The sequence below is a fragment of the Plenodomus lingam genome, assembly GCF_022343315.1.
Source record: "Plenodomus lingam strain CAN1 chromosome Unknown contig_1, whole genome shotgun sequence".
In the NCBI taxonomy this organism is placed as follows: Eukaryota; Fungi; Ascomycota; class Dothideomycetes; order Pleosporales; family Leptosphaeriaceae; genus Plenodomus; species Plenodomus lingam.
In genome coordinates this window covers 1057395-1334479 of record NW_027093927.1, presented here as the reverse complement: position 1 = coordinate 1334479, position 277085 = coordinate 1057395, and the positions used below count along the sequence as shown (strand labels likewise).

At 43.5% G+C, this 277085-nt stretch overlaps 72 protein-coding genes across 72 annotated transcripts; 36 read left to right on the top strand and 36 right to left on the bottom strand.

The window, feature by feature from the left end:
- Window positions 1–78544: 78544 nt before the first annotated feature.
- Window positions 78545–79927, bottom strand: IAQ61_000425 (uncharacterized protein). Its single transcript, XM_003835564.2, has 3 exons — window positions 79817–79927; window positions 79565–79752; window positions 78545–79512 (listed from the first exon to the last, which is right to left on the bottom strand). The coding sequence occupies exons 2-3, from the start codon at window positions 79593–79595 to the stop codon at window positions 78647–78649; spliced, it is 897 nt and encodes a 298-aa protein (XP_003835612.1). The 5' UTR covers window positions 79596–79752; window positions 79817–79927; the 3' UTR covers window positions 78545–78646.
- A 160-nt stretch (window positions 79928–80087) lies between these two features.
- Window positions 80088–80959, top strand: IAQ61_000424 (uncharacterized protein; the record flags this gene model as incomplete). Its single annotated transcript, XM_066094667.1, has 4 exons — window positions 80088–80234; window positions 80419–80620; window positions 80651–80746; window positions 80786–80959. Exons 1-4 carry the CDS (start codon window positions 80110–80112, stop codon window positions 80957–80959), a joined length of 597 nt encoding a protein of 198 aa, XP_065955520.1. The 5' UTR covers window positions 80088–80109.
- A 198-nt stretch (window positions 80960–81157) lies between these two features.
- Window positions 81158–81571, top strand: IAQ61_000423 (uncharacterized protein; the record flags this gene model as incomplete). The annotated part of the gene is made up of 2 exons (XM_003835562.2): window positions 81158–81436; window positions 81512–81571. The coding sequence occupies 2 exons, from the start codon at window positions 81158–81160 to the stop codon at window positions 81569–81571; spliced, it is 339 nt and encodes a 112-aa protein (XP_003835610.2).
- An 886-nt stretch (window positions 81572–82457) lies between these two features.
- Window positions 82458–83754, bottom strand: IAQ61_000422 (uncharacterized protein; the record flags this gene model as incomplete). Its single annotated transcript, XM_003835560.1, has 4 exons — window positions 82458–82736; window positions 82806–83000; window positions 83060–83522; window positions 83672–83754. 4 exons carry the CDS (start codon window positions 83752–83754, stop codon window positions 82458–82460), a joined length of 1020 nt encoding a protein of 339 aa, XP_003835608.1.
- A 1183-nt stretch (window positions 83755–84937) lies between these two features.
- Window positions 84938–86246, top strand: IAQ61_000421 (uncharacterized protein; the record flags this gene model as incomplete). The annotated part of the gene is made up of 2 exons (XM_003835559.1): window positions 84938–85115; window positions 85177–86246. 2 exons carry the CDS (start codon window positions 84938–84940, stop codon window positions 86244–86246), a joined length of 1248 nt encoding a protein of 415 aa, XP_003835607.1.
- A 340-nt stretch (window positions 86247–86586) lies between these two features.
- Window positions 86587–88109, bottom strand: IAQ61_000420 (uncharacterized protein; the record flags this gene model as incomplete). Its single annotated transcript, XM_003835558.1, has 7 exons — window positions 86587–86757; window positions 86903–87043; window positions 87198–87305; window positions 87388–87450; window positions 87587–87673; window positions 87790–87931; window positions 88060–88109. The coding sequence occupies 7 exons, from the start codon at window positions 88107–88109 to the stop codon at window positions 86587–86589; spliced, it is 762 nt and encodes a 253-aa protein (XP_003835606.1).
- Window positions 88110–88551: 442 nt separating this feature from the next.
- Window positions 88552–92040, bottom strand: NUT1 (mediator complex subunit; the record flags this gene model as incomplete). The annotated part of the gene is made up of 7 exons (XM_066094666.1): window positions 91373–92040; window positions 91055–91320; window positions 90944–91006; window positions 90385–90897; window positions 90165–90336; window positions 89754–90116; window positions 88552–89702 (listed from the first exon to the last, which is right to left on the bottom strand). The coding sequence occupies exons 1-7, from the start codon at window positions 91977–91979 to the stop codon at window positions 88552–88554; spliced, it is 3135 nt and encodes a 1044-aa protein (XP_065955519.1). The 5' UTR covers window positions 91980–92040.
- A 620-nt stretch (window positions 92041–92660) lies between these two features.
- Window positions 92661–93881, bottom strand: IAQ61_000418 (uncharacterized protein; the record flags this gene model as incomplete). Its single annotated transcript, XM_066094665.1, has 3 exons — window positions 92661–93396; window positions 93477–93780; window positions 93830–93881. 3 exons carry the CDS (start codon window positions 93879–93881, stop codon window positions 92661–92663), a joined length of 1092 nt encoding a protein of 363 aa, XP_065955518.1.
- A 757-nt stretch (window positions 93882–94638) lies between these two features.
- Window positions 94639–95634, top strand: IAQ61_000417 (uncharacterized protein; the record flags this gene model as incomplete). Its single annotated transcript, XM_066094664.1, has 2 exons — window positions 94639–94691; window positions 95208–95634. 2 exons carry the CDS (start codon window positions 94639–94641, stop codon window positions 95632–95634), a joined length of 480 nt encoding a protein of 159 aa, XP_065955517.1.
- A 135-nt stretch (window positions 95635–95769) lies between these two features.
- IAQ61_000416 (uncharacterized protein) lies at window positions 95770–97278 on the top strand (the record flags this gene model as incomplete). Its single annotated transcript, XM_066094663.1, has 7 exons — window positions 95770–95808; window positions 95875–95967; window positions 96023–96036; window positions 96104–96121; window positions 96199–96508; window positions 96749–97112; window positions 97253–97278. The coding sequence occupies 7 exons, from the start codon at window positions 95770–95772 to the stop codon at window positions 97276–97278; spliced, it is 864 nt and encodes a 287-aa protein (XP_065955516.1).
- Window positions 97279–98411: 1133 nt separating this feature from the next.
- Window positions 98412–100110, top strand: IAQ61_000415 (uncharacterized protein; the record flags this gene model as incomplete). The annotated part of the gene is made up of 4 exons (XM_003835553.1): window positions 98412–98445; window positions 98543–98818; window positions 98880–98990; window positions 99185–100110. 4 exons carry the CDS (start codon window positions 98412–98414, stop codon window positions 100108–100110), a joined length of 1347 nt encoding a protein of 448 aa, XP_003835601.1.
- A 381-nt stretch (window positions 100111–100491) lies between these two features.
- Window positions 100492–101820, bottom strand: IAQ61_000414 (uncharacterized protein; the record flags this gene model as incomplete). The annotated part of the gene is made up of 1 exon (XM_003835552.1): window positions 100492–101820. One exon carries the CDS (start codon window positions 101818–101820, stop codon window positions 100492–100494), a length of 1329 nt encoding a protein of 442 aa, XP_003835600.1.
- Window positions 101821–102452: 632 nt separating this feature from the next.
- Window positions 102453–104519, top strand: IAQ61_000413 (uncharacterized protein). Its single transcript, XM_003835551.2, has 2 exons — window positions 102453–103975; window positions 104040–104519. The coding sequence occupies exons 1-2, from the start codon at window positions 102656–102658 to the stop codon at window positions 104415–104417; spliced, it is 1698 nt and encodes a 565-aa protein (XP_003835599.2). The 5' UTR covers window positions 102453–102655; the 3' UTR covers window positions 104418–104519.
- Window positions 104520–104589: 70 nt separating this feature from the next.
- IAQ61_000412 (uncharacterized protein) lies at window positions 104590–106984 on the bottom strand. Its single transcript, XM_066094662.1, has 4 exons — window positions 106622–106984; window positions 106199–106569; window positions 105595–106148; window positions 104590–105524 (listed from the first exon to the last, which is right to left on the bottom strand). The coding sequence occupies exons 1-4, from the start codon at window positions 106696–106698 to the stop codon at window positions 104949–104951; spliced, it is 1578 nt and encodes a 525-aa protein (XP_065955515.1). The 5' UTR covers window positions 106699–106984; the 3' UTR covers window positions 104590–104948.
- A 3043-nt stretch (window positions 106985–110027) lies between these two features.
- IAQ61_000411 (uncharacterized protein) lies at window positions 110028–111349 on the bottom strand. The gene is made up of 3 exons (XM_003835548.2): window positions 110578–111349; window positions 110371–110523; window positions 110028–110322 (listed from the first exon to the last, which is right to left on the bottom strand). The coding sequence occupies exons 1-3, from the start codon at window positions 111248–111250 to the stop codon at window positions 110210–110212; spliced, it is 939 nt and encodes a 312-aa protein (XP_003835596.1). The 5' UTR covers window positions 111251–111349; the 3' UTR covers window positions 110028–110209.
- A 1044-nt stretch (window positions 111350–112393) lies between these two features.
- Window positions 112394–114024, top strand: IAQ61_000410 (uncharacterized protein; the record flags this gene model as incomplete). The annotated part of the gene is made up of 2 exons (XM_003835547.1): window positions 112394–113132; window positions 113180–114024. The coding sequence occupies 2 exons, from the start codon at window positions 112394–112396 to the stop codon at window positions 114022–114024; spliced, it is 1584 nt and encodes a 527-aa protein (XP_003835595.1).
- A 1005-nt stretch (window positions 114025–115029) lies between these two features.
- On the top strand, window positions 115030–119503 carry IAQ61_000409 (uncharacterized protein; the record flags this gene model as incomplete). The annotated part of the gene is given in 8 exon segments (XM_066094661.1): window positions 115030–115231; window positions 115246–116942; window positions 117064–117114; window positions 117177–117678; window positions 117866–118562; window positions 118618–118948; window positions 119004–119118; window positions 119184–119503. Coding segments are annotated over 8 exon segments (3915 nt in total), but the record flags the coding sequence as incomplete, so codon positions are not given.
- A 408-nt stretch (window positions 119504–119911) lies between these two features.
- Window positions 119912–121756, bottom strand: IAQ61_000408 (uncharacterized protein; the record flags this gene model as incomplete). The annotated part of the gene is made up of 1 exon (XM_003835545.2): window positions 119912–121756. The coding sequence occupies one exon, from the start codon at window positions 121754–121756 to the stop codon at window positions 119912–119914; it is 1845 nt and encodes a 614-aa protein (XP_003835593.2).
- A 993-nt stretch (window positions 121757–122749) lies between these two features.
- On the bottom strand, window positions 122750–124288 carry IAQ61_000407 (uncharacterized protein; the record flags this gene model as incomplete). Its single annotated transcript, XM_003835544.2, has 1 exon — window positions 122750–124288. The coding sequence occupies one exon, from the start codon at window positions 124286–124288 to the stop codon at window positions 122750–122752; it is 1539 nt and encodes a 512-aa protein (XP_003835592.2).
- A 332-nt stretch (window positions 124289–124620) lies between these two features.
- Window positions 124621–126775, top strand: IAQ61_000406 (uncharacterized protein). Its single transcript, XM_003835542.2, has 3 exons — window positions 124621–124845; window positions 124904–126027; window positions 126080–126775. Exons 1-3 carry the CDS (start codon window positions 124698–124700, stop codon window positions 126269–126271), a joined length of 1464 nt encoding a protein of 487 aa, XP_003835590.1. The 5' UTR covers window positions 124621–124697; the 3' UTR covers window positions 126272–126775.
- Window positions 126776–126979: 204 nt separating this feature from the next.
- Window positions 126980–128510, bottom strand: IAQ61_000405 (uncharacterized protein; the record flags this gene model as incomplete). Its single annotated transcript, XM_003835541.1, has 5 exons — window positions 126980–127263; window positions 127333–127413; window positions 127479–127538; window positions 127590–128215; window positions 128341–128510. 5 exons carry the CDS (start codon window positions 128508–128510, stop codon window positions 126980–126982), a joined length of 1221 nt encoding a protein of 406 aa, XP_003835589.1.
- A 586-nt stretch (window positions 128511–129096) lies between these two features.
- On the top strand, window positions 129097–129300 carry IAQ61_000404 (uncharacterized protein; the record flags this gene model as incomplete). The annotated part of the gene is made up of 1 exon (XM_066094660.1): window positions 129097–129300. One exon carries the CDS (start codon window positions 129097–129099, stop codon window positions 129298–129300), a length of 204 nt encoding a protein of 67 aa, XP_065955513.1.
- A 979-nt stretch (window positions 129301–130279) lies between these two features.
- Window positions 130280–130797, top strand: IAQ61_000403 (uncharacterized protein; the record flags this gene model as incomplete). Its single annotated transcript, XM_066094659.1, has 2 exons — window positions 130280–130496; window positions 130601–130797. 2 exons carry the CDS (start codon window positions 130280–130282, stop codon window positions 130795–130797), a joined length of 414 nt encoding a protein of 137 aa, XP_065955512.1.
- A 575-nt stretch (window positions 130798–131372) lies between these two features.
- Window positions 131373–131612, top strand: IAQ61_000402 (uncharacterized protein; the record flags this gene model as incomplete). The annotated part of the gene is made up of 1 exon (XM_066094658.1): window positions 131373–131612. One exon carries the CDS (start codon window positions 131373–131375, stop codon window positions 131610–131612), a length of 240 nt encoding a protein of 79 aa, XP_065955511.1.
- Window positions 131613–132414: 802 nt separating this feature from the next.
- On the bottom strand, window positions 132415–133394 carry IAQ61_000401 (uncharacterized protein; the record flags this gene model as incomplete). Its single annotated transcript, XM_003835540.1, has 2 exons — window positions 132415–133246; window positions 133294–133394. The coding sequence occupies 2 exons, from the start codon at window positions 133392–133394 to the stop codon at window positions 132415–132417; spliced, it is 933 nt and encodes a 310-aa protein (XP_003835588.1).
- A 566-nt stretch (window positions 133395–133960) lies between these two features.
- On the top strand, window positions 133961–134302 carry IAQ61_000400 (uncharacterized protein; the record flags this gene model as incomplete). Its single annotated transcript, XM_066094657.1, has 1 exon — window positions 133961–134302. One exon carries the CDS (start codon window positions 133961–133963, stop codon window positions 134300–134302), a length of 342 nt encoding a protein of 113 aa, XP_065955510.1.
- A 596-nt stretch (window positions 134303–134898) lies between these two features.
- IAQ61_000399 (uncharacterized protein) lies at window positions 134899–136800 on the bottom strand (the record flags this gene model as incomplete). Its single annotated transcript, XM_003835538.2, has 5 exons — window positions 134899–135181; window positions 135231–136074; window positions 136142–136225; window positions 136300–136336; window positions 136762–136800. The coding sequence occupies 5 exons, from the start codon at window positions 136798–136800 to the stop codon at window positions 134899–134901; spliced, it is 1287 nt and encodes a 428-aa protein (XP_003835586.2).
- A 210-nt stretch (window positions 136801–137010) lies between these two features.
- On the bottom strand, window positions 137011–137550 carry IAQ61_000398 (uncharacterized protein; the record flags this gene model as incomplete). Its single annotated transcript, XM_066094656.1, has 1 exon — window positions 137011–137550. The coding sequence occupies one exon, from the start codon at window positions 137548–137550 to the stop codon at window positions 137011–137013; it is 540 nt and encodes a 179-aa protein (XP_065955509.1).
- A 1156-nt stretch (window positions 137551–138706) lies between these two features.
- On the bottom strand, window positions 138707–139006 carry IAQ61_000397 (uncharacterized protein; the record flags this gene model as incomplete). The annotated part of the gene is made up of 2 exons (XM_066094655.1): window positions 138707–138737; window positions 138786–139006. 2 exons carry the CDS (start codon window positions 139004–139006, stop codon window positions 138707–138709), a joined length of 252 nt encoding a protein of 83 aa, XP_065955508.1.
- A 1533-nt stretch (window positions 139007–140539) lies between these two features.
- Window positions 140540–142596, bottom strand: IAQ61_000396 (uncharacterized protein; the record flags this gene model as incomplete). Its single annotated transcript, XM_066094654.1, has 6 exons — window positions 140540–140606; window positions 140665–140718; window positions 140943–141008; window positions 141202–141539; window positions 141727–142467; window positions 142519–142596. The coding sequence occupies 6 exons, from the start codon at window positions 142594–142596 to the stop codon at window positions 140540–140542; spliced, it is 1344 nt and encodes a 447-aa protein (XP_065955507.1).
- A 567-nt stretch (window positions 142597–143163) lies between these two features.
- On the bottom strand, window positions 143164–143803 carry IAQ61_000395 (uncharacterized protein; the record flags this gene model as incomplete). The annotated part of the gene is made up of 4 exons (XM_003835534.2): window positions 143164–143283; window positions 143335–143388; window positions 143443–143551; window positions 143688–143803. The coding sequence occupies 4 exons, from the start codon at window positions 143801–143803 to the stop codon at window positions 143164–143166; spliced, it is 399 nt and encodes a 132-aa protein (XP_003835582.1).
- An 855-nt stretch (window positions 143804–144658) lies between these two features.
- IAQ61_000394 (uncharacterized protein) lies at window positions 144659–145932 on the top strand (the record flags this gene model as incomplete). Its single annotated transcript, XM_003835533.1, has 2 exons — window positions 144659–145127; window positions 145184–145932. 2 exons carry the CDS (start codon window positions 144659–144661, stop codon window positions 145930–145932), a joined length of 1218 nt encoding a protein of 405 aa, XP_003835581.1.
- A 708-nt stretch (window positions 145933–146640) lies between these two features.
- Window positions 146641–147480, top strand: IAQ61_000393 (uncharacterized protein; the record flags this gene model as incomplete). The annotated part of the gene is made up of 1 exon (XM_003835532.2): window positions 146641–147480. One exon carries the CDS (start codon window positions 146641–146643, stop codon window positions 147478–147480), a length of 840 nt encoding a protein of 279 aa, XP_003835580.2.
- A 1123-nt stretch (window positions 147481–148603) lies between these two features.
- Window positions 148604–148896, bottom strand: IAQ61_000392 (uncharacterized protein; the record flags this gene model as incomplete). Its single annotated transcript, XM_066094653.1, has 2 exons — window positions 148604–148798; window positions 148831–148896. Coding segments are annotated over 2 exons (261 nt in total), but the record flags the coding sequence as incomplete, so codon positions are not given.
- A 2019-nt stretch (window positions 148897–150915) lies between these two features.
- On the top strand, window positions 150916–152258 carry IAQ61_000391 (uncharacterized protein; the record flags this gene model as incomplete). Its single annotated transcript, XM_003835529.1, has 2 exons — window positions 150916–151795; window positions 151846–152258. The coding sequence occupies 2 exons, from the start codon at window positions 150916–150918 to the stop codon at window positions 152256–152258; spliced, it is 1293 nt and encodes a 430-aa protein (XP_003835577.1).
- Window positions 152259–152572: 314 nt separating this feature from the next.
- Window positions 152573–153830, top strand: IAQ61_000390 (uncharacterized protein; the record flags this gene model as incomplete). The annotated part of the gene is made up of 3 exons (XM_003835528.2): window positions 152573–153070; window positions 153127–153472; window positions 153532–153830. 3 exons carry the CDS (start codon window positions 152573–152575, stop codon window positions 153828–153830), a joined length of 1143 nt encoding a protein of 380 aa, XP_003835576.1.
- A 1297-nt stretch (window positions 153831–155127) lies between these two features.
- Window positions 155128–155463, bottom strand: IAQ61_000389 (uncharacterized protein; the record flags this gene model as incomplete). Its single annotated transcript, XM_003835527.2, has 1 exon — window positions 155128–155463. One exon carries the CDS (start codon window positions 155461–155463, stop codon window positions 155128–155130), a length of 336 nt encoding a protein of 111 aa, XP_003835575.2.
- Window positions 155464–155553: 90 nt separating this feature from the next.
- IAQ61_000388 (uncharacterized protein) lies at window positions 155554–156952 on the top strand (the record flags this gene model as incomplete). Its single annotated transcript, XM_003835526.2, has 2 exons — window positions 155554–155679; window positions 156636–156952. Exons 1-2 carry the CDS (start codon window positions 155556–155558, stop codon window positions 156950–156952), a joined length of 441 nt encoding a protein of 146 aa, XP_003835574.1. The 5' UTR covers window positions 155554–155555.
- Window positions 156953–159164: 2212 nt separating this feature from the next.
- IAQ61_000387 (uncharacterized protein) lies at window positions 159165–159775 on the bottom strand (the record flags this gene model as incomplete). The annotated part of the gene is made up of 2 exons (XM_066094652.1): window positions 159165–159280; window positions 159637–159775. 2 exons carry the CDS (start codon window positions 159773–159775, stop codon window positions 159165–159167), a joined length of 255 nt encoding a protein of 84 aa, XP_065955505.1.
- A 71-nt stretch (window positions 159776–159846) lies between these two features.
- IAQ61_000386 (uncharacterized protein) lies at window positions 159847–161631 on the top strand (the record flags this gene model as incomplete). Its single annotated transcript, XM_066094651.1, has 1 exon — window positions 159847–161631. The coding sequence occupies one exon, from the start codon at window positions 159847–159849 to the stop codon at window positions 161629–161631; it is 1785 nt and encodes a 594-aa protein (XP_065955504.1).
- A 1635-nt stretch (window positions 161632–163266) lies between these two features.
- On the bottom strand, window positions 163267–163642 carry IAQ61_000385 (uncharacterized protein; the record flags this gene model as incomplete). The annotated part of the gene is made up of 3 exons (XM_066094650.1): window positions 163267–163414; window positions 163489–163531; window positions 163582–163642. The coding sequence occupies 3 exons, from the start codon at window positions 163640–163642 to the stop codon at window positions 163267–163269; spliced, it is 252 nt and encodes an 83-aa protein (XP_065955503.1).
- A 439-nt stretch (window positions 163643–164081) lies between these two features.
- Window positions 164082–165119, bottom strand: IAQ61_000384 (uncharacterized protein; the record flags this gene model as incomplete). The annotated part of the gene is made up of 1 exon (XM_003835523.1): window positions 164082–165119. One exon carries the CDS (start codon window positions 165117–165119, stop codon window positions 164082–164084), a length of 1038 nt encoding a protein of 345 aa, XP_003835571.1.
- Window positions 165120–165390: 271 nt separating this feature from the next.
- On the bottom strand, window positions 165391–166662 carry IAQ61_000383 (uncharacterized protein; the record flags this gene model as incomplete). The annotated part of the gene is made up of 1 exon (XM_066094649.1): window positions 165391–166662. The coding sequence occupies one exon, from the start codon at window positions 166660–166662 to the stop codon at window positions 165391–165393; it is 1272 nt and encodes a 423-aa protein (XP_065955502.1).
- Window positions 166663–166702: 40 nt separating this feature from the next.
- IAQ61_000382 (uncharacterized protein) lies at window positions 166703–167611 on the bottom strand (the record flags this gene model as incomplete). The annotated part of the gene is made up of 2 exons (XM_066094648.1): window positions 166703–167316; window positions 167524–167611. 2 exons carry the CDS (start codon window positions 167609–167611, stop codon window positions 166703–166705), a joined length of 702 nt encoding a protein of 233 aa, XP_065955501.1.
- A 1036-nt stretch (window positions 167612–168647) lies between these two features.
- Window positions 168648–170722, bottom strand: IAQ61_000381 (uncharacterized protein). The gene is made up of 3 exons (XM_003835520.2): window positions 170189–170722; window positions 168839–170119; window positions 168648–168774 (listed from the first exon to the last, which is right to left on the bottom strand). The coding sequence occupies exons 1-3, from the start codon at window positions 170284–170286 to the stop codon at window positions 168702–168704; spliced, it is 1452 nt and encodes a 483-aa protein (XP_003835568.2). The 5' UTR covers window positions 170287–170722; the 3' UTR covers window positions 168648–168701.
- On the top strand, window positions 170723–172758 carry IAQ61_000380 (uncharacterized protein; the record flags this gene model as incomplete). Its single annotated transcript, XM_003835519.2, has 3 exons — window positions 170723–172274; window positions 172326–172554; window positions 172613–172758. Exons 1-3 carry the CDS (start codon window positions 171057–171059, stop codon window positions 172756–172758), a joined length of 1593 nt encoding a protein of 530 aa, XP_003835567.2. The 5' UTR covers window positions 170723–171056.
- A 600-nt stretch (window positions 172759–173358) lies between these two features.
- IAQ61_000379 (uncharacterized protein) lies at window positions 173359–176381 on the top strand (the record flags this gene model as incomplete). Its single annotated transcript, XM_066094647.1, has 5 exons — window positions 173359–173372; window positions 173425–173713; window positions 173779–174007; window positions 174100–174573; window positions 174625–176381. 5 exons carry the CDS (start codon window positions 173359–173361, stop codon window positions 176379–176381), a joined length of 2763 nt encoding a protein of 920 aa, XP_065955500.1.
- A 427-nt stretch (window positions 176382–176808) lies between these two features.
- GRX5 (monothiol glutaredoxin grx5) lies at window positions 176809–177636 on the top strand (the record flags this gene model as incomplete). Its single annotated transcript, XM_003835517.2, has 5 exons — window positions 176809–176835; window positions 176892–177168; window positions 177270–177432; window positions 177534–177561; window positions 177622–177636. 5 exons carry the CDS (start codon window positions 176809–176811, stop codon window positions 177634–177636), a joined length of 510 nt encoding a protein of 169 aa, XP_003835565.2.
- A 188-nt stretch (window positions 177637–177824) lies between these two features.
- Window positions 177825–179254, top strand: IAQ61_000377 (uncharacterized protein; the record flags this gene model as incomplete). Its single annotated transcript, XM_003835516.1, has 2 exons — window positions 177825–178395; window positions 178446–179254. The coding sequence occupies 2 exons, from the start codon at window positions 177825–177827 to the stop codon at window positions 179252–179254; spliced, it is 1380 nt and encodes a 459-aa protein (XP_003835564.1).
- A 255-nt stretch (window positions 179255–179509) lies between these two features.
- Window positions 179510–181347, bottom strand: CCP1 (heme peroxidase). The gene is made up of 2 exons (XM_003835515.2): window positions 180452–181347; window positions 179510–180372 (listed from the first exon to the last, which is right to left on the bottom strand). Exons 1-2 carry the CDS (start codon window positions 180865–180867, stop codon window positions 179658–179660), a joined length of 1131 nt encoding a protein of 376 aa, XP_003835563.1. The 5' UTR covers window positions 180868–181347; the 3' UTR covers window positions 179510–179657.
- Window positions 181348–181362: 15 nt separating this feature from the next.
- On the bottom strand, window positions 181363–181563 carry IAQ61_000375 (uncharacterized protein; the record flags this gene model as incomplete). The annotated part of the gene is made up of 1 exon (XM_066094646.1): window positions 181363–181563. One exon carries the CDS (start codon window positions 181561–181563, stop codon window positions 181363–181365), a length of 201 nt encoding a protein of 66 aa, XP_065955499.1.
- Window positions 181564–182213: 650 nt separating this feature from the next.
- Window positions 182214–183572, bottom strand: IAQ61_000374 (uncharacterized protein; the record flags this gene model as incomplete). Its single annotated transcript, XM_003835514.1, has 1 exon — window positions 182214–183572. One exon carries the CDS (start codon window positions 183570–183572, stop codon window positions 182214–182216), a length of 1359 nt encoding a protein of 452 aa, XP_003835562.1.
- Window positions 183573–184681: 1109 nt separating this feature from the next.
- Window positions 184682–186419, top strand: IAQ61_000373 (uncharacterized protein; the record flags this gene model as incomplete). Its single annotated transcript, XM_003835513.2, has 4 exons — window positions 184682–184700; window positions 184830–185019; window positions 185073–186111; window positions 186168–186419. 4 exons carry the CDS (start codon window positions 184682–184684, stop codon window positions 186417–186419), a joined length of 1500 nt encoding a protein of 499 aa, XP_003835561.1.
- Window positions 186420–186626: 207 nt separating this feature from the next.
- On the bottom strand, window positions 186627–187969 carry IAQ61_000372 (uncharacterized protein; the record flags this gene model as incomplete). The annotated part of the gene is made up of 2 exons (XM_066094645.1): window positions 186627–187693; window positions 187801–187969. The coding sequence occupies 2 exons, from the start codon at window positions 187967–187969 to the stop codon at window positions 186627–186629; spliced, it is 1236 nt and encodes a 411-aa protein (XP_065955498.1).
- Window positions 187943–188601, top strand: RPS23 (40S ribosomal protein S23; the record flags this gene model as incomplete). Its single annotated transcript, XM_066094644.1, has 3 exons — window positions 187943–187952; window positions 188079–188327; window positions 188423–188601. The coding sequence occupies 3 exons, from the start codon at window positions 187943–187945 to the stop codon at window positions 188599–188601; spliced, it is 438 nt and encodes a 145-aa protein (XP_065955497.1).
- A 564-nt stretch (window positions 188602–189165) lies between these two features.
- Window positions 189166–191133, bottom strand: IAQ61_000370 (uncharacterized protein; the record flags this gene model as incomplete). The annotated part of the gene is made up of 3 exons (XM_003835511.2): window positions 189166–190779; window positions 190848–191046; window positions 191105–191133. The coding sequence occupies 3 exons, from the start codon at window positions 191131–191133 to the stop codon at window positions 189166–189168; spliced, it is 1842 nt and encodes a 613-aa protein (XP_003835559.2).
- Window positions 191134–191359: 226 nt separating this feature from the next.
- Window positions 191360–192969, top strand: IAQ61_000369 (mitochondrial 54S ribosomal uL24m domain-containing protein; the record flags this gene model as incomplete). The annotated part of the gene is made up of 2 exons (XM_003835510.1): window positions 191360–191896; window positions 191944–192969. 2 exons carry the CDS (start codon window positions 191360–191362, stop codon window positions 192967–192969), a joined length of 1563 nt encoding a protein of 520 aa, XP_003835558.1.
- A 265-nt stretch (window positions 192970–193234) lies between these two features.
- Window positions 193235–194158, bottom strand: IAQ61_000368 (uncharacterized protein; the record flags this gene model as incomplete). The annotated part of the gene is made up of 1 exon (XM_003835509.2): window positions 193235–194158. One exon carries the CDS (start codon window positions 194156–194158, stop codon window positions 193235–193237), a length of 924 nt encoding a protein of 307 aa, XP_003835557.1.
- Window positions 194159–195113: 955 nt separating this feature from the next.
- On the top strand, window positions 195114–195530 carry IAQ61_000367 (uncharacterized protein; the record flags this gene model as incomplete). The annotated part of the gene is made up of 1 exon (XM_003835508.2): window positions 195114–195530. One exon carries the CDS (start codon window positions 195114–195116, stop codon window positions 195528–195530), a length of 417 nt encoding a protein of 138 aa, XP_003835556.2.
- A 405-nt stretch (window positions 195531–195935) lies between these two features.
- On the top strand, window positions 195936–196262 carry IAQ61_000366 (uncharacterized protein; the record flags this gene model as incomplete). The annotated part of the gene is made up of 1 exon (XM_066094643.1): window positions 195936–196262. The coding sequence occupies one exon, from the start codon at window positions 195936–195938 to the stop codon at window positions 196260–196262; it is 327 nt and encodes a 108-aa protein (XP_065955496.1).
- Window positions 196263–198491: 2229 nt separating this feature from the next.
- On the top strand, window positions 198492–199531 carry IAQ61_000365 (uncharacterized protein; the record flags this gene model as incomplete). The annotated part of the gene is made up of 2 exons (XM_003835506.1): window positions 198492–198784; window positions 198868–199531. 2 exons carry the CDS (start codon window positions 198492–198494, stop codon window positions 199529–199531), a joined length of 957 nt encoding a protein of 318 aa, XP_003835554.1.
- A 46780-nt stretch (window positions 199532–246311) lies between these two features.
- Window positions 246312–247265, bottom strand: IAQ61_000364 (uncharacterized protein; the record flags this gene model as incomplete). Its single annotated transcript, XM_003835505.2, has 1 exon — window positions 246312–247265. One exon carries the CDS (start codon window positions 247263–247265, stop codon window positions 246312–246314), a length of 954 nt encoding a protein of 317 aa, XP_003835553.2.
- A 702-nt stretch (window positions 247266–247967) lies between these two features.
- On the bottom strand, window positions 247968–249140 carry IAQ61_000363 (uncharacterized protein; the record flags this gene model as incomplete). Its single annotated transcript, XM_066094642.1, has 1 exon — window positions 247968–249140. The coding sequence occupies one exon, from the start codon at window positions 249138–249140 to the stop codon at window positions 247968–247970; it is 1173 nt and encodes a 390-aa protein (XP_065955495.1).
- A 220-nt stretch (window positions 249141–249360) lies between these two features.
- ALG11 (asparagine-linked glycosylation protein) lies at window positions 249361–251095 on the top strand (the record flags this gene model as incomplete). The annotated part of the gene is made up of 3 exons (XM_066094641.1): window positions 249361–249668; window positions 249724–250844; window positions 250899–251095. 3 exons carry the CDS (start codon window positions 249361–249363, stop codon window positions 251093–251095), a joined length of 1626 nt encoding a protein of 541 aa, XP_065955494.1.
- Window positions 251096–251570: 475 nt separating this feature from the next.
- On the bottom strand, window positions 251571–252073 carry IAQ61_000361 (ribosomal protein P1; the record flags this gene model as incomplete). Its single annotated transcript, XM_003835503.1, has 4 exons — window positions 251571–251617; window positions 251674–251815; window positions 251873–251950; window positions 252005–252073. 4 exons carry the CDS (start codon window positions 252071–252073, stop codon window positions 251571–251573), a joined length of 336 nt encoding a protein of 111 aa, XP_003835551.1.
- A 323-nt stretch (window positions 252074–252396) lies between these two features.
- On the top strand, window positions 252397–254141 carry IAQ61_000360 (uncharacterized protein; the record flags this gene model as incomplete). The annotated part of the gene is made up of 7 exons (XM_003835502.1): window positions 252397–252613; window positions 252674–252755; window positions 252807–253110; window positions 253160–253395; window positions 253444–253657; window positions 253705–253890; window positions 253941–254141. 7 exons carry the CDS (start codon window positions 252397–252399, stop codon window positions 254139–254141), a joined length of 1440 nt encoding a protein of 479 aa, XP_003835550.1.
- A 157-nt stretch (window positions 254142–254298) lies between these two features.
- IAQ61_000359 (uncharacterized protein) lies at window positions 254299–254894 on the bottom strand (the record flags this gene model as incomplete). Its single annotated transcript, XM_066094640.1, has 3 exons — window positions 254299–254402; window positions 254453–254758; window positions 254816–254894. The coding sequence occupies 3 exons, from the start codon at window positions 254892–254894 to the stop codon at window positions 254299–254301; spliced, it is 489 nt and encodes a 162-aa protein (XP_065955493.1).
- Window positions 254895–255102: 208 nt separating this feature from the next.
- IAQ61_000358 (uncharacterized protein) lies at window positions 255103–257510 on the top strand. Its single transcript, XM_003835500.2, has 3 exons — window positions 255103–255223; window positions 255388–256003; window positions 256256–257510. The coding sequence occupies exons 1-3, from the start codon at window positions 255150–255152 to the stop codon at window positions 256535–256537; spliced, it is 972 nt and encodes a 323-aa protein (XP_003835548.1). The 5' UTR covers window positions 255103–255149; the 3' UTR covers window positions 256538–257510.
- Window positions 257511–259469: 1959 nt separating this feature from the next.
- IAQ61_000357 (uncharacterized protein) lies at window positions 259470–263475 on the top strand (the record flags this gene model as incomplete). The annotated part of the gene is made up of 4 exons (XM_003835498.2): window positions 259470–260506; window positions 260644–262394; window positions 262443–262749; window positions 262802–263475. The coding sequence occupies exons 1-4, from the start codon at window positions 259876–259878 to the stop codon at window positions 263473–263475; spliced, it is 3363 nt and encodes a 1120-aa protein (XP_003835546.1). The 5' UTR covers window positions 259470–259875.
- Window positions 263476–264119: 644 nt separating this feature from the next.
- Window positions 264120–265091, top strand: IAQ61_000356 (uncharacterized protein; the record flags this gene model as incomplete). The annotated part of the gene is made up of 3 exons (XM_003835497.2): window positions 264120–264125; window positions 264178–264736; window positions 264850–265091. The coding sequence occupies 3 exons, from the start codon at window positions 264120–264122 to the stop codon at window positions 265089–265091; spliced, it is 807 nt and encodes a 268-aa protein (XP_003835545.2).
- A 1922-nt stretch (window positions 265092–267013) lies between these two features.
- IAQ61_000355 (uncharacterized protein) lies at window positions 267014–268269 on the bottom strand (the record flags this gene model as incomplete). The annotated part of the gene is made up of 4 exons (XM_066094639.1): window positions 267014–267170; window positions 267199–267283; window positions 267554–267961; window positions 268032–268269. Coding segments are annotated over 4 exons (888 nt in total), but the record flags the coding sequence as incomplete, so codon positions are not given.
- A 4981-nt stretch (window positions 268270–273250) lies between these two features.
- On the top strand, window positions 273251–273797 carry IAQ61_000354 (uncharacterized protein; the record flags this gene model as incomplete). Its single annotated transcript, XM_066094638.1, has 3 exons — window positions 273251–273432; window positions 273464–273637; window positions 273729–273797. Exons 1-3 carry the CDS (start codon window positions 273280–273282, stop codon window positions 273795–273797), a joined length of 396 nt encoding a protein of 131 aa, XP_065955491.1. The 5' UTR covers window positions 273251–273279.
- Window positions 273798–277085: the final 3288 nt, after the last annotated feature.

Sequence of the window (277085 nt, the reverse complement as noted above, 5' to 3'; positions counted from 1 at the left end):
TATAGACACTATAGGATAAAGCAGTACTAGAAGATAAGATATACTAAGTATGTCTTAATGCGGTTTAGAAAGTCGCTAGGTCTTTCCTAGTTTTAGCTAACATAAAGCAATAGATTAGGGACTATATAATTAGCGCACACGGCACTTTGCTCTAGAGGGGTGTTATTTAGTTACTAATATAGGAACCCCTTATAACTACTATTATATAGCAAGCATATAAATTAGGTTTAGTAGGATATCTAGGAAAGAACATAATATTTTAAATACTACGCTGCAACTATTATTAGGATAGAATATTAGGAGATGTTATATAGTATATTTAAAACTGCTATTATTATAGTGCTTATATCTCCTAGAAGCGCTAATAGGGTCTATTGTAACCTATACTAGTTGCGTTATAATACTAGTCCTAAATATCTATAGATTTTATAGTTAACCTACCTATAAAAGATAATAGCAAACCCTAGTCCCTATTAGTTATTACTAACAGATTGTCTAAATATATTTAGCTTAAAGCAATAGTCTCTATAGTAGCTAATTATTGTGCAAGGATCTTCTAGGATAACTAGTGGCAGTTCTAGGGCTTCCTATCCTCTATTATTACTAACTAAGGCTAAGACTAGTTAGGATCCTTCTAGATAATATTATACTAGATAATAAAGATAAACTAGTTACTATCTACTATATACCACCCCTAGATAGATAGTAGGATAGAGCAGGTAAACTAAGAAGTATAGGTAGTGCTACGCATAATAGTATGCTTTAAGTAGACTAACTAGCCTAACTACCTACTAGCCTGCTAACTTGCACTTAATAATAGGGACTCTAGTATAACTAGGGTTAGCCTAAATCTACTTTTAAATAGGTATACTATAGACATGCTATAAAAGATAATATTACTACTAGTAAAGCCTAAGAATCCTTATAGAGAGGCTATAGCGTTCTTATTACACCTATAGAGGGGTGTAGAGCTAGCGCAAGCTGCTATTGCGTTCTAATAGTAATAATAACAGGAAGCAATAAACTAGTCCTAACGCCTAGCTAAAAAGTTCCTAAAAGGTAATATAGTTTAGTTTGCAATACGCAACATAAAGATAAACTAACTAAGCAAAAAGTTTAACTAGCTATAGGTAAAGTACAAAGTAATAGAAGTCCCTACTCTACTTATAGTAGTATTAGACTTACTAGGGAACTTACATAAGACTGTTGTGGAAATTTGGATTACTAAGGTTAGGAATAATTTAGGAGATGGATTATTAGATTATATCTACTACAATTGTACTTATATATATAGAGCTTTAGCTACCCTTACTAGAAGGTAAATAATTAGTAAACCTTCCTTACTAGAGCTCCTGCTTTTTGTTAGGCACTTAGCAGTAAGCTAGCAGTTAATTAGATAGTGGGTTATATAGGGGTATTAATTAGGATTAATTAGGATTAATTAGGATTAAGATACTTCGTGATCTAGTTAATATCCCTCCTGTAACACACCCCCTAGGTATAGGTAGATCTTTTGTTGTTGTGGTTACGCTTATAGTTAGTAGGTAGTGTAGCTAATTAGAGTGTTGTATATCTAAAGGGTTAAATTAGCTCACCCTTTAGATACTAACTAGCGCGCCTTTCTTATTTAGCCTGCGCTTACGCGCGTAGATATTGTCTAGACAGAGCTCTGTAACTCTATCTACCTAACTATAATCTTTACTATAGCTTAAGTTATAAGATTATATAACCCTAAAGATCTAAACTATACCTATATCCCTGCTAACCTATATCTTAGTTAAAGTTAAAACCTGCTACTTACGCTCGCTCTACCTGCGCTGCCCTTATTACCTCCTGCGTAGCTAAAGCTATAGTCTCTAAAGCCACTACTACTAAAGAAGAGCGCGCTACTACTAAGCGTAAGGCTATTACAGAGTGTGCGGCAGCTAAGCGCGCAGCTGCTGCTACTATAGCTAAGATTGCAAAGCTAAAGAAAGGCGCTCCTACTCTAGCTCCTACTACTCTAGCTCTAACTCTAGCTCCCGCTCCTCCCTAGACTCTACCTAAGGCCCCCGCTCCTACCCCTACTCCCTCTCTAGCTCCTAAGGAGACCCTAAGATCCTCCTGCTATAGAGAGCCTAGTATTTATTATGCTAAAACTTGTCTAAATTGTCTACGCTTAGCGCTCTTTAATAAGTCTAATAGCAAGTGCTATAACTCTTCTAGTAGGGGGACTTAGTGCTAGTAGTGCTTCTCTAGGTATAGCTATATCCTAATATATATAATCTATATAAGAATTTTTCCTTTATAACGCTTAGTAAGATCTTATACTAATAAACTAATAGCCTTAAGCTTGCCTAACGCTCTATACTATCCTTCCTAGCAAGGAAGCAGGTAGGTAAGAGCTAAGACCTTCTTAAGGATAAGAAGAGGAGGGTCTTAGTGCTCCTTAAGGAGAGCAAGGCTAAGCAGCAGGAGCTAGTAAAAGCCGCTGCTGCTGCTGCTAAGCTTACGCGCAAGGCTACTTCTGCAGCTAAGGGTGCCTAGAGCTCCTTATTAGAAGATAAGGACTCTAGCTCCTCTAAGGTTCCCCCTATAGATCCTAGGATAGGGCAACCTAGGCAGCTCCCTATAGACTCTAAGGCACGCTTTGCGCGCGTAATAGAGCTCCTTAGGGAAGCTACCTAGTTAATAATAGAGAGGTAGGCTATAGTTAGTTATTTTTATATTATATATTAATAGATATTATATACTACCTTACTTTAATTAATGCTATATAATATATGCTCTGCTATTATATAACTTTAGGTGCTCCCTAAACCTTATAAATTATTGTAAAGTTAGGTTTTTAGTAAGCCTATTAGCTAGTATATTACTAGTAGGTAGGTAGGTAATATAGAAAGATCCCTTTTTATACTCTTGTCTAAGCTATATATTTTAAATATCTACATAGCGCAGCTTAGTAGTGATCCTTTTATTATTACCTACTACTAACCTAATAGTTTATTAATTATTATAATTAATTATCTAGGTAGTATCTAAAGTAAGGTGTATTTTAGTTAAAAAGCGTTTTAACGCTATTACTTCTTTGCTTACTTGCTTAAGCGTAAGGAGCTCTGCCTTAGTAGTTAACGTGGTAACAGTTGCTTGTTAAGCTACCTTCTAAATAATAGGTCCTCTAAAGAGCGTAATTAGGTACCTATATAATAATCGCTAAGTATTAATATTATTAGTAAATAACGCATTACTACATATTATAAGCTTATTAGGATCCCTATTCCTATATTAGATTAATTAGTATTAAGTTTAGTATAGATAGACAATTACTTAATTAACTAGATTAAAGTGTTGTTTAGATAGGTTAGTAAGGTATTAGGAGAGCTAGGAGGCTATATAGGCAATATTAGGGCGCACTATAATTAAGGTGTAAAGGATTAATCTAACGCGCTCCTAATAGTCCTTAATCTCCTTTTTAGTGGCTTCTCTAGTGCTCTTTTTAATGTCTTTACTTAATAGTAGTATAGTAGGGAATTTTCCTATCTCTGCTAGATTAAATTTCTTTGCAATCTTGTTAATGTATTTATTATAAACAAGCGTTATTATCTATCTCTTTCTATCCTAGATTACTCTTACCCCTAGAAACTAGCTTACAGGTCCCTTCTCTTCTATAGTATATCTTTGCTTTAGAGCTTAGATAACCTTGTGAGCTTAGCTTGCGTAGTTTTAGTAATAGAGCGATAGGATATTGTCCACATAGAATATTAACAAGATACTACGATCTCTATTAAAGAATAGGCATAGCTCTTCTTTAGAAGCAATAAGCTTATTTTCTTAGAGTGTAGTTAAGAGCTTATTATACTATAATAATAGTAAGTCTTTTAATCTATATAGAGCTCGTTTAAGCTTAACGCACTTCCTAGGTATTTAATATCCTTTAGGTAGCTTGTAGATAACTATAGGGTGTTAATCCCTTAAGGCGTTAAGGAAAGCTCTAACAACGTTATATTAATATATCTTAAGGTTAAACTTAGCTTTAATAGCTATTATAGTCCTAAAGGTTTAAGCTGCTAGGGTAGCTGCGTAGGTTAAATAAATTAAGTTAGTAAGCTATAGATCTCCTCTTACTACTATCCTTGCTTTGCACTTAATTAGGTAACTATCCTAATTAAGCTTGTATATAAACACCTATTTAAGTTAGAGTAGACGCTCTCCTTTAGTTAGCCTATTAATCTCCTCCTAGGGACTAGCTTTTAGTAGAGTATTAATTTCTTTATATGCTACGTCTCTAAATTGCTGTCCTATTTAGTAGTTATAGAGATCCTTCTATTATTTTAACTCTTTTTATAGAGCGTCCTAGTGCGTATTCCTTTTAGGGTTTTTAGGAGATTTACTCCCTATTACTACTGCGATTATAGCGTGGATTATAGCGTTTAGTTTAGGATATACTAAAAGATTGTGTAAGGGATTTCTAATTAGATCTATATCTAATAGATCTATTACTATGTATATCCCCGCACTTATAGAGCCTCCTAGTGGTTTATTAGGGTCCTGTCCCTAAGCTTGCTTACTAACATGCGTTAGTGGCAGTCCTTTAACTCGCGGTTTTCTACTTCTTCTAGGAGCTCTAGGTGCCGCTTGTAAGGGATCTGCAGGAGATACAGAATCTAGTCCTAAAGCGGGTAGGTAGGAGCTCTACTTACTACCCCTATAAGAGCTAGATAGGGTACCCTTACTTATCTCTGTGCTCTTATAGAGTAACCCACTAATAGCACTCTCCCCTCTAGGTCTTTCCTAGGAGCTACCTATTGTGGCGTTAAAGTAAGTTAGATTACTACTATCTTAGGTAGTAAGACCCTAATCTATAACCTGTATAGATCCTTTGTCTCCTGTACTAAAGTTTAGTTCTAGTGTTAGTTTAGAAGTTTAGAGACCTATTAGCTTAGGGGACTTTGTATAGATCCTTTGTGCTAAGCTAGCTGTGCTTAGTACCTATGCTAGAGGTGTCTGCTTAGGGGGTTGTAAATTACTAGGCTAGCTAGCCTAATTATCTACCTCCTCTAGCTCTACCCTACCCCCTAGCTCCTGCGCTAGGTTTAGTCCTTCTTGCTTACTAGACTCCTTATATTGCTCTGCCGCAATACAAAGCTAATTAAAGATATTAAGCTCTTTATATACTTCTCCTGTATTATAGATCTTATCTTTGCTAATAACGTTAACTATCTTTTAAGCCTCTAACTATTAAAGCTACTCTAGATCTTTCTCTTTATAGAAAAGATCCTTATTAAAGGTAACGTTCTGCGTTATAATAATCTAATTAAGTAAGGGGATCTATATCCTATATATATTAGATGCTCTATATCCTACTAGATATCTAATATAACCCTAAGGGTTCACCTTAAAAACCCTCTTGTAACGCCTAGCTACTTAATCTCTATTAAGGGGGTAAGCTTAACAGCTATAGGCGTATATTCCGCTCTAATTAGGGCGGAGATTAGCAGTTACCTCCCTTATCTGCTCTAGTTGCCACCACCTAAAGTATCTAGTAAACTAACGATCTAGCACTTTGTTAGGTAATATTATATTGTAAGTATAGGACAGGCTTATATTATAGAGCCAAGTTGCTGCTTTAACAATTTTAGGCTAGAGCTTTGTTAGTAGGTTAGCACTAATCCTTATTTTAATTAATTTTGTTATAATCTCCTGCCCTACTCTTTCTGCTCCTCTATTAGGTTTATAGGTATATACAGGCAAGCTCTTAATTTTAATAATATTATTAGCTGCCTAGATCTAAAAGCGAGATTCGCCACGCTAAGGGAGTGTTGCAACGTTGTTGTCTTGCATAATCTTAACTATGCTAAGCTTATATTAGTTAAGTATTAAGCTCTTAAAATTTTTAAACACCTGCATAATCTTATTAAGGTTTTTAGCTTGCAGTAGATAGGTATAAAGCTTTCCTAAGTAGTTGCACTTTAATACCAAGATCTATTGCTTGTAAGCTATACCTATTAGCATGTTAAATAGATCCTATAATACCTAGTAGTATAGATATAGTAATCTTTCCCTTAGTTATCTTAATATAACCTATTAGGCATGTGTAATAGCGCAGTGCTCGCATTTGCTCCTAGGAGTTCCTTTAATCCTAACGTTTATAGCTAACTTAACTAGAGCTTTAAGCGCCTTAGGTCCTAAATAGCCTAATTGTTAGTGCTAAAGCTCCTTACTATTGTGTCTTAGGTAAGTCGTCTAGGATTGCTAGGGTTGTTTAGGCACTATGCTTTAGATTATTAGATAAGGAGTAGAGGGCTTGTATTCTAGGAAAGTTAAGTTAAACTTGCGCAGTAACTTAGCTAATACAACGCTCTTTTCTAATAATCTAAACCGCAAGGTAGCATCTAGCCTAAGGAACCAAACTCCTGCTTTAAGCAATTAAGCTTCTAATATAATATTCACATAAAAACCTTCTACTAACACCACGTTAGTAAGCACTAAATCTTCTGTTTTTAGACCTCTTAGTCTATTAAGAGCATTAGGGATTACTCTTATCCCTCTACCTAAGATTAGAAAAGCTTAAGTTCCTGCTTTAACTATCTTATATTTAACTAATCTAAACAAGCTTTCTTCTAGGTAGCTTATATTATTAACTAGGTGCACTGCACCCCTGTTATTAAAGATAGTGCTCTTTAATAGAGCGTAAGCTTCAAAGTCTATAGTTAAATAGATTCTGTTTGTTTTCTCCGCTATTAATATAGGGTTAATTAGTGCCGCCTAGATACTACCTAGATAGGTGATTGCGCTTACCTTACTACCATAATCTTGATTAATAGGATAGGACTTAATTAGAGCTTTTCTTAACTCTTTGAATTTTGGATTCCTATTAATCTTTTTCTTAATCTCTAATCGTTAAGTAGTAGTAAGCTTGTTACTTGTATTAGTCCAAGCTTTAATAACGTTTTTGCATTTAGGAGGTTTCTATAGGTAAGATCTACTATATAGGCATAAAGACTCCTTCTTAGGTTAGTTAGAAGGTGGAGCTCCTATTGTTGCAAACACTCCAGGACCCTTAGAGCTTAATCTTATGTTGTTCTCTTAGAGCAGTAATAAATAGATCTTAGCAACCTGCAGGAGGTTGTAAGTTAGCTCTCCTATTACTAACTTTTTAATAATCCTTTAAAACATGTTTTAACCCTAATCTAGTAAGATCCTAGTAGATAGAGCTTTAAGATAATCCTGTACTGCGAGCTGTCCTTTAATATTAGGAACGTTGTATACCTTAGCTTGCGTATACAGGATTATCTACTCCTTCTGCTAGTAATTAGCGTCTTAGCTACTTATCTTTGCCTTAGCAAGATAAGCTTTGTACTGCGATCTCGCTAGTGTTACAGCGCTTAAGTTAGTTAGCGCTAGGTTGTTGCAGAGCACTTAGATAAGTGCTTAGAGGGTTACTCTTTCTTGATTAACAAGCTCTATATAGGCTAGGGTAAGGATCCCTTAATCTACTGTGTTATTAACCTATGTGAAGAGGTTCTAGATTACTAATAACTTTAATGCCTAATCTAATAAGCAGGCTTAGTACTAAGCTATTTAGAGCTTGTACTGCTCGCTTATTATGTTAGATAGCGCGATATCTGTTAGTATATTAGGCTTAATAGGTTTATTCTTAAAGTGGTTTTCAGCATCTAGAGCCTTAGGGTCTACCTCTGCCTAGATCCCTTTAGTTAGGGTATAGTATCTGAATTAAATGTACCAGGTAGGCTAGTTAGTTAATCTAGTGAGTAGGATATCCCCCTTTAGGATATAGTCGCTTATAGTAGAAGAGTAATAAGTAAGCTTTTGCTTAAGAAATAGTATAAAGAGTGAAGCTTGCTAGCTTAGTGTCTAAGTCGAACAATACGCTTAAATAGATAGGACGATCTTTAATAAGGTAAAGCGCAAACTAGGCTTATAACTATAGAAATTTAGATTACTAAGGTTAGGAATAATTTAGGAGATAGATTATTAGATTATATCTACTACGATCGGACTTATATATATAGAGCTTTAGCTACCCTTACTAGAAGGTAAATAATTAGTAAACCTTCCTTACTAGAGCTCCTGCTTTTTGTTAGGCACTTAGCAGTAAGCTAGCAGTTGATCAGATAGTGGGTTATACAGGGGTATTGACCAGGATTGATCGGGATTGATCGGGATCAAGATGCTCCATGATCTAGTTAATATCCCTCCTACAACACTAGTTTATACACCTCCTTTAACGTTTATAGAAGCCTACTACCTTAACTAAGCCTATCCTTTTTACTAGGAATAATACCTAGAGAAAGTAATATTACCCTAGGGTTAACTAAAATAGAAACCTCTAGACCCCTAAGAAGAGTCCTTGTCCGTATAAGGCCTAGGAAAACTAACTTTTAGTTCTAGGGAAGGGAGGTTATAGAGTTCCTAGATAACTATAACTACTAGGCAGAAAATAAGGGGCTAGATAAAGTAGATTAGCTAAAAATTCTACTAGATTTCTATAATACTGTATGCAGAACTTTTGTAAAGAAGCTTAGACCCTACTAGAAGTAAGACTAGGAGGAGCTGCAGGAAGCTATAAAGGAGCACTAGAGGGACTAGGATATAGCCTAAAGGATAGGTACCTAAACCTTCCTAGATGCGTATATATAAGAAGCCTCTAGAAACTTCCTAGGACTCTTAGACTACTATACTAATTTTGTAGTATATAGCAATACCTGCCTAGTATCTAAATAGCTACACGAAAGCGAAGTTAGATTTTTCTTCTTTAAAGGGTTACCCTAGGTAGATAAAGAGCTAGTCTTGCTTAGTATGCTAGGAGGGCCTAATAGCAATAAAGTAGCAAGCTATAAGCTAGAGAAGATCTATACCTACGTTAAAAGAATCTATTAGTAAAGAGAAGGAATAAAATATATATTAGCTAGCTAAATAGAGGAAGATACTTAGTAGGCATATTAGATATTAGAATTAGTAAAAGCTACGCCTATAAAGGAGGAAATTATAGAGGTAGCAAAGGGCGTTAGAAAGGAGCAAGCTACTACCTAACTACTACTAAACGTTAACCTAGAAATAGACTAGTTAATTAGGGCACTAGGAAAAATAAAGATAGGTTTAGCTAAGGCTAATAGGCTATAGGAACACTACGCGATAGGCCTGCTACTAAAAAGCCTAGTAAACTAGCTCTACTTTATTTTATATATAACTAACGCTAGGATAGAGTAAGGAATACGTTAGAATACTATAGTAATTAGAGGGTTACTAATAAACTAGCTAAGAACCTAGGGCCCTACGCAAATATTAACTACTTAGCTAGGGCTATAGAGTTATAGGGGGTATAACAAGAAACCACCTACCTACAACATGTGTGGATTAGAAACCCACCTAGCAAGGGACTGCCCCCCCTAGCTAGAACTTATAGCGCTAGGATAGGTAAGCACTTCCTAGAATCTAGAAATAAGGACTAGGATATTTTACTATAGACTATTATATAAAAGATTAGGGCAGGTTACTAAGCTAGCACTATAGAACTATACTCTTTACTAGATAAAGAAAAAGTTACGTAAATACTATAAAGTCACTAAGGATATCCTTAGCTAGCTAGCGTTATAGGTTAAGCTAGAACTATTTAACAGAATAGATTCAAGAGGCTAGTAGTAGAGGCAGACTTAAGGACTAGACTACCTAGTAGTAAAAAGAGCAGGAGCTAACGCGATATCTTCCTAGAATTAAGGATTAGAACTAGTAGATACTTAAAAAGAATATAAGCAGTTCTTAAACTATTAAATGCTACAAACTAATAAGAAAGACCTAGTAGTAATAACGCTAGATTATATAGACTTAAGATATATTATCCTAGGATTAGTAGACAAGAATACACCTAGGATCCACGCCTCTATAAGGGAGAAAGAAAAGCAAAGGGACTAAGTTTTAGAAGAAGTAAGGACAGGATTAATCTAGAAGCGCGGGTAAGGAAGACTAACACAAAACCTAGTAAACTAAGAAGAGGGGGCAGGTAAGGAGATAGAACTTAAAGAAACCCTAGAGATTCTATACCTAGCTTAGGCCTATATAGACCCCTTTGCAATAATCTAGCTACTAGATAATATAGGTAAATACTATACAAATTTAGGGCCTAATTAGGACCTGCTAATAATAAGAAGAAAAGTATAGTTTAAAGGGGTAAAGAATAAAGAGCTTAGGGGAATAATACGCCTAAGCCTAAACTAAATAGTAGGTACTTTTCTTAGATAGGAAGTCTAGGGAATTGCAGTAGCTAACCTACTAGGGCAAGATTATCTACAGGAATAAATTAAGACGTTATTATAGGAACCCTAGACTTAAGTCCTGCAGGATAATAACCACTTTAGCGGGGTAAATATAGTAGAGCTAGGGGGCCTAGAAAGTGCGCTAGTCCTAAATAGGTATCTAAAGGGTGCGCTAATTTTACCCTTTAGATATATTAACTAATTAGAGAAGCTAGAGGTAAAAAACCCTACGCTAGGTTAGCGCAATATGCGCGCTATGCTAGAAGTACTTAATACCTAAGTAAGGCTCTAATTTAGACAAAACTTAGATAGGTATAGAAAAGATTTAGTTATATAAGAAGAAAAAGATAAGTCTTACGCTAACTAGGAATTAAATTAAATAACTCTCTATATAGAACTACTAACCTACTAGACTAGTATAAGGGGGAATATAGTAAACTACCTAATTAATATAAGGGTATAAATAAATCTCTTAAGATTAAGTGCTGCGTAGGCGTTATAGGTACCTATTAAGACACTAACCTAGACCCTAGGGTATATATAGGGGGTAGTTATAGCTAATAGCAGGATAGACCTATTTATTAGAACTGTGTAGAATATACTAGTACGTATAGGGGAGGTAGAGACCCTAACTTATTTTAGGGTAATCACGAACCTAACCTGCTTAGCTATATTAGGAGGGCTATAGTATACCTCTACTAGGCTAGCTATTTAGTATAATATCTATAGGAGGGTTACCTGCTAGGTGCTATCCTTAGATAGGGAAAGGAATATAGTCTTTATAGCCTTAGATCTAAAGCTAGAAGATAGAGATAAAATAGAAGAGGAAGATAAATTAGAAAACTAACAGTAGGACCCTTGCTTAGGAAAGAGATCCTATAAAATTAATACCTAGGAAATAAATGCTATATAGTAGAATATATAGTATATTTAAAATTTCTACAAGAGGTAGACTATATAGAGCTATAAGCAGGATTTAGTAAATATAGATAACTATTTACCTTAGAAGATAAAAAGATACTAGAAAAATAGGCAGCATAAACTATAGGATATAGTGTAGGGGCAAGCAAAGACCTATAGGCTATCTAAGAGCTAAACCTAATATTAGTAATGTGTAAGCTAAATTAAGGTGCATAGTAAAAAGTAGCGCAAATAGTTACTAAAGTAAGCACTAAGTATAAAAAAGTTAGTAAGAAAATCTAACTAGTAGACAAACTAAAAGAGAAGGATAAGGATATAGAGTTTAGAAGGGAGGACTAGAAAATAGTAGCTAAGGAAAACTAACTACTAAAGCTTAGTATTCGCGAAAGAGTTAACCTTAGCCCTTTTAACTATCTTTTTAAGAAAAGATATACATTATTTCTAAGAGGGTCTAGGCTAACTACTAAGAGGATACAAGAATAGAAATTTAGTCTAGACTTATTAGTAGTAGAAAGGACTCTATTTTAAGAAATAATTCTTAATAGAGAAGTAGCTATTACCTTTAACTTTAGAGAAAGTAGACGTATTACTTAAGACGTTAGCCTGCCTTACTAAATAAAGATAATCCTGCATAAAGCATAGCAAATACGTAGTTTCCTAGTAGCTAAGGTAGTAGAAGAAGAATTTATTTAGATATTAGAAGAGCGTCTAGATTAAGGAACACTTAAGAGGTATAATAGCCTATACTAGAACCTATATTTCTTAGTAGCAAAGAAAGATAGGAAGCACTAACTAGTCTAAAATACTATCTATATAAACAAGGTTAGCTAGAGGGACACAAACCTACCTGTAACTGCAGATAAATTCTCTAAGAAATTTGCTAGGTGCAAGATATTATCCCTAATAGATATATTTTTAGGATATAACTAGATTACCCTTTACCTAGATAGTAGAGACATAACTACTATACACACCCCTATTAGCCTACTATAATCCTGCACTATAGTATAAGGAGCAATAAACTTAGTAGTAGCCTTTTAGAGAATTATAATAAAAATACTACATAATTATTCCCCTTATACAATACTATTTATAGACAATATAATAGTAGGGGGGCCTAAGACTAACTATAGGGGCAAAGAGGCGCTTCCTAGGGTCTAGAGATTTGTGCTTAAGCATGTGTAGCAGCTTAACCAAGTCCTAGTATATATTAAGCGTGTGGGGGGTACAGTTTTAGGAAAGAAATATTATTAGGGTATAGCTTATCTTAGCGTCGTGGGCTATAAGGTTAGCTTTAAAGGAAGATACCCTAACTGTATAAAGGTAGAAAAGATTGTAAAATAGCTAGAATATAGAAATATAAAGGAAGTCTAGATATTTATTAGGATCTATATCTACTACTAGATATAGGTTCCTAGCTTTACTATCTAAGCAAAGCTATTATTTATACTCCTGCAAGGCGACACTAGGTAGACATAGGAAGAACCACAGAGGGTAGCAATAAAAGAGCTTAAGTATTTTATTATCACGGCACTAGCCTTAATAACTATTAATTACAAGACTAGAGGGACTATCTACCTTATAGTAGACGCTAGTAGGGAGGGCGTAGGAGCTTCCCTAGAATAAATAGGACTAGATAGAAGGTAATATCTATACTAGTTTAAAAGTACTATATAGTTAAAGTCTAAAGCAAAGTAGCACTCTACTAAGCTAGAATATAAAGTAGTGCTATAGGCCCTAAAACAGTTTAGAGTTTAGCTCTATAGAACACCCTTTATTATTAAGACAGACGCTTAAACCTTAATTACTTAGCTTAATTAGTCCTTAAGCAAAATACTAGGAGGAGTAATAAATAGGTAGCTTGCTGCTATTTTAGCATAGGACTTTGAAATTTAATATATTCTAGGCAAGAAGAGTATAGTTATAGATACTCTATTAAGATACCTAAAGGAGAAAGGGTAGGAACCCCCTAATAAAACTAAAGACAACGTTAAAGACTTTATTAAGTATATAATTACTAACGTTAAGTTATATAATCTAATAAAGGATAATATACTACGTCCTAAATATAGTGCAGAATCTAAAGGAATTACATAGTTTCTAGTTAGGTTTAAAATCCTAGATATCCTATAGAAAGAGTTAAGGGCATAGAGGAAAGGAGCATTCAACTTCTTTATAAGAGATAGGTTCCTCTTCTATAAGATATCTTAAAATATAGTAGTAAGACAAGTAGTTAATAATAAAGATATTAGGATTGCTACTATATAGGAAATTTATCGCCTTATTAGTTATTATAGGGTTAATGCTATCTACTTAATAATAGCTTAGCAATATTAGTAGGAAAGGACATATAAGATAGTAAGGCTTACTCTATATATATATTATAAGTATTAGAAAAGAAGTAGTAAGAAGAAGGTTAATATACTTACTAACACCTACTCCTATGCGCTATAGGAGATAGTAGCTATTAACGTTATCTACATGCCTTAAAATTCTTGGAAATAATTCCTAGTAATAGCCTAGGACTATTTAAGTAGGTAGACTAAAGTATAAGTGTTACTAAATAATAGATTAAAAACTATTACTAAATTTATATATAACAACATCCTATATAAATAGAGTATAGCGCGAAGGATTATAGTTAATAGGGGACCTAACTTTAAAAAGGTTATTTATAATTTAGCTACTATCTATAGTATATATAGGGTTTAGATCTCTATATATAACCCTTAGGCTAATAGAAAAATTAAAGGAGGGTATAAACTAATTATTAACGCGCTTGTAAAGCTCTAGGGGAGCTAGGTCTCTAATCTACTAATAGTACTCCTAGCTAACTAAATATCTATTTAAGAAAATACTAGATACTCTATATACTAGCTAGTTACTAGTTAGAACCTAGTGCTCCTAATTAAACTAGCTCTTCTAATATAGCAGACGCTTCCCTTTAGGCAGATAAAGGATAGGGCTTAGCTACTAGTAGTAAGGGCTACCTAGGTTAACCTAAGAGATTAGTTTCTTAAAGATATAGTATTAACAATTAAGAGGCTGCGCTTATAGAAGAAAGAATATTAGGATAACTATAAAGAAATTTAAAGGGAGGAAATTAGCCCTAGCTTATTAGTACTACTATAGGATTTAGTCTATTAGATAGATATATCTAGAGATAGGAAACTTAATAATAAATAGCTAGGTCTATACTGTGAAGGGCTTGGGCTTATGCCCAAGCCTAGGTCTAACACAAGACAGACCAAGTCCAACAGCACTACTAAGCGAACACATTGCACACCTATAAAAAGGCGCTAAGGGCTTACCTCTCCTTTAAGATACTAAATACTATTATTAACGCTTATTATATTCTCCCTTAAGGCTAGTCTATAATATTTTAGTATCTTCTTCTAAACATACTATAATAGTAATAAGAGATAGACGCGCTAGATATTTAGAATAACTAGGTGCAACCTAATATAGTAGAAAGGCTAATACAACAGGTCTATAGATTAATAGAATAACAGGCTTAAGACTCTACTATAATAGCTATACTATATTAATAGAATAAGGAAATACGCAATTAGATTCTATCCTAACCCTCCTCTAAGCCCGCTAGGTTTAATAACATGCTGCCTCTACCCTCTCCTGCCTTATATTGCAAACCCTTCCTAGTTAGCTTACTATATAATAGCACTAAGGCAAACTTCTCCTCCTAGTAAATAACTATAGAGTTTAAACTACGTGCAGATAGGGTCTTTATTAGGGATAAGGAGGCAAGGTTTATATATATTTAGTCCTAGTTATTACCTATAGTCTAGCGCGCTATAGCACTATACTTTAAGGATAGTACACGCAAGCGTTAGGATATAAGCAGGTTTCTTAACTACCTACTATTCTATTATAGTAACTATTATAGGCGGGAGCGCGCCTAAGTTACGTTAGAATACTTATATTAGGGCTAAAATTAGCCTTTTATAGAGTTCTTTGTAAATTTTGTGCAGCTCCTTATATAGTTAGGAGGTTTATACTAGGATAATAAATAGAAGCTTTTATAACTTTAGTAATCTCTTAATAGTTATATACGCTTAGTTTCCCTTAATAGGGGAGTCTCTAGGATAAACTATAACGTAGCTATAGAGGAATACAAGATAATTGCAGTAGACATTAAAATAGCCTCTCTAGAACTAGGTTTTCTTTAGGCTAGTAAGTCTAAGGAACCCTAGTAGAAGTCTAACTTAGATTAGGATAGTAACATAAATATAGTAGAAGTGGCAGCCTTGTTAAGTGCACCTACTAAACCACTAACATTACGTCCTAACTAGATCCTATAGGACCTGTTTAATGCATAGAAACTAGCAAAGGTCTGCACCTAGTATAGATAGGGCGGTTATTTTATGCGTGCATACCCTAATACCCTCTTGCTATAACTAGTAGGTGTTAAGATAGTTATAGTATTAGCAAGCGGCTCTAATTTAGGAAACTAGCTACCCCTAACTTTAGGCCAAGTTAGGGGTATAAGGAGGATACTATAATAGAGGAATTATTAATAGTAGAGGTGTGGAAATTTGGATCACTAAGGTTAGGAATAATTTAGGAGATAGATTATTAGATTATATCTACTACGATCGTACTTATATATATAGAGCTTTAGCTACCCTTACTAGAAGGTGAATAATTAGTAAACCTTCCTTACTAGAGCTCCTGCTTTTTATTAGGCACTTACCAGTAAGCTAGCAGTTAATTAGATAGTAGGTTATACAGGGGTATTAATTAGGATTAATTAGGATTAATTAGGATTAAGATGCTCTATAATCTAGTTAATATCCCTCCTGCAACACACCCCTTAGGTGTAGGTAGATCTTTTATTATTATAGTTACGCTTATAGTTAGTAGGTAGTGTAGCTAATTAGAGCGTTGTATATCTAAAGGGTTAAATTAGCTTACCCTTTAGATACTAACTAGCGCGCCTTCCTTATTTAGCCTACGCTTGCGCGCGTAGATATTGTCTAGATAGAGCTCTATAACTCTATCTACCTAACTATAATCTTTACTATAGCTTAAGTTATAAGATTATCTAACCCTAAAGATCTAAACTATACCTATATCCCTACTAACCTATCTTAGTTAAAGTTAAAACCTACTACTTACGCTTACTCTACCTGCGCTGCCCTTATCGCCTCCTACGTAGCTAAAGCTGCAGTCGCTAAAGCTACCGCCGCTAAAGAAGAGCGTGCTACTACTAAGCGTAAGGCTATAGCAGAGTGTGTAGTAGCTAAGCGCACAGCTACTGCTACTATAGCTAAGATTGCAAAGCTAAGGAAGGGTGCTCCTACTCTAGCTCCTACTACTCTAGCTCTAACTCTAACTCTAGCTCCCGCTCCTCCCTAGACCCCTCCTAAGGCCCCTGCTCCTGCTCCTGCTCCCTCTCTAGCTCCTAAGGAGACCCTAAGATCCTCCTACTATATAGAGCCTAGTATTTATTATGCTAAAACTTGTCTAAATTATCTGCGCTTAGCGCTCTTTAATAAGTCTAATAGCAAGTGCTATAACTCTTCTAGTAGGGGGACTTAGTGCTAGTAGTACTTCTCTAGGTATAGCTATATCCTAATATATATAATCTATATAAGAATTTTTCCTTTATAACACTTAGCAAGATCTTATACTAATAAACTAATAGCCCTAAGCTTACCTAACGCTCTACGCTGTCCTTCCTAGTAAGGAAGTAGGTAGGTAAGAGCTAAGACCTTCTTAAGGATAAGAAGAGGAGGGTCTTAGTACTCCTTAAGGAGAGCAAGGCTAAGTAGTAGGAGCTAGTAAAAGCTGCTGCTACTACTGCCAAGCTTGCGCGCAAGGCTACTTCTATAGCTAAGGGCGCCTAGAGCTCCTTATTAGAAGATAAGGACTCTAGCTCCTCTAAGGTTCCCCCTATAGATCCTAGGATAGGGCAACCTAGGCAGCTCCCTATAGACTCTAAGGCACGCTTTACGCGCGTGATAGAGCTCCTTAGGGAAGCTACCTAGTTAATAATAGAGAGGTAGGCTATAGTTAGTTATTTTTATATTATATATTAATAGATCTTATATACTACCTTACTTTAATTAACACTATATAATATATGCTCTACTATTATATAACTTTAGGTACTCCCTAAACCTTATAAATTATTATATAGTTAGGTTTTTAGTAAGCCTATTAGCTAGTATATTGCTAGTAGGTAGGTAGGTAATATAGAAAGATCCCTTTATATACTCTTGCCTAAGCTACATGTTTTAAATATCCACATAGCGCAGCTTAGTAGTGATCCTTTTGTTATTGCCTACTACTAACCTAATAGTTTGTTAATTATTATAATTAATTATCTAGGTAGTATCTAAAGTAAGGTGTATTTTAGTTAAAAAGCGTTTTAACACTATTGCTTCTTTGCTTACTTGCTAAATTATAAGGAGCTCTACCTTAGTAGTTAAAGTGGTAATAGTTACTTATTAAGCTGCCTTCTAAATAATAGGTCCTCTAAAGAGCGTAATTAGGTATCTATATAATAATTGCTAAGTATTAATATTATTAGCAAATAACGCATTACTGCATATTATAAGCTTATTAGGATCCCTATTCCTATATTAGATTAATTAGTATTAAGTTTAGTATAGATAGATAATTACTTAATTAACCGCATTAAAGTGTTATTTAGATAGGTTAGTAAGGTATTAGGAGAGCTAGGAGGCTATATAGGCAATATTAGGGCGCACTATAATTAAGGTGTAAAGGATTAATCTAACGCGCTCCTAATAGTCTTTGATCTCTTTTTTAGTAGCTTCTCCTATACTCTTTTTAATATCTTTACTTAATAGTAGTGTAGTAGGGAATTTTCCTATCTCTACTAGATTAAATTTCTTTGCAATCTTATTAATGTATTTATTATAAACAAGCGTTATTGTCTGTCTCTTTCTATCCTAGATTACTCTTACCCCTAGAAACTAGCTTATAGGTCCCTTCTCTTCTATAGTATATCTTTGCTTTAGAGCTTAGATAACTTTGTAAGCTTAGCTTGCGTAGTTTTAGTAATAGAGCAATAGGATATTGTCTACATAGAATATTAACAAGATACTGCGATCTCTGTTAAAGAATAGGTATAGCTCCTCTTTAGAAGCAATAAGCTTATTTTCTTAGAGTGTAGTTAAGAGCTTGTTATACTATAATAATAGTGAGTCTTTTAATCTATATAGAGCTTGTTTAAGCTTAACGCACTTCCTAGGTATTTAATATCCTTTAGGTAGCTCGTAGATAACTATAGGGTGTTAATCCCTTAAGGCGTTAAGGAAAGCTCTAACAACGTTATATTAATATATCTTAAGGTTAAACTTAGCTCTAATAGCTATTGCAGTCCTAAAGGTTTAAGCTACTAGGGTAGCTACGTAGGTTAAATAAATTGAGTTAGTAAGCTATAGATCTCCTCTTACTACTATCCTTGCTTTGCACTTAATTAGGTAACTATCCTAATCAAGCTTGTATGTAAACACCTATTTAAGTAGGAGTAGATGCTCTCCTATATTTAGACTATTAATCTCCTCCTAGGTACTAGCTTTTAGTAGAGTATTAATTTCTTTATATACTACGTCTCTAAATTGCTGTCCTATTTAGTGGTTATAGAGATCCTTCTATTATTTTAGCTCTTTTTGTAGAGCGTCCTAGTGCGTATTCCTTTTAGGGTTTTTAGGAGATTTGCTCCCTATTACTGCTGTGATTATAGTATAGATTATAGCGTTTAGTTTAGGATATACTAAAAGATTATGCAAGGGATTTCTAATTAGATCTATATCTAATAGATCTATTACTATGTATATCCCCACACTTATAGAGCCTCCTAGTAGTTTATTAGGGTCCTGTCCCTAAGCTTGCTTACTAACACGCGTTAGTGGTAGTCCTTTAACTTATAGTTTTCTGCTTTTTCTAGGAGCTCTAGGTGCCGCTTGTAAGGGATCTGTAGGAGATATAGAATCTAGTCCTAAAGTAGGTAGGTAGGAGCTCTGCTTACCACCCCTATAAGAGCTAGATAGGGTGCCCTTACCTATCTCCGTGCTCTTATAGTGTAACCTACTAATAGCACTCTCCTCTCTAGGTCTTTCCTAGGAGCTACCTATTGTGGCGTTAAAGTAAGTTAGATTACTACTATCTTAGGTAGTAAGACCCTAATCTATAACCTGCATAGATCCTTTGTTTCCTATACTAAAGTTTAGTTCTAGTATTAGTTTAGGAGTTTAGAGCCCTATTAGCTTAGGGGACTTTATATAGATCCTTTGTGCTAAGCTAGCCGTGCTTAGTACCTACGCTGGAGGTGTCTGCTTAGGGGGTTGTGAATCACTAGGCTAGCTAGCCTAATTATCTACCTCCTCTAGCTCTACCCTACCCCCTAGCTTCTACGCTAGGTTTAGTCCTCCTTACTTACTAGACTCCTTATATTGCTCTACCGCAATACAAAGCTAATTAAAGATATTAAGCTCTTTATATACTTCTCCTATATCGCAGATCTTATCTTTGCTAATAATGTTAACTATCTTTTAAGCTTCTAACTATTAAAGCTACTCTAGATCTTTCTCTTTATAGAAAAGATCCTTATTAAAGGTAATGTTCTGCGTTATAATAATTTAATTAAGCAAGGGGATCTATATCCTATATATATTAGATGCTCTATATCCTACTAGATATCTAATATAACCCTAAGGGTTCACCTTAAAAACCCTCTTGTAACGCCTAGCTGCTTAATCTCTGTTAAGGGGGTAAGCTGGATAGCCATAGGCGTATATTCCGCTCTAATTAGGGCAGAGATTAGTAGTTGCCTCCCTTATCTGCTCTAGTTGCCACTACCTAAAGTATCTAGTAAACTAACAATCTAGCACTTTGTTAGGTGATATTATATTGTAAGCATAGGACAGGCTTATATTATAGAGCTAAGTCGCTGCTTTAATAATTTTAGGCTAGAGCTTTGTTAGTAGGTTAGCACTAATCCTTATTTTAATTAATTTTGTTATAATCTCCTGCCCTGCTCTTTCTGCTCCTCTATTAGGTTTATAGGTATATACAGGTAAGCTCTTAATTTTGATACTATTGTTAGCTACCTAGATCTAAAAGCGAGATTTGCAACGCTAAGGGAGCGTTGCAACGTTGTTGTCTTGCATAATCTTAACTATGCTAAGCTTATATTAGTTAAGTATTAAGCTCTTAAAATTTTTAAACACCTATATAATCTTATTAAGGTTTTTAGCTTGCAGTAGATAGGTATAAAGCTTTCCTAAGTAGTCACACTTTAATACCAAGATCCATTGCTTGTAAGCCATACCTGTTAGCATGTTAAATAGATCCTATAATACCTAGTAGTATAGACGTAGTAATCTTTCCCTTAGTTATCTTAATATAACCTATTAGGCATGTGTAATAGCGTAGTGCTCGCATTTGCTCCTAGGAGTTCCTTTAATCCTAACGTTTATTACTAACTTAACTAGAGCTTTAAGCGCCTTAGGTCCTAAATAGCCTAATTATTAGTGCTAAAGCTCCTTACTGTCATGTCTTAGGTAAGTTGTCTAGGATCGTTAGGGTTGTTTAGGCACCATACTTTAGATTATTTAATAAGGGGTAGAGGGCTTATATTCTAGGAAGGTTAAGTTAAACTTGCGCAGTAACTTGGCTAATATAACGCTCTTTTCTAATAATCTAAACTGCAAGGTGGTATCTAGCCTAAGGAACCAAACTCCTGCTTTAAGCAATTAAGCTTCTAATATAATATTCACATAAAAACCTTCTACTAACACCACGTTAGTGAGCACCAAATCTTCTGTTTTTGGACCTCTTAGTCTATTAAGAGCATTAGGGATCACTCTAGTCCCTCTGCCTAAGATTAGAAAAGCTTAAGTTCCTGCTTTAACTGTCTTATATTTAACTAATCTAAACAAGCTTTCTTCTAGGTAGCTTATATTATTAACTAGGTGCACTGCACCCCTGTTGTTAAAGATAGTGCTCTTTAATAGAGCGTAAGCTTTAAAGTCTATAGTTAAATAGATCCTGTTCGTTTTCTCTGCTATTAACATAGGGTTGATTAGTGCCACCTAGATACTGCCTAGATAGGTGATCGCGTTTTCTTTTGCCTTACTACTATAATCTTGATTAATAGGATAGGACTTAATTAGAGTTTTTCTTTAACTCTTTAAATTTTAGATTCCTATTAATCTTTTTCTTAATCTCTAATTATTAAGTGGTAGTAAGCTTGTTACCTGTATTAATCCAAGCTTTAATAACGTTTTTGCATTTAGGAGGTTTCTATAGGTAAGATCTACTACATGGACATAAAGACTCCTTCTTAGGTTAGTTAGAAGGTGGAGCTCCTATTATTGCAAACACTCTAGGACCCTTAGAGCTTAATCTTATATTGTTTTCTTAGAGCAGTAATAAATAGATCTTAGCAACCTGTGGGAGGTTATAAGTTAGCTCTCCTATTACTAACTTTTTAATAATCCTTTAAAACATGGTTTAACCCTAATCTAGTAAGATCCTAGTAGATAGAGCTTTAAGATAATCTTATACTACGAGCTGTCCTTTAACATTAGGAACGTTATATACCTTAGCTCGCGCATACAGGATTGTCCACTCCTTCTGCCAGCGATTAGCGTCTTAGCTACTTATTCTTGCCTTAGCAAGATAAGCTTTATACTGCGATCTTGCTAGTGTTGCAGCACTTAAGTTAGTTAGCGCTAGGTTATTGCGGAGCACTTAGATTAGTGCTTAGAGGGTTACTCTTCCTTAATTAACAAGCTCTATATAGGCTAGGGTAAGGATCCCTTAATCTACTATATTGTTAACCTATATAAAGAGGTTCTGGATTGCTAATAACTTTAATACCTAATCTAATAAGCAGGCTTAGTACTAAGCTATTTAGAGCTTGTACTGCTCGCTTGTTATATTAGATACCGCGATATCTGTTAGCATGTTAGGCTTAATAGGTTTATTTTCAAAGTGGTTTTTAGCATCTAGAGCCTTAGGGTCTACCTCTGCCTAGATCCCTTTGGTTAGGGCATGGTATCTAAATTGAATGTACTAGGTGGGCCAGTTGGTTAATCTAGTAAGTAGGATATCCCCCTTTAGGATTTAGTTGCTTATAGTAGAAGAGTAATAAGTAAGCTTCTACTTAAGAAATAGTATAAAGAGTAAAGCTTACTAGCTTAGTGTCCAAGTCAAACAATACGCTTAAATAGATAGGACGATCTTTAATAAGGTAAAGCGCGAACTAGGCTTATAACTATAGAAATTTAGATTACTAAGGTTAGGAATAATTTAGGAGATAGATTATTAGATTGTATCTACTACGATCGTACTTATATATATAGAGCTTTAGCTACCCTTACTAGAAGGTGAATGATTAGTAAACCTTCCTTACCAGAGCTCCTGCTTTTTGTTAGGCACTTGGCAGTAAGCTGGCAGTCGATCAGATAGTGGGTCATACAGGGGTATTAATCGGGATTGATCGGGATTGATCGGGATCAAGATGCTCCGTGATCCAGTTAATATCCCTCCTGCAACAAGAGGCTATTAAGTATCCCCTAGATATTAAGGCTAGGCTAAATAATCCTCCTTTCTTTATTCCCCTCCTCCTAGGTAGAGTAGAGAATATGCAAGTAATAGTTAATTTAGGGTGCTAGTGTTTTAGTGTAGTTAAGGAAAAGTTAGCAAGATAGATTAGTAGGACCTTTATTAATATTCCCCTGCGACCCTTGTAATATACCTAGGGAATTACTAAGGGTATAAGAATTTTATAGTTAGTAGTATTAGACTATAATTTAGATAGTTAGCGGTCTTAGCTTTTAGCCTATATAGTACCTAGTCTCTCCTATTAACTAATACTAGGTAGACTATAGCTGTGCAGAGAGGGCGTTGTTATAGATATTCTATAAGGCGAATTAATAATTAGGAAGGTAGGAAATATAGTAGTATAAGAGAGCAGGAGACGCCTATATCCTACCTGTATCTCTACTATCTTAGGTTTAGTTATAGCAGGGTTGCTAAATTAAGGATCCTAATAGGAAGATATATAGGTACAAATTTTTGCAATAAATATACTAGATATTTTATAGGTAATATATAACTTGCGCCTAATAAAATATCTAGGAAGTATTAATAAGGGAGGTCCTAATAACATACACACTATCTATATTGCTAGTAATATAGTTCCCTACAAACCTAAGCATAAAACTAGAAAGACAAAGTTGCTACTAGAACTTTAAGAGTTTAAGGACCTGTTTAACAAAGAGTTAGTAAGCAGTTTGCTACCTTATTAAGGTAGTATAGATTACTATATTTGTAACAACTTAGGTAGGTAGGGCATTTAAAAGGTATCCTATATAACTTAAAGGCATATAGGAGTGCGCGTCTGTATAAAAAAGGATAAGATTCCTACACCTATAGGTCTTGTACAAAAGGACAAGAAGAACATGCCTATTATAACTATAGGCAAGCTGTTCTCTATATATATTAGTAAGTTAGGCCTTTATTAGGCCTAACTTGGCATAGAATAATAGGCAGGCAATTCTACCTTATTATTACACTACCCCCTCCTATAGAGAAAGGATAGTCCCTATCCTTAGGATTAGGTTTAGATCCCTTATTAAAGAAGAGCTTTTTGTAAAATAATTCCACCTTTACCTCTACCTTTACCTTTACTTCTTCTTCCTAGGGCACAGACCCCTATCCCTAGCCTGCATATAACTAGCCCTCCTATTATAGGCTAAGATAAAGGCCTTCTATAAGAAGGAGTCTAAATTAGTCCTAGCTCCTGTCCCTGCTCCCGTCCCTGCTCCCGCACCTACTCCCGCACCTGCTGCACTAGTTGTCTAGAAGCTAGCCAAGAAAGATAGTCTAGGCGCTATCTTAGCTAATACAGAGTCTAAACTAGGTTCTAATAGAGAGATAGACATAGAATAAAGAGGTTTCCTAGGGGTAGTGTCCTAGGAACCTTAAAGGTTCTAGGTTAGTTCTAAATAGGATATAATAATAAATAGCAATAAGAATAATAGTAATAGATAGTAGTTAATAGATAATACGTAGCTAAATAGGATGTGAATTAGTTCTAATACTAGGTATAATTGTTGTAAAGTAATATTAGATCCTCCTTGCCCTTTTCCTAGGCTTAAATTAATTTTAGTAAGCTGCGTAAGGGACCTAGCTAACTTAGATACTATTAGTAGAATGCCTATATTTTATAGGGAGCACCTATAAAGTTAGAGGCAGGGTACTAAATAGGATTAGGATTGTGTCTAACCTACTTAACCTTATATTTTAGCTTAGATTAATATAATTTGCTAGCTAGGATTTCTTCTACCTTCTATTCATCTACACCTTGTATAGGCGTACTAGGGGGTTTTAGAGCCTCTTATCTAGGTAATAGGTCTTAGGGATCTTTGTATAGTATATTAGGAGAGAAAACGTTATAGATCTTAGAACTAGGTAGCAATTAGAGGTAATACGCGTTTCCTACTTATTCTAGTACCTTAAAGGGACCTTCCTAGCGTTTAGATAGTTTTTAGCTAGGTTGTAAAATAGCAAGATTAGTAGTAGATAGATAAATATAGTTACTAACCTTCTAGTTAACTAGATAGTAATAGCAATTAGTAGCAGAGCGTATTTAGTCCTAAGCTCTTTCTATATTTTCTTTAGCAATCTTCTAGGCGTTGTGTATCTAAGTAGCAAGGGATAAGGCGTCCTTATAGTTTAGTTTCTCTAGTATAGTAGATAGGGTCTTTTCTAGTTTCTAATACTAACTTTGCTTTAGTAAGGAACTAAAGAGGAGCTAATATAGAGCTATACTAATAGATAAATATAGAAGAGTACTTTAAGTATAGTCTATTATAGGTAGTAGGTTACTCTAGTTATCTTAGTAATAGGATATAAAAGGCCTTAGTCTCTAATTAATATACTTGTTTATAATTTTAGTTTATCTATTAGTTTATTTATAGTAGGTAGTAGAGAGCTTAACTTTAGTGCCTATAATCTAATAGAACTTAGACTAGAAACTAGATACAAACTAAGGGCCTTAATTAGAAATAATAGTATCTAGAGTATATCTAAATTAGTACACCTACTATACAAATAAGGTAGCTATACCTTAGTAATCTATAGTTTTATAGCAAGGGATAGTAATAGCTTGCTTTAATAGGCGATTAATAATAACTATAATCTAATTATAACTAAGTTAATCCTAGGGAAAATCCTTAAAATTAATGTATAGGTGCTGCATTAGTAGACTAGGGATAGGAAGGGGGTAGAGTATACCTAGGAGTTAGTGTTATCTTAGGTGCCCTCTCCTACACAGGATATAGTTCTAAACATAGCGTTTATATATAGTCTCTATACCTTTCTAGTAGTAATATTAGGCTAGAATCTAATAGGTTTTAGTAGCTAATAGGTAGGTAGTTAATACTTAATTATAAGCCTTATAAATTAGTCTAGTATATAGGACTAATCTAGCAGGCACGTAAAGTTAATCCTAGTAAAGAAGGAGTCCGTTTTCTATCTAATAGTGCTTAGGTAACTCTAATCTTTCTATTAGGAATAAGGACCTATTTTCTTAGAGAAGAGTTTTAATAAGTTCTAGGGATCTAAGAGTTATAGGGTTCTAAACTGCTATAATTAAAGCAAGGATTAGTAAGGAACGCTTAGCTAGGTAGTCTTGCGCTAAGTTAGAGTTAATTTAGGGGTGTAACCTATCTAGGGCAATTATTACTTATAAACGATTATCCCTTTAAGTAGTCTTAAGGTTAATTATATCCTATTCCCTTCTACTTAGGATATTAGCTTAGGCGTTGTAAGATCTAGGAGTATACTTAATTTAGAAGTTAAAGGGACTTATAAGCTCTAGCTATCTAGCTTGCCTAGCACTAAGGACTTTAGTAGATATAAAGTACTCTAGTACTCTATAGTCTGTGTATACTTTAATAAGGTGCTAAGTACTTATTAGGTTAGCATGCTATTTCTTAAAGGCGCAGATTATTGCAAATAATTCTTTGTTATAGATTTCCTAGTTAAGTTTAGAACTAGTAAGGGTCTAACTAAAGAAGGATATAGGGTACTATTTCCTATTAGGATGCTCCTATAAGAGGATAGCTGCAATAACTCTATTAGAGGCGTCTGTCTCTAGTTTTAGAGGGTACTTAGGATAGAAGTGAGCTAAGCTTAGGATTTCTAGCAGGGCATTCCTAAGCTAGTTAAAGGCTTGTTGGCATTCTAAAGTCTATACAAATAGGGTAGCAGGGCTCTAGAGAGTAGTTAAGGGCTTAGCTGTCTTAGAGAAGTTTTCTACAAATTGCTAGTAGAATCTAGTAAATCCTAGGAAGGACTTTACTCTAGTTATTGTCTTAGGAGTGGACTAGTTTTAGAGTACTTTAACTTTGTTAGGATCTACCTCTAAGCCTTTGTTAGTAAGGATATATCTAAGGTAACAGGTATAGGTTATATAGAATTCGCTTTTCTTAATATTAGCCTATAATCTAGCAGAATAAAGACGCTTAAGGACTTTTTAAATATAGTCCTTGTAAGTAGCAAGGTCTTTAGAGTAGATAAGGATATTATCTAGACAGGTAATATAGAAGTTATCTAAATAATCTATTAGTATATTACTTATATAGTAGTAATAGGTTATAGGTCTGTTATATAGCCTAAATAGTAGGACTTTGCATTTATAGGCACTATACCTAGTGCAGAAAGTAGTGTACTCCTCTAAGTTAGGGTCTATTTAGATCTTATTAAAGGCAGTATAAATATCTAATTTTATAAAGATTTTTGCTTTAGCTAGCTAGGATAAAAGATTATCTATATAGGGTATTAGATACGCGTCCTTTCGCGTTAAGCTATTAAGCTTATAGTAATCTACACAGATCCTAAGGCCTCTATTTAGCTTTTTAAAGCACAGGATAGGAGAGGCAAATAGGCTCTAACTAGTCTTAATAAAACCTTTCTATAGGTGCTCTTATACATATTCCTTAGTAGCCTAGAGTTCCTTAGTATTTTAGCAATAAAGGGGACTCTAGTAGTATAGAAGGGGTTCCTCTAGGACTATCTTATAGTTATAAGGCTAGTAGATTAGAAGTTTGTTAGCCTTAGCCTTATTAAAGACGTCCTAATAGGAGTTATAGTTAGATAGGAGCTTCTAATTTAACAGGCTATAGTCTAGAGTGTCCTATTTAGATAGGGTTTAGATCCTACGCTTAATCTTATATAGGCTAGTAGTAAAGAATTTATTAGACAATTTTTTTACATTAAAATAGAAAGCATTAGTAGAAATAGTAGCAATTTAGAATTTTGCAGGTAGGGTAATAGTTAGCGATTAGACTAGGGTAGGTGGCGTAATTAGTTTAGTAGCAGCCCTATAAGTAGCTAGAATTTTAAGTATACTACGTATCCTGTTAATTAAACCAGGACTGTTTTAGTTCTAGTTCTCTTCTTAATCCTAAAGGGCGTCTCTTTGCAAGATATTGTAGGTAACTAGAGTAGATAGCACTTGCTAGTGGAGTCGTACTAGAATAGGAGGTGCAGGGTCGTAGGTTAGAGGATATTTCTCTAGCTAGATTAGTCAAGATTTATCTATATTAATTAGGATTTAGAACTGTTTTAGCTAGTGTTATCTAATAATACAATCCTAAGAACCTAAGTCTACTATTATAAAGGGGTAGTTATAAATCTTTTAGCTACTAACTATTATATAAAGCTAAATATAGTAGGCAACTAGGGAGGTAATCTAATCCTAGAACCCTTTAATAGTAAGCTTGTATAGTAGCTTTTAGATAGGTACCCTAAGTGTAGAAGAGATATTATAAGCAATTTTTAAATTAAGAAATAAGTAACCTTAGGCCCTAGTATCTACTAAAGCGTTTAGGCGAACACTAGATCTATTAAGGCATAGGGTTATACGTGTAAGTAAATAGGAACTAATAAATAATTTAGTTAAGGAAAGGTTTAACAGGTTATATTAAGTTAGGCCTAGGAAGAAGGATCCTCCTAGGCGTTATTATTTCCTGTCTAATAGCTATCTAAATTAGTTAATTTAGCAGCTTCTTCTTCCTTAGAATTCTTAATAACCTATTCCACATCTATAGCCTAAATCCTAGGGGGTTTAGGGTAGTTACTAGAGAAGTGCCTAGGCTTTCTATAATTATAGCAAGTTACTAGGGTTCCTGTTGTAGTAGCGCTAGGAGTAGCTAGCGTAGCAGATAGGGGTTAATTATTTTAAGGGGTAGTGCCTTATTATTACAAGTAGGGTATATAAGGTTTAGCTATTAAAGGTCTATTATAGGGTTTCTAATTAGCGTCTAAATAGGACTATTTTCTAGAGTGTTAGAAGGGGGTTAGTCCTTTTCTAGATAATAGAATAGTCTAGGTAGGAGTAGATAAGGTAGGGTATAGGCGGCGTTCTATATTAAAAGTAGTAAGATAATCTACTATAGCCTTAAAATTATTATGCTAATTCTAGTAGAAAGCAAGGTTTAGCATCCTTAGGGAAGGTGTAATCTTTATCTAGAGGTAGTAATACTACTCTAATTAGGGTACTTCTCCTCTAATAGCAAGACTCTAGAATTATAACTTAAAAGTAAGGAACGTCTTTATATTAGTTATATATAGGTAGTTAAATATAGTCTAACTCTTAGCTATCTTATTTCTAGTAATAAAGTAAGTTTAAAGGAGGGTAATTATTTCCTTAGCTTTTTAGAATTAAAGACTTAGGGAATTAGATAGGTAACGTGGCTCTAAGTATTCTCTTGCTAGTCCTAAGCAGTGTCTCTAGACTAACGCTATCTAAGCTCTAGAAGAGGGGTAGTAATTAGCGTTAATCTCTAGCCTATCCTAAATAGATGCTTACTATTATCTAAAAGTAGGATTAGCACTATTACTAAGTATAGAGATATTTAGCGTCTTTTTAGATTATCTCTTAGCTTTTATAGTATATACTATAGGGTTTAATATAGAAGCTAAAGACTAGCTAGGTTAGGTAGTACCCTATATCTCCTTATAGAGGGAGGTGTTGTACAACTAATTAGGAAGTTGCTTAACTTATTCCTCTAACCTCTCCTTTTTAGATAGGGTTAATATATATTTATCTTTAAGGGAGGTGTTGCTTTAAGATTTCCTAGGAGCACGAGGTACCTTAAGAGACAGATAGGAAGCAGGTCCTCCTAGGAGGGCGTTGTTAATTAAGTCTTCCTTATCTAATTTCTTTCTATTAGTAAATAGGCTTTTAAAAGTAGCTAAACTAGATACCCTTCCTTTACCTTTATCTAATATTTTATAGTTAATAAGAATAATAAATCTTTTCTTTAGGGAGGGTTTAGTTGTAGAAGGATATTAGCTTTGCCTCTAATTCCTCTAGGCTTTTAGTAGTCTCTAGGTCTCTACCTTAACGCAATCTAACGCGATTTTTCTAAAGGTAATCTATCACCACCTATAGGTCTAGAAGTCTAAGCCTATAGGCTTTAGTTATTAGAAGTTCTAATAGCTATTCTAACTATAGAGTTATAGGGTTAGATAGCTACTAGAACTAAATTAGTAGCTTAAAATAATAACAAGTGCGATATTCTTAAATACTATTACTAGCTAGGAGGATGTTCTTCTTATAATATAACAACTTAGGTAGGTAGGGCATTTAAAAGGTATCCTATATAACTTAAAGGTATATAGGAGTGCGCGTCTATATAGAAAAGGATAAGATTCCTACACCTATAGGTCTTTTACGAAAGGACAAGAAGAATATGCCTATCCTAACTATAGGCGAGCTGTTCTCTATATACATTAGTGAGTCGGGCCTTTATTAGGCCTAACTTAGCATAGAACAATAGGCAGGCAATTCTGCCTTATTATTACACCTATATGCCTTTGAGTTATATAGGATACCTTTTAGATGCCCTACCTACCTAAGTTAATATACTAGGATTAGAAGTAGCATACTTACTAACACTAACAGAAGGAAGCTAGTTAAAGTATAGTACTATAAAGTTACTAATTATAGCACTATCTAGGACGCTAAGTAGAGGATAGTGCAGGATTTAAATTAGGTATGCTTTAGCTACTTAAAGTTTATTACTAGCAAGATAGGGCTCTATACTTAGACTCTAAATATAGAAGTAAGTAATAGATAGCTAAATATATTATACTATAAGCCTTAAGAATAGGGGAATTTATAAGCTAACCTAGTTACTATAGTAGCTTTTACTAAGCTATTTAACTAAGATTACACCTCTAAGGATGTATAAGCTTATTACTACTAGCCTAAGAAGATAGCACTAATAATTAACTAGGCCTAACTAGAACAGGTAATAAAGTTTAAGCAGAGTTACTAAGGCTTCTTAGAGAAAGGAAGTATAACCCTAGATACCTTTACTTAGATCTATAAAGACCTAGAACTAGTAAGAATAATAGATAACTACTTTAAGATATATAAATAGTATTTAAGGGAGATAAAGTAGGTAGCTAATTTAGGATAGTGTAGGACTATATACTACTCTATTATTTAATAGCTAGTATAAGGGAATATAGGATACTAGCTCTAATATACTATAATATAGGGAACTATAAACTTAATCTTATACCTATACTACACTAGGTATACCTAGGTAGGGGACTAAATATTCTTTTATTACGTGGACGTGAACCTTTCTAAGGCTACGTAGTTAGTACAAGGGCTTAAGATAATCTAAGGCTTAGTTCTCTTTAATAATAAGGACTAAGATAACTATACTAAGCTCCTTATTAGATTTAAAGAAGTATAGAAGAATTAGGTAAATTAGATAGATAAAGGATTAAGGAGGAACAAGAGGGCTTATATCTAGGTATAGGAAGATAGGGTGCACTAGCCTAAAGAGCTAAGGGAGAAGTGCCCTAAGGTAAGATAAGAGAAGGAAATCTATTAAAAAGGATAGGTAAGGATTATAAGCCTAGTAATACTATATAGATCTACTAGACCTACTACTTAAATATAGTATATAGTTCTACTATAGTATATAAAAGTGCAGGATAATATAATAATAATAGAGGTGCTAGAGATAGGGATATATATAGAAATTGCGCTAGCCTACCTATAGATAAGTATAGCCCTAAAGACTCTATTAGGGCACCTAGTTAAATATAGTAGAGTCTAATAGCAATTTCCTAGGGACGTCTAGGCTACCTACCTAACCTAGATCTTAAAGGCAATTATATATTAGGTTTAATAGGATAACCCTTTAGTAAAGGCAGAGATCTAGAAGTACCTAATAGGAGATTTAAATAGAGAAAAGATAGGAGCATAGATTAGGAAGAGTTAGGTTAAGATAGTAAAAGAGTTAAAGAAGAATTAGGCTATCTGCATTAAGAATAAGAAGCTTGCATTTAGCGAGGATAAGGAAGCTAGGGTACTAGACTAATCCTACTTTAGCACAAAGGGAGTACGGCCTACTAAGGCAGGAGAGTAGTAGAGGTATAATAGATAGATTAAGTAATTAGAGACTCTAGATACTGTTAAAAAGCATCTAGGAGCTATTAAAGAGGAATAGAAGGCAGAGGGATCTAGGCGCTTAGGGCTAGGCTTTGCAGGAAGCCTAGTAAGGGCATAGAGGAGGACTATCTTATTAAGTTTAGGTTTAAGATTAGAGACCCTAGATACTCTAACTCCCTTACCTAAAGCTTAACAAGCTAGGAACTAGGGTTACAGACCTAGTAGAGGAGAGTAAGGACTAAGCTTAATAGGGCTAAGCTTAAAAGAGGGGGAGGTTTGTGCTGTGGCATAGGGTGTATAGGAGAAAACAAGGCTTAGCCTAAAAAGTTAGGCGGGTTATATAGTATAAAGGTATAAAGGATTAGAGGATAGAATAGTATAACTCCTAGAGACTTTACCTTAACTCTATAATATTAACTTTTCTCTTATAATCCTGTATTAAATTTATATCCTCTACTATAGGATTACTACTATTAAACCTTGCCCCTCCTACTTCTCCTTGTTTAAATAGGTTACTCTCCCTAACAGTTTAGTATTAAAGGTTAGGGAGAGCTAGGGCGTTATGTATTATCGTATTAATCTAGGTATTTAAGGAATTGTTAGTAGTAGATATATTTATTATAAGTATCCTTAGTATTATCCTAGCCTAATATTTAGCGTATACTATTATACATATTTATAATTAATATACCTTATATACTATAAGCTTTTATAATAGATCTAGGATAGTAGCATAGTTAAATAGGTAGCTATGCTCCGTATCTATCATCCTATAGTATTTTAAGAGTTTTTCCCTACCCTTTTTAGTAGTAGCTTTCACCACCTTTAGCTATTTAATATTTTCTTAGTTGTCTAAATCCTCTCCTAAGAATTTTTTTATCTTATCTAAGAAGTTAAAAAGCTACTTATATATTAACCATAAGTATTAAACTAAACGTTTTAAGTTTTAGCTAAGGTAGGTAGTTACGTCCTTAAATTCTACTAGTATAGTAGTAACAAGCTTAAGGTGGTGCTATTCTATAGAGGATAGCTAAAGTCGCTTAAGATTACGGGCGCTAATATAGTTGTCATCCTCTCTAGAAGCGCTAGTAGAGTTTATTATAATTTCTTACTAAAGCTAATTATTAATATAGCGTTTAAGGTAAAGAGCGTAAGAGTATATATTATATACACAGTTCTATTAAGTTAGTATATCTTATATAACCAATAGACGTTCTTTTAGTAGTAGGTTCTATTAGGTAGCAATAAAACACTTAAATTATTATAGTAATTAGATAATTGCAATATATATTATTCTAATCTAAGAGTAGCTTAGTATGTAATAAAAAACTATAATAAATACATACCTTCTTAAGTAAGTTTAGAACTAATATATTAGACTTAATGCCTTATATCTGCTACTTAGGTATAGACTTATCTAGGGCTAAATTATAAGGGGCTGCTATCTAAAGGTGCGTAATAACGTCCTAGACTACTAGGTTAATAATATAGGCAAGGCATAGTACTATATTTCTACTTAGGCTCTACTAGATCCTATCCTCCCTAAGCTTAGCGTTAAGCAAGTAAGATAGTGTGCTGTTATTACTAGCGTTATTAGAAGTAATAGCTAATAGCTTTCATTTGCAGCCTGTCTCTCTAAGAAGCTAATATACTTCTAATACTATTAATTTACTAGTATGCTATCTATAAAGGGGTATAAAATCTAGAAGCTTCTTATAGAGCTGCTATTAATTAGTAATATAGTAGCCTTTTATAGCTAGGAAGCTAAGATAGTTGCTTGAAGACTAGGCGTCTAAGGCAAGGGAGATCTTTAACTTCTTACCTAAGTTAGTAAGAAGGGAAGTTTTAGTAATAGTATATTCCTCCTAGAATAGCTTCTAAAATTTATAATAGGTAATTATTACAGAGTTAGGCCTAATGAATTAAATAAATTATTAGAACGCAGGTCGCTTAATTATCTAGAAAGACTAATTGCTATCTACTACTACCTATACTAGTTTAGATTTAAAGGTAGCCTAGGTGTATAGTAGGATTATTATATTACTCTTATAGGGAGTAATATAAGGACTAGGTGTTCTTCTATAAATAAGAGTTATAACCTATAGGCAGTTTTATAACTTTAGATAGTTAAGAAGGTGCTTTATACTAATTCCTTTTAATAGTAGGTGCTAGAAGCAAACTTATAGTAATAGCAGAAAATATATAGATAACTATCTAATAGTTATATAGCCTCCCTAAAATTACTCTATATCTAGCCTATATAGGCAGGGCTGCCCTATTATAGATAAATAGTGGTAGAATCTATACCTTACTTAGTATTTTCCTACTATATATTGTAGATTTAAAATAGCTCCTTTTTGCTCTTACTTAGATTAGGATTTAGGAGTGGATGTTTAAGTAGGGTTATAGTCCTACGCCATCTCCCTTTTAAAATATAGGTTACTGTAACCTTAAGATTATAGAGGGCATCTAGAAGATATAGGAGATCTTGTAAAGAAGCTATAGATAGTGTTAGGTAGTAATAGAAGGTAGTAGAGTAGATACAATATTAGTAATAGAATACTGTATAGGATAAGCGCTCTCTATCTCTACTAATTAAGTTTATATAATAAGTAAATAGGATATTAAGTAGGTTTTTGTATTTATAAGGAGAAATAGACTAATTTTAGTAGTATAAGACTACGCGCGTGATTATTAGCTATAATTAACCTTATAAAGTCTGTGCAGTGTTAATTATACTAACAGAGCCCCTAAATTCTACTAGTTAAACTATATTAAAGTATAGGCTAGCTAAGTATATCCTAGTTAGAAAATTTATTAAAATTAGTCTTAGTATTATTATTGTTGTCACCTAAACCTAGATTATACTTATTACTACTAGCCTTATCTATCTTAAAATCCTCCTTAGCTTCCTCCTTATATTTACTATTACCCCTAAGTATATATTAGTTGCTATAATTAACAGTAGTATCCTTATTAATACCCTAAATTAGTCTAAGTTCCTGTTACCTAGTAGTATTAGTATATTTATATAATAAAGGGCTATAATAAACTTACTACTACTCTTTAGCTATTACTATCTATGGCGTATCTTTTGTAAGACTACTAATAAACTCTTGCTAACTATCTATTGCCTCCTTGTTCTTAAAAGTGTTATTTATAAGGTTAACTACTCTATCTTAATAGATTTTGCGCATTATTTTATAAAGAATTCTACTAGAGCCCTACACCTAAATAATTGCACAGCTTATAGTTAATTCTTTGCTAGACTTTCCCTTAGTATATTACACGTCTTTAATAGATTTCTAGTAGCTTCTAAGCGTAGTTTAATAATTAATATTAGCCTACTTTTTATAGATAATATCTAAGGTAGTCTATAGCTACTTAGCTGCTAATTATTAGTATAGGTATATAATAATCTACTATAATAACTCATAGCTTTTCTTCTTATTATATCTCTTCTAATTTAGTTACTCCTAGCGTTCTACTAGATACTATTACTTGTCCTTTTTACTAAGGCGCATATATTACTCTAATTTTTTAATCTTCTTCTTAAGATAGGATTATGCTACAGAGTCTAATATATTTATAGCCTTAATTTCCTTTACCTCCTAATCTTAAAGCGCTGCATAATCTCTCTACTATATAGCGCGCGAAGTATTACTTAAGGGACCCTTATATAGAACTAATATATAGGTAGGTCTACCCCTATAAGACCTACCTTAACTATGCTACTAAATTATAGCCTAGATCTCTTGCTACTTAGAGGTAAATCCCTAGTTAAGTTAGCTAATACTATAATAATATAATAGGATAATTATATTTATTAGACTCTCCTATTCTGCTATATTAAATCTATTAGGTATTGTTGCAGGAGGGATATTAACTGGATCACAGAGCATCTTAATCCAATGGATCCTGATTAATACCCATGTATAACCCACTATCTAATCAACTGCTAGCTTATTGCCAAGTGCCTAATAAAAAGCAGGAGCTCTAGCAAGGAAGGTTTACTAATTATTCACCTTCTAGTAAGGGTAGATAAAGCTCTATATATATAAGTCTAATCGTAGTAGATATAATCTAATAATCTATCTCCTAAATTATTCCTAACCTTAGTGATCTAGATTTCCACAGTTATAAGCCTAGTTCGCGCTTTACCTTATTAAAGATCGTCCTATCTATTTAAGCGTATTATTTAACTTAGACACTAAGCTAGCAAGCTTTACTTTTTCTTTTATACTATTTCTTAAGCAGAAGCTTACTTATTACTCTTCTACTATAAGCGACTAAATCCTAAAGGGGGATATCCTACTTACTAGATTAACTAACTAGCCCACCTAGTACATTTGTGGAAATTTGGATCACTAAGGTTAGGAATGATTTATGAGATGGATTATTGGATTGTATCTACTACGATCGTACTTATATATATAGAGCTTTAGCTACCCTTACTAGAAGGTAAATAATTAGTAAACCTTCCTTACTAGAGCTCCTGCTTTTTATTAGGCACTTAGTAGTAAGCTAGTAGTTAATTAGATAGTAGGTTATATAGGGGTATTAATTAGGATTAATTAGATTAAGATGCTCTATAATCTAGTTAATATCCCTCCTGCAACACACCCCCTAGGTATAGGTAGATCTTTTGTTATTGTGGTTGCACTTATAGTTAGTAGGTAGTGTAGCTAATTAGAGTGTTGTATATCTAAAGGGTTAAATTAGCTTACCCTTTAGATACTAACTAGCGCGCCTTCCTTATTTAGCCTGCGCTTGCGCGCGTAGATATTGTCTAGACTAAGCTCTATAACTCTATCTACCTAACTATAATCTTTACTATAGCTTAAATTATAAGATTATATAACCCTAAAGATCTAAACTATACCTATATCACTACTAACTGTTATAGACTAGCCTTAAGGGAGAATGCAATGAGGGTTAATAATAGTATTTAGTATCTTAAAGGAGAGGTAAGCCCTTAGCGCCTTTTTATAGGTGTGTAATGTGTTCACTTAGTAGTGGTGTTAGACTTAGTCTATCTTGTGTTAGACCTAGGCTTAGGCATAAGCCTAATCCCTTTATATACCCCTAACCTTCCCTATAAACTATTATAAAATTGTCTTTCTATAGGTCTAGGGTTATATCTTTGTACCCTATAATCTGTTTTTAGCTTTATTTCTATATATTCTTAGGTTTTGTTATTATGTCTTTGTTCCTTCCTAATTTGTAACAGGCCCGTATATTAAGCGGTACGCGCGCGTAGCGTCTATGCGCTTATTTTAGCACCCTACTATAAAAGTTCTAATATAGCTATCCCCCCCCTACTATAAATTTCCTAAACTTACTTTGTTACACAATAGATTTTCCCTACTAATTAGCCCTCTTTCTACCTTCTCTATGTTAATCCCGCCTATTTAGCCTCTATTATGTCCTTATCTACTACTACTAGTGCTAGTAGTAGGGATCTACTATAAGGCGGTTAGACCCTGCGCTAGGCCTACTAAGATAAGGTGTGTACTTCTAATGTTCTCCCTATATTTCCTGCACTAACTTTTGCTTAGCACGCGTCTCCCTAAATATAGTTACTTAGTGGCTTTATTATTTCTAGTAACTTAGATAATAAGGAGTATAATAGTAGCTTTGTAAAGCTGCTTCCCTATAATTAGTGTATTAACTAGCTTTATCTTTTTAGCAAGTGTAACTATTAGAAAGGTAGTAGTAAGTTCCCCTTAATTTTTATTTTCTTTGTAGTAAGTTCTAACTATATCTAGGGCGCTTATACAAGTCCTGCTATTACAGCTATAAGACTTATACTTAGTTAGAAGCTATCCTTACTAATAATCCTAACGTTTACTAAGCCCTCTGCAACTAGCTTTAGTTTTATTATAGTTACTAGGAGGATTGCCTTTATATTGTAAAGAAGGGGACCCTTAGCACTTTTATAGGGAAACCTACTAAAGGCACCTATTACTAGTTTATACTATAGTTCTACTAGCTCTGCTATTATTTTAAGGATCTTATATTAAGGGCTTAAACTAATAACGCTGTTACTCTCCTCGCCCCTACTACCTACTCGCGCGCCTATAATTAGTATTAGCTTAGTGCTATTATTCTATCTACTACTAGTACTCTAGTATTTCTACTTTAGTCTGCTATTATACCTTTATATAGTAGTTATAGCAACAACAATATTATATAGCTTGCTACTACTACTAGTATTACCTTCTAGCGTATTAACTAGCGTATAAATAAGACCTAGGCCTAAACTAACCTTTATATTAATAAGCTTAAGAGCGCTACTAAGCGCACTACTTACAGTATTAAGACTCTTATTATTAGTATTAATTTTCCCTTATTCCCTTTGCATCTATTCTAATATTTGCTTTCTTTAGGCCTAGGGTGCTACGTGTTAGCAAGCTGTTAAAGCACTGCCCTACTCCTACTACTACTACTACTGCCGCTTATACTTGTTAACTAAGTCTTCCCCTACCTGCGCTACGCGTAAGCGTTACTACTATTACTAAGAGATATAGAGGCGTTATAATAATATAAATAATAGTTTAGGGGGTACTAGGGGGGGGTTAGTTATAGATAGTAATAGTATAGATACTACTACCTAATTGTTAGCTACCTTATAAAACTTTAGTAGTAGGGTACTTACTTAGAGTGTTATAAGGATAAATAAAAGATATCTCTAATACCTTTCTACTTCTTAATTGTAACAAAGGTCTAAGTTATTATTCTAGTTTTCTTCTACCCTTACTTCCTAGCTTTTATACGTATTAGGCTATTATTATGCGCAATATCCCTATACTTTTCCTTAAACCTATCTAGAGCCTTAGTATCCTGCACTACCTCTAGCAGGTGCTATGTTAGATTAATATACCCCTTCTATTTTACTAGGACTTAACACTTCCCTTTTCCTCTTGCATTCTTTATACAAAGGATCTCTTCTACTTCCTATTTATCTAGTGTTGCGTGTTTATTTTCTAGAGTAACTATTAGGCCTAGTTATAAGTCCTAAAGCTTCTAGCTTAGTAGTAGGTTATTAGTAGCTCTCTTTAGTAGATCTATATATACAGTCTTATACAAGTTCCCTAGTAAGTCTAATACTACTATAAGTAGAGTAGGGACTTCTATTACTTTATACTTAACCTATAGCTAGTTAAACTTTTTGCTTAGTTAGTTTATCTTTATATTACGTATTACAAACTAAACTATATTACCTTTTAGGAACTTTTTAGCTAGGTATTAAGACTAGTTTATTGCTTCCTATTATTATTACTATTAGAATATAATAGTAGCTTGCGCTAGCTCTACACCCCTTTACAGGTGTAATAAGAACGTTATAGCCTCTCTATAAGGATTCTTAGGCTTTACTAGTAGTAATATTGTCTTTTATAGCGTGTCTATAGTATACCTATTTAAAAGTAGATTTAGGCTAACACTAGTTATACTAGAGTCTCTATTATTAAGTGTAAGTTAGCAGGCTAGTAGGCAATTAGGCTAGTTAGTCTGCTTAAAGCATACTATTATGCGCAGCACCGCCTGCACTTCTTGGTTTGCCCGCTCTATCCTGCTGTTTATCTAGGGGTGGTATATAGTAGATAGTAACTAGTTTATCTTTGTTATCTAGTATAATATTGTCTAGAAGGATCCTAACTAGTCTAAACCTTAGTTAGTAATAATAGAGGATAGGAAGCCCTAGAACTACTACTAGTTATCCTAGAAGATCCTTGCACAATAATTAGCTACTATAGAGACTGTTACTTTAAGCTAAATATATTTAGATAATCTATTAGTAATAACTAATAGGTACTAAGGTTTACTATTATCTTTTATAGGTAGGTTAACTATAAAATCTATAGATATTTAGGACTAGTATTATAACGCGACTAGTATAGGTTATAATAGACCCTATTAGCGCTTCTAGGAGATATAAGCACTATAATAATAGTAGTTTTAAATATACTACGTAATATCTCCTAATATTCTATCCTAATAATAGTTATAGCGCAGTATTTAAAATATTATATTCTTCTCTGGATATCCTACTAAACCTAATTTATGTGCTTACTATATAATAGTAGTTATAAGGGGTTCCTATATTAGTAACTAAATAACACCCCTCTAGAGCAAAGTGCTGTATGCGCTAATTACACAGTCCCTAATTTGTTGCTTTATATTAGCTAAAACTAGGAAAGACCTAGCGCCTTTCTAAACTGTATTAAGACGTACTTAGTATATCTTATCTTCTAGTACTGCTTTGTCCTATAGTGTCTATATATGCAGGTTAGCGAAGAGGCTAGCGCCCTTTAGTAACTTAGACGCCTCCTCTACTTCTAACACTATAACCTAAATTAATTTAAGGCGCATTACTAACTATAGTGTTACTTTAGAGGAGTTTAAATCTTGTAGTTATCTGCTTAAGGTATTAGGTTATCCTATAAGATAGCTAGGCCTATACTATAGGATATACTAATATTTTAAAAGTTCCTCTACCTAGTAGCACTATTGCTTGCTTAAGCTTTAAAGGCTAGTAAAGTACTCTAAGTTTTTATAGTCTGTAAATATTATAAATAGCTTATAAATACTCTATAACTCTACTAACTAACTTTTAAGATACTTAAAAATAGTAAGCAATTCCTTATTATATAAAGTGTAGTTTTGTCTCTCTAGCGTTAGGGCTATAGAGTAGTAAGTAACTAGGCGCTAGACGCCCCTAACTTTTTACAACAAGCAACCCCTAAGAGTATATCCTAAATAGTCTACTTCTAATAATATTTCTTTAGCTAGGTCCTATTATATTAATACTAGTCCTAATATAAACGCCTTTTTTAGCGCATTAAATGCACTTTATTCTTCCTCTCCCTATTAGAATAGGGTGTTCCTCCTAGTTAGTTAGTTTAAAGGTGCTGCCACTTTAGAAAACCTTGCAATAAAATTATAGTAGAAGTTAGCAAAACCTAGAAAACTCCTTACCTCTCTTATATTCCTAGGGGATTCCTATTCCTATACTACCCTAAGCTTTTTAGGGTTAGGTCTAAGTAATTTGCCTGCCTTAACAATATAGCCTAGGTAGCGTACCTTCTTAACACTAAAAGTATATTTCTCTAAGTCTAGGTGTAGTCCTACTTCTTTTAATAGCGTAAGTACACGCTTTACTTTTTCTATATAGTTAAACTAGTCTCCTTCTAAATAAATTAGGATATTATTAAGGTAGGCTATTGTATACAATCTAAGTAACTCTGCAAGCGCAGTATTAATATATTATTAGAAAGTAGATAGCGCACTACTAAGACTAAATAGATATACTAACTATTTATACAACCTAAACTAGGTGCGGAAAGCTATTAAGGACTTATAACCTTCTACTATTCTAACTTTATAAAAGGCAGCGTAAATATCTACTTTTATAAACTAACTTACGCTAGATAGTGTGCGCAAAGTTTCCTTAATAAGTAGTAGTAGGTATTAGTCTAATATTATTATGCTATTAAGCATCTAGTAATCTATATAAAGGCGCTAACTGCCTAATAGCTTCTTTACTAGCAATACTAGAGCTCTAGCTACAGAAGAGCTTGCTTAGATCTAGCCCTTGTCTATTAATCTAGTAAGTTATATTCTTAGTTCTAGCAATTAGTTACGCGACATAGGGTACAGGGGACCCTATAGGGGGTTAGGCTAGGTTCTATCTAGGAGAGTTGTTAACTAAATATTGTAACAATAAGGCAGAATTGCCTACCTATTGTTCTATGCTAAGTTAGGCCTAATAAAGGCCTAACTTACTAATATATACAGAGAACAGCTCGCCTATAGTTAGGATATGCATATTCTTCTTGTCCTTTTGTACAAGACCTATAGGTGTAGGAATCTTATCCTTTTCTATACAGACGCGCACTCCTATATGCCTTTAAGTCGTATAGGATACCTTTTAGATGCCCTACCTACCTAAGTTATTATATTATAAGAAGAACATTATCCTAGCTAGTAATAGTATTTAAGAATATCGCACTTGTTGTTATTTTAAGCTACTAATTTAGTTCTAGTAGCTACCTAACCCTGCAACTCTATAGTTAGAACAGCTATTAGAACTTCTAACGACTAAAGCCTATAGGCTTAGACTTCTAGACCTATAGGTAGTGCTAGATTACCTTTAGAAAAATCGCGTTAGATTGCGTTAAGGTAGAGACCTAGAGACTACCAAAAGCCTAGAGGAATTAGAGGCAAAGCTAATATCCTCCTATAACTAAACCCCCTAGAAGAAAAAAAAGATTTATTATTCTTATTAACTATAAAATATTAGATAAAGGTAAAGGAAGGGCATCTAGTTTAGCTGCTTTTAAAAGCCTATTTACTAATAGAAAGAAATTAGATAAGGAAGACTTAATTAACAACGCCCTCCTAGAAGGACCCGCTTCCTATCTATCTCTAGAGGTACCTTGTGCTCCTAGGAAATCTTAAAGTAACACTTCCCTTAAAGATAAATATATATTAACCCTATCTAAAAAGGAGAGGTTAGAGGAATAAGTTAAGCAACTTACTAATTAGTTATACAACACCTCCCTCTATAAGGAGATATAGGGTACTACCTAACCTAGCTAGTCTTTAGCTTCTATATTAAACCCTATAGTGTATGCTATAAAAGCTAAGAGATAATCTAAAAAGACGCTAAATATCTCTACACTTAGTAATAGTGCTAATCCTACTTTTAGACAATAGTAAGCATCTATTTAGGATAGGCTAGAGATTAACGCTAATTACTACCCCTCTTCTAGAGCTTAGATAGCGTTAGTCTAGGGACACTGCTTAGGGCTAGCAAGAGAATACTTAGAGCTATGTTACCTATCTAATTCCCCTAGTCTTTAATTCTAAAAAGCTAAGGAAATAATTACTCTCCTTTAAACTTACTTTATTACTAGAAATAAGATAGCTAAGAGTTAGACTGTATTTAACTGCCTATATATAACTAATATAGAGACGTTCCCTACTTTTAAGTTATAATTCTAGAGTCTTGCTATTAGAGGAGAAGTACCCTAATTAGAGTAGTATTACTACCTCTAGATAAAGATTATACCTTCCCTAAGGATGCTAAATCTTACTTTCTAACAGAATTAGCACAAAAATCTTAAGACTATAGTAGATTATCTTACTACTTTTAATATAGAACGCCGCCTATATCCTACCTTATCTGCTCCTACCTAGACTACTCTATTATCTAGAAAAGGACTAACCCCCTTCTAACACTCTAGAAACTAGTCCTATTTAGACGCTAATTAGAAACCCTATAATAGACCTTTAATAGCTAAACCTTATATGCCCTACTTGTAATAACAAGGCACTACCCCTTAAAATAATTAACCCCTATCTACTACGCTAGCTACTCCTAGCGCTACTATAATAGGAACCCTAGTAAATTGCTATAATTATAGAAAGCCTAGGCACTTCTCTAGTAACTGCCCTAAACCCCCTAGGACTTAGGCTATAGATGTGGAACAGGTTATTAAGAATTCTAAGGAAGAAGAAGCCGCTAAATTAACTAATTTAGATAGCTATTAGACAGGAAATAATAACGCCTAGAAGGATTCTCCTTCCTAGGCCTAACTTAATATAACCTATTAAACCTTTCCTTAACTAAATTATTTTTTAGTTCCTATTTGCTTGCATGTATAACCCTATACCTTAATAGATCTAGTATTTGCCTAAACGCTTTAGTAGATACTAGGGCCTAAGGTTACTTATTTCTTAATTTAAAAATTGCTTATAATATCTCTTCTACACTTAGGGTACCTATCTAAAAGCTACTATATAAGCTTACTATTAAAGGGTTCTAGGATTAGATTACCTCCCTAGTTGCCTACTATATTTAGCTTTATATAATAGTTAGTAGCTAAAAGGTTCACAACTACCCCTTTGTAATAGTAGACTTAGGTTCTTAGGATTGTATTATTAGACAAAACTAGCTAAAATAGTTCTAAATCCTAATTAATATAGATAAATCTTAACTAATCTAGCTAGAGAAATATCCTCTAACCTATAACCCCGCACCTCCTATTCTAGTACAACTCTACTAGCAAGTGCTATCTACTCTAGTTACCCACAATATCTTGCAAAGAGACGCCCTTTAGGATTAAGAGGAGAACTAGAACTAAAACAGTCCTGGTTTAATTAATAGGATACGTAGTATACTTAAAATTCTAGCTGCTTATAGGGCTGCTACTAAACCTATTACGCTACCTACCCTAGTCTAATTGCTAACTGTTACCCTACCTATAAAATTCTAAATTGCTACTATTTCTGCTAATACTTTCTATTTTAATATAAAAAAATCTTCTAATAAATTCTTTACTACTAGCCTATATAAGATTAAGCGTAGGATCTAAACCCTATCTAAATAGGACACTCTAGACTATAGCCTATTAAATTAGAAGCTCCTATCTAACTATAACTCCTATTAGGACGTCTTTAATAAGGCTAAGGCTAACAAACTTCTAATCTACTAGCCTTATAACTATAAGATAGTCCTAGAGGAACCCCTTCTAAACTACTAGAGTCCCCTTTATTATTAAAATACTAAGGAACTCTAGGCTACTAAGGAATATGTATAAGAGCACCTATAGAAAGGTTTTATTAAGACTAGTTAGAGCCTATTTGCCTCTCCTATCCTGTGCTTTAAAAAGCTAAATAGAGGCCTTAGGATCTGTGTAGATTACTATAAGCTTAATAGCTTAACGCGAAAGGACGCGTATCTAATACCCTATATAGATAATCTTTTATCCTAGCTAGCTAAAGCAAAAATCTTTATAAAATTAGATATTTATAATGCCTTTAATAAGATCTAAATAGACCCTAACTTAGAGGAGTACACTACTTTCTGCACTAGGTATAGTGCCTATAAATGCAAAGTCCTACTATTTAGGCTATGTAACAGACCTATAACCTATTACTACTATATAAGTAATATACTAATAGATTATTTAGATAACTTCTATATTACCTGTCTAGATAATATCCTTATCTACTCTAAAGACCTTGCTACTTACAAGGACTATATTTAAAAAGTCCTTAAGCGTCTTTATTCTGCTAGATTATAGGTAGATATTAAGAAAAGCGAATTCTATATAACCTATACCTGTTACCTTAGATATATCCTTACTAACAAAGGCTTAGAGGTAGATCCTAACAAAGTTAAAGTACTCTAAAACTAGTCCACTCCTAAGACAATAACTAGAGTAAAGTCCTTCCTAGGATTTACTAGATTCTACTAGCAATTTGTAGAAAACTTCTCTAAGACAGCTAAGCCCTTAACTACTCTCTAGAGCCCTGCTACCCTATTTGTATAGACTTTAGAATGCTAACAAGCCTTTAACTAGCTTAGGAATGCCCTGCTAGAAATCCTAAGCTTAGCTCACTTCTATCCTAAGTACCCTCCAAAACTAGAGACAGACGCCTCTAATAGAGTTATTGCAGCTATCCTCTTACAGGAGCATCCTAATAGGAAATAGTACCCTATATCCTTCTTTAGTTAGACCCTTACTAGTTCTAAACTTAACTAGGAAATCTATAACAAAGAATTATTTGCAATAATCTGCGCCTTTAAGAAATAGCATGCTAACCTAATAAGTACTTAGCACCTTATTAAAGTATACACAGACTATAGAGCACTAGAGTACTTTATATCTACTAAAGTCCTTAGTGCTAGGCAAGCTAGATAGCTAGAGGTTATAAGTCCCTTTAACTTCTAAATTAAGTATACTCCTAGATCTTATAACGCCTAAGCAGATATCCTAAGTAGAAGGGAATAGGATATAATTAACCTTAAGACTACTTAGAGGGATAATTGTTTATAAGTAATAATTACCCTAGATAGGTTACACCCCTAAATCAACTCTAACTTAGCGCAAGACTACCTAGCTAAGCGTTCCTTACTAATCCTTGCTTTAATTATAGTAGTTTAGAACCCTATAACTCTTAGATCCCTAGAACTTATTAAAACTCTTCTCTAAGAAAATAGGTCCTTATTCCTAATAGAAAGATTAGAGTTACCTAAGCACTATTAGATAGAAAACAGACTCCTTCTTTACTAGGATTAACTTTACGTGCCTACTAGATTAGTCTTATATACTAGACTAATTCGTAAGGCTTATAATTAAGTATCTACTACCTACCTATTAGCTACTAAAACCTATTACATTCTAGCCTAATATTACTACTAGAAAGGTATAGAGACTACCTATAAACGCTACGTTTAGAACTATATCCTATGCAGGAGAGGGCACCTAAGATAGCACTAACTCCCTAGCATACTCTACCCCCTTCCTATCCCTAGTCTACTAATACAACACCTGTGCATTAATTTTAAGGATTTTCCCTAGGATTAACGTGGTTACAATTAGATTATAGTTATTATTAATCGCCTATTAAAGCAAGCTATTACTATCCCTTACTATAAAACTATAGACGCCTAAGGTATAGCTACCTTATTTATTTAGTAGGTGTACTAATTTAGACACACTCTAGATACCATTATTTCTAATTATAGCCCTTAGTTTATATCTAGTTTCTAGTCTAAGTTCTGTTAGATTATAGGCACTAAAGTTAAGCTCTCTACTACCTACTATAAATAAACTAATAGATAAACTAAAATTATAAACAAGTATATTAATTAGAGACTAAGGCCTTTTATATCCTATTACTAAGATAACTAGAGTAACCTACTACCTATAATAGACTATACTTAAAGTACTCTTCTATATTTATCTATTAGTATAGCTCTATATTAGCTCCTCTTTAGTTCCTTACTAAAGCAAAGTTAGTATTAGAAACTAGAAAAGACCCTATCTACTATACTAGAGAAACTAAACTATAAGGACGCCTTATCCCTTGCTACTTAGATACACAACGCCTAGAAGATTGCTAAAGAAAATATAGAAAGAGCTTAAGACTAAATACGCTCTACTACTAATTACTATTACTATCTAGTTAACTAGAAGGTTAGTAACTATATTTATCTATCTACTACTAATCTTGCTATTTTACAACCTAGCTAAAAACTATCTAAATAATAGGAAGGTCCCTTTAAGGTATTAGAACAAGTAGGAAACGCGTATCACCTTTAATTGCTACCTAGTTCTAAGATCTATAATATTTTCTCGCCTAATATACTATATAAAGATCCCTAAGACCTATTACCTAGATAAGAGGCTCTAAAACCCCCTAGTACACCTATATAAGGTGTAGAGGAATAGGAGGTAGAAGAAATCCTAGCTAGCAAATTATATTAATCTAAGCTAAAATATAAGGTTAAGTAGGTTAGACACAATCCTAATTCTATTTAGTACCCTGCCTCTAACTTTATAGGTGCTCCCTATAAATTATAGGCATTCTACTAATAGTATCTAAGTTAGCTAGGTCCCCTACGCAGCTTACTAAAATAGATTTAAGCCTAGGAAAAGGGCAAGGAGGATCTAATATTACTTCACGACAATTATACCTAATATTAGGACTAATTCATATCCTATTTAGCTACGTATTATCTATTAACTACTATCTATTACTATTATTCTTGTTGCTATTTATTATTATATCCTATTTAGAACTAACCTAGAACCTTTAAGGTTCCTAGGACACTACCCCTAGGAAACCTCTTTATTCTATATCTATCTCTCTATTAGAACCTAGTTTAGACTCCGTATTAGCTAAGATAGCGCCTAGACTATCTTTCTTGGCTGGCTTCTAGACAACTAGTGCAGCAGGTGCGGGAGTAGGTGCGGGAGCAGGGACGGGAGCAGGGACGGGAGCTAGGACTAATTTAGACTCCTTCTTATAGAAGGCCTTTATCTTAGCCTATAATAGGAGGGCTAGTTATATGTAGGCTAGGAATAGGGGTCTGTGCCCTAGGAAGAAGAAGTAAAGGTAAAGGTAGAGGTAAAGGTGGAATTATTTTACAAAAAGCTCTTCTTTAATAAGGGATCTAAACCTAATCCTAAGGATAGGGACTATCCTTTCTCTATAGGAGGGGGTAGTGTAATAATAAGGTAGAATTGCCTGCCTATTATTCTATGCTAAGTTAGGCCTAATAAAGGCCTAACTTACTAATATATATAGAGAACAGCTCGCCTATAGTTAGAATAGGCATGTTCTTCTTGTCCTTTTGTACAAGACCTATAGGTGTAGGAATCTTATCCTTTTCTATATAGACGCGCACTCCTATATACCTTTAAGTTATATAGGATACCTTTTAAATGCCCTACCTACCTAAGTTGTTATAAATATAGTAATCTATACTGCCTTAATAAGGTAGCAAACCGCTTACTAACTCTTTGTTAAACAGGTCCTTAAACTCTTGTAGTTCTAGTAGCAACTTTATCTTTCTAGTTTTATACTTAGGTTTATAGGGAACTATATTACTAGCAACATAGATAGTGTGTATATTATTAGGACCTCCCTTATTAACACTTCCTAGATATTTTATTAGGCGCAAGTTATATATTACCTATAAAATATCTAGTATATTTATTGCAAAAATTTGTACCTATATATCTTCCTATTAGGATCCTTAATTTAGCAACCCTGCTATAACTAAACCTAAGATAGTAGAGATACAGGTAGGATATAGGCGTCTCCTGCTCTCTTATACTACTATATTTCCTGCCTTCCTAATTATTAATTCGCCTTATAGAATATCTATAACAACGCCCTCTCTACACAGCTATAGTCTACCTAGTATTAGTTAATAGGAGAGACTATGTACCACATAAGCTAAAAGCTAAGACTACTAACTATCTAAATTATAGTCTAATGCTACTAACTATAAAATTCTTATACCCTTAGCAATTCCCTAGGCATGTTACAAGGGTCGCGGGGGAATATTAATAAAGTTCCTACTAATCTATTTTACTAACTTTTCCTTAACTACACTAAAATACTAGCACCCTAAATTAACTATTGCTTGCACGTTCTCTACTCCACCTAGGAGGAGGAGAATAAAGAAGGGAGGATTATTTAACCCCGCCTTAATATCTAGGGGACACTTAATAGCCTCTGCTATTAATAATTCCTCTATTATAGTGTCCTCCTTATACCCCTAACTTAGCCTAAAGTTAGGGGCGGCTAGTTTTCTAAATTAGGGCCGCTTACTAATATTGTAACTATCTTAACACCTACTAGTTATAGTAATAGGGTATTAGGGCATGCACGCACAAAATAACTGCCCTATCTACACTAGGTGTAGACCTTTGCTAGTTTCTGTGTATTAAATAGGTCCTATAGGATCTAGTTAGGACGTAATATTAGTAGTTTAGTAGGTACACTTAATAACGCTGCTACTTCTACTATATTTATATTACTGTCCTTATCTAAGTTAGACTTCTACTAGGGTTCCTTAGACTTACTAGCCTAAAGAAAGCCTAGTTCTAGAGAGGCTATTTTAATATCTACTATAATTATCTTATATTCCTCTATAGCTATATTATAGTTTGTCCTAGAGACTCCCCTATTAAGGGAAACTAAGCGTATATAACTATTAAGAGATTACTAAAGTTATAAAAGCTTTTATTTATTATTCTAGTATAAACCTCCTAACTATATAAGGAGCTATACAAAATTTATAAAGAACTCTATAAAAGGCTAATTTTAGCCCTAATATAAGTATTCTAATATAACTTAGGCGCGCTCCTGCCTATAATAGTTACTATAATAGAACGCTAGGTAGTTAAGAAACCTGCTTATATCCTAATATTTACGTGCACTATCCTTAAAGTATAGTGCTATAGCGCGCTAGACTATAGGTAATAACTAGGACTAAATATATATAAACCTTGCCTCCTTATCCCTAATAAAGACCTTGTCTGCACGCAGTTTAAACTCTATAGTTATTTGCTAGGAGGAGAAGTTTGCCTTAGTGCTATTATATAGCAAGCTAACTAGGAAAAGTTTGTAGCGTAAGGTAGGAGAGGGCAGAGGTAGCATATTATTAAACCTAGCGGGCTTAGAGGAGGGTTAGGGTAGAATCTAATTACGTATTTCCTTGTTCTGTTAACGTAGTATAGCTATTATAGTAGAGTCTTAAGCCTATTATTCTATTAATCTATAGACCTATTATATTAGCCTTTCTACTATATTAGGTTGCACCTAGTTATTCTAAACATCTAGCGCGTCTATCTCTTATTACTATTATAGTATATTTAGAAGAAGATACTAAAATATTATAGACTAGCCTTAAGGGAGAATACAATAAGCGTTAATAATAGTATTTAGTATCTTAAAGGAGAGGTAAGCCCTCTACAGCTTTTTATAGGTGTCTAGTGTGTTCGCTTAGTAGTAGTGTTAGACTTAGTCTGTCTTGTGTTAGACCTAGGCTTAGGTATAAGCCTAAGCCCTTCACATCCCTATACTATTCCTTAAACCTATCTAGAGCCTTAGTATCCTGCACTACCTCTAGTAGGTGCTATGTTAGATTAATATACCCCTTCTATTTTACTAGGACTTAATACTTTCCTTTTCCTCTTGCATTCTTTATATAAAGGATCTCTTCTACTTCCTATTTATCTAGCGTTATATCTTTATTTTCTAGAGTAACTGTTAGACCTAGTTATAAGTCCTAAAGCTTCTAGCTTAGCAGCGGGTTATTAGCAGCTCTCTCTAGCAGATCTATATGCACAGTCTTATACAAGTTCCCTAGTAAATCTAATACTACTATAAGTAGAGTAAGGACTTCTATTACTCTATACTTTACCTATAGCTAGTTAAACTTTTTACTTAGTTAGTTTATCTTTATATTGCGTATTACAAACTAAACTATATTACCTTTTAGGAACTTTTTAGCTAGGCGTTAGGACTAGTTTATTACTTCCTATTATTATTACTATTAGAACGCAATAGCAGCTTGCGCTAGCTCTACACCCCTCTATAGGTGCAATAAGAACGCTATAGCCTCTCTATAAGGATTCTTAGGCTTTACTAGTAGTAATATTATCTTTTATATTATATCCGTAGTATACCTATTTAAAAGTAGATTTAGGCTAACACTAGTTATGCTAGAGTCTCTATTATTAAGTGCAAGTTAGCAGGCTAGCAGGTAGTTAGGCTAGTTAGTCTGCTTAAAGCATACCATTATCCGCAGCACTACCTGCACCTCTTAGTTTGCCTACTCTGTCCCGCTGTCTATCTAGGGGTAGTATGTAGTGGATAGTAACTAGTTTATCTTTATTATCTAGCATAACGTTGTCTAGAAAGATCCTAACTAGTTAGAGCCTTAGTTAGTAATAATAGAGGATAGGAAGCCCTAGAACTACTACTAGTTATCCTAGAAGATCCTTACATAATAATTAGCTACTATAGAGACTGTTGCTTTAAGCTAAATATATTTAGATAATCTATTAGTAATAACTAATAGGTACTAAGGTTTACTATTATCTTTTATAGGTAGGTTAACTATAAAATCTATAGATATTTAGGACTAGTATTATAACGTAACTAGTATAGGTTGTAATAGACCCTATTAGCGCTTCTAGGAGATATAAGCACTATAATAATAGCAGTTCTAAATATACTACGTAACGTCTCCTAATATTCTATCCTAATAATAGTTGCGGTGTAGTATTTAAAATATTATATTCTTCCCTAGATATCCTACTAAACCTAATTTATGTGCTTACTATATAATAGTAGTTATAAGGGGTTCCTATATTAGCAACTAAATAACGCCCCTCTAAAGCAAAGTGCCGTGTGCGCTAATTGCATAGTCCCTAATCTATTACTTTATATTAGCTAAAACTAGGAAGGACCTAGCGCCTTTCTAAACTATATTAAGACGTACTTAGTATATCTTATCTTCTAGTACTGCTTTGTCCTATAGTGTCTATATATATAGGTTAGCAAAGAGGCTAGCGCCCTTTAGTAACTTAGACGCCTCCTCTACTTCTAACACTACAACCTAAATTAATTTAGGGCGTATTACTAACTATAGTGTTGCTTTAGAGGAGTTTAAATCTTATAGTTACCTACTTAAGGTATTAGGTTATCCTATAAGATAGCTAGGTCTATACTATAGGATGTACTAGTATTTTAAAAGTTCCTCTGCCTAGCAGCACTATTACTTGCTTAAGCTTTAAAGGCTAGTAAAGTACTCTAGGTTTTTATAGTCTGTAAATATTGTAAATAGCTTATAAACGCTCTATAGCTCTACTAACTAACTTTTAAGACACTTAATAATAGCTAGCAATTCCTTGTTATGTATAGTGTAGTTTTATCTCTCTAGTGTTAGTGCTATAGAGTAGTAAGTAACCCTAATTAATACCCCTGTATAACCCACTATCTAATCAACTACTAGCTTACTACTAAGTGCCTAATAAAAAGCAGGAGCTCTAGTAAGGAAGGTTTACTAATTATTCACCTTCTAGTAAGGGTAGCTAAAGCTCTATATATATAAGTACGATCGTAATAGATATAATCTAATAATCTATCTCCTAAATTATTCCTAACCTTAGTAATCTAGATTTCCACATATACTATATTACTAAGCGCATTTTATTAAGTCGCTTCTTATACGTGTTGCGCGCTTCCTTTATAAATAGGTACTATAACCTAAAATTAGCTACACTACTATATAACTATATAAGTGCTAGGCTAGACTCTATAAAGCTCCCTACTACTATTATTAATCCTAAAGTTTTGTTAAAGTGCTCCCCTAGTGCTCCTATAAAGTTGTCTGCGATATTCCTCTATTATATAATAGTGCTTACATATATCTTATTAATCTAGCTATCTATAGTTACACCTCCTTTCTATAGAAGAGGGATACCTTTATAAAGTGCCTAAGTCCACGCGTTAAACTCTTTAGGCTAAACTAAGTCTAACTTTTTAATAGCTAAAAGACTCCTCTATTATAACGTATACTAATAGTCTAGTGCAAAACTTCTAGGTATTATAGGCTAAAGCTGTAACCCTCTAGGTTATAGGCTTAACCTTAGGGACTATAGAGAACCTGTTAATATTAGGGATCCTAGTAAACTTAGCTTAACTACTAGCTATTTTCCTTTCTAGACTTCTAATAACTATTTAGGGCTCGTTATTTTATTTAGGATCTTCTAGTAGTAGCTTTGTTAGATACTTGTGGTTTTATTAGATATCTAAAGTTTTTAGTGTAGTTTGTTATAGTAGTAGCAGCGTAGGTAGAATATATACAGGAACACGCGTGCCTTCTTATTATGCTTGCGCCTTCCTATTATTCTCCTATCTTTACTTTGTTCTACCTTTACTTATTTATTGTCCTTCTACCTTTACTTATTTATTATCCTTCTACCTTTACTTTCTTATTATCCTTATTATAATTACTTGTCTACGCGCAGGTAGGTAGTTAGTGTAGCTAATTAGAGCGTTGTATATCTAAAGGGTTAAATTAGCGCACCCTTTGGATACCTATTTAGGACTAGCGCGCTTCCTACCTTCCCCCTGCTAATCTTGCGCCTGTCCTATAGCGTATCTTTTCCTAAGTTTTAATACTAAAGTATTAATACTATTAACTCTTAATTATTAATTATCCTCCTCTTAATTACTTTTACTAGAATCTAAGATGTTAAAATATTAGTATTCTGCTTATTCTTTGTCTAAGAGCGTCCTAGGCCTAATCTTAAGAGTAGGACTACCTATATCTAGTTGCAGGATTTCCTAGTCCTAATTATCTAATTTAACTTCCTTATTTTCTTCTCTTCCCTCTATACCTAACTTATTAAACTGCGTAGGTAGCGCTTAGAAGATATGCCTATTTTCCTATAGTGCCCTATCCTATAACTTTATAAGTCCTTAGTCTTCCTAGTTTACCTTATCCTAGCTTCTCTAGTAGAAGATCTTTATCCTCTAGCCTAGCGTTATATATGCAAACTTAGTTCTATCTAAATCTTTTAGCTAATACGTCCCTAACTCTAGAAAGCTCTACGCTACTAGGTATAGACCTAGCTATTTATTACTAAGTTTCCTATCTCTAGATATATTTATCTAGTAGACTAAATCCTATAGTAGTACTAATAAGCTAGGGCTAATTTCCTCTCTTTAAATTTCCTTATAGTTATCCTAATATTCTTTCTTCTATAAGCGTAGCCTCTTAATTCTTAATACTATATCCTTAAGAAACTAATCTCTTAGGTTAACCTAGGTGGCCCTTACTACTAGTAGCTAAGCCCTATCTATTATCTGCCTAAAGGGAAGCGTCTACTATATTAGAAGAGCTAGTTTAATTAGGAGCACTAGGTTCTAACTAGTAACTAGCTAGTATGCAGAGTATCTAGTATTTTCTTAAATAGATATTTAGTTAGCTAGGAGTACTATTAGTAGATTAGAGACCTAGCTCCCCTAGAGCTTTGCAAGTGCGTTAATAATTAGTTTATACCCTCCTTTAATTCTTCTGTTAGCCTAAGGGTTATAGGCGGAGATCTAAACCCTACGTATACTATAGATAGTAGCTAAATTATAAATAACTTTTTAGAAGTTAGGCCCCCTATTAACTATAATCCTTCGCGCTATGCTCTATCTATATAGGATGTCTTTGTATATAAATTTAGTAATAGTTTTTAATCTATTATTTAGTAATACTTATGCTTTAGGCTACCTGCTTAAATAGTCCTAGGCTATTACTAGGAATTATTTCCTAGAATTATAAGGCATGTAAACTACGTTAATAGCTACCATCTCCTATAGTGTATAGGAGTAGGTGTTAGTAAGCATGTTAACCTTCTTCTTACTACTTCTTTTCTAACACTTATAATATATACGTAGAGTAAGCCTTACTATCTTATATATCCTTTCCTACTAATATTGCTAAGCTATTATTAAGTAGACAGTATTTACCCTATAATAACTAATAAGGTAATATATTTCCTATATAGTAGCAATCCTAACGTCTTTATTATTAACTACTTATCTTACTACTATATTTTAAGATGTCTTGTAGAAGAGGAACCTATCTCTTATAAAGAAGTTTAATGCTTGTTTCTTCTATGCCCTTAACTCCTTCTATAGAATATCTAGGATTTTAAACCTAACTAGAAACTAGGCAATTCCTTCTAATTTAGCGCTATATTTAGGACGTAGTACATTATCTTTTATTAGATTATATAACTTAACGTTAGTAATTATATACTTAATAAAGTCTTTAACATTATCTTTAGTTATATAAGGGGGTTCCTATCTATCCTCTTTTAGATATCGTGATAGAGCATCTGTAACTATATTCTTCTTGCCTAGAACATGTTAAATTTCAAAGTCCTATGCTAAAATAGTAGCAAGCTACCTATTTATTACTCCTCCTAGTATTTTACTTAAGGACTAATTAAGCTAAGTAATTAAGGTTTAAGCATCTATCTTAATTATAAATAGTATTCTATAGAGCTAAACTCTAAACTTTTTTAGGGCCTATAGCACTACTCTATACTCTAGCTTAGTAGAGTGCTACTTTGCTTTAGACTTTAACTATATGGTACTTTTAAACTAGTATAGATATTGCCTTCTATCTAGTCCTATTTGTTCTAGGGAAGCTCCTGCACCTTCCCTACTAGCGTCTACTGTAAGGTAGATAGTCCCTCTTATAAAGGGCTTAGGCTTATGCCTAAGCCTAGGTCTAACACAAGACAGACTAAGTCTAACACTACTACTAAGCAAACACACTAGATACCTATAAAAAGGCGTAGAGGGCTTACCTCTTCTTAAAGATACTAAATACTATTATTAACGCTTATTACATTCTCCCTTAAGGCTAGTCTATAATATTTTAGTATCTTCTTCTTATTACAGGAGGGATATTAACTAGATCACAGAGCATCTTAATCCAATTAGTCCTGATTAATACCCCTGTATAACCCACTATCTAATCAGCTGCCAGCTTACTACTAAGTGCCTAATAAAAAGCAGGAGCTCTAGTAAGGAAGGTTTACTAATTATTCACCTTCTAGTAAGGGTAGCTAAAGCTCTATATATATAAGTACGATTGTAGTAGATACAATCTAATAATCTATCTCCTAAATTATTCCTAACCTTAGTAATCTAGATTTCTATAGTTATAAGCCTAGTTCGCGCTTTACCTTATTAAAGATTGTCCTATCTATTTAAGCGTATTGTTTAACTTAGACACTAAGCTAGCAAGCTTTACTCTTTCTTTATACTATTTCTTAAGCAGAAGCTTACTTATTACTCTTCTACTATAAGCGACTAAATCCTAAAGGGGGATATCCTACTTACTAGATTAACCAACTGGCCCACCTAGTATATTTAATTTAGATACTATGCCCTAACTAAAGGGATCTAGGTAGAGGTAGACCCTAAGGCTTAGGATGCTAAAAACTACTTTAAGAATAAACCTATTAAGCCTAATATACTAATAGATATCACGCTATCTAATATAACAAGCGAGCAGTATAAACTCTAAATAGCTTAGTACTAAGCCTGCTTATTAGATTAGGTATTAAAGTTATTAGCAATCTAGAACCTTTTTATATAGGTTAATAACATAGTAGATTAAGGGATCCTTACCCTAGCCTATATAGAGCTTATTAATTAAGGAAGAGTAACCCTCTAAGCACTTATCTAAGTGCTCCGCAATAACCTAGCGCTAACTAATTTAAGCGCTATAACACTAGCAAGATTGTAGTACAAAGCTTATCTTACTAAGACAAAGATAAGTAGCTAAGACGCTAATTACTAGTAGAAGGAGTAGACAATCCTATATACGCAAGCTAAGGTATATAACGTTCCTAATGTTAAAGGATAGCTTGTAGTATAGGATTATCTTAAAGCTCTATCTACTAGGATCTTACTAGATTAGGGTTAAACTATGTTTTAAAGGATTATTAAAAAGTTAGTAATAGGAGAGCTAACTTATAACCTCCTACAGGTTGCCAAGATCTATTTATTACTACTCTAAGAAAACAACATAAGATTAAGCTCTAAGGGTCCTAGAGTGTTTGCAATAATAGGAGCTCTACCTTCTAATTAACCTAAGAAGGAGTCTTTATACCCATGTAGTAGATCTTACCTATAGAAACCTCCTAAATGCAAAAACGTTATTAAAGCTTAGACTAATACAGGTAACAAGCTTACTACCACTTAATAATTAGAGATTAAGAAAAAGATTAATAGGAATCTAAAATTTAAAGAGTTAAGAAAAGCTCTAATTAAGTCCTATCCTAATAATTAAGATTATGGTAGTAAGGCAAAAGAAAACGCGATCACCTATCTAGGTAGTATCTAGGCAGCACTAATTAACCCTATGTTGATAGCGGAGAAAACAAACAGGATCTATTTAACTATAGACTTTAAAGCTTACGCTCTATTAAAGAGCACTATCTTTAACAATAGGGGTGCAGTGCACCTAGTTAATAATATAAGCTACCTAGAAGAAAGCTTGTTTAGATTGGTTAAATATAAGACAGTTAAAGCAGGAACTTAAGCTTTTCTAATCTTAGGCAGAGGGACTAGAGTAATCCCTAATACTCTTAATGGACCAAGAGGTCTAAAAACAGAAGATTTAGTGCTTACTAACGTGGTGTTAGTAGAAGGTTTTTATGTGAATATTATATTAGAAGCTTAATTACTTAAAGCAGGAGTTTAGTTCCTTAGGCTAGATACCACCTTGCGGTTTAGATTATTAGAAAAGAGCGTTGTATTAGCTAAGTTACTGCGCAAGTTTAACTTAACTTTCCTAGAATACAAGCCCTCTACTCCTTATCTAATAATCTAAAGCATAGTGCCTAAATAACCCTAGCGATCCTAGATAACTCACCTAAGACACGACAGTAAGGAGCTTTAGCACTAATAATCAGGCTATTTAGGACCTAAGGCGTTTAAAGCTCTAGTTAAGTTAGTAATAAATATTAGGATTAAAGGAACTCCTAGGAGCAAATATAAGTACTACGCTATTACACATGCCTAACAGGTTATATTAAGATAACTAAGGGAAATATTACCACGTCTATACTACTAGGTATTATAGGATCTATTTAACATACTAATAGGTATAGCTTATAAGTAATAGATCTTAGTATTAAAGTGCAACTACTTAGGAAAGCTTTATACCTATCTACTACAAGCTAAAAACCTTAATAAGATTATGCAGGTGTTTAAAGATTTGAAGAGCTTAATACTTAACTAATATAAGCTTAGTATAGTTAAGATTATATAAGATAATAATATTGCAACGCTCCCTTAGCGTAGCAAATCTTGCTTTTAGATCTAGGTAGCTAATAATAGTATTAAAATTAAGAGCTTACCTATATATACCTATAAACCTAATAGAGGAGTAGAAAGAGTAGGGCAGGATATTATAACAAAATTAATTAAAATAAGGATTAGTGCTAACCTACTAACAAAGCTCTAGCCTAAAATTATTAAAGTAGCAACTTAGCTCTATAATATAAGCCTGTCCTATGCTTATAATATAATATCACCTAACAAAGTGCTAGATTGTTAGTTTACTAGATACTTTAGGTAGTAGTAACTAGAGTAGATAAGGGAGGCAACTACTAATCTCCGCCCTGATTAGAGCAGAATATACGCCTATGGCTGTTAAGCTTACCCCTTTAATAGAGATTAAGTAGCTAGGCGTTACAAGAGGGTTTTTAAGGTAAACCCTTAGGGTTATATTAGATATCTAGTAGGATACAGAGCATCTAATATATATAGGATATAGATCCCCTTGCTTAATTAGATTATTATAACGCAGAATATTACCTTTAATAAGGATCTTTTCTATAAAGAGAAAGATCTAGAGTAGCTTTAATAGTTAGAGGCTTAAAAGATAGTTAACGTTATTAGTAAAGATAAGATCTGTGATATAGGAGAAGTATATAAAGAGCTTAATATCTTTAATTAGCTTTGTATTATAGTAGAGTAATATAAGGAGTCTAGTAAGCAAGGAGGACTAAACCTAGCGTAGGAGCTAGGGGGTAGGGTAGAGCTAGAGGAGGTAGATAATTAGGCTAGCTAGCCTAGTAATTTATAACCCCCTAAGCAAACACCTCTAGCATAGGTACTAAGCGTAGCTAGCTTAGCACAAAGGATCTATATAAAGTCCCCTAAGCTAATAGGGCTCTAAACTCCTAAACTAACACTAGAACTAAACTTTAGTATAGGAGATAAAGGATCTATATAGGTTATAGATTAGGGTCTTACTACCTAAGATAGTAGTAATCTAACTTACTTTAACGCCACAATAGGTAGCTCCTAGGAAAGACCTAGAGGGGAGAGTGCTATTAGTAGGTCACTCTATAAGAGCACGGAGATAGGTAAGGGCACCCTATCTAGCTCTTATAGGGGTGGTAAGTAGAGCTCCTACCTACCTGCTTTAGGACTAGATTCTATATCTCCTGCAGATCCCTCACAAGCGGTACCTAGAGCTCCTAGAAGAAGCAGAAAACCACAAGTTAAAGGACTGCCACTAACGTGTGTTAGTAAGCGAGTTTAGGGATAGGACCCTAATAAACTACTAGAAGGCTTTATAAGTATAGGGATATATATAGTAATAGATCTATTAGATATAAATCTAATTAGAAATCCCTTGCACGATCTTTTAGTATATCCTAAACTAAATGCTATAATCCACGCTATAATTATAGTAGTAATAGGGAGCAAATCCTCTAAAAACCCTAAAAGAAATACGCACTAGGACGCTCTATAAAAAGAGCTAAAATAATAGAAGGATCTCTATAACTACTAAATAGGACAGCAATTTAGAGATGTAGTATATAAAGAAATTAACCCTCTACTAAAAGCTAGTACCTAGGAGGAGATTAATAGGCTAACTAAGGGAGAGAGTCTACTCCTACTTAAATAGGTGTTTACATATAAGCTTAATTAGGATAGTTACCTAATTAAGTGCAAAGCAAGGATCCTAGTAAGAGGAGATCTATAGCTTACTAACTTAATTTATTTAACCTACGTAGCTACCCTAGTAGCTTAAACCTTTAGGACTATAATAGCTATTAGAGCTAAGTTTAACCTTAAGATATATTAATATAACGTTGTTAGAGCTTTCCTTAACGCCTTAAGGGATTAACACCCTATAGTTATCTACGAGCTACCTAAAGGATATTAAATACCTAGGAAGTGCGTTAAGCTTAAACGAGCTCTATATAGATTAAAAGACTTACTATTATTATAGTATAACAAGCTCTTAACTACACTCTAAGAAAATAAGCTTATTGCTTCTAAAGAGGAGCTATACCTATTCTTTAATAGAGATTGCAGTATCTTGTTAATATTCTATGTAGACAATATCCTATCGCTCTATTACTAAAACTACGCAAGCTAAGCTTACAAAGTTATCTAAGCTCTAAAGCAAAGATATACTATAGAAGAAAAGGGACCTATAAGCTAGTTTCTAGGGGTAAGAGTAATCTAGGATAGAAAGAGACAGATAATAACGCTTATTTATAATAAATCCATTAACAAGATTGTAAAGAAATTTAATCTAGCAGAGATAGGAAAATTCCCTACTACACTACTATTAAGTAAAGACATTAAAAAGAGCATAGGAGAAGCTACTAAAAAAGAGATTAAGGACTATTAGGACCGCGTTAGATCAATCCTTTACACCTTAATTATAGTGCGCCCTAATATTGCCTATGCTGTAACGACTTAGGTAGGTAAGGCATCCAAAAGGCATCCTATACGACTTAAAGGCATATAGGAGTGCGCGTCTGTACAGAAAAGGATAAGATTCCTACACCTATAGGTCTTGTACAAAAGGACAAGAAGAATATACCTATCCTAACTATAGGCGAGCTGTTCTCTATATACATTAGTAAGTTAGGCCTTTATTAGGCCTAACTTGGCATAGAATAATAGGCAGGCAATTCTGCCTTATTATTACACTACCCCCTCCTATAGAGAAAGGATAGTCCCTATCCTTAGGATTAGGTTCAGATCCCTTATTAAAGAAGAGCTTTTTGCAAAATAATTCTACCTTTACCTCTGCCTTTATCTTTACTTCTTCTTCCTAGGGCACAGACCTCTATCCCTAGCCTGCATATAACTAGCCCTCTACCTACTAACTTTCTTATTCCTATATCCCTAATTTTTTAAATATTTAACCTAATCTATCTAAAATCTAGTAAGTATTTAATCTATATAATTAAATAGTTGCTAATCTAAATTAGAACCTTTAGCTATGCTAGTACTAGTACTACTAGGAGTTCTCCCTATTGCTTATCGCGCTCTCTATATAAGGGCAGTTAGGGCTCTAGCTAGGGGCAGGTTTAACAATTTTAATTTTAAGTTAAAGAATTCTAAGAAGTGCTAGTACTATATCTCCTAGAATAAGTATTATAATCTAGTAAGTATCTAAGTCTAATAGGGTTCCTTTACTAATTCTAGTAGATTCCTTCTTTTGTTAGCTAAGAGTACTCTGCCCTTAGGGGTGCCCTAGAAGAGTACTACAGCCTAATAGGAAACCCTGCTAAAGGGGATAAGGATAAAGAGGCTATAGTTACTTATTAGAAGGATGTTAAGCAGTTTAAGGCTACTATTTAAGAAACTACCTAAAACCTAGCTAAGTGCGTTACTATTACTAATACTTAGACTAAGGGTATAGAAGCTGCTAAAATCCTTATAGCTACCTATTATACTACTATATCTAATTTATATTAGCTTTAGAATAGTATCTATAAGATAGTCTTAGTAGTTAGGGGCTTAATAAGGGCTATTAATAAACTTAAGGAGGAATTAGCACTAAATTAGGAGGTAACCTTCCTAGTATAGGCTAAGATAAAGGCGTTCTACGAGAAGGAGTCTAAATTAGTCCTAGCTCCTATCCCTGCTCCTAAGCCTACTGCACTAGTTATCTAGAAGCTAGCTAAGAAAGATAGTCTAGGCGCTATCTTAGCTAATATAGAGTCTAAACTAGGTTCTAATAGAGAGATAGACATAGAATAAAGAGGTTTCCTAGGGGTAGTGTCCTAGGAACCTTTAAGGTTCTAGGTTAGTTCTAAATAGGATATTGTTGCAGGAGGGATATCAACTGGATCACGGAGCATCTTGATCCCGATCAATCCCAATCAATCCTGGTCAATACCCCTGTATGACCCACTATCTGATCGACTGCCAGCTCACTGCCAAGTGCCCAACAAAAAGCAGGAGCTCTGGTAAGGAAGGTTTACCAATTATTCACCTTCTGGTAAGGGTAGCTGAAGCTCTATATATATGAGTCCGATCGTAGTAGATACAATCTAATGATCTATCTCCCAAATCATTCCTGACCTTAGTGATCCAAATTTCCACAGATATAATAATAAGTGGTAACAAGAATAATAGTAATAGATAGTAATTAATAGATAATGTGTAGCTAAATAGGATATAAATTAGTTCTAATATTAGGCATAATTATTATAAAGTAATATTAGATCCTCCTTGCCCTTTTCCTAGGCTTAAATCTATTTTAGTAAGCTGCGTAGGGGACCTAGCTAATTTAGATACTATTAGTAGAATACCTATAATTTATAGGGAGCACCTATAAAGTTAAAGGCAGGATACTAAATAGGATTAGGATTATATCTAACCTACTTAACCTTATATTTTAGCTTAGATTAATATAATTTACTAGCTAGGATTTCTTCTACCTCCTATTCCTCTACACCTTATATAGGGGTACTAGGGGGCTTTAGAGCCTCTTATCTAGGCAATAGGTCTTAGGGATCTTTGTATAGTATATTAGGAGAGAAAACGTTATAGATCTTAGAACTAGGTGGCAATTAGAGGCGATACGCGTTTCCTACTTATTCTAATACCTTAAAGGGACCTTCCTATTATTTAGATAGTTTTTAGCTAGGTTATAAAATAGCAAGATTAGCGGTGGATAGATAAATATAGTTACTAACCTTCTAGTTAACTAGATAGCAATAGCGATTAGTAGCAGAGCGCATTTAGTCTTAAGCTCTTTCTATATTTTCTTTAGCAATCTTCTAGGCGTTGTGTATCTAAGTAGCAAGGGATAAGGCGTCCTTGTAGTTTAGTTTCTCTAGTATAGTAGATAGGGTCTTTGCTAGTTTCTAATGCTAACTTTGCTTTAGTAAGGAACTAAAGAGGAGCTAATATAGAGCTATACTAATAGATAAATATAGAAGAGTACTTTAGGCACAGTCTATTATAGGTAGTAGGTCGCTCTAGTTGTCTTAGTAATAGGATACAAAAGGCCTTAGTCTCTAATTAATATACTTATTTATAATCTTAGTTTGTCTATTAGTTTATTTATAGTAGGCAGTAGAGAGCTTAACTTTAGTGCCTATAATCTAACAGAACTTAGACTAGAAACTAGATATAAACTAAGGGCCTTAATTAGAAATAATAGTATCTAGAGTGTGTCTAAATTAGTACACCTACTAAACAAATAAGGTAGCTATACCTTAGGCGTCTATAGTTTTATAGCAAGGGATAGTAATAGCTTGCTTTAATAGGCAATTAATAATAACTATAATCTAATTGTAACTACGTTAATCCTAGGGAAAATCCTTAAAATTAATACACAGGTGTTGCATTGGTAGACTAGGGATAGGAAGGGGGTAGAGCATGCTAGGGAGTTAGTACTATCTTAGGTGCCCTCTCCTATATAGGATACAGTTTTAAATATAGCGTTTATAGGTAGTCTCTATACCTTTCTAGTAGTAATGTTAGGCTAGAATCTAATAGGTTTTAGTAGCTAATAGGTAGGTAGTAGATACTTAATTATAAGCCTTACAAATTAGTCTAGTATATAGGACTAATCTAACAGGCACGTAAAGTTAATCCTAGTAGAGAAGGAGTCTATTTTCTATCTAATAGTGCTTAGGTAGCTCTAATCTTTCTATTAGGAATAAGGACCTATTTTCTTAGAGAAGAGTTTTAATAAGTTCTAGGGATCCAAGAGTTATAGGGTTCTAAACTACTGTAATTAAAGCAAGGATTAGTAAGGAACGCTTAGCTAGGTAGTCTTGCGCTAAGTTAGAGTTAATTTAGGGGTGTAACCTATCTAGGGCGATTATTACTTGTAAACAATTATCCCTCTAAGTAGTCTTAAGGTTAACTATATCCTGTTCCCTTCTACTTAGGATATTAGCCTAGGCGTTATAAGATCTAGGAGTATACTTAATTTAGAAGTTAAAGGGACTTATAACCTCTAGCTATCTAGCTTGCCTAGCACTAAGGACTTTAGTAGATATAAAGTACTCTAGTGCTCTGTAGTCTATGTATACTCTAATAAGGTGCCAAGTACTTGTTAGGTTAGCACGCTATTTCTTAAAGGCGCAGATTATAGTAAACAATTCTTTATTATAGATTTCCTAGTTAAGTTTAGAACTAGTAAGGGTCTAACTAAAGAAGGATATAGGGTACTATTTCCTATTAGGATGCTCCTGTAAGAGGATAGCTGCAATAACTCTATTAGAGGCGTCTGTCTCTAGTTTTAGAGGGTATTTAGGATAGAAGTAAGCTAAGCTTAGGATTGCTAGCAGGGCATTCCTAAGCTAGTTAAAGGCTTGTTAGCATTCTAAAGTCTATATAAATAGGGTAGCAGGACTCTAGAGAGCGGTTAAGGGCTAGGCTATCTTAGAGAAGTTTTCCACAAATTACTAATAGAATCTAGTAAATCCTAGGAAGGACTTTACTCTAGTTATTGTATTAGGAGCGGACTAGTTTTAGAGTACTTTAACTTTATTAGGATCTACCTCTAAGCCTTTATTAGTAAGGATATATCTAAGATAACAGGTATAAGTTGTATAGAATTCGCTTTTCTTAATATCTACCTATAATCTAGCAGAATAAAGACGCTTAAGGACTTTTTAAACATGGTCCTTATAAGTAGCAAGGTTTTTAGAGTAGATAAGGATATTATCTAGATAGGTAATGTAGAAGTTGTCTAAATAATCTATTAGTATATTATTTATATAGCGCTAATAGGTTGCAGGTCTGTTATATAGCCTAAATAGTAGGACTTTGCATTTATAGGTACTATACCTAGTGTAGAAAGTAGTATACTCCTCTAAGTTAGGGTCTATTTAGATCTTATTAAAGGTAGCACGAATATCTAGCTTAGTAAAGATTTTTACTTTAGCTAGCTAGGATAATAGATTATCTATATAGGGTATTAGATACGCGTCCTTTTACGTTAAGCTATTAAGCTTATAGTAATCTACGCAGATCCTAAGGCCTCTATTTAGCTTCTTAACACACAGGATAGGAGAGGTAAATAGGCTCTAACTAGTCTCTATAAAACCTTTCTGTAGGTGCTCTTGTATATATTCCTTAGTAGCCTAGAGTTCCTTAGTATTTTAATAATAGAGGGGACTCTAGTAGTTTAGAAGGGGTTCCTCTAGGACTATCTTATAGTTATAAGGCTAGTAGATTAGAAGTTTGTTAGCCTTAGCCTTGTTAAAGACGTCCTAATAGGAATTATAGTTAGATAGGAGCTTCTAATCTAACAAGCTATGGTTAAAAGTATCCTATTTAGATAGGGTTTGGATCCTACGCTTAATCTTATACAGGCTAGTAGTAAAGAATTTATTAGAAGGTTTTTTTATATTAAAATAGAAAGCATTAGCAGAAATAGTTGCAATTTAGAATTTTGCGGGTAGGGTAATAGTTAGTAATTAGACTAGGGTAGGTAGCGTAATAGGTTTAGTAGTAGCCCTATAAGTAGCTAGAATTTTAAGTATACTACGTATCCTATTAATTAAACTACGACTGTTTTAGTTCTAGTTCTCCTCTTAATCCTAAAGGGCGTCTCTTTATAAGATATTGTGGGTAAACAGAGTAGATAGCACTTGCTAGTAGAGTTGTACTAGAATAGGAGGTGCGGGGTTGTAGGTTAGAGGATATTTCTCTAGCTAGATTAGTTAAGATTTATCTATATTAATTAGGATTTAGAACTATTTTAGCTAGTATTGTCTAATAATATAATCCTAAGAACCTAAGTCTACTATTATAAAGGGGCAGTTGTAAACCTTTTAGCTACTAACTATTATATAAAGCCAAATGTAGTAGGCAACTAGGGAGGTAATCTAATTCTAGAACCCTTTAATAGTAAGCTTATATAGTAGCTTTTAGATAGGTACCCTAAGCGTAGAAGAGATATTATAAGCAATTTTTAAATTAAGAAATAAGTAACCTTAGGCCTTAGTGTCTACTAAAGCGTTTAGGCAAACACTAGATCTATTAAGGCATAGGGTTGTACGTGTAAGCAAATAGAAACTAACAAACAATTTAGTTAAGGAAAGGTTTAATAGGTTATATTAAGTTAGGCCTAGGAAGGAGGATCCTTCTAGGCGTTGTTATTTCCTGTCTAATAGCTATCTAAATTAGTTAATTCAGCGGTTTCTTCTTCCTTAGAATTCTTAACAACCTGTTCCACATCTATAGCCTAAATCCTAGGGGGTTTAGGGTAGTTACTAGAGAAGTGCCTAGGCTTTCTATAATTATAGCAAGTTACTAGGGTTCCTGTTGTAGTAGCGCTAGGAGTGGCTAGCGTGGCAGATAGGGGTTAATTATTTTAAGGGGTAGTACCTTATTATTAAAAGTAGGGCACATAAGGTTTAGCTATTAAAGGTCTATTATAGGGTTTCTAATTAGCGTCTAGATAGGACTAGTTTCTAGAGTGTTAGAAGGGGGTTAGTCCTTTTCTAGATAATAGAGTAGTCTAGATAGGAATAGATAAGGTAGGGTATAGGCGGTGTTCTATATTAAAAGTAGTAAGATAATCTACTATAGTCTTAAAATTATTATACTAATTCTATTAGAAAGCAAGGTTTAGTATCCTTAGGGAAGGTGTAATCTTTATCTAGAGGTAGTAATACTACTCTAATTAGGGTACTTCTCCTCTAATAGCAAGACTCTAGAATTATAACTTAAAAGCAGGGAACATCTCTATATTAGTTATATACAGGCAGTTAAATACAGTCTAACTCTTAGCTATCTTATTTCTAGTAATAAAGTAAGTTTAAAGGAGGGTAATTATTTCCTTAGCTTTTTAGAATTAAAGACTTAGGGAATTAGATAGGTAACATAGCTCTAAGTATTCTCTTGCTAGTCCTAAGTAGTGTCCCTAGACTAACGCTATCTAAGCTCTAGAAGAGGGGTAGTAATTAGCGTTAATCTCTAGCCTATCCTAAATAGATGCTTACTATTATCTAAAAGTAAGGTTAGCACTATTACTAAGTGTAGAGATATTTAGCGTCTTTTTAGATTATCTCTTAGCTTTTATAGTATACACTATAGGGTTTAATATAGAAGCTAAAGACTAGCTAGGTTAGGTAGTACCCTATATCTCCTTATAGAGGGAGGTGTTGTACAACTAATTAGTAAGTTGCTTAACTTATTCCTCTAACCTCTCCTTTTTAGATAGGGTTAATATATATTTATCTTTAAGGGAAGTGTTGCTTTAAGATTTCCTAGGAGCACAAGGTACCTCTAGAGATAGATAGGAAGCAGGTCCTTCTAGGAGGGTGTTGTTAATTAAGTCTTCCTTATCTAATTTCTTTCTATTAGTAAATAGGCTTTTAAAAGCAGCTAAACTAGATACCCTTCCTTTGCCCTTATCTAACATTTTGTAGTTAATAAGAACAATAAATCTTTTTTTTCTTCTAGGGGGTTTAGTTATAGGAGGATATTAGCTTTGCCTCTAATTCCTCTAGGCTTTTAGTAGTCTCTAGGTCTCTACCTTAACGCAATCTAACGCGATTTTTCTAAAGGTAATCTAGCACTACCTATAGGTCTAGAAGTCTAAGCCTATAGGCTTTAGTTGTTAGAAGTTCTAATAGCTGTTCTAACTATAGAGTTGCAGGGTTAGGTAGCTACTAGAACTAAATTAGTAGCTTAAAATAATAATAAGTGCGATATTCTTAAATACTATTACTAGCTAGGATAATGTTCTTCTTGTAATATAACAACTTAGGTAGGTAGGGCATCTAAAAGGTATCCTATACGACTTAAAGGCATATAGGAGTGCGCGTCTGTATAGAAAAGGATAAGATTCCTACACCTATAGGTCTTGTACAAAAGGACAAGAAGAATATGCCTATCCTAACTATAGGCGAGCTGTTCTCTATATACATAAGTGAGTCAGGCCTTTATTAGGCCTAACTCAGCATGGAACAATAGGCAGGCAATTCTGCCTCATTGTTACAATATCCTACTTACTAGATTAACTAACTGGCCCACCTGGTACATTTAATTTAGACACTATACCCTAACCAAAGGGATCTAGGCAGAGGTAGACCCTAAGGCTCTAGATGCTAAAAACCACTTTAAGAATAAACCTATTAAGCCTAACATACCAACAGATATCGCGCTATCTAATATAACAAGCGAGCAGTACAAACTCTAAATAGTATAGTACTAAGCTTGCTTATTAGATTAGGTATTAAAGTTATTAGCAATCTAGAACCTCTTTATATAGGTTAACAATATAGTAGATTAAGGGATCCTTACCCTAGCCTATATAGAGCTTGTTAATTAAGGAAGAGTAACCCTCTAAGCACTAATCTAAGTGCTCCGTAACAACCTAGCGCTAATAGACTTAAGCGCTGCAATACTAGTAAGATCGCAGTATAAAGCTTATCTTGCTAAGGCGAAGATAAGTAGCTAAGACGCTAATTGCTAGTAGAAGGAGTGGATAATCCTGTATACGCAAGCTAAGGTATATAACATTCCTAATATTAAAGGACAGCTTGTAGTATAGGATTATCTTAAAGCTCTATCTACTAGGATCTTACTAGATTAGGGTTAAACTATGTTTTAAAGGATTATTAAAAAGTTAGTAATAGGAGAGCTAACTTATAACCTCCTATAGGTTGCCAAGATCTATTTATTACTACTCTAAGAGAACAATATAAGATTAAGCTCTAAGGGTCCTAGAGTGTTTGCAATAATAGGAGCTCCACCTTCTAACTAACCTAAGAAGGAGTCTTTATGCCTATATAGTAGATCTTACCTATAGAAACCTCCTAAATGCAAAAATGTTATTAAAGCTTGGACTAATATAGGTAATAAGCTTACTACTACTTAATAATTAGAGATTAAGAAAAAGATTAATAGGAATCTAAAATTTAAAGAGTTAAGAAAAGCTCTAATCAAGTCCTATCCTATTAATCAAGATTATGGTAGTAAGGCAAGCGCGATCACCTATCTAGGCAGTATCTAGGCGGCACTAATTAACCCTATGTTAATAGCAGAGAAAACGAACAGGATCTATTTAACTATAGACTTTAAAGCTTACGCTCTATTAAAGAGCACTATCTTTAACAATAGGGGTGCAGTGCACCTAGTTAATAATATAAGCTACCTAGAAGAAAGCTTGTTTAGATTAGTTAAATATAAGATAGTTAAAGCAGGAACTTAAGCTTTTCTAATCTTAGGCAGGGGGACTAGAGTGATCCCTAATACTCTTAATAGACTAAGAGGTCTAAAAATAGATGATTTGGTGCTTACTAACGTAGTGTTAGTAGAAGGTTTTTATGTGAATATTATATTAGAAGCTTAATTGCTTAAAGCAGGAGTTTGGTTCCTTAGGCTAGATGCTACCTTGCGGTTTAGATTATTAGAAAAGAGCGTTATATTAGCTAGGTTACTGCGCAAGTTTAACTTAACTTTCCTAGAATATAAGCCCTCTACCCCTTATTAAATAATCTAAAGCATAGTGCCTAAACAACCCTAACAATCCTAGACGACTTACCTAAGACATAATAGTAAGGAGCTTTAGCACTAATAATTAGGCTATTTAGGACCTAAGGCGCTTAAAGCTCTAGTTAAGTTAGTAATAAACGTTAGGATTAAAGAAACTCCTAGGAGCAAATGCGAGCACTACGCTATTACACATTCCTAATAGGTTATATTAAGACAACCAAGGGAAAGATTACTATATCTATACTACTAGGTATTATAGGATCTATTTAACATACTAATAGGTATAGCACACAAGTAATAGATCTTAGTATTAAAGTGCGACTACTTAGGAAAGCTTTATACCTATCTACTACAAGCTAAAAACCTTAATAAGATTATATAGGTGTTTAAAAATTTTAAGAGCTTAATACTTAACTAATATAAGCTTAGCATAGTTAAGATTATGTAAGATAACAATATTATAACACTCCCTTAGCGTAGTAAATCTTGCTTTTAGATCTAGGTAGCTAATAATAGTATTAAAATTAAGAGCTCACCTGTATATACCTATAAACCTAATAGAGGAGTAGAAAGAGTAGGGCAGGAGATTATAACAAAATTAATTAAAATAAGGATTAGTGCTAACCTACTAACAAAGCTCTAGCCTAAAATTATTAAAGCAGTAACTTAGCTCTATAATATAAGCCTGTCCTATGCTTATAATATAATATTACCTAATAAAGTGCTAGATTATTAGTTTACTAGATACTTTAGGTAGTAGCAACTAGAGTAGATAAGGGAGGCAACTACTAATCTCCGCCCTGATTGGAGTGGAATATACGCCTATGGCTGTTAAGCTTACCCCCTTAACCAAGATTAAGTAGCTAGGCGTTACAAGAGGGTTTTCAAGGTGAACCCTTAGGGTTATATTAGATATCTAGTAGGATACAGAGCATCTAATATATATAGGATATAGATCCCCTTGCTTAATTAGATTATTATAACGCAGAACGTTACCTTTAATAAGGATCTTTTCTATAAAAAGAAAGATCTAGAGTAGCTTTAATAGTTAGAGGCTTAAAAGATAGTTAACATTATTAGCAAAGATAAGATCTATAATATAGGAGAAGTATATAAAGAGCTTAATATCTTTAATTAGCTTTATATTGTAGTAGAGTAATATAAGGAGTCTAGTAAGCAAGGAGGACTAAACCTAGCATAGGAGCTAGGGGGTAGGGTAGAGCTAGAGGAGGTAGATAATTAGGCTAGCTAGCCTAGTGATTCACAACCCCCTAAGCAGACACCTCTAGTGTGGGTACTAAGTATAGCTAGCTTGGCACAAAGAATCTATGCAAAGTCCCCTAAGCTAACAGGGCTCTAAACTCCTAAACTAACACTAGAACTAAACTTTAGTATAGGAGACAAAGGATCTATATAGGTTATAGATTAGGGTTATACTACCTAAGATAGTAGTAATCTAACTTACTTTAACGCTACAATAGGTAGCTCCTAAGAAAGACCTAGAGGGGAGAGTGCTATTAGTAGGTTACTCTATAAGAGCACAGAGATAGGTAAGGGCACCCTATCTAGCTCTTATAGGGGTAGTAAGCAGACCTCCTACCTACCTGCTTTAGGACTAGATTCTGTATCTCCTGCAGATCCCTTACAAGCGGCACCTAGAGCTCCTAGAAGAAGCAGAAAACCACAAGTTAAAGGACTGCCACTAACGCGTGTTAGTAAGCAAGCTTAGGGACAGGACCCTAATAAACTACTAGGAGGATCTATAAGTATAGGGATATATATAGTAATAGATCTATTAAATATAGATCTAATTAGAAATCCCTTACATAATCTTTTAGTATATCCTAAACTAAATACTATAATCTACGCTGTAATTATAGCAGCAATAGGGAGTAAATCTCCTAAAAACCCTAAAAGGAATACGTACTAGGACGCTCTACAAAAAGAGCTAAAATAATAGAAGGATCTCTATAACTACTAAATAGGACAGCAATTTAGAGACGTAGTATATAAAGAAATTAATACTCTACTAAAAGCTAGTACCTAGGAGGAGATTAATAGGCTAACTAAAGGAGAGCGTCTACTCCTACTTAAATAGGTGTTTACATACAAGCTTGATTAGGATAGTTACCTAATTAAGTGTAAAGCAAGGATAGTAGTAAGAGGAGATCTATAGCTTACTAACTTAATTTATTTAACCTACACAGCTACCCTAGTAGCTTAAACCTTTAGGACTGTAATAGCTATTAGAGCTAAGTTTAACCTTAAGATATATTAATATAACGTTGTTAGAGCTTTCCTTAACGCCTTAAGGGATTAACACCCTATAGTTATCTACGAGCTACCTAAAGGATATTAAATACCTAGGAAGTGCGTTAAGCTTAAACGAGCTCTATATAGATTAAAAGACTTACTATTATTATAGTATAACAAGCTCTTAACTACACTCTAAGAAAATAAGCTTATTGCTTCTAAAGAGGAGCTATACCTATTCTTTAATAGAGATTGCAGTATCTTGTTAATATTCTATGTAGACAATATCCTATCGCTCTATTACTAAAACTACGCAAGCTAAGCTTACAAAGTTATCCAAGCTCTAAAGCAAAGATATACTATAGAAGAGAAGGGACCTGTAAGCTAGTTTCTAGGGGTGAGAGTAATCTAGGATAGAAAGAGATAGACAATAACGCTTATTTATAATAAATATATTAACAAGATTGTAAAGAAATTTAATCTAGTAGAGATAGGAAAATTCCCTACTATACTACTATTAAGTAAAGATATTAAAAAGAGCACTAGAGAAGCTACTAAAAAGGAGATTAAGGACTATTAGGAGCGCGTTAGATTAATCCTTTACACCTTAATTATAGTGCGCCCTAATATTGCCTATATAGCCTCCTGGCTCTCCTAATACCTTACTAACCTATCTAAACAACACTTTAATACAGTTAATTAAGTGATTATCTATCTATACTAAACTTAATACTAATTAATCTAATATAGGAATAGGGATCCTAATAAGCTTATAATATATAGTAATACGTTATTTGCTAATAATATTAATACTTAGCAATTATCACATAGATACCTAATCACGCTCTTTAGAGGACCTATTATTTAGAAGGCAGCTTAATAATTAACTATTACTACTTTAACTACTAAGGTAGAGCTCCTTGCGCTTAAGTAAGTAAGTAAAGAAGCAATAGTATTAAAATATTTTTTAACTAAAATACACCTTACTTTAGATACTACCTAGATAATTAATTATAATAATTAATAAACTATTAGGTTAGTAGTAGGTAATAATAAAAGGATCACTACTAAGCTACGCTATGTAGATATTTAAAACATGTGGCTTAGGCAAGAGTATATAAAGGGATCTTTCTACATTGCCTACCTACCTACTAGTAATATGCTAACTAATAGGCTTACTAAAAACCTAATAGTATAATAATTTATAAGGTTTAGGGAGTACCTAAAGTTATATAATAGTAGAGTATATATTATATAGTATTAATTAAAGTAAGGTAGTATATAAGATCTATTAATATATAATATAAAAATAACTAACTATAGCCTACCTCTCTATTATTAACTAGGTAGCTTTGCTAAGGAGCTCTATTACGCGCGCAAAGCGTGCCTTAGAGTCTATAGGGAGCCGCCTAGGTTGCCCTACCCTAGGATCTATAGGGGGAACCTTAGAGGAGCTAGAGTCCTTATCTTCTAATAAGGAGCTCTAGGCGCCCTTAGCTATAGAAGTAGCCTTGCGCGTAAGCTTAGTAGCAGTAGCAGTAGCTTTTACTAGCTCCTGCTATTTAGCCTTACTCTCCTTAAGCAGCACTAAGACCCTTTGCTTCTTATCCTTAAGAAGGTCTTAGCTCTTACCTACCTACTTCCTTACTAGGAAGGATAGCGTAGAGCGTTAGGCAAGCTTAGGGCTATTAATTAGTTTATTAGTATAAGATCTTACTAAAAGTATTATAAAGGAAAAATTCTTATATAGATTATATATATTAGGATATAGCTATACCTAGAGAAGTACTACTAGCACTAAGTCCCCCTACTAGAAGAGTTATAGCACTTACTATTAGACTTATTAAAGAGTGCTAAGCGTAGATAATTTAGACAAGTTTTTGCATAATAAATACTAGGCTCTCTATAGTAGGAGGATCTTAGGGTCTCCTTAGGAGCTAGAGAGGGAGCAGGCGCAGGAGCAGGGGCCTTAGGCGGGGTCTAGGGGGGAGCGGGAGCTAGAGTTAGAGCTAACGTGATCCACCACCAAGCGCCCACCCCCACCGAGCGCCCACTAACACCAAAATCACCAAATTTTTAACACTAAATTTCTTAACAACTATGGCACCTATTAACGACGCGCTTGCAGCAATTAAATCCTTAACTCTTGGAGAAGATTTTATATACTTAGAAATAGCAGAAAAGTATAGTTGCTCGCGGTTAACCTTATCTAGACGCTACTAGAAAATTTAGTAGGCGCGCACTACTACTCTACTAAATAGTTAAATACTTAACACCACGCAAGAAAGCGAGCTTATAGAGTATATTAAAGAGCTTTGTAGGCAAGGATTACCCCCTACACAGACTATTATTTAAAATTTTGCGACTAAAATAACAGGGAATCTAGTAGGCAAAAATTAGGTGCAGCGCTTTATTAACTGCTACAACATTAATCTTATCTCCTATTAGGCCACTAGGCTTAATTGCAACCACTTTAAAGCTAATTCTACCTTTAAGTATAGCTTATACTTTAAGCTTTTACACTAAAAAATAGAGCAATACAATATTAAGAGTTAGTATATCTATAATATAGATAAGAAGGGTTTTCTTATTAGAGTACTGTTAAAAACTAAACGTGTGTTTAATAAGAGCGCCTATAAGCAGAGAAAGATTAGAGCTATACTCTAGGATAGTAATAGGGAGTGGATTACTACTATAGCTTGCATATGCGCTGATAGTACTGCTCTTACCCCTACCCTTATTTATTAGTCCTAATCTAGAGCTCTATAGGATACCTAGTTACAAGATTTTAACCTATTATAACACTAAGCTTTCTTTGCAGGATTACTAAGTAGGTAGACAAGCCACACCCTAGGGGTATCCTAGCTTAAGGAGGTGTTTAATCGCAAGATAAAAGCTAAAGCTTGTACTTTATACTAGCTCCTTATCCTTAATAGCTATAGATCTTACGTAATAATAGAGTTTATTAAGTACTATAATAAACACAAGATCCTACTTATAATATATCCCCCTTATAGCACTTATACCCTTTAGCCACTTAATATTGTAGTATTTGCTCCCTTTGCAGCTTTATACAAAGCTTAACTATCTAGTATTCTAGATAGCTCCTAAGGGCTCACAAGCATTACTAAGAGGGATTTCTACTAGTTATTTAATGCCGCATAGAGCAATACCTTTAAGGAAAAGCTAATATTAATAGCTTTTAAAGCAACAGGCATCTTACTGCTTAACCCTAACATTATCCTTTTAAGGTTTAAAGCACCTATAAATAATAGTAACTAGCCTTCTTTAAGTAATAGTATAACCTTAATATTAAGTGCAAGCAATTAGAGAAAGATAGAGTAGTTACTCTGTAATACTATAATTAATATCTATAATAAATAGTTAAAGAAGCTTAGCTAGATAATCCACACTATATTAGTAAGAAATACTCTACTTAACCACGAAAATAAACACCTAAGGGCTGCCCTAGCTAATAAGAAGAAGCGTAGGAAGCGTGGTAAACCTCTATTATTACCCCCTAATAATAATTATAGTAGTAGTGCCTAATTTATTTTACTGTTAAAGGTAGAGCGAGCGTTCAAGCTCTAGGAGCAAAAGAACCTTAAAGAATAGGAGCTATAACACTAAAAAAGCAAGGTAATTAAGCTTTGTAAGTAATAGAAGCTTGCTAAAGCTTAACTTATAGAGGAGCGTTGCCTAAATTAAGTAATTACTAAGAAGGAGCAGGAGGAGAAAGCCGCCTAAAAAGCCGCTACACGTGATAAGTAGAAAACTACTAAGCAACTAGAAAAGTAACTCTAAAATAATATTAAAACGTCCTAAATAGGCAAGAGGTAAATCCTTAAGCCTCCTACTATTATACTAGCTAAGGTGGTTAATAAGGAGCTAGTAGAAGAGGATATAGTAGTAGAGGCAACTTCACGGCGTAGGCGCCTAATTAGACCCCCTAAAAAGCTGCTTATATAATCTAAAATATTCAATCTACTCTAATAGATCTAATAATCGCAACTCTAAGAAATCTCGTGATAATAGCTATTATGGGTGGCGCAATATCCTTATTTAGTAGGTAGTGGATTTTGGTGTTAGTAGGCGCTCAGTGGGGGTGGGCGCTTGGTGGTGGATCACGTTAGAGTAGTAGGAGCTAGAGCAGGAGCGCCTTACCTTAGCTTTGCAATCTTAGCTATAGTAGTAGTAGCTACACGCTTAGCTACTACACACTCTATAATAGCCTTACGCTTAGTAGTAGCGCGCTCTTCTTTAGTAGTAGTAGCTTTAGTAACTATAGCTTTAGCTATATAGAAGGTAATAAGGGTAGTATAGGTAGAGTAAGCGTAAGTAGTAGGTTTTAACTTTAACTAAAATATAGGTTAGTAGAGATATAAGTATAGTTTAGATCTTTAGGGTTATATAATCTTATAACTTAAGCTATAGTAAAAGATTATAGTTAGGTAGATAGAGTTATAGAGCTCTATCTAGATAATATCTACACGCGCAAGCGTAGGCTAAATAAGGAAGGCGCGCTAGTTAGTATCTAAAGGGTAAGCTAATTTAACCCTTTAGATATATAACGCTCTAATTAGCTACACTACCTACTAACTATAAGCGTAACTATAATAATAAAAGATCTACCTACACCTAGGGGGTGTGTTGCAGGAAGGATATTAACTAGATTACAGAGTATCTTAATCCTAATTAATCCTAATTAATCCTAGTTAATACCCCTATATAACCTACTATCTAATTAACTGCTAGCTTACTACTAAGTGCCTAACAAAAGGTAGGAGCTCTAGTAGGGAAGGTTTACTAATTATTTACCTTCTAGTAAGGGTAGCTAAAGCTCTATATATATAAGTCCGATCGTAGTAGATATAATCTAATAATCTATCTCCTAAATTATTCCTAACCTTAGTAATCTAAATTTCCACAATTATATATATTAGGATATAGCTATACCTAGAGAAGCACTACTAGTACTAAGTCCCTCTACTAGAAGAGTTATAGCACTTACTATTAGACTTATTAAAGAGCGTAGAGTGTAGATAATTTAGATAAGTTTTAGTATAATAAATACTAGGCTCTCCTTAGTAGGAGGATCTTAGGGTCTCCTTAGAAGCTAGAGAGGGAGCAGGAGCAGGGGTCTTAGATAGGGTCTAGGGGGGAGCAGGAGCTAGAGCTAGAGGGGTAAGAGCTAAGGCAGGAGCGCCCTTCCTTAGCTTCTTAATCTTAGCTATAGTAGTAGTAGCTATATACTTAGCTACTACGCGCTCTATAGTAGCCTTATACTTAGTAGTAGCACGCTCTTTTTTAGTAGTAGTAGCTTTAGTAATAGTAGCTTTAGTAGTATAGGAGGTAATAAGGGTAGTATAGGTAAAGTAAGTATAAGTAGTAGATTTTAACTTTAACTAATATATAGGTTAGTAGGGATATAAGTATAGTTTAGATCTTTAAAGTTATATAATCTTATAATTTAAGCTATAGTAAAGATTATAGTTAGGTAAATAGAGTTATAGAGCTTAGTCTAGATAATATCTAAGCGCGTAAGCGCAGGCTAAACAAGGAAGGCGCGCTATTTAGTATTTAAAGGGTAAGCTAATTTAACCCTTTAGATATATAATACTCTAATTAGCTATACTACCTACTAACTATAAGTGTAACTATAATAATAAAAGATCTACCTATACCTAGGGGGTGTATTATAGGAGGGATATTAACTAGATTATAGAGTATCTTAATTTAATTAATCCTAGTTAATACCCTTATATAACCTACTATCTAATTAACTACTAGCTTACTACTAAGTGCCTAATAAAAAGCAGGAGCTCTAGTAAGGAAGGTTTACTAATTATTTACCTTCTAGTAAGGGTAGCTAAAGCTCTATGTATATAAGTCTGATTATAGTAGATATAATCTAATAATCTATCTCCTAAATCATTCCTAACCTTAGTGATCTAGATTTCCACACTAACCTTAACCTAGAGCTTCTACCACCCCTACCTAGGGTTAATGCGAGCCTAACCGTACCCTAATATACTTAGGGTAGGGGGGTACCTAATAGCTACCCTAATCTACTCTAATAGATTTATTAATTATAAGGCTAAAAATTTCTTTTAATAATAGCTATTATAGATAGCGCAATATCCTTATTTTGTAGGTGGTGAATTTTGGTGTTGGTGGGCGCTCCGTGGTGGATCACGTTAGACTTGCTCTTTCTCGACTTCATCGCAGCATCCAACATTAGACCTTTGAAAGCAAAACTCTCATCTCTCATCATATCGCTTCCTACCTTGGCACCGTATTCTCAAATCTATAATGGATTATTCCTTTAGATTCTTTAAGGTTTTTAGATTCACGGGATTTGAATAGATACCATGATGCAATCCCAGCACCCACGTTAAATGTCGCATGTGCTCATCCGAAGTGCATGTCTGAAAACAAAATATCCCAAAAACAATGTGATACCCTGGACTCTAAATTGTAATTTCCAAAAACTCTGCATTCGAAATTTGCAAGACTTTCAAGTAAAACTCAATCCGATCGTAAAGCTTCAATATTACCCAGGCCTTCCCTTACAGATAATTAATTCTAAAGGCCATGAACTCTAAGCTTCACTCCTTCCATCTCTTTTTGGTATAGATCTATCTCTCTTCTCTCCTGTTAATAGTATTCTTAAGTATACACAATCTTCCTTCTCTGACCTAATGCTAACTTCAAATGTAATGTGTTCTCTGTTTCAAATTCCAACTCTATAGTTATTATTCTGAAACTATGAACAGTAAAATTCATTTGTTCTCTGATCATCAGATGTTAGTCCTACAAGCTGCGTAACACTCACGAGTTCAGCATCGTTTCCCAGGGTACTTTGTTTGGCGGACCGTGAAGTGGAAGAGGATGTCCCCTATTCAAGCAAAGCAAGAAAGAGTAGAATTCTCAAGACCGGGAGAAGACTGTCAATGCCCAATGCTATCACAAAAGACGATCAAATTATATTCAATGATTCATGGGAAGATTACAATTCATTCATGATTATATACCCCATACTCGTGACGTCGTAAGATGCAACCCTGGTGGAGTCATCATTGCACCGCATGTTGCAACAAAGCATTTAACCGCTGACAATAGTACCACCGTTGGGGTGAATAGTCTGCCCGCTGATCGAACTACTATCATTGCTCGCCAAGAAGACAAAGACGGTCGCAATCTCGCTGGGCTGTGATGGCCTCCCAATGGGCGCTGTGAACTGCTTGATCGCATCCGAGCTCATCGTCGCCGGAATCAAAGGCGTCCATACAGGACCAGGTGCAACAGCATTAACACGAATGCCCTTGCTGACATACTGACTGGACAGACCGCGAGTAAAGGCGACAATCGCGCCCTTTGTTGATGTGTAGTCGAGGAGATCTGGGCGGCCGATGTACGCGTTGATAGAGGCGTTGTTGATGATAGTCGAGCCCTTCTTCATATGTGGCAGGACGTATTTGGACAGGTAGAAGAAGGGGTGGATGTTAGTGTTGAAAGTGTGAACCCACTGGTCCTCATCCAGATCCTTGATGTCCTCCACCATCATCTGGTACGCGTGGTTATTGCACAGTATGTCAATGCCACCCATTTGCTTCATCGCCTCGTCAACCACCTTCTTGCAGTTTGCGCGGTCGGTAAGGTCAGTTGCAAAGGTGTAGCACTTTGCGCCCTTCTCTTCGACAAGCTTCTTCGTGTCTTGCGCATCTTGTTCTTCTTGCGGTAGGTATGCAATGAAGCTGTCTGCGCCCTCCATGGCGAAGAGAACGGCAATTGCGCGGCCGATCCCAGAGTCTCCGCCTGTGATGATGGCTTTCTTGCCCTTGAGCTTTCCGGCGGCTTTGTAGAGCTCGCGGCCGCCGTCAGCGGTGGGGAGATGGTCGTATTCTGGTGTGGGGTCGAGCTTGGATTGGAGACCGGGCACCTTTTGGTGCTGGACTTCGGGCTGGTAGCCTACAGACGAGTTAATGACATAAGACGTGGAGATTATCTTTTCTGAACTTACCCTGCTCGAAAACGCCCTTGGCAGATGACATGATGTGGATTGGGTATCTGGGAAATTTTTATGATGTTGTGAAGGAAGTCAACTTAGGGTATCTCGAAATTGGATGTGTGTTAATGGGAGAAGAGAGTGAGAGAGACATGATTCCTGCTTAAAACTGTACTTTTATCTGTGATGCTCGAGTGATGTCACTAATTGACATCAGTATAAATCACACAGGCCCAAGGCAGTTAGGTGGAGCAACAGTGGCGATACCTAGAGCTCGCAAACATGCGATTCCTCTGATATGCTCAATGAACAGCGATTCCCCAACCCGAGATAGTGTTTTCCCGCTATTTCGGGCGGACAGTACGAGGTCGCGAAGTGGAGTGTGGTGGTGTAAGTCGCAGCCAGCAGTGTTTGGCAATGGTTCAGCCCTACCCGTGAACCCAAAGAGGCTGGTTGGCCTGTGCGTTAGCGGTACACTAGTACGCCTTCGCCTTCGCCTTCGCTCGTACCATGATTGAATCATCGATATGTCTCACAGTCTCTCCCTCAAGCCGTTTCCAATGTCTTTTCTACATGCACAACTGTCTTACGACTGCAGCGTCATTCCCACTCAGGCAAGGCCCAATCAACCATCCACTTTGATCCAAGTACTTCTTCTATCGTCAAGCGTTCCTCGGCTCAAGCAGTAAGTTATAATCAGGCACCTGGTGGGTACCAATTTTTTTTTGTTAATAATATCTTTAAACATCGAACGCGATACCCTCCATGATGCTCTAAATCTCCAACCATGAAGTTGAAGCCTCGACCCTATCTACTCTTATCACCCACGATCCCAAAGAACAGACTTTGCGACTTGTAAGTTGTGGTAGAATACCGGGATGGGCAATGACGTCCGTCCCGCCAACGCCAAGACGCTTGAGTCTCATCCACAAACGCTATGACCACATCCAGCCTCGCGCTCAATCACGGCCCAAACGTCCCGAGTGCGAGCAGAAGACGGCGACGCCACCATCTTCATCGTCAGCCAATCTTAGCATGGTAGGGACATTCGGCCAGCCATACTCTACTATAGTGATAGCATATGCATACTAGTAGTACTAGGAGCAGGGTGTCGGTAATCTACAGCAAGCCACATCAAGAACCCTGAATGTACCTGGCTGTGGGACGTCATACCCAGGCCTTGACTCGTGTGATACTGTCTGTTGTCTAAGTTAGTACTCTACTCTAGTTGTCTAGTACTGTGCTACGTGCATCTCGCGCAGTCCCTGCATGACGTATGCTTGTCCTGTGAGGGCTGCAGATCGAGCCGTTTCGGGCGTCTTGGGGTTGGAGAACTTGATTCTCGGGGTCTGGGAGGGATATGGTAGCGTGAGGTTTGCATGGGTTGGTGGAGGGCTGATGGCATCATAGCGAGAGAAAGCGAGAGAGAGAGAGAGACAGAGTCACAGACTTATAAGAAAGAAATAGAGGACTCGCAGGTTTCAAGTCTATATCACTCATACCTCTCTATCCATCACACTTTCTCCCATTACTTCTCAAGTATATACCCATCTCTTCTACCCATCTACCTATACTCAATCCACTCAATCCAACCAACCACCACCCAAAATGCCAATAACCCACCACACCACCACCCGCCCAACCCTAAAATCCAAACTCCTAGCCCGTCGCCGCCACAACCACACGGCCCCCAAACGCACCCACAAGCCTGCAACAACCACAACCACCACAACACGCACCACACGCACCACCGGCGCCCATCGCCACACCGCCGGTACCACCGCCGCACCCGTGCACCACCATAAGCGACGTGTGTCGATGGGGGACAAGGTAGCGGGGATGATGATGAAGTTGAAGGGGTCTGTGATGGGCAGGAGAGGGGTCAAGGTATGTTTTCCCAAGTTTGCTTTGATGTCCATAGGGTTGATTGAGTGTGCATGACTGACCTTGGGTTTGTTCTAGGCGGCTGGGACGAGACGCATGCGTGGGACGGATGGACGGAATGCGAGACGTGTTTATTGAATTGATTCTCTTGCTTGCACCGTGTGCACGAGATGCGGGCGTGGGGTGGTGGAGTAGAGGACGGTGTAGGATAGGACTGAGATGAAGATAGTTGATTGCCTGGTAAGCGCGGTTTTGGCGAGAGTGTTAGGTGTACGATGAGAAGGAGAGAAGGATAGATATCCTGGTGTTTTGTTTCTAGCGAGTTGTGCATGGTAGAATGACGTATGATAGTAAACATTGCCATTACCCATCCTAGTTCAACTCCGGCCTCCGATTCTTTGGTGGACTGATTAACATGGCAGCTGCAAGTTGTAGATTTCGTGACCCCGACACTCTGCAATCTATCATACCTGCTTCACCCCATGCTCACTTACCCAAGACCCAACCCATACCACCGCACATCACCCAATGCCATTCTTCTGCAATGTCCATCTGCATTCTTCCAGTTCCAATCCCGTCTCATGGCAGACCAGGCTGCACCAACTCCAACACGCCGAGGATTTTCCAGAGTTCAGAATCTGAAAAGCGGTCTTTCTTTTCGCTCCTCTTCACTTGCTTCCACTTCCTTCAGCTCTGCGGCCATGTAGATACTCTTGATCTCTGCGTCTCCATGACTGCCCGACATGTTCATCGAGGATGCCATTTCGACGCAAGTTTTTCCCGGGAGACTCTTGTGGTGGACATGGCTGCGCAAACGATTTGGTCCCATCCGATCGTACTGCAAATGTGACTTTTCCTTGCAAGCTCGACCGTGCAACTAGGGTAGTATGATGGAGAGGGCTGTAATCTTCCTTGGAGGTGACCTGGTACACCCGGTAATAGATCTTCTGCAACACAGTCGCAAGAATCGTAACAAATCAGGTCAAATAATCATAATTTACAGATTATTCGATTTCCTTCCTCTTTAATCCAGTTCGATCCTCTCGCTGTACCGATGCTGATGGACGGGCTCAAATACAGACGGCGCCTGATTCCAGCTGTAGCCGCCCAGGAGCGGTCTCAAGCCCTTTCTGAAATTGAAGACGCATAGCATGGCGTTGAAACAGGCGAGGGTTGCAAGTGCTATCGCGGTGCCTGCGAAGAAGAGCATCTCGTCTTTCAGAGCGGTATTTGCACGGCGAGACTTGCCAGTGAGGAGGAGGATTCGACTGAGGAGGTAGGTTATTTCGCCTAAGCGGAGGATCTGTAATCTGTCAGTTAATACGAAAACATGGAGGCTGAGGATGGTGGAGAGAGGCATCATTAGTCTTACAATTGCGAATATGGCGCCCAAGTAGTTTTCGGATTTTGTAAAGAGAATGGTCAGGATGACCAGGATAGTAAGGGCGGGAATCATGGCCATTGTGAGTGCAAACTCGGGCTGTCTGTAATGTACGCTGATGAGGCCGTAGAGGACGATGAAGGCGATGAAGAAGTAGATCTCGAAACGCATGAGCACAACGAGGACCTGGGCACTAGTCAGAGTGTAATCAAGTGTGTGTCCTTGCCAAAGTGGTGAGGGATTACCTGATAGGTGAAATATCGCCTCAACATTTCTAAACTCCCCCGGATATGCCTATAGATTGCCCACTTGAACTCTCTGTGTAACAGGCAAACAAGGACACCCTGGACGAGCCAAGACAAGCCAATGCTGGCCGTAACTGTCAACAGTGCCGGCTCTACATTCTTCCAGTAGTTGATGTGTCGATTTGTCAAAGGTTTGTGGCCCGCAGCCTCTGCTCGTTGTAAACTAGCGGTGACCATCTTTGTTTGGCGATATCGCATGACGGAGAAGAAGAGGAGGCCGGCATTGAGAAGGTAGACGCTGTACAATTGCAATGTGTTCTTGACGCGCAGACCGTCCCAGGCCAGTACGGCCTGGTAGAGGTTGCCGAGGACGACGATGGCAAAGTTGGCGGGAACGACATAGGAGTTGGGGACTTGGTAGACATAGGGTGTTACCCAGTCGAAGTAGGTGAGGAGTATGTATCTGTGACGAGTGAGGATTTGTGTCGCGTGATCGGTAGGCGTGCCTAGTCCGTCCCATGGATGGAAATTGGAATTGGACTAGATAGGTATGGAATGGGGCATGGGAGTTTACCGTTATGCGGACGGGACGGGACAGGGGCGCCAACTCACAAATCAAGCGCGGTGACTAGCAGAGCCTGGGCCGCGGTGATGGTTAGAAGGACCCATTCGTTTCGCGACTTGGGCTTGTACATCCGGGCGGTTCTGGTAATGCGCACGGGATGGCGTGGGTAGGATGGAGACACATTCTATCGAGAGGTATCTAGAGTACTACCTAGGTACTTTGTCTAACTTTGCATGCTAGGAACCCCCTTTTAGGGATTTGTTGCCGCGTGGCTTTTGGCGTTAGGACCTACGGTACCGGTACACCGCCACATGGAACTTTGTTGATTGCTGTCAGCACAACCAGATTGGGCAACGAGATTAGGTAGGTAGATGGGAGAGGATGTGCAGTGCGTCTAGGTATTCTGCCTTGCTTACATTCGCTGTACGGTAGTTGCCTGAAACAGGCACTTTAAACAAATGGACTATGGCATGTACCGTATGCTGCCAATATCTCTCGCCAACCAGGTACTCCAGTTAGGTAGCCGTAGGTAGTATGGACATGCTCTAGGTAGTGTAAGAACAGCTATGGTGTCTTCATTCATGTCACCTTGTCGGCATTAGTACGGTTGTTGTTAATTGTCGTCAATTAGCTATACGAAGGTGCCGGATATGGCAGACACGTGATCTTTCACGTGACTCGCAACGTGCACCATGTGCAAGTTCAAGCATCTATGCCTTACGCTCACAACTTTCCAAGGATAGATGCCACTGTGCCCAAGTAGTCCTTGCATGTATGACCTTGGCTTATCGCTGCTATCCATTTTGTTCCTTGCCTAACTAAAAAATTAGTTGTGGCTGTTAATCGTGGTCGACTGCTTGAAGTGACACTGTAGACCCCATTCCTGCTTCATGGCGAAACTTCAGGTTATCTGAGACACCTCGCCGGCTCTTGATGAGCCTCGTGTGTGAGCCCTGAGCAGAACACTTCCTGTGCTGCACAACATGAAGTAGTGTGTGGCAGGTAGAAGGGTGCATAGCGCTTCGGCGCCCATTGCCCCGGCCCTCCACCATGGGAGAAGAGTGGCCCCACGACCCCGGATCCGATCAAGTTAGACGACTACTCCTACTGTACTCTACTCCTAGGGCGATCAGACAGTCCATCCCCGCAGAATCTCGACCGTTGGACATTGCCAATTGCCATTGTTCATTACCACTGATCAACACGTCTATTCTTGCTACTACTACTACAATTACTAATACTTCTACCACTGCTGCTGTGCGCGTGTGTGAAATGACATTCGCATTGGCACCCGCATAGCACGCACCTGGGCCATGGCCAGCCCCTACAACCCCTTCACCCCCATCACCAGGATGATTCCGCGCCTGTCGCGTCGCTGCACGCAATGCGGAGGCTTACGGGAAAATGGCTCGCATGGGCGGCAGCGGTGGATGAGCAGTACACGACAAAATGGGCCTTCCAAGAGGCCCAAGACTGCCATCTTCTTCCCTGGTACGGTACAGCCGGCAGTGCCAACGCAATCAGCCATCATGTACTGATGCTTCTACCACAGGCCAGGGCGTACAACGTGTCGCCATGTGCACCCCATGGCTCGAAGCCTTCCCCAACACGGCGAAGCCCATGCTCGACGAAATCGACGAAGCCCTCCAAGTCCCCTTGACCCGCGTCATCGAATTCGGCACCAATGCCCAACTCACGCAGACGGAGAACGCCCAGCCAGCCATCATGGCCACCTCGATTCTCATCCTGCGCATCATGGAACGCGAGTTTGGCTTCCGCACCGCAGACCGTATAGACATTACCCTCGGCCACTCGCTGGGGGAATTCGCCGCCCTAGTCGCTGGCGGCTACCTCTCCTTCACCGAAGCCCTGAAAATGGTGCGCCGGCGTGCAGAGGTCATGTCCCGCTGCTCGGCCGACGCGGTAGCCAGTGAAGGCGGGGAATTTGGCATGGTAGCCCTCGTCTGCGAGTCGGAAGCACACATGCAGTCACTCGTCACGGGCATCCGCGACTTTCTCGAAGTCGCCGGCCCAGGCTCCAAGCTCGATTCGCACGACCACTTGCCGGCGGTCCAACAAGTCGCCATTGCGAACCTGAATAGCAAAAATCAGATTGTGCTGAGTGGCAGTATTGCGCGCATCAACACGCTCTTGACCAACCTGAGGCAGTTTGGTGGACACGACCCCAGGCATGTGCGATTGAAGAGCGATTCCCCGTTTCACAGCCCGCTCATGAAGCCCGCCGAACAGATGATGAAGAAGATTCTGCACACCCCGCTCCCAGATGGATCCGACATCATCACCTGGCCCGGCCTCATGCCCTGCATCTCCAATGTCTCGGGCAAGCCTTTCGAGAACAAGGAGCAATTAAAGGACCTGCTCGCCCGCAGCTGCGTCGAAACCGTCCAGTGGTGGAAAAGTGTAAAGTACCTGCACGAGCAGGAAAAGGTGCGCAGATATGTGGGCATTGGGCCGGGCAAGGTGGGCCGGAATCTGGTGGGCAAGGAGGTGGGCATGAAGGGGTCCGTCAAAGGTGGCGGGGTCTGGGCTATCACGAGTCCAAAGGAAATGGAAGAGGTGGTCAGGGCTTTGGATGATACTGAGAATGGGGAAGACGAGTAGTGAAATGTGTTGTTGGTTCGTCACTTTGATGATTTGCACGCTCACTCAGTGCAGTGGAGTCGAGCGAGTGAGTTGGACATGATGTCACATTTCCACCTCGTCTTCCACCTCGTCTTCCTACATTTTTGTGCGCAAGCCACTGGACAATAGAAGAACGAGATATACCCCATCAGATTCCCACTCACAGGCCATACCATGTATACTTGTACCCATACCCCCAGCCACAATAATCCCAATCCAATAATTCACAACAAAACACAACCAACCCTTTTCAACCTCGCCAGTTCATCTCTCATTCCACAAACGCAACCCAACTAACTCAGTAGCCAACCCCCCTCCCTCAAGCCCCCTGCACATTCAACCCCGCATCCACCTGAATCCGCATCCCCGTCATACTCGTATTCTGCGCCAACATGATAAACGCAGCGACCGTGTCCTCGAGATACGTTTCGTGCTTGAGCACCGCGGCCTCCTTGAGGCTTGCGATTTTGGCAGCTGGGTATTTGTTGCCCTGGGGTTGTGCAGGTTAGTGTTTGGGTTTTTTGGAGGAGGTATGGGTAGAGGTATGGACATGGACATGGACATGGACATGAAGATGAAGGATCCAGGTCTCCAAATATAAAAAAATGCAAAAGAAGAAGAACAACCACACTTACCCACTCCGTAAGCAATAAACCCGGCAACACGGTATTCACTCTAATCCGCGGTCCCACGGACACAGCCAGACACTTGACCAAGTGCAGCTGCGCGGCCTTTGTGATGCTGTACGGCATGCTGGAGCCGCCCTGTCCGAGGGCCTTTGTGATGGATTTGTTCTTGTTAGTTGGGGGACGTGGAAATATGTAGACGAGGATACGGATACGGGGGGTAGTGCGTTATCCGTGTCTCAGGGTGCTGTGTGGGATTGGGAGGTGTACATGTGTGTCTCGAGAGAAAAAAGGGGGGGCGTACAGCTATACTCCCCGTTGTAATCATACAACCGCCATCTGGGTTTGCGTTGAACGTAGTCTGGGCTTCAGCGAGGAGGGCCTTGGGGACTTTGACGTTTGCGGACCAGCACTTTGGGGTTGGGTGTTAGTTTCGGGGTGTTATGAAGGGGGATAGGTGACAAGGGGGGAAAGATGAGGAGTACCCAACATACCTTATCCCACTCCTCCTCACTCATGGAATCCAAATCTTTCCAGTCGGAGAAGCGCGTCCATCCCTGTTGGACATGTGAGCCGGGTCTACAACAAAGTCGCTCTTTGCAAACCCCAAGACCTGCGACTCCCAACTCTTTCTTCTCTCCTCTTTCCTACTCTCCTCCCACCCCCCAACCCAAGGAAAAAAACACCACATACTGCATTCGCAATAACAACATCTATCCCCCCCAAACCCTCAATCGTCTGCCGCACCGCCCGTCTCGCCTCCACCGTACTCGTCATATCCTAGCATTCACTCACAAGTCAGCTAGACCGCACAATAACCCTCTCCCCAAGTTCCCCCAAGCTCCAACCAAACACACCCCAACCAAAACAACAACAAAGATAAAAATAAAACCCACCGCCCCAATAACAACACACCGCACCCCATACCCCTCACACACGCGCTGCACCTCGTGCGCCCGGTCCGCGCGGTTAAAGTAGTTGATCGCAATGTTTGCGCCTGCGGCGGCGAAGGTTTTGCTTAGGAGTTCGCCTAGGCCACTGAGGGGTGGGTAAGTAGGTTAGTTGTGATTGTTTAGGGGGGTTGGATGGGGGGATGAGGAAAGGGGAGGATGGGAGGGGAGGATGGAGGAGAGGGAGAGGGGGAGAGGAGAAGAGGAGATACATACGCCGACCCACCAGTAACAAGGACATTTCTGCCTTTGAGGGAGTAAGGCATCGTGTGTAGTGTATAGAATCAAGGAGTGATCAACGAGTGATCAACGAGTGATCCAGCAGTGCTCAAGGAGTATCCAAAGACTACCGTACTATTTGAACCAGAGGCTGTAGTCCACGTTATATTCTTGTTTGCGGGGATACGGTACACGACGCCACGGCCCCGCCACAACCCCGCCATATGGTATGAGGTACAAATAGAACCGTACCAGTACCAGTAAGACGAGTGGGTAGCATCACATTACTCCAGGACGTGTTACCTCGGTACAAGGTGAGCACCAAGACTGCAAGGCCGACACTGGAGCCCGCGCAAGCAACAACTCCTCCCCATGCTCTCTCCCCAGAGTAGTGTAATGTAATGTAGTCTAGCAAACACAGGATGCCAAAAAAGACCACACGCGTCACCGAAGTAAACCTTCAAGCAGACCTCGCTGCACAAACACAGCCTACATGTTTTCAAAATCAAGGCCCCAGTCGTCGTCGCCGCCACCACCCATGTCCATATTACCAACGTCCATATCCATGCCCATGCTGCCCATGTCAACCAGGTCCAAGTGGCCCAGCTCGGCCGACATGTCGACGCCATTCGCACTACCAGCGCCCATGCCCATGCCCGAGAGATGCAGGCTGTCGGTGCCGGCGAGCTCTTCCATGCTGCGCTGCAGGGCCTTGTTGTCCATGTTGGAGATGTCGTCGACCATGGTGGCTGCCGCCGCGTCGTCCATGGCTTTGTTGATGTCGTCGGAAATGGTTTGCGACTGCATCTCCGTGATGTGCACGCTGGGCAGGTTGAGGGTGCGAGCTTGCAAGCTGGCGTCGTTCATGGCCCCGAGTTGGGCTTCGACTCGCCGCTGGAGGCGGACAATGGTTTCGGCCGTCAGGGGTTCCGTGGCTACCAGGGATGCGGCATTGTCGAATTCTTGCTTGAGCATCTCGCGCAGGTTCATGCGTGTCCGTTGCGGTGGAGGCGCCACGACTGTGCTGCCGGCCCAGTCGACGGCTATCGGACTGTCTTCCACCGTGGGCGCGCAGATCATGGACATGCCCACGTCGAGTGCTGCGGACCCGTATCCAGCATTCGTTTGCGTCGTGACGGTTTCGACAATCGCTCGTAGGGTCTTGTACGCACCGAGCATGCGTGTGGTTGCGTAGATCTGGAGATGGGTGTAACTGGGTGGGTTTGGCTGCATGGCCGCATTTGAACTCCAGGTTATCAATTGCTGCACTGTATGCCCTAAAGCAGTGCCCAGTGTGCTATAAGGCGCATTCGTCCATCGTTCAAGCTCCTTGACAGTGGCATAGGTTGACCTTTCATAGTTTGAATTGGCCTTGATTGCCTGAAGTAACGGTTCGATGGTGGTGCGTGCGGGTTCGCGCCGTTGTATCGTTTTAAATGTTGTTTCCAAGTGACTGGATACCATGGCAAGGATGGTCGAGTGCATGGCTTGTGCGTCTCCCGATGAAGTTGCCGAAAGCATGAGCTCCTTGAAGATACGCATAATAGCATCCAGATCTTTGTGCGTTTGCAGAAGAGCGTACGAAGCCATCCATCGCAGACCGCCAATTAGTGATGGCAAGAGAAAGGTTTCACCCAAATCTGCTCCCTATCAGCAGCTATAAATGTCCAACAAGAAGAAGAATCACTCACATTCGAGGCCACTCTTAACTGACTCAAAGGTCAGTATGCCATGTGAGCATGCCAGAACCGTCTGGTTGAACAGAGTTGGCACGATGAGATAGAAGTCTTGAGGGCGACAAGAGGCGAACACATCGTTACTGAGACCCTCCTTGTCATGATCATACAGGCCTTTCAGCCAAATACCGAGGCTTCTACTCTGGTCCTCGGTCATCTCGTCAGGAGACAAACTGTGATGGCCTCGCTCAATGAGTCTCGCGATAAATGAGCCATAGGTGATGCCCAGGTCGCGATAGGTGAGATTATAGCGATAAACAAAAGCCATAATCAGAACGAGAATGGCTCCAAACTCATCGAATACGGGTTGATACTCGCCTGCTTTGTCAGCGGACATCTCTCGAGTATGTTCAAAGTAGGGCCTACCTTGGTCGCTATCGTAATGCCAATCGTCGAGGAACTGGGACAGCGGTTGAAGTATGCTTGCAGGCGACGTGAATTGCAACATGACATCCATGGCCTGCGGCTTCTTGAAGATCATGCACGAAATTTGCTTCAAGTACATGGTGGTCTGTGTTTCGCAGAGATGGGATATAAACTATGCCATCATCAGCATCGGCCGTCATACAACACTGGTCCACTATACCTCAGTCACGGCGCCCACGATAGCTCCGGCATTTCCATCCAGATTGTCCAGCTCGTCGATATAAGTGTTGACTTTGTCGAAATTGCTTTTGCATTGATCAAGAAGGGTTTTCTTGTCGTATCTGGTTTCTGGCGGCCCTTGCATGGGCGTCTCGCCTAGCAGTCGCTCAACGGCGGCGCTCGGAATTAGACTGTGAAGTGCACAAGCATTGAGAAAGTCTTGTCGGACATCGGAAAGCGAAGTATTGTTACCCATCATATCATCAAAGCCTTGGGAAAACGCTGGAAAGGCGTTTGGATCAACATGGCTGAGTGCTTGCGTTATGCACATTTCTAGCGTCATTGGAAAGATAGAGGCAGATAGTTGTGACAAGAGAATGGGAATCTTGTTTACAAGGAAAGACTTCAAGCAAAACATGTTGGATGCCGGCTCACTTCGGTACATGGCGTTGGCGAGAATATCAAACGAAGCTGTGATCAGGTCGGTCGCCATTGCCATTGACTGGGTTTCAAGCTGAAGGCTGTCAGTAAGAGATGCGTAATAGATGGATGTCACATACCTTGTAACGTGAGTGCAGATAGCTCATGATGGTGTAGTCATCGGTAAGGGGTCGTGCAACGAGCTTGAAAAAATTAGCAATGCCTGAAGATGTGCAAAAGGTATGCCTTACTAGCGAATTCAAAAAGATGTAGAGTCCAGCTCTAGTATTCATCACGGGCAGGTCCATGGTGGCGTCGAGGTGTAGGGAGGCAACTCCGAGACCAGAGTCCTCGTTGGTCCCGCCATTTACAGTCGGGATCTTTTCGTAAAATTCATGTTGCTTCTGTGAGTTCTCTAGCCGCTCGGCCAAATGCAAAGAGTTCTGAGAGCCGGCTGAGTTGTGAGATAGGAAGATAACAAATGATGATAATGATTGTGTAAAGCTTTTGCGCAGGTCTAGGCTCCTGTTAGTATCAGATGGACGGCTTCCCATGAGAAGAAGACGCACCTTTGCCCTTGGGATGTTTCAGGATGTGCAGTACCCTCGAGTTCTCTATTATGCCAACAACTAGCACACCAAGGCCTTCACGAACGCTGACAGACTGTTGCTGGGGCTGCTGTTGAATGCCAGACATGGCTTGTATCATGGTGTCGCTGGTATGCGACGTGACTAGTGCCTGCATCCATCTGGTCACAATCATGAGCGTTGCAATACCCTCACTATTAGTCAACGGGCGCTCCTCCGAGGCAAACGCCTTGGACAGGCGATGAAAGAGATTCTCCTCAAGTTCTGGTGGATTATGCCATTGCGGCTCTTTGGGTGATTGACCCGTTTTCGGCAAGCGATCCTTGGAGTATCGGAATGTGGAGATCAAGACATCGGCAGCGTTTACGATCCTGGAGGCTAGTAGCTGTTCAATATAAATGAGGACTCGCGGGTCGACACTGTTGGCGCCTGCAGAACGTGGGCGCAAGAGTAATGCCGCGATTCTTCTTCCTGGGAGTGGTGACCTGGCGTGCAGCTCTGCGACCAGGGCTGCGAAGACGGTCTTTGAGATGCGGCGGTCAAGACATCCATCGAGACATAGCTTCCAGTCCTTCTCCATGGACTCCATGACCCATGAGATTCCAAGTCAGGCCCTGGTGTGGGGCGAAATTGATATGTGTTTGCGATAATGATATGTGGCAGGTTGATGAGGCACGGGGGGTTCCTTTTGATGATGGCCTGGTGCCGCTTGGCAGGTACCACAGAATGGCGAGGCTGGGGTGGCCCGATGCAGCAGGCCTAGCCGAGGGTGTAACCAGTTCTTGCTTTCTATTGAACAAGAGTACCTAGTAAGCCCTACATGTACATCTCCAGGCCATTTCAATTAACATCGTAACCTCTGCCAGATTCAAAACAGAACAGCCAAGTTTGCCAAATTCCACAGATATAAGCCAACCAAGTTGGAAATTGCGACTTGGAATGGGTTGCTCATTTGCATGTATGTGTATGCAACGCTCATACAAGTGCTCGCAGCATACGAACTCGAGAAATTCCATTGTCCATTTAAAAAACCCACAGCGCAGTGCCAAACTCCAGTGTGATGTGATGTGACCTCGTCTACGGTGTACTGCCGTACGCGAAATGCCTAGATAGAGGTAGAGAGGGGCTTGAGGCGTTACGCGATTCCCAAACATCTTTGATAACAACAACAATAATAGTGATAGCAATAATAGCACGAGCATGCTCCAGACCTTGTAAGTGTGCATGCCGATCAAAAGAAACAATGGAGCCAAAGGAAAAAGGGAGAAAACTAGAGGTCTAGATTAAACAGCCAGTCTTGCATGGCAAGCCACTGACTCCAAGTCCTCTCTGCGCCCTCGATTTCCTCGACCGACGTCTCTTGCAAGGGTTTGATAAACGGCACACTCTCGTGGGGCGACATGTCGTACTGGACCTTGACCTTGGCCCAGCCGACGCTCTTGGCAGCAAACAGGTAGTTTCGTCGCTCGCATTCGTGCATGGGGCCAACGCCCTTTCTCCAGTCCTCGCCGAAGAAGCCGTGCATGATGCCGGCGCTGTCCATTCCGGTGATGATGAGTCGACGGATAAAGGGGATGAGGGATACCCATGCAGGCGCAGGCTGGCCACGTGACGTGGTGACTGCACCTTGTCGAGGCCATGGCATATTGTAGGCGGCGGGGCCGGACGAGTGTGGTAGGGGACCGGACGAGTTCAAGAGGGGAGTGGGCGTCCATTGAAAGGGAAGGCAGATGTTGATGAGGGCGCAAACGGCCTGCACGCCCGTCTCATGTTGGGCATGGTCTAGGAAATATCGCTGACAGCTCTGATAGGCAGGATGCCAATCGAAAATGTCGAATTGTGGCCCGGCCGAGGGATTGGGGGCCGGGGGGGATCCGCTCGAAGAATTGCTGCCACCTGCAAATGCTCCACCTCTTGTTTGGACAGTTGGATAGCCCGCTGGGAAATTGGTGGTGAATCCAGGAAGACTCGTCATAGTGATGAAGAGGGGAGGGGAGGGGGAGCTACTGCAGGAACAACAGACGTTAGCAAAAAGCCGCCTAGCTGGCCGAGGAGAACGCCAGCGTGTGCGCGGCCGTCAACATACCAAAGGTGCAAACAATGGGATTCAAAGGAGTAATTCTTCTCGTTCGGCGCCGCGGAGCTATTTGCAAATGTAGCGGGAATTGATTTTGTTTCAGGGACCAAATTAGATCTGGCAAAGGAAGAGATCAATGACGACAGTGACCCAGCAGGCGGGACGGTCGGGGCCTGTGGATTTGTTGGTGCGAGATGGAAGGAGTAGCTGTAGCGAGTGCTCCAGGGCGATTTATAGAAGGCAACAGTGGATGCGTCTTGTAGAGGATGGACATGTGAGGACGAGGAGGAGGCTCCCGGAGTCTGGTGGTGGTCTATGTAAGTATACGGAGTGGCTTTCGGTCGAGGCGGGCTGGACAGGACGCCCGAGAATTGATTGAAGCCCTCTGTGAGATGGCTGTCTGATGGAAAGCATCCTGGCGAAGATCTATTTGGAAGGGCAAGGGTGGGGGAGGGGAGCCCAAGAGGACATCCCAGACAAGACCTGGTGCGCAGGGCCAATCAGTAACCAGTAAGCGTAGACGGAGTCAGATTTGGTGGCTTTTGCGGGTTGCGGTTCACGGCCCAGGCCGGGTTGCTGGCTGTCGAAATGGGTGTATTCCGGACCTCAGTAGAGGGAGAAAGAGAGAGAGAGAGAGAGAGAGAGAGAGAGTTTGGAGGCAGAGGGAGAGGGAGTAGCAGAGGGAGGGGAGAGTAGGAGCAAGCAAGCGAGCACTGGACCACCCAAGCCTTCTGGACAACAGGCTGGCAGATCTTCCACGGCGCTGCCCACACATGCAGGCCATCTGAGGTCTGATGAGGAGACAGTTTGTATGCATCTATGTACCCAGGCACTATGCCAATGGCAGTTCACAGTCACATGGTTTGCCAGTAGATTTAAAATTGGCGACTTTGGTACTATGGTCCTCCTTCTACCTACTGACAGAGGGACTCTCTCCATTCTCTGGCTCTCTCTCTCTCTCTCTCTCTCTCTCTCTCTCTCTCTCTCGCCCCAATTGCAGAGGCTGCCGGCATATTGCATGTACCTACTACCTACATGATGCTGCTTGGTGGGCTGCATCATCATCATGCCCATGGCCAGCCACAGCCGGCGCTGCCGAGGTACTTTTTTCCCTTCTTTTTCTTTCCCTCTTGAGGATCCAGGCGCCAGGCGCAGCCAAGAGAGGGCTTCCATGTCCAGAGTGGCAGGAGACGTCGGAAAGTTCGAGGCTACTAGCGGTACATGGTACATATTACCCATGTGGTGGTGCCTACCTACATGCTCACTCTACTGTGCCTGCGAAGGAGGAGCCGCCTCTCTTGGCCTCTGTCCTACCATGCCCTATTCATTCCACCGGGTATGGCCAAAATAAAAAAATAAAATAAAAATGGGCGGACGTGTCAATAGTCGACAGTCAGCGCCTTTCCTCGGTAGGTGGGGAGTCAAAAAGACAGTGAGGGGGGCGGTTGGTGGAGACTCAGACTCAGGCACCAAATGCACGTCTGCCCATTCAAGGAAGCTGATGCTTGCTGTACCGGTACGGTAGGTATCTCCTGTGCACCTACGCTACATACGCCATTCCAAGCCTACCTACGGCTTCGCCATCTGCCGAACAAAAGAACGGTTGTTCGCCGATCAGCACGATCAGAGGCGTCGCTCCAATGAGGCTGCACATGTGCCATGGTTTGTTGCTCGTCGTGGTTGTGAATCGTCATGTGGATGTGGATGTGGATGTGGGTGAGCTGGGGTGGCAGTGGACAGGCTGGAGCATACCGGTACCCGATTCGGCCCGCGCTGCTTTCCTCGTGCCCCAAGTCCACGACAAAGCAGTCTACAGCAGCAGTGTATTGATGATGATGATGATGATGATGATGCTGATGATGCTGATGATGCTGATGATGCTGATGATGCTGCTGCTGCTGCTGCTGATGATGATGAAACTGATAATAATAACATTGCATCCTCCTCCTTCTTCTTCTTCTTCTTCTTGACTGCTTGCTTTTCAACCCTGCGACCCGGTCCCGTGACCAAGAACTCAGCTGCACAAGGAACACACACACACAGTGGACACTGGACACAATCGCCCGTCCCCCCACCCCCGTCGCCCGCCACAAGCGAGAGGTCCACCGAGCAAGTCCAGGCTGCATCAGATCACCCTCAGGCCCACTGCCACCACCATCGTCGCTGAATCGCTGCAGCATCGACAATCCCCACGGCTACCCGTAGAAACTATCTAGGCACACACACACACACACACACACACACACACACACACACACACACACACACACGCACACACACTCTCTCTCTGACCCTGCTAGCCATGGCTCACTCTACCTTTTCATTGGCATCCAGGACCAAGGTCTGTCGTCATCGCCCTCGTCGTCGCACAGCTCGGCGCCCCCCTTCCCAATCCTAACCCCGCCAGCTCTCCAATGGCTTGTCCATGCCCACTATCCATCTCGGCGTCTATCTGACATCTGGCAAAGAGACCTATCAGGCCGTGCAATGGGCCCTAGAGGTTTGCTTTTCCGCCTTCCTGTACATCCTCGCTGCCCCTACTCACACTTCCCTAGGCTGGCTATCGAGGGTAGGTCGAGCCTGGCCCGCGCATCATCATCGCTCAAGACAACTGACAAAAGGGGCGCATGTCACAGAATCGACTCAGCTCAAATGTGTGTGGCACCCACGTATAGACTATAGAACCCACCCCGAGAGACAATTTACTAATCCATTCCCCCATCTGGTCCAGGTACCACAATGAGAAAGAGTGTGGACAGGCTGTGTTGGATTTCTTGTCCAGTGGAGCCAACACAGATTCGCTCAAGCGCGAAGACATCCACTTCACCTCCAAACTGGCCTCCAACTCGGCCTACGAGACGGCTCGCAAGTCGATCAAGAAGTCGGTCGAGGAGTGCGGTCTTGGTTACATGGATCTATTCCTGTTGCACTCGCCATACGGTGGCAAACAAGCACGACTGGACAGCTGGAGAGCTGTAGAGGACGCAATCCACGACGGCGAGGTCAAGATGGGAGGCGTATCCAATTATGGAGTCAAGCATGCAAGTGTACCCCTGACCCCTCTGCCATGCTGCTCTCTCCCCTGTCTCAGATCTTTGGCGCCGTTGGCCAACCTCGATGCCCTAATGGAGCTAGCATGGGAAGATGAGAGCATCAGTACGCATGGCTTGTTGCTCAGCCTCATCTGCCATGTTGGTCGCAAGAGGGCGTTGCTGGTCTGACAGAGACGATGGCCGGATGCAAGTCGCCAATTCAGGCCAGTCCGTTGACAAACGGCACAGCTGCAAGAACTGCTCGACTCGAAACCTAGAGTGATGCCCGTGGTCAACCAGATCGAGGTCCATCCTTTCAACACCCGAACAGACATCACCTCCTTTTGCCAGCAGAAGAATATTGTCGTCGAGGCCTATGCCCCTCTTGTCCGCGCCCTGCGCATGAAGCATCCCAAGATTGTGGCTCTCTCCAAAAAGTACTCGTGTACCCCAGCACAGCTCTTGGTGCGATGGAGTCTGCAGCACGGTCATGTACCCTTACCCAAGAGCGTCAAGAAGGCGCGGATCGTGGAAAATGCCGAGGTGGGAGGATTCGTCATCGACGACGAGGATATGAAGGCATTGGACGGGCTGGACGAGTATCTGGTAACGGGTAAGCATCTCCTGTCCACGCCGTCCTACAGTAAAACCCGACATGACAGGCCAAGGTTGGGGGAGTCGGCGACGAGAGGGTGGTGCTCGTCGTCTGATTCCAATGGTGGTGCTTGTGTGCTGACTGCTGCGATGTTACAGACTGGGACCCTACCGACTGCCCGTGAGGGACAGTAGAGGAACACAGGACGAAAAGTGATGCGTGGGGGTTTGTGTATATGTCTGGGGGGGTCGTCAAAGAGTCCGCGAAATACGTGGGCCAAGGCTGTGGGGAGAGGTGAGATTAGGGGATCGTAACGGCATGAAACGAGGTATATGCAATGCCATGTAATCTTGTTCTCCAACTACCTACCGACCTGTGTGTCCGTGGGGAGATGCTACGGTGTCCTCGGCGGCAGGGGATAGGTACTAGAGTAGGACAGGTGCCAGTGTGCGTGTACTCGTACTCTAACTAGAGTATACCTACTAAGTCTAGTTAGATTGGTAGATTGCATGTCCAGTCGCGTGTGCAGTTCAGTTTTGCGCCCATGGTCTGTCTCCCCGACGGCATGGCTCAAGCGTGGCGGGAGCACCTGGGCCTGGGCCATGGCAGAATGTATTGTAGGTGCAGAAGTAGTAAGCTATCCATGCGCCCAACCAGAGTGTAGTTATGAGTAGAGTACTCTAAGAGTAGTAGCAGAGCCAGACCCCTGGAAAGCTCAACGTAAAAAAGTTTTGGTTGCACCTGGCCGTGCCGACACCGGCGGGGCAGGGGGCCAGCCGTGTGCTGACCGTCTTCAATGACAAAGTTCAAGATAACCCGCCAACCGCCTCGAGTCGCCGGAGCCCGCGCGAAGTCACGTGCAAACGCCCCCGCGACACCGTCTCCTGTTGCCTGATTGGCGGATTCTCTTATCAGTCGAAAAACAGACACCATGCTTTGTATACCGACTTATGACTATCACACACCCCGTCCTGTCTGCCTCCCATGGACCAGTCAAGAGTCGCCCCCGGGGAGGCCGACTCAAGTCAAACTCGGCCTCTGACGTTTTCAAACCGACGACACTACCCTCCCTCGCCCTGAACTCCACCACGCCAAAATTAAAGGCCAAGGCTGCCGCATCCGTCTATTTACATGTACAATTATACATATATATATATATATATATATATACATACATTGACGCCCTCCTTTCCACTCCTGCTTTGGTTCCCAGTCTTCCTCATTTCACAACCCTTTCGCTCTTACTGCATTACTGGTTGTGTTCCTTACTTTTCACCTTCGACTATTCACATCAAACCCTCCCATTCTCAACGCAGCATGTCTGAGCCAGAGTTTGAGCAAGCCAGGAAGGGTGCGTTCGACGACTCTCTCTCTCTCTCTCCCTCTCTCTTGTGGCAGGCAGCAATGCCTCGTCGGCGCAACAGTGAGAAACTAACATTCTACTGCAGAGCTCGTCTCCACCCTTGAAGCCTCCTCCCTCTTCCAGAAGAACCCAGAGTACAAGAAGGCGCTCGAGGTCGTTTCCGTCCCGGAGCGCATCATCCAGTTCCGTGTTGTGTGGGAGAACGACAAGGGCGAGTGCCAGGTGCAAAAGGGATACCGTGTGCAATTCAACTCTGCTCTCGGTCCCTACAAGGGCGGCCTCCGCTTCCACCCCACCGTGAACCTGTCCATCCTCAAGTTCTTGGGTTTCGAGCAGATCTTCAAGAATGCCCTTACCGGCCGTAAGTCATGCCTACTGGGTGCGGTAATGCACAGGCTCAGCTGCTAATAGAATGGCCACAGTCAACATGGGCGGTGGTAAGGGTGGATGCGACTTCGACCCCAAGGGCAAGTCTGACAATGAGATCCGCAAGTTCTGCGTTGCCTTTATGAGGGAGCTCAACAAACACATTGGTAAGTCCTGCCGGGTTTGGAGGGAGGGGAGGGCATGCCACCATCCGCAACCGTCGCGCATGCGCTCGACCACAGACGACGGGCAGTGGGCTGGTTAGCCTTATCTTGCCGTGTTGTTGGGCGTTGCTTGATCACGTGCCTATTCCTTTCGGAGCTCGTCCCGTCAGAACATCCCACTTACGTAACCCCCACAGGTGCCGACACGGACGTGCCCGCGGGCGACATCGGCGTTGGTGGTCGCGAAATCGGTTACCTTTTCGGCGCATACCGAGCGGAGCGCAACCGCTGGGAGGGCGTCCTCACTGGCAAGGGAGGCTCATGGGGAGGTAGCTTGATCCGCCCCGAGGCCACCGGTTACGGTCTTGTCTACTATGTCGAGCACATGATCAACTACGCTTCAGGCGGAAAGGAGTCGTTCAAGGGCAAGCGCGTTGCCCTCTCCGGCTCCGGAAACGTTGCCCAATATGCGGCTCTCAAGATCATCGAGCTTGGTGGCACCGTCATCTCTCTATCTGACAGCAAGGGCGCATTGATTGCCGAAGATGACCAGGGCTTCACCCCCGACATCATCAACCAGATTGCCGACCTCAAGCTGAAGCGCCAGGCCTTGACCGCTCTGGAGAACCACAACTTCAAGTACATCGAGGGAGCCCGGCCCTGGAAGGAGGTCAAGAAGGTCGACGTCGCCCTCCCCTCTGCGACACAAAACGAAGTCTCCGAGGACGAGGCCAAGGCGCTCATCGAAGCCGGCGCGAAATTCATCGCCGAGGGCTCCAACATGGGCTGCACCCAAGAAGCCATTGACGTCTTTGAAGCCCACCGGCGCGGGAAGAAGAATGAGGCGATTTGGTACGCACCCGGCAAGGCGGCCAATGCCGGCGGCGTCGCCGTCTCGGGCCTCGAAATGGCGCAAAACTCCCAACGCCTCTCCTGGTCGGCCGAGGAGGTGGACGAGAAGCTCAAGGGCATCATGAAGGACTGCTTTGAAAACTGCCTGGGCACCGCAAAGGAGTACTTTACCCCTGCCGAGGGCGAGTTTCCTTCCCTGGTTGGTGGTGCTAATGTTGCTGGCTTCCGCAAGGTCGCTGCTGCTATGCATGAGCAGGGTGATTGGTGGTGAGCAAACGTATGAACGTCGGCTTTTGTATTCTTTTGATCCTTTTGGGTCCTTTTGGCATATGACACATGGCGTTTGAAGGCGTAACTGGTACTCGGCGGATGGACATATGAGCATGGGGTTTTCTTTGAGTGTTTTGGAGGGAAGGAGGGAAGGAATGATACCTAGAATCCAAAGAAATTTACCATGATTCAAAATACTTTTTGCAGTGTGCTGCTTTTCCTAGAGATTATGTGTGGGGTTTTGAGAGAGAGAAGGGATGGTCTTGAAGTGTAAACACGGGAGAATTAGAGTGGCATTAATAACTTGACTGCCTTGTAAACCCCTCTCTCCCTTTCCTTTTATATGCATACGTACATCAACACAATGTCCACCCACCCACACCTACACACCCACTCCCCCACCCCTACCAATATTGGTCCACAGCTTCACCAATTCATCTACCTCCTCCTCCCCCTCCACCACCACCACCTCCTCCCCACCCCCAAACACCGCACCACACGGCACCCCAACCTGCTCATCAGGCACCAGACCCCCACTATCAAAACATCGCACATCATACTCCTGATATGAACGGTGCCCTTGCATCCCTCCATGCAGCTCCGACGACTCCTCGAGCGATATCCCTGGGCCCGGGGTTTCTGGGAAGCGAGGGTGTGCAGAGGTGAGGAGGCTGGGGGGTGCGTGGGGTTGGAGGGGGGTGGTGCGGGGAGGGATGCGGCGGCGGGATGCGGATATGTTGCTGAATTTGAGGGCTGGGGCTGGGGATGTGGTGATTTGGGTTTGGGTTTGGGATGTGGTGATTCGGGTTTGCGACGGGGATGTGAGAGGGGAGGATTTGATGACGCTTGAGATTTTTCGATTGGATGGGCTGGTTCCTAGCAGGATCTTGTCGAGGTGTGCACGTGTTTGCAGGTAGGATCCCAGCAGCGTCTGGTGGTGGTTTGAGTGGTCTGCGCCTTGTCCGTTTTGTTCGAGGACTTGCTTGAGGGACTGGATGTCTTGTAGGAGACTCTGGGCATGCTGCATGCAGACTGCGAGTGTATCTGGTGTGATTGTGGATTCAATGGCCGAGACAGTCACAAGGCCAACATTGGTGGCTGACAAGTCATCCGTGTCTTTGTCTTCGCTCCGGTCGTCGTCATCCACCATTGTGCTCCCGTCGCTGATACTAAAGTCCCGTAGGGAATCTTCATACCGTTTCGTCGCCTGCTTCTGGAGCTCCAACAGCTCTCGCAATTCTTCGCGCTGCCGCGCTTCTGCTGCCCGGTCCAGCTGGTTCGACGTGACCTGGAAGGCGTGGAGGAGGACTTGCATGAGCAATTGCAAAGTACTCTTGAGCTTCTCAATGTGGCTGCGCAGCAATTCAATCTTGTTGTCTCGAAAGGGCAGTGTCCATTTTCCCATTCTGCCCTTTTTGCTCTTGGCGAGTGTTGTCTCGATCTCGGCGAAGACGGCAGAGCATTCCTTCATCGTTTCTTCTGCGGTTGTGACGGCGGTCTTGGAGATTAATCTTACGGTCTCGTCGCGTCGGAAGACGTTTCCCAGTTCGTCAATCACCAGACTCGTGAGCTGGACCTCTTTTGCAATGTCTTTTATTCTGCGGTCGGCGGTTGCAACGCCATCTGCATATTGGTATAGTGTTTGTGACAGTTTCAGGCCTGCGCCAGCTACTTGGATGACGCTGGCTACCAGGCCTAACACTTCCGCCATGGCTACGGCACGAGAAGGAGTAGGAAGTGAATGGACGAAATATTTCAAGTGGGACGATGTGTACGAATCCTGGGTTGTGTAGGAGGTATTGGTAGGGACAGCCTCCAGCCTGCATGATCAATTGAATCATCGAGGTTGCATGGAGGCTGAGCATGCGCTGCATAGGATATGTAGTTTCTAGAGTAGACTTAGCCTGCAGCATGGCCCCACGCCGTAGGTAGATAACCCCTCAAAAGCTCAGAATCCCGCCACGAAGGAAGACTGGCAGAAATGGGTTCAATGTGAAATGATTGAATTGTGCAGCATAAATCCCGATCTCGAGCCATAGCGGATAACCACACCCGCAATCCCTAGTGTACCGGTACCGGTACCTACCACTCACTACTATATACCTAGCCAGGTGGCGCATCCGAAAACTTGGATATTGTCGTGGACGACTTGGCACGCTTCTCTACAGTAACACAACATCATTGAACATCCACCACCCCTGTATCTCTGCCGTGGCCCCCAACGATCGTCAGCCGTCTCGCCTTGTCATTGGGTGCCACACAGCTGCGCCACACGTTCTGCTATGATATCATGGGGTCCAGCAAGTGTAATGCTGCTTCGCGTGGACCTTATTACATAGTTGGGTCCACTGAAGCAGGCGGGTATGTACTCTGAATTCTGTAAAGAGACATCTCCGTCCTTGATGATTTTCTCTCTTTCTATACCTTATCACCGCTCCTTTCGTACAAGCACTACTGCCTGCCATTTCGATACTGTGCAGTGTACTGTGTCGACTACGCTTGTTGCACACAAGTTGCGGGGTTGAACGATCAGCTCTGTGGTAGCAATGGATGATAGCTTTCGCCAGCCTGCCAAGTTACAAAAACGAAAAAGCCGTGAGCGTCAGGAGCTTGCAATGTCTGGAGGTTTGACTGGTCAACAAGCAGCCAGCTCGTCTCAACCTCTGGAGACCAATATGTCGTCCGCGGAGAAAGAGAAGAGATCGAAATGGCGGTTGTCGAACCCATTCCACTCCAAGGATAAGGAAAGAGAAAAGGAGAGAGAGAAAGAAAGGGAAAGGGAAAGGGAGAATGATGGAGCCAAAGACAAAGGCCGCCGTCAAGAGGCTTCAGATACAAATGCAGATTCCGCTTACTACAGCAGCGAGCGTAGCAGTGCCAACCCGAGCTTTCAGAGCAACCCACGACCAGTCTCTGGTGATCAGTGGCGCACACCTGCGAACAACTCACTCGCACCATCGACAGAGAGTGCACAGCCAACTGCGCAACAAGATACCCTTGCACCGCCGCCTGCACATACCCTACAAACTCGGTCGAGTAGGGAAGACGTTGGTAGAGAGACATATCGGGACGCTGGCACGGGAAATATTGTCACGGTCACGACGACGACTACGACTACGACTACGACTACAACTGGCCCGGGAGGTTCAACTACCGTAGAGCAACCTCGTGGTAAGAGCACGGCGGAATCGGGAGCAAGCGTTCATACATCCGGGCCAAGTCCACCGTCTCCAGCTCCACCAGTACCGGCCGATCACCACCCCCAAGGGCCGGGACTCATGGCCAGTACCCCAATACCTGAGAATGTGACACCACCGTTGCCTGTCGCTCATGATCCGCATCCCAGATTGTCTCCTCAAGTTTCCAAGGTGGAGGAAACACACTCCTCCCCACCACTACCAGCAAAAAACAACATTCGGAACAGAATGGAGTTGGACTCGGTCTCTCCAGCTATTCAGAGACCTGATCCAATGGAAGATACCGTCTGCCCCGTTACTCCAACCAGTCCATCGCGCGCAAACTTTTCCTATCCTGCCAGGACACCTCCTCCAGGAGTGCCACGACAGGTACCAGCTGGACAGCCACCGCCAGCACAACAGCAACAGCAACAATCTCATGTTGCTCCACCAGTCCCGCCTCTCCAAACTCGCTCGAGTATCCCTGCCATGCCCGCATATCAACAACAGCAAGCAGGTTTACCTCCGATGGCAGAGCAGCAGCAGCGTTATGGAGGTCTACCTCCAAGTCTCCAGTCAGGTCCTCCTCAGAGCAATGATCAGAATCGCCCAGTGCCTTACAGAGCAGGCCACGACATGCAAAAGCAATCAACGTTAGCCAACATCAAAGCAGCGGCCTCAGGCATTCACGTAAGTTGGCAGCATCATTGATTCTCCCTCACACAATCCACATGACCTAACCATTCCCTCCCAGGGCGCTGGCGAAACCCTCCGCGGAACCTTCAACGACACCTTTGACCGTCGAAATCCAGCTGCACACGCAAAAAACCAAGCCGTCATCGAAAAAGGACGTGCAGAAATCGAAGCCTCGCGCTTGCGTCAACAACAACAACAAGCACATGCACAGCAGCAGAGCGCTGCTGGATGCGCAGTTGGTAGCGCAACAGTATCTACAGCAGGTGCCTCTTCGCTGCCTGGAACTGTCAAGCAGCCTTACAGTGGCCCAGCTGTATCCGGATCCCAGATTGAAGGAAGTAGCGGGGCAGGTCGGGGAGGAAAGTTGAGCAATATGATGAAGAAGATGAAGGATGGCCCTACACGTGCTGATGGATCGGTGCAGGCGCAACATTAGTAGTCCATAGTCTATTAAAATGTAGTGCATACACTTTGCCAATATCGGGACTGTGTATGTCCTGTCAGGGTCATGTTGTAATGGAAATATTTAGAGGCTTCGTTGCAAGAGTGTAATATGTGTCTTGGACTGTTTTCTTGTGTTATTAAGAGTGTGGGTCTTCCTCAGTTATCTTTGATTTCCACAATGAGAAATTTCACCTTTTAGAAATTTTTCATTCAGTGGCTCTCTCTCTCTCTCTTTCTTTCTCCTACATATGGCGTGCAGTCGTCGTGACTACTGTCGCCTTAGGTACTATGAAATTTTTCTCTTTCATGGTTAGCCCCGAATACTCTATCTTGGAGCTTTCATGAAATCAGCATTGTCTCTGTCGATGTCAAGGTCGTACTTCAGCGCCTGTCGACTCCCGACTGCGAAATCATTACAGATTGGTTTGCTGCTGACATGCCTACAAACTAGCACATATGCTTGTCTCGATAGCGAAGGATGGATTTCTGTTCCTGTGACCAAGCGAGGTCTATGGCTTGTTCATCAAACCGCCTCTTTCGCCTCAACATGCTCGGTACCGATGCTCCTTCGTCCCTCTGCATCCTTTGTCTCTTCGTTGGCAGCGATGCGTGCATCTGCCTCGATGAACTCGATGGGCCGATGCAGTTGCACTGCCATTCTATTCCCAGAAATCAATAGTCCAGGCTTAGCAGCAAAAAAGCGATCGATATCCTCGAGCGTCCTGTTCGCCGTCTCAGGATAGAAGAAGTAGGTAATGGGGATAAAAGCAAAGCAAATGACAGCCCAGATGACCCAGAACTTGTAGCCCAGGTTCTCGATACCAGGAAGTGTGGCTTGGACGACGGCGTAGTTGCATATCCAGTTTGTGCTCATTGCGAGCGATGCGCCTTTGGTGCGCATCTCGAGGGCGTTGATTTCCGTTGGGTACAGCCAGGGGACGCCGAGAACGCCCATGCCGAAACTGGCGAAGAAGAGGAAGAAGAAGGACACGGCGACGATGCCGAGTTTGTAAGAGTCACCCCCGGCTTCAGTCTGGCCTTGAGATGCGGCGATTACGATCCAGCATAGGGAGCAGGCGCCGGCAGACACCATCATGACCTGATGCAGTCAGTACCAATCCAGAGAAGATTACAAGAACCGGAGCTGTTCAGGTATTGTGCCAACTAACCTTGCGCCGCCCGTAGCGCTCAATGACAAAGTACGCCAAGCATGCGAAGATGAGGTAGTCGACTGATCCAGCTGCTGCTAGGATGCGCGACAAGAGTTCTGATATGCCCAAGGCATTTATAAATATGTAGCTCATATAGTAAGAAGTGACATTGATTCCTGAGATTTGGTTCATGGCCTGCATCCAGGCACCCAGGATCATTCGGCGTAGCACGCCGCTGGGGCCCTTGCCAGAAAGCAGCTGCCACCAAGTGTATGTGTTCATGTGCTCGCGATCCAAAATGTCTCTGATGATGTTATATTGGGTGATTACTGCTGGTGATTCCGGTGTTGCTCCGTGTCCCTCGAGCGCAGCGAGAACTTCTAATGCTTCGTCATGCTTGCCTTTGCGGATAAGCAGGCGTGGCGAGTCTGGTAGGAATGGTGCCATGGCGTAGATGCAAAAGGTGAAAAAGAGTTGAAAGGCCAGTGGAAAGCGCCAGGCAATGTCTCGGGGCGCAAATGAGAAGCCAAGAGTCAGCCAGTTGGATAGGCTAAAGCCAGTGATGCAGTTCGCTGGTCACGTTCAGCGGGATAGATCTGAGCCAGAGTGTGAAAAAGCTTACCCATCTGAATGATGACTAGCTTTCCTCTACTGTTCATTTTGCTCGTTTCAGCTTGCCAGACTCCGGCTGTTGCCGTATTCATGCCAGTTCCCAGTCCCGCTACAATTCGCCCAACCATCATGCTGGCAACTGTCCAGCTGCAGGTTTGGATTATCGCACCAATACCAATGACAGTGGAACCGAGTATAATCTGTCGAGGTCTGCCAAGAATGTCACCCGTCCATATCGTACTCATCGCTCCAATGAAGCAGCCAATGTTGTAAATGGACGTCATGACGCCCTGCATGTTTGCAGACGGGTAGCCGAACGTGCGCAGGAAGTTCTCAGAGATGATCACATTGCCAAAGACACCCTGATCATAGCCGTAGAAACTGGACGACCATTAGCATCATCGAATCACCATGTTGGGCCAAGGGCAGATACATCAGAACGGTGCTGGCACAGATCGAGATCCATACTGTGAGTCTTTGACCAGAACCCCCTAAATACCTACGCGCCATGGTGCTGGACAATCAGGTATCGCGAAGATGGCGATGGAGTAAGACACGGTGTTGTAGTCAAACAATGAGATAATCGACATGCGGGCCAAAAGACAGGTCCATAGTGCAGAACCGTACCAAACTCCTTGCGTCCCAGCGACTTTGCAGCCGAGATTCGCGCATTCAGAGAGTACGTACGCCGCCGATGTTCGCATGTACAGTACAACCTCGGAAGATGCCCATCTCCCATTTTGACCAGCATTGTCGTCTCAAGCAAGCTTCATGGCCTAGGAGCAAGGCAAATTCCCCATACCGTACCCCACACAAGCAAAAGTCGATCTCATTGGTCCTACCATTACTTTTTTTGGTGATTGTAGCCGACTGAGCATCCACGAGAAGCGAGAACATGCAGGACTACAAAGACCAGATGATGGGTAAAGTAGTGATGCTTGGATCGTGGCCGCGGGAATAAGAGAAACGGGTTACTTTATGAGGCAAGGCGGAAATGGGCGCCGGAAACTTGTGTGGGGAAGTACGGCACACTTGCATAAGCACGGTGGGACAATTGGCACGGAGAGCGCGGGAACTAAGGGAAAGCGAGTTGGCCGAGCAACCAATGATTGCGCATCGCATGCTGCGTACATAAGCACACACTTAGCCTTTACGTCGTCGCTGATGAACGTCTACTTAGTGCTCTATATATTCTGTGTTTAGAAGTGATGTTGGCATATCTTGACTTGACCGCCATATAGTTGTGTCAGACCAGCCACCCTGCAAGTTGGATCTGACAGGGACTATACTAAATCAGATACTATATATACCATATAGATTGGCAAACAGCCACACCATAGCAGGTAGGCGCCTCACTCCTTAGAGGGAAGGAAACTAAACCAAGACTATGGTCTTTACTAATCACAATGACTTGCCTGTGTATTAGATCATTATTGCCTCCTTCGCACAGGCTACCATTTTGACTGTCACGACGCAGGTAGGTAGGAACGTCCGAAAGGGGTCCGATATGACTCAAAGGCATATGGGCGTGCGCGTCTGTATGGAGCTTGAACGAATTGATTCCTACGCCTATAGGTCTTGTACGAAAGGACAAGAAGAACTTGTCTACCTATCTATGAGCATAAGGCTCCTTTTATATGTGGAGGCAGAGGGGACTCGGACCAGAGTCGGGGCGGTATCGGCACTGGGCATGGGCTGACTGCGCTGGTCTAAGATGGAACGAGGGTTGCACTCGTTACACGTAGTAGCCCTAAATAGGCCATACCAACAGGTCTAAAAGCTTCCTAGGGCGTTTTATTACAACAAAGTCCTAAAGACTATATACATGTAAATAGGCAGATGTGCTATTTGTACTAGACGCAAAACTTACAATTCATCTTGACGCTTCCTCTGCCAACTTCCGCTATCAAAACTTCGCCAACATGAGATCAACTACAGGCTTTGTCCTCCTTTGCATTTCAATAGCTGCTTGCCATGTTGCTGCACAAACTGCTGTTCCTCAACCCAACATAAAGCCTAGATATGGTGTAAGTCTTACACCTGTTCGCTTGCATAGATAAGATTTTGACATATTTTGGACTTGCAGAGGAAGAACCCTTGCATATGTACGGGCGATAATCGCATTGGGGCTTGGCCATGCCGTCCAGTGAGTATCCCTTGTCCAAAAACTGTACACGAAGACCTAGTAAAAGTAGAACTTGGAGTGTACTAAAGATGGAAATCAATGTATCATTGGTCTGGCGGGTGATGCTAAATATCCTCTTATCACCTGCACTTTGAATATAATGTATGCAGGCCTTTCTGGGTATGATCCATGGCAAATCGTGGCACAGCAAATGTAACCATGGGTTATAACAAGGCAACACTGATCATTGAGGCCATGCAAATCAAATATTTTGTCAAATCATCTGTGTGCTTGACACACTCACCTTGCCCGTGACTTGTGAGGGGACTGCAAGGCTACGAGCTATGATACTCATCCATGATACATTTTCGAACAGCTCAGTGGTATTCTTATGTGTCACACCGCCCGCTCTCCCAGCCTCTGCTTGCTTTGTGACTGCCGTCTCCGGATAACAGCCGCCTTGCGGTTACTGCCATATTGGGATTATCTCAGTCTTCTGAATGTTTTTCCTGAACTGGCGGTGAAGAGGAGCATAAGTACATGTTGGTTCAATGCCCAATTGTTGAGTGCAACAAAGTCGGCCAATATGAAATTAGTTGCAGGATTTGTCGTCCTTTACGTTTCTACTGCTACTTGTCAGTTCTGTCCAAGAAATCCGCTGACCCATTGAACAAGTTGCTTCCACCCAATGTAAGTTTCATGCCTTCTCACTAGCACACCTACAAAATGAACATAGTTCAGTATTGTCAATTTGAAACGAGTTTTGATAAGGTGGGCTACTGTTTAAATTTGAAAGCAAGGAGCTTCGAGAAAGGAAAAAGGGATAGCAATAGTGTTACTCTGTTTATAATTAAGTGGACATAGGTTATAATTAAGTGGACAAGAGATACTATGTACACTACGGTACAAAACCGGTTTACAGTAGCCATATTTATCTAAAGTAGACTAAGAAGTAGTTTAGGTAGAAGAAGTAAACCTAAATAGGGTTTACTATACTATGTATTCCACTTTTACTTCTACTTCTATTAATCTACTAGTATTACGTAGTAATAACTAGTTTCCTACTAACTATCTAAGTATTTTACCCCTCCTTTCTTTAATCTTCTTCACCACCTCCACCACCTCTACCACCTCTATCACCACCTCCACCACCTCTACTACCACCTCTACCACCACCTCCACCACCTCTACCACCTCTACCACCTCTACCACCTCTACCACCTCTACCACCACCTCTACCACCACCTCTACCACCACCTCTATTATCACCACCTCTATCACCACCTCTATTATTACCACCTCCTATTAGTTAAAATATCATGACTCATTATTATGTCATATGTGCGTATAGCGTGAAGCTAAGTTTCTCTACCCCTTTTAGTCTTAGTCAGGTTCTACCCCTTTTAGTCTTAGTTAGGTATTATAGCGTATAATAGAAATAAAACTACTTTTTATACTTAATTTAAACCCCTACTATAAAAGTAAACCACTACTTTAATAAAAGTAAACCACCACTTTAAACCTATTTACGGGTATACACGAGGGAAGTTTACACCTATATAGTAAACCCCTAGCGTACCATTCTACAGTAAACAATTTTTTACCGTAGTGGTATAAAGATCTAACAAAATTAGAAACACCAATGTACTGCTCCTGGAACTCAGTGCATATTCCCTGATTGGAATGATTACTTGGCAATATGTCACTAGCATATACAGGCCTTCATAGGGTGGCAGACGGGGGCATCTGATCATGGGGCTAGCGACAGGCAACCGACATAGGCCTTACGCTGTCGAACCGTGAGACACGGCGAACCAAATACTTTAACGTGTCCGATTACTGTCTTGAACAAAATCTCCATCTTTGCACAGCTTTGAACATTAATTCTTCTCGTAGCTATGGCTCGTTACAATAGCCGTCGATGAAGTTGACAGTCAGCTTATTCCTGTTCTCTTTCAGTAGTGTCGCGCGGCCGATTTCCAAAAGCTTTCCGACATCTTGCCGACAGTCTGCCTGACGTTAGCACTATCCGAAGATCTCACTTGGGATCGGCGTACCTAAGAACAGCCCTCGTAGCTCTTTGCCTCTTCCCGAAGCCAGCCACGCACAGGTCTGGCCGCAGAGTGGTGGACTGTCTTTGAACAGATCCTTGTAAAAGTCTTCGTCTGTGAGGTCGCCATACTTTTCCTTGACGTCCTTGGCCGCGCCGGCTAGACAACGTCAGCATTCTATCGAGTGCTTTCGGATCCTAAGAGGACACCTACCTCCTCCCATGCCCGAGACGACACCGCCTGGGTGTAGCGCATACATATGGATCGCTGGATCCAGTCCATCGAGCTCCATCTCTAGCTGTAGTGTGTGCGTCGCACGTATCAGTGCAGCTTTGGAAGTCACGTAGCCGAGCGTCATGGGCACGTCCACAGTCCCAGACCGAGAAGCCATGTTAATGATGCATCCATGTCCACGATTCTTCATTCTTGGTAAGACTTCATGAATCAACATCAGTGGTGCCTTGAAGTTGACTTCAATTTGTCTCCAGAATCCCTCAAATGTCGACATGACGAATGGTCTTTGGTCTAGGATACCTGCATTGTTCACCAGGATGTCGATCTGCCCTAGATCCTTCTCGATTTGGTTGAGGATTTCTTTGATACGTGCTGCATCTGTGACATCGGCTTCGTAGGTACGAACTTTGCCGCCGAATGCCTCGCACGTCTTCTTTGTTGTCGCGAGTTTGTCAAGGTTCAAATCGAGGATTGCGATATTGGCGCCAGACTTTGCGAGAGCTTCAGAAATAGCAGCGCCAATGCCTTGCCCAGCACCCGTGATGAATGCAACTTTACCGGCATTGGTGCCCTTTATTGTTTCCGGTGAAATGGCATCGTAGGGGGCGTGGTGCATGGGAAGCGTGCTGTAGCCGAACTGCGCTGGATCCATGATGATCGATGTCGATTTGTGGGTTTTCTTTGAAGGCTGTGGTTGGGGTTGCTATACTTGCAATAAAGTACCATTTAACGGGCACGGAACCTGATGTACGTATTCCGGTATTTGTGCCGCCATGGCTGCCGGCACTGATAATGGGGGTGCGGGGTGATTTGGGGTAGCCAGAACGCCCCGCATGGGAGAATGTGGGGAATCAATCAAGGCTGACAGATTACCCAGTCAGCCAAAAACACTGGTGACGCTGTGTGGAGGAACGGAACTTTCGAAAGGAGCTTAAGTCTTATGCGCAGGGAATGACCATGGTGCGCGATCATTCGGGAGCGTGGCTGAATGGGGCCTGTCGGGGGTGGTAGGATTCAAAGTATACCTATCCATGTGCTGAAAGAGGCATGGCGCGTTGCTTCCTTCAGGCGTGTGTCCGTCATCTGGGCACAACTTCATAAGCATACACTTTCTGACAATGGCATGTGCTTGACATACAAGCACATGTCATCTCTGTACATGTCCATGCCTCACAGCTACCTGCTTATACAAGTTGCCGCGTAGGACGCTTCCTACACCGCAAAATACCGGTAAGCCTAGGCCAATCTTCATGGCTACCACCAACTAACCACCATGGCTGATCTACCTACACCAAGCATACAATCCCTCGAACGGCCTCAAAATGGCCTCAAAATGGCTCAACCTAATCTCACAATCAGCCGTATAAATTGCCGGGCGCCCCCCAAACTATGTTCGGGCAGATACAATCTCACTAAAAGTATACCCCGAGTGTGCCGCCGCAATGTGTCACTTTCCCATGCCACACCACGTACCTACCTATCAATATTGGCCTTTACATTGACAACCAGCCAAACCTGGCGACAAGCAAGCTTATTTCATGGACAATATACCATAGCGAGCCGTCATGCGTTTGTCTGCCCGATTACAACAAGTCTAGAGCGCGTGTCTGCCTACGTTGAGCCAGCTGTTGATTGGCTCACTGATTGCGTTGCTCCAAGTCCCACGTTTTTGATGGGCATCAAAAAGCACAAACGACATAATATAGGCCTAGAGTAGTCGTTAACTATAAAAAAGAAAAGCCATGTCTCTTCAACGGCCTTGCCAGTCGTTCTCACAAGGTCCACAACCTCTACAATGGTGTCCATACTGCGAAGCACGACGACTCTCCTGTTTTTTACTTTGGGATTCACCCAGTCTGTGATTGGAGTACAATGTGAATCGTCCGCTTTCCACAACATCGCTCTCTTTGGTGGCGAGATTCTGGAGGTCAAGACAGTAACACACTCGGACTTGACACTCGACATCCCCATCAATCAAAACCACTATTCAAAGAAGGTGACTGGCCTTAACGCCTGCGAGGTACTCATCAAACATACGCATCCCGGCTACAATGATGTGATCAACACTGTTGTCTGGTTACCCCCGGCAAAAGATTGGACGGGCAGGTTCCTCGGCGCAGGAGGCGGTGGTTTCAGAACGGGAGTCGAATCGAACCTCACACTTCCCTGGGCTGCAAGCGAAGGCTTCGCGGCTGTTTCGACTGATGGTGGCCATACTCTCGAGGATTCTGAAAAAATTGAGAAATGGGGCATGTCAAGTCCAGGCAATGTGAATTGGATACTTCTGCAAGACTTCGCCTCGACTGCGCTAGACGATGCCGCGACACTTGGAAAAGCGGTGGCGAAAGCATACTATGGTAAAGCCCCCGAGTACAGCTACTGGAATGGATGTTCCACCGGTGGACGCCAGGGATACCAGATGGCCCAAAAGTATCCAGAGCAATATGATGGAATCCTCGCGGCAGCGCCCGCGATCTACTGGAACGAGCTGATGATGCAGCTCTTCTGGCCACAGGTGGTCATGAATGATTTAGGTATATTTGATCTGGTGCTTCCTCAAGATCACACTAACGGCACACAGGTGAATACCCGACCTTTTGCGAGCTCGAAGCTATTAACAACGCGGCTGTCGAGGCTTGCGACGAGCTCGATGGTCTCAAAGATGGCATCATTGGACTACCCAAGGAGTGCAAGTTCGATCCGAAGGTCATGGTAAGCAAGCAATACCGCTGTGCATCCACAAACCAAACAACAACCATCACGAAAGCCGCAGCTGCCGTAGCCGAAAAGACTTGGCAAGGGCCCACGAACCAAGGAGGAGACTTCCTTTGGCATGGCACGAACCCTGGTGCTTCCTTTGCCATGACAGGTGCGACGACCTGCACAAATGGCATTTGCAAAGGAGCACCGTTCCTCGTGGCTGAACTATGGATCAAATACTTCATCAAGACGGACCCAGACTACCAAACCTCGAGCGTCAACATTACAACTTTCCAGACTCTCTTCGAGCAATCGATTCAGAGATTCAATTCCATTCTCGGCACTTCGGACACCAACCTCAGGCAGTTTCGCGAAGCGGGTGGGAAATTGCTGTCCTGGCACGGCTTAGCGGATACATGTCTTGCGCCGGATGCAACAGCAGAGTACGCTCGTCGAGTGCAAGAGCGCGATCCCAAGGCCAGCGATTACTACCGTTACTTTGAGGCACCTGGTGTGGATCACTGTCTTGGGGGGACTGGATGGTATCCGGGTAATGCATTAAAGAGCCTCATCGATTGGGTGGAGAAGGGGATCGCGCCTGAGACTCTCGAGGCTCAGACTCAGGGTCAAGGGAAGGTCAGAAAAGCGAATCTGTGTCTGTGGCCGAAGCACTTGGTCTATGTTGGAGGCGATGCTGCGGAAGCTACCTCATTTTCATGTAGATGAGCGGAGGGGAAAATACTGCTTATTGGTGTTTGAAGAACATGTAAATGGCTTCCACGAGCGATGATGTTAGGTAGCCTGTAGGTACATGAACAAGATGATATTCTAGCCAGCCACAGATGATCAGAACGTACCTACCAGCAACCCGGGGTCACGAAGCTCGATGGTTAACAGTGAGACTTGATTTATTACAAGAAAATCATATCAAAACTGAGGACTACAACTATATGAAGGCGATGCAATGCAACCCAGATGGCATGTTGCTCATCATATAGCTCGATTGAAGCACACTTCAGACATATGGTCTCCTTTTTCCGAGAAGTCCAAGGGTAGTGACAGATGAGGAAATCTACAATTTGTTACAATGGGTAAGCTAGACGATTCTTCATGCGCAAGACACCATCATAGGCTGTGCTGACGGATGCATCCATCTTCTATGTGTCGTGTCTTGCTTGGCGCGCCTCTGCGGCTGACCTCTGGGTTATAGCGATAGGTGGTTCACGTGGTTTATCAGTCACAGACAGTTGGCCAAGAAGCAAGTATTCTCTGGACATTCATTCTCTCGACAAGGGATACAGTGCATACTGTTGAATGTGAAGGCTGATGAAAGACGTTGAAACTATGTTTGGCCAGGGAGTTTTTGCCAAGGCGCGTGAAACTGATGACGGTGATGACATCATTCTGGTTTGAGGCTGCGCTGCTTGCTGTGAATACCCGCAACGAGGGCGTTTTGTTCCTTCTTTCTGCAGACAGAGGTGGTGCATCCCTCATAGGAAACCGGACGAGTGAGTGATGTCTGTATATTTACAGTGAGTATACGATAGCATAGGTTTATATGCATGATAGTAACACCCCTGCCAAAGGCAAGCATACATTGACATAGTAGCACTTGAGAGGTCTTCCAGTCTGCCGCATCTAGTTAAGCATTGGCTACTCTAGACCGCGATTGCCATCTGGTTTATACGCTAAACATGTGCAGATCCCCCTTCGAATGCACCAGGCCCATAGACTACCAATGCAGCCATGGTGGCAATCCAGGCCCTCGAACCGCAAACCTGCATCTACTACAACCTCTCCTTCATCAATCTCGGCTTGTTTCACTGCACGGCGGGCCCTGCTAGTCGTCTCACTCTAGGTTCCCTACCTGCGGAGTATGGAGTTCTGGCGACCTGGAGTAACTTCGTGAATATCCCCTGTCTTTTGTCCTGTCGTACCGAGGAGCAGCCAGGCGAGTGGACATGGAAGATCTCCTACATGATCGTGGCGACCGGAAGAAGGAGCGTGAAGACATGAGAAGAGAGCGCGATGTTCTGTTACTTTACGGTGCAGCTTTTCGCAACATTCCCCATATCACCGATACGGGAAAGCATGTGCCACGGCCATCCCCAGACTCGACGCTGACTGCGCTTTGTCAACTGACGGCCATTCGACTAGGTGCAGAACGAGCCATGATCTCCCTTCTTGACGAACATCGACAGCATATCCTTGCGGAGGCTACATGCCATTCCGACTTATCAGCCCGACCCCAAGCGAGTGAAGATGCATCCAACATGCTCTGGCTGGGCAATGTGAGTATTCCAAGGAACTGGGGACTATGCGAAAATCTCCTGGCGTTGGACCGCAAAGAGGACCCCATCATCATCATCCCTGATTTATCCCAAGACTCCTATCCATATTTTCGAGACGACGTACGAAGCAAATGCGACATGCGTTTCTTCGCGAGTGTCGGTCTGCTCAGTCCCAATGGAACCATCGTAGGGTCACTCTGCGTTTTTGACTACAAGCCACGGAACGATTTATCACGGGCTGAGGGCAGCCTTCTCAGACGACTGGCAACAACTGTTATCGAGTATCTTGATACGTATACTATCAAAGACCAATACAAACGAGGCGAACGCTTCACACGTGGCTTGGTATCCTTCGCTGACGGAGCGTCTGGTCTTCTGCCTTTCGAGAACAAGCACCGCCGTGGATTATCAAGTACAATATCCCCAGTTCGGACTGCGCCCCAGGGTTCTTCGCAAGCGCCGAACAGTAACAATCAAGAGCTAAACTCTAGTGGCTATGTCGCTAGCTCAGGTGTTACGACTGTGCAAGGGGCGTTCTCTGGTTTTGGCACTACTGCTCCTGTTCAGTCTGCACCGGATGCTCACAAACCAGGACATACAGAATCCAGTCGCCACCGCTCTATCTCCAAACTCCAGAATACTATTCTGCCAACAGATTCCAGATCCATGTTCACGCGCGCCGCTAATCTCATAATGGCATCTAGTCATCTTGACGGGGTCCTCATTCTTGATGCTTCAGTCGCAGCAAATGGTCAGCGACGTGCCCACAATGGTCCAGAAAGTGGTCCTGATGCACCTTACGACTCATATTATTCGAGGTCCTCATCTAGTGAGGCAAGCTCAACTTGCAGCGGTCCCACACAGCGGCGTACATCATTTTCGACTTCGAAATCATGCCAGGTACTCGGCGTTGCTACCCGGGAATATGATGCCAATACAGGTTACGGAACGCTTGTAGAACATGACTTAGGCCGCTTGTTTTACGAGTGTCCCAATGGGAGGATCTTCACCTTTAGCGCAGGTGGGCAAAGTTTGTCGTCGACGGAAGAGGGCTCTGGGTCACCAAGTGCGCCAAACGAGGGTCTGCAACTAGGGGCAATTCACAAGCGCAGGAACAATGGTCGGCCACAGAGAGGGTCTAGTGCTATACAGGCGATGTTTCCAGGTGCTCGAAGCGTTGCCTTTATACCCTTCTGGGACTATGAGCGGTCGAGATGGTTTGCTGGATGTCTTTGCTGGACCAATAACCCCTATCGATTGCTTTCGGCATCTGTAGATCTCGCCTACTTCAAGATATTCAGTCACTCTATCATGAGGGAGCTTTCGCGCTTGGACGCTGTTTCACTGAACGAGGTACGTTGCTTTAGGAGTCTTGAATATGTGCTCCTTCGACCGCTTGCAACGGCGACATGTTCCTGGCCCCAAAGTCCTGAGAGAAAACGCAACAATTTGCTAATGAACATGGAACCCCTAGGCCAAGACGTCATTTGTTGCGTCCATTTCCCACGAATTGCGTTCTCCCTTGGTCAGCAACCCTGTTTCAGTAGAGAATCTTACCACCTAGAATTGCACTAATGATGGCTGCAGCATGGTATACTCGGCACGTTAGAATTCATCAAGGACACTCCACTTGATTCCTTCCAGACCAGCATGATGAACTCGCTCAGCGCATGCGGTACGACCCTTCTGGACACGATCAATCACGTCATGGACTATTCCAAGATCAGCGAATCAAGGCACAGGGTCTCTTCTAGGCGACTGAAGAATGCAAATACAATCCGCTTGTCTTCAAAACCGCTGAAGAGCCGTCGAAGCAAAGATGCCGCTTTTGACTTTGGGATCGCCACAGAAGAGGTTGTGGAAGCAGTGTTCAGCGGCTCTTCATACCTCCCCGTGTCATCAAGGCTTACGGACGAACCGCAGTCACCCGCAGATGAATTCCCTAATCCATATTTGAAGAGAAAACATTGTTTCATAATCCTGGATGTGTCATTTGAAGAAGACTGGGTATACTGCTTCTCTGTCGGATCATGGAGAAGGATTGTCATGAACCTCTTTGGAAATGCGATCAAATACACTGGATCAGGATGTACGTCCTTCCATTGCCTCTTATCGCTTGCCAATCGCAGCACTGAAACTTCATTTCGACCACATCCGACGTCTATGAAGGCTTGAGTGCGTTGGGCTGCCTAGATCTATTTTGTCTTTTACTGGTCCTTCACCAATTTCCTCCTTTCTCTGCGAACTCTTTTGCTGACCAAGTGCATTCCATATAGTCATTGAAGTTTCCTTACGAACGGCCGGCCCACTACAAAACACAAATGCTCCCACTGCAATGACGCTAACTGTCACTGACTCCGGCTCCGGCATGAGTCCTATGTTTTTGGCCAACCACGCCTTTCAACCCTTCTCTCAGGAGAACAGCCATGCCCCAGGGACTGGGCTTGGTCTCAACATCGTTCGGAAGATCATTGATTCTAGCGGCGGAAAAATCGAGATACAGAGTGATCCTGCAAAAGGAACACAGCTCAAGATAAAGTTGGCGTTGACAAAGCCGGATATAGAGAATAAATGCACGCCCGAGCGTATGCAATACCTATTATACCTCCCAAGAATGAAAGGCCGCCGCATTTGCATTCTGAATAAGATCATACAAACTACTTCGAATGGTCAGGCAATGTCGCAACCAGAGGAAGGCCTCCTTCGCTTCATTACTGCGCTTGCTTCGACTCTCCAAAATCATCTGAAGATGGAGGTAATACAGACAACCGAGTGGCAAGGGAATGATGCCGACATCGTCATCTGTCCAGAGCTTTCTTTTGAATACTTATCTGCTATCCGGCGCCAGCGAGCTGACACACAGAGAACTCCTGTAACCATATTCATTGCGATGGATGCACTGGAAGCAGCAACATTACGTTCTGACGTGCGCGTAACTAGTCGAGAATCCGTCGTGGAGATTATGACCCAGCCGTACGTTGCGCACAAAAATCTTCATTTATAGGTTGGTCAGCTGACATTTTCGTAGGTGTGGCCCGTACAAGCTGGCTTTCGTGCTCAACCAATGTCTCGATCGCTTCGGACGTTCGGAAGAAAACATCGAACACAACTCTTCCACAGACCTCTCACCTGAACGTAGTATGCTGGACGTACGGAAACAAGAAGATCCATCCAGCATCCTAGAGTCCCTTCACATTGCTGAATCTGTCGGTCATACACCACCCACACCCCCGCTGTCGGCGCGGACATTGTCTACAACTGGCTCGAACACTGCTGACCTGGTTTCTAAACTTCTAAATGAGGAAGACGTCCAGGCTTCTCACATACTTATAACCGACGACAACTCTCTGAACCGAAAGGTGTGCTCTTCACATTCGTAATTTTCCATATGGCTATAAAGACTGACACGAACAGCTTCTAGTCGCTTTCATGAGAAAGAATGGATTGCAGTATCAAGAGGCCGCGAATGGTCTGGAAGCCTTACTGGCATACCAAACATGTTGTCGCAAGTTCGATGTCATCTTAATGGGTCAGTGAATGACCCCAAAGTTACCTAGGGCTTCAATCGAATGCCCATCACTGATATGACGACAGACATGTCCATGCCGGTCATGGATGGTATGAGCGCCACACGTGCGATCCGCGAGTTTGAACACGAACGCAACTTGCCACGATGCTCCATCATCGCACTCACAGGTCTCGCCTCTGCAAGCGCCAAACTGGAGGCTTGGAGCTCTGGCATTGACCACTTCATGACGAAACCCATCAACTTCAAAGCCCTGGCAGAACTTCTCAGGGAAGAAGAGATGACAAGACATAAACGAAAAAGACACGCAGGACGACGAGGTGTGGGTACCATTCAAGAATGCTCAGATCTGAATGTTGAGGATGATATCACTCCCGGGATTGCCTGAGGGGTCTGCGTTACACCTCCCCACAACGGGCTGGAGGCGTCAATAACGGGATAGTATATTAGCCATCTCGCGTTTTGGCCAGTAGCCTTCTGCAATGGGGGCATGCATCCTGTCCTGTGAAAGCACTGGTTGCCTTGAGGTTCTTTAGCATCGAGGTATCATACAACTCAACGCACGTCACATCTCATCCAGACGAATCTATCATCGAACCTCAGACCTGAAAATCCGGTATAGGAAACCGCGGGCTCATCAAATATTGTCATTCACCTCTTTCTTGGTCTCTTTAAACCTATTTCATCCCATTCTCTCCTCATGGGCAATAAGTATCAACCGCTTGGTATTATGATTATCCACCCATTGAACTTTGCATTCCATTTCCTTGAATGCTACACATGCCATGTCGCCTGCTCAAGCCTTCATACTTACAATCAACCTTTTAAAAATGGACATTCTCTTCCCCTTGACGCCAACACCGCCTACCTTCTCGGCTACTCTCTCGCTCGCCTTCTCTCCCACCTTCTCGCTTATCTGTCCGCTCGCCTTCTCGGCAGCCTTCTCGGGCCTTTTTCCTTGCTCCATTGTCTCCACTCTCCTCGTTGTTCCCTTGTCTTTGATCATCTTTTCCTGCGCCTTTTCCGTAAACTCCGCATCCATTTCCCGATCCCGCACCACATTACCCAACCACTCGTCCCATTCTTGCTCATTCCACCCATCACACCTACTACTCCACTTCTCACTGACCCTGCGCTCAAAATCTTCGACTTCCCGGTTCGCACAGCGCGGGCACAGTGTATGCAGCGGTTTGAAAGTAGAGGGGCGAGGGGAATGGTAAAATATATATAGGTGGCTCGCGTAAGGGGAATAAGGGTTTGCTTTACAATTTACAGCCGTGCAGCGATGCGGCGTGTAGCGCCAGTCCCAGATATCGAATTGAACTTTTGGTCGGGTCTTGGCGGTATTTGCTTTCTCCCCTGCTGTGGGTGATTGGACCTTCGCCGTCGTCGTCGTCGCCGTCGTCGTACCGCCTACCACGCGACTCCTCAACTCCTGCAACAGTTGCGCATCGTCCGCCGCGCGCGCACTCCGGAACTGCTTCATGAAGGCCTCGAACTCGGCTGCAATCTGCGGCAACGTCTTGCGGCCTGCTGACTGGCGGAGAAACTCCCACTCGCGCTTGCAGAGCGCGCTGGCTTCTGCGAGTTCCTGGGTGGCGTGGCGGGGGCAGTAGCCGTGTAGGCGGGTGAGTGAGAAGGGGCCCTGTGGGACGTAGTACATGGAGCCTGCGTGGGCGGCGGTGTAGTGTTTTGAGCACGCGGGCCAGAGGCAGGGGATGTAGTGTTGGAGGGGGTCATATTGGCCTTGGGGGATTGCGGGATTGGGAGGCGTGGAGAGGATGGCTGGGGCGGATTGGGTAGAGTGTGTGGAGGTGTAAGAGTGCACGCGGGAGCCATGGGCGAGGGAGGGGTTAAGATTGGGGACGGAAGCGCGATTGGGGAGGGGGGCCTTGGATGTTCTTGATTCCGTGTTTGGACTTGATCGTGATGAGGGCATGGTGGATGATGGATGGAGTGTCGAGGTGCTGGTCCGTGTGTTTACAGTCTGTGTGGACAGCCGTCTGGGTCGTGTAATGAGGATACTCTGTGGACGAGGCGTAGCACGCGATATCTTTTCCTCCCTCGCCTTTTGCAGGCTCAACGCTGGACTCGACATTTCCGGCACCCTCAGATTCTGATACTGCAACGCGAGCAGCGGACTCGGAACTGTATACCTTGAATGAGCCGGCTGTGGCCGGATCAGGGACATGGGTGTTGACCGTGTTCGACATCTTGGCAGAGGCTCAGGCTCCGTAAAACGCACCGTTGGCGGCGAAGATCTCGCGTTGAGTTTGGATGCTGACGAGTTTGAGACTGTCGGATTGGAGTGTCGTGTTGGTTTTGGTCTCGATGCTGACAGCGATGATGCATGGGACGCGTTGCTGGTTGACGAACGTGCGGATGCTGATGTATCAGTGCTGCTGGTACTGCTACTGCTGCTATCACTACTGGTGCTGGTAGACTCGTGATTCGAGTATTTTAGAGCCGCAGTGGTCATGGTTGCTGGATTGTTGACAGGTGGGAGAATGTCAATGGTTGGAGAGTAGCTTGGGGGAAGTATGGACTTGATACCACGGCTGCAAGTCGAGTCTAGGGAAGCGTTTGATTGCGGGGTGCTAGGCACAATGTATTCAGCGCCTAGTTGCCTGATCTGAGACATGATGTGCCGGTGGTTTGCCCGACTAGGCAATACATGCAGGGATAAACGATGAAAGAGGAAAAGGGAATTCAAGAATAGCTAAAGGCCCTCGATCGCTTCCAAATCATGCATTCAACATCAAGAGGAAGAATTGTAGGGAATGAGACTCGACACTGGAGATGCATCAGTCGACTTTTGTTGCTAAAAATTAGAGTATTTCAGGCTTCCAGGTCGGTTTCTTAATATATCACTGTACGGAGTAGAGTATGGCCGCAGCAAACAGATTTTGAGACACGGCATATGGGGGCGGAAAGGCGTACAGCCGTACAGCCTCGACCTTGTCATTAACTACGTGTGGATTCAGCTCCAGTGACAACGGACCAGGCGCCCAAGGTGCGAGTCATTTCTTGAACACTAGCTGACGGACTACACCAATCAATTGTAACCAGCGGCCACGTTTACAGGGACAGGGCTATTGGTGAGGGTTCTGCCTGTAGCTCAGGATTTTGAATATTCAGTTTTGTCGCTGAGCCTCGAGTGCAGGTGGTGGCGCCGCATTCGCCAAAACTAGTAGCATGTTGATGGTGGCAGAATGGGGGCCAAGCTTGAGTCAGGTTGTCTTGGAGGCTAACGGAAGAAGGCGATTGGCGTAATATGGGTGCAGTGCCGACCGTGGAATCGTCATAGATGGCTGTGAAAAAAAGACTGCGCTTTCAGAAAGAGAGCCGCAGCAAGATTGAGGAACAGGAGTGTAAGTGAGCCGATTGCTCTGAAGTCTATTTGTACAACTGCACGGGCCATGTGTAGATGATAGGCTTATGCAGGGACTTCGCAAATAAGTCTAGTGCACTACCGAAAAGGCTGTCTACACAGTGTTTGCAGCCCTATATAGCACAGTCAGCACAATGGCCACTAGGCAGAAGACTATGCCACTTTTCAAAGAGCTGCAAAGATCTTGCATTGACTCACCTCCATTACCAACAATGGCTGGGTCCTGTCGCGTTAGACCCTCGATTACAACTTAGCCTTGGCTTGCTTCAGCATGGCTTCAGCAACAAGGCGTCGCTGAATTTTGCCAGTCGCAGTCTTGGGCATCATGTCCGTAAAGTAGATCTTCTTCGGCAGCTTGAATCTCGCGACACGGTCAGCAAGCCATGTCTTCAGCTCATCCGCTGTCAATTTGTGCCCCTCCTTGATGACAACAGCAAGACCAACATCTTGGCCGTACATCTCGTCCTCAATGGCAAAGCTAACAGCCTCAGATACAGCAGGATGCTGAGCAATGACGTTGTCGAGTTCAATGGGACTGATCTTCTCTCCACCCTTGTTGATCAACTCTTTGATCCTGCCAGTGATGATTACATAGCCATCCTCATCCAACTTGCCTTGGTCACCAGTACGGAAGAAGCCTTCCTTAGTGAATGAAGATTCGTTGGCTGAAGGATGGTTGAGATAGCCCTTGGTGACGTTCTCGCCACGGATACAGATCTCTCCTTCCTTGCCTTGAGCAACCTCATGACCAGCATCATCAAGAATCTTGACTTCTACTCCTTGGCCAATTCCCACACTACCCGGCTTGCGCTTGTTTGGAGGCAGAGGATTACTCGTCATTTGGTGAGCAGCCTCTGTCATTGCATAAGCCTCTAGCACTGGCGCACCAAAAGCCTTCTCGAGCTCATGGAACGTCTTTGGCGACAGAGGCGACGAACAAGACCTAATGAACCGAATCTCTGGCTTCGGCCTTGGCATAGGGCTGCGCAGTAGAATCTGGTGAATGGTAGGCACAGCCGTGTACCAGTTCGCCTTGTGTTCTTGGAAGTCTTTCCAAAAATCGGAGGCGGAGAACTTGGGTGGCACCACGACGGAGCCGCCAGAGGCTAGAGGTGCTAAAAAGCCGGCAAGCAAGCCATGTACGTGGAAAAGCGGCATGACCAGCATGGTGCGATCCCTGGGCGTAAGCTGATAGGTTTCTTGAATGTTCTTCATCGTGCGCAGGAGGTTGCGATGCGTCAGCGGTACAGCCTTGGGTCGCCCTGTAGTACCACTGGTGTGTAGAACAAGTGCGACATCATCGGCTTGGGCTACCTCCATACGCGCCGCCTTGCCTGCCAGCTTTCCAGTCTCCTTCACATCCAGCACCACCTCTTGGCCATTATAGAAACACTCAGCGATGGCTGCATTGTACTTTCGGGCTGCCCGGACAGCTGCCGCGTCCTGTGCGAAAGCACCCCTGGGTACAAGCGCAATGGCTGAGCTGAGGTCATCAATGTAGAACTCAAACTCGGACTGTTTGTATGCGGGGTTCAGTGGGGCAGCAATTGCTCTCTGCCACGATGCGGCGATGAACGAGACGATGAACTCGTACGTGTTGGGAAGCGCGATAGATACAGCTGCTTCTGCGCTGACGCCAACTTGCGCGAGCTTCTCTTGGAATGCCTTCACATCGGCGGAAAGCTTCTGATACGAAACGGACAACGGTGGATTGCCGGGAACGATGATAGCTGTCGTAGTAGAGTCCTTTGAGAAGGCGTTCTGTAGTGTAGTTGGAGACATGGCGGCTAGATTATGGGTAGGTAGGAGAGACGGGAACTCTTATCAATCAATCCATCATCAGTGCTGACATCGAACACCAGTAAACGACTTGCACATACCTTGAGAAATATACAATGCAACAAAACAAGTATTTATGGAATCAATTACTCACACCAAAGGCCAGCTGAGGTTGTATGTCTACTAAGCAAGCACTCAGACGCTTTCGGGGCCTGTAGATGACGCGACCCCTTGCGGTCCCGGCATGGGGTGAGCATGTCATGTGATATCACGTGTGCTGACTAAATAAAATATGAAGTGTGGCGCGCCAAACGCGACTTCTTACTTCTGGTCTTGTGATCAACCCCCGCAGCATCAGTAGCAGCATACATTATCTTTTGAAGGGGAACGAAAGTTCTATACCAAGCTAACGATGGCTCCGCAGACGCCGCAAGGCCTACCTAATCCATATGCTACAAGCGGCCTTCCGAATCCTTATGCTGCGGCCACGGTCGCCTCGGCCGCGCCTGTCAAGTACACTGAAGAGCAGGCCAAGGCCGAGCAGCAGAGGAAAGCACCTGGTATCTACTTACTTTGATCCAAACTATCTTCCGAACCACGACTGAAGTGCCTCCACAGCTTTCCATAACCCTCACATCATCAAGCGCCCGCAGCCGAAGAAGACTGGTCCCACCATCAAGAAGGCTACAATGCCTGCCGTGGTACCAAGCTCTGTCAAGCAGGCGCCGGCCGCGTCCACTGCTCAGCAACATGGCATTGACTGGTACCGGAGCACTGCAGATGACGATGCGGCCGTTATGGAGGAGCGAAGACAGCGCCTCTATGAGGAGAGGCAGAAGAAGAAAGAGCAGAAGAAGTTCAACAAGATGTTTGGACATTGGAATCCTCAGGCACCACACAGGCCTGAGCGATTTTCAAACCTGCGAGCCTACAGGGCCAGCGGCGGTTATCAACGCAAAAAGGAGGGCTTCAAGGCCTTTCTGCGCAGCGCTGCGGATCAATCAAGGCCTTGTGGAGCGGGTGAAACTGATGAGGAACCAAAAGCATCCGAGATGAAGGCGAAGCTATCCTTTGCTCCACCTGCTTCGTATAATGAGCCCGCAAACAAATCGCCTCAGGAACCTCCGCGCGCGTTCCCTCCACCGCCCTCGGTCGCTGAGGAATACCCGCCGCCTCCACCTCCTCTACCCTCAGCCGCTGAAGAATGCCCGCCGCCTCCGCCGCCTCCAGCTGCACCCACATCAGCTTCCATATTCCAGAATGCAACTATTTCAGCAGCGCCAGTACGCTATGCCAATGCGACCATTTCTGCGCCCCCAGTCCATTACGAGCCAAATGACGTACAAATGCACGACGTCGACAACGAACACACCGACCAGGAGCGCCCCGCCAAGCGTCCCAAGATAAGCAAAGCAGAAGCCATGATGGCGAAGATGGGCTATAAGAAGGGTCAAGGCCTTGGCAAGAACAGCGATGGTGTCATCACACACTTGGAAGTTAAGAAGCGCAAAGCGCATCCCGGCGCAAGTTCGCTTGACGATGAAGGCGGCAAGATCAAATCGCAACAGGTCTGGGATGTCAGTGGCGGTATGCGCACGCACAAGGATGAGCCTGGCAAGTTTGGAGAAGAGTCGAGCGTGGTTGTCGCTTGGGGTTGTATTGATGGGGTAGACTGGGATGCGAATGCTGAGCGCAATGATGGTGGCATAAGGCAGGACATGGGCGAGGCTTTTAGCAACAAGGTAATGCTTACACTCACTTCTGCAGTAAGTGTCAATGGCTAACCCGATTTAGTTCGGCCCTGTGGAACACATTCGGCTCGATGAAAAGAGCAAAGACGGCGCAGTCTACATTCACTTCAAGTCCGTTCTCAGCGCGCTCAACGCTGTCAATCGCTTCGACGAGGGCTTCGAGTTTCGAAACCGCAAGATTCGAGCGCAATACTATGACGAGCGCAAGTTTCACGCTGGCATCTTTGACCACTGAGTTTGGAGACTCGTTTGGTGCCTGTTTGCGTCGCAGTTCTCTTCTCCAGAGCGCTCAATTATGAATATTTCATTCCACGGCCGACTGCTTTGTTTTGCCATTTCTTTTACGACTCGTGCTCCTCGTACCCTGGCATTCTTGCTCGACATATGTGAGTCTAGCGTGATGTGATTTTGGAAGATTAGGTGTTTATCTCGCTCGACTCCATCAGGCTCTTGGTCGCTGGGATCCTGGAAGATGGATACTTGAATCTTCTTCGTCTTGTTCTCTATCTGCCTGTTTCTCTTTCCTTCTCCCTTTTATTTTTTCGCGCTGTTCTCTTCTCCTATTTTGATACATCCACGATACCACGGCACGCCATGTCGCAAAAGGGGAAAAGGTCGAATGTGGCCGCGACGGCAGCGGAGGAGAATGGACATGGAAAAGGGAAGCAAGGGAAGACATGTCGATTGAAAGCAAAGAGATGGATGTAATAGTAGTCTACTAGTGAGAATGCCGACTACATGCTTTTTTTTTTAAAAAAAAAAGTACACAACAAAAAACTCCATGGTATAATGCCCATGCGCCGTGACCATGGTATGCTCTACTAGCTTCGCTCCCCCAGTTTCCCCGCTGCTCGACTCCCAAAATATCCCTCTTATCCCTCATGACTGTCTATATCTATACAATGTGTCTCTGCGCATCCTCTCTCCCTCTCCTTTCGCCCTCTCAAGCATTCCCCGGCTTCTCATCCGTATCAATATGCCAGACGACATAATTCGGCAGTCCAAACACGCCATAGCCCGCGCGCTTTGCCATTTTCGCAAACCCCTCCGTCTCGGCCTGATTCTCAAACGCGTAGCAAGGAAAGTTGATGCCGGAGCGATGCACGTCTGCCTTGACGACAATGTTGACGCCGCCGATGCCGTCGAGGGCAATCTCGACGTCCTTGTCTGCGCGCCAGTCGCCCATTTTGGCCATGTATTTGCGGTTGGTGGGGAATTGCTTGTAGCCTGTGGGAGGGGGTTAGTTGGGGGAGTTTGGATGGTGGATTGGAGGGGGGTTGGAGGGGGAAAAAGTACCTTCAGCGAGGACGACGTCCTTTCCAAGGGAGGCAGCGAGTTTGAGGGCTTCGGGGGATTCTTGCCAGGAGTTGTAGTCGACTGTGGCGAATGTCAGTGTATCTGGTGTTGGGAAAAAGTCGCAAGAAAAGGACAAAGCAACCTACAGCGTCCCTCAATGTCAACCATTTTCCCCTTTTCCTCCTTGTACCTGTGAAACCAAATGTCTAGGTGGGAATTAGCAGACGAATCGTCCTTGACTGTTTTGATCCACTTACTGGGCACAATGATGTCCCTGTCATGCGCAATCATGTCCTCGATGATCATGGCCGGACTATCCACAATGTCCACGTCGCGCCAATACACCCAGCTATGCTCTGGCTTCAGTGCCGCACTCAGCAGGTAGTTCCGCGCTTTGCCCATTGCCTTCCGCCTTGGGCCCTGTGCTTCAAACGCATGTCTCTCCTCGACGGTCTGCGACATGGCAACACCAAAGTCCTTTTCGACAATGAGCGCAGAGTGGAACGCTATTTCCGGGTTGTTTTGAATGCGCTCGAGTTCCTTGGCTAGTGCTGCCATGGTGTCGTCCTTGGTGTCGCCGACCAAGAAGGCGAGATCAATGAGTTCGTGGGGGTATGTGAGTTGGGTGATGAGATCAAAGTGTTTGGGGAGATAGAAGGAGGCATCGCGGAGGGGTGTGAGGATCAAGATGCGCTCCTTGTTGCGCACTGCGTCGGGCGTGGACTTGATCTCGTTGAGATTGACGTGTTGAATTTCGGTTGCGTTGATTTCAATGGGCTTGTGGTGGTTGAATAGGACGGGCGTGCTGAGGTGGGCGTGCCACTCTTCGTTTTCGTTGGGCGTCATGTACATTGGGGCTTTGGAGGGACCCCAGCAGTAGAATCTGAGACGGCGAGGTCAGCGCTCGCGCTTGTCGCCCACTCAGTGCCGCGCAGAGATGGGAATGGGATACGGCATGCTTCAGCAGCCAAGGCGGCCATCCAAGCCCTGTGAAATGAAGAAACCTACCTCTGCATCTCCCCCGCCGCAGATCCCATTGATCGCCATAGCAAGAGCACGGCGGTGGACAAGGCGACGGCCAGCAAAACCCTCGGATTCCGCAGCGTCTGTAGAACCAGTCTCGAAGGCGGCCATCTCGCCCTCGCCGCCTTCCACGAGTAGGCCTTGCCGACGAGCATATTGAACTTCAAGCCAGCAGCCTCCTGCTCCTTGTCCACCTCCCCTCTAGCCTGCGACAGCCGCACCGACGCACTCCGCGCTCGCACGTTGATGTTGGCGCTATTGTTGGATTCGCGCTGGGAATGCAGCGGCGGCGACGAGCGGGCGTGGTCCTGCGATGAAGCCAGATTGGCGACTTGGTGATGATGCGCCCGCAAAAGCCCGAATGGTCAGTCAGTAGAGGTGGAAGTTTATGGGGGAAAGGACAAGGGAAGAAGGTGCGAGCGCGCGCGCGCGCGAGCAGGGCTGCAAAATGTTTCGGAAGCGACAGACGCGTATACAATGGGCGCGGAGGGGGAAACGAGCGTGAGAAGGGGAGCGGTGGATTGCGGGCTCTGTCTGTGTGTGTGTATGGCGATGGGGGTTGTTGTCAAGGGTGCAATCGGCCTCATTGAGCGGCTGTTGGAGGCAATTCGTTCGACGTGGAACAGAAACGACAGCTATGAGCAGAGCATGCCATGGACGCTAGGTAGTGGCCGAGAGAAGGCGGAGATCCACTGATGACGACGACAACGACGACGACGCCGCGGCAGGAGATTTTGGTTCATGACAAGCTGGCCACTGGACAGCTCGAGACAGGAGAGCTGTTGGACCGGTGTTGATGCCCATGCTGATGCTGATACCTGTGCTGATGCCGATGCTGATGCTACATGTCACATGTTCACTCCCTTGTTCAAGCATCCGTGGTGGTTTGCTCAAAAGCTTCTCCTATTATTGGAAAATTGCCATCACTACCTGATTGCCGGTTAGCAATGAGGTCCTCAAACCGACCATCTCTTACACCAACTACCTAGCAGCGAAACACAAACCCCCCCCCCCCGTCATTTGTGTCCAACCTCTCGACCTTGCAAGTGGCACCTCGCACGCACTTGAGCCTCGCTGTCGCACTGATGACTTGCAGCACTCGCTACTTAGCCGTGGCGCCACAAGTCGGCAAAGCAAACATTTCAAGTTCTCAAGAGTTTTTCAGTCACCATCACCATGAGTAGATGTTTGTTTACAAGGGATCATCAGCTCGGGTCCCGTTGGCCGGTTGGCCTACCTACCGATACGGTACTGCTACGCTTGCGGCCCGCCGTTAGTTCTGCACTCCCCGTCTTACCACATTCAAGCTTTTAGGGGGGGGAGGGGGGGGGATCGCCTGAAGAACATACCAACGACGAATACGAGGGACACACCTTGCCTTGCCAAATCTTTTCCGCCTGTCTTCTACCGATCAGCGTGTGCGCGTACTTACATACTACTACATGCAGCCATGGCCTGGATTCAACGTCACAAAAGAAATTGAGCTGGCACAACGCAGACCGTGCGCACGCTGGGAGAGAAGCAGCCAGCATGAGCTTTGCTGATGACATAGTGGAAAGTGGTCTGCGACTGAGACACAAGAGGAGCAATCACATGCAGCTCAGGGAATGCGGGGAGGCGGATTCTACCCAACTTCATGCTGCATATGTCCATGATCTCCTGGTCTTGTTCCATCGGAGTTGGGTAGGGACTTTTGATAGACGCTACTCGTATATCAAGTCCCTTGTACAACCTCTATGGACACGGAGTGATGGCACCAATGCGACGTTATTGGAACTCAAGACTGCTTTCCTTTCCCATCACTTGAAATACATGGGTCGCTCCATGTGATCGTGCGGAAGAGTGGTAGACTGGTAGACTCACATCACTGTCAATACTTACCTGTGCTTCTCCCCCCCCCCCCCCCCCAAAAAAAAAACTTTCAATGACCCGTAAGAATGACCTATCGCTTTGCCATCCATTAACCATCCTGTTTTGGATCCACAGTCACCATGCAGTGAACCCAGACGAGATGGATAGACGGTCTAAACTCCGGCTGCAGCCCACCATGATTACGTTGCGGGCCAGGCAGCGCGCATTTCCACTCCCAGAAACAGAGACAGGCTTTTGCGGCGGTTCTTCCTGGGATGCCAATGGGCGGGGTAGACTGTAGACTTGTACATTCATGCACGGAGCCATCAATGTATGTCTGTGTAGACTATCCCTGTCGAATTCACCCAAAGCAGACGAGAAGATGCAACTACAGTCGTCTTCTGGTTAGAGACAACCACAGTCCCACACTACAATGATTCCTTTTTACAGGAACGATTGCATTGGTCCGTGAACCTTCGCTCGAGCAACCCACCCCATTCCGCCACGGCCCATGAGCTTGATTGGATCCCGCTGGGCGGTCTCAAGTCTCCACCGAGGAGGTTTGATCAGAGTCCAAATGAGGGTGGGTAGCATTGCATAAACGCTCTTTTCATCATGAATGTCTCTGGTTCTGTGTATCCTCCTTTTAATTATGAGAAGCTGCTGTAGTCTTTATTCTGGGTAGATGATCGTCCGATATCGCCCGCTCTTACGTATGGACGTGACGCAAATGACTTCCAAAGGCCCAACCACTGCAATAGCAGTTTCCTTACTGGGAAAAGGGCGTCCTGGGGTAGGAGAGAAATCTACAGAGTCTGGACTGTGAATACCTGGCGATACCTACGAGATCCATGATTCGCCTCAACCTTCCCGTGCTGAATAGGAGTTGGCAGCCCATGCTTTGCAACACGCCATCATAGGCGGATAAGCAAAGTCGAACTCGATAAGCCTGTGTTACACACGGAGCAGAGTTAGCCTGATCCTAAATCTACCATGGTGGCGTGCGTGGGTTACAATAGGCACAACACGAGCCCAGCAATGTCTGCCATTGAGATACTTGGCGAGCCACCAAGGCTAAAGGTCGATTCCGAAGACTGATAGCGGACACGTTGTTGCTGCAAGTACCCATATATCAGCAAGATGTGCAGCTTTCTGGAGCCCAAATCATGCCCCTGCAGAGATGCTGTCAACAGGTGTCATACAGGGCAAAAGTCTCCACCAGAACTACTGTAACGAGTGGATCCAGTGAAATGGAAAGCTCCGTCCGCGTCCTAGACCAACAGGTCAGGAAGCAAGCCTGGAGCGCGCGCTCTCCAGGATGGGGGCATACAAGTTACACGAACCCAACATCGTGCGTCCAGATCAACCATGCCAATGTCTCGACCAAGCCGGGGGGACCGGGGTAGGAACGCTAATTGTGTTTTTCATACTGATGGACAGGGACTAGGATCCCATCCATAGTCTGACCGTTCCTATGTTATGCTCCCGTATACGGAGTAGAGTATGAAGTGTGTAGATAGATGTGGGCAGTGGCCTTAGCAGGTGTGAGCTACCGCCGCGCGGCTACCGTACGGTACTCGTTTGGAGCGTGCTCTGCAGCGGCTATCAGAAGCCGGCCCCGTAAGCGAGAATGGGGAGAAAAGCCGGTGTCTGTGAAGAAAGGACTGGTGGCCTACTCTAGTAGTGTCAAAGGATTCTGAGAGGGAAGACTAGTAACGCGCAATGTGGAAGAGTCACGGGGGGACAGGCAGATGGGAGGCGAAGTAATCAAATGTCAGGATTACGTCTTCGCACCTTTTCAAGCGTGGAAGCAGCAAATGTAGACTATGTGCGCTCCTACCCTAATTACCCAAATATTCATGACTTAGGAAATATCTAATACACCAGTCGTATCAATGCTCGTCAGTTACGTACATCGTGAAGCGTTTCAGTTGATGCGCAAACGTTTCCAGGGGGAAAAATGTGCAATTACAGAGAACAGAGACGAAAGGAGAGACAGACAGTATGTGTACAAGAGGAAATGACAGAAAGGCTCGAATAAGAGCAGTATGTCTACAGTGATGAACGCAAACCAAACCACCAATGCTGTGAGGAAACTTTTGTAATAAAAAATCGCTGGACAAGTGCCGACAGTAAAGCAAGCGAGGCAAAAACAGTTGCTGACGGTTCAGCACCAAGGTAGCTGAGATATGCACGAATTTTCGCTTCCTACAATACTGATCTGCATCTTTGCGAAAACGGAGACTTGAACCCGACGGCACCGCGTCGCCGACTCGCCATGTCAATCCGAGATCCATATCCACTGTCGCGGACTTTGCGGACCCAAGCGATCAACTCGTCCTTGGTTGGCTCCCGCTGTGTCAACAATCGGGCTTCCGCTTCAAGGTTGAGGTGCCATGCAGAATTGGAAGCAATCAGATCATTGGAGTCCATAATGATCTGATAGGATGACGCAAAGATATTGTCCTTGTTATAGGCAAGGGGTAGGATAGTTTCTCCGTTTTCATCCTTCGTGTCTTTAACGTCCTCAGACCGGTTGTTGCTCTTAAGAGGCTTCCATCCAGGCTTGAGATTCTTGCCTTGAGCGGCCACTTGAGGCAGATCAGGGCAGATGTCCAAACCTGCTCTCTGCAAGAGTGCCAGATAGACACTGTGGTCGTAACGGCGGCCAGCCTCTCCTTGCTCCTTGGTGAACTTGGGCAAGGTGCCTTTGGCTTCGTTCCTGAGCCTGGAGAAGTGCTTGCGGTCGGTCCGCTTTACACGAACAGCCTTGGCTGCTGGTCGAGCTATGGCCTGATCTGGGCTGCGATGTGCCGAACGCATCGCGATACGATTGATTGGCGATGTACTGTCGTATCCAGACTCAAGGAAAGAACCACTTATAGGCGATGCGGACCTGGACAGGTTGTAATCCGAACAATCAGAGGACATATAAGATGCCTCTGATGGGCGCCTTGACATTGCTACACCGCCTGGAGCAGTGTGCGATTCGAAAAAAGGCTCCCTGATAGGTGCCAATTGGAATCCCTGGTTGGTTTCACTACGCAAATCAGACAAGTCTGTGTTTTCGTCCAGAGCAAAACTTACACCTTGGAAGGATGAGCGGCAAACATGACAGACTCTAGGGTCCCCCCACATCTGCCCTGAAGGCTGAACTGGGAGGGATCAGGAAGATGGCGTTGATCCATGGTCGAAGGTAGCACGAGGAGATGGTAGATTAATGTTTGTGGAAGTGATAGGGAAGAGAGAAGGAGGAAGAGTGAATAGTGAGGAGATATGGGACGAACATTGGTGATGGAGAAGCTCTCTTATATCATAAAACTCAAGGCCATGGCTTCCTGCATCATGCATAACGGCAGCGCGGATGCGGGCATCTGAGCCAAGAAGGTCGTGGTCATTGCAACCCTTTGCGATTTGGATCAAGATGCAGACCCGCTAGTGCATTGCTAGCGTACCGTTGGATGAAGACGAGATCTCATGGTACGATTCGAGATGGACTAGCGCTGCTAAACATGTGTGCAACGTGTGGTGGAGAGCAGTCTTTTCGATGGACTCCCTTGCCTGCATACGTTCGAAACACCTACGACGGTGAGGCAGACCATACCGCTGGCCTGGATCCCCTGGCAATCTTGACGCCGTTCTCGCGCCTGCCAGCCATAGAATGCAAGGAATCATAGCGGTGTAGAGTCTTGGGCCTCGCTTGCATCAACGGCGACAATCTATTGAACGAAGACAGCCTGACAACTTGTAGTCAATGTCGAACAACATCCGCAGCTACAGAACGTGCCGCAGTAGCGCTCCTGTCACATTTCGAGCGTGTTTCAATGTATGCCATCTGCATTCGGTTTCTGAGGCTGACTCTGAACGCTGTATTCGAACGCGAGGTATCATTTGTGGCTCAGTCTTCTTCGGCCTGAAAGACGATATTTTCCGATACGACCGCAGTCCTGGTCGACGGTCAAAACGCTGCATGATCCTTGAAGAGCAGATCTGGGATCAGCACCTCTCTGAATTGGGGTCATGTCAACCGGGGGTTGTGGGCGTTGAAGACAAGGCGGCTGTCGAGCCGTGGACGAGGTTAGAGCTTGCAGCGTGAAGGTGACACAAGCAATCGATTTGGCAAGCGCTCGGCAGCAGAAGACACTAACATGACTTCCGACTTCCCCGCCTCGAGCAAAACGATGAGAGCAAAGAGAACTTGTATGCAATCATTTGAACGTCGAGTCCTGTGGTGGCGAAGTGACGAAGAGCAGTCGTCGCACACAAAGGCGATTAGCACGGCTGTCGGGTCCAGTAGGAACATGCGGCTCAAGGTCCGAAATAGCAAATCGATAATTCAACTTTACTTTGAATGCATGGAAAAAAAGAGAGGGAAACGAGCTTCCCGTACGTAGGTGTTAACACATGCAATTGTCCCAAACGCATCGATCCTTTCTGCCATTCTACAAAACAAACTCGCAGCGCAGGCTACAGTGTACTGGGGATTACTTATCGGGTGCGACCTTTTCATAGCCAGATAATACATACAGGATGGTGCATGCTAGTTGCTGATTCATCCCCAATCTCCTCAGTCCTCAGAATGCCAACTCAAAACGTCAGCGCTTGTTCGCTTGATGCCATACGCCATCAAAGAAAGCCAGATCATGGAAGTAGTCTATCAATTATGGTGAAACGCCAGCGTGGTTAACTTTTTTAGATGAGCAAGACAGCGGCCAAGGCAGCAAGGCCGAGAGCTCCGTTGACAGCGCTGGAAGAAGCAGCACCGGTCTGTCCGTTGCCGCTGTTGCTACCGCTCTGGTCAGTGGGCCTGTGGCCCTCCTGGCCAGGGTCCTCAACCTTGCCACGGCAGAAGTATCCGCCACGGATCAGCTTCTTGTCCTTGAGAGGCTTGTAGAAAGCGCAGGCAGCGGTCACGTTGTCAGTAGACTGGAGGTTGAAAGCTCCCGCGACATCATTGAGCTTGGGGGTTTCGACTCTGTGTGTTGTTAGTGGACGATGACTACTTGTCATGGGAGAAGACGTACTTGGACATGTTGCCACTCATATCGAAAGCACCACCAATGCTCTCCAAGCCGGGGAAACCATCAATGGTCTGGAGCGCAGAGTTGTTGGCGATTTGGAGGTTACCCTGAATCTTGGTCAAGAGCGGGAAGGTAAGGTTGGAGAGCTTGTCGTTGGCGACAAAAGCAAGAGCCTGGCCAACAGAGGTCAGGTTAGGAGCAGAGAAAGACTCGAAGCCGTTGTTGTAGAGACCAAGGGAGCCGTTCAGCGTCTGGAGGGAGGGCAGATCAACAGATCCGCAGAAACGGAAAGTCAGGTTGCTAGCCCAGATCAAGTTTGGCAATTGAACCTTGACGTTCTCGTTGTTGTCAGCCAGCGTCAGCGAGGTGGAGACGTTTCCGAGCTGCATGGCGATTTCGTCAATGTAGCCGTTGTTGGCGATGAAGACCGTGTCCACCTCCTGGATGTTGATGCCCTTGAGCGAGCGGAGACCGGTGTTCTGGATGTCGACCTTCTCAGCCTCCTCCACCTCGGCGGTAAATCCGATAGTCTGGAGGTTGGGGAGGGCGTTCCACTTGATCGAGTCGATCATCTTGAGCTTGGGGAAGTCGACAGCGCGCAGGGCGGTCAGTCCGTCCAAGTGCATCTCGCCGTCGAGCGTCTCGAGGTCGCCGGCACTGAGGCGCTTCATGTTGGGGTTGTCGATAGCGACGAGGTTGCCCGTCAGCTTCTTGACACCGCTGATGACAATGTCATCGGTCGTGGCCGTAGCCACGGCAATGGATCCGGAGAAGGTGGTGCAGGTGGCGATAGCGGTTGCATCGGCGGCGTTCTCGAGGGTGGTGGTGGCGGAGACACTGCACGCGGCTGTTGGGGGTTGTTAGCAATTTCTCATCGTGCGAGCGGCTCCGAAGAGCTGTGGGTGGCGACGTACCATAGGCACCGCTGGCCGCAGCCAGGGCTGGGACGACGAACTTGAGCATCGACGGCATGTTGTGAAGTGGAGGCAGACTGCTAACTGCAAGCAATGGATGTCAGCAAACGCGTGCGGGCAGGCAATGGAGAAGCCAGGGAGGTGCTTGTGGTACCAACCTGGGATATTAAGACTGCTCGCTCCGGATGGTGCAGGCTAAGGTGCTGGTGCTGTTGATGGCGGTGGTGTTGGTGGTGGTACTGGTTGGAAAGATGCTTGAAACGAGGGAAAGAATCAAAGACAGAAAGCACACAGTATTAAAAGGAGTAGTTCCCAGGAGCGCGTGAAGAGAGCACGACCGTCAGTTAACGAGGGTGGATTGAAGACGGAGACGGGAGAGGAAGGGAAAGGGCAGGGCGGGCGCGGCTTGCAGAAAAGGAGAAGAGAAGGGCAGAGTGCCAGTGCCAGGCTGGGCGGCGCTAGTCTGCTAGCGGGACTAGGGGCAGATCACATGACATAGTAGTTGACCTCCATCCACACTAATGCCATGCCTAGCAACAACTCAGGAGGAGCAAGACATACTCCTAAACATGACCTAGGTAGTCGGACGTACTATTATCTAGAGTGGTCCTCATACCAACCTGCTGGCCGTCTGGGCCCCAGCAGCTAGAAACGCCCATGATGGGTGGATGGCTGCATGGCTGGCTGGCTGGCGGGCTGGCGGGCTGGCTGGCGGGCTGGGTGGATGGATGGATGCTCGGTGCATGCATGCATGGGGGATACTGGTACATGATGAGATTCATGAGAGCATGGCTGATTCCTGTTGAGGCACGCGAAACAAGCCAAATTGCCAATCGCCTTGGTGTGTCCCATCATCATCATCATCATCATCATCCTCTGGGCTCCAAGCAGAACCGAACGTTTATTTTCCCATCTTTCATGACTGGAGAGGCCGATGTGCTTTTTTGCCTTGTTCTGATTCTCCTTCTTCTTTTTCTGTTACTGCTGCTGTTGTTTTCTTCTGTTGTGTCACTGCTCCCTACTCTCTCGCCCTCTCGCTCTCCTCTCCACTCCCATTCCCCCCTCTCCTGCTGCTTCCACACACGATACCCGACAAACACGGGCTTTCCGTTCGGCGGACGTGTCAGGTGGTTTGACAGGCCAGCGCATCTTGGAACATGGAGCGCATCCGAATCGGCGTTTCTAGACACCGTGACATGCTTCCACGTCCTCTCGTCGGCTTCGTATGTCTTGATTACGCCCGCCCAGCACAATTCCCAATTCCCGCCCAAGATCACATGCGTCGTGCGTGGGAGAGCTAGCCATGTCTCCTGAGTCTTGGAATTCCTGTTTCCATCGCCGAGCCGGGTAGGTACTGTAAATTTAGCATGTGCAGCCATGCTTTTCTTGGAACCCTCAACGTTCACCATCGGCTGTAGCTCCCCTCCCTAGCCCGTGCCGCACGCCACAGTGCTGTACTAGGAGCACTAAGCATACGCCATCCGCCCTGGCCAAACTCGCTTTATCGAAGGCTCGCCATGTCGAGGCTCGAGCAGACTGGCGACGAGTCGCTTGCTTGCTCGTGCTCAGACGCTCGGCCAACGCTCACTCCGGCTCCCGGGAATGGAGAATGCCAGTAGATCACGTACCACGATAGTATGTCATGCACATGCCGACCTACTACGAAAACATGGCATAATACCTGTGAAGCAAGAAGACTCGTTTTGCGACAAATAACAAGGCTGCGATGCGGGTGCTGAAACCCTCCAAAAGCAGCCCAGCACACCACTCATGCGGCGAGAATGGAGAGAGAGAGGATTGCGCGTCCCCTTCCATCCCTGCAACCTGCAACACGCTCGTTCCATAATTGGGTGGCTGCTGCCCTTCTGGGTAAGCGAGCCGGACATTGAGCTATCCCACCAAAATCCTCTTCATCAAGCACAAGCTCCTCCTCTCCCCCCCCCCCAATCCGCACCACCCTTCAACTCTAGGTACGCCATAAAGGACTCTGTCGAGGTCAATCGCTCGCAAATTTGTCTGTCCACCGCATCAGCCTTTTCTCTCCTTTTGTTGCCTTCTCCTTCTGCCCCTTTCCGGCCGCACCCGGTGTCATCATCCAATTTCAAATCCCCTTACGAGGCCTGCTGGGTAGGTAAACATCCGGTCGAATGACAGGGTTCGCTTATCGGTCCTCAAAGCTCGCCCTATACTAGGAGTAGCCAAAAGAGCTTCTTCACCTACTGGTACATTTGCCAAGCGCCTTTTTCCATCTTCTATATTCTTAGCTCATCTCCCGCCATCCAAGCTCAGATTCTTGATGGATACGGTCGCCTTTTCTATTGTATCGCACACCCTGCATAGGCCATACACCAGATGCTCCATTGTCTGCCATCGCTTGCGCACCTTCTATAATGCACCTCTGCATAACATCAACACAAACATCTTCAACGTCTCAGACACCTTGCAATGTCTCGTGATGCTCACAAAGCCCGACATGGCAAGGTGCACTCACTTGCATAGGCTTTCCTCGTACGATGAAGACGTGTTGAGAGTCACGACATCACAAAGCGATTTGTTGGCGACTGCTCACCAAAGATAATGGCGCATGGCCAGGTTCCTGTCACAAATCAGATATCTCCAAGGCCGGTGGTCATGAACGCCTCACCGTGGTTTGAATTGGGAACTGCACACACATACTACAACGCTACGGTGTCGATGAAAAGCCGCACTAGCGCCTCTTGACTGTATCTGGTCTGGCTCCATATTTGCATTCCTCACGGGACTGTCCTCCGTCGACGTTACATTGCCTGCTTCTTGACCATTTGAAGCGGGTGCAAAAGTGATGCCCACGCCATTCTCGATTTGCCCGAGACCATAGCACTTCATCGAAGCTGTCGCTGCTAAGTTATTCCAACTGAACCATAGGAAGAATAGCAGGGGATTTTACTTGTGCGACCATGATCATCGAAGCTCGGCACATCTTCTGCGAGGTCGATTTTGTCAGGCGCTGCATTCCGTTTCCAAATGCACGTCATATCGTGTTGTACCACATCAGTCGTAGGTTCAACATCCTCCCGTCCATGTAATCCATTATCTTTTTAGTGCACGTAATCCATCTGGCGTTGAGGGCGCTCCTCTTCCCGGACCCGCGACTTCACGGCTGCAAGTGCTGGGACACTTTGCAATATGTCGTAACACAATGGTATCCATACTCCACGTACGGTGTTTTTTTTATCCTGGATCGTCTCCACTCTGATGCGGCGATTATCTCTCAGCCAGTCATCTCAGCGCTCGATCCTTGCTGTGGAGATACATGGTTGCGATCTCCGACAGGCCGCTCCCCTCGACGGCTATCGAAGTCTCCTCAGACCTGACGGGTCCCTACGTGTGCTCCGTCTGCTATCTCTGCTCACATCGAAAGCAAGTTTAGATCGCCTTGGAGGCAGCCGGATTTTTACCGTGTCACCAACTGTCAACTTTAATTGACCTGCAAGAATTACGACATCGTTCCACCCAAATGGCTGCGGACCTTTCTCCCTGGTTGTGAACAGAGGTGACACGGCACCTTACTGGTTTATCCACGATCAGTAGTCTGTACACAAAACGGAGTCAAAGTGAGGAGTGTAGTGCTCGGCCTTGCCTGGCGAAATCAGCGGTGCACTGCATCTCGGTGTTGACACACGTTCGCAGCATTGGAAGATAGCTCCTCCTCAAGTCAATTGACTCGTGGGGCGCCTGATCACACGAGCAAAGGCGAGGAATGTGCACGCACATGCGACCCCAATCGATGAGCATGTTCTGGAACTAGGCGCCGTTACTGTATGACATATGCATCCATCTCAACGTCTATCATCACAAAGCTGGATCCGACCTCAAGCGCGCATCAGTACCCTATGCAATATGCAAAGAGTACGTATGGTGGCGCTTGCCATCCGTCATAACCGCATGTACATCGCAAGGATAATCCGTACTGACCCCGGAGGTAGAGTGGCGATATTTGCATTGACATGTCTTGGCCCACTCCTGCGGACTCTCGCCGTCAGGAGCTATCGTTAGTGGGGCTTTTCGTTGCTCGCACTGCATATACGGGGAAGCGCCTAAAGCGTGTACGGAAAGCTCGACTTGTGCCTGTACTATCTACGGCCTGGTCATGACCAAATTCGTCCTGTCTACGACCAACTCGCTGCACTCGCTCGGGTGCGGTACGGTGCGGTATTGTTAGAAAGCGCAACAAGGGTCACAACGTACTACTGTAACCCTACTACTCTTCAACTAGTCACACCCACACACCCTCGTCCACACAATCACTCAAACACACCGCTAGAGTCCACAATCCATGGGCATCCTACAGCCACCTCGATCCTCTATATGCGTCTCCAAAGCGATCTTAATCCTAATACTTCTCGTACGCCATCCACCTCACGACTTTTGCATCACACTAACGTCAACATCTGCAATGCGCCACATATACCACATGAAGAGGCTCCTAAAACATGCTTAGCTTTGGTAACACAGTAACAAAGGGACGGCCCAGATGCACGCACCTGTAAGGTGAAAATTTGGAGGCTATGTCCAGCATCTCCTGCTCAGACATGTATCTGTATGGTACAAGGGGAGAAGGTCAGCGCTGCATGCACGATCGAGCTAGGTTTGAACTCCTTTCGGAGCGGTCGTGTGCCCGTGGAGCGGGTGGGAGAGTTCCGGCGGTGAGTGAATGGTGGGAATGGGTGGTTGTGGTGGTGGTGATGATGATGATGATGGTGGTGGTGGTGGTGATTGTATTGGAATGGGTCGAGGGGTGAGGTGGTACGGGGAGACATACTTCCATTTCCCACCCTTGGACTTTAGTTTGTTTACGTCGCGGCCCATGTAGACTGCCATGCCTCGCCTGTTTGTTTATCCGTTAGCCCCTGATCCAGTCTGTCCGCTCTCCCTTCCCAGCGCCAGAATGAGCGCCTTGCCTCGTCTCAGTATCATAGTGTGCAATCCCATGTACACAAAAACCTCATCATGGAAGCAGAAATAAATCCCACACCCTGAAAGTCGCAGAAACATTCAAAAAAAAAACCCAGAAAACTTACTGCACGCCCAAATCCCCCGTACTAAACACGTCCATCCGCTTCAACCCAAAACACGCAAACATTTCCACACTCCACCGACCCAGCCCCCTCACCGCCACCAGCCGCTCCACGAGCTCCTCATCGCTGGCGCCCACGAGCATCGCGGCGCTTAGCTCCCCCGAGGCGAATTTCCCAGCCAGGCCGTGGATGTATTCGGCTTTGCGCTGGGAGAGGCCTGCGGTGCGGAGGGTGGGGAGGTCGAGGGCGAGGACTTGGGAGGGGGAGGGGAAGGAGGGGTGTGTGGTTGGGAAGAGGGAGGTGAATTTTTGGCGGATCGAGGTTGCGGCCTGGCCGGAGACCTGGGAGGGTGGGGTGGTGTTAGTCTGGGGGTGGTGGTGTGTGCTAGGTTTTGTTGTTGTAGGTATGCTTTACAAGATGATGGTGGTGTTTATAACGTGCGAGTCAATGTAAATGTATATCTGCCACAGATACACTTTGACCACTGATGTGAAAACTAATGATTCGAACTTCCCCGAATATACATACCTGCTGTCCTATAATCCCCTTACTCAACTCCGTAAACGGATCAATCACCTCTTTCAACCCCTCGGGGCTAAACATCTCGCACCGATGCTTTTCCACCAGCACCCGCAGCCGCTCGTCCGTCCTGATCAGATGCGCCTCTGCGTCTTTCAGCAGCTGCTGCACATTTGTGCTTGCGGCCGGGAGCGCGCCGACATCAGGGGGAACGACTTCCCTGGCCTTGCGGCGTTTGGTGGGGGAGGTGTCGTCGGACTTGATGGGGGAACTGCGGTATGCGACGACATGGGAGCCATTGGGGGTGGAGAGTGTGGCGTTGGTGACGTGTGGTTCTGCGGGGCGGGTTGAAGTGGGAAGCGTGGTGAGGGCGGGGTCTGGACGGAGGAGGGTCGCGCCTGATGGGGTGAGTGTGAAGGGTGGTGGTGGTTTGGTGGGGGATCCATTTGTAGCTTTTGTTTTGCGTTTTTTGGGTAAAGGTGTTGTTGGAGGGTCTGGAATAGTGGATGTACTGCTGGGTAGGGTTTCGTTTAATGGTTCACTGGTTTGAGTTTGTGGTACTTGGGGTGGTGATGAAGGGAGTAGCTTTGCCTTGCGCTTCTTGGGTGGCGCAACGGGTTTGTCGGCTTGTTTATACTTTGCAGCTACGTTTTTAGATTCTGGATCCGAAGGAGATGGCTTGGTGGTACTTGCCACTCTCGCTGAGCGCCTGAGAGACATGTCGTGGTGTGTGAAAGGAGGTCGTAAGGTCTGACGTCACGGTCAGTACAATGGGCAGTGTCTAGGATGAGCACGACATACGACACGGGTCCAGTTATTGACGATGAGTCTAGTGATTCGAAGCATAAACGTCTGGTTATTTGATCGTGCATGAGCCATGGAGGCTGGACGCGAGACGCGGGGAACCTGAATTGGGCCGGACGCCTGTGCACGTGAATGCGCGGTCCGGATATAGCGTCCAGGTTCTGGATCTTGACAGTCTGCGACATTAGTCGTCACAATGCTTCATCTTCACATGTCAAAGTGACGGTAATCCTTGCGAGTGAAGACCATATTTCTTGATCTAGTGCTCAAGTTCAATGCCAAAGTGGTTTGACCTGGTTGCAGTTCAGAGGTATTGTGTGGAGTTTCAGAGATGAAGAGCAGTTGCTGTGGACATTATTGCACTCTCGCACTCTCAGCTTGGAAATGCTCAGTCTGCTCCGTTACCAAATGTCGTCAATGCTTCTGACCAACATCCAAACGAAACCTAGAAGTGAGAGAATAGGAATTGCATCGCGAGGATAGTTGAGAGGATGCGAACTAAAGACAAGGATGCCAAGGATTTTCTTCAATGGACATGGCTCTTATATGAGAGATGTTGGTGGTATACAATCTATTGCACATTGGTCAGACTCGCTCCTTGGGCTCCAAAAACCGTCCCATGATTCCCACTATGTACATCGTCTAGTGACCCTTCGGGACTGCGTTCTTGGCCCTCTTGGATACGATCATCGACTCGAGATCCTCGCGCTCAGCCATCTCGGCCTCGATGACTTTGATGTGGCTCGAGAGGTATGGAGAGTCCTGTTGGGCCATTAGCTGGTCGGGTTGGGCAATCAAGGGCGCTGTTCTCACCTCATCTGGCTTGGTCCACTCCTCCTTGGGCAGAAGCTGATGGGACATGGAGAGCTGTGTGGTGTTAGTCATGTCTAGGCAGTGTCCTCGCTGGGCTGTCTGTAGTACCTGGATGGCGCGGCGCAGGCGGAAGACACGGTCATAGGCTTCCTGGGGTCCGAGACGGTTCAGGGCAATCTGCACAACGCTGTTCTCCTCCGGGAGCAAGTCATCGGCTCTGCAAGGTACATCCTGTCAGCCCATCCATTCATAACAGCCATGGCCGTCCCTCCCCTCTGTATCCTCCCAGAATTCCCACAGTAAAGCAATTGATGCGACGTCGAGGGGTTGGGGAGGGATCGAGGGCAGCGTACTTCAGACCGAGCTGCCTGTATCCGGCAGCATTTGCGTACCACTTGGCGAGGGGGGCGACCCATTTCTGGAGCCATGGGCGCTTGGCGATGTAGGGGGCGATGGAAGGCGCAGACATGGTTGCAGGTGGTGGGCGGCGGTGCGCGGTGGACAAAAGGGGGGATGCAGTCGGCAATGGCAGGTTTTGGGCGGGCGGAGCGTTGGGCAAGGGAAGTGCTGAGGTTGAGATGGTAGCGGTAATGCAAAAGTGGTGGTGTCCAATAGGCTGGGCAGGCCCGTCGGCGGGGAAGCCTGGGTGAGTCAGCACACATGAGCCATTGCGCTTGCACACACGCTTGCACACACGCGCTTGCACACACGCACTTGCACACAATAGCCGCCGGCTTAGAGACGAGGGAGCAAGCAAGCCATGGGAGCCGCGACTGACTGACGGACGACTGACGACTGGCGACTGGCGACTGACGACTGGCGACTGGCGACTGACGACTGGCGACTGGCGACTGGCGACTGCTTGTGTGCCCGCCTCCGGCCCCCGAACACCGAAACCAACCCACCAAAACCCAGATCAGATCTCCAAAGCTTTCCCCCCTACACCAACGCCTCCCCCCTCCCCCCCATCGCAGTACAACAAACAAACAAAAAAGCCTGGCCACTGCAGCAGCCTCAGGATACGCATAGCCCGCTCCCCTCGCCTCTGTCCTGCCGCCGCATGTCAATGGAGCCGGACAATCGCTAGCCATTGTGTCACTCAAGTGCTGCGGGGCTTCCGCACACTGAGGCGCACTGCAGCAGAGGGGACGACGGCCTGTAAGCTCGACCCCTCCTCCCACTTCCACCCAACACACCCAGACACCCAGACACCCAGACCTTGCTTCAGTCGCAGACTGTCTTCAGAACCTGCACAAACCTACCACACAACAACCCATGGAGTGAAGCGACGCTCTTCTAACATGCCTCCCACCAGGACCCCCAAATGTCACCAACCGATCCCGCGCCGCCGTCCCCAACTGGAGCCCCCGACCGGTATGCGCCTTCGGTCATCGCTGCTCAAGCACGCGACATGGCCACCACCCCGCACACGTCTGCGACCTGGAGCTCGCCTCTGCGCCACCTCGCCGTCAAGGTCGCCAACACGCCAGATGGTCCGGTCAACGCCCTGTGTGGCGCCTCTGCAGGTGTGGCTTCGGGCATCGTGACGTGCCCGCTCGATGTGATCAAGACCCGTCTTCAGGCCCAGGGCTCCTTCCGTCCCCGCACCTATACGGGGCCTACGCGCGCAGTCTACAAAGGCCTTACGGGTACGGCCCGCGTCATCTGGCTCGAGGATGGCATTCGAGGCTTGTATCGAGGACTGGGCCCCATGTTGCTGGGCTACATTCCCACCTGGGCCGTCTACATGAGCACGTACGAGTACACAAAGGACTTTTTGAATCCGCAGATGGGTGGGTAGCCTCGCGCTGTCTTTGCCGAGACATCACTGATAGCTTTTGTCATGCAGATAACAAATGGCTTGCACGGACACTTGCTTCCCTCACCGCGGGAGGATGCTCAACGCTCGTTACAAACCCCATCTGGGTTGTCAAGACAAGACTCATGTCCCAAGTCAGCGCCCGCGCATCCGAAGACCATCGTCCCCCGTGGCACTACAAAAACACATTTGACGCATTTCGCAAAATGTACGCCAAGGAGGGCATCATGTCTTTCTACTCGGGCCTCACGCCCGCCTTGCTCGGACTTACCCACGTCGCTATCCAGTTTCCTCTGTACGAGTATCTCAAGAAGAAATTTACCGGTCTCGAAATGGGGCAAACAGACGTCAAGTCGGAAGACGTGCACTGGTGGGGCATTGCATTGGCAACCGTGCTGAGCAAGGCCACGGCGACATCGGCGACCTATCCCCACGAAGTTCTGCGTACCCGACTGCAAACGCAGCAAAGATCACTACCAACTACCTCCCATGACAATGTATCTTTCAGGGGAGGACATAGCGGACCGGGCTACCATACTCGACCTCCAGGTACATCCTCGTCGGATGGCATGGTGAATATACCACGATATCGTGGCGTCATCAAGACGTGCACAGTAATCCTGCAAGAGGAAGGCTGGAGAGCCTTCTATAACGGCATGGGAACGAACATGGTTCGCGCAGTCCCTGCAGCTGTAACGACCATGATGACTTTTGAATCCCTAAAGATTGTGCATCAGAAGCTGAAGAATGAGGGTCAGAGGATACAAGAAGAGGAGTGAGAGAGCAATGGCAATGATTGGATCATCATTGTAATCCTTACAAAGGGAGGAGTTGTAATAAAGCTCCCGTGAAAGAGGAAGAGTAATATCTTCGGATCGAAGCACAAATAGGAGAGGACCTGTCCGCGAGCGATCCCCATTTCATTATTCATGTCGATGTATATACACCATAGTATCGCCACCCTGGGAGCTTTTAGTGCGTTTTGGCTCTCACCCAGCTTCTCAGGTTATGACATTCCATAGTTTAGCATATTCAATTACGCCTCATTCGAAAGGCAACTGAACCGTCACAGTCCCTCTGTCCGCCGCCCCCTGTAGGTCTGCTGGTGCCGCAAACTTAGAACCTTGGAGGGATTAGTGACTTGTTTCTCCTGACTTGGGTTGCGCATTCGAGTGTGAATACGTCTGATACTCTTATCCACCGCTTGTACTCCATGCAGGACAAAAGTTTTTTTGAGATGCTGTAAAATTCCTCATCGTCACCTTGACTGTCACTGTCACCGCTGATGTTGGCCAACTGACCGCCCTCCTGCCCTTTTGCGTTTGCAAACCAAACGAAATCCGTTCCACCTACTTTTTACTTTACAGTCTTTCAAACGCCAGCAATGGTACTTTTACGGCCTTTGTTCGCTTTGCTGTTCCCTTGATATCACTGTTACCCTTGTCGATATCTGCAGTTTCTTTTTCGAGGCAGTACGGCTGAGGGTTATGATCATGTCTGCCTCTTCTCCTTGTCCTTATTCTTCTTCTCTCTCTTCCCAAAAGCGCGACGCTCTCGACTCAGCGACAGATCTATGCCGTATCCCAGTGGTCGCAGATACGAAGTTGGCAGGGTGGGCTGCGCGTATGAGGGCATCCAGCTCAATCGAGCGCTTCCTGCGTTGGACTCGACGACGCAAAACGCACTCTCACCAACATTCCACCGCCGTTCCATACTTCCCTATCGCTTCCACTGAAGCTCCAAAGAGTGACGGTAAGACCTTGGGCTGCAATGACGACCGCACACCATCTACTCGTGGCAAATCATCCGCAGACGATGAGGATGCTAGGGTAGAGGCATGGCTTGCTCGAGGCAGCAAACCTGCACTTGTGGAGCAGGTAATATATCAGGGCCAAAAACGTCAGACCTCTTCTCCCAGGCGCAGGCCCGACCTCTCCTACCTTCCTTGTAGTCGGACCATCTTCGACTCAACCCGATCCTCTCCGCTTGGCAACGATCGCGATGCTTACGGAAACCACTCCTTCACTCTCCGAACCGACGACTCTTCACCACAAACCCACGCAGGCTCACCCTTAGAACCACCCAAACCCACTCGGCAGCTCCGCCAGACGCGAGAGACTCTTGGAGACCTGGTCGCTGCGGTCGCGGCACGGAGACATGCTCTCAAGTGTAAGGCTGTGGATCAACTTGAAGAGTATAAAGACGAGATCGCCCTAGACCCAGACTGGGAGGAGGCGGACATGAGGGACCAAATGCCTAGTACCGAACTCGTGAACAAGGTGAAACGCTCAGGTACCTGGTATAAAGGACATGTGGTTCATCTTTGAGGCGGGGAGGGGGCTTCCAGGTCTCCTGGAGATGGCTTCGCTGCCAAAACATGAGACTTGACGACAGAGGATGAGCAAGACTGAGACGATAGCTGCCATGATAGAGGGGGAGAGGGTGGGGCTATATACCATAGAGTGAGAAGATGACCTTGTAGAAAGATTTATTGGAGAAGGTTGATGTGATTGTTTGGATATATAACAAAGTGGTTGCTGTCTGCTAATTTCTGGCTGTTTGAGGCTTGGTGAAGTCTAAAATTATATCTGGTGTCTGTATATTATGCTCGCTGAGGGGCTTAGGGGGCTACTTGGGGCGTTTGTATAGGTGGAAAGTGTACTGGGGTTTGTGTTTGTGTTTTCCTCGGTAGCAAGAGACGAGGTGAAGCGCAAAAGCTGGGGCGTTTGTGGATGCTGGGTTACTGAAGCTTGGGTTTGGGTTACTGCTAAGGATGACAGACGCGGTAGAGTATAATTGCTTCTTCCTCGTTTGGCTTTTGCTGTTTCCCAACAACTCACACGGTATGTTGAGTTGAGGATACACCTGGGGCGGCTGTAGTTACTGGCTCATTGAAGTTTAGTTTCCTTTTACTGCTGCCTGTTCGTGATGTTGTTCTGTATCCCTTACCCTACTACACAGTACACCCTTGCCTTACGTAGATAGGAGACCCTAACCCTATATACTTGCTTGTGTATTATCTATTTCAGATTAATTCACATAGCGCTAAGTACTATCTTGCTAGGCAACTAAAGTACAAAGCACTATAACTTGGCAGTTATGGCAAGGACAATTAGTCTATTCTAAATTAGGATTAAGGTGTGCCTAGAGTAAGGGTGGGGTAGGGTTAGAGTATGTAGGGTTAGAGTATGTAGGGTTAGAGTATGTAGGCATTGTAGGGTTAGGGTGCATAGGGTAAAGGATAGAGAATATATATGAAGCTGCTCCCTCGTTAGTAAGATAGTATATTGCGTATATCTACGCACATGCTAAGCTACTAATATCCCAGCTATACCTACGTAGGAAGGGTGAGGACGATTAGTCTACTGTGGCGAGGACAATTAGCATTTCCCCTTTCTCCTCACTAAAATACGAGCAAGGTTGAGGTTGGATCAAGCTTCGGCAGTAAGCTTAGTAGTACTTAAAATCTTCAGATTTGCTCAGGCTTGATACCGTGGTATCGCCAATGTACCACCGAGACGATGTGGGGGTGGGAAGGCAGGAGGGGAGAGGTAGTTGCATAGGGGTATAGAGCAGACACAATCTGCCACTGAACGTAGAAAGCATAAACAAATCATCTAGCTTCAATACCCTCTTTCGATTTGGCTATCCTTACTATGCTCTACCTATCATCCTACCTGCCCTTCATCTTCTTTAGCGTCTCTGCGTTCGCCACTTTTGGGAAGGTCTACGACTGTCGGCAGATCTTCATTCAACATTATGACCAAATGGTGCAGTCACCAGGGGATCCGGACTGCAGAATATCATGCGATGAACAGACAAAAGACCAAAAAACTGCATTTACTCTTAGGTTCGACGCTGCTATCAAAAGCGTTCCCTCAGACTATATGCCTGAAGGATAGAGCAGCTCGAGAGATCCTTATATATTCCACAAAACCGACTACTCCCAAGGGATCTCCAGCCGTAATGTGCGATTGCGCTTTAGAAGTCACAATATGGCGAGTGTATAAAGCCCACACTGTTAAGCAATTCGAGGCCGCCATGAACCCGGATCCGCCTCCACCGGGAGCTGATCCTTATTTCAGGGCGGTTGACGGCAAAAACGTCCACTGCAAACACCAAAACTAGTAAAGCATTGCTATGCCACATGCCTGCTTTATCTCAGTAGTAAGCCTACCAAGCTCCACCGTAAGCCTTCAAGCTTTAGCAGCAAGTATCAACTATTCTTATATTTGCATGGCTTGATACTGCGGAGCAACTAGTGTACCAGCAAGGCTACAAAGGGAGGGGGAGGGAGACGCACTTGTATGCTGATGCGGCTGCACCCCATGGGTCGCGCCATCGGAGGGCTGGCGCAACGCCGATATATATACTCATCAATTACTTAGCTAGGGTGAGGCAAGATTACATCAATCGGCGGAAACTATCAAAGCGGTGCTCAGTGAGCCGTCTCACCCTTATCCCTATCACTCTACGCCCGCAACACCTCTTTTCAAGACCTTGAACTATTAGTAAATCATCCTTACTATCTGGAAATACACCTAAATGGGCTGGGGACACCGAGTGTGCGTCATCACATCCATTGGTTGTACATCCAACGACTACCGTGCAACACGTCGGAATGGAGTCAGAACCTTGGTGTTAAACCCAAAATTGGGTACCACGGATCGCTGGTATTGTCATACGAGATGTTTTTTGTCAGTATGAGAGCATACGTCTTCGGTGACCGGTTCTTGGTCCCAAAGTTCCGCCGCGAGGCTAACCACTGAGTGAAGTTGTATCAGCCTGCAACTTCCACGCACCCAAGGTAAAATGTGGGCATTAACTCGCCAAGTAACTACACATACGAGAGAATGCTACTTGATTGTCCCATTGTACAAGCTTTGGTGGACACATATTGCGGAGGCAAAATGCGGGACCATTGTAACGGTACACATACAGACGAAGCGACTCTGTCGGTGTTGTACCGGTACTCTCCCAAACCCTTCCTTATTCGGGCCATGGGCAGAATGGTTTCGAATGGGGTACCGGTAGTCATCGAACTAGAACGAGACCAGTGCTTCCATGCACATGCTTCTCAGTCGGAGCACACCTGCAGCTCTTGCTGATTGCTACACTTCAACAATGACGCTGGCAAGTTTGAGGACTCGCAAGCAGAAAACAAGTTGCGAAGTGGTCAGTTCAGCAGATCCAACGCTTGTGGGAGCAGAAGGATTGCACGCTTGATGTATGATATAGTGAATCTGGCCCACCAGATTTTTTCATCTTTATTCTATAGCACACACGTCCAGACGTACTGTAAACATTATGCAAGCCCCTCCTTCCATATCGCAAGTCCATTTCCTCACTCATCAAGCCCCTACTTCTATCCCTTTTTAGACCTGACTAAAAAAGCCATGGACCAGTCCAACGCAGCAAGACACGAAACAGCGATATATACGTGCTATACCTACCCGGTACCCTTACCTCAACACATCAAGCAAGACAGTCCCCAAAATCACACAGTAGCCATTTCGCGTCGTCTAAACGTGTTGACAACGAACCCGTTGACTGAGCGATGAGTGCTCGTGCTCAGTTTCATCTTCATGGCCGTGCGAGAAGGAGGGAAGTGGGCCCCGTGGACGCGTCAGAGCTAAAACGCGGATCAGGCGCGCGTCATCCAACCTCGACATGCGAACGTCCCTCTCCTCCACCAGTTCTACCGTCTAGGGTTTTCACATCTCCGATATACCACATCCTTACCTGATTGAACAGCATCGTTCATGCGATTTTTCCCTGCTTGGTTATTTGGCTCAAGCGCCGGAGAGGATCAGATACAAATGGCGCCTGAGCCAATCATCATTGACCCATTGGGGGATGTATTATTGACCTTGACGAATCCAGGTGCTAGGTTTGCGGTTTGGCACCGCGATACTGATCATACTGATCGTAGAAAGAGTAGCAACATTGAGGAAGGCGTTGAGTTCGGTCCGTCTGATGAAGATTCTGACACGGTGGTCGAGGAGGAGCGTCCAGTGCATCAGGAGATGTTGACGAACAAGAGGAGGAGAAGTCAAGAGGTCGCCAGACGACCAATATCAAAGCGACAGAAACGGCAATCCGCAGGCGAGAGTGTAGTCCTCAACCCAGCAGAAAGTGATTTCGAGGGGCTAGCAGGAGACGGGGTCGGCCCGGCAATCGTGTATCGTGTGTCCTCAAGACACTTGATGAGCGCCTCAGCCAGATTTCGGAAGGAATTAACATCTCTGGATGAAAGCAAAAAGAACGAAGATGAAGATTACAACTTGGAGACTTCTGACTGGGACCCTGAGGCTTTCGCCATCCTGCTTAACACTCTGCATCTTCGACATAGACAGGTACCGAAAAAGTTGTCACTGGAAATGCTTGCCAAGGTAGCCGTGCTTGTTGATTACTACAACTGTGGGGAGGCATTCGACCTGTTGGCATCGATATGGGTTCCGCATGTTCGTACACACTACCCGGTACCCGTGGAGTACTGTCGTGACCTGATGTTATGGATGCTCGTTTCCTGGGTATTCAAACTACCAGAAGAGTTCAAGGAGACTACAGAAAAGACTATACTTCAAAGTAAAGAGGCTTGTGTACGTGACATGGGTTTGGGCATACCTTCGGTTGTTCTTGGTACGTGAATCCGGTTTGCGAGTGATTAACCAGCTAACAAATCATCACAGAACGAATAGAGAGCACCCGCTCTCTGACTATCCAAGCGATAGTATCTACCGGTGTCTACTGGTTGGAAACGTTCAACACTGGTTGGCGTTGCGAGTACGACATCACCAGATCCTTCGAGTGCGGTTCCATGCTGCTTGGTGCGCTGTGCAAAGAATTGAAGCGCATTGGCTTCCAATCGCCCAAACCTACTGCACCGTTCAGTGGCAAAAGCGTGGAGAGTGTATGCAAAGATGTGCGGAGTATACGATCTCCGACATGGCAGTATCAGGGCAAGGGTGAGCACGCTACAGATGAGCCAGTACACTATTGCGGCTTCGGAGATACGATCATACTTGAGAGCGAAAACATTCTTGCCAACGCCGAAGGACTGAGACTGGCTGACTTTGAAGACCGCGGCGAGGAATCCGAATAGTGGCCTAGGGCCATGGGTCATGGGCCCGACGGCCGTCTGCGTTGCGGTTGGAAGTTGTTGTGGACGGCCTTGATTCCAGTCAAAATGGACGACAGTAGGTACGTACTAAGATGACCACGCTCTCACAGTCGCACTCCATCCAGTAATCACGGTGAATTGGCTTTTGGGATGGAGAGTCATAGTCGAGCCGGACTTCACTTTCACGTCACGCCAGCACTGTACAAACGGAGCGTTCGTTCAGTACAGAGGGTATTTTGGCCAGCTACAATTGTCCCGAAACATAACACCACGCTCCGTTGACGTTTCGAGCCGCCATGAAGCTCGCCATGATAGCTTTCTTCGTCGTGTCCGCTTTCGCCAACGCTGTTTCTCTGCCTGCCAACTCCATCCAGAACCGTGCCCCGACTGTCACCAAATGGGACAAGGCTGTCAACGATGGACGCCAGCTTTACAACGCTATGCGCTCCAAAGACAGCATAGCACGCTGGTTCTACAAAGACTACCCCGACTTCGCCGATACGGTACAGTCACCGTTTGACGGCGACCTGCGCGAAGAATTGAGGAAGTGGGGCTACAATGACAACGACGCATTGAGCAAACTGATTGAAAAGGACTGTGATTTCGACGCCTATCATCATATCAAACCCGCGTTCGACGAGTTGGGCCTTGACACGAGGGCAATGAAGGATGGAGGGCCAAATGTAGGCTTTAGGGTAGACCATCAGGACGGGCCGGCAATCAAGAGGAAGGGTGACGGAACCTTGCCTAGTGATGCAAATCAGTACTATGATGTTTGTGGGAAGGAGTATAGGGTTCGTCTTCATAAGTCAGCTCCATGTGGACGTCGACTGACTGCAAACAACAACAGGCCACAACAGGAACCTTTGAATTCATCGTCAACCCCGGCGGCATGATTGCCCTCATGAATGTCAGAGCCCCCTCTTACTCGGCCGGCGTCGAATGGGGCCGCAAGCCAACGACCGCCGAACTGCCTCATCTCCGCGCCATATCAGACATTGCCTGGGGAATGTGGAATCGCGCGGGCCCAAGCAACAAAGATGTCAAGTACCTGATCGTCACGCAGATCCTCAACCCCACAACCAGAGAGCTGATTGCTCGTGCATACAAAACGCTGGACCCGCCGCAGGGTCAGGACAAGGTATGGCCGGGTGTAGAATTTAGCATGGAAACGGAAGCCGGACAGGCTATGTTGGGTATGTTGTTTGCATCACGACAGCAGAGCAGGGGTTCGTTTGCTCACTTTTAAACATAGGATCGCCTGTTGGACGATGGGCTGGGTACTTTCTCATGCAGCACAAGACGCAGCTTGGTGGTAATCGCTTCATTTCAAAGGTCCGCGTCTTCAAGAACGAGGAGAGTGGCAGTCTTGCCTATCTGTGTTTCTACGTGGACCCGACACCCGCACCAGACGGTGCCATGGCAGCACTCCCACCACGTGAGTTGGCTGCTGCGGTGAAGGCGGACATCGAGGCGTTTTCCGACTCTGCAAGGCTTGCACGGATGGGTGGTGGTGGAAAAGCTATTGTTCGTGAACACGTCCTGCGCTGGTGATGCACACTTGTCATTTGGTTGATTGCAGGGTGGGTGTTGTGGTTTCAATATGGGTAGCATAGCATCTACCTATGGTTGCTCAACTTTGTTCTGAAGCCTGTAACGTAGTCGGCCAAGGCAATAAGACATGATATCTTTCAATTACCCCAAAGCATTCAGCGGGCATGTGATAATTGTACTGAAGAGGTAACGGTAGTTGTATTGTTTGAGATTCCAAAGGCGGCTAAGCCATCTACACATGTGAGCCGGGAGTCCGCACACGGTAAACCGCAGGCCTCCTGCCGGGCCAACGCTGGCGAATCGTCGATGCGGCCTCGCGTAATACGCAGTAACAATAGTGTTATTTGAAAAGAGGTGCGTTGAGGAATGTGAATAGATGCGGTGGCGGTGGAGATGGGGGTGGTTGTGTGCTACCAGAGGGGATGATGCATCGGAGGACTCGAGGACTCTAGTTGAGAAAACAATAGGCTCTCAACCACTGATGCGTCCACCTCTTCGTCCTTGTCAGCATCGAGCATGGCTGATACCACCTTTCCAGCAGCCATGAGCTTGTTGTAGGGATACATCAGCACCACCAAAGCCTCATCTGCTTGGCCGTGACCTTGACGAGGCAATCACCGCTTCGCATATGGGAAACCCGGGCCGACGACATCGCCACGCGCATTTCCTTGTAAAAGTTGTGGGTCGACCAACTCATCCGCACCGAGCTGCGCAAGTCTCTATGACATTGGCTGTGCTAAGTAGCTCAGTTGGGGTAACAGTGGGTGGTATGTACAACTCCGACGGCAAAGAGCGTGGGCATCGTTACATCGTCTGATGACACTGCTCGTCAGCGCACCGTGGCTGAGACGACAAATTTTTCCGTGCAACGTCCTGGACCGCGACGGCCATGGACGCACAACACTGCCTCGATCAAAACAATTAAACTTCTTCCTCAAGCAACTGGACAAGCCAGAAGTCTCAATGAAAAAATCGCGCCTAACCAGCAGATAGTGCAATAGCTGGGGCACTGTGGTCGCAGCGCTGAGCAAGCCCAGTGAGCTGCGACCGAGGTCCAAAAATAAGAATAATCAAGAAAGGCCCGTAGGCCAATTTCAGAGATTAAACTGAAAAGAACAGATACTACACTTGATCTAAGCCAAAAGGCAAAGACTGGGAACCGTTAGTCTGAGGTAAGAGAGTAGGGTCTAGTGGGAGAGGAAACTTACGAGCTGAGGAAAAGAAGAGGAGGAAGAGGGACAGAGGGTTTATATAGACGAGGGGGACGCTCTAGCGCGGTCCAGCTGACTCAGCGGAATTAGCGTCGCGCTAGGCCGGCGGGACTCCGGCGGCCCAGGAAGTGGACTGTGCGCCTGGGCGTGACTTCGGGCAACAGCGCGTCACGTGTCCCGCAGGCGGTGACGGATCCACGCTGTTTTGCGGTGCGAGGTGATCTTGGTAGGCAGGCAATCATGTCGGGACGGGACCGATTAGCCGCCAGGACGGTACTTGTGCAGGCTGGAAGCAACGAGATGCCGGGACGTCTTGGGCGGTGAGAGACAGTGGGGATGGAGGCTTGCCAATGAGACAAGTCATCGGTGAGGTGTTGACAGGGCTTGTTGAGGAGGACACTTTGATAATGGTCTTCTTCCATTGTCTAATCAATCAGATGCTCTGGTGAAAGCGCTGATCTACTGTTGGTACACTACATGGTGGCGCAAGCATGCTGTAAAGTATTTGGCAGTCATGGGTACTAGCGGAAAGTTGCATCTTCATGCCATGCTCAATGCCCACCTTGGTATCCGCCTTGGTATCAGGTTGGGTATCAACGTCAGTATTGAGCGTGGTATCACTATCTCGCGACATCAAGGTAGGTATCAAGGTGGGTATTGAAATTGGGATTAGGGTAGGTATCGAGGTAGATATCAATATATCGCGATACCAAGGTAGATACCAACATAGGCATTCAGTAACAGGAACACAAGTGAGACGTGTGACCACGCACTAATTAACCGTATACATCTCTTACTGTGAGTCTGCCTCATCCAAGCTCGTCACCTGATAAGTATCACAAGGCCGAACCGCATCATCCAGCTGGATAGTAGCTGCCTCTAAGCGACGAAGCAATACAGAGACACGTGCGTAGCAAACTTTACACCGCATAAGGCAGGCTACAAAGATAGTTGCAGCAGCAATAGTAAGATACGTGGTAAAAGATGCAAAGCACAGCATGGAAGGCAGGATCGTTGCTGCTAAGAAACAAAGCCGCGATACCACCAAAGCAATCACCAGTGTTGCTTTCCCTCAGACGCCCTGGCTAGGATACCGGTAGATGCTTCTGCTCTCCTATCAGCTACAACAACAACTCGAAATAACGGCCTTTGCTTCATGAGATGATGGCAACTGCGCAGACCGGAAGCAGCAAGGTACAGCGAGTCTTGAGCGGTGAGAGGCAGCCGAGAATCAAAAATGTGAGCTCGCTTGGCAATGAGGCTCTGTGTAACAACGAAACATGTTGTCGGTGAGGTAGGTGTTTGCAGGCGTTCTCAAGACGGCACTTGGACAACTGGCTTCCAATCATGTGTGGGACTGATGGCTACAACGTGTCTGATGAAGTATCATGAGGCTGGGGTAACACAAAGCACACCAGTGACCACCACGCCAATACCCGTTGCAGCTTGATATGCAGGTATTTTGGCAGCAGGTACATTTGGGTCGGGGTACCGAGAACGCGGGATAGTTTGGTGATTCCGTGGTGCTGGCATGGTTCTGGACGCACGACATCAAGTGCACCCGAATTGAGTTGGCTGCTGAATACAAGTCCAGCACAATTCCATTCTGCGCATAGCGTCAAGGCCAGGCGGAAGAGAAATGCTCCTCACTTTGACAAGTTTTGCGACCTCTCGACTTATTCAAGCATATTCGCATGGGATGTGTGGGTGGCGCGCTTGGATTTCTGCTGCACGGTACTGGATAACTGTTATGCGCGAGGGAGGCTCCATCACATCGGCCCAGGGGGCGGTGAGGACAGCAGTGTTGTGAAGGTCGACTCGGACTACGAAGAGAGAGGGCGTACGCAAACTACAAAGACATTGCCCAATTACAAAGCGAGAATACGCTGGTCAGAGACCGAGTCCAGTTGATGAATTTGCCGTTGAAGAGCGAGCAGAGTCGGCACGGCGAGGCCTCATGGTATCTTCAGACCTATTGCTGTCAGTTGACGCTGATTCGAGAGAACACAACGCAGCATGCTAGCATTACTGGATGAAAAAGCACGCAGTCTAGCATTGCTAGATGAAAACACCACGTAGTCCAGCATCACAACCTGAAAACGTCATTCACTGTTTCGCAATACGTTCCCATCACCACCCAGCATAAGTGAGCTGTCCTGAGCAATTTTCATCAACGAGGTGGCGTTCCTTACAAAGGATGGATCCCCCGCCTGTTATGAATAAACAGCTTCTAGAATTCCGGGTTATGAAGAATTAATGAAGAGGAAGCTTGGTGTGGATACTGGCAGCGAAGGGATTCGGATTGGCTTTTGGAGATTCATGACTTCATGAATTTGTGGGTTCTCCATTGTGTAGTTTCAGAACTGTGCCCCGCCCGGGCGGAGATTTCATGCCTCGACTCGTTGGGAGGGGAGGGGAGTGGGCTCCCGACCAGGCTTATCGGTAGACGAGGCAGTCCATTGGATATATTATATATGCGATAGGGACTGGATAGAGAATGTGGACCCATGTGAAGAGGAATACCTATAGGCGTCGACTATGTAAAACATGCTTCACGACAAAGGCTCGATGTTCATCGGGATTTGTGATCCTGGATTATATCAATGATGCTATATTGAGCCAATGGAGCCTTCATCCTGATAGGCTAGCCCGACGGACGGAGGATCAAAAGGGAAAGAACGTATGATGGAAAGAAGCGCGATGAGGTGACTGATGTATACTTCATCTCCGAATGATCTGCTCTAGTGACTGTTGAGGCGGTGCTAGCACGACGACGCTTTGAGAGACCAGGACGAGGGGCTGGGCCTCATTTAGGTTTTGGTTGTGCAAATGAGCCGCTGCCAGGGGACCGTCGAAAATGCAGTTGAAGTGCAACTTTATTGCGGCGAGCCGTACGTCATAAACGGGAGAGGCTGTTGGGGCTTGCGACAAAGCAGAGGCATGTGAAGGGACGATGGAAAAAGTTTGCCAACGGTAGGTGTGTTAACGTCGACGACCCATCCAAGGAGTGTGTGGCTGTGTCTTTTGCGGGTACTCTACTTGTCAATGCAATGACGCGATGTCATGCCTCCGATGCGCATGGACAGCCGGGTGTGGCCTCGCTAGGATGAGCTGAGAGAAGGTTGTGGCTTTCGTTCGGCGGGTGGCCGTTGAGCTGGGCTGTGAAAGGAGGAAAGGCCATCATAGCGGAAGGTACCTAGATGCACGATGATGGTCTTGCATAGCCAAAGCCGATTGATAGCTACTATGCTAGGCACCCAGCACTCGTGGCTCAGCCTGAAGCCATGGTGATGTAGTACATGGAGGCAGTTGCAAAGTATAATACAATACACACCCTCTTATCGACAAATTGTCCACCAGTGTGTGTGCGGCTGTCGGTCTCGGGGGCGCGGAGAAAGCCAATCGCGTGTGGCATCTTGACAGATCGAGATAAGCGTAGGTTAGCGAAGCTTGGACCGGCAGAGGAGAAGGGGAAGGGGGGGGGCCGACATGTCCACAACTTGAAACACGGAACCTTTTGCCACTCTTATCACGCCAATCGAGAAATTGCAAATGTTGTAACCACGCCAATGGGGCGTCTAGAAGTCCACATAACCCGAACACGAGCGTCCCCGCGTGAGGCTGTCGCATTCCCAGTCCGACTCTACACCCTCGACGTCGACGTCTTTTGCTACGATGCCCTTCTTCCTTTTCATGGTTGTTGCACGACCACGACGACGACGACGACGACGACGACGACGAGTTGGCGGTGAAGGGTGAAGGGGGCGACTGCTCATTTCAGCTCATTTCAGCCGTTCCCCGTGTCGCTTAGCTACCTATGTATTCATCAGGAATCAGGGCGGACTGTGACTACGGGCGCATGCTGCTAGCCACCCAGCTCCAAATCCCGCTGAACAGAGGAGGATCAGCGGCATGGGTGAGGGCTATGCTGGCCAAGCGCCTTGAAACGCAATCTCGTCATGGCCAGCAATTGAAGCAGCATGCACACTCGACAAGAGGAAGAGATGGAAAGCAGGGTGCACGGCCGTATGCCTGCTTCGGGGAGCAGTGGACAGCGATTCGCAAAGTGAGGGGTGGACGACCATGACTAACCCCATCACTTGCCATCTACCTACCACCACGACTAACCACCACCACCACCACCACCAATACCCCTACCACTACTACTACCACCACTGCCAGCATCACCACCACCACCACCACTACTACAGGCGCCAGCACCATCCCTCAACCCAGAGCCTACAAGACTAAGTATTGCCACTACCTACCTACAGCACACTACTACCATCACGACTCAGACTACTCCAACATGCCGGCCGCCTCTCAGCGACTGTTGGTACATGGCTAACCTGCAAGTGTCAGGCCGCCGGGCGGCACCATGCTTTGCGCCTTCTAGTCCTGCCCTCTGACTGGCTGCTTCTCTGCACACCCATGATGCGGTTCCTGGCTAAGGATGCTGTTGTACTGGTCCCTGCAACCATCTGGCCCTGAACGAAATTACCAGTCGCCCAGGGGCCGGCCAACCCTGCGCTGTTGTGCCTCCATTGCTTCCTGGGCCCACTCGTCCCGGATGAACCAGCCGCTCATTCATATACTGCCCGCCATGCCCTCGATGAGTCCCTTCTCTACCACAACCGCAAGGCTCAATTCCTTCCAACACACTCGCTTTTCGTCTCTCTTAGACGTGTCCGTTCTTTGAACACATCCAGCCACTCTCTCCTGGATCAACTGCATACTTAGCGTGTAATTGAATCCCTTGTCTTCATCAACACCCACCCGAATTTCACGACCAAGGAACCTTCGCGATGATGAAGCTTACCGTCGCTTTCTTAATGGCCCTCGCCGCTGCCGATGCCGCTGAGGCACGCAGCAACCGCCACGTCCGCCGTGCCTACGGATCTGGTGGCTCTGGTGCCCCCTACCCCATCGACAATGGATATCCCGTTGGCGGCCCAATGGTCCCCAGTGGTGCAGTGAGCTCTGTGCCCAGCCCATCTCCCACGCCCTTGACGCCTGAAGCTGAGGTTGCCCCATCCCCCACGCCTTCCGTCCCAGCTGCAGGCGACTACGGCAATGGCTACGGTGCTGCTCCTCCTGCCAGCTCCAGCTCCAGCTCGCAAACCCCAGAGGCGGCTGTCAGCAGCAGTTCCAGCTCCGGTCCTGCTGTGACCCCCTCCGGTGGTGTCTACCCACCCAGCGGTGTCCCCGATGTACCAACCGGTGCCGTTCCCTCGACCGGAACTGGTGTCCCCTCTGTGCCCGCTGGCGTCGTCCCCTCTAGCAGCGCTATTCCTTCCGGTGCTGTTCCCTCCGGTCCAGCTGGCGGTGTCCCGTCTTCTGGTGTTCCTGTCATGGACGCAACCGCGAGCGCCAGCTCCAGCATGGGATACCCGGCCTACCCCACTGGCACTGGATCTGCCCCATCGCCCGACACTCCCATGAGCGACATGGTTACAAAGACCATCTACTCTACCCAGGTCATGACCAAGACTGCTTGCCCATCCACCGTCACTGACTGCCCTGCCAAGGCGACCCAGTATGTCACCAGCGTTGTTGCCGTTGGCACCACTGTCTGCCCTCCTGGCGAGAACCCTGAGGCGACCCCCGTCTCTGAGGTCACAACCCAGTACCCTGTTGACGAGGTGGTTACCAAGGTCACTGAAACTCTCACCTACACCGTTGGCATCGGTTCCACTGCTCACCCAGTCACCACTGAGATTGTTTCCACCAGCACCTCTACCCGCTACACCACTGTTGTTGTGACAGTTGGCAGGCCTACTCCCAGCCCCTCCACGCCTGCGTCTGAGACCAAGCCTACTCCCGTCCCCGGCACGCCCGTTGGATCTGACGGCGAGTACCCCGTTGGCGGAGACAAGGAGTCGACGTCCACCCGCACTGTCTCGTCTACCTCCACCTCCACCAGGTTTGTCACCGTCAAGCCTACTCCTTCCAGCGATGTCCCCGTTGGCGCTGAGGGTGGTGCTCCTTCTGGACCTTCTGGTAGTGCCCCTACTCCACCAGCTGGTAGTGAGGGTGAGGGTGAGGAATGTGTCCCAACCACTGTCACTGTAACTGAAAAGGAGACTGTTTACGTTACCAAGGGATCGGCACCTTCTCCCACCCCCTCTGCTGACAAGCCCGCCACTCCCGAGAATGAGACACCTGACAATGAGACACCTGAGGCCGAGTACCCTGCTTCTTCCCAGGTTCCCAGCGGTGCTCTTGCCACTCCTACTCCCTTGTACCCCACTGGTAACAACGGCACCTTCCCCGGTGGCCCAACTGGCTTCATGACCTCCACCAAGCCTACCTACCCCATCGGCACTGGTGTCCCATCCCAGCCCAGCGAGACCAGCCAGCTGCCCACCTTCTCCATCGTCACCGACGCCGGCACTCCTGTTGCTCCCACTCCCTCCCCCGCTGCCAGCAGCACCGCTAGTGGCGGATATGGCAACGGATACCCTGCTGTTCCCGCTGTCCCCGAGGCTGCCTCATCTGCCTCCAGTGTGAAGGCTAGCCCCTCTCCTACTCCCGCCGACTTCAGCGGTAACGGTGGCTACGGCACCGACAACTACGGCGCCGGCTACTAAGCGTCGATGTCATCTAGGGTTGGGTTGGTACTTTAGCGATATCCGGTCTATTTGACCAAGTTTTGCATGTCATTGTAGGAACGGTGGATTGAGTTGGTGGAACGTCTCCTTTGTAGCTCGTGTGCGCAAATTCGGGTGCTGTGTGCCCTTTCCATTGCTTGTACCAATGTCAAAACTATGCTGTTTAACTGTATCGCCATTTTTCTATTTTGCCTCACTTGAAAGTGCCATGTCATGTTTGTTGATGTTTTGGATTTGTTCGGTTTGTCGATGTCATTGTAGTCTGTTTTGTTTTGAAATGTCCATGTCTCAACTATACGTTCTAGGCCGGCCCAAGTCAATTTGAAATTGACCTTTTCCATCCTTCATCCAACCCATCTTCCCTGCAACACCTTTTTTCTTCCGTGGCCCCGATCGAGATTGAGATTGAACATGCAAACCTAAATCCAGGCCCAGAAAAAAAAAACAAAATCCTCGCGTTGAAGGATCGAAATAACTGGATCAAACTCCCCACTCGCATTAAACACCCAACAAGAAAACATCCCATTCAAATATTCTTCCCCCCGCCTATCCCTCGGTTTCCGTACCGTACCGTACCCTGCCTTGCCCTTGCCCTTGCCCTTGCCCTTGCCCTACCGTACCCTGTACTGCCCATACACATGCATCCACGCATTACCCAGCCGCCCACTACCGCAACCCCCGTCCCCTGTCCTGTCCTGTCCTGTCCTACCCTGTCCCATCCCATCCTGCCACTCCTGCCAACCGCACCGCACGCGCAACAATCCAACCCAACTCGCCTCGCCCAGCCCAGCACGCGCAAACATTGGGATATGTAATTTGGGGAATCAAAACCTCGTGCTGTAATTTCTAGCCGTGGGTGTTGGTTTCAGGATGCGGGTTTGGCTGGGTGGCCGGGGGGGGGGGGTGGGAGGTGTGGATGGGAGAGGTTGTGGTGGCGGTGTTGGGGTGGGGGGGGGGGGTGCCTGTGTGTGTATTATGTAGGTACGGTATGTATGGTATGTACAATACCCGCCACTCTGCCCCCGGTAATTATACCATGGCCTCAGGTACCCGCCCTGTCCCATCCATCCCATCCCTAGTATACACACAGTCGAATACTACAGCACCGGTACTGTGCATCTTCGCATTACAAAATCCCAACCCCCAGCTTCACCACCACACCCTCGCAACGCCACTCTCAACGCCAAATAGCCCAAACGTCATACAAGACGCCATCTACCACACTCGCGCATACGCAGTCGCAGTCCTCCGCGCAATAGATGTTGTGGCACCAGGGCATGACACGTTGTCCTGTCCTGTGCCGGCTAATTCGCGCAGCGCAGGAGAGTTTTATTGCGGGTGGGGCGTTGGAGGTGGACAAGGGTTTGGCGCGGGACGGTACATTTGTACTCTAGGATAGGGCAAGACAGCGCAAGACAAGACAAGGGATAAAATAGCGAGCCGTGAGACATGGGCGTTAGCCATGGGCGAGACGCGCGGACACATCTACATACCTGTGCTGCCGTTTATCCAAGAGTAGTTTTTATTTCATTTGGATTTTGCAACCAGGGGCGGGAAATTTTTGGCCGGTGGTTGTTCGGGATCTTCGCGGGAAAGGTACGGTACATGCCGGTACTATACATTACGGTAGGTACGCGGGTTGGAGACAAAGGTGTGGGAGACGATGGGGTGCATGCCTAGCGAGGGTGGATGTGGGGGAATCCTTGGGGAGTTGGGGAATGGGGGGATACGGAGAGCGAAATGGATGGGTTGCGTCTTGCGCCTGCAAAAGAGGTACGCCAACCAGTTAGGAAGTGTGCCTATCTAGACGTATTATACCATGATGTTGGCACATACCTACTCTGGTGCGCTGGGTCTGAGTGAGCAGGATGGAGGCTTGCTACATATGCCGTCAGCCTGCTTGCTTGCCTGAGGTGTTGGTTTTCTTACTGTGGGGGTTTGGGGTTTCATCGTCGTGTGATCTGGTAGGTGGTGGTGTTATCTTGAGCATGTTATGCTGAGTAGGAGTACGGATCTGTAAGCCTAAGGGATGGGAATGTGTGGTATGGGGATGACTATGCTGTAGGTGGTAGGAATAAGCATGGGGGTTATGTCTGGCTGGGCCGTTGTATGGGATCGGAAGCTGACGGTGTAGGCTCCTCTTCGGCGGGCTGTGGCATGATGATATACCGAGGCGATATTGCGTATACAGCCGCATATACGCCAATTGTAAAGTCTACATGCAGCCGTGATGTAGACTTATCTTCTGGAGTAGTTTTAATCACAAAGTTAACGTATAGATTCCAGTACTGGAAACAGTGGAATCCTCCAAAGAACAGCATATTGTCCAACGCTACCCATGGCTACCTGCATCTGACCCTGAGTACACTACAACAAACCCCGAAATACAACGTACCGCCTCAACAAGCAATTCTAAATAGCGTCCGCTCTCAGTGATAGTAGTCGCCATAGTCATAACGGTTGGACGCCCGACCACCACTATATCCCCATTGTCTGCGCACCCACCGCTGATGGTATGTCGAATAGTCTCTCTCGCCATCCAAGCCGAGCTGCCTAGCAACATTGACATATCCATCCTCATTGACCTCTAGTCCCGTCGTGTCAATTTCGCCCAGCTTGCCCTCCAGCCCAGTCTCCTGTGGCCACTTGGCTCGACAGTACGGACACGTCGCTGTGCCCATGGAGATGGCGATCCACTTCTGCATACAGTCCTTGTGTACGTTATTTCCACAACTAGACTTGCAGTAAACCGTGTGGTCTTTGTCTTCAAGCTCGTCGTAGCAAATAGGACACTCGCCTTCTATAGGCTTACGGTTCGTGTCTTCTCCTTCTGTCTCGGTTCCATCCTTGCCATTGGTCTCGACACCTGGAATCGGCGGCGCATTCTGGATGAGCTCACGTAATTCGGAACTGAGCAGCGCGAGCTGGTATGCAGTCTCATCTCGAGCTTTGAGTACGCGAAGCATGACATATACGACGTGCTTGCATTGATTTCCCTTTAGAGCATGTGGGCAGTCGCATCGAGGTGTAAGGTCGATTCGAACGGTGTAGACGTTACCAGTCGATCCCGCAATTCGGACCCTCTCCTGAGGAATATCCTCGGTACCGCATCGTTCGCGCGAGAGAACAGTGAGGCGCTGTGTGAGCGCCCTTTCCTTGACGACTAGATAGCTTTGCGGCGCTCTGGTGCGGAACTGCCTGAGACGCTTCTCCTCTACAGGCGCATCACTGTTGCGCTTGGCCCTCTTCCTAGGAGACGGTTCTGGTGAGCTAGCGGTGAGATCAATGATTTCAGGAGCTCGTTTGGTCTTCTTTGCTCTTTGGGGTGTTGATTGTGAGGCATGAGCTACATCCTCATCGCCTTCAGGGGATGCGACCGATTTGCGCTTACGCGCTGGCTGCCCGGGCGAAAGGCGATCATCTATTGTACCGGTAAGCCAGGAATGATTGCGTGATGGTCTAAACATTTTACAGATGTGATTAAAGCGCACTGTAAATAAAGTAGGAGCTTGCGACGGAGAAAACAGAACAATGATGTTGTTCGACGGCGAAGATGTGGCGACGGTCGACAAAGACAACGACGTGCAATTGTAGAGGGCTGCTGTGGATCGCCAGGGCTAAACACACACGAAAACACGTGATTCCCCCCTCACTTGCCGGGCCTGCAGCACTCTCTCAAACATCACCAGAAGTCGCAGTTAAACTAGAGCTTCTTTCAGAATGTTCTTTGTAGGTACCTCATGTCACTCTATTCTTTTCCTTCCACTCCCGCGCCGCTTCCTCATATGTACAAAACTCCACCTCCGCACCCCATCCTTGCATCCACTTCAACACCCTCTCGATCATGCCAATGACATGTGCCATTCCGCTCGTATCTGGATGTAATACTAGTGGAAACACCATGGTATCCGCTTCTCCTAGATCATCCACCTCCCCCCGAATCCACTCAAACTTATCTTTCCACATGTTCTCAACCACGTGGACATCAACATAGCCCTGCGAGTTTGGCGTATTGGGGTAGAATTGTAGAGGTGTCATGTCTTCGGCATACCAGTTCGCCGGTATCTCCACGAGCGTTTTGCTTGTTGGTGCGCTGGGTTTGGGGACCGGCTTCATCCAGTCTTTCGCCGAGGCATTCACCTCATATCGTGGTGGAATGATTGGCGGTTGGCTTGGGAGGTAGTATGGTTTGCTGTCATGATGAGAGAGCGATGAATCGTACAAAAAGGCGTAGTTCTCCAGTAATTCAACCGTCGTTTCGCGGAGTTGATACAATGGGGCACGATATCCGAGTGGCCGCTTCCCGAGAAGCTCTTGGTACAGCGATATGCAGTGTTCGAGAACTTCACGCTCTTGTGTGGGTGTGAGTTGGGATGCGCCCTCGTGGCAGTATCCGTGGAGTCCGATTTCTGCACCACTGTCCCTGATGCCTTTGAACTCTTCTGGGAAGCTTTCGGCAGAGTGCATGGGCACGAACCAGGTCACTTTGTCCTCAATGTCCAGCTTCTTGAAAAGCTTCAAGAGACGGGGGACACCAACGTAAGCGGAGAAGAAGCCCGAGCTGTAATCAGCAAGGTTATTGTTTGGATTTTGACCCGTGCCTAGCCATCCTGAGACAGCATCAAAGTCAACTGAGACGAGCACCTTGATCTTGGGCCTTGTAGGAGAGGTGACTGTCCAATGCTTGAGAGCATTAGTCGGACTGGCCGGTCTTGGTGGACTGACTTGCATGGCCGTAGACGCTTGATCTCGAGCTGATATCTGCACGCCCTCTGTCAAAGTACCAAAGATCTCGGTTGCTGCGTTTGTGGATGGTGTGACAAGCTCATTGGCAGTCTGTTGAGATTTACAAATCTCATCCTCGGACCAGACTATTCGCCCCTCCATCCCACCATCTACCGATATGCACTGGCCGGAGATATGACCCGCTGCTCGATGGCTGGCGAGGAAGGCCGCTGCTCTTGCCACATCAGTAGGTTGTGCAATCCTCCTCAGCGGAACACTGTTCATGTCAGCAAAGACCGAGGACATATCGATCGCGACGTTCAGGTCAAACGTACGTCGCTTCAGCCTCCCTCCACATCTCCTTTGGATCGTCAAGCCTCCCTTCAATCAACTTGGTATCCACCCAGCCAGGCGCAACAGCATTGATCCTCGCTTTCGCATTCAACCTCACAATCTCATTCTTCACCGTCTTGACAAGTCCATACTGCAATCCCGCCTTGCCAGACGCATACTCCACGTGTCCAGCCTGACCAAAGACACCACACTCCGAGCCGGTAACAACGATACTGACATTTTGAACCTCGGCGCCGGAAGAAGACTGGACTTGTTCAATGCTCTTTAGGAAATGTTTGATGGTCAGAAAAGTCCCGCGGACGTTGACGGTGTAGGTGCGCTCCCATAACGCCGAGGGCATGTCCCAGATTGGATAGCTGTTGGACTCGTCTGTGATGCCGGCATTAGCGCAGAGAATATTGACAGGACGGCCAAAGTGCTGGATAGCATCGGAGATGGACTGCTGGATGGATTTCTCATCGCTGATGTCCCCTCGGAGACAGTTCAGATTTGGGTTATCTGTTGATGCCAGGTCGTTTGGGCGTAAGTCGTGGGCGGTGACTTTACATCCTTGAACTTTGGTACTGTTAGCTGGAGGTTCTACAGCTCACCGCGCAAGTGATGGACGCTCGAGATACATGTACATTTCTCAAAGAATCCCCTGTATACATCACTCATACAAGTCTGCTAAAAGCAAGACTGTCAACTTGATACATGACCCACTAGACTTTCAATCATGTACACAACACACAAAATGGCCCAAATCAATCCCCATATCCATCAGACTCCTTCACGCACCGAACCTGCACATACCTAAAAACTCATCCACCAGCGCACTACCAATTCCCCCCACAGCACCCGTGACAAACACATGCAGACCCTGCAGCCCAAGAAACGACATGTTAGCCTTGACAAGCTCATTCAAAACGCAAAAACAAATGTTCGATCACAGACCTAATCCTGCAAAGACGTCCTGCAGGTTACTGTACCAGTACAGCGCACAAACTACGTAATGCATCTAAGCAGGCGGGCGAATGATAAGATATCGCTGTCATCCCGGGGAGACTAGAGTGGGTACCATGTGTGAGAGACAGGCGGAGATCCAGAGGAACCGGCACTCGAACCAGTTAATTTACTTGGCTATAGTTTGCATCCGCGGATCTCTTTTTCGCATATAATAACCACCTGTTCACGAGGTGTAGCACTGCTGACATTGATAATTGCACGCGTGAAATGTGCGCTGCCAATTCATCCCCACTGCGTCACCACAACAACCTCACCACTACCTATCTACCTACCACCACCACCATCACAACCCCCCCACCCCCAACCTGCAACCACATCCCCAAAGCCAACTCACGCGAAGAAAACACCACCACCTCCTCCTCCTCCTCCTCCTCCACTACCATCACCACCCACCCCTCCCCCAACCAAACCCCCACTCCCTACGCACCCACTTCCTCCCCCCCCCCCCGAAAAATTTCCTCAATCGGCAACTCCCACGCCCAAGCTCACACAGAGCCGTCGATTGCAGCGCCCAAAGGGCACATATGGGACAGCGGGCTGGGTAGCCAATGGGCGTGGTGCGGGCGGGCGGGGCGGCCAATCGGGCCGCGGGCGTGTGTGGTTGTGATTAGTTTGGTTTGGGGGCCGAGGGCCTACGGCGTGTGGGTGATGTGGGAGGGTGAGGTGAGTGGATGGGAGGGGCCGAGGGGGTGAGAGGTTGTGTGTGGTTTTGTTTGGGCCGGGGGGTTGTTAGTTGGTGTGTGTATCGTAAGTGTGTATGTGGATTTGATGATGATTTGATTTTGGGGATTTGGATGGTAGGATTGGCTATGGATTGTGTTGTTAGGTTTGGGCATGGGCGGTTTTTTTTTTACAGTTTGCAAGAGTGTGGTTTGCATGGAGTCTGTGGAAATATGTTTAAGAAAGTGATGGCCAGGTGTGCTCCTCATGTATTTGGTATTCATATTGTTCAAGGTACACTAATTCTACAGAGTGATGTCCTCGGATCGGTAGTGGTCCGCTACAATGCGGTAGAGGTATGAAGGTGCATGTCCACCACTGCGTTGAAAAAAAATGAACCGTTAGCATGGGCTTCAAGAGCGAATATCTCGAAGCAACTCACAGGTTGGTAATGTAGAGATCTACCAGGTCTGCAGGAACATAGTCGAACAGCGGATTCTCCACATCGACCTTCTCCACGAAATCACCGTCGTCGTATGGAATCACCATGCCTGCATCGCCATGCTCGATGAGTTCGTCAATATCGAATGGGTAGACAGGGCTCAGTTTGTAGACACCGCTGAGCACCACGACAGGTGTCTGATGCTCTTTGGCTGCCTTGGCGATCATGTGCGCGCCGGCTGCTGCTACAAGCCCACCATTTGCTAGGACGGTGTGTGTTGCTAGGATGACCTTGTTGACTCGCGACATGATGGCGAATACGTGTGAGTCTGGGATGACATAGACCTGAATACCGGCTTCGGTGAGTGGCTTCCACTTGTCATCGTCTAGATCATCATCTGGATTGGCTTCTCGCTTCTTTCCCGTCAGCAGAATGCCATGCGTGGCCGCGTGGTCATGGGGATATGTCTCGGCATGGACCACGGTAAACTTTCGTTTTCGAGCAGCGAACAAGAGGAACTTCTGTACGGTAGTCGATGCAGTGTGCGTGAGGATGATCTCGTTTGCGTGAATGTGTTCGAGCGCGACTTCGGCAATCTGTTTGTCCGAGGTTTCGAGCTCATCCTGGAGTTCTCTTATACCCTCCATGACTTCGCCCTTGAGATCTAGATTCGGTTGGCTCCTGTTCAGATTCTCGAGACGTTCTAGGTTCAGGGCGGTGAGTGTGCCCTTGCCGCTTGGTGACCTTTGGCCGGTGGGTGTGCTCGTATTTGATGGTGTGTCTGCGGGCTGCGAGAAGAGGCCAAAGAGCGAATTGACCAAGGGCGCAGTGGAAGTGGGCGCATACGAGGTATGGGAGCTGAGCAGCGGAGGCCGTCTTGACATCTCGCTCGAGTCTGACATGTTGTCGTATACACTCGCGTGCATGGGCTCTGCCACTGCATGTCTGAGGGGGCTGAATGTGGAGATGGTCGAGTTGAGCGGTGGCCTGTGGAGGGAGTCGTGCGGCGCATGTGGTGTTGCTGGCTCGCTGCCAGTAGGTGTCTGACCATCTGCATGTTCATCGACGACTTCGCGCACCAGCCCCAGCACCCGGCGTACAATGTTCCCTACCACCACCTCCCGTGGCTGAGCGGAGGTCAGCCGCCTACCGACTTGTCTTATGCGCTCAATCAACTTTGCGGCGTCTCGCCCCTTGAATTCTCCCACCACGCGCAGCAAGAGAGCCGTGGTCGCAATGGCGCATGGTCTTGAGTTTCGGATCTGGCGTCGCTTGAGGAGCCTAGGAGGATATTTAGTTTGACTGGCACGAATGACAGTCGTACCGTACATGCTAGGCTGGCTGTCTTACGAAATGAGGTGCTCGACGGACGGGTCGACGGGCGTGGTTTTGAGAGACTTGAGGAAGGTGGATAGGCCTGGCGCCTGGATGGTTGCGCCTTGCGCCATTCTGTGGGCTGTCGAGGACAGTCGCGCTCACAAATGCGTGGGTAGTGTAGAGTATTAGACAGATGGGTAGCTGGCAATTTGGCGGGAGTGTGTGATCCAAATGTGGGGTAGAGGGGGGGGAGGGGGTGCTTTTGCTGGGGAGCGCGTCTCTTTGCGCGACTGGGGGCGGGGTTTTTCTTTTATTTCTTTTTTTCTTTTTTTCTTTCTTTTGTTCTTTTTTTCTTCTCTTTCTTTCTTGGTGTAGTGCGAGGGTTCCACTGGAGAAATATTGCTCCCAAGATTCGAGGCAATCCAGACTCACTACAGGCGTTGTGGAGGTGTTAGAGTAAGGTGCAGACATGTGCTCATGCTTTGCTCATGCTTTCGTGTTAGTGCCTGGCGCCTGGCTGGGACGACGCCAGCTGCTGCGCTGCGACTTGACACTCCCGACTTGAACACTGGCCTTTGCAACAAAAGCTCGCGTTTCAAAGGCTTCCCAGAGCCGGCTCTTGTGCTGTGCCCCAGACTTGTCGCTTTGAAGTCGAATTCACAAGCATCCCCGCCGTGCCCGTGATACGCCGCCCACCCAGACTTTTTTTTTCATTATTGTTTCTCCTCTTCCCTTTGGAGACTTGCTTGTACCAAAGCGCACGTCATATTGCAGAACGAGCGCCAGGCCAGCCCTTCCGACGAACGCGCCCACAAAGCTACCCCACAATCCAGAGAACCTTCTCGGACCTCTATAGTAGCCGAGCCGGCGAGGACACGCAGTGCATGGCCGTCGCCAGAGTATGCAAACCCTGAGATCGATTGTGAATATTGGCACGCCCACGCCCAGTCCGCCCCGTTCGCGCACCGCGTCGCGAAGCAACATCCACGAGCCTCGGCCCAGCGACTCTCGCCCGTCGAATGATGCGAGTGCAGAGATAGCCACCCTGAGCAGCGAGCCGGGCACGACGGGCACAATGGGTGCGTCCAGGAGCGACAGCGCCGCCTCCACCTCCGCCTCCACCTCCACCTCCACCGCCACCGCTGAAGCGGTCGCATCCGGCTATGACGAGAAGTCACCGCTTCTCAGCCAGCCGGCCATGGGACCATATGAGGACACGAAACCGCGGCGGCGATGGCTCTACCCACAGCGCATATCTGAGGGCATTGTTGCCATTGTCGGCGTAATCGTGACCCCCTTCGTCTACACGGGCCAGTGTCTTATGTCCTGTTTCTACTACGAGGAGGATGATCGCTACTCCTTCCTCGCCCCTATCTACCACATCGCCCAGACATTCACACGCGGACGGAGGAAGAAAGACAACGCGCGCGCCCCGTCGAGCTACAACGAAAAGCAAGCGCACAGGACCCGCGGTGCGAGCGGCGCCCAGCCCCAAACGAGAAAGTCCTCTCGGCGTTCATTGTCCATGGCCTCGACGTCCACTGCCATGACGTCGGACTCCGAAAGTGAGCGACCCCGTACACGTGATGGGGACTTTGGTAGCCCTGCGCGGCACACACGCTCAAAGTCGAATGCATCCTCTGGCGGAGACGAGATAGCCCCTGCAAAGCGATCTATTCGCATCACCCTCCAGCACAACGAAGACGTCTTGAGGCAACGCAAGGCGACAAAGAAGGCGCAGACTGCAAAAAGCAATGCCGTCTCGCCTGAGGCGGCGGCTGCACTCAAGTCTCCCACAGGTCCGGTCAACATGCCATCAAAACAATTGACGAGATTCCCACGAGCGCCACAACCCCCACGGCCCCTGGTTCCGCGGCGTCAGCCGTCTTACTCTGCTTCAGGCTCATCCGCGGTTGGCCCACACCAGAAGACGTTGATCCTTGATCTTGATGAAACACTGATACACAGTGTTGTGAATAATAGCCGCTTTCAGACTGGCCACATGGTAGAGGTAAAACTCCAAGCTGCCGTTGGCGCTGGTGGTCAGATCATCGGCCCTCAAGTTCCACTCTTGTACTATGTTCACAAGCGACCGTATTGTGACGATTTTCTGAAAAAGGTACGTGATACAACATGACATTTGCCAGTCCCGCACTGATGTCGCCATCAGGTCAGCAAATGGTACAACCTTGTGATTTTCACTGCCTCAGTGCAGGAATACGCCGATCCGGTCATCGATTGGCTGGAAGTGGAGCGCAAATACTTTGTGGGGAGATACTACAGGCAGCACTGCACGCTGCGAAATGGGGCATACATCAAGGACCTTGCTCAGATTGAGCCTGACCTGAGTAAGGTCATGATCCTTGACAACAGCCCACTAAGCTATGTGTTCCACCCAGGTAAGATTTTCGTTGGTCGTGTATGCCGCAGGATGTACATGCTGACATCTCGCAACAGACAATGCTATTCCAATAGAGGGCTGGATCAGTGACCCGACGGACCATGACCTACTGCATCTCATACCACTGCTGGAAGGCTTGCAGTATGTCACCGATGTGCGGGCTTTGCTTGCGCTTCGACTCGGGATGCCTGCATCGGCTTGACAAACCAGCAGGTGTAGTGGCTCCTGTGATCTAATGTGCTCTGTATTATAGACACCTCTAGCTACGCCGAGCAGTTGGCTATGTAGCCATTTGGAGATACCCAAGATGTTTAGTTCTTTCCAGCCCGTACATTATTGCGCCTTGACAGATGCAGTCTGCCATTTCATGTCTCAAACTGACCGTCTCATCCTATGTAGACCCAATCACCTCGGCCGTCGTGGGGATGTTGTAGAGCGCTCTTAGACCACACCTCCCGCGTGGGTGTTCTTGGCAGTCCCCAGCCTATTACTAAAACCTCACCATTCCGCCTATCTCCTCTCCCGGGTAGCGCGCCCCACGACGCCCGTCGTTTCTCCCGTGGTTCCATGCAGCGCTTTCATTGCTCCCCCTCGTCTCCTTCCAAAACGGCACATTGTATATGCTTATTCCTTGCTACCCCTGCCATGTGTTTGCTTTTAGGGTCCTTCTCTCGCTCTCCGGCGCAGAATGGGTATCCTCCCACATTTTTGTGCCAATGCAGCCGCTACCAGGAGAACATTTGCGCTCGTACTCCACTAATTCCAGGACATGTCATCACAGACTCAGACCGCTGACGTAGCAATGGTAGATACGAGGTTTGTTGAAACGGCAAAGTACATACTCTTGACACAGTCTAAGAGTGTTCAGTCATGACCTTCACCTTTTCGATCAAGCTACTTCGGATATACAGAATACCATCTCAGAAAACCATCGACAAGACTTCCTCTGCAATGCTTCTGCGTCGCTCCTGTTGGATGAATTACAGGCGTCATTTACTAGCACCTCCATCTGCGATCAACGACTAGTTGCATGTAGCCAAAAGTTTGCGCTTCTCGTTCAAAACTTTGCACCTTACTTCGAAATCCTTGCGCTATGTGTGCAATTGCGATCAGAATGGGCCAGCTGGCTCTGGGGTACCATACGACTAGTCTTCAGAGTGAGCCCCATTCCATGACATATCACACCGACTATCGCAAGCATGAGACTGATGGAGTGAGCCAGATTAGCAGCAACTACCCTGTATTTCTGGAGAAAGCTGCAGACATGCTGGAAACCATTGCGCATATCGTGTCGCCATATCGCCAGATGTATGAGGGTTGCAATCGGAATGGACCCGTCTCTCATCTCGCTGTGCAGGACCTTCATCTGGCAGCGCTCATGTCCAATGTTTATGCAGATATTGTTTGTCTTTGTCTGGACCTCTACAAGATTTTCTGTCGGTCCGCACGCGGTATGTTCTTTCCCGTCATAAAGCACTCGTCTTCACTCGGCATCCTAGAATACGTCCGCGACGCCGTATCTTTCACACTGCTAACGGTACAGCTCATACGTTGAATGATTCTAGGCATGAATCAAATCGATCAGTACTATGGAGACCTTTGGATTACAGGTTCGCACGACTCGAGGTACGATTGGTCCGTCATCGGAAATGGCTGGAAAGAGAGACGGAAGGCCAGGCTCAAAACTACTCGGAAATTGCGATGCACCGGCGGGAATATGCGACGTTTTTGAGTCGTCAGAGCGGATTTACAGGCAACAATGGTGAAGACTCTAACGAGCAAATGTTGGCGAGGCGGATAAGGAGAATCGACAAGGCTAGAGAATGGCTCTCAAATGGGTCGCTCATATCATGTCCCGAAACCCATAGGTCTCATCAGTCTCCGATGTGTTCATGTGACTGGTTCTTCAAATCTCCTACATATCGCAGATGGAAGGATATCCCATTCGAACGAAGGAGAGCTGATGATTTGCATGCCCTCGCAGGCGACTGGCAACATCGAATCCTATTTGTACAAGGTACGTTCAATACTATACTGAGAATTGTTGCTTAAACTGACTTCGACACAGCTAGAGAAGGTTTTGGCAAGACTACCATCGCACAGGAAGTAGCAGCGATACTCGAAGTGAATGGCGACGGTCCTGATCCTAGCACAGAGGCATCGGCAACAGCTTCTTTCTATTTCGACCTAAAACGTCCTCAAATGTGTTATGCAGATCAGGCAATGCGATCACTGGCCTCTCAACTACTTTATACGCACCGGCGCGAACCTTTGACATTAGATGCTGTGTGCCTTATGCTACGCAGAACTTCTTTTCGTGAAACGGCGACAACAGAAGAAGTGATGGAAGTCCTCTCTCTCCTGTTACATCAGCATCCCACCTATCTCGTCATCGATGGAGTCGATGAGTGCAATGATATCGAAGTTCTACTAACATCATTAGCACAGCTGAGTCGAAAATCCGACACGAGAGCCATTCTGTTCAGCAGACCAAACATCAAAATCCCACTGGAGTATCAAAAGTGGGCATCTGATGCTCCACATATTTTCACTTTAACAAACCAACATAACGCAGTTGCCATTGAGCATTTCCTTTCCCAACTTCTAAATCAAATGGCAGATCAAGGATTCTTCGGCATAGCGATTGACCGTACGATCATACCTCGTGTGGCGCAAGTGTCGAATGGCGAACTTTTATGGGTTCGCATACTCTTAAATTTGCTGCAGTCACCTGTACTGTCTGCCAGAGAGCGATACGCAACGCTGCAGAATGTTCAGTTTCTACGAGGTCTCGAAACACTCTATCACAGCGTTCTCGTTGCTCTACAGCGTCGATCAGCCCGTGAAAGGCGGATGATAGCTGATGCTTTCCGATGGTTATCATTTTCAATACACAGCTTGAGTCCATCTGCAATGGGAACCGCTCTTTCCGCTGTCGAGGACCATTCATCGGATATGGTAGATGGATACGATCTTTTACACTCCCTGCCCGAGCTCACTTGTGGGCTTTTGCACCTTGAGAATGGAACCATTACATTTACTCATCGCTCAATACCCGATTTCCTCCAAGCCCATGCAACTCAGCTATCGGAGTTCAGCCTATGCAGTGAAAACGAAGCCCACGCTCAGCTCGCCGCACGCTGTCTATTACAACTTGCCTGCAATATGCCTCAGCAGCCCCTAGGAGCACTGCGACCGCCATCTCCACCGAGACCTCCTATCATAGCTTCGAGCAGCAGCGCAAGCCAACGCACAAATAGATCAGAGGACAGCGGATACAAGTCACTTTCCTCATCTGACGGAGACAGTGCTATTATGCAACCTGCTCAAGGAACGAATGAGCATGATCCGCGCAATCACAACCTGCGTACTTTAGCTTTCGACTCGCATCTGCCGTTTCTCCGCTACACAGCACTCTGCTGGCCTATACATCTCAGCCGCGCGCTCTCACCCAGCCTCCACAACATCGATCTCTCATCACCTGAATCCTACCCCTACCTCCCTGCCCTTTATGCCTTTCTCAGCTCACGTCTCGCAATCACAGTATGGGTCGAAGCATCCTATCGCTACAACTTGCCGCCAACACTGTCGAGGCTTGTCGGTCCTTTATCAGATCTGAAAAGTGAGATATCGCCTGCGACTGTGAAGGGTAGGGAATTGCGCTTTGTGGTCACTGCGTTGAGGGAATTGAGTGAGAGGTTGGTGGAGTTGAAGAGGGGGTTTGAGGGGGCGCTGAGGCAGAATCCGAGTTTGATTTGGCAGATGACTGGGCTTGGGGTTGGGGCTTATTGGCCGGTTTGGGAGGAGATTCTGGGTGTGGATTGATGGTATAGATTCATGGTCGAGGCGTCAGGCCAGAGATAAATAATTTCTACAACTCGAAAAATAAGAGGATCAAAATCTTGAAAATTTCGTGGTGCCAAAAGAAATTTGGTGCAAGTTGCTGCACAATCTTCTATGCCATAGGTACTGCGTGCTGCTTGTTTGCCCAAAATCTTGAAGTGCGAGTTCATTGAAGGAAGTTATCATGAAGCAGATTATATATAACATAGGTTCTTTCGTTGCATCACGAGCCACAAACGCAAAGCTTCTCGACGTGCTATGTAGATTCTCAGCGAATAGCAAGTCGAATGATATCAGCATATCGCAACTAGGTCTTGGCGTCCTCTGACCTCATCAGAAATTCCATTGCGGCGAACCACGGAGGTGACCAGCACTCAAACGTCCACTCTCAACACTCACAGTAGACAAAATGTTTGCACGACGTGCAATCCCCTCCGTAAGTCCTTACAAGTCTCTAATTCCCCGTTCAAAGTGCTCACAAGATATCAACAGGCTTTCCGCGCTGCAACTCGCGCCAGTCCAGCAGCCCGCGCCTTTGCACCCACACGCTTCATCACACCGTTCCAGGCCCGATTACTTTCCGATGAAGTACGCGCCGCAATTGACAAGGCCGTCGCCTCAGCCCCTGTTGTTCTGTTCATGAAGGGCACACCAGAGACGCCACAATGCGGGTTTTCAAGAGCTAGTATACAGATCCTGGGCATGCAGGGTGTTGACCCAGAGAAATTCACGGCTTTCAATGTATTGGAGGATCAAGAGCTGAGACAAGGTATGTTCTATTTGCCACGTTCTACAGGGGCACTTGCATTGTATTACAGGATGAGATAATGTGCTGGCACGGAAAGATGTATACTGATATGGAGAATGTAGGCATTAAGGAGTACTCGGAATGGCCGACGATACCGCAACTTTACGTCGACAAAGAGTTCATTGGCGGATGTGATATCCTCATGTCGATGCATCAGGATGGCTCGCTGGCGAAGATGCTCGAGGAGAAGGGTGTTGTTGTGCCTGCGGAGCCTGGATCACAGCCGTAGATTGTCAGTCTCAGCACAGTGTTGCAATGAAGATTAGGAACAAAGATTGTAGTAATGCATGTATCAATAGGCGATACAGTGCACTGCATTGATACAGGCTATGGGTTGTTGAATGTACATATATTGTAAGCATGCCACCTCAAGTATTCATATCCGGTCCCTGTATTTCTATTGCATGTTTCCAGGTCTCTGAACATTAATTTGGCGTCAATTTGCCTTCACTTTCTCTCATTATCGCGTTGCATACTTGCATTTGGATGTTGCACTCACCTCATCGCACCTGCCTCGCCGGCTTCGGAGAATCGCTCCAGCCGAATGCGACTACATCTTCCGGGCAATTCCATCTGGAAGTTCATCTCTTTTCTTCCACTAACAGCCATTGACCGCGATGAGTGCTGAAGCTCGAAGTCGGCGTAGCGTAGAGCTGGCTTATAGAACTCATCTCATGCACATGCAATGGGATGGAGACCTCATCGCAGCAGGCGAAGAACCACGATACCTACCGAAAATGAAGAAAAAGATGGAGAAGTCAAGGGCCCTCGCTGCAAAATCCCAACAGCGAAGCTCGAGACCGAAGAAAGTGGAGCCAGCTTTCTCATTTGATCCTCTAGTTCAGCCGCCTACAGAGGAGACGGCTTCAGACACATCAGACATGGAGGTTGAACAGTCGAGTCGCGTCCTACACTCTCGTGGTACCAAGTCCTCTTCCGTGAAACGCGATACTGCCAAGAAGGTGAAGAAGACTGTTTCGGCGGCGTCGCTGTTTAAACGTCCAGGGAAAAAAGGGGATCATCTCGAGGTCACATCTCCAGAGGAGCGGCAAATTATCGATCGCTTTATCCAAGCAGCGTCGGCAGCGAAGTCCACTTCTAGCGTACGTAGCCCACAAAAGGTGGAAGGCAGGGTAGCAAGGAAAAGAAAGAGGTCGGATATGCACCCACTGGCCGTGGCATTCAAAGGTAGGCAATAGGTACTGGCAAGTAGGATAAGCTAACGTTTCCCTTCGCAGATACAAGCGATGAGTACCGCCGCCATCTATATGAGACTACCTCACAGAAGATCAATAACACTCTTGAATCTCTCCTTCACCGGTTGCACGAGAGCACCTTGCAGACGGTTGCTACACACGGTGGCCACGATGATCTCCAAGCCTCACCTTTGAGACTCACAGCCCCAGTAAAGTACGAACGCATAGCAGCCAACCTCTTCCAGCCACTCTCTCAATACAAACTCGGCCTCTTCGCGAGCAATCGTCTGGGCGAGCGCGTACGTATTGAAGCTACACTCGCGACCCGGATGCAAGATTACAAGTACCATCTTGCACAACGCACAGAGGAAGTGGCGCGATTACAGAAGCAATGGGAGATGATTGTGGGAGAGATCTGGAAGCTGGGAGTCACGTGTTTGGGACAGGATGCAATGGCATCTTTGCTCTTGAGCAAGGCCAGCGAGCAATCCGTAGGCGAGTTCCCATCAGATACCACGAAAGCAGAGTCTACGCTCTTCGTACCTGAGCATGGCAGCCCATCACCTGTTCAGGACGGTAGTCGCGGCAAGAAACACGTCACCTTCGAGACACCGCATATCCGTGAAGGGCTGACCGACGACCTAGCGTTTTTGTCTCAGCTGTCCCGATACAAGAACGACACACTTCTGGCCGCACCGCCGCTGCCTGAGCAAGATGTGCAAAATATGAAGAAGGAGATCAAGAGGCTGGGCAAGAAGGAGATGGAAAAGTTGCAGGACATCGGCAAGGAGAAACAGCAGTTTTGGAAAAGGAAGGCAAATCAGATTATGAAGTCGCTTGTGGAAGAGTGAGGAGTAAGGAGTACGGAATGATATGTAATCCATGGCCTTGACGAGAAACAACTTTATGGCTGAAGACAGGGGGAGAGGTGAGAGCATGTGATTTACATGTTAACAACTAGGACACACTGTCTCTTCCAGAGCTCTTCATCATCGGAGCCACGATGAGTGAAGGTATCATAGTATAGGAAGTAAGAAGCTTATCATCAAGACAGAAGAGCAGTCACATGCAATGGGACGAGTCACGGGTGCACAGCCAAAGAGCAGTTTTGAGCATCGAACAAACATGAACTTTACATTCTAGAATATATTTGATTCAAACTTGCAATACGCAAAAGTCTAAAAGTCTAGGTGGATATCTCTCTTCAAAATGTCTCTTTCGCTCTTCCCCCCCCCTTAATGCCTTGTCCCTGCTCTACGAATCGAAGCTGCTCTTGAAAACATACCTTTGATCCTCTGGCTGCTGGAACGGGACACCCAGCTCAAACAGGGTGACGACGGCCTCGCTAAAGTCCTTGAAGAAGGCCTCGTTGTCCTTTGCATAGAGCTCCGCATACTTCCTGAAGCTCTTGTCCTTTACAATCTCCATATCCGTGGGCAGCATCATGAGGCTCTTGGTCTTGACATCCTCGAACTGCTTGGGGCCGTCCCACTTCTTGTACGCCCACTTCTCCTCGAGCAGCAGCTTGAAGTAGTCGTTTGTCAGAGTGGTTGGGGAAAACGTCCAGGGCCCGTCGTAGCCCGAGCGATCCGTGTGGCAGCGGCCGAGGGCGTGGGCACCAGACAGAGCCACCATGGCCTTGTCGTCGAAGCCCATGCGGCCAAAGATGGCGCGGATGTGCGACCGGTCCTTGGAGGCGTCGGGGAGGCGGCCGTCGGGCGTGCAGAAACTGAGGTCGCGGTCGGTCCGGCCGGCTCGGTAGGGAATCTTGGGACCTTGCATCTCTTGGATGGCGCAGACGCCGGCGAGGATCCACAGGTCCGAGTAGGATATCCAGGGGAACGCTTGCTTGACGGGCTCGAGGAAGTCGCGGGCAGCGGCCAGACCGGCGTTGGCACCGTGGTCGCCTTCGGGGGCGAAGCGCATGGTTGCGCCGTTGGAGCCGCCCGTGTTGGTTTCTTTGTCATATCTGTTGTTTTTGCTCGTTAGTCGGGTGCTCAGTGATCAAGCAGTGGGGCGTGTGTGTGTATGGGCAGGGAGAAACGTACGTTCCAGAGGCGTGCCATGCCAATCGCAACAACACTGGTCCATAGCTGCCATCATCATAGTCGTCCTTCTCCTCAAGCAGCTTCGCAATCTTGTTGTACACCTTCTGGTAGTCCTCGAAGCGGGGAACAAAGACCTTCTTGCTCTCCTGGCCAAACAACTCGGGCTTGTATGTGTATACACCGTAGATGGCCGCACCAGCCAGAAGGGCACCGGCGCCGTAGATCAGGCCGGTCGGGTTGCCCTCGTACTTGTCCTGCCCGTCCTCCTTGCCAGAGGCATACCCGCGTTGCCACTGCTTGCCAAACGTCTTTTGTGCAGGCGTGACGAAGCGGGCCGAGGAGCGTGTAGTTGTGGCGCGGAAGGATGGTGCTGCGGTGCGCAGGGCGCGCGAGAAGTTGCGTGAGGCCGATGCCATTGCGTTGATGTGTTGTACTGTGCGTATACCGCCCGATTGAGGGTGATTCCACGTGCGAGGAGTGTGACAAAAAGCAGAGTGAAGTTAACAGCTGTAGTGAAGTTGTGTCCAAGAAAAAACTTCTTGTACAGGCAGTTGACCAAGGTAAGTTAGTGATTAGGAAGCCAAAAAGAGCAGCCAGGAAAGCCGACGGGGGAGAATGAAAGTGAATGACCGAGTGGGTAAGCCCGCTTTATAAAAGAAACTCCGTTATCCTCGGACCTTTATGGCGAAAAGCGATTCAATGGCCACACACGCTTGCTTGCCAGAAATTCAGTCGGGCGTGGGACCCACTCTGATAGCCATCCACAGCCAATCACCGGCCTTACAAATCCAACTGCTGTCTGGACTTTTGCGCTTACCATATCACAAACCAACCTCACGTCCTCTACTCTCTTTCTCCCTCTCTTTCTGCCCTGGGCACGCGGCAAGAATTCTCAACGGGGCAGATAGTGGTCAACCAAGGAAGAGCTTTTGGACGACATTTTCCGTTTCGACACCCCACGGACTTGCTTGGTGGTTAGCTGCAGGCTCTTGGTTGCCACCTCTGGCGGTTGAAGCACACCTCCAGCGCCTGTGATTCGCTGTTGCGGCATTGGATCGACGCAGGCCCAGGGAAGGGCTCCTGATGAGGCTCTGCGGGCATTCTAAGAACATGCTGCATTTCACGCCGACTGCGAACGCTCCCTTCTCTTCACGCTTGTTGCTCGCTCTATTTTACGTGTGCAGATGCGAGGAAACGCTACATAGCATGCTGCCTAGGTGCCGCTGTCCAGTCACCAGCCGCCGTCCAATGAGTTCACCTGCCGAAGTCGCCCTACGAGTACTCGCATCAATGCTCCACATCCCGTTCTCCTCCGATGGTGGCGTGTGCCAAAATGCTCTAAAAGAGGAAATAAGCCCCTTCCGCTGCAGATGTGTGTCAAGTGGATCTCATCTCGACCTTGGTGTCGATGTCAGCAATAATGGGTTTTTGGGAAGGGGCGGGGGGGAGAGAGAGAGATAGTGTATGTGCGTTGTGTGTGTGTCTATAACTGTATGTGCGGTTTTCATTGACTCTATTGGTGTTCACGCCCTGAAATAAAAAAACACCTAAAACACCATCGCCTTTCTTGATTACTCTTGCTGCGTACCCCCTTGCCCCAATACCATGCAAACCATGCGTGGGAAAAGCCCAGAAAATGGAAAGAAAAGACATTAGGATCCGGACGCAGATGCTGTGCAACGCAGGAAGCCCTCAGTAATAGAAAACCAAACTCCAAAGCCAAACTCCCAACTCGAAAGAGAAATGTTCCCTTGCTTCAACATCAAAACATGTATGCGTGTGGCGGCGGTGGAAGCCCATGCCTCATGCCAGCAAATAAGGGCATATAATTCTGCTCAAGGTTGCCATGGAGTGGTGTAGAACCACCAGAACTTGACGGAACAGCCGAGCCAGCCTCTTGCATCCGTTCTTGCGTCACGATTTCGGCCGCCTCCTTCTCCAGCTTAGGCCTGAGTTGATTCCAAGAAGTAATGTTTGGCTCCTTGGGAATGGCGACTGCCCGACGATACGATGGGCATGCCTCCATCTGTCGCAAATCGATCGGCGGAGAGAGTTGTTTGGCCTTCTGCTCAAAGTAGAGTTTGCGCGCCGCCTTTCTGGCCTGGTAGTCAAACGTCTTGGTCGACCGAGTCGTCTCTTCCCATAGTTCCATTTTCTTTGCAAACGCTCTACGTTCCTCGATGATCTTGATCTTGTTGGCGTGCCATGTCGTGTACCATGCGCGCATCTCCGCCGGGTCTGCTGATCTCGCACGAGCTTCGGCTCTGTACTCGGCCACAAGCTTCTGCACGTCTGGCAGCGAATAGACCGTCTTGAGAGAGTGGGTAGTGGCTGGGCCAACGCCGACAAAGTTGCCCCAAGAATCGAAAATGCCGGACGGTAGACAGGATTTGATCAGGGAAATGTCCTCGCCATTGTCATCCCGCAAAAGAGCCAACGCATCATGCTCCCTCAACGTCTTGGACTGGAGACAGGTCTTGCACCAACGGCGTAAGAATGCCCAGTACGTCTTGCGTGTGTTCTTTGCACCACAGCTCATGCAGCCGTGGCCATGTCGCAGATGGGCGTACTGGAATTCAGTGAGCTCCGAGGGCGGATCAGGCATGTCTTTCCCGTAGTAGTAGTTCCGCGCGTGTTTCCAGAGCATCGGGTTGTCTCTCAGAAAGCGGTAACACGACGCAATCTTCTCACGCATCTCCAGTAGTTGTGCAGGATCCGAGAAGGAAAGAATGGTGAACCAGCAATCCAGGTCTACTCCCTTGGAGAGCGTCTTGCCCTTTCGCAGCCTTGTGGGCTTACATTGCTGCCAATGCTGCGTAAGCAATGGGCGTCCCAGCGAGGATGAGGATGAGGATGTCGACGTCGTGTTATTGCCTGGCGACCAAGTTCCATTTGAAGATTCTGCAGATTCGCTCTTCCCATCGTCGCCGCGTTTGCGTTTCAGCGCTCCGGGGATGTTGGACAAGGGCACATGATGCGACCGCACCTCTTTCTGCGCCAGCCCTGCACGTTTCCCCACCTGCTTCCGACAGTTGATGACGGTTCCATAGGCCTGCGCAGGTCCTTGGGAGATTGGTGTCTGCTTGTTGACTTTGAAGGCGACGTTTTTGGCATTAACCATGGCTGGTCAGCAGGCCAGCCGCGGAGGGGTATCGGTCCAAGTCGCACGCAGTAACGGTTGCAGAGGCTGGGGCGAGGTTATCATAAGGTTGCGGGTGAAGTGGTGAGCAGCTGGGGGAGGTCGAGGTTGAATGTTGACAGATTGACGAAAAGGAGCGAAGAGAAAGGTTGACGCTGAGACTTTGGTTCACGGGTGACTGCGCCCAGGCTTGAGTGAACTCGGAACCAGACTTCGCCGATTGGCTTCGGGATGGGAGTTTTGGAAGTCGCTAAGCTCGCCTTCCAAATCCTTCATCGCTGTACTTTGCCGACAACTACATCTGACATGGTCAACTCGACGTTAGGCCACAGCACGGCTGTAAGGATGACATGGGACTTATGCCATATACTTGCACACGCATTCCAAGTGCAGCACATACACGCACGCACACGCACACTCCCACTGGGAACGCACTTGGTCAGCAAGCTCGCACCGATGTGCTTCCGAGCCAAGAGAGTTATTGGGTGCATACGCCACAGCCGATGATGCGACTGCGACGATGCCAAGGGGGTATCCTCAGTTGTCGTCACCTAGTGGAGAGTTTGCCGGTCGGCTTTGCCTTGTTGTTCCCGTTGATAAGTAAAGTCAGCCGGCAAGCGACGGAGTACCTAATGCAGACTGCCAGGCCAGGTTGCACGAGATCATCAGCAAGGGACGTCAGCAGAACCGCTCCCCCCCCCTGCGCGGAATACCTGGGGTTTGTGGCGCTGGGGAAGAACAAAGCAGCTGCCTCTTTGAGCGGTGTATCGACGTATGGCTTGCACACAGTGGGAAGAATACCAAGAGGAACCCCATAACGACTCCATAAAACCGCGGGGCTTAGCGAGCCACTCCAGCTCGACACTGGCCAGCCGTTGCTGTGGACGATCTGCGACCTCGGTAGGCGCCATGGCTGTCTTCGAACGGGCTGCCTTTGAGCGGTCAGTATAAAATTCCCGCCGGCCCACTGCTAGGGTGCGAGGGTTCCTAGGATGTGATCAGCTTGCGGCACTGGGCACACTAAGAGTAGCACGACGTCTGGGATCTGTCAAGTCCGACGTTTGATATCATCACCGGCATCGCAGGGCACGATGGTTTCCAAGAAAGAGAGTGAGTCGGCGCTTTTAACAAGTCTCGAACGCTTGATTGTCTTAGTGAGGCACAAGCATTTGGGATAATCCCGGCGTTTCCGCAGTCTACCCCACGATCACGCAAGACACAAAACACTAACACGTACAGAGGGGACGTCGTCTCCAGACTTCGACAAACATGAACAGGTTGTGCCTCAATATCATGCAAACACATACGAAGATGCGCCAGATATGGTCGCATGTCCACCACACACCACCGAGGCTCAACTCGTACGAAGAATCGACTTTCGTGTTATACCATTTCTCTGTATAATGTATCTGTTGGCATTCTTGGATCGGTAGGGGCACTCTCCCATGTACAGGCTATGCTACCGCGACTGACGACATCAAGTGTGAATATTGCCAATGCGAACGTCTTTGGTCTCTCCGAGGAACTGGACCTGGTTCGTGACAACCGCTACAATACAGCTCTGGTCATCTTCTTCGTTCCATACATCCTCTTCGAGATTCCAAGCAATATCCTGCTCAAAAAAATGAAGCCTCGTGTCTGGCTCAGCATCTGCATGTTCGCCTTTGGATTGATAACCATGGCCCAGGGTTTTGTCCAAAACTATGCTGGCTTACTCACTACACGCTTTCTACTTGGTCTTTTTGAGGCTGGCATGTTTCCAGGAGCCTTCTACCTCATCGGCATGTGGTACCGCCGCCACGAAGCGCAGAAGCGATTCTCCTTCTTCTTCAGCTCCACGACCTTGGCTGGTGCCTTTGGAGGTCTGCTAGCATCTGCCATCGGCAAGATGGATTACATGCGCGGGTATCGCGGATGGCGTTGGGTGTTTATTTTGGAAGGGTTATTGACGATCGTGGTATCATTTGCATTCTTCTTCCTCCTGCCCAACTTTCCAGAGGAAGTCAAGTGGCTCACAGAGGAAGAGCGGACTTTTGTAAAAGCACGCCTGGAAATAGATCAGGGAAGCTCGGCCCGTGAACGCCCCATCAAGGCTCGCGATGTCGCCAATGTCTTTCGCGATCCCAAGGTTTTCATTGGTGGTCTTATGTACTTTGGTTTGGTTGTACCTGCATACGGATATGCCTACTTCTCTCCGACCATCATCAGGGGCTATGGATACAGCCCCATTCAGACACAGCTGCATTCTGTCCCACCATGGGCAGCAGCGTTCGGCTTCTCTATGATTTTGGCCTGGTTCTCGGATAGGTTCAAGCATCGCTTCATCTTCGCCATCTTCGCCATATGCGTCGCAATTGTTGGATTCGCCATCCTAATTAGTGTTCACGACAACTACCATCTCCAGTATGGGGCTCTATTTCTCGTCACTTGTGGAGCGTATTCTGCTATGCCAATTGTAGTTTGTTGGTTCAACATGAATCTAGGCGGTCACCACCGTCGCGCTGTCGGTTCTGCATGGCAGGTAAGTCTTCTGCTAAAGGACCAAAGACATTGATACGAGGTGCTAATTCACAACAGGTGGGCTTCGGAAACATTGGAGGTATCATTGCCGTCTTTGCTTTTCTTACAAAGGATGCGCCAAAGTACATACCTGGTTATTCGATTTGTATCGCCTTCGTTTGCCTGAGCGCATTGAGTTGCTGTGCGTATCTAGCCATGTGTATGTGGCAAAACCGCGCGAGGAGTAAGAGTGTCCGCAATGTCGGTTTGACGGCGTACGAGAAGACCGAGCTAGGGGATCTCAACCCAGACTATCGTTATCTGTTGTAGACCGGGGGACAGATGTTGGCTTTGTACTGATGGCGTATTCGGAATATATCGTGCAACATTCTTGATCTGTGGCCATGCAAAGATACAGTAGAAAATATAAAAGCGAAGGCTTTATCAAATGCTTAATCACAACCCACGCCGCTCACTTGTGTGCGTATGGGAAAACACAATGGATACGACATGCGTAGCGAAGCCCAGATGTTCATCTCATGTACTGCTTGGCACCGTAGTCAGGCTTTCTGTATCAGCGCCACCATCACTTCCATGGCCCCATATCTCTTGACTTTCGCTCTCGACCCCTCTCATTGCCTTTGCGACCTCTTCCAGCCGAACGACCACCTCCTGTACGCCTTTGTTAACCTTCTCAAAGTACCGGTCGTTTTCTTCTCGTCGCCTTCTACTCAGCTCAATGTCTTTCTCAGTTTCTTCCTCCAGTTTGATTCTGTCGAATAATTTGTCACCCTTTGTTGTAGTCGTGTTGTCGCTAGCATTGACTAGAGTTTGTGATGCAAGATCAGTCGCTTTAATGTCTTGCGACTTCTTTTGCTGATCGCCTGGCTCTTCATGTTCCTCGGCTTCCGACCTTGCCCACGCTTTTGCCAACTCGATCTGCGCTTTCCGGAGCTCGTCCAAAGCCCGCGAATGGTCAGATCCAAAGACTGTCATCCCTGGCCCCTTGATAGCACTCAGCTCGACCTCCTCCAGCGTGTTCTGCATCTCTGCCCATACTGCCTCGGCTCGTGACGATGCTTCGGCTTCTGCAGCTTGACTTTGAGCCCTTTGCCGACGTTGGAAGGGCGCAGATGGATTCGACGTGGTGAGACTGAGGTTGTCACCGTCGTACTGGTTGCCTGTAGTGGGCGGCAGGGGTCGCTTCGAATCTGGGGAGAGTAGAGAACGTTGACGGACTAGTGGAATCCTCGTTGGATCTCTCGAATCCCCAGGAGGTAAGAGGGATGTGTTGGAGGCATTGTGAGAGGGTGGCCCAACGAAGAGCGCTGGAGCCGGTAGACGATTCGTTTGAGTTTTAACGGTCTTCTTGTCCTGGGATGCCATTGCGAAGGTTGAACCAAGATATATCAAATAAATTGTGTTGGTGATGTAGCCATGCGCTCGAATGATGGATGCGTTGCGCCCGATATTTTGGCATATAATCGGATGCGGATGTTCACTGAGACGACAGGACGAGGTTTCAGTAGCGATTTTAGAATTGAGTCGTAGTTTATGCGTCCAGATGTCTAAGAGCTTCTTTGAATCAATGCAGAGAGAATCATCTGCGCATTGTCGCTCAGCAGGTCGTGGGATCTGGAATGGTGTTCATGTTGGCGACTGAATGACGCAGGTAGGCGATAAGATAAGAGAGTCGCCCAGCATCAGCTACGCCTTACTAGTTTAGGGTTGGTCCAAGCACCGACCACCACACACACAGTAGGCGAGAATATCGCAACTTCGAACTGCTTGCCTCCGTCCTGCGATACTAACCACCCACTCTCCTCAGCACATCCCTCGTCAACACCGCAAACATGGGTAAAGGTACGCAATCCATCCATCGATAAGCTCCGAAACACACACGTTCCACATGATGCTCGAAATTGATGGCTCGCGACGCCCACCCACACCCACACGCGTGACTATGCAGACGCTTACAGTAAACTTCAGGAAAGCCGAGAGGTCTCAACGCCGCCCGCAAGCTCCGCAACTACCGTCGTGAGGAGCGCTGGGCCGATCTCAGTTTCAAGAAGCGCCTCCTCGGAACCGCCTACAAGTCCTCGCCATTCGGTGGTTCTTCCCACGCTAAGGGCATCGTCCTTGAAAAGGTCGGTGTTGAGGCTAAACAGCCCAACTCCGCTATCCGAAAGTGTGTCAGGGTTCAGTTGATCAAGAACGGAAAGAAGGTCACCGCTTTCGGTACGTCACACCACTTGAGGGACTGGAGATGAAGACGGATCATCAGAAGAGATTGGTGGCAACGAGACTCTCAAATGGGGCTAACATGACCACAGTTCCCAACGATGGTTGCTTGAACTTTGTCGACGAGAACGACGAGGTCCTGCTCGCTGGATTCGGTCGTAAGGGCAAGGCCAAGGGTGATATTCCCGGTGTGCGTTTCAAGGTCGTCAAGGTTTCCGGTGTCGGTCTGTCCGCTCTGTGGAAGGAGAAGAAGGAGAAGCCTAGGTCGTAGAGAACTCAATTGCAAGGAGTCAAAGGCATTACGAACGTGGGACCCAAAGCCCGTCATGAACGACTGATGGAATCCGCGGATCATTGTGGGAGGTTAACCGGAGTCTTTCCATTGGGGATATCTGTGCTTCTGCTCGACATACGAAAAGTCATGATATGCTGGAGGGTTAGATAGAGAATCTGACCTATTCAAGCGCCCAACAAAGTGTCACTACACCGCGATATCGTCATCATATCATGCACTAACGAATGAAGGCGATGATCCAACTTGCATATGCCATGACACTTTGATGTGTTCGGTTTGGAATCATGTAATCATAATACTAATCGCACACAACAATCTAAAAGGGTACAAAGCCAGCTTTGAAGCCCCCTCTCTGTTTCGCTCAAGCGTCTCTGCTGTAATAATGTACAGATGCCGCTTCCTGCGAACGGGGTATCTTAACCAAAAACGCCACACCTATGCAACTCCCATGCCCGTCTATAATCCAGAGGATCCGCACACCCCTGGGAAATTCAAAATTTAACAAGAAAAACTCTCCAAAAGAAAAGAGAACCCCACCAATTACTTCAAGAAGAACCCATTAAACGTATCCTCAAGCCCCGTCTCCTTCTGCGTACCATAAAAATCAAACTTCATCTTTGGGCTGGCGAATAACTCGGAATCCCGCTTGACATTCTTGGGGACGCCTATTCCATCCAACCCTTTTGCCTGTCCCACTCCACCCTGTGCATTGCGCGTCTCCTTGAAGAAGTTTGGTGTCGTGTTTTTGAGTGGCGGATCCCAGATGCCCGGTTTCCATGGATTGGCCTTTGCGTGGGCGGGCACCTTGGGCGCATCGGGAACACGGTGGCGAAAAGGGTTGGGATCGGGCTTGCTGAATAAGGAGACGGGCTCGCGGTGGGCGTAGTGAGGTTGTGGGGAGGGGGAGCGCGTAGTGTCGCGTTGAGACCATTGGTTTGGCAGAACTTGAGGCTCTTGAGAGGCGAAGCGGCGGCGAGTGGGTGTCCAGTCCATATCATCTTGGTCGGAGAGGAAGGCGTTGCGCTCGAAGAGAGGGGTTGTGACGTCCGAGTAGGGAGTGCCTCGCGAAGATTCTGTTGCGGTAGGCGAGGGAGGTAGGTTGCTTGTTTCTTCGCCGTCGATGGCGGGTGCGAGGGAATGCGCCATACTGGAGTATATGTCTGCATTTGGGTGGGCGGAGCGGAATGCAGAACCTGGCGTTGATTTTTGGGGGGTGCTTGGGGCACTGAGGAGGGTGGGTGATGTGGCTCGTCTGAAGGTGGTTGGGGATTGGTATACGATGCGTACGGTCTTCCAGGTAAGGATGGAACCAAGTAGAAGTATGGTGATCATCATTGCGTGCATTCGCTGAAAGTTTGCGAGGGAATTGTAATCGACAGTGACGCTTTGCCAATAATAGAGACTCAATGATCGCAAGGCGACTACTGTCAAACGGATCGACCAAAGAGACTTCAGACCAACCATACGGCCCGTGAGAACATTTGCCATGGCTTCCAGTCTGGGGTTCCACCATACGGATAGGAAGTCTGCGAGTGTTGCAATCCATGCGAGGTTCACTACGTATTTGGAGAGTACGCAGCTCTCATCAACTGAGCGGACCGAGACAGCCTGGCTAAGGCATACGTTTAAAAAGAACTTATCATCCTCCCACATGCCGTCGTTTGGGGCCATCATTAGCCCCATTGTGTGCCAGAATATCCCTGCAACCAAGCTCAAAAGGTATGTCCACTTGCCTGTCGACACAATCCATGATCTGATCGTCTCTCCCCAAGTATGTGTAATGGCCCGTTTCTTCTCACTCATCTCCATGATGCGCCGCAGATGGTCAGCTCTGGCAGCATAGCCGGCATTGTCTATCTGTGCCTGGACCCGAGGGAGGCACTTTGCGCAGACTTGCGGGTATCTGCTTTCGACTTCAAGCTTGTAATCGTCGTAGGCTGCGATGAACTTTTCGTAATCCGGGTCTTCTTCATCTGGAAGGTATTCGGAGAGGAGTTTGGTGTAGACAGCTTGATTGCGCAGACAGTTGTCGCAGAAGAGGTTCTCGGCGGGTGCATGCATGCCGGGCGTGGGGGACCGGGATCGTGCGTAATGGTGTGAGGTGGAGGTTGCAGTCGTAATCTCTTCTAGAGGTGGATCGGCGATGTTTCCGCGCTGCAAGATGGGAGGAGGCGTGAGTTGGGGAATGCATGGGTGCGTTGGCTGTCCTTGGGGATGGTTACCTGGTCAAAGTGATTGAGTGCGTCGCAATGCGGGCAGAGATATGTTTGTGGGATTTTTGAGACACTGTCGCGTGACTGCACATTGCAATAGTGGCAGCGCAGCCTGCGCCGTAGCAGTGGCATGGTGAAAGGGTGTGGCCTTGGGCGTTCGTGGTTGCGTTTGTCGTTGTCGTTGTCGCTGTGGACCGGCCTGTCGTTGCTGCGATGTCATCAGTTCTAAAGAGCCCTTTTGTTCTGGGTGTTCTGCCGCCGGGTACCGCTCTGGCACTGGCGCGAAATTCACCATGGCGTCCCCAAATCATCAAAAGACCCACGTTTGGCCGGGCGATAGCACATTGCTTGTGGGGAGAGAAGAGAGAAAGAGCAAACTTTGGTCTTTATTGCATTGAGTTGTCCCAAATCACATACGAACAGTCACCCCTTCCCCTACCCATTCACCCGCCACCTGATGGCTCGGTAGTCCGCAACAACACACCGTCACCCCCCCCCCCTCCTCCATCATCCCGCCCAGGATGAGAAGTCTGATTGCCCGTCCGGGCCGCAATGCTGCTCGCCAGGCAAAGAAGCTCGACGAGATCCGCAAAGTCAAAAACGCGATCAAATGGCACGAGAGGGAACGAAAGGAACGTCACAAAATTATGCATGAACGGTGGGAGGGCAAGCAAGCTACCAATCGACGCGTTCAATGGAAGGCACTCAATGACAATGTGCGCAAAGATGCCTTGGCCAGGGTGAAAGAAGATTGGCGACTGGGTCCTCTGCGACCTAATCGCGCCTTCGGTGAGGGCAAGCAGAAGTACGGTGCCCAGACCACCGAACAGCTGCAGAGGCCCGAGTTCTTGCTTTCTGAGGTGAAGCATCGCAACGAGTTGAGGGAAAGGAAGGGCTTGTCTCCAGTGTATCCGCTTGTCGTGGATGACAAGTTGTTCTTCCCTATTGCAGCAGATGATCGTGTTGCGATATTGAAGGGAAAGGACAAGGGCAAGATTGGTACCGTACAGAGTATTGTGGAGTCCTCGCATCAGGTCATTGTCAAGGACATAAACAAGGTAGGTAGCTCCCACATTGTCCGCAGATAATCGACTGATCTGCCCAGCAATACATCGACTCCGACCTGTTCAACAGATCTGGTCAAGATCTTGGTCCAAGGCATGAATCAGAAGTTCCCATTAACATGGAGGATGTCCGCCTCGTCATACCCTACGAAATCAACCAGGGCGGAGTGCGTCGCTACACAGATGCCATTGTCGAAGAGATCCGCATGGAACGCCACACCACGGGCATAGATCCTTTTACGGGTACCGACTATGGCACTGGCGAAATTCCCAAGGATCATCAATATGATCCCAAAACCGGTCTTCCTATCTTCAACCGCTACATCGCCGGCACGCAACAGCGCATCGAATGGCCCTGGGAAAAGCCAAAGGTCATTAAAAACGATGATTTCCCCCCCGAATCCTCCAAAAACTCCAGAAAGAAGAAATCCTTGGTCAAACAAGCCATAAACTCCATCAGACATCCCATCACCAGCATCAAGAGCTGGACTAGCAGGCCCCCGAGGAAAGTCAAGCCTCCGACGAAGGTCACGAGAGCCCGCAAACGCGTTCTCACACCCGAACAAAAAGACAAAATCGAGCAAAAGCGGTTCGACGCCCGTGAGCTCAGACAACAGAGATCTATCCCACAGAGTCATAAGTCCAAACCCGCTCAAGTCCACGACGGCGTAGATTCGACGAGCAACATCGTCGAAAGTGCAGAAGCTTCATGGTACTCCCTCGTGCAATCGCCATTCCCAGAGACACTAGGCTCCGAACTCCAAGACGAAATCCACGACCACAGGATCGAGGTGCGCAAGTCGCCCGATGCGCCACCAAAGATCAAGGCCAAGCACAAGAATGTCAAGTCAAAGAAAGTGTTGAGGGCGAGACAGATGGGGATCCAGAGTATGAAGACGCCTCTGCAGTTAAGATGGGAGATGGAACAGGCGAGAAAGTTGGCGGATAAGAAGAAAAATCCCCTGGTAGAGACGAATGCGTTGTTGGCAGCGTTGGGAAAGCATATGGTGGAGAAAGGGGTGAGGATGCCGAAGCAGGCGAGGAAAGTAGAGTCAGATGTTGATTAAGGTGGGCTTAAAGTCACACGGATAGATGAGGACTTGTGTGTATATGCGGTGTAGATGTACACAGTTCTTGCATGTATGATAATGTGGATTTTGCGATGTGGTATCCACTCGAATTGTTTCCTTGGTCTATTGGGCCAATTATGGGTATCTCGCTCTGAAATGAATTACAAACGCCAATTTTCCCAAGTACGCATCATACATGCCAGCCGACGCCCCTCATGAATAAATGGTTCATCGGTCACCTCCCCACGGATACAACCCTTCATCACACCAACACCCCCCAGAACTCTGCTCTCCCCCCAGCCCCTTCCAGTTCCTCCCACTGCACCAAGAACCGATCCACAACCCTCAGCAATATCTTGCCACTCAAGCTCAGCGTCTTGACACGCGCAAAACTCTCCACATATACCGTCTTGCACTTCCCCCTTGAATTCGCACCCTTGACGTCGAAGAAGCGGAGTATCAGACTCGCTAATATGAGGATGACGGCTGTTGCGGGGCCGTTTGTTAGTATAAGGTCTGGGACGTCGGCGGCGGCAGCTTCATATGATGTGCTTGGCTGCTTATTGGGTTGGAAGGGTGGGGCGCGAAGAAGCGGGGAGAAGCAGGCGTAGAGGGTGTAGAGGCATGAGAGTGGAGTTGTGAGTAGTGGCTGGTGGATTTTACGGGCGCGGGGCACGACGGCGATGTTGTAGTGGTCTGGGCCTAGAAAGGGCTTTCGAGGTTCGCGAATGGAATTTGCGCGTGATCGAGCGCCGGTGGTGGAGGATCGCGGTCTTGTTCTTGTTGTGCCGTTTGGGTCTGTGACTTTGACGTCGACTGTGCTTGAAGATGGAATATTGGTATTAGAATTCGCGCCGGCCTTGTTCTTCTCGCGCTCCTCCATTCCGCGCTCAAATTCTACGGCGCGTTGTGCGCTGAAGGCATCGCCGCTGCTGACGACGTATGTGCGGTGTGTGTATTTCGCTGGGTCGAGGTCGCGTATTAGGTGAAACATTTCATGGGTGTGTCCTCCCGATCCTAGAACAACGAGGACCCGTGTGGCCAGCGGAGGTTTGCGCCATGGTTGCGTTTTTGGGCGCGTGTTTGGGAGTATAGCAAGGAGGCGGAGGGTCGCCGCTACGAGAAGAGTGACAAGGACAGCAATCGCGAAGGAGAGCGTGTAAAGCGAGGATAGCGGGGGTGCCATGGCGAGACGAAGTAGAGGTCGTTGCAAAGATTGCCTAATGTATCACTTCGTCAGTGCCGTTGTTCCCTTCCATCAGGCAGGGACACATGGAAGTATTCACGTAAAGTACAGGAGAGATCAACAGCCGACGAACCTGTGAAGGTACAATTACATGTGAAGTCCATTGACCAATGAGAGCCTTGCTATCGACGAGGCGCGAAATCACATGACCTATCCATTCTCTCCCTTTGCCGATCTAGGGCATGCACTTATGCGGTACAACACGAACTTGTGTGAGCTTCCTGGGTACCTTCAATAAATAATATTTCTCCTCTCTCCCGTTCCAAGCCGGCTTATGCTGTCAGTACTTACTGCATTCGCGTTTCCATTCACATACCTCGATCTCGAAATTACCCTCACCAAACAAGTCAGTCAAGAGGGCATAGAGGTTGTCATATTTCACATAACGAGGGTTGAGCTTCTGTGTCTGCATAGTTATCGATATCGGAATATAATGCCCTTTGACATAGCTATCGGTATGTTCAGTGCTATATACTCGCCAAAATTGATTTGTAGCATGCGTATCACGACCGCCTGCAACGACAATCTGCCTCTGTAGACGCTGTGGAGGATGGCACTCGCACCGTTGAACGTTACTCGAGCAGCTGTACTATCAAACATCCACTGCATGGATACGCCCCCTCGGCTGATACAGTCAGGCCTGAGTCGATATAAGTACGCCATGTGTTGCATATACTACGCATAAGCAGCACACACGTTACTCTATCCGACACACCAATAGCTCATCCTGGTGTGCCGGTATTATTCCTACGCATGTAGCTGCAGCTATGCGATTCCAGTGAGCAGGGTAGATCGTGTAACCCTGCTCAGCCACTGGGCTTCCCCTCGGTGCTTTAGCTTTCTGAGAGAGAACGAATGCCAGTCTCTTCGCTCCTTCCAATTCTGGGATATACTCATGGCGTCGATTTATTTTCAACGAACGTTGTTCCAGGAACAGAATTCAGTCGACGAAGAGCTATATGACAGCAAGGTGGCATTCATCTTTGAGCAAGAAGAAACAGGATCAGTTATCGAGATGCGCTGCTGGTCAGACTTCGTCTTGGAGGAATACCGGGAGAACAGATCTTCTTCTCATCCCACAACAACGACTCATTTGGCTGACCATTCTCCTTCGCGAGGTGATACGGAACGCATGGCGGATGAAAGCCTCATCCTCTTCTCACCCACGCAGCAGTCGAGTGATGCGACCGAACAATCCACAGCTGAATCTACAATGATGCACGTATCAGGAGGACTTTCAGAACTGTCCATAGTAGATCTTGATCTTTTGAAAATCACAGGGTATATTCAGGTAAGTGTCATAGAAAATTAGGCACAAACCTCACTGAAGTGGTTCCTATCATAGAAGACGGAAGGTTGCCTCCGAATCTTGTAAGGCGAATGTAGCATTCTTTGCTCCAAGACCAGGCAAGCTAACAGAGACAGTCTGATCCGACGCTGAAACTCTTGTGGTCGCTTGCAGCTCACGAGAGATAAATTTGATCTTTTACTTCAGGAGCTCCGCGTTGCCCCTCAGTTCAAAAATTTCACGGTAGACTTGTGTTCAAAATCGGGGGACACAGAAATTGGACCAGCACAATTGAGAGGTTGTATTCGTTTGGATGCTGATCTTAGCAAACCAGGAGGCTATGAATATGGTATGTTGAGTCTTTGATTCGTCCTGTGAGTTTCAGGTATTGCGCTAACACTGAGGGACTGTGCATACATTGTACGGTACATGGAACACACAAGGCGTCCGAATAAACCTCCATGGTCTCTTCGACAGTTTGCTTTGTGTCAGAAGCATCAAACGTTAGGATTATCCTGGATCCTAGTGGGCGCATATCCCAGGCCTGAGGACTGCTTCAACGAGTATGCGAAAGGCACTGCTGTTAAGGAACGTAACCCCTTCGAGCTTCACGTCATCTTCATTGATGTCGCCATCGCTTCATGGAGACCATATCTCATTCATCTTGAGGAGCTTTGGATAGAATTTGTGAGAAACTATCCATATACTCAGCCTCATAGTGAGCTAACTACAGACAGTCTGACAAAGCATCTTTGACAACCATGGAAAGCAAGCAGCCTCTAAGGAATCATTACAGAGTGCAAGCACAGGATTACACGGATCTGAAAGAGCTGGAAGATCATGTCACCAACGTAACACTATGTTTAGACTCTACTCTGGACACTCTCACTGCCCTCCTTAACTTTTACCAAAAATATCGTCCAGGGAACGAAGGCTCTCCTCATAAAGCAGCCTCTTCATCTGATCTAGTCTCTTTTGCACTTCAGCAGCACCAGAGGCATGTGATCTACTCTCGGAAGAAAGCTGAAGCACTGCTTGCTAAATCTCGGAACACGCGCAAGCTCGTAAGCTATTGTTGTCTTTTCACTTCGAGTATACTCACCCACAAGCAGATTTTATCTCTTCTTGATCACATGGCTTGGAATAGCCTCGACCAACAAATTCTTGTCCTCCAAAACCTTGAACAGCAGGGTCAGGAAGAAAACGGGATCATAAGACAACTCATGGAGAAGAGTAGCCAAGACTCTGCGAGTGTCAGGATTCTCACCATACTTACCTTGGTCTATCTTCCATGCACAGCCGTATCAGTAGGTGAACGAAATTAAATTCTCTTACTCATAATACTAACATTACGTGCAGAGCTTCTACTCAACTCAGTTTGTCGATCAAATTCAGGTAGACTCTGGCTACAATCTCGTATATGCGCAGAATGCGTCGCCATTCTTTGCCATCTCAGTTCCTCTGACACTCTTTACTATCACGCTCTGGTGAACATGGGCCAACTCGCGCAGACTGCATCAGGCAATCGTTACCAAGCGAGATGATCAGAAAGAGAAGCTCCAAGGCTACCTAAACGCGCTCAAATCGCCCAGGAAGATTCCCAGGCTTCCCTGCTGAGTTTAATTACGTGGAATTCTTCTTTCTGTGCCTTGTCATACTTGCTGATATGACGATACTATTTCTCGTCAGATTCTTACTGGTTTGTGTCGACATTTGTTACCTTCTCATACGTATATTGCTATCAACAAGCAACTCCAGAGAATGCTGTAGTCCTCTCAAGGAGGCATAGTTTGATGCACATGTGACCGCAAGTGCATTTGTGGATGTGGTGAACCTCGTCGATGAACCCACCAACACGATTTGTGCAATAGCAAAAGTTTATATCTTATTTTCGTACATATACAGTCCTTAGCACTTTCACAAGTATTCGCCCACCGGGCACTTCCGTTATGACGTTGGAAATTTACATCGTGCCCGCACACCATATGGTCTCCTGGCCGACAAATCTTTCATAGAATACCCAGAACACAGATGTACCTGGAAATTGTTAACTCCAGCGTCGAAATGAAAATGTTCACGGGTTATAGTTTGACCCCAGGACACCATTATGCCTGATAACGATGGCGTCAGGGACTTCGGATCATATGTCGCCCACATACCCAACATTGCGTGGACTTGTAACCATGATGTGCGCGGCCTGATAGACATTGATCCAGCGATACCGCTCAAGACGGCTACGCCGGTAAATAACTTACAGATGTTGTGAAAAGAATAGAGTACAATAGATCTCATGAGCCAATAATACTCCGGACAACCTAGGTGACTTCTAGGATTAATATGGGCCATGTATGTATGGGAGGAGGACGTTGGGCCAGTGCTAAGTAGATGAGATTTAGACAACACATATAGCGCTAGTCTTAGTGAGAGATGGCCATCGTTACTATGTTCTTGCTAATTTTCGAGTTTATCTCTCTTCGTGAACTTATTTTTCAAATCTGATTCTCTCAGGTCCTAATCTCACCTCTTCGCACACGCTACCTTACGCTGTTACCTATACGCAAAGATAGTCTGAACCCATACTCGATCAGCTATTTCTCCGTCTCCTTTTCTATTTGACAAGCATTCAATCTACCTTCACAATATCGACAGATACACCAGGTCATATGCGCGCATCCCCTACGCTTGCCTTGGTCATGCGGACACCAGTTTGTACTGAATGCTATCATGGCTCCACGGTGTTATCTAATTGTTGTCTTCACGCGCCTCAGAATGGCTCGCTTTCACGCAGTCATTTGGAATTTGTGCTCGTGTCATGCTTTAGTTGACAGCCGTGAAATGTTTTCTTACAACTTTTTGTCATATACAAAAGCCCACGTAACTTAGACCTGTAGTATTAATTTCCTATTTTAGATGTCGCAGTGCAGAAGCCGTTTCTTCTCACTCATTTCCTCTTTTATCGAATTCTTTACAGGCTACTTGCTTGTCATGAGCAGTCCCGAGAAACCAGAGGAAGCTGACTCGGAGAGTCCAGTTCTGATAGAGAATAAATTTCACTGTTACATCCCTAAAGAACCAAACAATCCCATTGCTTTTAAAGAAGACAACAAGACTAATGGAACCACGAGCATCATTTACACACTCCAGATCCACTCTAAGGCTCACAACTTCCAGGGTGTTTCAAAAGAGCAAAAGCTCAGCCCACGGCTCGCTATGAACTGTCCTCAGGATAATCCATCAGAGAAAGACCTTGATACCTTCAAAAACGAATGCGTCATACTGTAAACTCTTGCAAAAACCTTGCTAAATTCTACTCTGGATTCTGTTACCTTAGTCCCAATCACATTATTAGCGAATTTGCTAGGCAAGACGTGTTGAGATTCATGGAATACTTGGAACATGGCAAAATAGGAATGGGGGTAGAAGATAGTTGGCTCAAGGAACAATTCAAGGGCCTTGCGCAGGCGCTTGATGTAGTTCAAAATCCCAAGGCGAAGACGAAAATACTCCATCATAATCTCAAGCTCTCGAACATCCTTGTTTTTGGGGAAAAGGAAGGAACAATTTTCAAAATCTCAGACTGGGGTAGTGGTTCATTGTCGAAGACCTCAGAACGTCGAGGCGATGAATTCTATTATCCTCCAGAGCGGCTCTATGGTGCAACGTCGTACCCTCATGACATATGGTCTCTTGACTGCGTTTTATTAAGAGTCTTGATCTGGTTCAAGGATGGGCTGAAAATCTATAAAGATTTCATACAGCAAGCGATCGATGAAACCAATAATAAGAAGGAACTAGTAGTTCGAGGTGCGGGATCGACACATTTCTTCCTCGCAGAAGAGTCGGGAACCGTTCTACTGTCCACCGTAGCAGAAAATATGACTTCAATCAAGACAAAGTATCCAACATGGAAATCCTTTGTTGAGATACTGGAGAAGATGCTAGATGTCAATGATGAAACGCGTATCAAAGTAGAAGACTTGGTCAAAGAATTGGAAAACTTCGCGAGGACATCGAATAATGGGTAAAGACAGTTTGGAATGAGGTTTCTTCCTTATGGGGCAAATGCTTCCTGTGGAGCGGAGGCCGGATTTCTTTATGTACTTAGGGTTTTGTTAGTCTCTATGTGTAGTTGCATTAGATTTCCTAGCCATGTTCGCTCCTAGTTCAATTATCCTCAAAATTTTCTTACTAAAGTTTCTCATTTCCCGAAGTTCTGTCATCTTATCTGCTCCCTGTCAGTCATACACGTTGTCATGCTACCTGACTTTACCAGTTTGTGAGAGTGTATACCCTAAGGGTAAGCCTCTAGATTGCTGATTCGGCACCTTGTTTATTTGTAGTTATCATACCATATCTGGTAGATACATCCCATGAGCAATGGGTAGTGGTGAATCATTCAACACCTCGATTAGAAACGTGAATCGCTCTTGCGTGTATGTCCCACTACGGGATGGTTCCATAACTATGGATACACGTCATCCTTATTATCTGATATCCTTCAGTGCATTGCGAGTGTCTATTTTCCCACTCTTGCAGTCAACAGACACATAGTAGTCTTCCAATGTATACTCCACAGCTAATTATGGTATGAACATATATCTTTGACAGCATTCATCAATGAAATGTTGTAATTCGCAGCTCACAAGGATACAGGTATGATATCAACAACCCACCGTGTCTACCACTGTGTAATTTATACAAAGTTGATGAATCAGTCTGGTTGCCGCTGCGAATATCTTGGAAACTCATGTGGTGCGCACTTGCAGCTAGCAAGCTACAGAACAAAGAGAAGTTTGCTGGTGCTGGAGGATGAAGCAGACATCAAATTAAAAGAGAGTTAAATATGCAACCGTCTCGATTAGAATCGGATCCTATCTTTTCGCACTGTGCTTAGGTTGCGGCATGTGGTGTTGAACATCGTATATTCCTACTCCATTGATGAATACCGAAAAGTTTCACCCCGCTAGCGGCTAGAACACCTCGGATCGAACAACATAGGGCAGCAACAATAACGAACACTACAGTACAAAACTGGTTTACAGTAGCCATATTTATCTAAAGTAGACTATAAAGTAGTTTAAGTATAAGAAGTAAACCTAAATAGGGTTTACTATACTATATATTCTATAAAGGTAAACTACTTTTTAGTTTATATATTATTAGTATTATATATATTAACTTTAGTATCTATTTAAACATAGTTTATATAATATACCTAATTATAGGTTATATAGTAGATAGATATATAGCACCTAGGGGGAAAATTTAGTATAGATAGAGGGCACGTAGTAGGCATGATTTAGTAGGGTTACTATACAGGAAGCAGTACTAGTAGATACCTAGGTAGTATAGGCATGTAGCATACTGCCGCCTAGGTATGCTACAACAATAACTAAGAGACTAGGTAGTATACCTAGTATATAAAATTATAATCTAAAATATCCTATAATAATAGGTTAGTAAGTTCTATAAAGGCGCCTATTATAACAACACTCCTATATTATAGTATAGTAGTATTACTAAAGATTATACTCTACGTTATAAATATTCTAGGGCAAGTTAGTTGCTTATACTATATATATTATAGGTTTCTTTAGTAGTATATTAGTTTAAAGTTAGGCATATATATATATTATTATATATACTATATTATATATAGTAGTAAAGGGGTAGTATAATATAGTAAGCTTGTGTAGTGTGGGATATATAGTAATATTATATTATATTATTTATATATACTAATATTATATATATATATTATTTAACTTATATAGTTAGGACCCTCTTATATTATAATTATCTATAAACCTAGACGCTATTATTACTATTACTATTATTTAGCTCTCCTATACCACTACTATCTATATAAGGGGCATCTACAATAAATACTCTAGTTTATATTAGAGACTGCTATAATTTTAGGCCTTACACTCTAGAAGTATTTCTCTTATTACTATTACCTTTAGCCTTAGCTTTAGTTATATAGTTGCGCCTAGCCTTTATATTCCTAACGCGTATATTCTTACAAGTCTATATTAGTAAAGTAGAATCTAAAGTCTCTATTAGAGAGTCTATAATAGTATAAGGTTAGCGTTGTTGCATGTCTAGTAGTATATTATAGTTATCTTCTACAGGCGTGTTTTTATAAGTATCTAGAGTAGAATTATTTAGTTAGGCTAGTATACTATATAAATAGGTTCACTTTTATAGTCTTATATCTAGCTATACTAGTACTTATTATAATCTAACACTGCTAGCTAGGGGCATACTAACTATTAGGTTAGAATACTAACCCCTAAAAACGCTACTATTACTATCCTAGGCACCCTAGTCTTTAAAGCTAGTAATACTACTAGTGTATTTAGTTTAGGGTAGACGTTGTCTTTATATATATTTAATAGGATAGGGTAATACTAGCTTAGTTATAGCCTATAATAAGTCTTAGTTTAAATATTAGGGAGCGTTACTATAGAATCCTAACTAGGCTACTACGTAGTTATAGTATATACCTAAACTACTATAAATAAAGTTAGATATTAGCTACTAGTATCTATATAGACCTCTGCATATAATAGACCTCCCTAGGCTAGGGCCTTATAGGACAGTAAATATTTAAGTAATTAGGGTAGCAATACTATTACCTAGTATAGCATAATTATATATAATAGCTCCTTTATAATAGTAAGATTAGTGTATTTAAAGAGGTAGATAATATACTTGTATTTTAGTTTAAAGTATTAGTTCTTATTCCTGTATGTCTAGGTCTGCTATATAAGCTATTTTAATACCTATACTCTATTAAAATATCTAAAAAATAGATACTTAGTAAGGATAGTGTCCTATATATTAGTCTACTTAGAGTTAGAAATATAGCTAAATAGTTAGTCTTAGATTATATTAAAGTATATATCTATAGCCTTGCAGATACACTTATTAAGGTTATTAATACCCTTCTTACTAACTATAAACGTATAGATCTATAGGGCAAACACTTTAGGCGTATATATTGCTACCCACACTATAATTAGATTATTACTTGCTAATTTTAGCTATAGGTAGATACTATACAGTTCTAGTATTTTATATAAACAGGATCTTAAATCCTAAATTAACTATAGGATAGTATTAGGAACAAAGGCAGCATTTATAGTAGATAAGGTTATAAGTAAAGCTAATATATTATAAATATATTATTATAGATAGAAAGGGTATATTATTATATATAACTTGTGCACTTGTTATATTATAACGCGCACTAGTGTTATTACTATTACTTATAATATATTATCTTTAGCTATATCTTTGTGCTAATATACTTCTATAATATAGTTATTAAATAATAAGTTGTTATACTATAGTTATGCTATATTAGTGTAATAGAAGTATAGAGAGGGTGTGCTAATATGTTGCATTACGTATATGTGCAAGGGGTTAAGAATTAATTTAGAGTACACTAGATTATTATTATATAGATTTATATATATTACTATAATTATAGTATTATTACTTATTATAACTAACGCTAACAAGTTATATTAGCTTACGCAGATTTATGCTATATCCTTTTATTCACCCACTCCTTTATATACTAGAGTATAATAGTGTAAAGGGCTTAGGCTTATGCCTAAGCCTAGGTCTAACACAAGACGGACCAAGTCTAACACTACTACTAAGCGAACACATTGCACACCTATAAAAAGGCGCTAAGGGCTTACCTCTCCTTTAAGATACTAAATACTATTATTAACGCTTATTATATTCTCCCTTAAGGCTAGTCTATAATATTTTAGTATCTTCTTCTAAATATACTATAATAGTAATAAGAGATAGACGCGCTAGATATTTAGAATAACTAGGTGCAACCTAATATAGTAGAAAGGCTAATATAATAGGTCTATAGATTAATAGAATAATAGGCTTAAGACTCTACTATAATAGCTATACTATATTAATAGAACAAGGAAATACGTAATTAGATTCTATCCTAACCCTCCTCTAAGCCCGCTAGGTTTAATAATATACTACCTCCGCCCTTTCCTACCTTATATTATAAACCCTTTCTAGTTAGCTTACTATATAATAGCACTAAGGTAAACTTCTCCTCCTAGTAAATAACTATAGAGTTTAAACTGCGTGTAGACAAGGTCTTTATTAGGGATAAGGAGGTAAGGTTTATATATATTTAGTCCTAGTTATTACCTATAGTCTAGCGCGCTATAGCACTATACTTTAAGGATAGTGTATATAAGCGTTAGGATATAAGCAGGTTTCTTAACTACCTAGTGTTCTATTATAGTAACTATTATAGGCAGGAGCACGCCTAAGTTACGTTAGAACACTTATATTAGGGCTAAAATTAGCCTTTTATAGAGTTCTTTGTAAATTTTATATAGCTCCTTATATAGTTAGGAGGTTTATACTAGGATAATAAATAGAAGCTTTTATAACTTTAGTAATCTCTTAATAGTTATATACGCTTAGTTTCCCTTAATAGGGGAGTCTCTAGGATAAACTATAATATAGCTATAGAGGAATATAAGATAATTGCAGTAGATATTAAAATAGCCTCTCTAGAACTAGGTTTTCTTTAGGCTAGTAAGTCTAAGGAACCCTAGTAGAAGTCTAACTTAGATTAGGATAGTAATATAAATATAGTAGAAGTAGCAGCCTTATTAAGTGCACCTACTAAACTACTAATATTAGGTCCTAACTAGATCCTATAGGACCTATTTAATACACAGAAACTAGTAAAGGTCTATACCTAGTATAGATAGGGTAGTTATTTTGTACGTGTATACCCTAATACCCTATTACTACAACTAGTAGGTGTTAAGATAGTTGTAGTATTAGCAAGCGGCTCTAATTTAGGAAACTAGCTACCCCTAACTTTAGGCTAAGTTAGGGGTATAAGGAGGACACTATAATAGAGGAATTATTAATAGTAGAGGCTATTAAGTATCCCCTAGATATTAAGGCTAGGTTAAATAATCCTCCTTTCTTTATTCCCCTCCTTCTAGGTAGAGTAGAGAATATACAAGTAATAGTTAATTTAGGGTGCTAGTGTTTTAGTGTAGTTAAGGAAAAGTTAGCAAGATAGATTAGTAGGAACTTTATAGATATTCCCCTGCGACCCTTATAATATACCTAGGGAATTGCTAAGGGTATAAGAATTTTATAGTTAGTAGTATTAGACTATAATTTAGATAGTTAGTAGTCTTAGCTTTTAGCCTATATAGTACCTAGTCTCTCTTATTAACTAATACTAGGCAGACTATAGCTATATAGAGAGGGCGTTATTATAGATATTCTATAAGGTAAATTAATAATTAGGAAGGTAGGAAATATAGTAGTATAGGAAAGCAGGAGACGCCTATATCCTACCTATATCTCTATTATCTTAGGTTTAGTTATAGTAGGGTTGCTAAATTAAGGACCCTAATAGGAAGATATATAGGTACAAATTTTTATAATAAATATACTAGATATTTTATAGGTAATATATAACTTACGCCTAATAAAATATCTAGAAAGTGTTAATAAGGGAAGTCCTATTAATATACACACTATCTATATTACTAATAGTATAGTTCCCTATAAGCCTAAGTATAAAACTAGAAAGATAAAGTTGCTACTAGAACTATAAGAGTTTAGGGACCTATTTAATAAAGAGTTAGTAAGCAGTTTACTGCCCTATTAGGGTAGTATAGATTACTATATTTAGTTAATAACTCTCCTAGATAGAACCTAGCCTAACCCCCTATAGGGTCCCCTATACCCTATATCTTATAATTAATTGCTAGAACTAAGAACACAACTTACTAGATTAATAGATAAGGGCTAGATCTAAGCAAGCTCTTCTACAGCTAGAGCTCTAGTGTTACTAGTAAAGAAGCTATTAGGTAGTTAGCGCCTTTATATAGATTACTAGATACTTAATAGCATAATAATATTAGACTAATACCTACTACTACTTATTAAGGAAACTTTACGCATACTATCTAGCGTAAATTAGTTTATAAAAGTGGATATTTGCGCTACCTTTTATAAAGTTAGAATAGTAAAAGGTTATAAGTCCTTAATAGCTTTCTGTACCTAGTTTAGGTTATATAAATAGTTAGTATATCTATTTAGTCTTAGTAGTACGCTATCTACTTTCTAATAATATATTAATACTACGCTTATAGAGTTACTTAGATTATATATAATAGCCTACCTTAATAATATCCTAATTTATTTAAGAGAAGACTAGTTTAACTATATAGAAAAAGTAAAGTGTGTACTTATACTATTAAAAGAAGTAGGACTACACCTAGACTTAGAGAAGTGTGCGTTTAGTATTAAGGAGGTACGCTACCTAGGCTATATTATTAAGGCAGGCAAATTACTTAGACCTAACCCTAAAAAGCTTAGGGTAGTATAGGAATAGGAACCCCCTAGGAATATAAGAGAGGTAAGGAGTTTTCTAGGTTTTACTAACTTCTACTGCAATTTTATTATAAAGTTTTCTAAAGTAGTAGCACCTTTAAACTAACTAACTAGGAAGGACACCCTATTCTAATAGGGAGAGGAAGAATAGAGTGTATTTAATACACTAAAAAAGGTATTTATATCTAGACTAGTACTAATATAATAGGACCTAGCTAAAGAAATATTATTAGAAGCAGACTATTTAAGATACGCTCTTAGGGGTTGCTTATTATAAAAAGTTAGGGGCGTCTAGCGCCTAGTTACTTACTACTTTATAGCACTAACGCTAGAGAGACAAAACTATACTATATATAATAAGGAATTACTAGCTATTATTAAGTGTCTTAAAAGCTAGTTAGCAGAGTTATAGAGCGTTTATAAACTATTTATAATATTTATAGACTATAAAAACCTAGAGTACTTTACTAGCCTTTAAAGCTTAAGCAAGTAATAGTACTACTAGGTAGAGGAACTTTTAAAATATTAGTACATCCTATAGTATAGACCTAGCTATCTTGTAGGATAACCTAATACCTTAAGTAGGCAACTATAAGACTTAAACTCCTCTAAAGTAATACTATAGTTAGTAATACGCCCTAAATTAATTTAGGTTATAGTATTAGAAGTAGAGGAGGCGTCTAAGTTACTAAAGGGCACTAGCCTTTTTACTAACCTATATATATAGACACTATAGGATAAAGTAGTATTAGAAGATAAGATATACTAAGTGCGTCTTAATACAGTTTAGAAAGGCGCTAGGTCTTTCCTAGTTTCTACTAACACAAAGTAATAGATTAGGGACTATATAATTAGCGTATACGGCACTTTACTTTAGAGGGGCGTTATTTAGTTACTAATATAGGAACCCCTTATAACTACTATTATATAGCAAGTATATAAATTAGGTTTAGTAGGATATCTAGGAAAGAATATAATATTTTAAATACTACACCGCAACTATTATTAGAATAGAATATTAGGAGACGTTGCGTAGTATATTTAGAACTACTATTATTATAGTGCTTATATCTCCTAGAAGCGCTAATAGGGTCTATTATAACCTATACTAGTTGCGTTATAATACTAGTCCTAAATATCTATAAATTTTATAGTTAACCTACCTATAAAAGATAATAGTAAACCTTAGTTCCTATTAGTTATTACTAATATATTATCTAAATATATTTAGCTTAAAGTAATAGTCTCTATAGTAGCTAATTATTGTGCAAGGATCTTTTAGGATAACTAGTAGTAGTTCTAGGGCTTCCTATCCTCTATTATTACTAACTAAGGCTCTAACTAGTTAGGATCCTTCTAGATAATATTATACTAGATAATAAAGATAAACTAGTTACTATCTACTATATATCACCCCTAGATAGACAGCAGGACAGAGCAGGTAAACTAAGAGGTGTAGGTAGTGCTGCGTATAATAGTATGCTTTAAGCAGACTAACTAGCCTAACTACCTACTAGCCTGCTAACTTACACTTAATAATAGGGACTCTAGTATAACTAGTATTAGCCTAAATCTACTTTTAAATAGGTATACTATAGATACACTATAAAAGATAATATTACTACTAGTAAAGCCTATAAATCCTTATAGAGAGGCTGTAGCGTTCTTATCGCACCTATAGAGGGGTGTAGAGCTAGCGTAAGCTACTATTATATTCTAATAGTAATAATAATAGGAAGCAATAAACTAGTCCTAATACCTAGCTAAAAAGTTCCTAAAAGGCAATATAGTTTAGTTTATAATATATAATATAAAGATAAACTAACTAAGTAAAAAGTTTAACTAGCTATAGGTAAAGTATAAAGTAATAGAAGTCCCTACTCTACTTATAGTAGTATTAGATTTACTAGGGAACTTATATAAGACTATGCATGTAGATCTACTAGAGAGAGCTACTAATAACCTACTACTAAGCTAGAGGCTTTAGGACTTATAACTAGGTCTAATAGTTACTCTAGAAAATAAAGATATAACGCTAGATAAATAGGAAGTAGAAGAGATCCTTTATATAAAGAATATAAGAGGAAAAGGAAAGTATTAAGTCCTAGTAAAATAGAAGGGGTATATTAATCTAATATAGCACCTGCTAGAGGTAGTATAGGATACTAAGGCTCTAGATAGGTTTAAGGAATAGTATAGGGATACTACGTATAATAATAGCCTAATATATATAAAAGCTAGGAGGTAAGGGTAAAAGGAAACTAGAATAATAACTTAGACCTTTGTTATAATTAAGAAGTAGAAAGGTATTAGAGATATCTTTTTATTTATCCTAATAACACTCTAAGCAAGTGCCTTACTACTAAAGTTTTATAATATAGCTAATAATTAGGTAGTAGTGTCTATACTATTACTATCTATAACTAACCCCCCCTTAGCCCCCCCTAAACTATTATTTATATTATTCTAACGCCTCTATATCTCTTAGTAATAGTAGTAACACTTACGCGCGTTATAGGTAGAGAAAGACTTAGTTAATAAGTATAAGTAGTAGTAGTAGTAGTAGCAGGAGGAGGGTAGTGCTTTAATAGCTTACTAATATATAGTACCCTAGGCCTAAAGGAAGTAAATATTAGAATAGATATAAAGGAAATAAGGGAAAATTAATACTAATAATAAGGGTCTTAATACTATAGGTAGTGCGCTTAGCAGCGCTCTTAAGCTTATTAATACAAAGGTTAGTTTAGGCCTAGGTCTTATTTATACGCTAGTTAATGCGCTAGAAGGTAATACTAGTAGTAGTAGTAAGCTATATAATATTGTTATTGCTATAACTACTACGTAAAGGTATAATAGTAGACTAAAGTAGAAATGCTAGAGTACTAGTAGTAGATAGAATAATAGCACTAAGCTAATACTAATTATAGGCGCGCGAGTAGGTAGTAGGGGCAAGTAGAGTAATAGCGTTATTAGTTTAAGCCCTTAATATAAGATCCTTAAAATAATAGCAGAGCTAGTAGAACTATAGCACAAACTAGTAATAGGTGCCTTTAGTAGGTTTCCCTATAAAGGTGCTAAGGGTCCCCTTCTTTATAATATAGAAGTGATCCTCCTAGTAACTATAATAAAACTAAAGCTAGTTATAGAGGGCTTAGTAAACGTTAGGATTATTAGTAAGGATAGCTTCTAATTAAGTATAGGTCTTATAGCTATAATAGTAGGACTTGTACAAGCGCCCTAAACACAGTTAGAACTTGCTATAAAGAAAATAAAAATTAAGGGGAACTTACTACTACCTTCCTAATAGTTACACTTACTAAAGAGATAAAGCTAGTTAATATACTAATTATAGGGAAGCGGCTTTATAAAGCTACTATTATACTCCTTATTATCTAAGTTACTAGAAATAATAAAGCTACTAAGTAGCTATATTTAGGGAGGTGTGTGCTAAGCAAAAGTTAGTGCAGGAAATATAGGGAGAACACTAGAAGTACGCACCTTATCTTAGTAGGCCTAGCGTAGGGTCTAACTACCTTATAGTAAATCCCTACTACTAGTACTAGTAGCTGTAGATAAAGATATAATAGGAACTAGATAGGTAGGATTAATAGAAAAAGATTAGAGAAAAGGCTAATTAGTAGGGAAAATCTGTTATATAACAAAGTAAGTTTAGGAAATTTATAGTAGGGTAGGATAGCTATATTAGAACTTTTATAGTAGGGTACTAAAATAAGCGTATAGACGCCACGCGCGTGTACTACTTAATATATAGGCCTGTTATAAATTAGGAAGGAATATAAAGATATAATAACAAAACCTAAGAATATATAGAAATAAAGCCTAAAATAGATTATAGGGTACAAAGATATAACCCTAGACCCCTAGAAAGATAATTTTATAATAGTTTATAGGGAAGGTTAGGGGTATGTAAAGGGCTTAGGCTTATGCCTAAGCCTAGGTCTAACACAAGATAGACTAAGTCTAACACTACTACTAAGCGAATATATTGCACACCTATAAAAAGGCGCTAAAGGCTTACCTCTCCTTTAAGATACTAAATACTATTATTAACGCTTATTGCATTCTCCCTTAAGGCTAGTCTATAACAAATAGTTGTATTAATAGAGTAAGATATAAATATCTAGGAATACACTCTTACTAACCTATATTAGCTATACGTAGTTTATATTTGCTAAAACATAGTTATTATATAACCTAGATTAGTATATAAGTTATGCTAGACTAGGAATTAACGTAGATTAATATAGTAACCACAACACTATTTAAGAGGATAATATCGCGAGTTACTAAATTTAGGGGTAATAACCTGTTTACTATACTATAGTATTCTAAAAGCAGGGTAATCTATCCTTTAGATACCCTATTAACTATACGTTATACGTTAATATATTTTCCTAGGCTAGGTATAGAACTAATATATATTAGCTTAGGATAGAAAATAGGGCTATTATATATATTAGTTAACTACTGTAAGATATAGTAGTCCCTACTATAGAAAGCCTAGTTATAGAAGAAGAGGCTCTTTATCTTTAATAGTACGCTATTAAAGTTAAGATTATCTTTATAGAAGCTTTTATTTAATTTAGTATTAATAAACTTATAATAGATATGTTATATATAAGCGTAACGTAATAGGACGTGTTAAATAAGTATATTATATAATTAAAGAATTACTCCTTCCTATATAGATAAATCTAGTAGCAACTAGATAACCTATATAAGGAGAAATAGATTACCCTCCTATATAGTATCCTATAGAGAACTGCGCATCTATTATAATATAGTAAGTTTATATCTTAGATAGTATATCTTATAGTATAAAGCCCTTTAATAGTAGATAGTAATAAGCTAACTATACTATTAATAGGCTATCTTACCTAGACTACACTAGTTAGACTAGCTTTCTTTTATATAGAATAGTAGCAATACAGTCTTATAGTAGCCTAGAAACCTTTCTTAGAATGTCCTTAGTCTATAAGGCTAACTAAGGTATAAGGAGGAGAAACTAATACTAAGCAAGGATTTAAGTAGAGCAGATTATCTAGGAGTAGCCTAAGCTAGTCCTACCTCTATTAGAAAGAGGTTAAAAGAGTCTCTATAACGCTTAAAAAGGCTACTATAAATAGTGTCTAACGCCCCTAATTTACTAGCTTATGCTTATCTATAGTAAGAAACCCCTTTAATTATATCTCTATTATAAAGTCTTAAGAGATAGCTAGGTAAAGAGAACCTCTACTACTAGCAAGTAAATATTGCTAAATACTCTAAAGGAAAGAAAGACTGCAAGTAATTAAGAATATAAGGTTGTCCCCTAATACTATATAGAGATTAAGTTTAGGTAGTCTAGGCCCTACTACGCCTATAATAGTCTAATCCACACTAAGTAATACTAAAGATAGGTAGATAACCTATAGTTAGCAGACCTAAATAATTAGTCCTATAGTCTAGGACTACTACTAAAGAGAGGCTACTCTGCTTTAACTCTAACTAACTCTGCCTGCTAGTTATAAGTGTAACTAGCGCACTAGTATAATTAACTATTCTTTAATATACCTACTTATATGCTTATAATTATAAACTACTACGCCCTTAATAAACTAAAAGACTATATACTACTACTACTAACACCACCTATTAGCCTTGTTAAGGATAGGTATAACTCCTTAGCTCCTATAGGGGCACAACACTAGCGCTAGTTATACTATTGTTTAGAAGCCTAAAGGTTACAATCCTTAGCCTTACTATAGTAGCAACTACTAACTACTAGTCCTAATTCTAGCTAAGATTACTAATTTAAAATCTATTAAATAACTAGTTAAGTAAAGTGTTAAGTTTAGCTTAGGTCTAACTATCCTCTATAGAGACTATAGATCCTTAGGAAGTGTAGGTATATACTAACCTACTACTTATCTATTATATAAACTACAGGCTCTAGGAGCTTATTAGATAGTACTAAGTGCAACTGCTACTAACTACAATAACTCTTATTACAGCGTTTATTAACTTAGAGGTGCCACCTATCTTAATAATATTAATAGAACAATAATATAGAGAAGGTACTACCTTGTTACCTTAAGCGTAAGCACTTAATAGGGACGTCTCCCTAAGTAATATAAAGATAGAGAGACGCGTGTATTGCTATAACTACTTATTAGGTAGACCTAAGCTAGTTTTAATAACTAGTACTACGCCTAGTATAGTGTCCTTACGCTACTATAACCTAGCTAGTATCTAGTATATCTTAATCCCTTTAACACTAACTAACTTAATAAAATAATATTAAGGGAATGCTATAGGGATAAGAATAGCTAGTATAAAACTATAGATGCGTTATTAGATAGGTAACTATCTATCTACTAAAGATAAAGTTAATAGTATTAGGAGCGCTAGGTAGACTTGTAAGTTATTAATATATTAAAGTCTATAGTAGGATTAATTACTTATCTAAAGATATAACTACTATAGCCTTTAATAGAGTTATACTAATTAATAACGCAGTTAGACTATAAGTTTATCTAAACTAGGTATTTTAGTACTCTATTAAGTAGCTTTTATAGCACTCTAGTAAGCAGCTCTAGATTTACGCCTATATAGGTAACGTACTTAATATATAAATTAGCAATCTATCTACTTACGTTTAAATAAGGTAAGACTTAGTTCTACTAAGATAAGCAAAAACTATAGGACTACGCAGATAATAAGTAGCTTAATTTAGCGCAGTTAAGGAGCAGCTTTAGATTTACGCCTACGCGGGTAATGTACCTAACTATAACTTAGTAAATTATCTATTTACTTTTAAATAAGGGAGACTTAGTTTTAGTAATATAGATAGCGTGTGTAGTTCTACGTAGTTAATAAGCAACTTAATTTAGTGTAATTAAGGAGCGGCTTTATATATACGCCTACGTAGGTAATATACCTATATATAAGTAAGTAAACTATCTATTTATATTTAAATAAGGGAGACTTAGTTCTATTAAGGATTTAGAGACTTTAGGACTACGTAGCTAATAAGCAACTTTAATTAGCGTAGTTAATAAGCAGCTTTATATATACGCCTGCGCAGGTAGCGTACCTAACTATAATTTAGTAAACTATCTATTTACTTTTAAAAGAGGGAGACTTAGTTCTATTAGAGTTTTAGTAACTTTAGGACCACGCAGCTAATAAGCAACTTTAATTAGCGTAGTTAATAAGTAGCTTTAACGCAAGAGGGGAAGAAGAAGCCATGTAAAGAAGGTAATAGGAGAGATTAATAAAGTAGATAAGGGGATAGGGGTGTTAAGGTTATAGAGGGATACGCTAAGTCGCTGCTTAATAGTAGAGTTCTATAAGGTAGATTATATAGTAAAGGTAAAGTAAGCTCCCTAACTACTATAATATTACTATAGCACGTAGGATTAGACTTAGAGGTTTTTAAATTAGATATATATTAGTATTAATATTATAGTACTATTTATATAGATAATATACTATCTAAGTTACTCTAGCCTATCCTTATAAATATAATCTTAGTAAATACAACTCTAGGATCTAATTAGGTTAAGGAAAGAGCTATTCTAAACTAATTAATTTAATATTGTAGGTTCTATAATATAGCTATAATACTCTTTGTAATCTAATAGGATACGTAATAGATATAGACTAGTGTGCTTCTCTACACTATTTTTAAGGTAATAGTCCTAAGTATTTAAGTTAATAATCTATTAAAGTTAATTATCTATCCTAGAACTAATATATTTTAACGTAAAATCTCCTAAGTAGAATAGAATATAGGGGTAGAGTATAGTGTTACGCTATACTCTAGAATAGTTATTAGTCTTCTAAGTAATTATATATCTATACACTTAAATATCCTATTATAGAAGTCTAATAGCAATAATAAGGTTAGAGGTTTAGTTATTATAAGATAGTTGTAGAAAGTTGCTATAGCATAGTTTATCTTGTTAGAAGAGTTAGCTTATAAGCTTAGCGAGTTTCCTTAATTAGGTGTAGTTTAGATAGTTATTCTAGTAGTCTTAACTATTGCGATCGCAGTTGTATACTATATCTTTAATAGTATTATTTTAAGTAGTAGGTAAGATTAGGTCTAACTTATAGCAAGATAAACTATATCTAGTACGTCTGCTTATAGTAGAATATATAGATGTATAAAGTAGAATACCTATATAATATAAAAGAAGATAATACAAAGTCTACTTTCTATACTAATACGTTTATTATAGTAACTATAATAAACGTGAAACTTTATAACTCTACTAATACGTATATAGCTTACTAATATTTATATTATCTAGTATAGCAAAATAGTAAGTTTACGCTACTAAGCTATTATACTAGAAGACTAGCATAATTATATTATAGCTTATTAAAGGAACACACTATAGTTTAGATTAGACACTACTATCTATATTTATATATCTACTATCTATATCCCTAAGTGCTATATTAACGTAGAAACTATTATAGATAGTACGTAGTAGGTAATTACTGCCCCTTGCCTATAAATATCTAGTTAATAGAACAAGTTCTAGTGTTATTATTATCTTACTCTATACTAAGGTGCACGCTATAAGGTGAATTAAAAGCAGTATATATAATACTAGTAAAGGTGCTATAAATAAAATATTCCCTTTACTACTACTAAAGATGCCGCTATACTATAGACTACTAGCTACCCTGCTAGTTAACTATTATACCTTAATAACATACAAGGAGTACTTAATATTAATTCTTCCTATAATTCTGCTAGTAATTCTACTAGTAATAGTGCAGACCTAATAGATAACTATAATAATAATATATAACTCGCGGACAAGGATAAAGAGGTTCTATACCTAGAGGACTTTTTAGGGGATATATAATAGCAAATAGGATATATACTATATTATAAGCAAATAAAGTGTGTTTAATAACTTTACACTACCTCTCTTAATATATACGCTGTATTTATAGGTACTCTATATAAGAAGTTCTAAAAGATATAACAAACTTTAAAGAAATGCTATAATATTAATATTAGTAATACTATCTACTAGGGGCAGTATATACTATATACCTTATTCTAGGATACTATAACTCCTCTATCTATTAATTATTATGCTAATAGGTGCATAGCCTTTACTAGCGACCTTAACACTGCTTATACGTGCCTATCCTATAGCAGAGCTTAGTATAATAAGAAAGGCAAATTAAAATATTAATAGTAATATATCCCTATACTTCTATAACTACGTATCTAGTATAATAATAGTTATTAGTTATAATAATTAAAAGCGTATTAGGTAACTTTTAACCCTACTAGCAAACGTACTTTGCACTAAGATATGTATAATAGGGACTGGTTTTAAGAATATAGTAGGAAAGGATACTTCTAAGACCCTAGGGATCTAGCTTTATAACTTATATTAGACGCGGTAGGTATAGTAAAGAACCCTAAGAAATAATAAAGTATTACACTAGTAGTGCTATATATCTTAAACCTTTACCTATCTATTTAGGATTAAGACTATAATACACTTATTACTACTATTATACCTAGTACTTTTAATAAAAAATTTATAGACACTTAGCTATACCTAATAGTAGAGGAATTACACTAACTTATAGTTAGAGTTTATATATATAACATAGATGCTTAGGAAGAATTTATCCTTTATACCTACCTTATACTAATAACTAGAGATAGGCTAGCTATAGTAGAGATTATAGGAATAAAATAGCCTAGTATATTAAAAAGGAGTTACTACCTATGCCTATATAAAGGAACTAAGGGGAGAACTAGCAAATACTCTTTCCTAAATAGAGATACCCTTTGCCTAGTTATATATAATAATTTAGCTACTACTATTAAAGATATATATAAATAATAGACTAATATACTAGCCTTTAGATATACTACCTTACGCTAAGATACTAGTATTAACTACTACTCTATCCTATTAGACCTCCCTACTATACACTTTCCTTATAGCTTTTCTATTAATATTATACATGTAATATCCTATAATATACCTAAAGCCTTATTCTAACTCTAGAAAGGGGATAAATTTAATAACAAGACTATACTATAGCTTATTACTAACGCTAATTAGGCTTTAATTAATAAAGGTCTTTATAAGTCCTATTCCTTAGTACTTGTAACAACTTAGGTAGGTAGGGCATCTGAAAGGTATCCTATACGACTCAAAGGCATATAGGAGTGCGCGTCTGTATAGAAAAGGATAAGATTCCTACACCTATAGGTCTTATACAAAAGGATAAGAAGAATATACCTATCCTAACTATAGGCAAGCTGTTCTCTATATATATAAGTAAGTTAGGCCTTTATTAGGCCTAACTTAGCATAGAATAATAGGCAGGCAATTCTACCTTATTATTACACTACCCCCTCCTATAGAGAAAGGATAGTCCCTATCCTTAGGATTAGGTTCAGATCTCTTATTAAAGAAGAGCTTTTTGCAAAATAAATCCACCTTTACCTCTACCTTTACCTTCACTTCTTCTTCCTAGGGCACAGACCCCTATCCCTAGCCTGCATATAACTAGCCCTCTACCTACTAACTTTCTTATTCCTATATCCCTAATTTTTTAAATATTTAACCTAATCTATCTAAAATCTAGTAAGTATTTAATCTATATAATTAAACAGTTACTAATCTAAATTAGAACCTTTAGCTATGCTAGTACTAGTACTACTAGGAGTCCTCCCTATTACTTATCGCGCTCTCTATATAAGAGCAGTTAGGGCTCTAGCTAGGGGTAGGTTTAATAATTTTAATTTTAAGTTAAAGAATTCTAAGAAGTGCTAGTACTATATCTCCTAGAATAAGTATTGCAATCTAGTAAGTATCTAAGTCTAATAGGGTTCCTTTACTAATCCTAGTAGATTCCTTCTTTTATTAGTTAAGAGTACTCTACCCTTAAGGGTGCCCTAGAAGAGTACTATAGCCTAATAGGAAACCCTACTAAAGGGGATAAGGATAAAGAGGCTATAGTTACTTATTAGAAGGATGTTAAATAGTTTAAGGCTACTATTTAAGAAACTACCTAAAACCTAGCTAAGTGCGTTACTATTACTAATACTTAGACTAAGGGTATAGAAGCTACTAAGATTCTTATAGCTATATATTATACTGCTATATCTAATTTACGTTAGCTTTAGAACAGTATCTATAAGATAGTCTTAGTAGTTAGGGGCTTAATAAGGGCTATTAAAGAACTTAAGGACGAATTAGCGCTAAATTAGGAGGCAACCTTTTTAGTGTAGGCTAAGATAAAGGCGTTTTACAAGAAGGAATCTAAATTAGTCCTAGCTCCTATCCCTGCTCCTGCATCTGCTCTAATCCCTGCTACACTAGTTATCTAGAAGCTAGCGAAGAAGGATAGTCTAGGTGCTATCTTAGCTAATATAGAGTCTAAACTAGGTTCTAATAGAGAGATAGATATAGAATAAAGAGGTTTCCTAGGGGTAGTGTCCTAGGAACCTTAAAGAATCTAAATAGGATATAATAATAAATAGCAACAAGAATAATAGTAATAGATAGTAGTTAATAGATAATACGTAGCTGTTGAATTTTGGATTACTAAGGTTAGGAATGATTTAGGAGATGGATTATTAGATTGTATCTACTACGATCGGACTTATATATATAGAGCTTTAGCTACCCTTACTAGAAGGTGAATAATTAGTAAACCTTCCTTACTAGAGCTCCTGCTTTTTATTAGGCACTTAGTAGTAAGCTAGTAGTTAATTAGATAGTAGGTTATACAGGGGTATTAACTAGGATTAATTAGGATTAATTAGTGTGGAAATTTGGATCACTAAGGTTAGGAATGATTTAGGAGATGGATTATTAGATTATATCTACTACAATCGTACTTATATATATAGAGCTTTAGCTACCCTTACTAGAAGGTAAATAATTAGTAAACCTTCCTTACTAGAGCTCCTGCTTTTTGTTAGGCACTTAGTAGTAAGCTAGTAGTTAATCAGATAGTGGGTTATATAGGGGTATTAATTAGGATTAATTAGGATTAAGATGCTCTATAATCTAGTTAATATCCCTCCTGCAACACACCCCCTAGGTGTAGGTAGATCTTTTGTTATTGTGGTTGCGCTTATAGTTAGTAGGTGGTGTAGCTAATTAGAGCGTTGTATATCTAAAGGGTTAAATTAGCTTACCCTTTAGATACTAACTAGCGCGCCTTCCTTATTTAGCCTGCGCTTGCGCGCGTAGATATTGTCTAGACAGAGCTCTGTAACTCTATCTACCTAACTATAATCTTTTACTATAGCTTAAGTTATAAGATTATATAACCTTAAAGATCTAAACTATACCTATATCCCTACTAACCTATATCTTAGTTAAAGTTAAAACCTGCTACTTGCGCTTACTCTACCTACGCTGCCCTTATCGCCTCCTACGTAGCTAAAGCTATAGTTGCTAAAGCTACTACTACTAAAGAAGAGCGCGCTACTACTAAGCGTAAGGCTATTATAGAGTATATAGTAGCTAAGCACGTAGCTACTACTACTATAGCTAAGATTATAAAGCTAAGGTAAGGCGCTCCTATTCTAGCTCCTACTACTCTAGCTCTAACTCTAGCTCCTGCTCCCCCCTAGACCCTGCCTAAGGCCCCTGCTCCTGCACCTACTCCCTCTCTAGCTCCTAAGGAGACCTTAAGATCCTCCTACTATAGAGAGCCTAGTATTTATTGTGCTAAAACTTATCTAAATTATCTACGCTTAGCGCTCTTTAACAAGTCTAATAGCGAGTGCTATAACTCTTCTAGTAGGGGGACTTAGTACTAGTAGTACTCCTCTAGGCATAGCTATATCCTAATATATGTAATCTATATAAGAATTTTTCCTTTATAACGCTTTTAGCAAGATCTTATACTAATAAACTAATAGCCCTAAGCTTACCTAATACTCTACGCTATCCTTCCTAGCGAGGAAGTAGGTAAGTAAGAGCTAAGACCTTCTTAAGGATAAGAAGCAAAGGGTCTTAGTGCTCCTTAAGGAGAGCAAGGCTAAATAGCAGGAGCTAGTAAAAGCTGCTGCTACTACTGCTAAGCTTACGCGCAAGGCTACTTCTATAGCTAAGGGCGCCTAGAGCTCCTTATTAGAAGATAAGGACTCTAGCTCCTCTAAGGTTCCCCCTATAGATCCTAGGATAGGGCAACCTAGGTAGCCCCCTATAGACTCTAAGGCACGCTTCGCGCGCGTAATAGAGCTCCTTAGGGAAGCTACCTAGTTAATAATAGAGAGGTAGGCTATAGTTAGTTATTTTTATATTATATATTAATAGATCTTATATACTACCTTACTTTAATTAATGCTATATAATATATACTCTACTATTATATAACTTTAGGTGCTCCTTAAACCTTATAAATTATTATATAGTTAGGTTTTTAGTAAGCCTATTAGCTAGCATATTACTAGTAGGTAGGTAGGTAATATAGAAAGATCCCTTTATATACTCTTACCTAAGCCACATGTTTTAAATATCCACATAGCGCAGCTTAGTAGTGATCCTTTTATTATTACCTACTACTAACCTAATAGTTTATTAATTATTATAATTAATTATCTAGGTAGTATCTAAAGTAAGGTGTATTTTAGTTAAAAAGCATTTTAACGCTATTACTTCTTTGCTTACTTGCTTAAGCGCAAGGAGCTCTACCTTAGTAGTTAAAGTAGTAACAGTTAATTATTAAGCTGCCTTCTAAATAATAGGTCCTCTAAAGAGCGTGATTAGGTATCTATATAATAATCGCTAAGTATTAATATTATTAGCAAATAACGCATTACTGCATATTATAAGCTTATTAGGATCCCTATTCCTATATTAGATTAATTAGTATTAAGTTTAGTATAGATAGACAATTACTTAATTAACCGCATTAAAGTGTTGTTTAGATAGGTTAGTAAGGTATTAGGAGAGCTAGGAGGCTGTATAGGCAATATTAGGGCGCACTATAATTAAGGTATAAAGGATTAATCTAACGCGCTCCTGATAGTCCTTAATCTCCTTTTTAGTAGCTTCTCTAGTGCTCTTTTTAATGTCTTTACTTAATAGTAGTGTAGCAGGGAATTTTCCTATCTCTACTAGATTAAATTTCTTTGTAATCTTATTAATATATTTATTATAAATAAGCGTTATTATCTATCTCTTTCTATCCTAGATTACTCTTACCCCTAGAAACTAGCTTACAGGTCCCTTCTCTTCTATAGTATATCTTTGCTTTAGAGCTTAGATAACTTTGTGAGCTTGGCTTGCGTAGTTTTAGTGGTAGAGTAATAGGATATCGTCTACATAGAATATTAACAAGATACTGCAATCTCTGTTAAAGAATAGGCATAGCTCCTCTTTAGAAGCAATAAGCTTATTTTCTTAGAGTGTAGTTAAGAGCTTATTATACTATAATAATAGTAAGTCTTTTAATCTATATAGAGCTTGTTTAAGCTTAACACACTTCCTAGGTATTTAATATCCTTTAGGTAGCTTACAGATAACTATAGGGTGTTAATCCCTTAAGGCGTTAAGGAAAGCTCTAACAACGTTATATTAATATATCTTAAGGTTAAACTTGGCTCTAATAGCTATTATAGTCCTAAAGGTTTAAGCTACTAGGGTAGCTGCGTAGGTTAAATGAATTAAGTTAGTAAGCTATAGATCTCCTCTTACTACTATCCTTGCTTTGCACTTAATTAGGTAACTATCCTAATTAAGCTTGTATGTAAACACCTATTTAAGTAGGAGTAGACGCTCTCCTTTAGTTAGCCTATTAATCTCCTCCTAGGTACTAGCTTTTAGCAGAGTATTAATTTCTTTATATACTGCGTCTCTAAATTGCTGTCCTATTTAGTAGTTATAGAGATCCTTCTATTATTTTAGCTCTTTTTGTAGAGCGTCCTAGTGCGTATTCCTTTTAGGGTTTTTAGGAGATTTGCTCCCTATTACTACTGCAATCACAGCGTAGATTATAGTGTTTAGTTTAGGATATACTAAAAGATTATATAAGGGATTTCTAATTAGATCTATATCTAATAGATCTATTACTATATATATCCCTACACTTGTGGAGCCTCCTAGTGGTTTATTAGGGTCCTGTCCCTAAGCTTGCTTACTAACACGCGTTAGTAGCAGTCCTTTAACTTGCAGTTTTCTGCTTTTTCTAGGAGCTCTAGGTGCCGCTTGTAAGGGGTCTACAGGAGATACAGAATCTAGTCCTAAAGCGGGTAGGTAGGAGCTCTGCTTACCACCCCTATAAGAGCTAGATAGGGTACTCTTACCTATCTCCGTGCTCTTATAGAGTGACCTACTAATAGCACTCTCCCCTCTAGGTCTTTCCTAGGAGCTACCTATTATGGCGTTAAAGTAAGTTAGATTACTACTATCTTAGGTAGTAAGACCCTAATCTATAACCTATATAGATCCTTTATCTCCTATACTAAAGTTTAGTTCTAGTGTTAGTTTAGAAGTTTAGAGCCTTATTAGCTTAGGGGACTTTGTATAGATCCTTTGTGCTAAGCTAGCCGTGCTTAGTACCTACGCTAGAGGTGTCTGCTTAGGGGGTTGTGAATTACTAGGCTAGCTAGCCTAATTATCTACCTCCTCTAGCTCTACCCTACCCCCTAGCTCCTACGCTAGGTTTAGTCCTCCTTGCTTACTAGACTCCTTATATTGCTCTGCCGTAATACAAAGCTAATTAAAGATATTAAGCTCTTTATATGCTTCTCCTGTATTATAGATCTTATCTTTGCTAATAACGTTAACTATCTTTTAAGCCTCTAACTATTAAAGCTACTCTAGATCTTTCTCTTTGTAGAAAAGATCCTTATTAAAGGTAACGTTCTACGTTGTAATAATTTAATTAAGCAAGGGGATCTATATCCTATATATATTAGATGCTCTATATCCTACTAGATATCTAATATAACCCTAAGGGTTTACCTTAAAAACCCTCTTATAACGCCTAGCTACTTAATCTTAGTTAAGGGGGTAAGCTTGACAGCCATAGGCGTATATTCCGCTCTAATTAGGGCAGAGATTAGCAGTTGCCTGCCTTATCTACTCTAGTTGCCACCACCTAAAGTATCTAGTAAACTAATAATCTAGCACTTTGTTAGGTGATATTATATTATAAGCATAGGACAGGCTTATATTATAGAGCTAAGTCGCTGCTTTAACAATTTTAGGCTAGAGCTTTGTTAGTAGGTTAGCACTAATCCTTATTTTAATTAATTTTGTTATAATCTCCTACCCTACTCTTTCTGCTCCTCTATTAGGTTTATAGGTATATATAGGTAAGCTCTTAATTTTAATACTATTATTAGCTACCTAGATCTAAAAGCAAGATTTGCCACGCTAGGGGAGCGTTATAACGTTGTTGTCTTGTATAATCTTAACTATACTAAGCTTGTATTAGTTAAGTATTAAGCTCTTAAAATTTTTGAACACCTGCATAATCTTATTAAGGTTTTTAGCTTGCAGTAGATAGGTATAAAGCTTTCCTAAGTAGTCGCACTTTAATACCAAGATCTATTGCTTGTGAGCTATACCTGTTAGTATGTTAAATAGATCCTATAATACCTAGTAGTATAGACGTGGTAATCTTTCCCTTAGTTGTCTTAATATAACCTGTTAGGCATGTGTAATAGCGCAGTGCTCGTATTTGCTCCTAGGAGTTCCTTTAATCCTAATATTTATTGCTAACTTAACTAGAGCTTTAAGCGCCTTAGGTCCTAAATAGCCTAATTATTAGTGCTAAAGCTCCTTACTGTTGTGTCTTAGGTGAGTTATCTAGGATTGTTAGGGTTATTTAGGCACTATGCTTTAGATTATTAGATAAGGAGTAGAGGGCTTGTATTCTAGGAAAGTTAAGTTAAACTTGCGTAGTAACTTAGCTAATATAACGCTCTTTTCTAATAATCTAAACTATAAGGTGGTATCTAGCCTAAGGAACTAAACTCCTGCTTTAAGTAATTAAGCTTCTAATATAATATTTACATAAAAACCTTCTACTAACACTACGTTAGTGAGCACCAAATCTTCTGTTTTTGGACCTCTTGGTCTATTAAGAGTATTAGGGATTACTCTTGTCCCTCTGCCTAAGATTAGAAAAGCTTAAGTTCCTGCTTTAACTGTCTTATATTTAACTAATCTAAATAAGCTTTCTTCTAGGTAGCTTATATTATTAACTAGGTGCACTACACCCCTGTTATTAAAGATAGTGCTCTTTAATAGAGCGTGAGCTTCAAAGTCTATAGTTAAATAGATCCTATTCGTTTTCTCCGCTATTAACATAGGGTTAATTAGTGCCGCCTAGATACTGCCTAGATAGGTGATTGCGTTTTCTTTTGCCTTACTACTATAATCTTAATTAATAGGATAGGACTTAATTAGAGCTTTTCTTAACTCTTTGAATTTTGGATTCCTATTAATCTTTTTCTTAATCTCTAATTATTAAGTAGTAGTAAGCTTGTTACCTGTATTAGTCTAAGCTTTAATAACGTTTTTGTATTTAGGAGGTTTCTATAGGTAAGATCTACTATATAGGCATAAAGACTCCTTCTTTGGTTAATTAGAAGGTGGAGCTCCTATTGTTGCAAACACTCTAGGACCCTTAGAGCTTAATCTTATATTGTTCTCTTAGAGCAGTAATAAATAGATCTTGGCAACCTGTGGGAGGTTGTAAGTTAGCTCTCCTATTACTAACTTTTTAATAATCCTTTAAAACATAGTTTAACCCTAATCTAGTAAGATCCTAGTAGATAGAGCTTTAAGATAATCCTGTACTATAAGCTATCCTTTAATATTAGGAATGTTATATACCTTAGCTTGCGTATATAGGATTGTCCACTCCTTCTACTAGTAATTAGCGTCTTAGCTACTTATCTTTGCCTTAGTAAGATAAGCTTTGTACTACAATCTCGCTAGTGTTGCAGCGCTTAAGTTAGTTAGCGCTAGGTTATTGCAGAGCACTTAGATAAGTGCTTAGAGGGTTACTCTTCCTTGATTAACAAGCTCTATATAGGCTAGGGTAAGGATCCCTTAATCTACTATATTGTTAACCTATATAAAGAGGTTCTAGATTACTAATAACTTTAATGCCTAGTCTAATAAGCGGGCTTAGTACTAAGCTATTTAGAGCTTGTACTGCTTGCTTGTTGTGTTAGATAGCGCGATATCTGTTAGCATGTTAGGCTTAATAGGTTTATTCTTAAAGTGGTTTTTAGTATCTAGAGCCTTAGGGTCTACCTCTGCCTAGATCCCTTTGGTTAGGGCATGGTATCTAAATTAAATATACTAGGTGGGCTAGTTAGTTAATCTAGTAAGTAGGATATCCCCCTTTAGGATTTAGTCGCTTATAGTGGAAGAGTAATAAGTAAGCTTTTTGCTTAAGAAATAGTATAAAGAGTAAAGCTTGCTAGCTTAGTGTCTAAGTTGAATAATACGCTTAAATAGATAGGATAATCTTTAATAAGGTAAAGCGCGATCTAGGATTATAACTATTGAATTTTAGATTACTAAGGTTAGGAATAATTTAGGAGATAGATTATTAGATTGTATCTACTACGATTGGACTTATATATATAGAGCTTTAGCTACCCTTACTAGAAGGTGAATAATTGGTAAACCTTCCTTACTAGAGCTCCTGCTTTTTGTTGGGCACTTGGCAGTGAGCTAGCAGTTGATTAGATAGTGGGTTATACAGGGGTATTGACCAGGATTAATCGGGATTGATTGGGATCAAGATGCTCCGTGATCTAGTTGATATCCCTCCTGCAACAGTAGCTAAATAGGATGTGAATTAGTTCTAATATTAGGTATAATTGTCGTGAAGTAATATTAGATCCTCTTTACCTTTTTCCTAGGCTTAAATCTATTTTAGTAAGCTGCGTAGGGGACCTAGCTAATTTAGATACTATTAGTAGAATGCCTATAATTTATAGGGAGCACTTATAAAGTTAGAGGCAGGATACTAAATAGGATTAGGATTGTGTCTAACCTACTTAACCTTATATTTTAGCTTAGATTAATATAATTTGCTAGCTAAGATTTCTTCTACCTTCTATTCCTCTACACCTTATATAGGGGTACTAGGGGGTTTTAGAGCCTCTTATCTAGGTAATAGGTCTTAGGGATCTTTGTATAGTATATTAGGAGAAAAAATATTATAGATCTTAGAACTAGGTAGCAATTAGAGGTAATACGCGTTTCCTACTTATCCTAATACCTTAAAGGGGCCTTCCTATTATTTAGATAGTTTTTAGCTAGGTTATAAAATAGTAAGATTAGTAGTAGATAGATAAATATAGTTACTAACCTTCTAGTTAACTAGATAGTAATAGCGATTAGTAGTAGAGCGTATTTAGTCTTAAGCTCTTTCTATATTTTCTTTAGCAATCTTCTAGGCGTTATATATCTAAGTAGTAAGGGATAAGGCGTCCTTGTAGTTTAGTTTCTCTAGTATAGTAGATAGGGGCTTTTCTAGTTTCTAATACTAACTTTGCTTTAGTAAGGAACTAAAGAGGAGCTAATACAGGGCTATGCTAATAGATAAATATAGGAGAGTACTTTAGGCATAGTCTATTATAGGTAGTAAGTCGCTCTAGTTATCTTAGTAATAGGATATAAAAGGCCTTAGTCTCTAATTAATATACTTATTTATAATCTTAGTTTGTCTATTAGTTTATTTATAGTAGGTAGTAGAGAGCTTAACTTTAGTGCCTATAATCTAATAGAATTTAGACTAGAAACTAGATATAAACTAAGGGCCTTAATTAAAAATAATAGTATCTAGAGTGTGTCTAAATTAGTACACCTACTAAATAAATAAGGTAGCTATACCTTAGGCGTCTATAGTTTTGTAGTAAGGGATAGTAATAGCTTGCTTTAATAGGTAATTAATAATAACTATAATCTAATTATAACCACGTTAATCCTAGGGAAAATCCTTAAAATTAATACATAGGTGTTGCATTAGCAGACTAGGGATAGGAAGGGGCTAGAGTATGCTAGGGAGTTAGTGCTGTCTTAGGTGCCCTCTCCTGCATAGGATACAGTTCTAAATATAGCGTTTATAGGTAGTCTCTATACCTTTCTAGTGGTAATGTTAGGCTAGAATCTAATAGGTTTTAGTAGCTAATAGGTAGGTAGTAGACACTTAATTATAAGCCTTACAAATTAGTCTAGTATATAGGACTAATCTAGTAGGCACGCAAAGTTAATCCTAGTAGAGAAGGAGTCTGTTTTCTATCTAATAGTGCTTAGGCAACTCTAATCTTTCTATTAGGAATAAGGACCTATTTTCTTAGAGAAGAGTTTTAATAAGTTCTAGGGATCTAAGAGTTATAGGGTTCTAAACTGCTATAATTAAAGCAAGGATTAGTAAGGAACACTTAGCTAGGTAGTCTTGCGCTAAGTTAGAGTTAATTTAGGGGTGTAACCTATCTAGGGCGATTATTACTTATAAATAATTATCCCTCTAAGTAGTCTTAAGGTTAACTATATCCTGTTCCCTTCTACTTAGGATATCTGCTTAGGCGTTGTAAGATCTAGGAGTATACTTAATTTAGAAGTTAAAGGGACTTATAACCTCTAGCTATCTAGCTTACCTAGCACTAAGGACTTTAGTAGATATAAAGTACTCTAGTGCTCTATAGTCTATGTATACTCTAATAAGGTGCTAAGTACTTATTAGGTTAGCACGATATTTCTTAAAGGCGTAGATTATTGTAAACAATTCTTTATTATAGATTTCCTAGTTAAGTTTAGAACTAGTAAGGGTCTAACTAAAGAAGGATATAGGGTACTATTTCCTATTAGGATGCTCCTATAAGAGGATAGCTACAATAACTCTATTAGAGGCGTCTATCTCTAGTTTTAGAGGGTACTTAGGATAGAAGTAAGCTAAGCTTAGGATTGCTAGTAGGGCATTCCTAAGCTAGTTAAAGGCTTGTTAGCATTCTAAAGTCTATATAAATAGGGTAGCAGGACTCTAGAGAGTAGTTAAGGGCTTAGCTATCTTAGAGAAGTTTTCCACAAATTGCTAGTAGAATCTAGTAAATCCTAGGAAGGACTTTACTCTAGTTATTGTCTTAGGAGCGGACTAGTTTTAGAGTACTTTAACTTTATTAGGGTCTACCTCTAAGCCTTTGTTAGTTAGGATATATCTAAGGTAATAGGTATAGGTTGTATAGAATTTGCTTTTCTTAATATTAGCCTGTAATCTAGCAGAACAAAGACGCTTAAGGACTTTTTAAATATGGTCCTTGTAAGTAGCAAGGTTTTTAGAGTAGATTAGGATATTATCTAGATAGGTAATATAGAAGTTATCTAAATAATCTATTAGTATATTATTTATATAATACTAATAGGTTACAGGTCTGTTATATAGCCTAAATAGTAGGACTTTGTATTTATAGGCACTATATCTAGTATAGAAAGTAGTGTACTCCTCTAAGTTAGGGTCTATTTAGATCTTATTAAAGGCAGCATAAATATCTAGCTTAGTAAAGATTTTTGCTTTAGCTAGCTAGGATAATAGATTATCTATATAGGGTATTAGATACGCGTCCTTTTGCGTTAAGCTATTAAGCTTATAGTAATCTACACAGATCTTAAGGCCTCTATTTAGCTTCTTAACGCACAGGATAGGAGAGGCGAATAGGCTCTAACTAGTCTTAATAAAACCTTTCTATAGGTGCTCTTGTATATATTCCTTAGTAGCCTAGAGTTCCTTAGTATTTTAACGATAGAGGGGACTCTAGTAGTTTAGAAGGGGTTCCTCTAGGACTATCTTATAGTTATAAGGATAGTAGATAGGAAGTTTGTTAGCCTTAGCCTTGTTAAAGACGTCCTAATAGGAGTTATAGTTAGATAGGAGCTTCTAATCTAACAAGCAGGTGTTAAGAGTATCCTGTTTAGATAGGGTTTAGATCCTACGCTTAATCTTATATAGGCTAGTGTTATGGACTAGCCTTAAGAGAGAATGCAATAAGCGTTAATAATAGTATTTAGTATCTTAAAGGAGAGATAAGCCCTCCACGCCTTTTTATAGGTGTCTAGTGTGTTCGCTTAGTAGTAGTATTAGACTTAGTCTGTCTTGTGTGTGAAGGGCTTAGGCTTATGCCTAAGCCTAGGTCTAACACAAGACGGACCAAGTCTAACACTACTACTAAGCGAACACACTAGACACCTATAAAAAGGCGTAGAGGGCTTATCTCTCCTTTAAGATACTAAATACTATTATTAACACTTATTGTATTCTCCCTTAAGGCTAGTTTATAATATTTTAGTATCTTCTTCTAAATATACTATAATAGTAATAAGAGATAGACGCGCTAGATATTTAGAATAACTAGGTGCAACCTAATATAGTAGAAAGGCTAATATAATAGGTCTATAGATTAATAGAATAATAGGCTTAAGACTCTACTATAATAGCTATACTATATTAATAGAATAAGGAAATACGCAATTAGATTCTATCCTAACCCTCCTCTAAGCCTGCTAGGTTTAATAACATGCTACCTCTGCCCTCCCCTACCTTACGTTATAAACCCTTCCTAGTTAGCTTGCTATATAATAGCACTAAGGCAAACTTCTCCTCCTAGTAAATAATAATAGAGTTTAAACTACGTGCAGACAAGGTCTTTATTAGGGATAAGGAGGCAAGGTTTATATATATTTAGTCCTAGTTATTACCTATAGTCTAGCGCGCTATAGCACTATACTTTAAGGATAGTGCACGCAAGCGTTAGGATATAAGCAGGTTTCTTAACTACCTAGCGTTCTATTATAGCAACTATTACAGGTAGAAGTGCGCCTAAGTCGCGTTAGAATACTTATATTAGGGCTAAAATTAGCCTTTTATAGAGTTCTTTGTAAATTTTATACAGCTCCTTATATAGTTAGGAGGTTTACACTAGGATAATAAATAGAAGCTTTTATAACTTTAGTAATCTCTTAATAGTTATATATACTTAGTTTCCCTTAATAGGGGGGTCTCTAGGATAAACTACAATATAGCTATAGAGGAATATAAGACAATTATAGTAGATATTAAAATAGCCTCTCTAGAACTAGGCTTTCTTTAGGCTAGCAAGTCTAAGGAACCCTAGTAGAAGTCTAACTTAGATTAGGATAGTAATATAAATATAGTAGAAGTAGCAGCCTTATTAAGTGCACCTACTAAACTACTAATATCACGTCCTAACTAGATCCTACAGGACCTATTTAATGCACAGAAACTAGCAAAGGTCTGCACCTAGTGTAGATAGGGTGGTTATTTTATGCGTGCATGCCCTAATACCCTATTGCTATAACTAGTAGGTGTTAAGACAGTTATAGTATTAGTAAGCGGCCCTAATCTAGGAAACTAGCTACCCCTAACTTTAGGCTAAGTTAGGGGTATAAGGAGGACACTATAATAGAGGAATTATTAATAGTAGAGGCTATTAAGTGTCCCCTAGATATTAAGGCTAGGTTAAATAATCCTCCTTTCTTTATTCCCCTCCTCCTAGGTAAAGTAGAGAACGTGTAAGTAATAGTTAATTTAGGGTGCTAGTGTTTTAGTGCAGTTAAGGAAAAGTTAGCAAGATAGATTAGTAGGAACTTTATAGACATTCCCCTGCGACCCTTGCAACATGCCTAGGGAATTGCTAAGGGTACAAGAATTTTATAGTTAGTAGCATTAGACTATAATTTAGATAGTTAGTAGTCTTAGCTTTTAGCCTATATAGTACCTAGTCTCTCTTATTAACTAATACTAGGCAGACTATAGCTATATAGAGAGGGCGTTGTTATAGACATTCTATAAGGCAAATTAATAATTAGGAAGGCAGGAAATATAGTAGTATAAGAGAGTAGGAGACGCCTATATCCTACCTATATCTCTATTATCTTAGGTTTAGTTATAGTAGGGTTGCTAAATTAAGGACCCTAATAGGAAGATATATAGGTATAAATTTTTATAATAAATATACTAGATATTTTATAGGTAATATATAACTTACGCCTAATAAAATATCTAGGAAGTGTTAATAAGGGAAGTCCTATTAATATACACACTATCTATATTACTAATAGTATAGTTCCCTACAAGCCTAAGTATAAAACTAGAAAGACAAAGTTACTACTAGAACTACAAGAGTTTAAGGACCTATTTAACAAAGAATTAGCAAGCAGTTTGCTGCCCTATTAGGGTAGTATAGATTACTATATTTAGTTAATAACTCTCCTAGATAGAACCTAGCCTAACCCCCTATAGGGTCCCTTGTACCCTATATCTTGTAATTAATTGCTAGAACTAAGAATATAACTTACTAGATTAATAGATAAGGGCTAGATCTAAGCAAGCTCTTCTACAGCTAGAGCTCTAGTGTTACTAGTAAAGAAGCTATTAGGCAGTTAGCGCCTTTATATAGATTACTAGATGCTTAATAGCATAATAATATTAGACTAATACCTACTACTACTTATTAAGGAAACTTTACGCACACTATCTAGCGCAAATTAGTTTATAAAAGTGGATATTTGCGCTGCCTTTTATAAAGTTAGAATAGTAGAAGGTTATAAGTCCTTAATAGCTTTCTATACCTAGTTTAGGTTATATAAATAGTTAGTATATCTATTTAGTCTTAGTAGTGCACTATCTACTTTCTAATAATATATTAATACCACGCTTGCAGAGTTACTTAGATTGTATGTAATAGCCTACCTTAATAATATCCTAATTTATTTAGGAGGAGACTAGTTTAACTATATAGAAAAAGTAAAGCGTGTACTTACACTATTAAAAGAAGTAGGACTATACCTAGACTTAGAGAAGTGTGCGTTCTATATTAAGGAGGTACGCTACCTAGGCTATATTGTTAAGGTGGGCAAATTACTTAGACCTAACCCTAAAAAGCTTAGGGTAGTATAGGAATAGGAATCCCCTAGGAATATAAGAGAGGTAAAGAGTTTTCTAGGTTTTGCTAACTTCTACTATAATTTTATCGCGAAGTTTTCTAAAGTAGTAGCACCTTTAAACTAACTAACTAGGAAGGATACCCTATTCTAATAGGGAGAGGAAGAATAGAGTATATTTAATGCACTAAAAAAAGCATTTATATCTAGACTAGTACTAGCGTAATAGGACCTAGCTAAAGAAACGTTATTAGAAGTAGACTATTTAGGATACGCTCTTAGGGGTTGCTTATTATAAAAAGTTAGGGGCGTCTAGCGCCTAGTTGCTTACTACTCTATAGCACTAATACTAGAGAGACAAAACTACACTATATATAATAAGGAATTACTAGCTATTATTAAGTGTCTTAAAAGTTAGTTAGTAGAGCTATAGAGCGTTTATAAGCTATTTATAATATTTACAGACTATAAAAACCTAGAGTACTTTACTAGCCTCTAAAGCTTAAGTAAGTAATAGTGCTGCTAGGTAGAGGAACTTTTAAAATACTAGTATATCCTATAGTATAGACCTAGCTATCTTATAGGATAACCTAATACCTTAAGTAGGTAACTATAAGATTTAAACTCCTCTAAAGCAATACTATAGTTAGTAATGCGCCCTAAATTAATCTAGGTTGTAGTATTAGAAGTAGAGGAGGCGTTTAAGTTACTAAAGGGCGCTAGCCTCTTTGCTAACCTGTATATATAGATACTATAGGATAAAGTAGTATTAGAAGATAAGATATACTAAGTGCGTCTTAATGCAGTTTAGAAAGGCGCTAGGTCTTTCCTAGTTCTAGCTAACACAAAGCAATAGATTAGGGACTATGCAATTAGTGCACATAGCACTTTGCTTTAGAGGGGCGTTATTTAGTTACTAATATAGGAACCCCTTATAACTATTATTATATAGTAAGTATATAAATTAGGTTTAGTAGGATATCTAGGAAAGAATATAATATTTTAAATACTGCGCTGTGACTATTATTAGGATAGAATATTAGGAGACGTTGCGTAGTATATCTAGAACTGCTATTATTATAGTGCTTATATCTCCTAGAAGCGCTAATAGGGTCTATTATAACCTATACTAGTTGCGTTACAATACTAGTCCTAAATATCTATAGACTTTATAGTTAACCTACCTGCAAAAGATAATAGCAAACCTTAGTTCCTATTAGTTATTACTAATAGATTATCTAAATACGTTTAGCTTAAAGCAATAGTCTCTATAGTAGCTAATTATTATATAAGGATCTTCTAGGATAACTAGTAGTAGTTTTAGGGCTTCCTATCCTCTATTATTACTAACTAAAGCTCTAACTAGTTAGGATCTTTCTAGATAATATTATACTAGATAATAAAGATAAACTAGTTACTATCTACTACATACTACCCTTAGATAGACAGCAGGATAGAGTAGGCAAACTAAGAAGTATAGGTAGTGCTGCGCATAATAGTATGCTTTAAGCAGACTAACTAGCCTAACTACCTACTAGCCTACTAACTTGCACTTAATAACAGGGACTCTAGTATAACTAGTGTTAGCCTAAATCTTCTTTTAAATAGGTATACTATAGACACTCTATAAAAGCAAATATTACTACTAGTAAAGCCTAAGAATCTTTATAGAGAGGCTATAGCGTTCTTATTACACCTATAGAGGGGCGTAGAGCTAGCGCAAGCTACTATTATATTCTAATAGCAATAATAATAGGAAGTAATAAACTAGTCCTAATACCTAGCTAAAAAGTTCCTAAAAGGTAATATAGTTTAGTTTATAATATATAATATAAAGATAAACTAACTAAGTAAAAAGTTTAACTAGCTATAGGTAAAGTATAAAGTAATAGAAGTCCCTACTCTACTTATAGTAGTATTAGACTTACTAGGGAACTTATATAAGACTATATATATAGATCTACTAGAGAGAGCTACTAATAATCTACTACTAAGCTAGAAGCTTTAAGACTTATAACTAGGCCCTATAGTTACTCTAGAAAATAAAGATATAATACTAGATAAATAGGAAGTAGAAGAGATCCTTTATATAAAGAATACAAGAGGAAAAGGGAAGTATTAAGTCCTAGTAAAATAAAAGGGGTATATTAATCTAATATAGCACCTACTAGAGTTAGTGTAGGATACTAAGGCTCTAGATAGGTTTAAGGAATAGTATAGGGATATCGCGTATAATAATAGCCTAATATATATAAAAGCTAGGAAGTAAATATAGAAGAAAACTAGAATAATAACTTACACCTTTATTATAATTAAGAAGTAGAAAGGTATTAGAGATATCTTTTATTTATCCTAATAATACTCTAAGCAAGTGCCCTACTATTAAAGTTCTATAAGGTAGCTAATAATTAGGTAGTAGTATCTATACTATTACTATCTATAATTAACCCCCCCCTAGCTCCCCCTAAACTATTATTTATATTATTTTAACGCCTCTATATCTCTTAGTAATAGTAGTAACGCTTGCGCGCAGTGCAGGTAGGGGAGGACTTAGTTAAGGAGTATAAGTATTAGTAGTAGTAGTAGCAGGAGGAGGGTAGTGCTTTAATAGTCTACTAACACGCAGCACCCTAGGCCTAAAGAAAGTAAATGTTAGAATATATAAAGGGAACAAAGGAAAATTAATACTAATAATAAGAGTCTTAATACTATAGGCAGTACGCTTAGCAGCGCTCTTAAGCTTATTAATATAAAGGTTAGTTTAGGCCTAGGTCTTATTTATATACTAGTTAATACGCTAGAAGGTAATACTAGTAGTAGCAGCAAGCTATATAACGTTATTATTGCTATAACTGCTATATAAAGGCGTAATAGCAGACTAAAGTAGAAATACTAGAGCACTAGTAGTAGATAGAATAATAGCACTAAGCTAATACTAATTATAGGCGCGCAAGTAGGTAGTAGGGGCAAGCAGAGTAATAGTATTATTAGTTTAAGCCCTTAATATAAGATCCTTAAAATAATAGTAGAGCTAGTAGAACTATAGTATAAACTAGTAATAGGTGCCTTTAGTAGGTTTCCCTATAAAGGTGCTAAGGGTCCCCTTCTTTATAATATAGAGGCGATCCTCCTAGTAACTATAATAAAACTAAAGCTAGTTATAGAGGGCTTAGCAAATATTAGGATTATTAGTAAGGATAGCTTCTAATTAAGTATAGGTCTTATAGCTATAATAGCAGGACTTATATAAGCGCCCTAGATATAGTTAGAACTTGCTATAAAGAAAATAAAAATTAAGGGGAACTTACTACTACCTTCCTAATAGTTATACTTACTAAAGAGATAAAGCTAGTTAATATACTAATTATAGGGAAGTAGCTTTATAAAGCTACTATTATATTCCTTATTATCTAAGTTACTAGAAATAATAAAGCTACTAAGTAACTAGGTTTAGGGAGATATATACTAAATAAAAAGTTAGTATAGAAAATATAGGGAGAATATTAGAAGTACGCACCTTATCCTAGTAGGCCTAGCGTAGGGTCTAACTGCCTTATAGTAGATCCCTACTACTAGCACTAGTAGTAGTAGATAATAATATAATAGGGGCTAGATAGGCAGGATTAATAGAAAGAGAGTAGAGAGAGGGCTAATTAGTAGAGAGAATCTATTATGTAATAAGTAAGTTTAGGAAATTTATAGTAGGGTAGGATAGCTATATTAGAACTTTTATAGTAGGGTGCTAAAATAAGCGTATAGACGCTACGCGCGCGTACTACTTAATATATAGGCCTATTATAAATTAGGAAGGAATATAAAGATATAATAATAAAACTAAAAAATATAGTAATAAAGCCTAATATAGATTATAGAGGATAAAGATATAACCCTAAACCCCTAGAAAAACAATTTCATAATAGGTTATAGGGGAAGGTTAGGGGTATGTGAAGGGCTTAGGCTTATGCCTAAGCCTAGGTCTAACACAAGATAGACTAAGTCTAACACTACTACTAAGTGAACACACTAGACACCTATAAAAAGGCGTAGAGGGCTTATCTCTCCTTTAAGATACTAAATACTATTATTAACGCTTATTGCATTCTCCCTTAAGGCCAGTCCATAACATTATGTTAGACTAAGGCTTAGGCATAAGCCTAAGCCCTTCACATACCCCTAACCTTCCCCTATAACCCATCGTGAAATTATTTTTCTAGGGGTCTAGGGTTATATCTTTATCCTCTATAATCTATATTAGGCTTTATTACTATATTTTTTAGTTTTATTATTATATCTTTATATTCCTTCCTAATTTATAATAGGCCTATATATTAAGTAGTACGCGTATATAGTGTCTATACGCTTATTTTAGCCCCCTACTATAAAAGTTCTAATATAGCTATTCTACCCTACTATAAATTTCCTAAACTTACTTATTATATAATAGATTCTCCCTATAAATTAGCCCTCTCTCTACTCTCTTTCTATTAATCCTGCCTATCTAGCCCCTATTATATTATTATCTACTACTACTAGTACTAGTAGTAGGGATCTACTATAAGGCAGTTAGACCCTGCGCTAGGCCTACTAGAATAAGGTGTGTACTTCTAATATTCTCCCTATATTTTCTATACTAACTTTTTATTTAGCATATATCTCCCTAAACCTAGTTACTTAGTAGCTTTATTATTTCTAGTAACTTAGATAATAAGGAATATAATAGTAGCTTTATAAAGCTGCTTCCCTATAATTAGTATATTAACTAGCTTTATCTCTTTAGCAAGTATAACTATTAGGAAGGTAGTAGTAAGTTCCCCTTAATTTTTATTTTCTTTATAGCAAGTTCTAACTATATCTAGGGCGCTTGTATAAGTCCTGCTATTATAGCTATAAGACCTATACTTAATTAGAAGCTATCCTTACTAATAATCCTAATATTTACTAAGCCCTCTATAACTAGCTTTAGTTTTATTATAGTTACTAGGAGGATTACCTCTATATTATAAAGAAGGGGACCCTTAGCACCTTTATAGGGAAACCTACTAAAGGCACCTATTACTAGTTTATACTATAGTTCTACTAGCTCTGCTATTATTTTAAGGATCTTATATTAAGGGCTTAAACTAATAATACTATTACTCTACTTACCCCTACTACCTACTTACGCGCCTATAATTAGTATTAGCTTAGTACTATTATTCTATCTACTACTAGTACTCTAGTATTTCTACTTTAGTCTACTATTATACCTTTATATAGTAGTTATAGCAATAATAACATTATATAGCTTGCTACTACTACTAGTATTACCTTCTAGCGTATTAACTAGCGTATAAATAAGACCTAGGCCTAAACTAACCTTTATATTAATAAGCTTAAGAGCGCTGCTAAGCGCACTACCTATAGTATTAAGACTCTTATTATTAATATTAATTTTCCTTTATTCCCTTTATATATATTCTAATATTTACTTTCTTTAGGCCTAGGGTGCTACGCGTTAGTAGACTATTAAAGCACTACCCTCCTCCTACTACTACTACTACTATTACTTATACTTCTTAACTAAGTCCTCCCCTACCTACGCTACGCGCAAGCGTTACTACTATTACTAAGAGATATAGAGGCGTTAAAATAATATAAATAATAGTTTAGGGGGAGCTAGAGGGGGGTTAGTTATAGATAGTAATAGTATAGACACTACTACCTAATTATTAGCTACCTTATAAAACTTTAATAGTAGGGCACTTACTTAGAGTATTATTAGGATAAATAAAAGATATCTCTAATACCTTTCTACTTCTTAATTATAATAAAGGTCTAAGTTATTATTCTAGTTTTCTTCTATACTTACTTCCTAGCTTTTATATATATTATGCTATTATTATACGTAATATCCCTATACTATTCCTTAAACCTATCTAGAGCCTTAGTATCCTATACTACCTCTAGTAGGTGCTATATTAGATTAATATACCCCTTCTATTTTACTAGGACTTAACGCTTCCCTTTTCCTCTTATATTCTTTACACAAAGGATCTCTTTTACTTCCTATTTATCTAGTATTACATCTTTATTTTCTAGAGTAACTATAGGGCCTAGTTATAAGTCTTAAAGCTTCTAGCTTAGTAGTAGATTATTAGCAGCTCTCTCTAGTAGATCTATATATATAGTTTTATATAAGTTCCCTAGTAAGTCTAATACTACTATAAGTAGAGTAGGGACTTCTATTACTTTATACTTTACCTATAGCTAGTTAAACTTTTTACTTAGTTAGTTTATCTTTATATTACGTATTATAAACTAAACTATATTACCTTTTAGGAACTTTTTAGCTAGGTATTAGGACTAGTTTATTACTTCCTATTATTATTGCTATTAGAATATAATAGTAGCTTGCGCTAGCTCTACGCCCCTCTATAGGTGTAATAAGAACGCTATAGCCTCTCTATAAAGATTCTTAGGCTTTACTAGTAGTAATATTTGCTTTTATAGAGTGTCTATAGTATACCTATTTAAAAGAAGATTTAGGCTAACACTAGTTATACTAGAGTCCCTGTTATTAAGTGCAAGTTAGTAGGCTAGTAGGTAGTTAGGCTAGTTAGTCTGCTTAAAGCATACTATTATGCGCAGCACTACCTATACTTCTTAGTTTACCTACTCTATCCTGCTATCTATCTAAGGGTAGTATATAGTAGATAGTAACTAGTTTATCTTTATTATCTAGTATAACGTTATCTAGAAAGATCCTAACTAGTCTAAGCCTTAGTTAGTAATAATAGAGGATAGGAAGCCCTAGAACTACTACTAGTTATCCTAGAAGATCCTTGTATAATAATTAGCTACTATAGAGACTATTGCTTTAAGCTAAATATATTTAGATAATCTATTAGTAATAACTAATAGGAACTAAGGTTTACTATTATCTTTTATAGGTAGGTTAACTATAAAGTCTATAGATATTTAGGACTAGTATTATAACACGACTAGTATAGGTTATAATAGACCCTATTAGCGCTTCTAGGAGATATAAGTACTATAATAATAGTAGTTCTAGATATACTACGTAACATCTCCTAATATTCTATCCTAATAATAGTTGCGGCGTAGTATTTAAAATATTATATTCTTTCCTAGATATCCTACTAAACCTAATTTATATGCTTGCTATATAATAGTAGTTATAAGGGGTTCCTATATTAGTAACTAAATAATACCCCTTTAAAGCAAAGTGCTATATGCGCTAATTATACAGTCCCTAATCTATTACTTTATATTAGCTAGAATTAGGAAAGATCTAGCGCCTTTCTAAACTATATTAAGATATAGTTAGTATATCTTATCTTCTAATACTACTTTGTCCTATAGTGTCTATATATATAGGTTAGTGAAAAGGCTAGCGCCCTTTAGTAACTTAGACGCCTCCTCTACTTCTAACACTGTAACCTAAATTAATTTAGGGCACATTACTAACTATAGTGTTACTTTAGAGGAGTTTAAATCTTATAGTTGCCTACTTAAGGTATTAGGTTATCCTATAAGATAGCTAGGTCTATACTATAGGATGTATTAATATTTTAAAAGTTCCTCTGCCTAGTAGCACTATTACTTGCTTAAGCTTTAAAGGCTAGTAAAGTACTCTAGGTTTTTATAGTCTATAAATATTGTGAATAGTTTATAAACACTCTATAACTCTACTAACTAGCTTTTAAGATACTTAATAATAGCTAGTAATTCCTTATTATATATAGTATAGTTTTATCTTTCTAGCGTTAGAGCTATAGAGTAGTAAGTAACTAGGCGCTAGACGCCCCTAACTTTTTATAATAAGCAACCCCTAAGAGCGTATCCTAAATAGTCTGCTTCTAATAACGTTTCTTTAGCTAGGTCCTATTACGTTAGTACTAGTCTAGATATAAATACCTTTTTTAGTGTATTAAATACACTCTATTCTTCCTCTCCCTATTAGAATAGGGTGTCCTTCCTAGTTAGTTAGTTTAAAGGTGCTACTACTTTAGAAAACTTCGCGATAAAATCGCGGTAGAAGTTAGTAAAACCTAGAAAACTCCTTACCTCTCTTATATTCCTAGGGGATTCCTATTCCTATACTACCCTAAGCTTTTTAGGGTTAGGTCTAAGTAATTTGCCTGCCTTAACAATATAGCCTAGGTAGCGTACCTCCTTAACACTAAAAGTATATTTCTCTAAGTCTAGGTGTAGTCCTACTTCTTTTAATAGTGTAAGTACACGCTTTACTTTTTCTATATAGTTAAACTAGTCTCCTCCTAAATAAATTAGGATATTATTAAGGTAGGCTATTACATACAATCTAAGTAACTCTGCAAGCGTGGTATTAATATATTATTAGAAAGTAGATAGTGCACTACTAAGACTAAATAGATATACTAACTATTTATATAACCTAAACTAGGTGCGGAAAGCTATTAAGAACTTATAACCTTTTACTATTCTAACTTTATAAAAGGTAGCGTAAATATCTACTTTTGTAAACTAATTTGCGCTAGATAGTATATATAAAGTTTCCTTAATAAGTAGTAGTAGGTATTAGTCTAATATTATTATGCTATTAAGCATCTAGTAATCTATATAAAGGCGCTAACTGCCTAATAGCTTCTTTACTAGCAACACTAGAGCTCTAGCTATAGAAGAGCTTGCTTAGATCTAGCCCTTGTCTATTAATCTAGTAAGTTATATTCTTAGTTCTAGCAATTAATTACGCGATATAGGGTACAGGGGACCCTATAGGGGGTTAGGCTAGGTTCTATCTAGGAGAGTTATTAACTAAATATAGTAATCTATACTACCTTAATAAGGTAGTAACCTGCTTACTAATTCTTTATTAAATAGGTCCTTAAACTCTTATAATTCTAGTAGCAACTTTGTCTTTCTAGTTTAATGCTTAAGTTTATAGGAAACTATATTACTAGCAATATAAATAGTATATATATTAATAGGACCTCCCTTATTAATACTTCCTAGATATTTTATTAGGCGCAAGTTATATATTACCTATAAAATATCTAGTATATTTATTACAAAAATTTGTACCTATATATCTTCCTATTAGGATCCTTAATTTAGCAACCCTACTATAACTAAACCTAAGATAGTAGAGATATAGGTAGGATATAGGCATCTCCTAAGCTCTTGTACTACTATATTTCCTGCCTTTCTAATTATTAATTTACCTTATAGAATGTCTATAATAACGCCTTCTCTATATAGCTATAGTCTACCTAGTATTAGTTAATAGGAGAGACTAGGTACTATATAAGCTAAAAGCTAAGACTACTAACTATCTAAATTATAGTCTAATGCTACTAACTATAAAATTCTTGTACCCTTAGCAATTCCCTAGGTATATTGCAAAGGTCGCAGGGGAATATTAATAAAGTTCCTACTAATCTATCTTACTAACTTTTCCTTAACTACACTAAAACACTAGCACCCTAAATTAACTATTGCTTACACGTTCTCTACTCTACCTAGGAGGAGGGGAATAAAGAAAGGAGGATTATTTAACCTAGCCTTAATATCTAGGGGATACTTAATAGCCTCTACTATTAATAATTCCTCTATTATAGTGTCCTCCTTATACCCCTAACTTAGCCTAAAGTTAGGGGTAGCTAGTTTCCTAGATTAGGGCCGCTTGCTAATACTATAACTGTCTTAACACCTACTAGTTATAGTAATAGGGTATTAGGGCATGTACGCATAAAATAACCGCCCTATCTATACTAGGTATAGACCCTTGCTAGTTTCTATATATTAAATAGGTCCTGTAGGATCTAGTTAGGGCGTAATATTAGCAGTTTAGTAGGTGCACTTAATAAGGCTGCCACTTCTACTATATTTGTGTCGCTATCCTAATCTAAGTTAGACTTCTACTAGGGTTCCTTAGACTTGCTAGCCTAAAGAAAGCCTAGTTCTAGAGAGGCTATTTTAATATCTACTATAATTGTCTTATATTCCTCTATAGCTATGTTGTAGTTTATCCTAAAGACCCCCCTATTAAGGGAAACTAAGCGTATATAGCTATTAAGAGATTACTAAAGTTATAAAAGCTTTTATTTATTATCCTAGTGTAGACCTCCTAACTATATAAGGAGCTATACAAAATTTATAAAGAACTCTATAAAAGGCTAATTTTAGCCCTAATATAAATATTCTAACATAACTTAGGCACGCTCCTACCTATAATAGTTGCTATAATAGAACGCTAGGTAGTTAAGAAACCTACTTATATCCTAACGCTTACGTGCACTATCCTTAAAGTATAGTGCTATAGCGCGCTAGACTATAGGTAATAACTAGGACTAAATATATATAAACCTTGCCTCCTTATCCCTAATAAAGACCTTGTCTGCACGTAGTTTAAACTCTATAGTTATTTACTAGGAGGAGAAGTTTACCTTAGTGCTATTATATAGTAAGCTAACTAGGAAGGGTTTGCAATATAAGGCAGGAGGGGGTAGAGGCAGTATATTATTAAACCTAGCGGGCTTAGAGGAGGGTTAGGATAGAATCTAATTGCGTATTTCCTTGTTCTATTAATATAGTATAGCTATTATAGCAGAGTCTTAAGCCTATTATTCTATTAATCTATAGACCTGTTATATTAGCCTTTCTACTATATTAGGTTGCACCTAGTTATTCTAAATATCTAGCGCGTCTATCTCTTATTACTATTATAGTATATTTAGAAGAAGATACTAAAATATTATAGACTAGCCTTAAGGGAGAATATAATAAGCGTTAATAATAGTATTTAGTATCTTAAAGGAGAGATAAGCCCTCTACGCCTTTTTATAGGTGTCTAGTGTGTTCGCTTAGTAGTGGTGTTAGACTCGGTCTGTCTTGTGTTAGACTAAGGCTTAGGCATAAGCCCAAGCCCTTTACAGCTAGTAGTAAAGAATTTATTAGAAGATTTTTTTATATTAAAATAGAAAGCATTAGTAGAAATAGTAGCAATTTAGAATTTTGCAGGTAGGGTAATAGTTAGTAATTAGACTAGGGTAGGTAGCGTAATAGGTTTAGTAGCAGCCCTATAAGTAGCTAGAATTTTAAGTATACTATGTATCCTATTAATTAAACTAGGACTATTTTAGTTCTAGTTCTCCTCTTAATCCTAAAGGGCGTCTCTTTGCAAGATATTGTAGGTAACTAGAGTAGACAGCACTTGCTAGTAGAGTTGTACTAGAATAGGAGGTGCGGGGTTGTAGGTTAGAGGATATTTCTCTAGCTAGATTAGTTAAGATTTATCTATATTAATTAGGATTTAGAACTGTTTTAGCTAGTGTTATCTAATAATACAATCCTAAGAACCTAAGTCTACTATTATAAAGGGGTAGTTATAAACCTTTTAGCTACTAACTATTATATAAAGCTAAATATAGTAGGTAACTAGGGAGGTAATCTAATCCTAGAACCCTTTAATAGTAAGCTTATATAGTAGCTTTTAGATAGGTACCCTAAGCGTAGAAGAGATATTATAAGCAATTTTTAAATTAAGAAATAAGTAACCTTAGGCCCTAGTATCTACTAAAGCGTTTAGGCAAACACTAGATCTATTAAGGTATAGGGTTATACGTGCAAGTAAATAGGAACTAAAAAATAATTTAGTTAAGGAAAGGTTTAATAGGTTATATTAAGTTAGGCCTAGGAAGGAGAATCCTCCTAGGCGTTGTTGTTTCCTGTCTAGTAGCTATCTAAATTAGTTAATTTAGCAGTATCTTCTTCCTTAGAATTCTTAGTAACCTATTCTATATCTATAGCCTAAATCCTAGGGGGTTTAGGGCAGTTACTAGAGAAGTGCCTAGGCTTTCTATAATTATAGCAAGTTACTAGGGTTCCTATTGTGGTAGCGCTAGGAGTGGCTAGAGTAGTAGATAGGGGTTAATTATTTTAAGGGGTAGTGCCTTATTATTGCAAGTAGGGCTTATAAGGTTTGTCTATTAAAGGTCTATTATAGGGTTTCTAATTAGCGTCTAAATAGGACTAGTTTCTAGAGTGTTAGAAGGGGGTTAGTCCTTTTCTAGATAACAGAGTAGTCTAGGTAGGAGTAGACAAGGTAGGGTATAGGCGGCGTTCTATATTAAAAGTAGTAAGATAATCTACTATAGTCTTAAAATTATTATGCTAATTCTATTAGAAAGTAAGGTTTAGTATCCTTAGAGAAGGTGTAATCTTTATCTAGAGGTAGTAATACTACTCTAATTAGGGTACTTCTCCTCTAATAGTAAGACTCTAGAATTATAACTTAAAAGTAGGGAATATCTCTATATTAGTTATATACAGGCGGTTAAATATAGTCTAACTCTTAGCTATCTTATTTCTAGTAATAAAGTAAGTTTAAAGGAGGGTAATTATTTCCTTAGCTTTTTAGAATTAAAGACTTAGGGAATTAGATAGGTAATATAGCTCTAAGTATTCTCTTGCTAGTCCTAAGTAGTGTCCCTAGACTAACGCTATCTAAGCTCTAGAAGAGGGGTAGTAATTAGTGTTAATCTCTAGCCTATCCTAAATAGATGCTTGCTATTATCTAAAAGTAGGGTTAGCACTATTACTAAGTATAGAGATATTTAGCGTCTTTTTAGATTATCTCTTAGCTTTTATAGTATATACTATAGGGTTTAATATAGAAGCTAAAGACTAGCTAGGTTAGGTAGTACCCTATATCTCCTTATAGAGGGAGGTGTTATATAACTAATTAGTAAGTTACTTAACTTATTCCTCTAACCTCTCCTTTTTAGATAGGGTTAATATATATTTATCTTTAAGGGAGGTGTTGCTTTAAGATTTCCTAGGAGCACAAGGTACCTTAAGAGATAGATAGGAAGCAGGTCCTTTAAGGAGGGCATTGTTAATTAAGTCTTCCTTATCTAATTTCTTTCTATTAGTAAATAGGCTTTTAAAAGTAGCTAAACTAGATACCCTTCCTTTACCTTTATCTAATATTTTGTAGTTAATAAGAATAACAAATCTTTTCTTTAGGGGGGGTTTAGTTGTAGGAGGATATTAGCTTTGCCTCTAATTCCTCTAGGCTTTTAGTAGTCTCTAGGTCTCTACCTTAACGCAATCTAACGCGATTTTTCTAAAGGTAATCTAGCACTACCTATAGGTCTAGAAGTCTAAGCCTATAGGCTTTGGTTGTTAGAAGTTCTAATAGCTATTCTAACTATAGAGTTGCAGGGTTAGGTAGCTACTAGAACTAAATTAGTAGCTTAAAATAATAATAAATGCGATATTCTTGAATGCTATTACTAGCTAGGATAATATTCTTCTTGTAATATAACAACTTAGGTAGGTAGGGCATCTAAAAGGTATCCTATACAACTTAAAGGTATATAGGAGTGCGCGTCTATATAGAAAAGGATAAGATTCCTACACCTATAGGTCTTGTATAAAAGGACAAGAAGAATATGCCTATCCTAACTATAGGCGAGCTGTTCTCTATATATATTAGTAAGTTGGGCCTTTATTAGGCCTAACTTGGTATAGAATAATAGGCAGGCAATTCTGCCTTATTGTTATAGTACTAACCTAAGTTAGCACTACCCTATAAAGCACTATAATATATAAGATATAGACTTTGTTTAAATAGTAGACTTTTATACTTACTTATAGAGCGCTAGCTATATAGGTCTATCTTTAGAAGGAATATGCTAATAACTTCCTACGCTACTATAAACTACTCTTCTATATAAGCTAGAGGGAGTTTACTATTAATTAGATTAATAAGTTAGAACTATTAGTAGAGAATTTTATTTGCTAGTATAAGTTACTCTACTACTATAGTAAAGTAGACTAGTTACTATCTTACTCTATTTAGATCTATTACCTACTCTACCTTATATCTAATACTAGGGATTTTAGACTACCTATATACTATACCTAATAGTCTTTAGAGAGACTTATTAGTTATATTAAGAAGATAGCAACTTCTCCTTCCTAGAAGTATATTAGTTTAGAGTAGAATATACTAGTATATAAGCGTATTATCCACGTATAATAGCTTAGGCTTAGTATAGAATATAATATTAATAAAAATATAATTATAACTTAGCTATAAGAGTACTATCTAAAATCTAAGTCTTATAGTAGTATAGATACGCACTAGGGATGTATCCTAGATAATACTTATACTACAATTATAACTATAGTGCATACTATATAGACACGCGCCTAGGATATAGTTATATATAACTATTATATACTTCTAAATAGGTATACTATTAGGGTTTTAAGGAATTATAAAGATAGTAACTACCCTTAGAGCACCACGTTTATTATATATTACGCTACTAGAAATAATTATAATAACTATATTTAGCTCTCCTTTAGGATAGTAATACACCTATTTTAAGATCTAGCTAATAACTCTAAATAGGTAGGAGTACTTTAATAGTAATAGATATAACCCACTACTACTATAGGCTAACTAGCCTAACCTTAGAGGATAATAGAAGATAATAATAGCATTAAATAGATTTAAATAATAATAATTATTAACCTTATAGGAGTAGCTATAGTTTACTATAGATACAGCGCTTAACTTTAACCTAGTAATAAGCTATATATTATTAATAAACGTAGATAGTCTAAGACTAACTACCTATAGTTAAGTAAGATAATAGGTCTATATCTAACTTTATAGTACTAGGCTCTTTATACTAACACTATTGCTATATAATATACTAGTATTTATTAGGTAAGTATATTATCTATATATTACGCTAGACTATTATTAGATATACTAACTTACACTAATTACTGCGCAGTTATACTACTTGTATACCTATTTAATTTATATTATACTGCAGTTTTCTAAAAATAAGTAAGGTATATAGTAGATAGCCTTATAATTACGTAGGTATAGGCTAATTATTATACAGGTATAGGCTAATAATTAGGCAGTTTTAGGCCTGTTAATTAGGCAGGTATAGGCTGTTAATTAGGCAGGTTAGGCCTAGGGACAGGATAGGTAATAACGTACTAGTAGTTTATATAAGGATACTAAAAAAAATCTAATACTATTATTACTATACCTAATACTTATATTTTATCTTTTATAAACTACTTTATATACTCTACTAATAGGTCTATTATAAACTACCTTATTTACTCTACTAATAGGTCTATAGTAAACCACACTATATTTATACTACAAAAAAGTAAACCACCACTTTAAACCTATTTACAGGTATACACGAGGTCAGTTTACACCTATATAGTAAACCCCTAGCGTACCATTCTACAGTAAACAATTTTTTACCGTAGTGGAAGCAATCTTGTACAGAATCAAATTGATATTAAACAAGACCAAGATTGACCTATCTATCAACGCCAACTCCACAGCCATATGTTTCGTCTCTCAGTCTACCCCGCCCTCCCGGCTTACACACTAGCCATACCATTAGGCCTCTACCGCACGATCAACAAGAAACTCACAAGTCTTCCTCCTAGCATTTGTCCACGTCTGAAGCACAGCCATCCACGTTTGATTCCCCTGTATTCTCACAAAAGCATCTTTCTTCAACATGGCCGTGCCAATATCACTCGGTATGACAGCCTCGATCCGACTGTCCACTCTGAAGCCAACCTGGCTGCTGATCATGTCCAGAAATGTCGCGTAATTCATGTCAGGGAGCTCGAGGACGGCGCTGGATTCGCGTCGGGCGGTAGGGGCGAGCTGCGATGTGTGGATAGCGACGCCGTTGGGGGAGTGGGTCATGCGGATGAGGAAGACGGTGGGGTGGGAGGTGGAGGAGGGATCCAATATGGGTGCTGGACTAGCAAGACGGGTAGAATCAGGTGCAGGTACGGAGACGAGCGCCATGCTGGGAATAAGGCTGCTCTCTTCGATGGTGTCGCTGGATTGCTCAGTGGAGCTTACGCTGTTTGTGGTTTCGGTAATGAATGAGGGGTGAGCGTTAGCAACGCTGCCACTCCGTGAAACGGCTGTAGTACTCCTTGCGAGAGGGTTATCGGCTTTGTCTACAGGCTGTTGCAATGACCCATTGCTTAGTTCAACAGCAGGAGAAGTCTGTATAGCAGGTCTGGGCGTACCCGCACGTGCGTGTACCCTTCCACTCCTAACTAGCCGCTCGTTATGCTTCTCATTGTCGTTATTGACCCGAGCTCGTGCCAATATTAATTCATCAAGCCGTGCGGTGTGCATATTGAGAGCCTGCAGGTACTCTACACGGGCCTTCGTGGCAGTAACCACCTGCCGAAGTCCCTCCTGATACTCAGGCATGGCGCATGAACTCTCCACAGTACCAAGGAGGCCAACGTTCCTCAGCTCGTCTCGGACGACCTCATGGAATTCGCGGCCTTGGGCAGTTGTCAAACCAAGGGCAGCCTCCATATCGCGGGAACGCCACCTCCTGGTTCGCAGGGATGGTCCAGTTTCTTCGTCAAAAGTATCTTCAACTTTTTCATTGAGCGTGGGCTCAATAGTAGTATGAATCTCATCTTGTAGGTGCTAGTTCAAGTTGCGATAAATGAGCACTTCCAATAGTTCACGTCCCATTATAGTGATCAACCATCTCGCTATCGGCAGTCATGGTCCGTTGCTGTCTGAAGCATGCTTGCTCGAGTAAATCACCCTGAATGCGAGCTTCTAGACTAGGAGAAGGTTGGCTTAGCTCTGAAGAAGCACTGCTGTCTCTGCGAAATTGCGGTGAGCGGGTTTGAGCTAACATTCTTTGGGGGGGGGTTTCGGTTTTGCGTCGTTTCCAGGATATGTGGTTTACTGAGATTGTGGACGCTGTGAGAATCTGATATGAAACGGAACGTAATGCAAAAAGGTGATCACCTTTATCACACTACGATGTCTCACAAACTGATAAGAGTGTCGAACTTGCTCGGTTCCAACCCCCCCCCCCTAGAAGCGATGGCTCTGAAACACTGTGTCTGAGAGAGCGGTCATGAGACTCTGTACCTCATGTGGTAACTGTACTGAATGTATGGTTGATTTAATCGCCATCACAATGGATAGACGTCTCAAATAGTGTCTTCAGGATCTGAGCAAGTTTTCTGACATATGTTGTCTGTCATGCGCAGATTTCTACACTCTTCGACTTTTACGCACCAGGGCCGGTGGCATAATCAGTTTCCTCTTACAAGCAGTGTGCCCGCTCGGGGACGGATATTTCCAGTCGAGCCACCAGTTCCATACAATGACAGATGACGTACTAGAAGCCCAGTAAAGCATCAAAGCGGCCGGTAAATCCTGACAAAAAGGTCCTACAAGAAGGCTGACGGAGAGTAACAATCTCCGCAGTGCCGTCTGCCAGTTGGGGCCGACGGGATTAACGTTCTTAGTGAAGTAGATATTGCAGAACATGAGCCCAGAAACCACGAAAGGCAGTATGCCAGTAGGGTCTGGGATGACGAGGTCCTGAAACCACAGCATACCCTCGTTCGCAAGTGATGGATCGAACCACTGACTTGGATTGATGTCAAGTTCGCTCACGTCAGAAGTAGATGTGGCAGCAGGTTTACCATCTTCAAGAATAGGGCGCGCAGCAATACTGTCGACTCCAGATTCAAATGCGTCATCCAACGCATCAACTTCGGACGTTGAATGAACAGCAGATTCCATAGGACCAGCCCCAGCGTCCTCGATTCCGAAAAAGTGCTGTTGCAACCCAGCAAGACGATCACGAACACCGTGAACCAACGAGGCCCCCAGCCCTAACAAGCCATCTCTGGCTCCACACTTCTGCCTGATGGCTTCTGCCATGGCAAAAAAGACAGGCAGTTGCACCGCCGTCCACCATATCGACGCCTTGATTGAACCCGGTTTCCACCTTTCGTCTAGCTGTCTTGTCGTTTTTTTCACTTCTGTCTTCACATGCGCCATTGCTTCCTTTGGTGTTCGGAAGTTACGTCTTTTGAGTGTCTCGTCTCGTACCTGGAAGGCAAGGGCTTGTCTTAGTGGATGAAGGCCGGCGTTACGTGCTGCGCGGGACCGCACGTATGCGCCGGCTGTAGTGACGAGGGCGCCTCGTACAATGAAAGCGGTGAGGGGTATGGCGGCATACCATGGTACGTTAGCGTGGATGAGGGACATGATTTCATGAGGCAGGTAAAGTAGCGTGTCGAGCCCGGGACCTTGTTGTGCGGTCGAGGCATGAAAAGCGCGTCTTGGTGGGCGGCATGATAGAGTACGGGATAGAAAAGAGCTTCTAGCATCCAATTGGCGGGTGGGCAGCCGCAATAGCCTCGGATACAGCATCGTGGAATGTTTTTTTGGTGTTGAGCGCATCGTCCTCACGAGTCACCCACATCGGACTTCCGGCGGAGAACAGACCACCTGCTCAGCCAGGGTCCCACGTTTTTCGGCCCGGCGCCAGGCACCGTCATCCCACCAGGCCAGCTGGCCTAGGGACATTGATATTGCACTCGCTCACCGCAGTTCCATCGCTGTCTCCTTTCCTGTGATACCCGCGACCGTTATGGCGCTCCTGTTCATTCTACTCTCGTTTCTGGTCTCTGTACTTATTTCTATCGCCCTCCTACCAAAGATCCTACGCGCACTCGCACAGTTCTTGGGCCAACACCTCCGCCGAAACTCCCACACGAGACGCGAATTGCTCCTGGCCAGAGTCACAAATGAGGTTAGGAGGCACAAGGCAGAAGACGAGGATCAAAATGGTGAACATGACGAATGGGAGCAAGTGGGAACAACGGAACCTGGCTCGGTGGACAACAGAAAAGTAAACAACGACTGGGATGGCATCGTCGGCTTCTTTCACCCGTTCTGGTACGAGGAGGGAATCTTGGATTAGATACATAGACCGCTGATCACGAGCTCTTAGCAATGCGGGTGGCGGAGGTGAACGCGTCCTATGGGCCGCCATTCGAGCGACTCAGAAACGTTGGCCGAAAGCCATATGCGTAGTCTACACAGGCGACCACGACGTTGACAAGACCACCATACTCAAGCGTGTGAAAGATCGCTTCAACATCCATCTTTATCCACCGACCGTCCACTTCCTCTACCTCTCCACACGCAACTGGGTGCTGGCAAGCACATGGCCACGCTTCACCCTCTTGGGACAGTCTCTGGGCTCTCTGGTCCTCGCCTTTGATGCGTTCACACTGCTCGTACCAGACATATTCATTGACACAATGGGCTACGCATTCGCCCTCGGTCTTTCATCTGTACTCTTCCCCACCGTGCCAACAGGTGCTTATGTTCACTACCCCACAATCTCGACCGATATGCTCGACTCACTGCAAGTTGGTGGTCAAGGCGTCAACGCAGGAACAGGAGTTGGACACCGAGGCGCAGCCAAGAAAAAGTACTGGCAGTTATTCGCGCAACTGTACAGCAGGGTGGGCAGTTCTATTGATGTGGTCATGACCAATTCTACATGGACGCAAGGCCACATCAAATTGCTCTGGGAACCCTACCGTAACGGCAAAGCAAAGGAAATTAGTGTCGTTTTCCCACCCGTCGCAGTCGAAGAAGTTGCAGAAGCTGTCCAGGTCTCTGAAGATAGCGAGAAGAAGCGTGGTCCTTACTTGCTGTACATTGCGCAGTTCAGACCAGAGAAGAACCATACTTTGATCCTGAAAGCATTCGCGTCCTTCTTGCAGTCAAATGCCAAACTTCCCGCTTACCCTAACGCGGCACCGAAGCTTGTATTGATCGGCTCCGTGCGTGGCTCCCACGATGATGCCAAACGTGTGTATGAGCTACGACTACTGGCATACGAATTGCACATCAAAGATGACGTAGAATTCATATGCGATGCCCCTTGGCCGCTCATGTTGGAGTGGATGCGCAAAGCTAGTGTAGGCGTAAACGGCATGTGGAACGAGCATTTCGGCATCGGAGTTGTAGAGTACCAAGCGGCAGGCCTCATATCTGTGGTCAATAACTCTGGTGGACCGAAGTTGGATATTGTAGTGGACGTGGAAGGGAAACCTACCGGTGAGTTGCTACCCCTGAATTGTCTCACTCCGAATGATGTATTAACAGTACAAGGCTTTCATGCAAGCACAGAAGATGAGTATGCAGAGGGCTTCCGCAAGGCTTTGACACTGTCGCCGGAGGAGACGTTGGCGATGAGGCATCGGGCACGGAAGTCTGCTGAGCGATTCACAGACCGAGGCTTTGCGGAGAGTTGGTTGAAAAATATGGAGGTGTTAGTTGCACTGCAGATACAACAAGCGAGGAAATGAGAGATTAGCGACGGCATTACAATACCCCAAAAAAGAATACTGGCATATTGATACTCTAACGAGTATGGTATGCATGGGCGCGAAAACTACATTTTGTGCCACTGAAAGCTCGTTACACATATCAGCAGCGGTAAATTGCACAAAAGACAGCCGTTGGGGCATGTGAATGGTAATGCAAAATAGCGACATTGTCGGATTGCGGATCATAACGGGGGTTCGTCAGTCTGCGAATGCATTTGCCCAAAAAGTAGATCACGTCATGTTCGTCGTTTTGCACTTTTCGAAGTACTCCATTGACCTGCCGAACTTATACATATCTCATGACGCCGTCACTGTTGTTCCGGGAAGGCCCGTATGCAAGCCGAGTCACCGAATAGTCGTGACTATTTCCACCCCAGCAATGGGAATATGCCCGCTGATCTGTTTTGCAACCCCGATGAAGGCAAATGTCGAAGAAAGGAACGAAAGAAGACGCTTAGTCGAAAAGACCGAAGCCCATGTCGTCGTCTGACTCCTCCTTTTCTGTGATGATGTCTTAGTACTTGTGCAGACATGACCAATAACTGGACTAAACGTACCCTCGGCCTTCTCCTCTTCCGCAGGTGCGGCGTCACCACCAGCGGCAGCAGCACCTCCGGCAGCGGCGCCAGCAGCGGGCGCAGCACCGCCACCTGAACCGACGTTCAGGAGCAGGTCCTTGACATCTTTGCCCTCAAGAGCCTGTTCACATATCAGAAACCATATCCAGCGACCTCCAATTGACTCGGTTCAGCGCACCTTAGCGAAAAGGGTGGTCCAGATGGGCTCGACGTCCTCGATCTTTGCGGCCTTGATGAGCGATTGAAGCTTGTCGGCCTGGGAAATGTGATATTAGCAAATGTGCCCGCAGCGGCAGCTCGGAAATCGTACAGTGATGTCGACGCCGTCATCAGCGAGGATGAGGGCTGCGTAGGAGGTAGCGAGCTCAGAGTTAGACATTGCGACGGTCGTGGATCGTGATTCTTGTCGTGAGTCGAGATGTAGAGTGTCTTTGCTATACTGGTGAATTTAGAGAGGCTGTTCGTGCCTTCTTTAGCGAGCGGCGCCAGCACTATACCTCTTTGGTCCACTAGCGCGGGGCCTCTGGAATCGCCGCATGACGAGCACCTTCCCCGCCATGCTATCTTGGCTTGGCTTGTCCAAACCGTCATTCGGCAACTTTGATCATCCCACTTGCTGTATACCTCTCCGACGCTTGAAACCTGTCGCAACAATCCTCCAGGGTAGGCCAAGGTACTGCGCAATCACGTCTACAGCGCATTATGACCGACTCACCCTTACCACGGATTCCGCTGGACCCGAAGGAACAGCCGATTCTCGATAAGTTGCAATCGATACGGACAGAACTCGAACTTCTAAAGCGTGACCGGTCGACCTATGTCAAGAGCCAGGATGTCTTGAAGCTCTATAATCAAGTCATTGAGCAGGTCATTATTCTCAATGAAATCCGGGTTACAAAGCCTCTTGAGCAGAACAAGGGTATGATGAGCTATGTGTGGTCGAGGGCTGAAAGTCGCTAACTTTGAACTTCTATGGTAGTTGACTACATGCTTGATGACTGCTTTCAACTCATCTCACTTGCCTATCTTACAGTCGGGAAGAACCATGAACCACCCGCAGTGTAGGTAGCAAGGGTGAATTTGTTCTTGAGGTGTGCTAATTCTCATCACAGGTATTCTGGTGTGTCCACTATAAAACGCCTGCTGGACCATCTCAAAGAAGCCATGTTCTACTCATCCAAAGATCTTGAAGCTATAGACAACAACATCAAGGACTGCCGGCGATATGTTGAGCGGGGACGCGAGGAGTACAGTCCGCATCTGCTCACTCTCCTGGATGCACGTATCAAAGTTTGCGAAGAGCTCATGGCAGAGCTCAAGCTCAGTCTTTCAGGACTTACGCCAGAGCTAACACCAAAGTGGGAGAAGCTAGTGTCCATACTCCGGTCACTGGCCGGTTGCAATACTAGATCAAAGGTAAGTACTAAATTTCATGGAGTAGCTAGTTTGACTGATGATACTGCAGTTTCCTAACGAGGAAGTTGATGAGTACCATCGGGAGTTGGTGCAGCTACAGGAGGAGCTCAAAGAGTATGGCATACTCGCATACGAAACGACGGGCACTACGGAAGAGAAACTTGCCGAGATGGTCGACAAAATGCAGCTTGCTGCGAAGACGCCTGATCCTGCACCAGATGCGAAGGCTCTGATTGCGACCCTCCTGCGACGAAATTTGCTGTGGGTAGACTTGATCAAGTCAAAGTACGCAGTCCTTCTCCAAGGAAATGACATCTGGCTAACAGATTGTAGACAAGGGCGGCTAGCGCCAGCCTTCCAGGATGTTTACAATAAACTTGTCACAATACGGAACAAGCTTGAAAAGCTCACGCTAACTCAGGCCTGGTCATTACGTGAGACGGATCTTTGGGACTACCAGCGCCAACTCGACCGGATCGATGAGGCGCGGGTGGACGGGAACTTTATTGATGCCCTGGGTCGGCCGTCAGAGATCTATGAGCAGAGAGTGGGTTCATCTGCAACTGCTTTGTTACTCCACTGACGTTATGCTAGACATTGCTCTACCTTTTACGGAAGAGCTACGCTCTGATCTACCAGTTGCTCTTGACGTCGCAACCTGTCTCTGAAGCTCTACTCCCCACATACAATCAGCTGACAACACTCAAAAAGTGCTTGATGGATGTGAAGAAGCTTGGTGGTGTTTCTTCACCAAGAGAGCTATACCCATATAGCATGAAGGTTTGTGCTGACTTCCCTAATTTCCATGGTCCACGCTTATACCCAGTTAGTTGAACTCGATCGACAACATGCGTGTCGATGGAAAATTCATGGTTGGAGATGAGATTCCCGATGGTCAGGGACGCGTTACGCAATTACTCGAAGAGTGCTTCGATTTAGCGTACGAACTCCGAAACGACGCAGAAGACAACAGCTCCGCTGAAGCCACCCCCCAAAGTGAAGCAGCCAGCGAACCACTAGCTGCGTCATGAACTTCCCTTCATATCACGTTAATGATCACAATGCCAATGGACTCGGCGTTACGATCTGGTTTGATCTAAGTTGTACTCCACTGGTCGCGGGTCAAGAAGATTTTGTTTTGGACCGCAACTGTTCCCATACTTGTATCTATAGTTTAGCTCGTAAATCTTAATAAGGCTCTATCATTCGGAGTTGCTCCATCTCTTCTTCTGGTGGTGCAGGTGGTGGTTCGTCTGCATCTTTGAATGTGAGGCGACTACCATAGGATATACCTACTTTACATCAGCGCATCCAACGAAATGGCTTTTTGTATGTGACTTACAGAGTTCCTCGCCAACATTAATGTCTCTCAATGCTCGGTACGTAATAATGAGGCGGTTTGTATCGCGAATCCAACCCACATTTTGCTCTTGCGTCGAGTGGTTGAACAAACTGCCCAAACCGAATATTACCGCTTGGAGGGTTCTGCTTTTGCCGATTGCGTCTATGGTGGGCCAGTTGTAGGTATAGTGATATAACGAAGACTTCTGGATGTAGTTTTCATTTTCTTCGACGCCTAGGAGAAGGACTGGGCAAATATCTATGATTGTCCCGGCGGCAATAGGGGCGGAGGCGAAAACACCGCGACCTACACACTGTGAGAATGGGGAGTTTACAAGACGGGTCATACAGTTCTCTAAGGTACCTTTGGGAGTATCACTTTTGATGACCAGGTCGGCGCATCGCTGGAGCGGGATATTGTCAGTTCCTGATTGGATATGCATTTTTTTTTTACAAAAAAGGAAGAGCCTGTCAAAGGCACCATATAATTTCCGATAGAGGCAACATTCAGTTCATCATAGAGGCGTCTTGAAAACAAGCATGTCGCAAGTATCGACTTCTTGGAGGCAAATTTCTCACCCACCAAGTCTACCATTCGTTTTAGGTCTAGCTGAGAAAGAGACCCTGGCTGTCAGATCTGCCCCACCGAAGCTTGAGCCTCGTCATCCTCTGTAGACATCGTTTCAAGGACGTCGCACATGGCTCACCAACGTAATCAGTCGATGGGAGACTCCTTGAAGTCGCCGCATTCGGTGAGTCTGAAAGTCTTACGGTATGTTAATCCACGCTTCTATAACACTGCCGCCTCCGAACATACCGATGGTTGTTCTGGGCACAGCCATGGAGGCTACAGGAAGTAAAGCAACTCGACACTAAATGGCGCCCTGGAAAAATTTATGAAAAGAAATTCATATTGCGTATTGATTTCAGCTATAGACTGTCACGACCTACTCTCGCGACACAGCATCCGCTACCCGACTCACACGATTTGGGCATCTCGCCGAAAGCCTCTCTCGCCTATCCTCCGCAGGATAACACAAACGACAAGTTCATCCTCAGTCCAGTGCTGAATCTCCCAGAAGCCTTTGGAAGTGCATATGTGGGCGAGACGTTTGCCTGCACTCTATGCGCAAACAATGAAATCGATCCTTCAGATACGACCAAAGCAGTGAGCGGTGTCAGGATACAAGGGGATATGCAAACGCCTACAAACCCTTCAGGGTCGCCATTGGATCTTACCGGCTCCCCAGATGACAGCGAAGGGCTCTCCCTTGGCCCTAGTGAGTCTTTACAGAGGATCCTACGGTTTGAGCTGAAAGAGGAGGGGAATCACGTGCTGGCAGTCACGGTGACCTATACGGAGACGGCTCTGGGAGAGGGGAAAGCAGCGAGTGGAAGAGTGAGGACGTTCCGCAAGCTCTATCAGTTTGTGGCGCAACAATTACTGAGCGTAAGAACCAAAGCTGGTGAGATGAGCCAGAAGATGGGCCTGTCCAGATACCTCCTAGAGGCGCAACTAGAGAACATGGGAGAGGCTGCAGTTTGTTTGGAGGTAAGTTCATCTCTTTGGAGTCCTACGACACGTCCCTTTGCTACCCCGTCCATCCTTCATCTATCTGGTGTAGTGAGTCATGGGTACTCGTTTCCGCTCGACTATTCCTTCCACCATTCCTTCAACACTGGCTCGATCTGAAATAACGATCCTGCGGCAGCTGGGGATCTGCAGAGGGCGTCCCGCGCATCTGCGACAACTGATATACCCATGTTCCCAACCATTCCGTTTCTATAAATTGACGACTATCAGGCCGTCAATGTCCACCCGAAACCGCCATTGAGATCGATATCGCTAAATTGGGATATGCATCCATTAGGGGCAGGCCAACACAATGCACCCATATTGGGTCCTCGTGATGTGGTGCAGGTGGCCTTTCTTTTGGAACAGCAGCCTGGGGGGGATGGCGACAATAGCAAAACTGATGGTCCGACGGAGGGTCGGACGCCAATAGGCCAATTAGCGATCCAATGGCGGAGCGCACTGGGTGATCAAGGCTCCCTCAGCACTGGTTGGCTCACAGCGCGACGCTGAAATGTCACGACCCGATAGAGTTTGTGCCAGTCAACGTCGCGTCACAGAACGGCTACGTCGTGCACCTGGTACCTGCATGACCAGCATTCTGGTTACACGGCTGCTTCTTGGCGTTGGTATGCTAAGGTCCAGGGTCCCGTGGACAATCTCACGAGAGACACCAACGATGCAGGTGGAAGTCAAGAGATTACTGTCACCTGGACCAGCTGGAGGGCAACGCGGTATGTTTCTACATAGACTAAGCACTTGAACAAGAAGGGCAAACCTGGAGAAATGGGGCCATTGACAGGCACGGCAAGAAGCGTATGAATTGTACGTTGTCAAATCATTATAGTCCGAGAGCAACGCTAGTACTGAGCTGCAAGAGCATTGAGAGAGGAGTGAGTTCTCGTCGACTAACTGATGGGCACGACGGAGTCAACCAGAAGATGGTTTCATGGGACATGCGACCGCGACAGCTCCCTGCCGCTCGGGCTGTCAAGATGAACCTTGAGGTGTACCAGAGACCGGTTCTGCGGTTAAAGATAGGAAAGATGAGACGTGGTCACACAGCGATTCCCATAGCAAGTCTGACAGATGACGGGACGGCAAAGGCAAGGTACCCCAGATGTTGAAGTGGGCCGGAGTATTGGCAAAGATAAAACACAGTCATCCAGCAGGCTTACGAACTTTAAAAGGGTCTATCTCCATGATCGACAAGCCCTCATTTGAACTGGCGTGCGCTTGAGGATGAACAGATTGCTGATCGAAAGCGCCGCAGACACGGCTCAGTTGCTGTTTCTTGTCGGCGCTTGCAGTCCATTGATAGCACCGAGCGTCGTTGTGGTTGCATGCTACTGTCCTTTGCATGTACATACGTACCTACAAGCATGGACAAATACGAGAAAAGTGCTCATAGGTGCGCAAGTATCATCCTGAGCTCTCCTTTTTTTTTCACTTTCGGTAGTCTCATACGCATTACAAGGCCAAGCAGCAAAGACGAGTTGCCCCTGGTGGTCTTGGAGGTAGGTAGGCAAGTCCAGGTTGGGACAAGGGATCACCAGACTCAGGACCAGTTTGGTCTTTATCCTGGCCGCATGCAGTCGTTCCTTGGATCCTCCCATATGTATCGCATGAAACTTCTTGCCGCGGGTGCCCACACACATAACCGATGTCCGCCTAAGAGGCGATGCGCAGACGTGCATATGCACGGCATGGCAAGACGAGCCGCATGCGTGAAATTTCAGTCTGTGTTGTGTGTGTGTGTGTGTGTGTATGCGGGAAAATAGCAGATGGTGTCCCCTTTGATGACAGTTTGACAGGCCATATGTCACGCGGTACAGGACCGACAATCAGGTGGGCGGACAGGGTGGTAAACTCCCTACTGATGTCTACTGTGGTACTATATATGGCCATGTTCTATGCATGGTACCTACTATGGATAGCCTTTTCGAGGCGGATAGGTAAGGTAGCATGTAGGCAGGTAGGCAGGCAGACAGACAGACAGACAAGGGAGAAGTGTTGGTGCGAAGACGAAAAAAATAGGATGCTCAGACCTTGGCCACCGCCCCCCCCCCCCCCCCGCAAAATACGGGCACAATCTTTTTCCAAGCCAGTTGCCACAAAAGCCCAGGCCTCGACGAACATGCCCCTATTCTCAGCAGACTCGATCATTTGCAAAGACCGACGTGCTCGTGCTCTTTGCATCTGAAACACGGTGCTGTAAATAATAGAGTGGTGCACACCACCGGGGCGGGTGCGTCGAGGGTAAATTCCAGGTTGTGTTGTGTTGGACGGGTGGGTGGAGGAGATGATGGCTGTGCTGCTGGTTAGTGGTAGTGGTGGTGGTAGTGGTGGTGGTGATGGTTGCTCCGTCCATGCGCCTTGTCTTGCCCCTCTTCCCCCCCTCCCCCCTCCCCTCAATCCTTCTCCCCCCTGCCCCTGACGAAAGATGCAAAAAAGGGCAGAGCCAGGCTGCCCTGTCTGCAAAGGGCATGGTGTCTTCCCAATCCATGTGGCATACCCCTGCCGTTCTTTCCGTTGCTGGCAGACGAGAGACCATGGCCGTCTTTTTGCGAATTGCGGTGCAGGCGGTGCAGATTGTGTATCGTGTCGTATCGTATCGTATCGTATCGTATTGTACTGTACCGTGCTGTACTGTATTGTATGTGCAGATTGGTAGAAGCGACATTTACACATGTAGACATGTGCCTATGCGTGCTTCGGCTCTACGATCTACTACAAGTACAGGACCTATCCAACAGCACAAAGTACAAGACGCGACGGGCAGCAGGGAAGCTCCCCACCTGGCCGAGGGTGTGTGTGTGTGTGTGTGTGTGTGTGTGTGTGTGTCCCTTTTCGCTCCTTGCATAACGGCCGCAGGGCCAGAGAGCGGCCAGCAGCAGCCGAAAAAAGCGCAGCGAGCAAGGGCCCCACGCCGAGGGGGACAGATGCGGGATGGGATGGATGCACTAGGCTCTGTTGAATCTGCGATAAGGTCGCAAGCGGGCGTGGGCCAGAGAGGCCAGGGAAGCCAAGGGAACCCAGGAGGGGAACCCAGGGACGCGCTGCCAAGTGGGTTCCGTGGAATCTCCTGGCACTGGCAGCCCTGAGAGCCAGCCTGTCTTGCTCTACCTAAGAGTATACTCTACATGCCTGCCTTAGTACATACAGTTCCTAGTACCTACCTAGTACATTTGTCTAGTACCGGTACAGACCCTAACCTACGTATGAACATACATGCTATTTGCTAGAGTAAAAAGTACCTTAGTAGCATGCTAAGCCCATTGCGCCCAGCACTACTAACACTTGCTATCGGCACACTCTACCTACCAAAGTCTAACCAGCAGCCCTCCTCCTGCGAGGGGCCCTGCCTGTGAACCCATCATAGAGCCAGGACCTGACCGCCGCTACTGGGCGAACACCCCCCCCCCCGTCCGCCCACCAAACTGGACGCCCGCCCTCTTGCAGCAACTCACTCGACTCGCGCTGCCCAGCATTGCGCACAACACCACACACGCCCGCCCTCCACCCACCAGCTTCTCCACCACCAACGGCCCCGTCCCAACTGAGTCGCGGCGTCCTCGCAGAAGCCTCGCTTGCGGCTAAGCTCCCGTCTGTCTCATCCCACTGGCGGCGCCCGTGCAACCTACAACCGCATTCTGTCACCGTCGTACAACCTCAACGCCCTGCACTGCGGCACACAAAACACCGTTGGAGCTAGCATCCTGTCCCCCAATGACCTAAGCTACAAGGCGACTCGAACGCCCACCACGCTGTGACCGCGCGCCCCAAACCCACCCTGATCGACGTCTTTTTGGGAACAGAAGAAAAAAAACAGTGTATGCCCTGCGCTCATCATGGCCCCAATGCCCCCCATCGATGCCTCCTCCATCCCGCTCGCCGACTACTTCTTCATATCGGGCATCGAGTCCTCGCAGGTCTACGATGAACGCGCCCAAGCCAACTGCACAGGTGGCTCTTCGCTCGCCCAACCTCCCGTCGACGAGACCATTGAGGAAGACCGCGCCCTCGAGACGGATTCAATCCGTCCCACCTCACAAGATGGCCTGCCCGATGGCCTGCCCAATGGCCGGGGCCGGTCCGCACAGCGTCTGAGCGAGAACAGACAGTCCATTGGCACCATTGTCGGAAGAGACGAGTCCAAGCCCACGGCGAGCAATCGAAGTAGCGCCACCATCAAAGGTCTGCAAGTTGGTGGATCTGGCCTGAGCGACCAGGAATTCGAGTCTGCACTACGCAAGTTCGCCTCTGAGCGCGAGTCCTTTCTCGAAGACATGTCGTTTACCGCTGGGGTTACGCAAAGCAACCGCGCGACGCCTACCAGACCACGTCCCAGGCCACAACGAGTCTCGCAGACCGTCAACGATGACGGGACAGGCAATCTGAGATCTGGAGTGGGAAGCATCCGGCGACGTATATCGACCATGCAGAGCAGCTTGAAACGGCAATCGTCAGTGGCACGCAATTGTGAGTTTTGTCACGGTGGTGATTCGCCTTGTTAGGTCACATACAAGACTTTCTATTCTTTCTTACACACACACACACACACACACAACACAAATCCCCTGCCTTCGTTGTAGTAGACCGACTAACACGCGCAACAGCATCCATACGAACTTCGAAACGCATGTCTGGTTACAATTCGGTCATCCCTACACCGCAGCCATTCGCCCCTGAGCCAGACATGCACCCTCTTCTGCGCCGATACGAGCCAGTCCTTTTGGATCGCTATCCTCCGAAGAATATGGTCGAGGAGCTGAAGCGCCGAAACCCGTTCCCAGATTACGTACCAATGTTCGCCTTTCCCAACGATGTCAGCGTAGTCTCGTCTGATGAGCGACCCGTGTCCCAATGGCATGGTTTTGCCATGACCAACGGAGACGGATCCAAGCTCTATGGAATATGCATGATTGTCTGGCTTCCCCTGAACGCTGGTGCCGCCGAGGGACTCGAGCGACAGTGCGAAGAATGGCGCCGAGAGCACATGAACCCTGAAGAGCGAGAACTGGCAAGCAGCCTGGGCGAACGTCTTGCATTGGAGCGAGCGAAACTGTCCCAGCTGCTGACTAAGTTGCCCACTGTGACCCCTGAGTCCGAGGAACGCGAAGCGCTGGAAGATGACATTGGAGCCGTGGAAGAGAAGATCCAACTCATGACCGATCTGTTACGCCCAGTAAGACACGGAGCGGCATCCAAAATCGACGGACTCACTGATGGCGAAACTGGACTATGGATTCCCCGTGCATACGGCGTCATGGGCAGGGATGCGAGTTTGACCCCTTTTTGGAAAGAATGGCTCAAGGCTGTGACAGTACCCATGACTAACGGCGCGGTTTTACGAGTACCAGCGAGTTCACCACGAATTGGCATGTGGCAGCCGCTCGAGCGGTATGTGGTCAACTTGTGCGCGGAGGCCCTTAGTCCGATCACCTCCATCACACAGGTCGAATTAGCAGTCCGAGAATTGCGCATGTACGCCCGCAAAGAAGCCGTCAACGAGATACCTGGATCTCGCACTATCGACATCTACGCACTATTCCGATCGCTTTCGATACCCAATATCGTCACCTTGTTCGAACTCGTGCTTGCAGAGTCGAGAATCATCCTCCTTTCTTCCCACACAGCAATGCTTCACCTTGCCAGTTTGGCCATTGTGAACTTGCTGTACCCATTCCAATGGACCGGTGTCTTCATTCCGGTACTGCCAGCGCGCCTCGTACAGACAATCGAAGCGCCATGCCCCTATATTGTAGGTATCGAAAGGAGGTACGAGCCTGCGGACTACCCCGAAGATGACTACGTTCTCGTCGATCTGGACCAGAACTCGATTGTTTCCAATGGCCCGCCACCTCCACAACTGCCTCGTCAAGTGCGACGGAAGCTTACTGCACTCTTACAGCAATCAGCTCCTCATCATGCTCGTTATGGTGTGCAGACTGGACCTCCTGCCTATGCCATGGAAGCATTTCCTCACAACACCTTCAGCAGCGAGAATCCCGGTGTGTTCAGCCATCGAGCATTTCCATCGACTGTCCATACTTATGTCGGTCTGAATTCGACGTCATTCGGCTCTGTAGTCGGGCCTGCCAGCGCTCGACCACTGATCCATAACGCGTTTCTACAATCAAGCGCCTCCAGCCGTGGTAATGATCGACCATCGACAGCCAATACTGTAAGAACATTTTCGAACTCCCCGCCTTCTCCTAAGATTTCCCCGGTTTCCACGGTTTTCCCTCCGATGCCTAGTACACCGATTTCCCGTAGTGACTCAGGATATGCCCTACAGGCGAATCTCCGAGACCTCCGTGAGAAGCGATCTGGACATTTTGAGACCTCTAGTCGCCGGAGTTCTTCTGTAAGTCTGTCAGCTCGCTTTGATTGGCTTGTATACTAATATTGTTAGTTTGGCTTCGAACGTGTACCACAACTACGACGACCCTCTCAGCCATTCCTTGGCCACGCGCCCAGCGCATCGACATCTTCATTGAGCCATGAAATACACGTCGGTTCTTCCTATGCGCCCTCAGTATACGCACAGTCGACCTTGGCCGCATCCACGATCATGCCTGGTATGGCGATGCAGCCTGTGCGCAACACTGCAACTACACAATGGCAGGAGGGCCATTGCTTGCAGTGGAGACCCCACGAGGACAAAGCGTCATGCTCCATCTGTGACGAGAAGTCTGACGAAGGGCTCTATCGCTGCACTGGTGAGTCAACATATGGTTTAGGAAAAGTTTTTGTTTTGTTAACAGAGTCTAGGTTGCACTACATACGCCCATGGGAGATGTATGTCATCCATTGCCGTCGTCTGTCCGACGGCCTTTCGGCCGGATCAAGTCCGGGCGTCCTTTGTACGATGTTTTGCTAGCTTGCTTTACACGTACCGCCGCTATCTTATACCCGCAACTGGTGACCGCAAGAAGGCTGGGATGCTCTACCAGTTCAAGATGGATGAGTTCGTCAAGAGTTTACCCAGCGAAAACGTGCCATTCATCACCTCGCTACAAGAGACGCAAGCTTTCAACGAGTTCATCCATGAACGCGAGACGATTCGCGCGGATGATCCCAAGATCAAGCTCTTTGACGAAGTCATTCTCGCCAAACGGAACCGCGGAAAATCGTCCTTTTTCTCCAGACAGAGAGCCGATTTTCTCTCCGATACAACCGATCATCTGTGGCGTACAGCATCTGCAACCCCACCCAACTCTCGTTTTCCCGGCGATTACCGTACAATCATAAGCCGCAGTAAGTTTCCCAATTCACCCAAGTCGAATGTCACTCACCGTTTCCAAGTTCCTGCCAAGCTTGACCCTACACTCATGAAAGAGCCCCGGGTCATCCAGGGCGTACCTCGAATTCCGGCGGCCAACGCTCGCCGAAAGCCCATTCCTTCCATGCTCGGACCGAATGGCACCACAAACACCGAAGTCTAACAATGATGACCTCTCTCCTATCCGCTATTCACGCTTCTCACACGACGACCCGAACTCCATGCCTCCACTCGCTTATCTCTCCTACAATCCTCGTCTATTTCCTATTACTTGAATCATTCTAGCGACGGAGTTTACGGCGTACACACCACGTTATCGGTCACGTCATCCACTGGGCGGGCTCAGGTTGGATTCTTGGATACAACCAATCTGTCTGCCATCTTGCATCACATCGGATGGGTGGGTGGTTGGAAAGTCGAATTACGAGCCTCGTTCGAATCTTGACATGGCCGGCTCCGTCTTTGCTCGATGGAGAGTTGAAAAGGCGTGCATTTGGTTTTGCAATTACATTATTGTAATGCGACTTTTCTCGATTCACTCGTTCCATGGTTTACTGCTGCTTGGGTCATATGCCGCTTTTTTTTGGGGGGGGGGGTTGAATTGCTATCATTGTATTACATTGGATATGGGGAAGAAAAAGCAAATGGTGGGAACGTTGAATAAGATGCACTTTGTTTTCTCTACTGCCATGGTAGCATTTTGATTGGGGGGTGATGAAAACAGATTCGCACGTGCACGTGATGATTCATGCATTCGCATTATACAGCATGCATGTTTCACAACCTTGACGATAACATGTAAACATTATGCAGGTACGTTGCCAATCACGATGATGCTCTATTTATGTACCTGACTAGTCGGTAGCGCTGCTTATCTTGGATAAGCGTGCACGTTTCTTGGCTAGCGTCGTCAATCAGCCCCTTTGGAACGCCTCTTCGAGACCACTTCTCCCTCATCAACGAGCAACCGCACCTTCGTTGTGATTCTTTACTTTGCCTGTCACTCGTTAGCAGTACTAGTCCGACGCTCATTAATTCCAACACACGATACGTTCCCTCCACGGTCCCTCTACAATCAAACCCGTGTCTGATCCCCCCTTGCGCCGCCTACGCGATCCAACCACCTCCAACGGACACCTCTCCCCAAACCTGCTTATCTTTTATTTTAATACCCAACACTTCCATCAGAATGCACGCCAAGACCATCTTCGCCGCGACTTTTGTCGCCCTCGCTCAGTTCGCTGTCGCTTCGCCTCCGGGCTGCCTCCTCGGCGCTGTCAACTCCTACGAGGACCCGGCGGACATCGAGGCCGTCTGCAAGGACAAGGATCTCAGCAGCAAGATTGAGAAGATCTGCGGTGACGATGCGTCTGCCGCCATGAGCGCCATGGCCGATATCTGCAAGGAAAAGGGCGTCAAAGTTGGTATGTAAAACACCTCCCGTCAGCTACGATTCCATCTGGTCCGAACCACATCGACAATCCTTCATGATAATCATACCATGTCGCGCTAAACACCTACTAAACTCTGTAAACAGACACCGCCTCCAAGACAGGATCCGGCGCCCACGCCGCCGGCACCGCGAGCGCAGGCATCTACCCAACCGGCAGCGGCGGTAACTCGACCGTTCCCACCGTCACCGGTGGCCCTGCTGCTCCCCCCGGCGGCGCTGCGACTGGTACTTCCACCGGCGATGTCCCCGGGCAAGCCGGCGCTGCTAGTCGCTTGGAGATGGGTGTTGCTGCCATCTTGGCTGGATTCGTCGCCGTCGCTTTGTAGAGAGCGAACAAGAGTTTGAGAGAGCCGGTGAGGGTGGATGTGTAGGGTATTGAAACGGGTGGGGAGTTGCGAGAGGGGGAGTAGCAGGTGAAAAGGAGAGAATGTATAATTGTTATATATACCACTATACATGTATACAAAATGGAATTTACAGTACGTTGTCGCCGAGTATCTTTTGTTTTCTTGAACTACGCACACCTTCTCAGGTCCCTTGTACACGGGAAATCTTCATCTTTTTGCTCTTGTCCATCCATTGAATTTCTTTTTCTTTTGTTCTTCTCGGTTTTGCTTCAACGCTCAATCATTTCCTATCCCCCTTTTTTCCCAAGACAACATAAATTTCCTCGCACAATGATTCTTTTCCAAAAAAAAAACTATCGCGCGAGAAAGGAGAAAAGAAACTCTGCCCCGTTTTGGCATTTTGCAACAGATGGCGACGGATTGGGTTGGGAAAGTCATGTGTTTGCGACTGTTGTCTAGAGTCTTACTTGGTGGTTGTCTTGTTTATGATTATCATTGTTGATAACTATTCATGTTGACATCAATCTCAACCTCAATCTCACACCAGCCCATCTCCCCACTCATCCAACCCAGCTATACACACCCAGTCGCACTTCTCCGCACCCTTGTGTATAACCTAGCTCACCTGTCCATGGTGTGACTCAAAGCGGAGTCTCTGTTTCGCCCTGTTGGACATGATGATTGGGTTCGGGTATGTTCGCGCTATGTTTGCACCGAGGTTCTGTGTGGCTGGAAACATTGGATTGGGGGGGAGGAGGTTCTTGGATCGAGGCTGTGCGTTCGTGGGCTGTTTCTTTGGTATGGGTGCGGCATGTCGATTGGCTAGGTACAGCCAGCGTATGTGTGGAAGCTTTGAGAGAAAAAAGGGAGGCGATTATTGGTAGTGTGATGGATGGATGGTACGCGCTGCTGTATGAGGGGTCGGGCAAGTGCGGTGTATCTGGTGAGAGAAGGTGGGAGAAGCGATTTGGTTCTGCGGCGGCGGGGAGAGCCTAGGCGGATATGAGTTGCAGGAAGAGGAGCGATGGACCTCTGATACCGACGCGCCTGCTGCCGTTCCCCTTTGTTGTAACTTCGCTTGTATGTTGTACTTGAGATCCGCACATGAGCATGCATGATTAGTGGATTATAACGGTCACTGTGATCCTATTTGGTAGTGGCTTTTGGCATCATTCCAAACCACCGCGTTAGACTTGATTGTTTGCACCAGATGTCCTTTCCAGCTCAACGGTATTCCCCGGATCGGAGATAAGCTTCCAGGATCCGGCACGTTTTAAAGATGTTTTGGCATCTTGTAGGTGGCTGGGAGGTGCTTTGAGAGGTCTGGAATTTGGATTCTTAGCAGTCTGAAATGGACCGAAATTGACATTGTGATGCTTATTGACTCATGAACCCCAGAGATGCAGTATCCATTGCTAAATCTGCATCGTTGTAGTGCATACTGCATGCAATTTAGACAAATCCATCCGCCATGAACACTGTTCCCGCCTCTTCCTCTGATTCTGCATGACAAGCTCATACGAGATCATGATCAGGCTCATTTTCCTTGCTCTTGTATGGTATGCTGTCCGCGAAGCCGTTCTGCGCATTGGTGGTTCAAGATACGCGGTCCAGTACTGTTTGGAGATTGTACAGCGGAACATCTAGTGTGATGTTGTGCATGTCCACAAGGACAGTATGTCGACTAGTTCCAGGCTATGGGGTGCATATATGCATATCACAATGTCCCACTCATGGATACACATCATCACCAAATCGATGGCACCAAATGCATAGTAAGATACAACCAGAAAATCAAAAGTGATCTAGAGAACTGTCTTGTCTTCTGAAAGATTATAAAAGCCATCCCGTCTCTCCTCTATTCCCATATCAGCGTACCAAAGCTGCATAACTCATCACACTCAATCATTTAATGCCATTTCCTCATCATTGGCCACCACTACCACTTGCTCATGGAGAAAGTCCTCGATTACAGCCTCCTCCCCCTCCACTCCAGCATGGAGAAGGAGCGCCGCTATCATGAGCGACGTTGTCCCCATCGTTCTCCAGAAGCACGAACTGGTCAAGGAATCGAGATTCGTCGTACTCTTGTATCAACACTCTAGAGCCAGACAGGTCTGAACGTACCAGACGTTGTGCATATTTCCCCAGCCCCTCCACTGGACCAAATACTTGAGACCGCCAGAGTGCTTGTTCACTCGTCGAGACAAAAGTCATTCGATCTCATACAGCGGGTTCTCGTCGCTTGATATTGGTACGGGTGAGACTGGGTACGGGGCACAGGTGTGATGGTCTTGCATCCATTGGTGTAGGTCTGTCCCCTCTAGCTGGCTATCTCGTGAGGATAAATAGGGCAACGCCCACCCAGAGAGGGCTGGCGCGACTCGCCTCGTACAACCGCATCAATCGGGTGTCCTCGGAGTCCATGATGTGATGCCCACCGAACGTGGTGCAGATACGCATCTTCACGTACTCTACGCCCCCTTCCACCCACTTCCCGCTGACTACTATGGGGTGACCAAATGGATGGTCCCCGTGCAGAAGCTGCCCAAAGATGATTGAGCTCTTGTCAAATACATAGTCTGGAAGGTGCAAGACACTTCCAAGCCCCAGGACGCCGTACCCTGGCTTCTGGCCAAGTCGTGGAGATGTAGATGTGGGCAGAGATGGGGTGGCAGTGCGCCACGACTGGCCACTGCTGGCGGAGGATGATCGGGACCAGCGACCAGGCATCGACACGGGGGGCGAGGGTATTGCTGGTACTGGACTTGGTCCAGGGAGAGGAGCAGTTTCCTTGCCATGGTTGAACCCGATTTCGGAAGGTCCAGCCGCAGGACATGTATCAGCCTCTTGACCGAGTACAAGATCGCGTACAAACTCCTCGCTCCGTGGGTTACTACCAGTCCCGTGACCCTTGACCAGGCGTCAACCCGAAGGCCCGTCCGGGAGTATCCTGTGTTTCAATGGTGCTGAGGAACTGAGCCCATTTCTCCCTGGCAACGCCGACAGCCACCGATGACTGGTCATAGTCTGACGGTCCCCGGCATCCTCTTTCTTTCATTTGTTTCTTATGCAGGTCGTGAAGTCTGAAGCCACCCAGAGGCATAGAGTGATGGGAACTGGAGCGAAGTCGTGCAATGTAAAGGTAATAAGACGTCTGCAGGATGTGTTGCCATAAAATGTACCGTGAGTGAAAATTCTGCGTGGTGTTGAAGTGACAGAGACTGGTTGCGTGGAGGAATTCTAGAGTACGAATGACATTATCATGCGCTAAGGATCACGGAAAGTGCAGAACAACTTGTTTGTAACTGCCGCCACGACATGTCTTCTTGCGATATCTTTTCGACTGCCAAATGATCCGTCCTTCGCGCTTGCATACATGATCATGAGGACGCATGTGACTGTGATCGGATCAAAGGGTGCAGAATCGACCGTCGAAATATTGCCCGGGCCACAGTGAGTCGTGTAAGCCCCCAAGACCTCAGGAGATATAGTAGCACCATACCTTAAGCAGCATCGTTCATTTCAGAAATCATACCTATGGCCGTACGCTCATGTTTGGTGACATCAGGTGCGAGGTGGCCCAAGGCAATTAAATCATTTCACTCTCTTTTGGAATATGCTGATTGCTGTCTGGATTCAGCACACAAGAGCTGCGAACAAAGGGATTTAGTCCTCATTCGATAAGACAATCTGTTCGCTGCGAATCGCCAGCTGAGACGTGTGCAATGTGTAATTGGCAGGTGCTTCCACCACAGCGCTGCTGAAGGCACTCGCATCACAAAGAAGGCAGACTACGCCCTCTATGGCACTACTGTGAATGAATCAGCTAACGTATCGATTGCCCATCGATGAAGCATGAGCCGTCGAGCACTTCGGTCTCAAGCCCTCTTTTACACCTCCAGGCAGCCAATTTGCGGATCTCGGAAAATATTTGGGCCTCGTTGTTGCTCAAGTCACTTCTTCTTCCATTCAATATGCACAGCTCCGCTTGCAAAGGCTGCATTTAGTTGTAATGTGCGCTAGAGTGCATATATATAGACACGTTAAGCGCTTCTATACCCGTCCACTTCATTACAAATCATCAACGTCTCAATTTGGTCCAAAATTTGGTCTGGATCTTCATCACTGAAAGCCAAGCGTCCACAAGACTTGTGGGCTCTCTGAAAGCATACGGGAACCCAGAAATTCGATAAGGCACTCATTGGGCCCAACGGTACGAAGGTAGAGGGGCAAGCTGCGTTTGGCGTGGAGCAAGACTGGGAAAAAGGCACTGAGACGGATGTGAGACCTACCGACAGAGATAACAGGACAGCAGTCAATGCCCCAACAGTCCTTCCATCTCCAATAAAAAGTTCAGTTCCAAAGACACCAAGAGTTTTTAAGCTGTCGGGCAGTTAAGAAGTAGTCGGATCTCACGCGCACCCTCGGGGGCTGGCAGAACTTTCTGCAGTGCTTCGTGGCCAGAGGGCATGAAGCAGTTACAGCTTCGGTCCATCTTACCTGCAATGCACAGTTACTGTACCATCAGCTAAGCTGATCCTGTCGTAAAGGAATGCTCGGCTTGCAGAACACTGCACTATACGCGGCATCCTCCCGGGCTGCAGAATCGCCCTCATCCAATCTCGATGGGAAGGATTTAGGTGCCGCCTACCCTCGATATCGACTACGACAGATTTGAGCCGAGCTCCTTGCTGGCTCCATTATTTATAATACGCCGAAAGAAGTGGAGTTGTTGAAGCACGTCGTCCTTGTCAGTGGTGTGGACACACAGCCAAACCGGGCTTTATCGTCTATGACTACGCATATTGAGTATCCTAGTAGACGAGGGTCTATACATCATGAGACTAAAGAATAGTTCTAGACGTCTGATGAAAGCTACTTGGAAGATTCGACAACAATATTCCAGATCCAGTGGATAATATATTTGAGCTCTGAGACACCAAAATCTCAGTCAGCCCTGAATGGAAGTTAGTGCCGGGGCTAGAGATCAGATAGAAGTGATGCCCATCCAAATCGCCTGCACGAGACAATCCCATTCTACCTACATCCAGGAGGCATTGTGAATGGTGCCCAACAAGAATGAGACAGGCCCACCCAAACTCTCCAACGCTGATGAGTAAAGACCCGGCACCCACAATCCCACTTCCTCTCCGAGTCAAGAGCTCTTCAAACGCAATGGACAACCTTCCTCGTAGACGGCGAAGAAAACGTACCGATACACGCCCACGTCAGACGCATCCCAAGATCTCGCACCACCTAACCTTAACGATTCGAACACGATGGATCCACGCCAAGATGTCCCAACACGCGACAAGCACATACTGTACATGGTGTATTATGCCATGTACGTTGAGCTGTCGCTATTCACCAGGCATCCTCGCCTCGCCTCGAGCCCAAGCGATCCGAGCCGGCGTAAACCCGCGATAAGTACCTACCTACACACGGTTCAGGGCTTTCCCGTAGGAATCGAATCCTTCCGGCGGCATCAATGAGCAACGTCAAGACAATCACAACACAACGCACACCCTGCAACGCATACGAGACCGTACATACACAGTACATGCCCAGCGCTCACCTGCATATAACCAGGATCATGGCCCCCCCCCGTCAGGGAAACAAGGCTTCCGTTCCGCGAACCCTACCTAGTGTACAATAGCTACGTACCTGGTGCACAGGTACATGCGCAACGGCGCCTTCGCATACATACACACGACACAACACGACACGACACAGGTACCTACCTTACTCCAACGCCCAACAGGGCCAAAACCCACCCTAACCACACCAAAACACCCTCCCCCCCCTCCCCCCCCAAGAACCTCTCCCAAACTCCCCATACACAGACATGACCATACAAGGTCCTCGACTTGACCTTACCCAAATTCCCTTTCCACCCCCTTTACCGGCCGGCCTACCTACCCCATAGGTACAGCACGACCGCCAACCACGCCAACCCAACCGCCCACCGCCAATGCCGCGGTCTTTGAATCCTCACCTCAGCCACCCTCTGCCCGTTACCGCAGATAGGTACCGTACGTACTAGCGCGTGTCGTGCGTGGTGCGTCTTGCGCCGTTGGGCATCTATATAGGATGGTGCATGGTAGGTAACGGTATGGTAGGGTGAGGACGCCATTTCAAGACCTGCCTGGGCTGCATCGTGGATCGCGGAACGGGTTTGCAGGTAGGCAAGGCCTGCCGTTGCCGCTGCACGGGGCGGGGAGAGGCGGTTGCCGCTTTTTGTGCCGATGGGGGGTGGAGAGTGGGGTTGGAGGTGGGTAGGAGGTACATGACAAGTTTACTGCTGCCAGCTGGTCTTGGTGTGGAGAGGGGTAGGAGTGATGGGTGTGGGTGTGGGTGTGGGTGTTGGGATGGGTCGTTGTGAAAGGTGGTAGTCTAGGTAGTTTTGCCCTACCGTATGATGTACCGGTATACCGACAGAGGAGCATATCGTCATCGTTCTTGACCATGCGAATTCTTCTACATGGCTAGGACAAAAAAACCTCTGAATTCAAGTTCCTCACCATTGAGAAAGTCAAAGCAACTATCTAATGAAAAATCAACCTCCCACCCAAAACCCCCATCCCTCTACCACACAACCTCTACCTCCACTTCACCATCATTAACACTGCAGACTCCACCACCCCCCCCCCCCCCCAATCTTCGTAATGAAAAAAAAAATCGGCCGACAGCTTACGCAAACCCCAAGCTCGGTGCTAACCTCGGCAGCACCTGCCTAATTCCTCCCTCCTCGTCCTTTTTTTCTGCTCTCTCTGGCCTGGACGCCGAATCGAGATTAGGCCGTGCAGGTGCAGTGCAGGTGCAGAGGCGATCTGCGTTGCCTGGCTGGGAGGGGAGGATGTACGTAGATACGGTGTAGGAGGGCAAGGGGGAGCTAATGTGTGGATACATTGGATGGGGTACGAGGGATTTGTATCTACTGTTCATGCTGTGTACAATGGACATTGTATGTGTGTATGTACAGAGTACATGTCATGCTAATACAATGACGTCCTTTGTGCGTGCGGGCACGGTGCTCCTACGCATGTATGGGTATGCTAGGTACACCGTGTATTATTCCCCCCTTTGACGCACCTGTACCTATACACACCGGTACCTTGCGGGGCGATGGCGGTAGAATGCGATCGTCTGGGTGCATGTTGGCGTTTCCATCTCCCAGTCTCTGTGCGCGCGCGCTCTGGTGTCATGCCCTGGACTCGGGGGGGGTTTCTGTCGGATTCGGATTTGGAGGACATGGTGTGTACGGTAGGGGGTGGGATTTGTGAATCGTGGGATGTAATGTGCTAGTGGTAGGGAGGGTAGGGTACCGGTAGGGGGCCTGGTACCTTGCGTCGTTACTCCTGGCCTACCTACCATACCTATCTACCATACCTGCCTACCGTCAGGGTCAACGGTGCCAGAACAGCAGATGGGCGAGACGTCCGAATTAGCTGTGACAAATGGCATGTAGGGATATGTGCATGCACATACCATGGAATACATGGGGATACATACGACATACGACATACGACATACACACCACGCAAAAGATTGGGAACTCTTCTCCTCATCAACATCCAAGTGTCCACGCGGCTACAACGAGCGAATCCGAATCCAGACAAGCCTCTGGCTCTCCCGGCTCGGGGAAAACAGAGAGCGGGAGGATCATTTCAAACGTTTGCCCAATCACTTGTCACGGGCGTGATGGTCGGTTGGAAACTCTATCGGGGGGCCGTCCATGGAACATTGGCTTTGTGGGAGGGGGTTTTTTTTAAACAATATTGCTATCGACTACGGTATCTACCATGGGCCTCATGGGGAAATCTCTCGCCTCGGGCTTGGGACTACGAGCGAGTTTAGGTGGTGGCGGGAGGGGGGAAGTCGGGATGACTTTTTGCTCTGTGGTGTAGCGTTCACGCTATTGAATATACTTTGCGCTGCTCCTGGCTTAGGCACACGGTTCGCGCGAGGTGTGTTTGTGTTTGTGTGTGTCCGACAAGACAGTATTGGCTGCCTGCTAGGTAGATGGCCGATGAGCCCCTTCACCGCGTGGCGATCTGCTGCGAACATGAAAGAAGCTTCAGCGGAACGTCAATCGGCCGCTCTACTGTAAACTTTGCACCCATGGTTCGCACCAGCGGCGCTTTGCGCTCTGCGAAACAATGGCATGCGTAGAGTTGGCATGGTGGCTACCGGTAGCCGATGTTTACCTGGTCTCGCTCCTTTCCCCCGACTTTCCACGGCTCCATGCACTGTACTGTGTAGGTGGGTAGAGCAAAGCCAGACAGCTGCAGAGCTGGAGTTTGATGTACATGGCATGGTACAGTACATGTATAGGTAGACACTAGTAGACAGACACCGACACCAACACCAACACCCTTGCCTCGCTTCGCTCTACGCGATCATGCACCGAATCCTTCCCTCCTCAGGCTACACAATCGTCTTTAGACGAGACAACGAGGACAAGAAAAAAAAAGGGTCTCGTCAGATCCAAGGGCGGAATTAACGTACACGGAACATTACAGGTACATGGCATTGCAACCACAACCCCCCAACCCCCCCCCCCCCCCCCCACTCTCCCCCTCGATTCAGACGCGGGAATCAACAAAAGTCCAGGCACTCGGTTTCAACAAATGCATTGAGAAGTGCGCCTCGAAAAGAAAAGAAAAAACAATAGCCGCATAGCCGTCGTTGAGACCGCCACCTCGGGATCTGGCTGCTTTCCACACTACCCACGCGCTTCCCAACATTGTTATTTTGCCATTTTTTTTTGGCGAGTCGCAAAGGCTTGGGCTGGGTTGGGCCCGGTGCTGCGGGGCCAGAGACGGCCGTTCATGCTCATGATGCTCGTGGCGCCCCTGAAAAAGGTAAAATATATACAGGTAACCGTGGTATATGTGCGTGTGTACTACCTCACACAGTAGCCGACAACCATGAACCCTCCCCCAGTTCAAGTCTTTGTTGAATCAAACGGGCCCAGGCCTAGTTCTCACCTCCACATGGAGGGAGGAAAAGCAATCTCTTTTGACTCTGTCAACTCGTGACCAGTTTTTGAGGTCGGAGACAAATTACATTCACGTGTTGTCCTTTTCTTCCTATAGGATGCCATCTTATAAGCAGACTTATGGTTCCGTCTCAGAAGCTCGGTTGTTCCACCGCCTTTCGCCTGAGTCGAGCGAGATGCGCAACTGCCCCACCCTGGACGACCACGCATGTCAGTTTACTCATCACGGGGCCATAGAGCACCGCAATCGGGGTGGATTCAAACAAGACAAGTACACAACTCTCGGACGTTGTGGAAAAAAGGTTCGTTTTCGCAGAGCTCCGGCATGGCACTACCGCGGCATAGCTGAGTACAAGCAAATGAGGGGGAGGCGTGTCAGAGTGCAACTGCGTTTCAGAAGACCAGGCTGGAGGGGCAGGGTACCGGCAATCAACCACGCGCGATCTGCGTCTCTGGATGATGACGGTGGGTGAGCTGTTGACTGCGCCAGTCAGTCTTGCAGTAGCACTGGTGAGCAACTGCTAGGTAGATTCTACTACTAGCCACACTTTGTGTCCTTCCGTTGTAGAGGCGGTTTCGGGCTTGAGAGCACATGGCAGTCCTCGAGCTCCGGTACGGCCAGAGTCCAAAGCGCCACCATCGTTCACGCCAGGCGGCCCGCTAGGCAAAGGAATCGGTTGCCACGTGTTTGTACCCCTGACATCCACGGATTCATCTTGACGAGGGCGAGACACATGACTCGGTGCACATTGCAGGTATTGCATGGCGACTTTTTCCCCCTTCTTTCCCCCCCTTCTTTTTCCTGCCCATTGTGCAGTAGGTACAATACAGTATCCTCCTCGCTCGGCCCGCCTCCGTGCACGTGGATGGAATACTTGGTCGAATCTTCCTCCTCGTACCGTTCCTGTAGCACTATTCACTTGCGGCTAGGGCGGTCAGGACATGGCAAGTCTTTTGAAACGATAAAAGATCAGCATGGGCTGACCGGTACTGGGGTATTGTGACGGCATTGGCACAGTCGCCGGGGATCGTCAGCAGCGGAGGATTGCTGGCCCGGCATCGCTCACAAAGCGCCGGTGTCGTAGACGAGCAGAAAGGCTGAAGAAGGGCAGGAGGGTGCGGGCAGGAAAACGAAGGTCACACCCGCCGTCGCATCTCTTTTGCTCACCATTCTCATCTCCGCTGCGCTTGGCGAATACGAGCTCTGTGTCCCGCTGGCGGATGCAGTGCTTGCCACAAAATGCCTAGAGGGATTGTGAGCGACACGGCGGAAAAAAGAGTGATTTGCCCACCGCCACAGAGGCTCGGAAAAGCACGAGCATGGGGCGCAGTCCAAATGAGTGCATGCACCTACACAGAACACAGTACGTACCTACACGTCCGTCATCGTCATCAGTCGTCGGTGGCTCACGCCGGACATGATCTCTCGGAGACCGTCGCAGTTGGCGAGAGGTGCAAGGTAGCGTGCCGACGACCGACGGCCTGAAACTCCAGCGTACACCGCGCCCACGAGAGCGCTTGTGGACGAGTGCCTGTACATTCTACTATAGGAGTACCTGCCATAGAGATGTACATAGGTACATCTACTCTAGCACCAAGTCTTGACAAGCTGCACAGCGGAATGCTATGTACAGGCAGAAAGTGACGACGGGCGATGCGAGGCTTGGCTCACTGAAGCTGCTAGATGGATCAGCAGTACGATCGCAGCGCTCACCGTTTATCTGCAGCTCTGCAGATCCTGTCTCAATAGACCCAGGTCTCACGGCCGACACTGGGGCTCACTGGAAATAAGTCGGGCCAATGTCAAGACTCAAGAGGAACCGCGTCGGGCATAAAAGAGAGCTCGCCAGGGTCCAGCATGGCGGGATAGCGACGGCCAAGAGTGCTTGACCAAGGACGATGTCTCGCATAAGCAAGCCCAACGACGTGACGATTGGTCTCTGGGGTTGCACACGTGAAAATGGAGAACGGCATTCCTCTGGTCTCCGGATGGGAACAAGCTGTCAAGCTCTCCCCAAGCGGTGTCCCATGTAGGAGTACTGTGTGGTCTTCAGTTGGCTACCGATCATCTGAGAAGTCAAAGTAATCTGCCGAGCGCACTTGACCAACATGACTCTTGGGCTCGCATGCAATACCACAAAGTCATGACATGGGAAGGATGGAGGATACTGGGCTGGAAGCTTCTGTAGTAGGTACATGCCATGGCACAGTACAGTACATTTCTGGAGTCAGCCATTGCCAACATGAGGATGCAGCGGGGGACACGGTGCAGATGGGCATGTGTCACCACGCTGACTTTTTGTGTTGTGCAAAGCAAGGGTGCAACGTGCATTCCACGTTTTCGGCATTGTTTGTTGCCTTCCACACCGTTCCACTTTTGTTGTTGTTGTGTTGTCGTCTTACATGGCACAGGAAAGGGAGGATTGCGATTGGCACGTGTCGGGCTAGACCAAGACACCGTACAACCAGTTCATGGCCGACTGGGGATTGGCGGCCCCTCCAGCGTAGTGCAGGAACGGGCCCTGGACAGCGTCGAGCAAACGGCGGTGCATGATCGAGACCTGGGTTTGCGTTGCTGCTGGGCGTGGGAGGGCCTGTTGTGCAAGTGCAACTACGCTTTTTTCTCTGCGACGAGGGGCTCGCGGTTACACAGGCGCGATGGCGGGAAAGGAGGAGAAGATTGATGTTTGCGGGCAGGACAGGTGCTTTACCTAGTCGGGCCCCAACAGAAGCACAGAAGCACAGAGGCAGCACGGCAGCAGGCTTTTGACTGGCTGGTACCGGCGTTGCTTGTTGCGTGCAGTGTCGCCAGCATGGAACAAAGAAAAGAGGGCGCGCCCTTCCCCTCTCTGCCTGCTTTGTCTCGCGTGTTGGCAATGGCCGGAACAAGACAGGCTGGTATGAATGAGCACGCCTGACACGGACATGTTCTAGGGACGACGGGCTCTGTCTTGGAGCGCGGACGGTGC

Coding starts and splice junctions, on each gene's coding strand:
- IAQ61_000425 (XM_003835564.2), bottom strand. CDS start 79,595: ATGTCATCTGCCAAGGGCGTTTTCGAGCAGG. Junction 79,513..79,564: donor CAAGGGCGTTTTCGAGCAGG/GTAAGTTCAGAA, acceptor ACTCGTCTGTAG/GCTACCAGCCCGAAGTCCAG.
- IAQ61_000413 (XM_003835551.2), top strand. CDS start 102,656: ATGGATGATAGCTTTCGCCAGCCTGCCAAGTTACAAAAACGAAAAAGC. Junction 103,976..104,039: donor CAGCGGCCTCAGGCATTCAC/GTAAGTTGGCAG, acceptor ATTCCCTCCCAG/GGCGCTGGCGAAACCCTCCG.
- IAQ61_000412 (XM_066094662.1), bottom strand. CDS start 106,698: ATGGCGCGTAGGTATTTAGGGGGTTCTGGTCAAAGACTCACAGTATGG. Junction 106,570..106,621: donor TGTGCCAGCACCGTTCTGAT/GTATCTGCCCTT, acceptor ATGGTCGTCCAG/TTTCTACGGCTATGATCAGG. Junction 105,525..105,594: donor AGCGCTACGGGCGGCGCAAG/GTTAGTTGGCAC, acceptor TGACTGCATCAG/GTCATGATGGTGTCTGCCGG.
- IAQ61_000411 (XM_003835548.2), bottom strand. CDS start 111,250: ATGGATCCAGCGCAGTTCGGCTACAGCACGCTTCCCATGCACCACGCC. Junction 110,524..110,577: donor CGTCTCGGGCATGGGAGGAG/GTAGGTGTCCTC, acceptor GACGTTGTCTAG/CCGGCGCGGCCAAGGACGTC. Junction 110,323..110,370: donor GCTACGAGGGCTGTTCTTAG/GTACGCCGATCC, acceptor AACGTCAGGCAG/ACTGTCGGCAAGATGTCGGA.
- IAQ61_000406 (XM_003835542.2), top strand. CDS start 124,698: ATGGCTCCGCAGACGCCGCAAGGCCTACCTAATCCATATGCTACAAGC. Junction 124,846..124,903: donor GCAGCAGAGGAAAGCACCTG/GTATCTACTTAC, acceptor GTGCCTCCACAG/CTTTCCATAACCCTCACATC. Junction 126,028..126,079: donor GCGAGGCTTTTAGCAACAAG/GTAATGCTTACA, acceptor AACCCGATTTAG/TTCGGCCCTGTGGAACACAT.
- IAQ61_000381 (XM_003835520.2), bottom strand. CDS start 170,286: ATGGCGCAAGGCGCAACCATCCAGGCGCCAGGCCTATCCACCTTCCTC. Junction 170,120..170,188: donor TCCGTCGAGCACCTCATTTC/GTAAGACAGCCA, acceptor ATATCCTCCTAG/GCTCCTCAAGCGACGCCAGA. Junction 168,775..168,838: donor GATCTCTACATTACCAACCT/GTGAGTTGCTTC, acceptor TTTTCAACGCAG/TGGTGGACATGCACCTTCAT.
- CCP1 (XM_003835515.2), bottom strand. CDS start 180,867: ATGGCATCGGCCTCACGCAACTTCTCGCGCGCCCTGCGCACCGCAGCA. Junction 180,373..180,451: donor GCATGGCACGCCTCTGGAAC/GTACGTTTCTCC, acceptor CAAAAACAACAG/ATATGACAAAGAAACCAACA.
- IAQ61_000358 (XM_003835500.2), top strand. CDS start 255,150: ATGGCTCACCAACGTAATCAGTCGATGGGAGACTCCTTGAAGTCGCCG. Junction 255,224..255,387: donor GTGAGTCTGAAAGTCTTACG/GTATGTTAATCC, acceptor TTTCAGCTATAG/ACTGTCACGACCTACTCTCG. Junction 256,004..256,255: donor AGGCTGCAGTTTGTTTGGAG/GTAAGTTCATCT, acceptor GACGACTATCAG/GCCGTCAATGTCCACCCGAA.